General features: G+C 41.3%; 2 protein-coding genes across 2 annotated transcripts; one reads left to right on the top strand and one right to left on the bottom strand.

Annotated features, from left to right (window-relative positions):
• The first annotated feature begins 42,160 nt into the window (after positions 1-42,160).
• Positions 42,161-91,505, top strand: UGT8 (UDP glycosyltransferase 8). Its single transcript, XM_075150288.1, has 6 exons — positions 42,161-42,681; positions 63,679-64,502; positions 83,002-83,144; positions 85,739-85,815; positions 87,317-87,536; positions 89,199-91,505. Exons 2-6 carry the CDS (start codon positions 63,681-63,683, stop codon positions 89,560-89,562), a joined length of 1,626 nt encoding a protein of 541 aa, XP_075006389.1. The 5' UTR covers positions 42,161-42,681; positions 63,679-63,680; the 3' UTR covers positions 89,563-91,505.
• Positions 91,506-141,830: 50,325 nt separating this feature from the next.
• LOC142082265 (bifunctional heparan sulfate N-deacetylase/N-sulfotransferase 4) lies at positions 141,831-246,771 on the bottom strand. The gene is made up of 15 exons (XM_075150287.1): positions 246,343-246,771; positions 229,941-231,185; positions 200,406-200,493; positions 195,183-195,337; positions 185,939-186,124; positions 184,089-184,217; positions 161,504-161,686; positions 159,688-159,784; positions 158,573-158,696; positions 156,920-157,094; positions 155,655-155,825; positions 153,316-153,425; positions 147,985-148,087; positions 147,173-147,701; positions 141,831-142,320 (listed from the first exon to the last, which is right to left on the bottom strand). The coding sequence occupies exons 2-14, from the start codon at positions 230,919-230,921 to the stop codon at positions 147,582-147,584; spliced, it is 2,622 nt and encodes an 873-aa protein (XP_075006388.1). The 5' UTR covers positions 230,922-231,185; positions 246,343-246,771; the 3' UTR covers positions 141,831-142,320; positions 147,173-147,581.
• Between the last annotated feature and the right edge of the window lie 41,587 nt (positions 246,772-288,358).

Raw genomic sequence — 288,358 nt, 5'->3', positions numbered from 1 at the left:
CGTTTTGCCTTTGAAAGAAAACTGGAAGGGAACAAACTTCCTGACATCCCGCTGCTTTTTTGTTTAGATGACCCAGATTGTGTTTTTAAAAACGTTTGCTCAGCTGAGCTATGAAGTGGCTTCTTTGGGGAAAAAGAATTATGCAGAGCATTAAGACTGATTAGAAGATGCCTCCTTTCATTTCTGAATTCAGAGAAGTCCTGCAACGTTAAGAAAAACTGGTCAGAAAGATCAAAGGAGAAGGGAAAGCAATTAGTGGATTGGCACTTATCCCTCTTCAAAAGAAACAGTTTTGCAGCTTTTGTTGATAAGAACAAACTACTACCGTATTTTAAAGGGCTCTTAGCAAACTATCGTAAATCACAGGGGCATCAGTTTAAGGCTTGTGAAAGATGTCTGCTTATTTTAAAATCTGAATTGGTGAGAAATATTTGCCCATTATGGTGAGAGAAGAAACTCAATATTCTAATTAACAGTTGGAGATAAAAAAAAACATAAAAGAAAGACAGTGCAGACTGTATAGAGTAAAAGTTTGGAAAGTTGACACTGAAAAAAAAGGACACCCTAGATATTAACTTCTACTTTTCAATGAAGCCCAAGAAAACAATGAACCCTACACCCACTACAATCCCCTTTGCAGTACAAAGAAGTTACATCTTGAAGGTCCCGCTTCTGACTGAAAATACAAACAGCTATGAGTCAGACAAGAAGAGCTTACCTGATTTTACAAATTCTATAAAGCAGCAAAAGCCCTCCAGTCATCATTTAAAAAAAGAAGAGGCTGCGAAGACATGCATTGAGTAAACATAGGTATTACAGAATGATAAACCACGAACAGATGCACAACCAGAAACATTCATTCATCTCGTTTGGGATGTCAAGCACCAAATTGTGGACAACGCTTACTGGGTTGTAAAGCAAACCAAGACACTATCAAGTACCCTTCGAAAGAAGTTTTATGTGGATGCATGAAATAGCATGTAATCAGGAACAGGACATTAGAATTATTGCTTGTGTTCTTGTTGAGATTTCTCCTCAGCACTGTTATACGAATAACAAAACCCCAGCCAGGAAGTAGTCTTGGGCGAGTTTTAGTTTATCCTCAAAGGATTCAAGAATGTTTTCAGCCAACCTAAAATACAGCTGATTCAGTAAGCCAAAACAAGCAAACTGAAGCAGAAACGCAACAACCCCTTACTAGCTAATTGTCTTATCTCAAAGTATATGCAAGGAAATTAAGTCCCTAATTATCCTATTGAGGTTTGTCTCCAAAAGGGGACTTGTGCGTATGCTGGATCAAAGAACAGTAAGGAAATGGGTGGAATTGCTGCAGTTCCATTATGCAAGACTAGAAAAGGCAACATGGAAGACAGATGAGGCTCGCATTTGCAGTCTCAGGCACTGAAAAACATCACATATTATAGAAGACTCTTCTGGCTTTCAGTTAAACATAGAACTACACTTTGAAATTGAAAAATAGCTAATATTGAGTTTATGATACTAGGTGGGATAGAGAAAACAGTAATTATTTGGTATGTTATAGTACTGAAAGCGTTATCAACACACAGCTATAGTTAACAGATGTCAGCTGGTAACTTCCAGAGTACTGAATACCTCTATACCTAAACCTCAGAAAAAGCAGACCAAAACAGATACGAGAGATGCACTGCACGTGTTTCATCCAGGGCTTCTCAAAAAACCAAACAAACCAAAAAACAAACCACACACACAAAAAAAAAAAAAAACCACAAAAAAACCCACCACACAACACCACCACAAAACCCAAACCCAACCACAACACAAAAACCCACAACAAAAAAACCACACCCAAAACCCCCAAACAAACAAAAAGAAAATCCACATGGTTTAAATCAGATTGCTATTTCATTCATCAAGTTGTGATTCAGGCAATGGTATGTCCTTATTTATTTGTATAGACTTCTAATGTACCATGAGGAAAGGCAGCTTTTCAGTCGGGTCTCCACGTTGGAGGGAACAGCAGCGTGTGCTGTGACTTGACAAAAAGCACTGCTGCACCCAGAAGGATCACAGATTTAACATTCTGTCCTCCGATATCTGTGTAACTCCAAGAACAATGTCAACACCAAACCATTTTGGCTCATACGTGACAGACTACTGCGGGACAGGCGAGAGGCCAGTGCAAAATTTTTGGACAATGATTAAGGGATCATTTGTGAGAACGGAGATGAGAAAGAAAAAAAAAAAAAAAGAGGGGGGACATGTAATTCGATGTCTTCGCCTTAAGAATGGCCACCACCCTTTGCAGCAAGAGAATCACGTCCAAGGGTGGGAAGTGGCCCACTCATCTATGTCTGAGACTGACTCAGACTACTGAAGTTTACTCCACCCTAACATAGTGGCTTTAAAGATCATAGCCTGATCCATCCCTTTGAGTGGGTGTTCTCTTTGCTCCCATTCTTCTCCTAAGCCATCACAGTTCTGTCCAAGAAGTCTGATGCACAGGTGGCCAAATACTTATTTTTTTTATTTAATTAAAAAAACCTAAACAGGCTTATTTTAGGGGAACAATGTATCTTGTCACCAAACAACATCATGTAGCATGTTTCCAGCAGTGCTTCTCTCCTCTGGCATAATCAAGGAAAGCATACACAGACATAAATCAAGGACTGCTCCAACTTGGCACTACAAACTCCCAACACAAACACATTATCTCATAGCACTGGAAGCAAACAGGTGACATTCTGAGGAGTTCAATCATTAAATACAGTATCTGTATCATGTTGAATACAAGTAACTCCTTCACCAAATAATAACAACCTTAACCACAACAGTACTGGCAACCTTCAGGAACAACAGTAGCATTGTGTTATCTTGAGGTATTAACAATAGCAGAGCTGTAATGGCACCTAGAATTTCCAGTTTAGGGAAAAGATCTGCAAGATCCCCAACTCCTCAGTTAAGTGGGTTTCCCAATGATTGTCGCTATTACTCAGGCAGTTTTGCTATGGATGCTTTTAAGGGGATGGTTAATTTGAAGTTGGTTTTGGCTGTTTTAAAAAGGGACAGGAAGGAAATGTTTTCTCCAGCTCCACACACACTGCAGGGACAGCCACATAATCCTTGTCGAGAAGCCCCCTCCAGATCTGCTTCACTCTACCTTAAAGTCCCTATCCGATAGAAGTCTCCAGGTGCCTACTCTGCTTCCCTACCCCAATCCACATCATTACAAGCACCAGTAACTAAGAGATGGCATTATGGCTGATTTGCAAGTTTCCTTGAAGATTTTTAGCTATTTCACTCGGCAGCAACTGAACTACCCCCCATAGAGACAAGGCAAGCAGGGCTGATTTGGGGGCTGGAGGACATCCCAAATGACTGGTCAGCCTGAGGAAGTCTCATTCTTTGTTATTTGACACTGAAGAACTACAGTCACAGAACCTCCAAAGAAAATACTTTCAGCTTTTGGGCTTGTAATCACTGCCACTCGTGAAGAGCAGTATTCAGATGGAATCTATTTCTTCTGTTTCTTTCCACCATTTCAAGATGCTAAGCCTTCACCTGGAACGCAAAACACAACATCAGAAAACTGGTAGGCAGTACCTGAATGGAGATGTACCAGCAACAAGCTCTAAACTCACCACAGCATTCAAAACTGTCAGGCTGAGAGTTTTAAAGAACGATAGGCAGGTGGTTCAAGAGAGACATGGACAAGTCAGGGTAGCATGGAGACCGTTCTCATGGTAAGTACCAAGGAAGTCAAGTTTTTGTACTGGGCTATCCTAGAGGAAACGTATTTGACATCGGAAATCCAACAATAAATATACTTCTGGACAAATGGTCAATAAGCAGCCGTTTCAATTCAAGCGTTATCTTCTAGTGACGAGTGAATTTACAACAACATCGGGTTTGGAGGCCCACGCTAGGAAAACTGCCTAGATATGAAAGCTCAAATAGGCAATAAAAAATTTAGTATCCCACTTATATTGTAGGGCCTGCACACCTACAGGATCCATATAATTTGCATCTGTTGCTGATAGTGGTCTTTTCAGTTCAGGTATCCAGTTTAAGGATCAGTAGACAATTAACAATTGATAACCAGCTCAAATAGCTCACTTGATATCTCTGTCTCTGAGGCATACTCCCACACTGTCAGTGTCTCAGTTCACTCTCTCAGCTACACTGAACAATAACTCTAAATCAAAACAGAGGCAGCTGCACTAACAATGTCAATAAGAAAAAGGCTGCAGTGCTGCCTTAAAAAAATAAGTTAAAATAAATCAGCATGTATTGGCTACATTTCCTTTAACACTGAAGTCTTATAACGTGCTCTCAGAAACAAGTTATTAGAAGTAGCTAATAGCGTTCCATAATGTTTGTGAATTTCTGCTTAAGTATATAAATAATTGAGAATGGAAAATTTTATCATTGTGCCTAGAACCTTGCCAGGGTGAAACGTTGGGGAGCTGAAATTTCCTTTAGTTTGGCATTTTATTCTCATTTCAGTAGGATTAGAGGGAGTTCTGGCCCTTTGGTTTCTTCTAATTAAATGATTTAAACCATCTAATAGGCTGTTTAATTTTTCAAGGGCAATATACAAGGTAAGAAGCAACTTGGTGAAAAAAAAAAGGACGGGCCGGTTGCTAGATAAGTTACCTTGGGCACAAATCAAAAGGCAGTACGTGCGTCCGTCACAGAGTCACAGTCCAGGAAACAGTAGACTGCACTGTGTGCCAAGTGGCTTGGAGGTCACAGCATCTACTACATATACCTCTTCCTTCCTACGTGATGGAATCTGTGTTCCTCGGTCATTAAAACGATGCAGATAACGTCTGTGATAAACTTTTTCTCTGGAAACGTGACCCTGAGGTTAAGAATCAGCTCTCCCAATTGAAAATGGTCAAGCACATCAATTGTCCCCTGCTGTATAATTTTTCTCTCTTCACCCATCATCATTTTAGCTTTTGTTAATACATGTGTTTCCAGTCTTTCTGGTTTTTACATCTTTCTGGGGTTTTGCCAGTTCCAATACCAGAATTCTTCCCTGGAAGACTCAAATTACAGGTTTTTGTCACCAGACCCAGCCCTACCAGCTGCCAAAAAAAAAAAAAAGGCTTACATCTGAACTATTCAGTAGAACCAGAGGCCAGTTACAACACAGATGAGAAAATTAAAATGCAAGTGATATTGGTGTCAGTGATGATAAAGAACAAAAAGATGCAATTGAAAAATACAACCTGGTCTGATTTAAAATTCCTCTAAACACATACCCACTTCGCATCTCCCATTCATTTTCCCTTCTGCAAGCTACACAGATTTTCCTATGAATCTTGCTATTTCACGAGGCAAGAATCATCCCTTTTAGGAAAGAAATTAAAAAAAAGAAATGCTTGGATTAGCCAGGCCTTACTGACCTTCCTTCATGAATAAACAATGAGTTTTTCCAGAACTGTGAGAGAAATTCATTATATACAATGAATGCATTTCTTTGTTGTCAGACAAAAAATCCAGTGCCGTATCAAAGCACTTTGTTCTATGCTACTTTCACTTAGCACACTTTTTAGATCTTGAACTTCTGGAGGGAGGAATTAACCCTCCCAGACAAAGGACTCTGAACACTCGTCACATACATGTCTCAAAAATTACACTGAAATAGACTACATGTAGCACATTTGCCTTGCTGAAGCTCTTGACGCTGGGGTGGATTTAATCAAAATGGGAATGCACTCATTTTTTCCCCCTCCTCTTAGCTTTGGAGCTTTAAAAGAAAACTCAGATCCTTCCTGCTTTTTTTTTCCTAGCTGAACAAAAGTAGGGAGGCATTAAAACTACGGTAATTCCAGTCAGTCAAATAATTTAAAGATAGGAAATCACATTTTTTTTCTAGAGACTAATATCTTTCATTAAAGTGTTTCTTCTCTGCTTTCAAAATACTTTTTAGGCAATAATAGATTTCCCCTTCACTATCTCTTTGAATGTCTATAGGACAGTAAAATGTAGTACAACAAACATTTAAAGTGATATATGCTATTTCCAAAAAATCTTCAGAAAACCATTTATATTTATGGTTTAAGACAACGGATAAGAAAAAAGCAAAATACAGTAGAAAGAAAACATAATGGTGTTGCCACGGCTTCTGTCATTAATGAGTTTTATGACATTTCCTAATATAAGTCAAGTTGATAATTACTTCCCCCTCCCCAGAATCTTCAGAAAGACTTGTTCGTTGAAACCATTGCAAACAAAACTTTTGCTGCAAGTATTTCTCAGTTTCAAAATAGAACTGTGTTAGAGAGAGATACCAGCTTCTCTAAACTAACAAATAGGTTAGTAGGAGGTGCTTTTCACAAAGCAGCGAAAAAGAAAGGAGTGCTCAGCTCCTCATCAGGTTACATGGCAATATGCCAGCTGTTATTTATGGAGAAATACATACTTTCAATGAGCTTTTACTGACAAAGGAAACAACAAGGTCCACCCTATTGACAGCCAACAGGATACATAAGAACGCATTCCAAGGCAATCTCCTACCAGTACCTATTTCTATAGCCTCACCCTCTACCTCCATGCTTGATATTTCTTATGAGGGGGGGAGAGAGAGAGATGTCTTTCCCCTGCTTTTTTGGAAGGAGTAGCTGGGGGGTGGCAGAGGGAAGGAATGAAGAAATATACCATCCTGTTCCACCAGAACCTCATGTCGCTGTTTTTCCTCCCTACAACATCTAAGGAGCAGAAACCACAATCCTAGTCTATACTTAGTGCTCGAATTACAAGCGCCAGTCAAATGATTAGACAGTAATCCAACTGCCTTGGCGATTACCAGGATGGACCAGCTTCTCATAGAATTCATCTCTTATTTCATTCATATTATTCAGTGCTTGACACATTTTTACTACTAATAATTTAGTACTACTGACTTGCCATGCTTCATAAAACTCATTTCATAATCACATGGTTGTGACAAAAACAACAGGAAGAAAATAACCCAACTGATTTAGTATTGGTAAAGTAATTTGAAATCTATTTATAACTAATGCTGTGTTAACAAGTGATTCTCCAAGTTACAGGGACAAAATACAATATTCTACATACAACAGTTGTTCAGCTAATGAGCTATTTTTGGACTGTGCAGGTCAAAGTTACAGTACAGAGAAGGAGGGACAGGAGACAATCTACTGAAATATGATTGATTAGAAATCAATCAAATCAGATTAGAATTACAGACAGCATGTATTCTACCAGAAAAGCCACACATCAGAAAACCTGCCTCTCTCTTATTCCTAAATAATATCCATTTTTATGGGGAAAACCACGTAGCTTTCCTTTACCACTTTTATCTGCAGGCTTCCTCTTTTCCAGGGCCATTCGCTATCCACGCCTCTTCTTGGGATCCCCTTTTCTCCTTATAAAAAGGTCTGAAGTTTGTGTGTATTGACTCCTTTCAGGTCAGTTTCTTGCGTTACTTAGTATACCTCCATAATGAAGGCAAGGGTTTTTTTTTTTTTTTAAACATGGAATCGAGCCCTTTTATAAGAACTACATGCAAAAACATTAAAAATGTATGTGGTTGTCCTAGTGATTGTGTGATTGTCCTGGCTTTAAAGCTCCTTGGAAGAAAGTTATTCAAGCTCTTCAGATGACACTTGTGCTAGTAACACAAATCAATTCCAAATGCACTTCTTTAAGATGTAATGATACAACCAAGAAACATACTCAGCAAATGTACCTTTCAGGCACATTAAAAGTTAAAGCTGCTGACTTTTAATGAAAGAACACAACCATGAACTAAAGAAAGAGTGAACTGATTGCTACTCCTTTCTGTGCATCAGTTTGCATGGTCAGCTTTTGTATTCAGCATAGCTATTCTTCTGAGCTACAAAAGCCTCACTGCTGGTTCTACTGACCACGGCGCATGAAGAGCAAATCTTGGGTTTTGGCCGCTGGCTGCTTTTACTGAGTCAACAGTTATAAACAGCATTCGCAACTCATCTTTAACTATGGATACAGCTGAGAACTATTCAACTCCCCATTACATAGTGGGAGCTATATCAGCAATAGGCTGAGTATTAGTAGAGATTATGGCTAGGAATTCTGGGCTGATGTGATTCTGAGATTCAATTAATATTTATGGTCTAACAGCATTGTTGCTAGAAAACACTTCTACATTTTTAATTGTTGATATGGCCTCTACGTGATCAGTAAGAGAATATGAATTAGCTTGGATTGAATATGAATCAGAAGAATACAAGTGAGCTTGCATTGCAGCTCTAGTAATTTAAGAATTCAAGATAATAATAGCCAACCCTGTCTTAAACTGATGCAACAAGAAAATTCAACACAGGTTCAGACCCAACCCAGGCCTCTGCACAAGTTGCTATCACTGTATCGCATAGGTCACCCAGTCCCTGACCAAATATTAGAGCAAACAAAAAGTCAAGTCCTAATTATGAAAACAAAACACCACAACCAAACAAAACCTATACATCTATTTAGGGTGGCAGATGGAATACTGAGAGACTATATTTTTGTTTACTAAACTATGCCTTAAAAGAAAAAAATATTGCGTACTTGTATCTACGGTTGCTTGTTTTTAGATGTGTGATGCCAAGAGGATTATCCTTTTACTTACAGAAATATAAACTATCCACCTTAACTATCTCCTTAGGTTTTTTTAGAACCTACGTGCCATTTTCTATACTCTGTATTGTTATTTATAACAATATATATTTACATATTTTAATATTTACATATATATCCACACATATTTATACGTGTATATAGACAGCTACGTACTTGTGTATAGAATATTACTTATATAGCCTCTTCTTAAGGATAGTTGTTTTCCTATCCAAGGAGCAAAAGTAGTAAAAATGACAAGGTTTTATTTTTAACTACATAGCTAACTTCTATTCCCAGCAACCTCAATTCCAGTTGAGTCAGGCTGGAACAGATTGGACTTAATAAACGTAGCTACTGCCTAATAACACTAATGCATGTTTTCCGTGGAATGTTGACAGCACAACTAGTGCTTTGGGTCTTCTTTATTATTTGCTTCTTCCACTGCCTGAAAAGATAACGTGTGCTTAACACGAGAACATCGTTGGTTATCTGCATGTTAGGGCATTACTTGTTTAATAGCAAGAAAACCCAAGAGGATGCCACTTTTTTCCACTTTCACAGGCTATATAACTTCCAGCTGGACACTCTCTATAAGGATCAAGAGGTATGGAAACAGAATATTTCCACAGGAGGATATAGCAGTGTTAGTTCTGCAATGAAAGCATTTTTTTAAGAGACAGGAAGAGCTGCATCTGCTATTACTACAATGAGAGCATTATAAGATGCAAGCCTCTGAAACATGCTAAAGAAAAAAATTAATACCCAAAAAGGTACCAGAAATAATTAAGAAATTTTAGGAAAGTTTATATTGATATTCTGTATACTTACAACTTGATCATACTGCCTCAATCCTCTAAGTCTTGTGAACATAAACTAAGCCAGCTTATTCCTCAAATAACATTTTTTGTTTAAAACTGAAATCAAGACATAAAACACACCTTTGCTTTTTTAAGACTAAGTAATTATGCATAATTTGCTGTCATTTGCATTTTCAGACACCTTCCAGAACCAAAATAATAATGCTTTGTTAAGATACATAATCACAGTGGTGAAGAAATGCTTCTGACTATTTTAGGGTTCAAATTTTAATTATTAAAAAGTGATACTGCCCATTTAATTACAGGGAAAACAATTTCCATTTAATTGTTACCTGGTGACTTCACATGTCCTTAATACTACATAATTGTGATTAATGCATAAATTATCTGTATCAGCAGTAATCACTGACGTAGTTGCATTTAATTATTTCTGCAATTTTGACCTACCCCAAGTACCTGACACTGGACTATGGCAAAACTTATAATTAGAACAGAGAAAGTCCTATTTCAGAAAGGCAGCCCATAGGCTGGATGGAGTAGCCTAGGAGATGCTTGGAATCACAGAATCATAGAATAGTTTGGGTTGGAAGGGACCATTAAAGATCATCCACTCCAAGCCCCCTGCCGTGGGCAGGGGCACCTTCTACGAAACCAGGTTGTTCAAAGCCCCGTCCAACCTGGCCGTGAACACTTCCAATGATGGGACACCCACAGCTTCTCTGGACAACCTGTCTCACCACCTTCATCGTAAAAAAGTTTCTTCCTTGCGTCCAATCTAAATCTACTCTCTTTCAGTTGAAAACCGTTGCCCCTTGTCCTGTCACTACATGCCCTGGTAAAAAGTCTTTCTCCGTCTTTTTTATAAGTCTCCTTTACATATTGAAAAGCAGCGATAAGGTCCTTACTTCACTGATATTTTGTCTTAGACCCCATCTATTATTAATCGCAGTATTACTTAGACTTCCCCCATTCCCACAGCCAGCCTCTGTATGCTCTGGAAGTGCTGCTGTACGCTCCCCAGGGAGGGAGGAAGAAGGAAGGATCCCATTTGCAAGCAAACATGACTTTGTGCATTGTAAAACTTTACTGTACAATAACAAATCTAACTACCGCTGTCAAAAACTAATGCAAACTCTTCTTTTTTTGTGTCTCATTCATCCATCATTATCTATTTTGGGTCTAGCAGCACTATTTTCAGCATTTCTCATGTACAAATATTACATGTTACACTGTCCAGCGAGTACCACTGAGTGCAGAAAGGGGACTATAGTTTTGATCTAGGCAGAAATAGAATTGTTGGATAGAAGTGCTGTATGGTCAGAAGTTATTTGGCTGAAAGAAGAGGTGAATACTTTAAATAAATTCTCTCATTCTTTCATTATTTTCAAAATATCACCACATTCCCGTTACTGAGCTTTGGAAGATTCCGTTTCATTATTTTTGAAAGGACTTTAAGACAACAGGCATAGTAAATTTTTTTTTTTTTTTTAAGTTTTCTGAATACTATTAATATAGACAATATAGAAAAGCTACCCTACACATCATAATTCCCGAGAGAAAAAAAAACAAACTAAACAAAGTGCTGCTGTGAGACCTTGAGAGGACTGACCTGCAGTCTGCTGCAATGCTGCGAGCAATCATGCTACTCAAGCTGTGCAAATTAGGCTCTTCCTGCTGTGACAGCAGTTCCAGGGTGCATGCATGACTGAACTCGCAGAATGAATGTTTTTGTTTTTTTCATGTGGATCATTTGGAAACAACTAGGACTTAAGAATTCAGTATGCATCATTTTTTCACTATCACTCACATGACCGGTTGTGCTTGGAACAAGACTGCAGCTATATCTGTAATTTCCTCTTAACTTGGCTAACAGTGTTTTTACAATAACTATGCAATAATTAAGGAAACTTTCTGGACCTTTAATTCAAGTGAATAGCTCAGAAGCTGACCAGTTCACAGCGGAGGAAAAATAAAGCATCTTTTAAGGGTCCCATCTGGGATCAGACAGCAATTTCTCACCTGTGAATTTTAACATATTCCACCTAAGCCCATTCTTGCTTTATTTCCCCCAGCTAATCAGTAATAAAACACCTCAGATAGGGCCCAAACTTATCCAAAAGGAAGCAAATTGTGAAATGGTGACACTTATACAGGTTGGTTTTGTAGGACCGTAATGTAACATATTGTAGATGCATCCCAGAGCTGGAACAAAACTCTGAAAGAACAAAATTCTGACCAGAATAGGACACACCAAAACCCGAAGCATAATTTGCCCGAACATTTGGATATCCAGCTCCCTGAAACCAGTGGATAGTACAGCTATGATTCAATTAGGCATCCTAAAGCTATTTTGGGAGTTCCTGATCAACTTCCAGATTTCACGGTAGAAAAGTACGCACCTCTTCTAGGTCTTGTGCCATCTGCCAGCCCTACGTGAATGACTTTAATATCCTAGGCAATCTCAAATTGAAGCACTCTGTCACATTATTGATTTCTCTCAGTATTCTTAATTTCTTTGTGAATCTGGCTCTTATTGTTTGCCTCTTTACTACTTCCTCAGCCGTCACAGTAATTTTTAGTCTGTGTAGCAGCATGATCAAGTTGTGAGGATGGCCTGTGCTTCTTTTACCTCTGCAATAGCCCTCCCTTCAGGCAATCCTCCCCAAATTTCTTACAAATCTCATTCAACTGCTGATTCTTTTTTGGAGCAGTCAAAATTCCAAAGGGCATCCTTAACCACCCTGGACCTACTAACTAAACATAACATAACTAAAACACGATCTATAAATTTGTTAAACATCCTCACATCAAACCTTTCCTCCTGAAACGAAAGTTCTGGCATTCAAACCTGAAATCTGCTGTTTGATTTGGCACAAGAATGACATGACTAGTACAGTATTACGTGAGTTAGTTCCGTGCTAAAGTCCTTAGAGTAAACACAGGCAGAAAAGCAGAACAGTCATGCTCCTGCTGGTACAATCAACTAGATCTGCGATTTTCACCAGGCTACTCGTCCAAACGACGGCTAACATCTGCCTACCCTTTTAGCAGCACTTGTAGTTTTTGTAACTGAAACTGAGTTAACCCTGAATTCTGGTTGGAGACTGTCAGGTTCACTGAAACTGAATGTGCTACACAGCTGTGATTGTAGAAATAAAGCAAATTACACTTTTGCACGTTCAGTTTTCAAATGAGAAACACCCATATTTTGGACGAATACATAGAAATGTGTGTATTGATCAATAAAAAAATTACAAGTCTAGTATCAGATCAGAGACACATCACTGGCGTATACAAAATCATGAGTTGTACTTTGGATTTTGACTGATAGATTAATCTCTGCTAATGATTTTTAAGTGTACAATAAGTTACTCATTAAAACGTGATCTTTTATCTCAGTTCAAATATCATCTCTACTCATGATATTTCTATGCATTAACATAAGTGGAAATGCAAACATCCTAAACTTACCCAGTACAGAAAAAAAAAGTATCCAACAGAAAACTAGCGAAGTTGAAACAGTTCTGGTTTTGCCATGATTAATCATCTTTAGAATTATTTCAGCCCGCCCACCCACCCTCCCCCATTGTACCTCTGGAATCAGCCTCGCCTTGGTACATCTCTGATAAACAATACAGGCAAGAATAACAAACACCCCTCAGATAGTGACAGATGACCACCTTTTTAAAAAACAGACTCTGAGCCTATTCACAGGCAGTAAAAAACCCAAATCAGATGGCTTTTGCACAGACAAGGAAAGCTAGACATTCACTCTCATTCCTGCTTAATTTCTTACATAGTTCTGCCTCTTCCTTTTCAATGTTTTTTTTCCACCAGACACAATACCTAGAAAGGGTATTTTGCAACAGCTTGGGACTCCCAGGAGCCCATTAGCACCTTCCTGGCCACTGTGGGCCTTCAGTAGAGCGTACATCCGTTGACAGACTTTGTTCATATCTTCTAACAGGAGTAGGAGAGTAAGAAATTGCTTATACAACATAAACTATTTTCTGTTTGCATGGGAACAAGACTGAAAGTGAAAGGCATGTTATTCAGAAAAATCAAACATTTAAGTACAGCTTATTCTATTAGATTTGACTGTCCTGCTCATCAGACTAATACAATTCTTTTTTAAATCTTTTTAGGACTACACTGAAGAATAATTAAAAAAAAAATCCTTGGCAATTACAAGAGTAACAGCAAAACAGTGCAAGCCAGGAGTACATTAAACTTTTCAACCAAACTATACTGAAATGAAAGGTGATCTGTATTTCATTAACTTACTTCTTAGCAAGTCAAAGGGATTTATTTCCAATTCCACCATCTGTATACACTATCTTACTCGTATAGATGATAGCTTAGTCCCTATAGCATGTCATTTCAGTTCTAACCAACGCCCCAGAGAGTTTACACTGCCCCACTGCACAAGGTCGAGTCTCACTGAGAAATACCTTTCTACAGGAATAATCCCTCTAAGACAAACTTTTGGCTTTGTTTATATATGTAAATCTATCAGACTGGATTCTCAGCTTCTGTGAAATCTTTGTGTCTGCACAATCTCACAGCTCTTCAGGGCTTGTCCCTGCCGTGACACACCTGGTTACCAGACAAAGGACCATAGACAAGCCAGGCAACTCCTGGCCAAACCCAGAATCCTTAATCCCATGAGAAAGTCTTCATGCATATATATGAGGAAGTTAACATGACACACAACGGGATTTCCGAGGTAACCGGGTCAGGCTATCAATTACTTTGTAGAGAGGAATGCAAAAGAAGCAGAAGCACGGCAAAGCTCCCAGTCACTAACTTTAGGGGAAAACCAAAATTTTTAACAATGTGAATGGAAGTAACATCAACATTTTATTACTGATATCTACTTTTTAATCTTTAAAGCAGATTTCCAAATAGTGGTATCTCAAAAACTCCCAGAACTAGACCTGAAAAGGGAAAGCCACGCAACACAGAGCTGAAATACAGTTCGTTAAGAATGAATTGTGAGAGATAAGAGAACTTCCCCTAGGGACTTAATCAGCTGTATAGCGGCAACACCCATGAAAGTACAGTTTATGCATAGTCAAATTCAGTCTACACCTTTGAAACTACACTTTTACTTGCTTACTCCCAACAGCTGAAAACCCTGGGTAGGGCAGGGTAACTGCAGGGTAACTGAGCTATTCCGAGGTTTCTATTAAAACACAAGTGTCTCCTGAAAACGCTCTAACATTTATAGACAGAGCATTAGCAGCCTTGCCGAGTTAAACAGAGATCGCCTTTCTCTACCACTTCTTTCCTCCTCTGCTTGCTTACCTACCTATCTTTAGTGTAAGGGTTCATCTTAGTTATAGCTTAAACCACAGACACCACTCGACTTCAGACTTCTCATCAGCCGCCCTTAAGGAACACAACAGGCAGAAGACATAGATGTCCTCTCTCTGCTTGGTCCACTAGCCAGCCTGGCAATAGAGGAAATAACAGGCTCTGACACTGGATATGCAGAGGCTTTGGAAGGAGCCGGGATTATTCCGGCGGCAATTCCGAACGCGCAGAGAATGTGTTCAGCCTTGCAAAGGCAGGGTCCAACACACTGGATGTTGCACAGCAGTCGCAAAGTAATTATTTTTTGTGAAAAGGAGCTTTATTAGTATTCAAGGTCACCATCAGGTGTCAGAAGAAAATGGTAAACTAAGTGTCCTTAGACCGTCAAACCGTCCAAGCTGATTAGAAAAGTTAGAATATCTCTTGTTATTCTAAGGCACATTTTAGTGATTTTTAAATAAGATTTTTTAAACAATTTGGAGGACTCCTCATCAAATCTAGATCTATTCCCAGACGGGTATTTTTACTTCAAACTTACTATCCCAAACCTGTTGTTCTTTTAAGAGCTATACAGGCAAGTTATCAAACTTTGCCCTAAATGTATACACCACCTTAATTACAAAGGGACCTGGTCATAAAGACCTCACATGAGACTCTAATTTGTCAGGGAGAAATAGGAGATTGATGTTTGGTTGTTTGTTTTAAACTCATCTGACATGAAAATTGTTTTACAGTTTTAGCAGTCACTCAGTTTCACAAATAATCCTTAATGTGCATATATTCCTTTAGTACACCCAGAGCATTTGAAACCGCAGTACTAGAATCTGTTTTTAGAAAAGTTTGTGATGGTACTAACAGTTAAAATGAGTAACTAACTGTTAAAGTGAGCGATGGGAGGGAGGTTCAATAGGGGGCTAGAGATGGAATACATTGTTCTCTGGAGCTGCATTGCCACGGACTTCTGGAAAGTTTCTCAGCAGAATATGAGGAACTAACTTCGCTCAGTGCCCTTGCGAAGGGAAAGAGGAATGGGGCAGCGGGAGCCCCTCGAGTTCTTTTTGTTGCTTTGGAGCACAGAGGATCATTTGGACTTGCTCACCCATGAACCTCTGAGTCTAGATATTCCAAGAGACAGACTTTTGTCTCTCTCTATATAGACAGATATATAAGATATAATACTAATGCGTCAACATTCTTAGCTGCTTCTCCCTACTACAGAGTTAACTAAAAAACAGTTAATGCAAGGCCAGAGACACAGAGCTGCAAAATCGCACAGCATAGGCCTAAAGAAATCAAAATTTTAAAGACTATTTAACACCTCTCCCTCTCATCCTTGGCTGCTAAAATCAACTCTTCATTTGTGTCTAGACCAAATGTACTCGCGTTCTTGTGTGGGCTGAACACCACGAGAGTAAAACCAGCTACTAAATATCCTGCAAGAAGAGGAATTTGTTTTTTTTTTTTTAAAAAAAAAAGGACTAAAAGCATCAGGACCCAAGTTTTGCTGTCATAAAATATCTTCATAAACAAAATTCCCCAGAGCATAGCTAACAAGCCGCCACTATCAAAGCAGCCAGTGGTTTAAGTTGCTCCACTCCCACCCCTGTCATTTATTTTAGCTTACAGTGGAGTCTCCCTGGTGAGCTCTGAGAAAAAAGAAGAATTTGTTGTAATTTAAAGTATTTAATCTCACCATTCTGATTGTTCATCCTTTCACTTTCTAAGTGTATCTTTCCAACTGAACAAATTTTGAGGAAGCTGCTAAATATCTTGTCTGTATTCACCTTCATTTGGAAGTCTTCTTCAGGTCTGCTAGTTCACAGCTGTTCCACAGAACAATTTTATTAGACCAGCTGAATGAGATCTCTTTAATATTTTTCTAAGGTTAAAAAAAAACCCCACAAACACAACCCCTACCACTTTTCTCCCATGATATTGCAATGAGATACTGCTATACACCCTCTCTTCTTTCCAAGGAGACAGAAGCACCATCAGTTTGGGGTCTGAGAGTGTGAAGTGCTTCCTTTAATGAATGCGCAAAATCAGTTCTTTGAACTGACCAAATTTGTTGTATGTACCAGGGAAGTCTACTACATAAGAAGCAATGTGAGCATGAAATCATGAAACCAGGCACCCAAGGCAGCAGTATCACAGTACCCTCTATACAAAGATCTGCACTAATGACAACTAAACAATAGTCTTTATTATCTACAAACAGCCTGGGTAAATAGTGCTTTCTGGAGTTTTCCTAATCATAACAATAATACCTATTATTTCCTATGGATATGAATGAAATTTCATCTTTCCTTTACTGATTAATATATTTAACAGAATATTTTCATATTTAGTACTATTGCAATCACTATAAAACAGATATGGAAGAATCAATACAAAAAATATTTTATAAAAAAATTGGTAAAAGCAACCCAGAAAACCCACTGCAATTCTTGGCATGACCCTTTTAATGAAATGATAACAACTATATAGCCAAAGATGCAGGAGATGCATTTGAAAAATAAGAAATCTGACTAAACCCTTACTTTAGAAGAAAGGTTGAAAGCATTCTCTTGAAAGGTAAAAAATCTGCACAGATTCTGACTTTAAAGGAAAGGTTGAGGGCATCCTAGTCACATCATCCATGTTTGTGACTTGTATTAAAACCCAGTGTGTTACCTATGATGTTGTTATGTATGCTATTTGGATGCTGTCACAAATCAGAGCAGCAAGTATGTAACTAATACAAGGCCAAGGGATTAAAGACTTATACAATGGAATTTTGTAATTTCATAGCATTATTACTTACCAATCTTATAGCCACATCTTTAACACGTCAATGATAGGAAAAAAACCAACCTTTAAAGGTCCCTTCCAACCCAAGCTATTCTATGATTCTACAAAACATCACAAAGTATATTTATGAACATAAATATACTTAGAGTTGTATTCTTTACTTAATAACCTTGCATTGAACATGCATAAACACCACATACTTATTCTATACAGCCATAGCTAGGGTGAAGTCAAGGGTTCTCAAAGTCCTGCCTGGAAAGAGCGGTACTGTGTAAATGGGAAGTGGGCTTTTAATAGCTCATATGACTGGTTAATGAATGACATTACAATAAGTCTGCTGTTTGTAAAACCTTGGAAAGTGTAACTTCCTGGTATCTAATACAGAGTGCACAGCGTTCAATGACATAGTGAAGTCAGAGACAATGAAGAGATACAACAAAAGGCTTTTAAGCTAATCTAAAAGAAATCCCATTCAAATAGAAAAATATAAAATAGTCTAGAATGGGCAGGGTTTGAGATTTCAATTGCATATTGGATTATTAGATTCTAATGATTATTCTTTAGAGGCCTAGACAGTGCATACAATTTATATTAACAGGAAGAACAGCTAGAATTCTCACTGTAAGTTAATGGAAGAGAAAGCTTACAGAGCTCCACAGACCAAAGCAACTAAGGAGTTACTGGCATTGCCCTGATATCAGCCCTCTTCATCAAAAGAGCAATTTCATTTGTCCGTGTGATAAGCATCACAAAAAAAGTGTTTCTCTGTAAATATACAAAGTAACTTTGAAAAGAAGACTTTGCAATGATTAAAATACAAAACATAAAAAAGGTGAAACAAAGCTGTATCTTGATTTTGAACTAGATTAGAACCAGATTTTCCAAACAGCACTTTAAAGCTCTTACGTAGTCAACAAAATGTACAGCCAGGTTTTCCATACATGCCATATGTGTTGGGATGCATCTAAACTGTGGAGCAGGTTGCTCTGGACAAACTTTGCAGTCCTACTCTCCTCATTGTTCAGTTGTACCCTCTAGAACTGCCTCCCTGCTCCTGCGCCTCAATCTTCCAGAGCACAGGGTGTTACGCAGGGCTGGCGTGCCCTCTGGACCTGTCCCGAGGTACACACGGAGGTGGCCAGAGCATGCCCCTACGGCCAGGCTGCTTGAATACGGTCCCAGCTTTCTCCGCTGTCACAGCATCTGCTCAGAAACTGAGGATTCTGCCCTTCAAAGATTAAGAGGCCAAACTATACAGCTGGACAAACTATTGGCTTACACACAAATTCAGAAAGGTGAGATAATTTAACTGGAAGTTCCTAGTCCTAGTACTATTTTAACTATGCATAATAGCCAAGTCACACTTCCCTACGCTAATGCATCAATTTAGTATAGCTATGTCAGAGAGTCGGATCTTAAAGCATTAAAGCATAACTAATTTGGTCCTGCAATGTCACAGTTCATGAATCATTAACGGAATCACAGAACAGCTGAGGTTGGAAGGGACCTCTGGAAGTTACGCTCCGATGCCTTTTGAGGGTACTTTGGTGCTGTCCCAGGCTCTCTCACAGATCTGACACAGTAGACTTCACAGCCTCTCTGGCCAGCCTGTGCCAGGGCTCTGTCACCCTCACAGTAAAAAAGTGTTTCCTGCTGTTCAGAAGGAGCCTCCTGTGTTTCCGTTTGTGCCCGCTGCCCCCGGTCCTGGCACTGGGCACCACAGAAAAGAGCCTGGTTCTGTCTTCTGCGCACCCTCCCTGCAGGTGTTGGTTCACATCGATAAGATCCCCCCGAGCCTTCTCTTCTCCAGGCTGAACAGCCACAGCTCTCAGCCTTTCCTTGCAAGAGAGATGATGTGGTTCCTTAATCGCCTTTGCAGCCCCTCGCTCTGCTCTCTGGTGCCAAGGAGCCCACAGCTGGACTCGGTACCCCAGGTATGGCCTTAATGCACTGGAAAAAGCTGCTACAAGGTCAGCAGCGGCTCTGTACAGGAAATGGGTAAAACAAAGTCAACTTTTCTTAAAGCATTCCAGCACAGAGAGGGTTTTCTAACACCACAGAAGATTACCATTATCTGACTTAGCTTAAAAGAAGATCTTTAACCACGTTCCCGACCCAGGTTTTAAATATGATTAAAACAAATTTTTCCTTAACTATATAGTTCAACCGAGAAAGGCTAAGATATAACATTATAACATAAATTTTTTTTCCAATAAAAGGACTTCTAAACCCTGGATTTTTAGTTTTTGTTACCTTACGTTTTAAACAAATAATGCCATTTAGTAGTCAGAATATGAAGTAGTTGCATATCTAGAACCATCTTCTAATGTTGAAAGCAGGTATTGAAAAGGTCAACTGAATTAAGTTTACATAGACTTTGATTGTCTAGAGATCTCTTCTTGATGTCACACAGTGACAAGAATCATTATGCGATACGCAGATGACGATACAATCTACTGTCGAACTGAACCCTTTGCATTTTTCTCCTCAAAAGCTTTTCTGAATGACACTGCAAAGTTGATGGCGCTCCTTCCCAACCCTGCTAAGGAGAACATTTAAAATTAGTAGTTATCTTTTATGCCTCAAAGATGGGTGGATAAAGTTTAGGGCAGAAATAAGTGGTTTTATGTTAATTTCAAAGGCACTAAGTTGAGACAGCAAAAGATCAAGTAATCTGAATGAGGTCACACAAATTTGGCAAAGGAAGAAACTGGAACTATCTCTTGAGTTCTGACCTGGAGCCTTTTGATCTTAACCTATGAATTTGTTGATTTTACTGACCATTTACATACACAAAGGCAATGTACACAGAAGTACATGGAGTTAGCAATACAGATTATGCATGATAATGTAGCTTCTATCGGAAATACATAAAGACTTTCCTAAGTTATAATTGCATTGCAGCAACACTTTTTTTCCGGGGGGGGGGGGGGGGGGGGGGGGGGAAGGGGGATTGGAGAGAAGTAGGTACATACAACTCTCTGTGAAATACTTTCAAAAATCTATTGCTGGAGCAGTTTCTAAAATTATTTCATGGACTACAGTTTTGCAGAGAAGTTAAGCCAAAAAGCCAATATAAAACCAGTAAGGCTAATTCAGCATTGTGAACAAGGTACTTATGACACAGGATTTCAGTTTCACTTGAAAAATCCCGATACGGATCATATACTTCTCTTACAAAAGATTGCAATGACTAAGCAAATGGCAGCATGCTGAGAAGACAGTCTCTGCTACAGCTAGCCTGATTTATCATCACGTTACTCTAATTACCTCGAGTTACTCATTGTTAGGATCACTTTTATGTCGTGGAAACTTCGGGCAGCCTCAAGCTTGGCAGACTTTAAGTATGCGAGTACTAACTCAATACATAATTAAACTTCCGAGTCCAATGCTTTTTAAAAACATCTGTAGCAAAACACATCAATGGATATACACTGGGAATATGTAGGGATTCTTACTCATATTATACTCATATTAATTTCTTACAAATCAAACCACTTTGCCTTACATAAGTCCTATAGGATTCTTGCAAATCACCATTTTCAGATTTCTCCTAAATCACTAAGAGTAAAAAAAAATTACAGACGGAATTCTACAACAATCCCAGTAACTAAAATCTTTGTTCGTTGACTTCCTTGTAGCCCAATAATTGGAAGGTTGTGCTCACCTACTGTTTTACTTCTATTTACGGAACCATATTCACTCAGCTCTTTTATGTTCTTGTGATGAGGCAAAGCAGCCTTTTACCTGACTTCTCTACCTGATTAAGGTGGATCTGTAACAACTTTGGTTCACAAGAATGAGAAAAGACAGGTAGAGCGAATGGGTTGATTTGTCCTGATGTTATCACGTTTATCACCTGTTATACTTCTGAAGCTCCATTTGATGTAAAAAGCTGTTAAGGATACCACATTTCCCAATATGATTTAAAGTGCCCCCTTCCGCAATATTTTGTTCTGTAATGGTTTTATTATCTTTTTTTAAAATATATATATATATATATATATTTTCAACAGCCAGCATTTTTTGAGGTACATTAACAGGTAACATATGACTTAATGATGATACTCAAACTCATCCCATGGTAAGCCTTAACATGCATCGGAGCTTCATTTAGCATTTTCAGGCATTCATTAAGCCAAGAGATCCCTAGCTTATCTGCCAGTGGAATAGCACAGATTTAACAGTGTTTGACCTAGTACACGCATTGAAATAAGCATGTCAAGCAAGAAGATTAAGAAGAGAATTGTCGTTACCAAGCATTTGTTATTATACCATGAATAAAGAGAATTGAAATATTTGTTCAGATCTTGGGATTCAAAGTGAGTTTCTCTATACAGATGACTTGCAGACTAGATGACTTGGAGGGTTATTTAAAACCCAGAGCAAGGATGTGGTACCCAGTGCCTGATGTCCTTGAATATTGTACGGGAAACCTGAATGCTCAGCATGGCTCACATCACATGAGCTTGTTACTGTTAGATTCCTTACCCAGTATCACATATCAACAACCCTTTCCTTCCCCTGCCAAGTCTAAGAGGTAATGTTTAAAACTACGGATTATAAGCAGGAAATTTTCCCCTGTGCAGAAAGCCAGAGTTAAGCCCGTATTTAAGCCTCAGTGAAGTCCTTTTGGTATCTCACAAAGAAAAAGTCACTATCAATTTCATGGTTCTATGCTTAAATTCTCATCCCAACTTCACCAGAATGTTTCAGAATGAAGGGGAGAGAAAGATGGAACATTTCGGTCCAGATCCATCTCAGTTAAGACTATGTTCTTAAATATATATATATGTATGTACATTAAAACTTACATATGATATATTTATAATTTGCAACTGACAGAGGAATCATAAATAAAAGAAGTTAAAATGGAATCAAGTAAAAGCAAGATGGGTAGAACTGCAAGACGAGTAAAGAAAAAACAGACCAAGTAAAAAGCAAGTGGCACAAAGATATCTTGAGTATAACCAAAAGAGAAATTGCATAGGAATAGAAAAAAGAAAACCCCATGGACAACGCTTAACATTTAAGAGATCTACTTAATAGGTTTCTGTAACCACATTTCACAGTGTTTCCTTCATAGCTGATCTGCCTTGAAGGAGAAGAACAGGTAAAGATATATTCCTCATTTATACCAAGACATTATCAACAACTCTGACTAAAGCGATTCTGAAAAAGAACATTAAAAATCATAAAAAACTTGCATATACATATTTAAACGCATGCAAGCATCTCATGCCAAAGACATAATGACCATGGACCTACATCTTGTCTAGAGAATTACATGCTGAAAACACTGTGTAATGTATAATCTTACATCAACGAATCCATTTCAGTGTTCTGTTCCTTCCTACTGCAAGGAGGGATGTGCATTCCCCAAAAACTTATCCTGCTCATCCTGCCCAAAATCCTAAGGTTGAACCCAGTAAAATTTCTAAAATAACATTTGAGTTCTCCCTAAAAATTGCCATGCGATTCTGAGGCAGCGGCTCATATGGCTAATAGGCTCTTTGGAGCAAGATATGCAGGTACTTGCCCGAAGAGCTACGCCAATCAAAGATTTTCACAATAAATTAAGATAGCAATTCTGTTGCAGTGATGGGCTAGAGATATAAGAGAGGTAAGGCTCGTAGGGAGAGGTCAAGTCTTCTGTTAGGCAAACCTTTGGGCATGCAATCACAGAAAACTCAGTAAAAGGTCACCTGTGTGAATTCACAGACTGGGAAATACCAGAATAAGATGATTGAGCATGCAAAAATCTCTTTCCTAACGTGAAGCTTTATAATGGGGCCACATGCGAGCTCTGCCCTGTAAAGAGGAATATTAATCTACTTAGCGTATGTCCCATCTTCATTAGAATGAATCTGCAGACTACTGTATGTAAATGCTTTGCAATTTAGAAAATTAAACAATTTGCATACAATGATACACGTGCAAAATCTCTTGTATCTGATGAGGTATTCAGGTACAGAAGCAGAAGCTGAAACTACTGCAGGACCTTACAACTGAGAAGATATTTTTGTTCCCAGCACAAACCCTGCTTTCTTGCTTAGCACATAAGTGTTTTCAGTGCATTATGTGGCAGCTAATGCTGAGGTATTTCTGGAGGTTCATCCATTTTTGAATGGACATGTATACATATATTGCATAACAACTCTCTCTTTTTCTCTGAAATATCAATAAATGCTTTTTTTTATACCAGTCTGAACAAAACCATCGCTAAAATCACATTTCGGAATATCTTTGCCAGTAAGCCTGCTCTTCTAAAAGCTATCAGCTTAGGTAGCCAGATCAGTGGACAGCCATAATTTCTTTTAGTTTAGCTGCATTATTGTGGAATCGGAGTCACGGGCACATGTCACATCCTTCCCTTCTAATGGAAGATAAGCAGCATTATGGAAAATAAAGAAAATAACTTATCTGACTGCCATTACACAGAACAATCCAAAAAAGGACAAACAAAAAGAAAGCATCAATACAACTATGATTGGGAAATTAGGTTATTAATCAACCATCACACTATAGCACAAACATCAGCGGGGTATTGCAAACACTACCTCAGAGATGAAAATCAACTCAGCCAAAATAAGAAATTGCATAAAATTAATTGACTGACTTGCAAACACACAGAACTGAAGAGAGCAACAGTCATTACTCCACCTCTACCTTGTTGACACAGAAAGCCTTAAATAAATTTCATCTTTAACCTGATCAGAATGTGCAAGTATATGAAACGTTAGCTAGAACTAATGATTCTGCTTTACAGAGCAGGTTTTTCTCTTTTTTTTTTGGTCAGTTTTTGTGGTGTTTGTGGTTTTTTGTTTATTTGGGTTTTTTTTGTTTTGTTTTGGGTTTTTGTGTGCATGTGGTGTACGAAGAACAGAATACCAGTATGTTCCTTGATGTTCAGGGCTAATCTGCATTGCTGCAGGCTCCAAATGAGCTCAAACTTGACCAGGTAAATATAACCTCTAAAACCCAAGGGATTAGTCTGCAACAGGGACGTCAGAGCACCCCACCTCATATAGGTGATATATCAACCAATCATTTTTCTAGCACATTATTTGACATCGCAACACTACGTAGGCCTTTAGATGCAAATTTTTAAAATAGTATCGTATTATATCTTCCAACTTTTAGCATTCATTTTTTCTAATGGTGTGACTATTTACTAAAGGCTTCATCTACTGGGATGTTGCAATTTTGGAATAGGAATTAGTATTATTTTTTGGCAAGGTTCACGTACTTAAATTTTACTTGCATTGTTCCTGCCTCAGCAATGTTCTAGGTATAATGCATTTCCACAACGCGTTTTGCTTACTGTGCTTTTGTCTTGCCTGTTTCAGTCTGTAGATTTTCATTCCGTATTTCCTTTCATGGCATATACTGTCATGATATCAGATGCAATGGGACATAATTTATGTTGCTAATGCCATCAGTCAAATGGTGGTGGTGGTGCTATGCATTGCATACACAGAAAAAAAAAAAAGGAAAAAAGAGAAATGGCCGTTTCATCTTTATTATCAATCCTATCCTCTCTCTATAGTCAAAACAATTGACTTATTACTTGTTTAAGCATGTCTTTGAAAGTAAGTTGTCTGTTTAAAAACATCTTGGCTCTGCTGAGCGGAATGTTTTCCTGAAGAGTAAATCACATCACCTACAGCACCAAGAAACAGAGTTTGTTGTTTTCTGAGCCAAAGTAAATTTCCTGGATAGCTGTACTTTCTGGCAACTGCATGTTAATGATCAAGAACCACCCTCTGAGGACTACGCTTGGCAGACCATTACTGAAAGGACATGAGAACTAACATAAATGTAGCCCGGATGAATTTTGTTGCCTAAGTCCACTGGAAGAGAATAGGTGACCTGTTGTACAGTTCCTCTCTAGAATATGCACAGTAAGTACACAATATAAATTTGCCGAAATTTCAACAGACCTTTATGGTCTTTTTTTTTTTTCCCCATCAGAGCTACACCAGAAGTGAAGAGCTTTAATGCCCTTCTTGTGAAACAATTGTGATGCTATTGTCAGTCCACAGCCGGAAATGCTAAATTCTCTGTACTAGACAGAGCCCACATTTCCAGATTCATAATGAAACCTTCTCTTTTCCATTACATGGCTATCCAAAGTCCTGTGAGATTGGATAGGTGCCATACTGCAATGAACATACATATATATACATTCTTGTCCGTTAACACTGTTGTAAAGTTTGCTCAGAACTGTAGCGAAACTACATGGTAGAGTTTTGAAGCCAATATCAGAATACAACATAAATGTCTATATATGAGAAGAGTTGCTGGGGATATTTAAAGATGTTCAGAAATTTTAATGTAAAATAGATTTTCACTGGAAAAATGTTAATTTATTTTAACCAAAGTATTTTACGACAATGTACTAATATTTTAAAATTTCTTTTGAAACCTAGAAAGAATGGAAATTTATCTGACTGTCAGAGGGCAAACTGAGCACAGATTTTCATTCACACTTATACCTGCAGCCTGGGACCAGAGGGTTTACAGGTTTTTGCCTCTGCGGTAAGGAGCCTTAAAGATCCTAGTCCAAGAGTCCTCGTCCGTTTTCATATGCAGTCCTTTTTAAAATCTCCCATTAGACAAACAATGTTAATGATCAATAATGCAAGAGCTAGTTAAATTTCTATTTCCTGCACTTAGAAAGTTTAGTGACCTAGCAAAACTTGCTATATAATTTTAAAGTGGAGTCAACGACTATTATGCAGAGATTTGTTTGGAGCACCCCTAACACTGTCTGTGTTTAATTGCGCTAGGCACCACAGCCACTCACACGAGATATAGGAGTACTACTGCCTGCAAATGTTTCCAGCTAAGTAGAAGCAGGACACTTGCTGCGCAAGAATCTCATCGCTAACACTCAAGGAACAGATAGCAATGCTTTCTTAGCGTTTGCACTCCTTGCTCAACTCCACGTACGTGGTTTGATTAACATAAGCTATAACCATACATTATACATCAGAAATTACAGGTAACAAGTTTAATTTCATGTGCGTTTACTATGCAACTTAAAAGCATTTCAGCAACTCCTGTCTACAATTCGCAGTTGCAGTTCGCTACACAATCACCACATTAATCATCACACTTGCACACTGTTTCACAGATGCCTTAAGGTTTATGTGATAATTCACACCTAATTATAATCTGGAGTCAAGTTTTTGAGGGTTATTTCTAATCAACACTTACAGTGCATCATGGGTTGCAAAAGAATTTCTGAGTCACTATCAGTATCATGCCCTTACTCGTCACATATTGTAAAGACACTGTTTCATTATCTGCTTTGCTGACTTGACCCGACTTATTCAAGCACCTTTTGCCTCTGTCCCATCTGTTCTGGTGAGAAAGGAGTGATCCTTTCTGATGGCTAAGCCAAGAATTAAGATCTGGTGATAGCTCAAAGTTTCAGGCTGTGTAGATACACCCTCTTTCATGACTTAAGAAAACGTTTATGAGATTTTTAACCCACGGCAGATAGAAACTGGCCTGTTAGTAATGTTTCTCTTGCTACATACTTTAAAGATAAGTGACTGCACGACTGTACCTTACTCAAACAGAATGAAGTACCTACAGCTGTCTTTCACCCTTTTTCACATCTGTGCCTAGAAGATATATGGCAATACAATTTTACAGTATTATGGCAGAATTCAGTGAAGTCTTTATGCTAACAATAAATCCTATGTCTAAGTTAAGATATATATTTCTCTGTGTTACACCTTTGTCGTAACAAGTAGCTGTGATAGGTAAGCATAAAACTGAGGGGTGTTTTGGCTCCCTACATTTTAGATGTATTGTGTGCAGCACAATAATAAGAACACAGCAACTTCTTTCTTTCATTGTTGATTCTCAATTATACTAGAAACGTGTTATCAGTTGGTTCAAAACCGAATCAGATTAGGCTGAAAACATTTCTCGAATCAACAACGTCAAAGCTCTTATTTTAATCTTAGTAATTATGTGCCATTTTCTTGGGTCAAGAAAAGACAGAATTTCAAACCTCTTCTATTTAAAGAGGCTCAAGCTCATATTTTCCTCTCCTAACGCTCAAAAAAGCAGGTCATACCATACCGTAGGACAAGCGTTTCACGATTTATCTGTTACGATGTTGCACTTAGGTATTTGCATACTTACTGATCTTAAAAAAACACTTCCTTCATATTTTTAATGAAATTTAAAGACGCCTCTGGTACTTTATAATATGGTGACAATGAGAAGGGAAGGTAGTGTTATTCTGGGAGGGAGAGGTAGATTTTCAACAACGCATTAGTCAGAGGAACTATTTGGTCCAGGCAAGACAGCAAGGTGTGACACCATCTGTTCATCACTGTGGTTGTCAATGATAATGAAATTTAACTGTTCATAAATGTTTCTTCTGCTTTGTTAGAAAAACCCTATTTTTTTTTGTATTTAAGTAGTCAAAATATTTCTCATTTCATTGGGCTGCATGTATTTATGTTTTGTTCAGTGACCAGAAAAAATCAATTATTTGTGCAGACATAATGATGTTCTTAATGTTGAAACCAGGCTGTCATATGGATACAATAAAGCAACCATTGCCAACCTTGCCGTGAACGTGTGCAAGTCATTTCACAAATTCTTTGATGGCTTGTCCTGACTTCTCAATGAACTCTCCATGCATAAGCACTGTTGTATTCAGCTGCTTTTAATTCACTGACTTCACATTCATGTTCTCCATGATTTATCATTCACATAGTGCCTTACTTTCTGGTTCTTGGTCATTTCTACCACTCCATCCCATGGCACTTGTTGCTTTTACAATAGGTGGCAGAAACTGTCTCTCCCCTGACTGCCACCTTTGTCCTTATTTCACATGCTGCTTCTCAACTGTGCACGCATTGTTCCTTGGAAGCCATCCTTCTGGTATAAGCCTTTTTGCTGGGGAGATCGCAATATCCTTGCATCTTTCTACTTTGTTGTATCAAAATTACATATAAATCACTTGACTCAAAAAATCCAAACAGTTGACTGAACAGCAGCTCTCCTCCATCTAGCCCGGCTGCACACTAATCTGCCTCCAGAGCAGACACATGGTTCCACTGGTACAGTACCACCTGCTTATCTGACTATAATAGAGCAATCATCTTCTATACTTATCATAGAATCATAGATCAATTCTTGGTTATCGCTCCTTTTGACTTAAGCTTCTGGCAAAAATAGGCTACACGGAGGTGGGATGCAGCCAATTAGTTCCCAAATGTGAACTAGGCTGGAGAATAATCTGGGGAAATGCTCTTGAGCCTTATTTTTAGTAAAGGAGCAACAAGAGCGAGAGATTTACCACAATACGAAAGCACTGAAGCAGAAACAGAACCCTATTCCGAAGTCTCCTTGTGAGTTTTTACCACTAGATGGTGCTTTCAAAAAGAACCAAACAACAAACGTCAGAATACCAGCCAAGGTCGACATGCCAGTACAGAGAGAAAACAGTACAACAAATAAAACCAGAAGCATACCCCGTACGCCATGAGACTACCAATCCTAAAGTTCTGCTATGACTAGGCCACATTGTGGTTCTCTGACAGAGAAGGGAAGCCTTAACACACACGCTGTCATCACAGCAGGGACATGACCACCAACAACGTATTAATAAATATTCCTAGCTCTTAATTGCTTCCAACAAATAATACTGGGGCATGGAGAGAAGAAAATAAACTAGTGCAGCCTCTGGGCAAGCAGATGTCATTTTGAGACCATAGATGTATTACACTGAAAGTCACCTAAAGCCATCTCAGTTACCACCTGTCATATTCCCTCCAAGTATAACACTGGATCACTGGGCTCAGTGGTCTGGGAAAAGAGGGAAGAGTTGGTGTTTGCCCTTGTGAACAGACACAGATTAAGAGAGCTTTGCTGGTTATTTCCATCATTTAGAACCTCATCAAACAAACAGTATGAAAAGCTCGGCAATTGCCTTTTGAATGATGTTGCCTTTTGTTTTAAAAAACATCTAACATTGCTGTACAGACATAAAACTCATCTGCTCAGAAGCTTCAGGTCGTATTGTTTTGCCTTGTGCTTTAATCAGGTAATGAATAGAACATGGCACAGAAAAAAATATATGCTTTTTAATTTCAGCCTTTGCACTGTCTTATTGTTTGTTTAAGCCTTTCCAACTGAGACTCCTTGCACTATACGCCCCTGGTTGCATTCCATTTGAAACAAAGGCATATTTCAGGGAAGTACCTCTCACAAAGAGGTATTGATGAACCAGAAATCAGAGTCTGGACAAATGACCATTTTTCTATACACACAGCTCTATTGTTTCAGCTTTTCTTCTCCCAGCGAATAAATATTCCATTATTCAAAGCAGTGGCTGAAAAGCAAACGACTCCTCCCCCTTCTACCAATAATCTTCCCCCACTGCTCTAGAGAAATGCAACTCAATATTGTTTCCATGACTCCTCTCTTGCAATATTTGTGTTAATTTTTTTTTACTCTGATCTTGTCCATAAATAAATTACTATAGAGTTATAAAAAAAACGTAGTTTCCTGCTCCTCTATGACTTAGATCCATATTAAAAGCCCGAGCCTGTTAATATGTATGCAGTGATTTCCATGACCATTTGCCCACCACACGGTAGTTCCAGTTTGCTCTTTGCATTTGCATCATCTATACTTAACTTTTGGTCATGCCCTGCTACTACCAATGCCTTCATTTTCACTAATCCTTCTTTTTTGGTTTTTATTCCATCCCTCAAACTGCCTCCTCTGCAATGAGTTCCTTCAGGAGTGCTTTCTCAGCTATTTCACAGATATGAAATAAATCAAAGGGAGGAACCACTTCTGTCTTCCCTCCAGCCTTTGCAGATTTCAAGATCTGATCCGAGTCGAGAACAAAGGATTGAAATTCCGTCTCCAAACACTGTCCTTGTGGGAATCAACATTTCTGTTCCACATAAATTCCTCTGCACCTAGATTTACAAAATCGGCCCAAGAATTGAGTGGGTGTGGAGGGGTATTTGCACACTATCACCCAAAATCCGCACTCGGGCAAAGATGGAAAGAATGCAGATGAATAGCTTCTCTAATGTCCTGTATCTCAAAAGAAGGCTGAGGGGAGATCTTATTGCTGTCTTCAGCTATCTAATGGAACGGTATAAAGGAGCCAGGCTCCTTCTGGAAGTGCACACTAATAGTATGAAAGCAATGGACACAAAGACCAACAGAGGAAAATCTGATTAGATACCTGGAAAAAACCTGTTACCATGAGGGTGGTCAAACATTGGAAAAGGTTGCCCAGATAGGCTGTGGAATCTCCATTCTTGGAAACTTTCAAAATTCAAGGGGTCGGGCCCTAAGCACCCAAAACTATGCTCTGGGCAGGGACTGGACTAGGTGACCTCCAGACATACCTTCCAACCCAAATTATTTTACGATTCCCGTGCTCAAGGATCTCTCTATTACTGGCTATAGCCACTCTGGATACACAGAATGTCCAGAACTTTATTCCAAAGCTTCTAAAGGGGCAACATTAAGCAGCAGACCCCTCTTCTGCAGAGGGAAGATTCATTAAGGCTTCCAAAAGTTCAAGTCTAGATGTGAAACACTTCTGTAATGGATTTTGGTACACTTCTGCATTCACAGCACACAAAACCAAACATCTCAATCGATAATCATGCATGGGGGAAAAAATCCAATCCTCTCGCCACCGAGGAAGGACAAATTACATTAACTGCAAACTGATCAAGCTTCGCTATGCCTTACCAACAAAAGAACTAACCTTCCAAAACTGCTGGTAGAACCGCAGTATAGAAGGAGAGATTATTCATTAAACAACAGATTTTCTTCCCTAAACATACACTCCTGATGGGCCGGTGTTCAGTCATTCCTACTAGATTAATAGGATAATGGGACAAATTAAAGTGTAACAGGTCACTGCTCCAAACATCTTGATCCTCTTGTATATATTTAACACAGTCTTGGAATGATTCAATTTTCCTTAGCAAAACTTTCAATATATTATTCAAGGTTCCCAAGAGGGCTTTAATATAAATATACATGATGAGAGACACTTAATAGCTTCAATTAAATCACTGAAGGTTCAGTAAAGGACAAAGCCCTGCAGAAGAAGAGCATTCATATGAAGAGGAAAACACAGGAAATGTATCATTCTATGACAGCACCAACACAGGACTGCAGAGGAGCTAGAAGATTTCTGTACCGAGAAATGGTGCGTCTCCTCTCCCCTCCATCGCAAGTTAGGGCCAACAGGTCTGTCAGCGATTATCTATCCATGCTATTATTCCTGTCCGGTTTTGGTTTCTCTGGTAGTTCATGAGCACAGATGGGGTTAAATAATAATTGACTCTTTCTAAGCAGAGATGTCAGTGTTGGGTACAAAATAAATTCTTCCCTTGTTCGTCATTTCATTTCAAGCATAACAAAATAGAGCTCAGATTTCCTAATTCTAGATCTTAAATGTAACCCTTCACTGCATTCAAATTAATACATCCAGTTCACCTTATTCTCTAAGTAAGGAACAGAAAATGTACGCTTGTGACTTCTTTAGAAGAAAAATGAAGATATTAACTGCATTGCTCTAGCAGGTTTACCAAAAAGAAAACTAAGGTAACTTATACACAGCATCTGGCTAGGATTCTTGATTATGTGATTACAACAACGTTTAACCTAAAATTACAGGAAAGCAACTACAGTTTCAAGAAAACCTTAAGTATTAATCAGTGTAGGAGATGTAAAGTCATGCTTATTAAAAGCGATTAATGAAATTCTCCATAGGTCATAGATACGAGCTAAATAGTTACATACTCAGACAACTACATTTGAGAATGTATTAACGGAAAGACAACGCAAAGAAAATAAACTGAGAAGATTAATACAAGACAAATTTCCTTTCCAAGGCGAGAAAGGAAGAAAAGATACCCGAAAAATAAAAGCTGACAAAATGCTTATTTGAAAACGAGGGATAACACATTTCAATAATGCAAAATATTATTTTCTGCAGTTGTTTAAAACCAATTTTCTAGAGTTAGTTTGTAGAGAGTATCAGCATCAGTGATACATACGTTCTACTTGTTTAAAAATAATTTCTTGTTCTATTTAATACTCTTATTTTAATACAGCCTTTTGACATTATGCTGTTCAGAAGTACATCAAAACTATGAAGCATATGAAATAAGTTCAAAGGTTAGTGCATGGGATATTCATAAAGAAACCCACAGACAAATATACATATGATTACTCATTTGAGACCTTTGGCCTGAAAGAAAAATGTTAAATATGCTATCAGTTGGGAAAAAAACCAACGAACAGATTTCCAGTATCTATAGATATGTTAGGTATATAATTTAAAATTTCAATTCTCTTTGTAGCTTGTCAGAATTCTCATTTAAGACCATTCTTTTCTCTAGTTTTGAGAAATGGAAATGGATTCTTGATCATCTTCAAAGTTTCTTTCCCATCCTTCTCCTGGTATTTAGTTCGCCTCCTAAATATAAGGGAAGAAGGCTACACTGAAAACTAAATTAATGAGAGCAGTTTGGAGAGAAAAGGACTTCCAATTTGCTCTCTGTTCCAAAGCAGATCCGCTGCCCTAAATAAATCATTCTATACTTTCAGGCCTACAAGCTTTCTGGTTGCTTTAAGCTCAGGGACAGCATAAAATAGGTGGAAAAGGAACAGGGACAAACCTAACATTTTGGGAAACGGTACCAGATACACTCTTAAAAACAGATAAAGCAGTACAGAATTAATATTTGAATAATTACATGCTGTATTTGTAAGAAATTGTAAAGCCACTTGTACAGAAGGGGCAATGTAAAATTACACAGCAGGAATTCCAAAGGAGGTGGTTACAAAAACAAGAGACAGCCTTAGTTGCCAATGGCTGTGGTCTCTATAATAGATTTTGATGGTGGAATTGCAGAGCATGGATACATTTCTCAGATGTGAGTGGAAGAAGCGACACCCGCTATGATGCCTGGAGCATGTAGATGCGATGAAGAAAGAAAGAGGGACTGATATTTGGTGCAAGATGAAAAAAGGCTGCTGCAGCATTCAGAAGAGAGCTTGACAGAATGCTTTTATTACCAGGGTTGCTTAAAATCAAGGAAAATGGCAAATAGTTCATAAGAGGTACAGGAATGCACAAAATTGAAATAGGGACAAGAAAATTCTGTGAGGATGCCTATTACTGTAGAAACTGAAGAACAAAAAGGAGTGACTTTCTGGAACGACTACCTCTCTAGGTAAAACGAGAACATCTGATTTTTAAAATGGTGGGTGATTTCAATATGACATTCTAAGAGTATATCATAACATTTGCAGAATGAAGCACACAGATACACAAGTAAGGAATTTGTTTGGAATATCTGGCATGAGGATGTTGTGGTGGCTACCCAAACATTGGGAAACAACTTCTTGGTATGTGGTAGGTACATAGAGTGATTTTGGCATGCTTCCCATCACACCCAATGCAAGAGTTATAACAAGATTAACAGGCACTGCTAGTGAGGGCACACAGCAAGGAATTTAATACTAGAAGTTACTGACTTACCAGAGTACTGCAGAGTTGTTGAGATATGCTCATGGCACTTGAAACACCATATATTCTCTCCATGCTCTGTGGACTTGCATCATTGGCCATACTTTATAACTTCAGCAGTTTTGATTAATCATGCTGTTGGGTTATTCAGTTTCATATCAGTTGCTGAAAATCACTGTCCCCTACCTCACCTAGCTTTGCATACAAGGAAGACAGTGCATTTATATTAAATAGTCACCCGGCACTGGCGCTTGAACTCAGGATCTTCGCCCTGTACCCCCTGCAAATGTCCTAAAAAGAAGGCTGGAGAGTCCTGTTGTAGGGTGTTTTTTTTTTGTCCTCTCTCAGGTCTTATAAATCTCTAATCAGCAATTGAGGATTGAAAGGGACCTCCTGGGTTGAGACTATTATCCTACTACTGCAAGAACTCAGTACTACAACATCTTCCATAGACTTATCAAGCTCATCCTAAAAACAGAGAACTTTTATAGCAAATGGAAAAGGTACAAAAGGTTACACTCATTATTAGATTACCAAGTAGAGCCTATAAGCATACATCTAGAGCACCGTTCCAGGAGACGGAAGACACTGGTTCAGACATCTAAGGAAGGAAGGACATGAATTCTTTTCTGCAGACTCTAACGCTGCTTAGCAAGCTTTTTCAGACTACTGCTTAGGGTCGTCTTTGACTACAAAGACATTACAACACTGAGCCCAATGTGGCCTATCCGTCTTATCTGACCTGCAACAACTGGGGGAGACCTGGAGAAAGAAAAAAGAAGGGAAAAAAAGAAAACTACCTACCTGCGTGAGACAGAGAGGTAATGCGGAACTCCATTTAAAGGACATAAAAAATCATTTGTTTTGTCAAGCTTTTGCCACTCTACAATTAAGGCTATGAATACTGTCTTAACAACCATTTATAGAACAGAAAACTGAACAAGCACATACACACACCATACCACACCCCTGTCAATTATCCCAGTATCAAATGACCAGCTAGATCTCAGTTCAATTAGCTACTTCCTTGAGTCCCTATTGAGGTTCTACATGTTAGCCCTATTCATTACTCTTGGCTTTCAAATGAGGTAAGGAGAACAAACAAGATGCACAGAGCTTTTTGGGTTTGGTGGTTTTTTTTAGTAGGTGTGGTAAGACTGTGCTCTTATTAATAAGAAATGTTGCAAGAGCCAAATATAATAAAATACTGCTGGAGAAATACATTTGTTTGCGTTGTTGCCCTTTTTTTTCTTTCAAACAGCAACATGTTTTAGTAGAGGATCCAAGCACTATTAATTATCTTATTTATGGTCATACACTACAAGCCTTTTCTGTTTATACAGGAAAACTACATAAACCACAGCTTACCATCATGTATGATTTAAGTTATAACTGTATCTGCAAGCCTAATCAGTACTTCCTGAAGTCACTTATCAAGGAAATATAAAAACAAAGTACATTCAGGCATCTTGTTGGATTTATTTACTCCCTCTGCAGTCAGATTATGAACTCAGTACTCGCTACAATGTGTAGATAACATGGACCAGAAGAATGTCAGTTGGTTCTGAAAAACTAGCATTGGTTAAGTATAAAGTTAGTACTTTGCAAAGTATTTAAAAGACCTTTCTTTTTTCCTTCTAAAAAGGGACTTCATTGTAGTAGCATTTTGTAATTGCTTCTTCATGTCTAACAAAATAATCAGATTAAGCAAGCCCCATCAGATCATAGACTTTGAATACCTTTTGATACTTTAAAGTGACAAAAGACTATCGCCGATATCTGTTATATGTTGTTTTCCTCAAGCTTGAAGAGATAAAATTGTAGCCCTTATCTTCTTTCAAAAGCAATAAGAATGGCTATAAATGGCATTATTTTCACACAATTTAGAAACCTGCAAAATAACAGATTACGTTTGTAAATAATAAAAATTTTTTAGTTACAACTAAAATGACAATGTTTTAATTGGGTTAAATCCACACAGATCATTTGTGAGTTTATATAAATCGGCTCAGTCAGAGATGTAACAATCATCCAGCATTTGAACCTGCATCTGAATGGTACCAATGGCTTTTCAATTTTCGGCTCTAATTTCAATTCCCAAAGAATTAAAGAAAATATCATGACTGAAACGAGAAGTTTATGGATAGAAACAATAATAATAAAACCTTGTGCATGATTTTTCATGTGCAGATTTTTTTATATACTTAATGACTTTTCTTCTAAAATCGAATTTAAAACAAACAATTTTGTCAAAATGTGAACACAAACATCCATCTTGCTACTTCTACATTTCTTTTTAAAAACATGATGAGGAAGTAGTTACTAGACAATTCAAGAAGCGACTGAGCGTGCAATGTTGGAAGAGTAGTATTAGAACATGAGAGTGATGCAGAGAGTTGCACAGGTTTTGAACTGACTTCAGTGAATCATAGCTAAGTGTAGAACAAAAGAACAAAAAGTCACCAGAACAGGTAACGCAAACAAAACCCTACTCAATCAACAAACATCTATACCACACCTAGCACTTCTTGCCTGCTTAGAAGCTACATTTCAACTTAAGATCTACACTACCTCAAGACTTTAAAGAGCTCAGACATAAACAAAGATTAATTTTCCAGAGCCAAATTTTGTACAAACACACGCGCCTCTATTTACTAACAGGAAGAAAACCAAAAAAAGTCTTTAGATTTTTCAACTACAACCTCGTATACAGAACTCTGTTTATATCAGTAAAAAACTAACAAAAAAGAACTCAATTCATGAGTTTGTAAGCTCTCTCGTTGAGAGTTCTCAACACAAAAAATACCACATGGGTGACCAAAGTTCCTCCAGGCCACTATTCAGTTTCTGACAGTGGGAAAAGAAAACACCCTTCGGAGAGAGCAGAGCCGCTTCCTATCATCGATTCCCCTGTTACTCACCCAGGATGGTCAGTTATTGTATTTGGAAAGTTGCAGGGTAAAACCCTGTCTTTCATGATTTTTTATAGACTTGTTGCCCACGAAGCTGCTTACTTCCTTTCTGAGCCTGCTGAAACTCCTGCCTCTGTAACTTCCTGCGGTAATAAAAAAAATCAAGGTCAGCTGCTTTTCCAGAAGAGCTGCCTTTCATCTCTTTAATCTGTTTTCATACTTGCTGCAGTTAGTGTCACCTGGTTCTTGGATTACAGGATCTAGTGAATAACAGCTGTGTATCTCTCGTCTCTACTCTCTTCAGGGTTTTGCAAATCTCGACCATATCCTCCCTCAGCTTTTTCCTTTCAACACTAACGAGTTCCAGCTTCTTTAGTCTCTACTCATAAGGCAGCTGCTCAATCCCCTTAAACACTTTAAGCGCTCTTCCCTGTACCTTCTCTAACCGCAGTATGCCCTTTGTAACAAGGCACAGTGAAGCGGCATTAATGGTTTTAACGCTTTTCTACATGAAAGTGTTCTGAGCCTGTGGTCAACAAAAACCTCCTGAGAAAGTGACAGTGCTGTCATACAAGGAATAATAAGAGATGAGATCTCACCTAAGTTTGTGTATAAATGATTCCTTCTTCCTTTGTTAAAATTTCTGCTCAAGGAAATAGAACATTATGTTTTGTAAACACACTGAGAGAACAACTGCAGGTGCATCACAGGTTTCTCCTCTAAGGGAAAAACTGATGATGCCCCATGTTTTGCTGCTACCCAGATATGCATCAGTTAACTAGGAATTAGCATTTCACACTTACAAGATCCACAAAACATAGGTGAGCACGCAGTAGTTATTTTCTGTTGGGAACCACTATTAATAGCAGTAATATACAGTTACGGAAGTCACCTATATAGGTGGTAGAATAAATGCCACTTTTGTGTTAGTGTCAATTATGTGAGATAATAAGGCCAACAGTTGCCTACAGCAAAGGCAGACTCTTCTGTACACCTTTATTGTGTTTATGGGGATCTATGAACAAGGTCACAAGGCACGGCAAGCAGATCTGAAAGAGATGGGTGTCTGGTAATACTGCAGTTAAATTAGGTACTATACATTTCAGATGATGAGTTCCATCTGGCAATTACCAATTTGCAATAGAACTAAAAACCTTATTTAAATAAATTAGTTTGGCTGCTTATGGTCTCCTACCAATTAACAAGCAAAATTAGCTAACGCTATCTTAGATGAGTTACAAGGAAGGTTATACTTCTACTTTGCTGTGTAGAAACTCCTGAAGTATGTGCGTGCATAGTCAAAACAATAAAGGTGCTAGGAAAAAACCACTTAAAGAACTGTATGTGAATCATCACGATCCAGAGATCTACTGGAGAAATTACTCTCTCTTTTACCAGCACACCAGTGCAAATTCGGAGGAAAGCACAAGGGACATAATCTTCAATTTAACTTACATACATTGTCCGCTCCAATCAACCAGATTTGGAGGAATACAAATCTGGAATTAACGGTGTAATATTTCTGTGTTCTTATGAGTATGATAAAAACTTCAGTGGGAAGAAAACGCAACAAGAAACAGTGCTCTCCAGCTGCTGCACTGTTGCCTTCATCCAACGGAATCGAGTTCTAAATCCCTCAGAAAAATGTTTCACGTCAAGATGCATTTCTTGTTCCTCAGTTAGAAAAAATAACTTTGATGATATCAGTGTCCAACTTAAAAGCAAATGAAATAAATTTCTCTCTTGAAAAATAATATGAAGATGTCCCTTTGGACGACAATAGAAGGTTATTCAAAAACACTTCTGAAATGTTCATTAGCCCTGTAAAACTTTAATGAAAATTAAAAATGCTTCATATTTATAGCATTTTGTGATTTTTCATTATTTTATTTCAATCTGATTTCTTTATCACAATTTGGAGTTCCAAGATTCCAAAATTTGTGCAACACAGAATTTATGTGTTGCGTTCTGGAATTTACTGGAGAACAAAAATTCCATGTTTCGGTATTGGGGTGTATATCTTATACACCTTCGATTTATAATGATAGCTTAATTAATCATTAATACCTTATATTTACTGTCTCCAAAGCTGGGTTGCTATAAGTATGTAGCAAGTAACAAATACAACAATCAGTTAAACACAGAAAAAAACCCTACTACTATGCACACTTTTTATTCTGAAAACAATCTATAGTTCACTTACATGTCTTTAATGATAAAAGAAGTATATAAACATCACTATATCGTTTATCAAAATAACAAGTCAGACAACAAAAGATTGGAGCTGTCATGTACAAGACATCGATATTCCAGAGTAAAATACTACTTTATCTGCCAAGACCCCATAATTTGAGCCTCTGGGAATGCCCCGTATTTCCAAGAGATATTAAATGGTGACAAGATGAAACTTGGTATTACATATTAATAATTGTGTCACACAAGTTAATAATTCTCATTTCGATTACTTTGGAAAATTATTGTGATACGGAACTTCCGAAGGTTTCACCCCAAACTGCACTGTATCTCCGTACTTAAAACCCACACTGAAGGCAAGACAATCAACATTTAGTACATCTGGAGTCTTCTATACCAGGAAGCCATTGAATAGATACCCAACTACAGTCACTATTTGAAGTTGCTTTTCCTGGACTAGTCAAAGGAAAAAAAAATCATTACAGAATTAGCTGCCTAGAAAACAGTAAACTGAGATTATACTAAGTGTTCAAGTTTGAAGATGCTCTTCCAATCCAAAAGTTAGTCTCTGAGAGTGGGTGCTATTGTAACATTAGGTACCATATATTTCAGTATTTCCCTCAAATGAAAAAAGATCATCTTTGAAAGGAAAACAAAGTTGTTAAGTACAAAATTATACGCATATTTGGAGTTTGAAATAAAAACAATTTTGCAATAGCATGTAACCATAACAGGCAAAGACGGGACAATACCATGTACTTTGAGTTGAAATATTTGCACCAAAGAAAGATCACTACATCATGTTACAATAAATGTACAAAGTTATGAGGAAATCATTAACTCTGAACACATTAATTTTCAACAAAATGTTTTATCTTACCTATGCCGGTCTGCTGAAGATAGGAAACTGGGAAGGCAGAACATTGATAAAATCAAGCAACTCTGACTTGTTGAGAGGAAAGGTAGAAGGTGTGGGGATGAAAAAGCTCCTAGAAGTAACATTCTCTCCTGAGTTAGTATTAAATAGTATACAGTAATTAAATTCAAAGTACTACCATCACTGTGAGACATTTTCAGTACAACATTCCATGAAAAGACTCTTAATTTTTACCGAGCTCTCATAAGTAATTTTAATGAAATTCCCCAGATAATTGCACCAATTGCTACTTTACAGCGTTGCTACTTCCACAGCAAGAACAGCTTTATTAAAGCCGCTACGTAAGAAACAAAAAGAATACTCATAAACATGCAGGAGATAGCTCAGGGAAGTCTGAACAAAATTTCCACGTGGTTCAAGTAAGTCCACTGTTAACCTAAGAATGGTTCTGCTCTATTTGGATTTTACTAAATCACTTACCACCGGAATAAGAAGGTAGTTTAGATATGCAGACAAGCTGAATTTATTCAACTACTACCTACTGTCTTCAATTGGCATTACAGTTTAAAAGTTTGAAATTTATTTTGCCTGGAAGTAACTAAAACTTTCAGCACAGAAGTGTTCTGTATGCTTGATTCTGGGACATTTAACTTCAGAACCGCATTTTTAGAAACTCAATACTTACCTCAAAGCCAAAGGCCATTATTAGCTTATAGGATTTGAGTATCACCTGCTAACACCTAACACGTAATTTAATGTTAACTAGATGTCAAATGGGGCACAAGATTTGAGAAACTTCAATGATTTGTTTTATATGTGAGAAACAGAAGAGCTTTTTAAAGGCTTTATAATGAATATCATGAGAAGTTCTATGTCCCAAATAAACTGGATTAATTTGAATGAAAGTAAGGTTTCATTTTCTTTTGCAAGCCATCTTTACTAGAGTGGAGATCAATTTAAAGCTTATGTTCAGTTTTCTTATGATGCATTTCATTAACTTATCATTCAAATTTCATTAACTTTCTTGGTTTGTCTGATGAAACTTAAACCTTCACTTTTATTAAAGGAGTAACTTGATCTGTCAAATCAGAAAGACTATTTGAAATTTCTTTTCCTTTAAAGTTCATTACAAAAACTTCAATGAAAGGAGCATTTACCGTGGTGGGTCCACAAACCACTTTTAAGCTTAAAATTTAAAGCAAGCAGGGGAAAAGTTTGGATTTTAAAAAGTGTATGGCAGGTGGGGGGCAAATCTTGTTCTTTCAAAGAACTTTGTTGTCTGTCAGCTGTGAAATTACACTTCTATTTTATAAGTGATTAACAAAAAAAAAAAAACACACCACCAAACCACCAATCCCCCCCCCCCACCCACCCACACTCAAAACTAATTGGAGAATTACCGTTAGTATTTAAACTTTGTCAGGTGATGGCTTGGAAGTCTACGGGTAGGTCTTTTCCGGGGTGCTGGAGGATGGGAGCGTTAGACCTCTTTTAGTTCAGCCTTCCCCAAGCAGAAACCAAAGCAGCAGGGAGCTGAGCGCCCTTTCCTGAAGGAGAAAATAGAGGACCGTGTATCACTCGAGTGATCAATTAGGCAATCGCACTTAGCTCTAATGAAAGGGGGTGGGGAGAAAAAAGGTTTCGGAGTTTTTGAGCGCTTGGGTGTTTTGTTTTTAACTAAAACTAGCTGGCAACGAAGAAGGACAGGTGTTGGGGCACGGCTCCGTCGCGATACCCCTCTCGACAGGCGGAGATTAAGGTTCCCACAGGGGTGCCGGCTTGTGCCTCGTAAATCCTCCACCCTTCGCAGCGCGCAGCTGAACGGCAGCGTGCTGGGCTGCCGGCGAGCATGAGAGGAGCCCGCGAAGCTCCGAGGAGCCAGGACGGTGGCCGGGAGCTGCGGTAGGGAGCACCTCGGCCGCGCCCGCGGGGACGGGGCCGCCCCCCCTGCCGCCGCCGCCACGGGCGGGCCCGGCGGTGCCTCCCGCGGCCTTGCCGCCACGCCCGGGCTGATTGGCGGAGGGCGGCCCCGGTCCCACCCGCCAGAGGCGGGCACAGGGGACCTGCCCCGCCGGGAGCTGCCCGCTGTCCTGGGAGCCGGGGCAGTGCATGGGGCGGGAGGGCGCCCGGGGGACCCGGACGGCAGCTCTCCGCGCCGGCGAGGGGGAAGGGGTGAGGGGAGCCTTTCCTCGTCTAACCGAGGGACCCGGTGGCGGCATCTCCGCGGGGGTCGACGGCAGCGCCGGTGTATGCGGGCGGTGGGGTGCCGGGGCGGCAGCGCGGCGGAGCGGAGCGGGGGCAGAGGAAAGTGATGAGAAGTTGAGGGAGGACGGAGCGAGGGTGCCCTCTCCTCTCCTCGGCCCGCGCCGCAGGGGCAGCCCAGCCCCGCAGCAGGTGCAGCAGAGCCTGGGCGGTGGGGACAGGCGGGCCCGGCGCCGCAGCGGAGGGGCTCCGGCGGGAGCAGGGCCTCAGGCCGGGCTGGACGGAGCCGCGCAGCCCCCGCGCCCGCTCGACTGAAGGAAAAGAGCGGCAAGCGGAGCTTCGAGCAGCGGTTCGCGGCTCGCTCCGGTCTTCGGCTCGTTACCAGAGGCAGCGACGCGGAGAAACGGCCCTGAAGGGAGAGCGGTGAGGGAGCTGGGGAATACACCCCGGGGGCTGCGGGAGGGGGGTCGGGGAGGAGGGCGAGGTCCCGGCTCCGGTGCCCCCCTCAGAGGCGGTGGCGCGGGCCGGGGGGCGGAGGGTCCCTGCCCGGGCGCCGCCGGCGGGGAGGTGGGCGAGGAGGAGGGAGGCTCTCGTTTCACCTTGCTGCTTTTTTCAGTTCCCCCTCTCCTCCTGCTTGCTTTCCTTCCTCCTTCCCTCCGTCCCTCCCTCCCGTAACGCAAGAGGAAGCCCTGGGCGCCTTGCATCACCCCGCGGCGGAGGGTCTGTGGAGGAGAGGGTGCGGTGGGGCGGGAGGAGGGAGAGCGATGGCGGGGCGGGGAGAGGAGAGCCGTGGACTGACTAGAAAGAAGCCGCAGGGGAACGGCAGACCGGGGCGATGCGGTGTCCCTGAGCAAGGGGAGCGGCGCGGAGGGGACGGCGTGACCTGGGAGCGGGGCGGGGGGGGGGGGGAAGCGCCGTGTCCTTGCGGGGGTGCTGAGGGGCGTCATTTCTGGGCGAAAAAAGGGACACCCCCGTCCCCGCCCTTACCCTGAGGGGAGCTTGGGCTGCTGCTGCGGGGAGAGGAGGGGTTTTGGGGCGGCGGGGAGTGCGACCGTCCCTAAGAGAGGGTTCCTGCGCGCCGGGCACGGCACCTGTGTGGCACGGCCTCTCGGGGCGGGCGGGAGTCAGGCGGTCTCCCTGGGCGGCCAGCCCTCCGCCTCAGGCGCCGCAGCGGTGAGCCGCGCCGGGTCGCCCCACGGCAGCGCTGGAGGCCCGCGCGCGGCCGCGGCCGGCAGGTGCCCGCGCTGCGCCTTGAGGAAGTTGAGCGCCGTGAGTCCTGTGAGGAGGAGGAGGAGGAGGACGAGGACGGGGCCGCAGCGCTGCCGAGGCTGAGGCGAGCGCTTACTCGCGCTGTTCCTCAGCAGAGGGCAGGCACTTCGGAGAAGTTCGGGGGATGAAGCCAGCGGTGTCAGTAGGTGCCGGGAGCGCGTCACCTGGTCGATCGGCAGCCGGGGGGTGCTCGGGGAGGGCGGGGGGGGGGCCGCTGTCCTTCGGCCGCCGACTTTGGCTTAGTTCAGCCTTGCATTTCGCTTTGCCCCTTCTGCGTTAACTGATCGGAGCGGTTACTCGGCCCTTGGTATCGCCATGAGGGGCTGTCGCCGACAGCCATCCCGAAGTTATGTAAGTCGGGCAGCCACGCTTGCTTGTGGGTGCCTAATAAATATTATTATGACCCGGCTGCAAACTTGAAGACGTAACGTGAGGGACCTCTGTGTGAGCATTTGGCCTGGGACGGCAGCGTGCTGTGCTTTCCGTGAATGTTAACTGAGCTTCGACCAAAGCTGCCTCGCCTTTGAAGGGAGAACATTGCACAATTGCTGCTGTGCCTCCCCTGTGGGTTTAAAAAGAAGAAAAACGGTTAAGCGTAGACTTTTAAGGGAATATGTCAATAAAGTCGCAGTATTAAAACAGATATTAAATGTTATCTTGTGTTTTATGACTTGTTTACTTACTCGTTTTAGTACTGACTATGGAACAATAGGAAATCGTTTAAAAAATACGCAGCATGTTTTGCATGCTCATCAGAGTTGCCTGGGGGTGAACAGTAGTGGGTAACTATAACAGTAGAGATCCTTGAAGGGGACCCCCCCCAAGCAAACACCTTGAAAGTAGTATTTTTGTTTTTCATGTTATGACTAGGTGACTTCGTTTTGGGAATAATTCACATAATATCACTTGTTTCTAGACATTTATTCTAAAAATTGCCTTGGTTACATTTCCTATCTGAAGCTGCCTGCCTGGTTTTCCAACCAATTATCACACAAGGTCACTTATATATTTTAGCTGAGCTAGTTTTATAGCACCAGCACAACGTAGTATGCAATTAACCTTTACTTCACATTTCCTTGTTTTTCTTCTTTTGTTTTGGTCATTGATCCAGGTGGAATACTGGATACTGCAGTGGCTGTTCTTTCAAAACTACTAACCAGTTCGTGCTAGAGTCTTACGCTCTTTTAGACAGCTTTCATGCTACTGTGGAAATATTTGTGGAAGTACAAGGAAATGAGTACTTGGCCTGAAATGCTTGTCTTTTATTTTTTTACTTTTGGACAACATTTGCCATCGACAGAAGCTCTTTGCAGGAAGCAAGAAAAGAAAATGATTTACTTTTTGCTATATGTGTTTATTAAGTATATACACTCTAAGGTGAGAATTATGTTAGAGGACTTTGTAAGCACCACTTATATTTTATATTCTTGGAGTGCTCTAAGCAGTTGGACTGTTCTGAAGCAGGATTTGGATGTAGGAACTTAAGGGACTAACTGGGGCTTGAGGAGAGGGCATCTGAGACAATCCCCGTGTCCTCATTCTGCGCAGCGTGGTGTCACCTGAGCTCTGTAAGAGTCCTCCTTGCCTGTGTGAGTGGAGTGGAGGGCAGCTGATTCACCAAGGAAGTGGTAACGAAGCAGTGGATTGGTTTTATATGCTGGTGGCAACTACAACCTAGTGAATGGCTACTAGCTGTTGTAGTTCATTGGCAGTCAAAGCAGCTACAGCTTGGGCTTGGCCTGTGATCAAGGCAGGACTCTGCTATAACTCTGGATTGGTACCCTATGATGAACTTAGCTGTTTTAGTTATTGTTTAGAGACATTGAAGGTGGTCAGAACTACCATATTAATGAAACTCTAATGCCATATTTATCATATCTAAAATACTTTAGAGGTTGTTATCCAAATCAACCCTGTGGAGTGATAACTGTGTTAGTTGGTTCACTTGGAGAAGCTGTATTGGGTTAGTAAATGAATGCTGGGGTGCCGTGGACGATGGTAACATGGTCTAATTAGTTTGTAAAGAAAAAGTAAGAGAACCTGCCATAATTCTCTGCTGTATATAATTTGTTACAGATTGATGTGGTTGATGTCATAGAATGCTTTGGGTTGGAAGGGACCTTAAAGATCATTTCATTTCAAACCCCCTGCTATGGGCAGGGACACCTTCCACAGGACCAGGTTGTTCAAAGCCCCATCCAACTTGGCCTTGAACACTTCCAGGGATGGGGCATCCACACCTTCTCTGAGCAGCCTGTTCCAGTGCCTCACCACCCTCAGAGTGAAGAATTTCTTCCTTATATCTAATCTCAATCTGCCCTCTTTCAGCTTAAAGCCATTACCCCTTGTCCTATCACCACATGCCCTTGTAAAAAGTCCCTCTCCAGCTTTCTTCTAGGCCCCCTTCAGGTACTGGAAGGCTGCTGTAAGGTCTCCCTGGAGCCTTCTCTTCTCCAGGCTGAACAGCCCCAACTTTCTCAGCCTGTCTTCATAGGAGAGGTGTTCCATCCCTCTGATTATCTTTGTGGCCTTCCTCTGGACCCACTCCAACAGGTCCATGTCCTTCTTATGCTGGGGCTTCCAGAGCAGTACTTCAGGTGGGGTCTCACGAGAGCAGAGGAGGAGAATCGCCTCTGTCCACCTGCTGGTCACGCTTCTTTTGATGCAACCCAGGATACGGTTGGCTTTCTGGGCTGCAAATGCACATTGCAGGTTTGTGTTGAGCTGCTTGTCAACCAGCACCCCGAAGTCCTTCTCCTCAGGGCTGCTCTCAATCCATTCTGCACCCAGCCTGTATTTGTGCTTGGGATTGCCCCGACCCATGTGCAGGACCTTGCACTTGGCCTTATTGAGCTTCGTGAGGTTCGCATGGGCCCACCTCTCAAGCCTGTCAAGGTCCCTTTGAATGGCATCCCTTCCCTCCAGTGACCGCATCACACAGGTTGGTGCCGTCGGCGAACTTGCTGAGGGTGCGCTCAATCCCACTGTCCGTGTTGCTGACAAAGATGTTAAACAGTGCCGGTCCCAATACCGACCCCTGAGGAATGCCACTTGTCACTGGTCTCCACTTGGACATTGAGCTGTTGAGTGTGACCATCCAGCCGATTCCTTATCTGCTGAGTGGTCCATCTGCCAAATCCGTGTCTCTCCAGTTTAGAGACAAGGATATCGTGCGGAACAGTGTCAAATGCTTTGCATAAGTCCAGGGAGATGGCATATTTCTAACAATATGTTTTATTTCCAGGAATGGAAGAAAAAATATCAAATTTATCGGAGTCTTCTCCGTGTGGTAGGTGTGTTACTGCCTGTGCAGACATTAGGTGAGAAGGTACTGTGGTAAGCCTCATCATCCATAAAACAATGCCACTGTGCATAGCTTTGTGTGGCCTTTTCTGTACCTGTTGGGACTTGTACAGAGGATGTGTTTTGCTGCAACACTCCTACCACTTCAAAAATGTTTTGCAATTAATTATACTAATAACTGTAACAACAATGCGTATTCTGACGCGATTAGTTTCTAATTAACCTTCCTGAGTGTGAACTACATCATTTCTGACTTTAACTGCTGAGTATTTTATTGCCCACACCTACTTTCCTTTGTGTTTTCCACTTTGGGTTCTTTGAAGTGCTTTTTTCCACATCACTGTTTTAGTCAGGTCGCTTCCTTTAAATAGTACCAAGAGTTCATCTCGGTTTACTCCATCTTGATTGAGGCCCTTGTCAGTTAGTTACTAGAAAAGTCACATTACAGTATCGAAAGCTATTGAGACATTTGTTGTAAGGTCATATTCAAGAGATGCTTACTAAATGAAGTACCTTTTCTCTCCAGATCCTAACTCGAAACAGAAATGCTTTTATTTCTGCTTCAGTATTATAGAGTGATATTTAAAATAAGAATAGGATTGTGTTTGAGAAATGCTGATATATTAGAAGCAGTTAAAATCATTCAGCTTTTTTGTTGGGATTTTTATTCTTTGAAATATTTTCAGCATGGATTCATCTTTTTTTTTTTTTGGTTTGTTTTAGAAAGTATCTTTGGGCTGAAAACTGACATTCTGATACAGCTCAAAGTGTTAGTGAATAGGCATTGTAGAGGGCTCTTCCTGTTTTCCAGGAAGTAAAATACACTGGAACCATTTAATATAATTCTCTGTCCTGAAGTGTGTGGTGTTTTTCCATTTTTTCCCCAGGACAACTATGCTTGGAGTGTATTTCCAAGACTTGTGACATAAAGTTTCTTGAACCCTTTGACAAAATATTTCTAGTGTTTTATGACACTTGGGATGTATATGTCTTAAATGCTCAGTTGTGTGAGGTCCTGTTAATTAATACTCCTTGTAAGGAAGAAGTCTTTAAATTGTCTGTAGCTTTGTAAAGAAAACCTCTTAGGAATTGATCACCACTGTTTTTCGTTGCAAGTCCATTAAAATATTTTTCTTGGTAATGTTTTCAGCTTTCCTTTTTGCTGTTACATAATCACATCATGCTATTTTTGAATTATCTCTTGTTTTGCTAATTACATGAAAGATTTTGTGCTACAGTTCTTGAGTTGGAGCCAGTGTGTTGGAATAGTAGTGAGTCCTTTCTTTTGGAAGCTTTTGAAATTTTTAGTTTTTAACATAGTTTTGTGTGTGTTCTTAATTCCTAAATATGGGAAGAGTCGATGACACTACCTGTGGTTTTATGGAATAACTTAATTGTGTAGCTGTTAGAAACAGTACATCTAATCGACTGTACCTGGGACTAAGGGACACCTACTATATCCTTGCTAAGTCTTGAACCCTTTGATCAGTAGATCATTTTTTAGAAAAAGAATAGCTACTAGCCAGTTCAAAAAGATGTTTTTATATGGGAAGAAGTGATGGTAAATGGAAAAAATACCACCAAACTTTGCTTTTTCACAAACTGTAAATGTAACAGTTACGATTTAAGGGGTTTGAAAGACAATGTAGATAATTGTTTTCTGAATTACACAGTTCAGAGTTGCAAAAAGTAGTTATAACCTGATTTGTTATTGCTCTTAAGCAGCACAGTTGTCATGCACATAATTTTATTTGTGTAGGGGAACAAGTACAGCTTGCTTCTTCGCTCTATGCTGTTGTTTCCTCCTATGAATGGATGGTTCAGCTTAATGAGAAATAAGTGACTTAAGACTATTTTTCCTTCCTACTCAATAACTGAAGGGAGAGTTAATGGGAATTCCTGGGTCAGCTTCAGATTCTGAACTGAGTTGGAAATGAACCTTGATGCCCTGGTGAAACATTGTGCTTTTAAAAAATCAAACCAAAAAATTATGAAGGTTGTCTTTCAATATATTTAAGGGGAGGCAGCAGTGTGAACATGAAAGGTGGAGGACCTTCTGAGTTCCTTGAGTTAAGACACTATATTCCATTAGAGAAATTGTTTTCACCCATACATCAACACCAGTCTTAAGAAGTTATTTCGTAGATGTGTTACACGTGAGATTGAGTGCAGAGCTGTAGCACAACCTTCAAACATAAAATTCTGAAATTCAAGGCTTCAGTTGTGAAAATTTTGATCAAAATGCGGTTATATATGCCGAATTTGATGATTCCCCCCCCTTGCAAGTTGGAAGTTATTTGACTTAAGTCAAATGAATAAGGCTTTGTAATTTAATGCCAAGAACACCAATTCATAAATTAAAGGTATCTAAAAAAGAATTGTAAAAAGTTGCAACAGAAGTAAAGTACTGGTGTTTAAAAAACCCCATGACCAGTATTCATGTGTTGTTACTTACTTGCCCTTAACTTTCTTTTCAGGACATCGTTGTCCTCCCAATTTAATGTTTAAAAGGTGAAATTCTCAAATTCAGAGAAAAGTCAGGTATTTCTTAGCTTACTCTATGAAAGGGATCGAAGCAGCATATCTCTCTGAATGAAATCTGGGTTAGGTAACAGGAATTTTGGCCAGAATACTGCTTTAGACATTAGAATAATTTAAATGGCATGTAGATGCACAGCTCGCTTTTGAGGAAGTGTGGCTGAGGAGCCCACCGCAGCTGTCAAACCCAGCAGCGTAGTGGGATGTGCATTCTGCAATGTGCAGTGCCCGGAGAGGGAATCTGCTCTTCTGAATGCAGTTCGATCTCTCTTCTCTTGGCTACAACTGTCCTTGAACTGATTGAGAAGACAGGTTTAGTTACTAATTTGAATCTGTTTTGTTTCATGGAAAATAATGTTGTTCTTCCCCCACCACAGTTTGATTAAATATTTTTGTCTAAGGTGAAACATGGGAAATAGACATAGGAATAAGAATGGAAACATAGGAGGTGTTGTGCCAAATACATAAACATTTCATACTGCTGGAAATTCTATAATGAAATATTCTTTCAAGTGGGCACTTAATTTGGGTTCTTCCTTGGCGGTTTAAAAGCTGTTACTGAGCTGTGGAAATAGTTTACATTGTATCTGTTTCAATTTAATAAAATTTAATGCTTTTTTTTAAACAGGATAGTTGTTAGAGAATGTAGATGCTGTGTGCAAGTAGTTAAATGTTTATTTTGTAAGTTTGCTTGGGAAGCCAGTTCTGCCAATTTATCATAATGCAAACAGGTGCTGAAAAGCACTTTTTTTTTAAATAGCATGGGTGTGCTGAGATGTTAAGCTTGGACCTTGGTAGCAGTATCTTTCTTGAGCTTTCTGACAGGAAGGTTGTTGCCAGTGAAGAGCTCGCGGATGAGGTTTGGCATTGGCAGTACTCAGGACAGAGCACGTGCTGCAGGCAGCACTGCCTCTGCAGGAGTTACCTGTGGGGGAATGGAAGGGTTAACCAGCTCTGGTCCCTGCAGAGTCAGTAGGTCAGAGATCTTGGCTAGAAGGGTCTCTGGAAAGTCTTGTACAGATTTCCACTCAATACAGAATTGTTGGCAACATAAGAACAGGTCAGCTGTGGCTCTTTTTTGTCTGGGTCCTGAATACCTGCAAGGACGGAGGTTCCCCGTCCGGCCTGGTAACCTTGTCCAGTGCCACACCACTCAGCCAAAGGAAGAGGTTTTTTCTAGTGCCAGTCTGAACTTTTAAAGCTATAATTATTGTTCCCTCCAGTAATGGCAAACTGATGGCTGTGAAGCTGAATGGGAAGATCTGACGAGGCAGACTGACTAAGCTGGAAACAGACACGTACTCTGATCGCTCCTGTTTTTTTGAAAACCCTTGTTTCTATCAGGTTGCTGCCTGGTTACCAAGTCAGACTTGTATCTGTTCCTGATGGTCCCAAGGGCACTGGCTGAAATTGTTTTTACAGCTTGCAGGCCGTAGGTAGTGCTGCCTGCAGATGTTGTGGTCTAAGAGGTGGGTCAGGTTTTCATACAGGAAGCCTGCAGTGCTGATAGACCGTGAAGTGAGCTACAGGCCATGGGAATCTTGCTGCTGCTCCATACCTTGCTGGCAAAAAAGATCTCAATCTCTTCTGCTTTCTTCGAGGGTGCTCTTCCACTAAGCCTCTTATGCCTGAGTGAACTTGGAGGAGACTGTCACGGTAGTCTAAATAAAACTTGCATACCAGTGTACTGTAAATACCGAGAAAGATGTGTTGGGGAATTAGACCTTTGATTAAGCTTGCTGGTCCTTGGAAGGATGTTATTTCCTGTCCCTGGGTTCAATGAAACTGAACTTTGAGAGGGGTGTGTTGATACGTATGGTGTTTGGTCCCTGGGCGCATAAGTCTGTCATAAGAGATCGAGAACAAAATGCTCGTGGGAAGTTTTGTTTTACACACATTTTTCTTCCCAGCACTCTAAATTGGAAAATTTCAGATGGTTTTTAGTAACATGACTAGATAGGCCAGTCTAGTGTTCGGGGCATCCATTGCATAGAAACTCGCCCAAGGACAACTGATGACTATCTGAATTTTTCTTTCAAAGCTGAGAATCTTGTAAGATAGATCAGAGTCTGGTGTATAGTGTGTCAAATGCAAGAGTGTAACCTAAAACTGCCATATTTCTTTAACCATTCATAGTGATGAATCTTTAATTACTCTGCTTTGTGATACTTTGGTAATTGTTTTGCTTATTTATCAATTAGCTTTATTTTCATGAAAGTACACTCAAGAAGACCAGAGTATTCCAAATAAATTAATTTAATCTCGGACTATACTTTTTATTAAACAGTCAATCTTGCATTAAACCATTTACTAGTGAAATAACTTGACAGCCTATAGCAGGGCTGTAGTTAAGAGAACATGTTTCTGCTATAAACCCCATCAGGTATTTGTTATTATGTAGTGATAGTGTTCAAAAAGTTCTGGTTGCTTTTCAGAAGTGGAGGAAGATCATCTCATCTCCCAGAAAGTGTAACTTCAGTGGCTAGGAACAGACACATGTGCACATGCAGAAGCAGTTGATGCGCATCTGGATGGTTTATTGTTGATGTGTTTCGGTTTTACACCCGGATCATCCTCTGTGAATCATCTTTATCTTGACCCTCTGCCACCTTTGATTCTGTGTCTTTTTCCTTAATATTTATAAATTAGCAGATTGGACTTAAGTCTCAGATAGTCTTGGAAAATCCACAAACCGTATCTTTAGACCCTTTCCTTTCTGAAGTTAGAATCCAGTCTTAGTCAACTACTGATACTAGAAATGGGCAGGAAGTTTCTGTGTATTTAAAAATCTTTACACAGCTACTGCAAAACCACGCTGAGGCTTTTCTTATCCCTTACTGGCGTGTAGTCTGCACCTTTTAGAAGGTTTCTGAGTTGATTTCTGTCCCCTCTCACTCTGATAAGTGATGCGGTCTTGCTCTTAAAATCAGAGTCTGAGGATTAAACTACATAGAGAGAAAAGCCATTACATATAGTACTTTTATCCTTATTCTAACAGCCAAAATTCTATTAGGAGGTAGTTCAAAGCAGACACTACAAAACACAAATCTGAAAGCAAAAGACAATAATTTGCTTTAAAAAAACCTACCTGTAAATTTCAAAACAGAACCTAATGATGAACAGACTGAACAAGCTGAAGGTTGTTGGAGGGTGTTTTTGGTGCATACAGTCTTGAGCAATTCAATTATTTTAATTGAGCTGAATAAGAGCAAAACATTATTAAATCAAGTATTTTAACTTTATTCCAATTTGTATTTCCCATTGCAGAAAGAAACCTACTATAGTTTCCCTTGTGATTCTGTTTGTGTGGCGTGTTAAAATGTAGTTATTTGCTATAGGATGAAGTCAGAAACGGAACAAAGAAATTCGTTCAGTGCTTCTAGGAGTCATGTGATGGCGTGACCAGGGAGAGCTTGTACCAAGCTGAAGCTAGCTGTAGTGAAAAATGAAGCATCCCCCCAAACAATTACTAAAGTTAAAATAAAATCCCGGTAAAACGTGTTTAAGTTTAAAACTAATGTTGTTTGAGATCCTGAGGCTCGTTCATGAGGCAAAATTCATGCTTGCGTGATGGTAGCATGTAACTATAGCCTGTGTTGTTGCACTACAAAGTTGTGCTCTGCAATTTCTTCCAGCCTCTTCTTTGGAGAGTCATTTTATCAAAGGAGAATCTGTCACAGATGAAAGTGTTCAAAACCAGGCAGAGTCAGGTTTTTTCTTTTTTCCTTTTTTCTTTTTGATACTCCATTCAGCCAGTATTTCAACCTGTCTTTTGATGCCAGTGTGGAAGAGAAGGATTCCTGGGCAGCTTCGACCCCTCAGTGGAGGCATCTTTGTCTCCATCAGCTGCTGTGGCGCTCGTGCCCCCTGCTCTCTGCAGGTAGAAGGCTTTCTTTTTCTTTCTGCACTTACTCCTGTAGCTTTTGACTGCGGAGCATGAAACGTGTTGCGATACGTTATTCTGTTATTGGGCTCTTCTGGGCAGTGCTGTGTCACACAGCAGGAGCAGGGATAACAGTTCGTGAGCCAGTAAATAACATCCTGAGCAGCACTGGTGTCTGTAGGAAATGTGGAGTAACTTGTTGACTTCCCTGTTAATACCCCTGCCCCCCGATGTCACAACGTTATTTCTGGTCGCTTGCTTTCTGGTGCAAAATGGCTGGAGCAGGTTGAGAAACATTGCTTTCGGATCTCAGTACTTGGAGGAAAGGTCTCCAGAAGTTGAGGGGACTCTCTCAAGGGACTTGTACGTTGGTGCCAAAATACTGCGTCTTCTCTGAATTCACAGTACCTGTGAGGAAGATGTATAATTTGTCAGAAAATGTTCTCACATTGTTTTAGATGAACTAGACAAATCTCTCCGCAAGGAATATACGTGTCTCACTTTCAAACAGATGGCTTGTTCACTACATGTGGTCAGCACTTCTCTTCCCAAGGTGCTGGGGGTGGAGTAACCATGGGCAGCAAAGGAAAGATCCACATAACAGACCTGCGCCAGTGTGGAGAAATCCGAGTCGCTTGCACACGGGGTCAGGTTGCGTTCGGTTGAAGGTGTGTAGGTTTTGGAGCAGGCTTTTCGTTTCTCAGGTTTCTGCGCTGTGCTTCCTTTCCTTCCTGAGCTCCAGGACGGCACATCGGCTCCGTTGCAACACCACGTGCGTACGTGGTCAGCTTTGCTCTGGCGCATGGCCCGAAGTAATAAGGACAGCCCGACCTGAGCTGTCTGACTGATGTGTCTCTGCGCCATCTTCCCCCCAGTTCTGGGGTTGCAGTGCAGCTGCCGAGGTGCTGGGACCAGTAGCCTGTTCTGGTCTTGCTATACTGCTTTGGACCTGGGCCAGCAACAGAAAGGATGGGGGTTTCTCTTCATGTAGTGCTTCTAGGTCTGGCTAAGCCTTATAGAAGAATTTGCAATAGCATTCAGTTTTACCAAAACATTGACTATTGACAGGTAGACTAGTATTTGCAAATGTTAGTCCCCACTATATAAGGTGAAAGACTTATAGATTATAAGGATCTTAAAATACCCTCTTTGAATTGCCCAGCAGGGCAAAAGAGAACTCGCTCTTCTTGCCCCCTTTACTTCCGTTTGGGTTATTACAATATATACTTGAGGTGTTTTGAATTGTTTTAGCTAGCTTATCTGGTAGGTCTGCAAACATTAGTGTTTCATAGGGTGTAAAATCTTTATGAAACTCACATTCATGTGGTTAGTTGGACTGAATCTTGAAAATGGATACTGGTACAATAGTGACATTCAATAAAGTATATATTTTTAACTGAATACTGTTTGCTCAATTCTAGTGCATAGTGTGTTAAGAAATGTAAGTCACGTGAAGGGGAATGTGCCTTTGCCCTGTTGTAACATACTTCCCGTTATGAAAATATTAATTAGACTTTAATCCTTTACCGTCAGCAAAATCTTCTTGACTGATGCTGTCAATACTGCAGTGTTATCATCCAAAAGTATGTGGGCCTTGCTATGGTTTATAAGTGACTTCGTTGAAAAGATTGAATGTATTACTGTTAAGAACTTTAGAAATATTGTATAAATTTAGAATCTATTAAAAGAATAATAAAGACAATCTTGTAAATATTTAATCTTTTTAGATATAATCAATCTTTTCAGAAGTTTAGGATTGTTTTCCATAACCATGAAGACTCATTTAAAGCTGTTCTTTCAGAAAGCCGGTGGCAAAGTGCTAGCAAGAATGTTATGCCTTGGTCACTTCCTATAAATTCATCTTAATAGTTCTATTCCCATGTAACTTATTAAAAAAGGTCTATCTGCTAGCATGTCTATTGAAAATATTTTGTGTACTAACTGTAAAACCTACATTTTGGAAGAGAAGTACCTCTTCTCTCCCACCTTGCTACTTTTTTGAGCGAGGATTTTTAAAATAGCTTGTCCATTACTTGCGAGTACAAAAGCTTAGGTAAAATCTTTCAGTGTTTGATAAAACTTGTTACACAAGTAAGAAGTTGTTACTAAAAGGGCTTTCGTAAATTGCATGTCTTTTTGCCTTGCTCTTAACTCCTTTGCTATTTACATAACTGACACAGTAACTCTCTGACGGATGATTATAGCGACATCGCAATGCCTGTAAATCTTTCTCTCTTCGGTCTGTGGCTGTGACATTCTTGTACTCATTGAAATGCTTCAGTCGTTGGATAGAAGGATGTGGTTATTGTTCAAGAAACTGTACAAAGTAAATGCAAAAGTCTGCCCTTGTTTATGTGTGCACGATTTCTTACTAAAAGTAATTTCCACTAATTTTGTAATTTATTCATTTGGTTGAAATAGGAGCCTGTAGTTACAAGCTAAATCTTACCACTTATCGAAAACATTGCAACACAAAATAGCAATCATAGCATGCACTACCTCAGCAATTAGTAACAAGATGTGTGATAGGAAAAACTTAAGAATGTAAATCCAAAGGTTGTGCAATACCTGTTACCAGAGTCTCTTCCTACATAATATAATGGTTTGCTGCTCCAAGGCTCTGTGCGTTCACACCGATGCTTTCGTCTGTTTTATAGCACGTGGGTTGCGTAGTAGCAACCGCTCTATAATCTTAAACAGCAGTTTGCTGCCTGAAGTCAGCTTACGGGTCTGATTTACTTTAATGCGCCTGAAGGATTATGGAGTAGTGTTTCCTATTACCTACAGAATATGTACAGTAAACCAAGCAGTATTATAGGTTAAGAACATATATTACAATTGCCAGCTTAAAGGGTTTAGGAGTCAAGTTGTACTTTTAGCTTGAAGAACATGGTCTGTCTTAACTATCAACTGTTATGCCACTAACTAAAATTTTCCCGTGTCTGTGATAATTTGATCATCTTCTGAGACTTGCTGTTATACATAATTTGGTCAGTGCATTTCCTTGCATAGGTAGCACTTCCTTGCACTGGTGCTTGGCAAAAAGATACTCATGTGGACTGGTATTAAATCTTAAAGAAAATGTTTTGAGAGGGACTTAAAAAAATATTTGTGTTGTTTCAAGAGATGTCTGAGAGGATTTCACAAATGGAAAGAAAGACCCCTTCTTTTCTCTGTTCACTGTTCCCCAATTTTGAATCAATGCACTGCATTCATGCTTGCGTGTATGTATGTATTTTTGTCTTTAATATCAGCTGCTTGTGTGTGGCAGATACAGCTAAGATTTGGTTTAGGTTGATGTATTTTTACCACTGAATCATCCTGTAAGCGGTGTTAGAGAACCTTTTATTTGTCTCGGAATATTTTCTTTCTCTTTTGGCTTTATACTTAACTGGAAGTGCTTTTTGTTAGCCATTTCTTGCTATCTTAGGCTTGATAAAATGCTTTGCTTACAGGGCCTTTGGTCATGCAACTAGCACTGTAGGGCTTGGTTCTGTATTTGTTCAATTGAAATGTTTACAAGCCTGTGAAGGCTGGATACCATGCTTGATCTGTAAAACTGTGTTTAATAACAGCTAAGGCAAACAGATTTGCACATAAAAGAAGTTAACGTCAATGGCATTTTGAGTAGGCGGGGCAGAACTGGAGCTTCAATAAATCAGGTAACACAGGTAACGCATCAGGTAACAATCTGAGATCCGTGCTCATTTCTTTCTTCTCTTTAATGCTTCCTTTTTATTGAGAGCGGTAGTAAACCATAGTAGCTGCGTATGTGCTTTTCGGAGGGAGTTTGTAGTGCTCTCAGTAATCGGTTGTCCTTCAGTCACAACTTAGCTCAGCATTTTTCTTACCATGCTTTTGACCATGTCTCTTCTTACAGCTACAATACATACAATCTTAAAAGAAATAAACGCAGTCTATATGTTTAGCTGTGGTAAATGCTGCTGCTGGGCACGGTAAGGTGGGATTGGCTGCTGAGGTGACACTGCACTGCTTATGGTTCTGGTTTTTGACCTTGGACGGAGGTACAAGCAGGTGGGATAACTGATGATGGGTTTGACTTGGTGAGAGAAAAGCAACTGGCTCTGCAGCAGCCTGGCCTGGAGCCCGCCGTGGGCAGTTGGGGTGTGTAACTGATAACTGGTCAAGATCCACTCTCCCTATGTGGAAACTGCAGCAGATTTGCAACTTGTAATAAGAGTTTAGTTGCTGATAAAATATACATTTTTTTGTCCAAAAAAAGTTTTCTGTTTCTGCCTTTTGTTCTAGTTGGCTTAGGTCACTAATGTGAAATTTTGAAGAGTTTAGAGCTCTAAAAGCAGGGTTTGTATTCTCCCTTCTAAAATACTGAGTTTTGAGTAATGAACTGATAGTGAAGAGAGAGGCCAATATGGTGAGCAAGATTAAGCAATAAATCGACACATTACCAGAACTCTGGTGGTGGTTTGCAGTACGTGTGGTTTGCTGAAATGCGTACGAATCTCAAATTTCCCCCCTTTTTGATAATTGTAGTCCTGTGATGCACATCATCAGCTTTCCATTTGGGCATGGTCATTTCAGTGCCAATTAGCATCTGCACTTGGGTTTGCAGAGGTGGAAGTCTAGTTGGTAAGCCTTTTAATGTGTACTGCTATCTGTTAAATTGTAATGAGTAATTTGAGCTCTTTGGGTAAGGTGAGAGTGATCAGCAGCTGGAAGATTGCTCCTTTGCTGTCAGTACGGCGCTGCTGTTCAGTATGAAGGACACCTTTCTAGGCAAAGGTCCTGCTGTTCTGACCAAACTGCCCAGGTAAACTCAACAAACCAGCAAATCTAAAGAAGGGCCGAAAGGAGGGGAAAAACTTGAAAAAGCTGATAGCATCACTGAACTCAATCTCTGTAAAACTTCATTTGCTGCTTTAGAAGTCAGGAGCATTATGTGTTACTACTCAATAAAAAGGACTCCTTTTTTTTAAAATCGTTACGGTACGTTTAACTGCACAAGAACTTGATTTTTTGAGTAGTGATAAATATTCGTGCAGTTTGAATTCAAGCTGTGCTGCACACGGAGGTGCTTGAGAGGGTCTTTCGCTTCTAGATCTCGCTACAGTGGAAGAAAAGAGTGGCAATGGTATTGCTGGCTTGAAAATGGTTATTTCTGTGAGATTCAGAAATAGTAGGTAGGCAGCCAGTGGCCTAAAGCAGAAAAAAACCCAAACATGTCTGTAAGGTTTAATTACAGAGTGATTAGCAGATTATTAAGGATTGGCAGTGAATTTCATCTTCGGTATGTATTACTGTAGTATAATTGACTGTTACATAAATTGTTGATTGGAATTATTTTAAAACCATTTTTAAGATTGAAATATAACTGTACTATTCAGTTATATAATATTAATTTAAACATTAAGACTTTTTGATATAATTTAGGTAAACATAAATGTCATTCAGTTTCTTTACATGTTGCCCAATTTTCAAGTATCAGGCCTTTGTGAACAACGCGGGGGAAGGATCCTCCCACTTATTTTTTCCTCTGAAAGTCACTAATTTCTGTAGAGTCGTACTGCTAGATCCTGCCTGGTCTTTCTGGTTGAATGGAAAAGTACTTCTTAAAAAAAAAAAAAAATCAGGATTTAGAACTGTTTTGGTCAGCTGAAAACACTCCTCCAGCAGTCTTCTGTGGATGTGCTTGGTTTTCTGTAACACACTTGAAAACTCGTACTTTCTCTTTCATTTGAAAAAAACACATGTAGGTCATTAACTTTACGAGAAGCTGTTGGAATAGGTTTAATGTTTAACCTCTTGGTATTGCTTTAATACTTAACTTTTTCTTGCTGCACTCCAATAGGTGAACTCCTTACAGTCGACAGTTGGTTTCACTCATGTAAAGTCACTCTGCATCTCTTCCCCCCTCCGCCCTCCCCCCCATTGCTTTTAGGGCTTTTTGGCTGAAAGTAGTTATGGCTTCAATTCAGTGATAATTTTGTGGGGTGTTGTTTGGTTTTTTTTAGTTTTGGAAAATGTGAATTTTTCTTTTCACCCTCTATTAAAAAAGGATGTTATACACCAGCTCAGATACCAAAATGATCTTATTTAATGGAGGCAAATCCTAAGCAAAAGGACTTAAGATCGAGGTAGAAAATGGTTTTATTTTGTTATCCATCTTACAGAAAAGTGTCATCCTCTGGCTTTGGGTTTTGTTTCCTCTTTTCTGTCAGGACACTTGACAATTCTTTTTCATGCTCCTGGTATTCAGAAACAGAAAGCAGTTGCATTGGATGTTGATCGTTTTTATTTACTTTGGGAAGTGATTTATTCTGGGAGTTCACGGCTGGAGTATGACTGGAAGTTAATGGGAAGAGTCCTTGTGCTCTGGTTTTGATTAGCTGGCTTCCAACTGAGCACTACCTCTTAGTTTTGCTGACTGCTGTAAAGACCCCTCCGCGTAGGCGCTGCTCACTGTTTTTGGAGATGAGCCGAATCAGAAATTCCCATTGAAATAGGGAAGCCTCCGCAGCTCTCCCTGTCTTGCTGGAAGTACCTGATGTGCTGGAGGAGCTCATTGCTGAGGACGGTCGGAGCGAAGGGGCGTCTGGGGCTGAGCTTGCGTAGTTGCATGCTGTTGCCCTGCTGATGGCACCGAGCACCTACGTCTTCCCTGTTCCCAGTTTGCCAAATGGGAATTATGCTCGTGATTAATTGGCTTACAAAGTGCTAATACCTATTGCCCTTGTTCCTGCTAAATAGAAACCTTCCAAGCTCCCTGCTTCTGTCTGGCCAGGGGATGAAATGATGAGGCTTCATCCTGCAGGTTTCTGCCAAAAGTTCAATATAAGTTCAAAGCTTTTTTTCCCAGTGAAAATGTCACTTAATCGGCATTTCCCTAATAGCATCATGCGTTTAATATCTCTATGGCTTGGCAGGTCCTGTACATATATTTTGCTGTCCCTGTGGAGGATGCTTGCATTGAAAAGGGGAGTTGCATAATACATTTTTGAAAAGTGATTATTTTTTTATCAATTCTGAAGATACGGCAAGCTACAGACTCCTGGGGAAGCGTCTTGTGTCATGTCTTGATGCTGATACACATCAAGAGGAGAAAAGCTAATGTTTGGTAAATTGACAGATTTTCATGTTAGTTAGGTAGTGCTTTATAGTACCTTCATAAAGATTAAGATATCCAATGCGATTCCCATTTAAAACGTGGCTGCTCGGTGAGGGTGGGGATAGGAAGCGGTGGGGCGGTGCTGTCACCATCCCGGGGAAGTACAGTTGTAGTTCCCATGGCTTTTGATGGCATGTGCGTAACCCCGGTTGTGGAAAACACGCCTTAGGGCTAAGGATCCTGCCCTGTGCTCCGGGCCTGTATTGGGTCAGGAGATGAAAGTACAGCCGGCATGCCTGTGTCTGGCAACCTGTTGGATCATGACTAGCCCTTAGGCTCCTGGTACCTTTGATTTATACCGCTGATAGAAATGTTAACTGTTTCTGAGTTTCCCAATCCTGCACCTCTATTCATGGTTTTGTAATACCGCTATTGTTGACAGAAGCGATAGCTTAATACCGTGGGAATGCTTAGAGCATGGGGAGATGTAATCAATAATGGGTTTTTTCCAAGTTTGATTAATAATTTTTCTTGGATATTTCATTGACGGACCTTTATTTACTTATTTTTTTAAAACCACACTACCTAACGAGTGTTATCCTCCTGTGGGGCCCTGTTGAAGATAGCTGAGCATGGCTTTTTGGTACCAGTATTGAACGCGACACCAAGCCTGTGTACTTGTGCACTCACACAACCCTCTGCTGTGGCTTGAAACCCACAGGTTTTAAGGACAGCAGCAAAGTGGGTGAGCGGGGCTCGGTGCTGGCATGTCCTTGGAACGGGAGCTCCTGGGACGGCAGCTGAGCTCTGGGGTGCTGTGGTTTTTGAGAGAGCAAAAGCAAAGGCCTAAACTAAAAAGGCAATTTAATACCTTAAACTCTCCGGTAGGTCGGGCCTTCGTGCTGGGAGGTAAGCTGTTTCTCGTGTTGTAAGAATGCTTTTTCCAACTTCATTGGAGAGTGAATGGGATTGCTGTTTAGTTTGATGTAACTACTACTGTTCACAGAGGAGGAGATGTTCTAGGGTAATCTCCAGCACTGTAATTGAGGCAGCTTAAAAAACAAATTGATCTCTCCTGATGTCGGGCAATGGTGCAGTATAGTAAAGATTTCATATGCTACTGGTAATATTTGCAGCAAGTAATTTCCTCCCTCTTTCCCTGAAGTGTTATCTCGGTAAAACTGAGCTTTGTAAAACAGAGCTTTGTGCCTAGAAACAGTGAAGTCTCCAAGTACTTCCCAGAACGCTTTGTCAGCCTGTGAACGTGGTGGTGGTGTGGAGATACCAATAAATTCGCCGTATTTTAGTTCTGCACTACTTGCTCATGGGTACCATGAGGTTTTGCTGCATGTCTTCGCGCTGTGGGCTTTGTCTTGGGAAAGAAGAAGCCAAAACCCACAAAAAACTTGTCTCTCGGCCTGAATGGATTTTTTTTGTGCACACACTACTGCTGGTGATAATGAATTTAAAATTGGTAGAGTTCTCTAAGTGATGGTTGGTAATCTCCTAGGCAGCGCCTAACACTTACTGAAGACAAGTGTGGAGGAGTCTTCAAATCCAGTAAGAAAACGTTTCATGTGAGAAACTTGATTTAAACAGTCAATGTACCTTGTGGTAATTTTCCAACTTTACTTGGGCTTGGTGTGTGCTTACAAATGTTTCAAAGTCCAGCCACTTGCAGAAGCTGGAGTAGGAGAAATCATTCAGATAGCTCAATATTATATAGCAATACAAATACGAGATGCTCTGTTGGTGAGCTGGTAACCCACATAACATAAAAAAAAAACAACCTAAAAAAAGTCCTGAGCAATATGTTGTAGGAGGGTTATAAGACTACACTGTAAGGAGATAACAAGGACTGAGTAGCAGGGTTATCTGTTTCTGTTGTGCTTATTTGTAAAGCACACTGCAACAGATTCGGGTTTCCATGTGGATTGGTTTGGCATGAGAAAAGAGCAGATTGATTGGTTTGGCTTGCGCTTGTTTCTCTGTCTTAGGAGGGTTGAAGTGACTGAGGACCTTCCTGCATTCCCTCTCAGTGCTTCTAATGCACTTTGATTTCATCTGATGCATACAGTGTTTTATAGGTTTTAATCGCCAAAACACAGGGGGAAAAAGTATTTTCCCTTTCTCCGGCAGCCAGCTGCTGTCAGGAATTGTGTGTTCAGGACAGCCGTGGGGTTTCCAGCATAGGTTTGAGTTTGTGATTGAGTGCGTGTTCAAGTGCTGATTTAAGTAGGTTCAGAATCAAGTACTTATAAAAATGCTTGGGTGGAAGTTGCGATGTTCACGTATGTAGTACTAACTCCTGTTATTTCACTTGTTCTCATGCAGAAAGTGTAACTTTTGAAAGCTCAATGTAGTTAAGTTGGTTCTTATTCAATGGTGGTATCTTCCTGCCACCATTTTGACTTTCCACCCCCATGTGTCTGATCAGTTGATACTAAAGGAAAACATTGCATGAATTTGCAAGTCCTTTTAGGAGAGAGAAAAAAAATATCTTCTCTATTCCCCTTGGCTTATATGAAAACAAAACAGCAGAAAATGTTATCCTTAAATCGGAATAGAGAGTTGCAACTTGAAGGAGGACAGCTTGAAAGCTGTGGGTGACTATCAGACAAGACCTTGTGGTAGAAATGCTGTTAACCATGTTAAAAGTCGTCTGAAGTGTAGTGCTCTCAAACTACAAAAATAAAATGGACATACTAGAAGTTCCAGTTGAGGGGGCAAGACTGAACTGTATTTTATAGAAGAGTCATCTTACATCTTATGTACTGAAAATCACCAGTGCATCCTTTGGGTCTCATGTATGAATAAATACAGGATTTTAGCCTTTGGGTCTTTGAACTTAGCATCTTTCTTATTCACTTAATGTATTACAATAATGCAGTTGTGCTTTTAAATATAATCCTAAATGTGGCAGGATCTAGCTTTCAGAGCTGATTCAAGATCTTAAAGGTGTTGGATGGTGTATATAATTTGGAAGCAGTGCATGTGGTATCTCTGTGGAGGGTACCAACCTCATTGTCTCAGTTGGGTTTCCTGCCACTTAATGCAGGTGCCATAATTGGTATCTGTGTGGGAAGAAGTCTCTTGTCTACCCCTAATGCCAGATGGAAAGGGAGGGGAAAAGGCAGATCTGGCTGGAAACCGAGCACTGCCAAATGAACTCTGAAGCTGAGTGGCTCTCTTGTTCCCCGTCACCACTGCAAGGACATCTTCAAAATAGGGAGATGTGATTAGCTTTCATGGGACAACCACATAATAACTCTTTTTTTTAAATTCCCAGGTAGTGTACAAACCTGTTTTTTTGTTGATGTAATGCTTTTATTTCTCATTTCAGCTATGAAGCCGTACGCTCCAGCTTTCATTCTCCTGTGGAGTGCTGTCGGGATAGCGAGGGCTGCCAAAATCATTGTTGTGCCGCCAATTATGTTTGAAAGCCATCTTTATATTTTCAAGACTCTGGCCTCAGCCTTGCATGACCAAGGTCACCAGACAGTGTTTCTCCTCTCTGAGGGCAGAGAGATTCCTCCATCTAATCACTATAGACTTCAGCGCTACCCAGGGATCTTTAACAGCAGCACCTCGGATGATTTTCTCCAGTCCAAGATGAGGAGTATCTTCTCTGGGAGACTGACAGCCCTCGAACTGTTCGATATCCTGGACCACTATTCCAAGAACTGCGACATGATCGTTGGCAACCGAAACCTCATGCATGCCCTGAAACAGGAAAAATTTGACCTGCTCCTGGTAGATCCCAATGAGATGTGTGGATTTGTTATAGCTCATCTCTTAGGGGTTAAATACGCCGTCTTTTCCACTGGCCTCTGGTATCCAGCAGAAGTGGGTGCTCCAGCTCCTCTGTCTTACGTTCCAGAATTTAACTCGCTGCTCACAGATCACATGAACCTATTTGAGAGGATTAAAAATACCGTTGTTTATCTTATTTCACGATTTGGAGTCAGTTTTTTGGTTCTGCCAAAATATGAAAGGATAATGCAGAAATACAAGGTTCTGCCGGAACGGTCCATGTATGACTTGGTTCACGGATCCAGCCTGTGGATGCTTTGTACTGATGTAGCACTGGAGTTTCCGAGACCTACGCTACCCAATGTTGTTTATGTGGGAGGAATCCTAACCAAACCGGCCAGCCCTCTGCCAGAAGTAAGGTTTGCTGAGCTTTACGGTAATTTCTGTGGTATCTGGTTGACCTCACATGATGAGTGGAGGTTTTTCCGCAGTGAACTTGAAATGGGATCTAGTGGTTTTTGTTATTGCTTGGTGAAATATACCCTTGAAATCACGGGAAGTAGCTTGGGGTGGTGGTGAGGGGAACTATCAGACGTGAAGTCATCAAAATGAATCTTTTCTGGTTGCAGGAAGTATTTTGCTTTTGAGTAAGGTGCTTAATGGTACAGTAGAGGAGAAAACTGCTATCTTGGAGATTACATCTGTAGCTTCTAATCAAGTGTGGGTTAAAATGGGAAGAAGGGAGAACAGATGAATACTGCTTATGCTTAAAGAAGCCCGCTGATAGGTTATACTATCTAATTTCACGGTATTAGTGTTTTTATGGAGAGTTTGCTTCCCTTTGTTTGACGGGTAAAAATGTGTTTAAAACTAGGTGTATATAAGCATGAAGAAATGGTGTATAGGCTGAGAAATGGAGATGATTTGAGTGGACGTAAATCGCACCACTGCTGTACTCGGATACGATTTTTACTGGCCACCAGGTACTGAACTTCAGACTGACATAGTGATAGTGACTGGATTGATTCCAGAAATCCTGGCTGCACACATTAATGATTAAGTTTGATTACTTCAGTGTACTATGTGATCTTTGATACCTGATACCCAAGAATGCCTCTGTTCAGCAACACAATGGTGAGTGACAGGCAGAACAGAATTTTGCAGAAAACCATGTCATTTACACTTCTATTTATGTGTACATAAACAAATAGAACCTGAATTGGAGATGATGATTAATGGATGCTTCTGGCTTGGTGATAAATAGGTAGGTTGACCTGCGGTGCTCAACAATTTACTTGTAGAAATTCCTCATTCTGCCTTTTCTTTTTGCATGAAAATATCCAGCCCCACTTTTCATGTGTTTTAACTTGAAAATTGGTCTTGGAAGGCTGGGGTTTTGTTGTTGTTGGTTTTTTTTAATTCTTGGCGCTGTTGGTAGTGTCTTGACTTAGCAGTACCTTTATTCACCAACTTAAAAAGCATCAGACAAATCTGTGGTTTGGGCTGCACGGTGTGGAGCACTGAGCCAATTCCCTCATCTGTTTTTTCCTCCCCTGTTCAATTTAAATGTGGCTGAGCTGAATGAGAGCAGCCCTAGCATTGCACTCTGAACACGCTGGTGGTTATATCCCAACATATGCTCCTGTCTGTTCTCCAAGGTGTCATCAGAGATGACCGTAACAGTGCTGCTTCTGACTGGTTCTTCCTGTGTGTACGTTAATGTGTTTGTTTGGAAAGTGTCAGGCTGCACAGATATACTGAGAAAGCGGACTAAAGGTAGCCCTGTGCTGTCTAAACAAAGTTCAGCCCTGTTCTCTCCAGGAAAACCTTGCTGGCTGGCTGGAGTTTGAGCATTTCATTTTCCAAACTGCTATTTTCTTCTTCTGTAAGAAGAAAAATGTCTTTGTATGACCAATTTGGGCACTACATCAACACTGTCTATTTTTTGTCTCTGTAGATTGGTCTTTAGGGTAAAAAATTAACTGTCCTCAAAAGCAGATACTTTCTTTGTTGTAAAATGGAGTGGAAGAGAATGAAAGGAGCAGTTCTCTTTCAATGTTTTGCTATAGGGATGTGTGTGTATAGATACAGAGATACATATTTGTACACACATATATAAATATATATTTGGAGCCTTTTGAGAATATATTTCTGTGTACCTTCTAAATTTACTCTGGAACCACAGATGTTAACCTGTTAAAATATCTTATGATGCAAGAAGGTGGAACAGAAAGTAAAATGTTTACTATAACCAGACCGACAGTGGCCTTGAAATAGACCTATAGGTAGAATACATGCTGGCAAATACTACAGTGGAGCGGGGGAAATAAACCCTGTAATTATTTGTTAACTGAGACATTATTTATCTTCAGTTTTAGTGGGCAATTCATTCTTAGAGTGTTCGAAGCGCAGGATTTGATTGAATGCGAGAGAGACAAAAGTGAGTGTGTTCATCTTTTATGATATAATTTGTCCATGCCTAAACTGTTACGCATAATCCATTGTGGTATGTATTGTAGGTAAATTATTGGGCAATCAGTTTGTTTTTACTGAATGGTTAGAAAAAATTCATAACTGTCGCTTTATTCTGGCAGATTAAAATTGGATAGCTAGTGCTGCGACTGTTTTCAGCTATTGCTGTATCTCTAAGGCAGGAGCCTTTGCTAACTTATTTTCTGCAGCTTTTAGCCTGGTGCATTAAGGTAAGCCAGAAGTGGAGCTGGTTCACGTTGCTGTGCTAGGCTGGAAATGGAGCCGTCTCATAAACGAAAGCGATGTTCCTGCCCAGAGATGGCCCTCAGAAGAGGGGCATGTGGCTGGAGATAATAGCTTTGGCAGGCAAATTTAAGCTACTATTACAAGCCATTCAGGTCTCTTTCATTGTCCAAAACTTCTGAGAAGTAGCCTAGTCCACTTTTTCTGGTAGAGAAGTATTAGGAAAAAAATCTGTGTTGTTTTTTCAAGTCCAAAATACCTGCTCAACACAAAATACCCAGGCACCTCAGCAGTGGCACTGCTGCCTTGTTAGCAGAGAATGTTTGTTAATTTGGGGGGGCGGGGGGGGAGAAAAAGGAAAGAAGTAGTTTGTTTAACCAAATCAGAATTTGTACACATAGCTGAAAAGCTCTAGTTTTCTGCTAATAAGTAACATCTTTAAAAGAAAAGGCGGAGAGTAATAATTAAACAATCAAAGAGGAGACGAAGGTCAAGGCTCTTTAAACTGTTATGGGATGGCAGTTTAATTCTAGAGGATATGGTTGCTCTGTTTTGTGGGTACTCAGTCTGCACCTGTGTTTTCCTTAAACTTTCTTCTTTAAAGGAAAGTTAGAAAAACACAGCTTTAAAGGTAGCATGTAGCAGGGGGTGCTGAATATCCAGGTCATGTAACAGCATGTGTGTGAGGGGAAACAAACCTGACTCTGGCTTTGCTCTGTCCCATCTACATTAATATTTTGGTTCAGGGCAATGGAAGGGTTTTCTAAATCCCCCAGTCATCCCCTCTTAGTGCATGCAGCTTCCCTTTGTAGAATATTTTTGGTGCAGGTAGATTTATTTTGGAGGATGTTAAGCTGGAAGCTTTATTTGACCTGCGAACTGAATCCTTGCTGGTGTCTGATAGGCGACAGAAGGGTCTGTAGCGGTATTTGGCATTTTGGAGGGCTTTAAGTGACGTGCTTTGCAGGGGGACGCTCAGATCGGGGACCACAACAGAGGTAGCCAAAGCTGGGCTGCTGGAGCGTGCACAGTGTATACGCCGAGCCCCTGCCATGCTGGCACGGTGCTCAGGTGGGGCCAGGCTGCAGTCCCCGCAGGGACTGTGCGTTAGCTGTGCATCTCGCTTGTCACCTGTGAAGGGAACTGGCCTTACCGGGGTGTATCCTTACAGCCTGGCACAGATCAGAAACCAACAGCAGCCGATCATGCAGTTAGCTCGTGTGGCGGGTGTGATTTTTAGCTGCTCTGACCCCTATAGCAATTAGGGCTGCAACGCGCAGCACCCGGCTGTGGTACGCAAACTGCAAATGGGTCTTCGGGTTGTAGCCTGCCCAGATGCCTCGGGAAGCCTTGGCCAGGCTCCGATCCTCCTTTTTGCTCTCCCTAAGGCAGTGCCCCGATGTCGGTCTGCGTTTGGCGCAGTGTCCCTCGGTGCGGTTGCAGCAATCAGCGTGCTGAGGAGCGGGAGCCAAGAGCCGGCGAGGAGAGCAGCGGGTCCTTTGGAGGTCACGGCTCTGCCTGGCTCCCTGCGGTGCCTTGCGGCATGGCACGGGCAGCTGGCAGCTTTCTCCTCGGCGTAGCAGGGTTAGTCTTGCCCTTCACAGAGAGGCAGTATGTCAGTCAGTGACTGAAATTCCCGATGATGGCACGTTTTCTCCTGTGCCCTTCTGATCCCTGTTGCAGGCGGATGAAGCTGAGCATAATTTGTCACCGCGTTTCATTGCGGTGGGAGGGCTGATCGTCGCTTTGCAAAGCTCAGCGTAGGCAGTAGACACCGCACAGTTAGGAGTTGTCTTCGGCGGTAGCTAGTGTGCTGTCTTCGCTGTGCATGGATTTAGAAGGTTCTTCTTGCATAGTGTGCTCTGTAAAAGACAAGGAGATGGTTCATGTGGCTGCACCCATAACCCATAAAGAAATAAAATATTGCATGTGGGAAAGGCTCCAGGGTTTGTATCGTTAAATCCAAAAAGAGTGTTTTTTGAATTGCATAGAGTACAGTGCGAGCAGAATTAGCCTTAAAAGATCAATAGCTAGAGACAGATCGAATATCAAGTCTTTAAGGTCATCACTGACTTAAACTAAGTGTATGGTGTTGGCTGGCAGTATTTGCCAGATAACTGACAGTGGCCATTAGGAGAGCAAAAGGCTCCTCTGCCCCTTTCTTATTACACTTCTCTGGAGGAATCTTGTGAAGCTCAATGAAGCTGGCTTTTTGAAGTAACACACGTTTTAAGAAACAATGGGGAAACCTCTGCCATGGTATTTATATCTTGTAACTAGTTTGATATGTAGTTAGGCATTAATCAGCCTGATAAGATACGTCCTTGAATCGGGGTAGAAACCTGATGGCGCTACATGCAGCGGCCTCAGGAAATACCCGGTCCCTGGTGAGGAGTGGTCAGAGGGCACTGGAAATGAGCAGTTGCCTTCGCTGCAAGAAAAGCAGTGTTTGAGGAGGACTCCTTTCCATGAACAGTTGATGATGTAGGTGTCTTTGGACGTGGGTTGGATCCTGCAGTTTGGATACAGTTGTGCTTGAGATGATCTGTCAGTGTTTACAAAAAAAAAGACAAACTGCAATGATGCGTACCCTGTAGTTTGTAAGTTGAGCTGCTGCTTTTTCACATCTTCACAGTTTTAAAAGTTTCGTAACTACCTCTGTGTAACACAATGCTTTTTTTCAATGCTGATCTTGAGGTACTTGTTTGGATTGAATGCCATTTGTTGTTGATAGGAAAAGAGAAACAAATGACAGTTTTTTTTAATTCTTCTGTACCTTAGTAAACTAAATTTATCCTAAATTTAAGGAGGGTGTTCATGTTTCAGAATTATAAGTTGTTCTTTCAGCCATAGCTGTCAACAGATAGTAATTATAGTAACTTACTTGGTCCTCCCTGTAGATCTCTTATCTAATCTTGTTATTATATAGATCTAGATCTATGTAACAAATTGGTGGCTTTGAAATCTTCACTAAAAAGTTTTTTTTTTTTCCCAGAGTTGTGCTGACAGTTTTATGTTTACTGGGCATGTGTTAGCTGATACTGGTATTTATCTTTAAAATTAGGTGGAAGAATAAAGAGACGTTTTACTCCTTAGATCAGATTTTTTCTCCTTCATTCAAATTCAAGGACACCATCGATATGCTCTTGCAGACTGTGGCAGTAGATCTTTGTGCATGGCATAGAACCATCATTTTTTTTTTTTAAAGTCTGGGGAATAGTTCTTACAGAGCTACTTTTGACAGTAAATTTCTAGTGATATGAAGCAATTCTAGAGCTGTTTTAAAATGCATGTGATTGTCAACTGGGGAGGCAAAAAGTCTTTTAAGGATGATAGAGATTATGGGGCACTGTATAAATTCTCTGCTAAACCATATGATCATGTATTTTGGCTCTGAAACCTATTTCCACATAGAGCTTCTTCCCCCCACAACAGTTGATCTTTTGCTACACAAGTAAGCGTTGCCTGAGCTCTGCAGGCACCCACACTCATAAAACTGCTGTGGGCTCCTGTCTCAGATGCTCCAGCGTGGCTAGGCCGATGAACCATGTCTATTCCTGCTCTACTGCTGCATTTTAAATTCGGGAAGATACGTGACTCAGCATCTACCTGTGTGGTGTAAGACTCAGGGAAAAGGATGCAGGGCTGATTTCAGAAGTCAGTTAAGTATCTCTAGTAAAACTTGGTCAGGAAGGAATGTACCCTCATTCAAGTACACGTGCCAGATGAAAGCTGGCATCCAGTGATCTGATGAACGAATACCAAAGCTCTTCAGCAAACCTGCGCTATCCATCAAAAAGCAAGTTCATTTGGTTCATGGATAGTAGTATGGGGTGATTATTTCTTCAGCTCAAATGATTGTATTGGAATGGAAAATGCGAGGTTCAGACCTTGGATGTTGCATAGGTCAAATTATGAAAGTTAAAAGCAACAGAATTTATCTTATTATATTTCTTTATTTTCAAAAAATCACACAGGTTAACATAAGCTACTATTATAAACAGGTTTTCTGGATTTAAATATTCTAATACATCATTTCTATATTGGAATGCACAAATCAACAAGATTTATTCACTTAGGTAACATATAGTGCTTTAACTGTGAGTGTCACTTGCAAGGTTTCAAGACTGACCTGTATGTAGGATAAATAATGAACTAGTGTTTTTTCCGTGGTCCACTTCTCTAGCGTATTACAGGGTACTTTCTAACATTATGTAGAGAAACAGAAGATAGGAACTTATTTCCAAAGGCATACTTTTTTTGTGTAGTATTTGGAACATGCTTGAGTTTGAACACTGTGTTTTGTGTAATTTGGGAAATGGGGATGTGTTCAAAGCTGGCATTTAAGAGCAGCAAGCCTAATTATTAGTATTACTGACTTTAAAAAAAAAATAATCTTTGTAATCAAGCCAACTCTTCTTTTCAGATGTCCTAGTTGCTTAAAGGTTATTTAAGTGGAGCAGATAACTCATGTTTGGCTAATAATCTGCTTCGGCATTTCTATATCCTGTGGCTGGATTAGTGTTAGACCGCACCCGTTTATTGGGGTGGTGCGACAGGGGAGGATGGAGGCTTCTGAGGAAGACCAGAACGTGACGGATGGGGAGGAGAAGGGACGGTCCCATGCCTGGCTCCCTGTCCTGGTGTTAGTGGCTGAGAGCTGGTGGTACGTCACCTCTTCGGTGGTGGGGCTTCAAGCACCTCTTACTTGAGCCTTCGAAGAGTGCTGGGGAAATCAGTAATGTATCTTCAGCTTCTCTGCGTAAAAAAGCATCTGCCTTCCAAATAACGCCATTCTTATTAAAAGCTTGGCTTGAAGGGAATCATAGTTTCAGGGAGTCAGTTCATGTTTGGCTGAAACCTGGGGCACAGTAATTTTTTCAGTTCCCAGGTTCAGTGGATCTGCTTGATAGGTGACTTGAAGTAAACTCGTTTTTCATACTGCTTGTAGGTCACAACAGCACCTTGAACAGAAGTTTTGTTATTAACTATGTTGTTTTAATGTTTTCCTTTATTCTTTCTTTGTTTTTTAAAACTTCTGAATAGAATTAATTTTTAATGCGGCAACACACCTCTGTAATTGAGTATTAACCTTTACCTGCTGTTTTGCTGCTGGTTGTAGCTCCGTTGCAGCTCCCGGATTTTCCCCAGGCTGTGCACAGATAACCCTGGTCTGGGGAGGTGGAGGCAGGATACCTGGCAGCTGCTGCGGGGATTCATCCTGCGTAGCGCTGTGCTGCCGGCGCTGGCACCTCTGCCTGCCTCCAGACCTGGAGGGAGCAGGTAAGCGGTGGAAATGGGGAATTCCTCAGCGAGTGCCGCTGCAGTGCTTGGTTTTCCTTCGTGCTTTTTGTACAAAGGTGAGGGGGGACACACGCATGTAGATGGGGCTCTCCTAAGAGTTTCTGAGTGCAATTCTGGTCACCCCAACCAGGTGGAGGAGCAGAAAAGGAGATTAGGGAGGTCTTATTGAAGGATGTGAGATTTTACCACTCAAACACAGGCTCAGAAGCCAGCTGATTTTAAGCTTGTTAAAGAAGGGGTGATGACTGATGGCCTGTTTAAAATATATAAAAATATGAATATTAAGTGTGTGTATATCTGTGTATATATACACACACATACATACGTGTGTATATGTATAGCTATAAATATTAAAAAAAATAGAGAAGGGAGGAGGTAAGCTCCAGGGAGAAAGAAAAGCTATTTAATCTGAAGAGGAAATGAAGAACTTGCCATTATTAAATCAAAGCTGCAGGTTAAAATTCTCCTACTGTCCACAGAGCACAGATGTCGTAATGGAACAATGAAAGACAAAATTTCCCACCTAAATTAGTTTATCATGTGGATTTATGGATGGGGCTATATGTCAGTGTCTGTAATGTAGAGGTCTGGATTTAAAATTCAGCTTCTTTTCAATTTTCTTCATATTGCAGTTTTCTTTGCTGCAATTCAATTTGACTGGGTGTTCTATAGACAGAGTAAGTAAAAACAGTCTCCATGCTTAAAAATGTCTTTTCTTAACTGTGACTTGTACAGCTTTTCTACTGCATATGCAGCTACTGAAACTGTAGGAGGATTGGCAAAACCTTGGTTTGCTTTTTACATTTAATAATCCTAAACTTTTCTGTGTATGCTTGCAAGTTATACAATGGGGCTTCATGCTTAGGAAAATGAATTTTTTGGGGGTATTTTTTAACAGAATATTGCCTCTGGGGTAATGTCAACAAGGTTTTTTAATCTGAATCCTGGATTTGAGGATACCTCTGCCTGTACCTGCTGCTCTATGCAGTGATTTTAATAACCTCTCTTGAAGGGCAAGCTTCTTATTTTGGACTACCTTCCATTCATTTGAAAAGCAAGGTTGCTTTCCCAGGGTGCTTGCCAAAGGTCCAGTGAGTAATGGATTTTTGACGGAGAGTGTTGCATCGGGGAAGTACTTGCGCGGCAGTTTTCTGGTTGACCTCTAGTTTTAGGTAGACTGTGTTCTCGCAGGCTGCATTGGATACGCCTGTAACTCTAGAGAGGGCTGAGATACAGGAGAAAAGACAAAGGCTTGTGGTACTGTATTTCTTGCCTGCGTTTCTGAGTCTGAATTTCAGTCCTCTTTAAAGTTAAATGCACTTAAACTTCCTGTTGGTATTGGATGTTAAATGGGAAAAGGCAGTAGAGGTCAGGGACAAGAAAATGCCACATTGTAGACATTGAAAAGCTTCATAAGGCTTTAAAGACATTTTTTCCTCCCACAATGTATTTTGATAAGCCAAATATGCAGTATATATATACCAAATGATTAGTGAGAAACATAAAAGGAAAAAGTCTGTATTTCAACAGGGCTGAATCTGTGTCTAGTATTATTGAAGCAGCACTTTATCAAGAGCATTGTTAGATTAATATGTGATGACAGCACACTTAGCAGTGCGTGGGGTCCTAATAGAAAACAGTTCAGATCTTACAGTTTGTTTCCCAACTGAGAGTGTTAGCATGGCTTTAGCAGCAAGAAAATAGAGAAATTTGGTCTAATGCTGTAATCTGAGTATGCTTTTTTAATGTCTACAAAATACTGTTTTTGGAATTATCTTAGTCTATGTTTTATAAACTACAAAATATGAAAAAATAGTGTGAATATTAACTGCATGGACTTTGTCTATGGTAGATCTCATTAATAGAATGAGATTTATCAGCATCTTAATAGTATATGGCGCATGACAGCCAACATCAGTATATCTAGAGAAGACAAGATACAAACTTACTGAGATTTTACAAATACCCCACCTTTTCTATTTCATTTTTAGAAGTTTCAGCTTGACTTCAGACAACAGAATAAATGGAGAGGAGAGGGGGAGAGACCAGAAAAAGTAGGTGTAGTTACAAGTTCGCAACAGAGGAGGTAACAGCAACTTGTTCAATTGGAAAGAAAACAATTAGCTTGCCATTAATCCAGAAGGACATGGTGAGGTGGGGAAGGATCTTGTCCCGGTTGGGAGCAGTGTGGCTGCTGTTAATTGAACTGACTGAGTCTGATGATATGAAAAGGAACAAACCCTGATAAAATGGAATGAGCACTTTTGCCTCGTGGCCATCGCTTTCAAAAGGCAGGAATTTAGTTAGTGGAAGAATAACCTTCAGAGTGTGACATACGCGCTAGCCGATGGGGAGGTGTTCGGCTGAGCCAGCAGAAGGCAGCTGGATGTGTTGACTCGGGGAGGTGCGAGCCATCCTCTGCTTGGTGCAGTCGGGTGTTCGCTGTGGTGTCCTGTGTCCTTTGCTCGTTACAGCAAATAAAAAACCTCCGATTTTTGGTTGTAAATTGATGTACGAATTCAGGGCAAGTAAATACAAATAGCATACTTTGCCTAAAGTGATGGTGTTTCTCTGGGTTTGCTGTAGACTGACATGTTATTTTATAACTTTCAGATTATATGATGGGACCCTGTTTGTTCAGTGATAGTAAAGGTCGTATAGTGGCATCTATATGACCTTTAACTGCCTGTGCTGACATGTTGTTGTTTAGTAAAATTTGAAATGAGGTTAAAAGTGTATTAACGTAGCATTTAAATATTTCACATAAGAGAAGTACTATTTAGAAGACACCAGAAAAGTTAGGATGCCGATAAAACTGGTCTGTGTACCTTTCTGTTTATTTACCAGTGAGTATCTCCTTTCTAAAAATCACTTTATGTGGCTTCTTATTTATTTATTTTGAAATAGATCTGTTTTTGTCTACTCTAAGCAGCATTTTGTAGTAGAAGTTGCATAGTATGCCTGTGCTCTCCATTGGGGAATGGTGGTTTACAATCATATTCAAAGAACAGACATTTGTGCTATTACACATTTGAATTGAGCAGCTGAACAGGGAAAGCTTCGGATATTAAACCCGGTTATGTTTGTATTTGTGTACTTTGTTTATCTGAAACAAATCTCAGTATTAGGCACCACTGGTTACTGCCAGCTGGGTCCTCACTCTATAGTCACAGCTGTGCATTTAGCATCTAAGCCTGCTAAGAATAGCTAATTAGAAAATCAAACAGAACAAAGCTCACATAGTAGGGTTGGCACAATAGCATTCCTGTCTAAGAATGGTAAAAAGATTTATTTTATTTTCTTATTCTTCCCCCTACCCCCCTCATGCCTATAGTACAGCATAGATCAATAAGTGCTTATTCTCCCTATGCAAGCACAGGCAGAACCTCGGTAAAAGACCAATACATACTCAAAAACCTTCACTCTTCAGTAGCATGTCACACAGAAATTGGTACTAACAGACTCAGAAAAGAGAGCAAGGCAAGGTTGTAGTGTCTGCTCTTGTGCAAAGCTCGGACTGCAACAAATATTACCGATGTTGAAAAAGGAGAAGCCTGCTTAGGCAGCCTTTAAACAGTGTATATGACAAACGGAAGGCAGTGTTTTAAAAGCAAGCATGCAACTTCTGAGAGGGGCGAAATGGCCACAAGGCCAGTCCGCTACCATGTGAAATCTCCCTGCTCAGGGAAGGAAGGGATTAGTAGCTGTATGACCACCTTCGCTTGATCTGTGCAAGTGCCATACCTCTCCGTGAGATCTGCAAGCGTGTTTGATTATCGTTTATTGAAAAGGTTTAGAAAGCCCATCTGATGTGGAATATGGACAAAGATGAATCGGTACCTCCTCTAGGACTCGGTGTGCTAGGATCAGTCAGTCAATATAAGAGAAGCAGAGATTTGAAAGAACAGCTAGGGAGCTTCATAAGAAAGTTTATCATTTCAGTCTCTTACTTCTCTACTCTTTTGCCCAAAGAACATGTGTTTGCACAGAAGTAAACATGAAAACAGGCAGAGGCCTGAACAGGGTTTGGCACAGTGTTGTAACTGGGCCTCCCTTAAGCATTTCACAGCTTAGCATGCATTGATTTTTTTTTTTTAAAATCACTTAACTCAAGTGAAAATGGTAATTAATGAATGTATGTATTAGATGATATTTTGTTGGGCATGTATATAAAGCTACAATTGGATGAAAACCAAAATTCAGTTTGAAAATGTAGTTCACAGTTCAGCTCAGAAACTGCACATGTGCCATAGTAGGCAGGTTTTCTGTCTTTCACACGGGCTAACCTCATCCTGTCGTACTGTGCCTGGTGAGGAGATGGGAGTGGGCGAGAAGAGGTCTAGCTGTAGGTGCTCAGATTTATCCTGTGGATGAACTGATTGTTGAGATAACCTGGGGAAAACTGCCTCCCTCACTCAAGTCACTTTTGCAAATGCCTCTTCAATCACAGACTTTTCAGCTATATTTAAGTGTCTTAATATTTCTGGAAAACCCTGGTATGCACCTGTGTATCTGGCTTAATACTTAATTAATTTCAGCTTGTTTTCAGAGTGACACTACAAAGAAGACTAACTACATTTTTAATGCTTCTTCAGCTACAGGTTACACGAGTGCCTGATCTAAGTTTTTTTCAGAAATTCTACCGAAAATTTTGCTTTCAAATTCATCAAGGTTTGGGGGTTATAATTGGTTGAGGTTTGATTCCTAGTTTGGAAGGGGAAAGCCAGGTTTCTGTTTCTAAGCTTCTGGTCAGTTTGTCAGGTTTGCAGGGTAGCCTCAGCAAAGCAAATGTTGTCTGCTGGCTATGCTAGGACTTCAAGTAGTTGAGGCGAAAGTTTTTCTTTCTACACAACAAAACCCAAAACCACTTATATTTGGAAAAAAAAAGTGATCAGGTGCTCTGTTACAGTCACTGAATCAGCTAACCATTTAAAGAAGTGCTTGTTATTACAATATATATGCAAAGTTTGAATTAACTGCAAAAATCAAAGGTGTTTCCTTCTCACTTCCGTGTTCAGTTGAAGTTTGAAGAGGAGTTTGAGGAAGGCTCAATACTGCAGCTCGTCATGTAATAACCCTCCTCCCCAGACCTCTACTGTAGGTTTAGACCTCAAAAGTTGTAATTTCAAATATTAAGTATCCTTTCCTTATGTTAAAAAAATTGCACTAATTTACAGTGAACCTGAACATGATTTAAACTGGGCAAAAGAAGGTCGCTTTCCTGCTGCAAGCGAGGAGCTGTAAAATGCTGCCCGAACAGGGAACGCTGCTTTTAATGAAAGCAGCTCTAATGACTCATCCTGACTCAGTGCATATTCATACGGTGCGTAATTAGATCGGGAAGACAGAATGTGCTGGAGGTCAAAAGTGTAAGTGGATTTGAGAAAAAAAGGGGTGAATTCTTAGGGGGATGAGCCTAGCTGTCCGTAAAAGTTTTTAGCGTACAGTGTCGGAGAGGTGTTTTCATTGAGACTGGTACTTGGGGTGTTAGGGCTAATACGGCCTTAATGAATGGAAAGGTAGGAAGGTGACTAAAGGCTATAGTAGTTAGATATGCTGAAATGGTAGGCAAATAAAATCAGTGTTCTCTTCCACTATATAGGTTTTGTGAGGATCGCTCAAAGCTTGTATTTTGCACTGCTTGTCCTGCATCACAGTCACTGTGGTGCCCTTCCTAAAGTAAACATCAGGAATGTATATGTGTGAATTAAGTGATGTACATAGCCATAGTAATAATGCTGATGAAGTATTTAGTCTGTTTCATGTGCCAAGAACATAGACTGCTTTTTATCTGCTGTGGGTATCACTTCTATACCGTGTATGCCACATAAAGAACAGGGAAAGTCCAAGCAAATACTGAGCCTTTGTGCCATGGCCCAGACAACTGTACCAGGACGTTGAGATCTATCTGGCAACCAAACACCTATGAATGCCACTCACTTGGATTCAGTTTCACTAGATATTTACTTTAGAAGGTCTGTCCTAAAAAGCTGTCAGGAGAAATAATTTTAAGAAGTTTAAGAAATCTGAGAATAATGGACTTGTCCAGGTCATGAACTCGGGGAGCTCTACAAGGAGGCAGTGCGAGTCCACTGTTCATTTCCTGATTTTTACTGAACTCCTGCATTTTTAGCAATGCTTAGTGATCCCATTTAATTAAGGCTGTGTTATGCCAGGAATGACACAGATGTATGCAAGGAGAACCCTTGTCCTGACAAGCCTGTAGTTCATTTTCTACAGCCCATGCATGGCACCGATCCCCAGCACCCCTCTGGGGAAGCAGATTGGAAAGGGGCTGCAGATCAGAAGGCAGGCAAGCGATTCCTCTTAGTACCAGCATGACATAAAGCTTAAGTAAAATTAGGACAAATTTGAGTGGGGGGAAAAAAGAACTTTTCAGTTGATGTCAAAACGCGACAAGCTGAGTTGAAATTCTTCTGGATCTTTTCGAGGTGGGCACAGGACAGTTTTGACCCTGACTGTGTGAGGAATCAAAATCTCGTTCTTCCTAATTTACCATCCTAAAAGAAACCCTGAGGACAAGTTCAAGTTCCTTTGCTTCTGATTTGGGTTGGCCAGGCATCATCCAGCTCTGGTCTGGAAGCCCATGTTAGCTGTGTAGGCTGTTGTTCTGTCTGAGCTAAGTCCCTGCCTGTTGCACTTCTGTTAATTGTTATGTACCTGTTGGGTCAGAGTTGATTTGCACCTGACCAAGTCAGAGCGTGGCAAACCTCATTTCACTTGTCTCTTCCTTGTGTGGACCTGTCTGTAGGGGAAGCATGCCTGATTTCTGAAGTTAATTAGAATCTTTCCATGCAAACTTCTGTTTCTTGGAGCCCGTTTGAGAGCTTGTGAGTGTGCATTTGTGTGTTGCCACACATAGGAAGTGGGTCAGGAGAGGGAGCACTCGGATAGTAAGCTTTTGGTTTATGCAAAATAAAACTGTATTCCATGGATTTTTATTGGGTTTATATCATCCCATTTAATATAGCAAACAAATTCCATCTTTTGAGCCTGGTGGCAGGATCTTGTCTTGCCTGTCAAGATTTTAAGGTTCCCCTTTGTACGTGTTACGTTCCACTGAAGCAGTGGCATTACCTTCAAAGGGAAGGGTTACAAAGGTTTGGCTATGAAATCAACCATAATAACATGAAGCAAGTTGCTTTGCTATTGCACAACAATAAAACGCAAAAGTCTGTTTGTAGGGTGACTCTAATTCAATGGTACATAGTAAAGTTCCTTTCTTTTTTTTTCCTCTACATAAAATTTTAAGTACTTAAGAGCTATTTGTTATTTTACATGGGGATTTTTGAATGCTATTTTGAAATTTCATTATAAGGAAATATTTTATACCTCCTCTATGTTTACATAATGATGTATAATTCTTATGTGAATACATCACAGAGCTGTGAAGCCTACAGAATTTCTAGTTAAGCACAGAGGAGCAGTAGCCTTGGGAGCCGTTCCTCAGCTAGAACAGACTGATGTCTAGCAGCAGAAACCACGTGCCTGACCAAGCATAAGTAGTCACGGGTGGGACTTCCCGATGCTGAATGAGAAATATTTGAGCAGTAGTGCCAGCTATCCTGTCTTCGTCCTTATTAAGAAGCAAACAGGTGCCAGCTGGACTTTGCGCCACTGATCACAACTGTTTGGGCCCCGCAGTTCAGCCAGTTTCCAGCCCACCTCTCTGTCCATTTGTGTAGCCCGTACCTCATCAGTCTGTGAGGCTGTGGTGGAGGCAGTGCTGAAAGCCTTACTCAGGTCAAGGTAAATAACATCCACTGCTCTCACCTCTGTCACTGAGCCAGTTTGCTCACTGTAGAAGGCTATCAGGTTGATCAAGCTGATTTTCCCTCCATAAATCCATGCTGACTGCTCCATTCATGTTGTCCTTAATAGGTTTGGAAATGACTTCCAGGATTATTTGCTCCATCACCTTCCAGGGATCAAGGTGAGGCTGAGCAGCCCATTCCCTGGGCTGCTCCCTTCCCCCCTTTATGAAAATGCAAGTGACACTTGCTTCCCCCCCATCCCAGTCCACAGGAATCTCCTCCAATTGCCCTGACCTTTCAAAGATAATCAAGAGTGGCCTTGCAGTGATATTGGCCACCTCCCGGTTGCCTACTGGCACTTCTGGGTGCATGCTGTCAGGTGCTGTATGCTTGTGTATGTCTAGTTAATTTAAAAGTAGCCTGATCTTCTCCTGAGGGTAGGTCTTCCTTGCTCCAGACATACCCTCTGGTCTGAGGGACCTGGGATTGCTGAAGGCCAGCCTTACCAGTAAAGGCTGAGATGAAGGAAGCATGAAGTACCTTGACCTTTACCTTTTTTTTTTTTTGTCACCAGGTCCCTTGTTCCATTCAGCAGTGGGCCCATGCTTCCCCTGGTCTTCCTTTTGCTGCTCATGTACCTTGCTGCCCTTCATGTCCCTTACCAGATTTAGCTGCAATGGGCTTTGGCTTTCCAAACCCCATCCTTGCAAGCTCAGGCAGTGCCTGTATATCCCCCCCCAGGCCACCTGTCCCTGTTACTGCCTCATATATGCTTCCTTTTAACAGCTGAGTCTTGCCAGGAGTCCTTTGTTCATCCTCCTGCTGCTTTGCTTAACTTCCTGCTCATCAGGATGGACCATGCTTGAGCTTGGAGGAGGTGATGCTTGAAGGTCAACCAGCTCTCCTGAACCCCTCTTCTCTCCAGGGCTGTATCCAAGCAGGTCTCTGAAGAGGCCAGAGTCGATTCTCTTGAAGTCCAGGAAATGTTGCTGTTGTCTTCCTTGCCCTCTCAGTATCCCGAACTCCTTCATCTTATGGTCACTGCGGCCAAGGCTGCCCCTGACCCTTTGCATCCCAGATGAGGTCTTCCGTGTTTGTATGTATGAGGTCCGGCACGGTGTCTCTTGTTGGTTTCTTGAGCACTGTGTCATGGAGTTGTCATCAAGAAGGCACTCCAGAAACCTCTAGGTTTCTGCCCCTCCAGCACGTATCGGGGTGGGTGAGTGCCCTAAGAAGACCAGAGCCTGTGAATGTTGGGCTTTTTCCAGTTGTCAGAAGAAAACCACCTTGTAACAGGTGACTTCAGCTCTCAGAATTTAACTTGATCGAATGTCACAAATACGCAGAGAGCTGTCTTTTACAGCATGGTACTTGATTGCTTTTCAGAATGGTTTGTCCTAGAGCCCACAAAAGGTTATTTTCTATTTAGCTTTAAACAACAGATAGGAAATAGTTCAAGATGTAACTAGTTGAACCACTAAGTAAAAGTGACTATAATATAATTACATTTGCAGCATGCCTTAAGTCCTTAAGTAAAATTCAAGGACAAATTTTAAATAAATCTCAAAACCACTTGGAAACTTTCATGTCAGAAGTTCAGCCCATAATAAATGGTTCAGCTTCGAGGCAGGTCATGGACACTTCCCGTCCTTTCTCCCTCTCTCCACAGATGTAGGGAAAAAAAAGGAAAAGGAAGTGCACTGGAAAAGGATAAAGAAAATAAGAAAGTCTGGATTCTACAGAAAATGGAAATCCCTCTTCTACTGCATAGCAGAGACTAGTGTACAACCCCCAGTGTGAAGTGCAGGTCTTCGTTACGCCTGCTGGTTTTCGTGGTAGCTTTTGTGGTTTTGTGCTCAGATACGATAGCGCAGCATAACTCTGTTACTGTCTGGCCTGCTATTTATTACCAGGACAAGAGGCGCATTGTGAACAGGGCTCTTAATTTTCCTTTTACTCATTTCCTATTGCTGTACTGGTGTTGAGCAGGCTTACGCTTAAACTTAGTGAGACCAGAATTAAACCATATCCTGGGAAATACAAGTTATTCTTTGGCAGACTGACATATCTGTGTGTCAGTGATACAGTTTTTAGTTTCCACTGCCAACAGTTGCATCGGGAAAATAGAATTTAAATCTACGTTTCCAAAAGCAAAGGGTACACCGAGGCTTTTACCTGCCCTGCCGTAAAAGCTGCTGCCTCTGAACTGGAATCTCTTGGCGTGGCCATGGGGTTGCCCCCAGGAGATAGATTTTGGTTCTGCTTTCGGAGTACTTCCGAGCAGTGCAGTACTGCAGACCTCTGCTTTGGGCATTGTTGCCTTCCTTGCCTGAGTTGAGGCAGCCCTTGGATCAAGAGGGTCAGCAAAAATTGCGTTGCAAGAGACTCTGTTTTAGAGAAATTACAGGAGGAGGATGAACTTAAGAATGTAACAGGCTTTGGCCTTTGTTACACTTGTGTATATTTCTGTAATACTGGTAACTTGCCGTGGAAGAAAAATGAAGTATATAGATCCAAGAAAGAGGGACATCTGCCCTGTACTTGCCATACAGATGCAAATATTGTTCTTTGCTCCTTGAAATATTGGAGCAGTGGAAACTGAAAGTGTTTTCTGAAGCTCTGGCTTCTTTCAAGTTGTGTTTATTATTTTTGTATAAATGAAATAAAACCAACCCTTTTGAAGTACTCTCACTTCCTTTAAGGCTAGAAATCACACAGTTGAGTCCCAGATTTCATTCACGTATTTCTTGTGCTGTACTTTTAGGCTGATACTGTGAGACACATCTATTTATATTTTGCTGAGTTAAAATGTAATGTGTTAACATGTGAATGTGTGTCAATTGATCAGTTAAGGAAGGACAAATTGTTTTATGAAACTGCCTGTTAATAAGGAAGGTAAAACAAACCCGGAAGAATTTTGTTGTTCATAGCCTGTACCGTGCATTCTGAATCATCGAGTCATTGTACTTGATAACTTCTAAAATGTTTGACTTCTGAAACTTGGCTTGTGAAGTAACATCAGGGCCACCAATTCTTCTTCCTAAGCAATGTTTGTTTATTCTGTTTCTGTGGTTTATCTATGCTTCTACAGTGCTCAGTATAAATTTTCCCTTTAACAGGATCTCCAAACGTGGGTGAATGGTGCTAACGAAAATGGCTTTGTCCTTGTCTCATTTGGAGCTGGAGTGAAATACCTGTCAGAAGATATAGCAAATAAGTTAGCACATGCTCTGGCGAGACTGCCTCAGAGAGTTATTTGGAGGTAAGTGCAATGATAGATGTACTTGGGGTGATTTGAAGGACGCTCATTTCCTATTGTCCATTTTGATCTAGGATTGCAGCAGCTGAAATTGAGACAGTCTGGGTGGTGCAGAGGACCTGACTCTTTTGAAAGGCTCTCTTTGTGGAAATGTTGCAGTCCCCTGGTAATAAGGAGAAGCAATGATTTTGTGGCAGAATAAGGCATAGGTTATAATCCTGTGCTGAGTTTATATCCTAGAAGGATTGCGGTCAGTGAAAAGAGAGTCTGAGGTTATAACACTTGTGACATACTGTCATCATTTCTGATAAAGAAGCCACCGTAGGGAGCAAGAATGACGTCCTGCTGAATTAATCCTAGGTTTTCTTTCTTCATCTTGCTTTTTTCCTCTCTTTTTTTGGGTTCCTTCTCCTCTTTTATCTGTAAATATAGACTTTCATAATTGCTGTTCTCACTTGTCTTTATCTGTGAGAAATTGAAGGAAGAAAATTCCGCAAGAGTAAAATTCAGTAATAAGCTTTCTTGGCTCTAAAAACATCTTGAGTGGCTCTCTAAACTTACTGTAGAAATCCAAGAACTGTTTAGTCAGCTCCGCTTCACGTGGAGCATTGCTCTGCAATATATTTCAGAGGAGTTTATGTGAACCATTGGTTTCCAAATAATTTGACTGCTATCCTTGCTGCGCTTTCGAAGTTGTATTAGCAGTCTACTTAGTGTCCCCTTCCCCGCCATCTCTTAGGGACTGTTTTCGTTGCTGTGTATAATTGAAATAGTGAACCCCACTAATGAGCAGGAAAATTCTTCAGGCCATAGCACAGAACCTTTGGTAGTTGTAGTGAAGATCTCAGGTTTTGTTTGGGGTAGAGCTGCTGTATGTTTGTTGCTTATGAAGGCTGCAACACTGATTGGCTTGTAATTAATTATTAGTCACACTTGATCTTACTGCTTTTCTTTTGTTTTATCCTTTTATCATGTTTTCCCTGGAATGTTTTTCAGTAGGAAGTATCCACTTTCTGTAGTAAATAAATAAGTTTTAATGGATTTTTCTTGGGGTAACTTTTTTAATGCAAAAGCACCAATTTCAGTTCAAGGTTTTTAAAATTTTTAATTTTCCTCACTAGTATTTCCTTACCAATGCTTTTTTGTTATGTTTTTTTGCTTTGTTCTGTTTTTGTTATCTGCAATCTATTATCTGCTGTGAATTGCTCTTTGGATAAGGGAACCCGCCTGGCCTGCTGTTTCTTTCCGTCATGATTTGTGGAATGGGAAGATGTCCCTGGGACTAGGTGTAAGGCACGGTCTCTGGGAGAGTTGAGCAAGTGACTTTCAGTCACCCCAGTGGGAATTTGAGATCCATAATTACCTAAATATGAAATTACAAGTCCAACTTTACTTTGATATCTCTGTTCTTCAAATCATTGACCATGGTCTGTGTTGGACGCAGGTGGTTTTTATGCTAGATACTTCTGAAAATGAGAAAGGTGGTACTGCTTGGCAGTCTTATATGACAATGCTAAATCAAGAAAATCTTTGTAGTTCTTTATACGCTTCTGATTATGGAGTACTAGTTAGAGCCAAAACCAGTAACATAGCTTATTTGCTTTTATATAAGTTAGCATAAATAAGGTAGGCTTTTTTCCCAATGTATAGAATGTACAAGCCAGTTGTAAAGATGTATGGCTTGCTTAATTGGGAATATGTAGGTGATTCTTTATGAAGTTATCGTTCTAATGTTCTCTAATAACCAGAATATTTTTAAGTTGTTCGATGGAGCTGTCACAGAACAGTTCTATCCTCTAGTAGTCACTGATAATTTTTTCTGTCTGTCTTTTCTCTTTAAAATATATTTAACTTTCTGTATTATCTGCATATAAAATTAATAAGTAAATCAGTTTGTACTTTGAGCCTGCATTTTATGGGCGAAACTTTTCCAGCAACCTCAGGTGAGCAAAACGTTGCCATTGGGTTTCAGGCAGTTGAGCAACTGAGTAAAATACACTTGTCTCACAGTCTGATCCCAAACTTTTCATCGATAGCTTCTTGCCTCATAAGCTGAGCTGTCAGCCTTTCCCTTCCTGGTATTAGTAACTCCTTTTAAAATAAGATGGTGTCAATTATCAAGAGCTACAGGAAACTGGCCAACTGAAAGGGAACGCCTCGTGTTGACGGTAGGGATTATTATTTGTGTGCCGATGGGGTGTTCTCGGAGTTATTTGTCTAGTACCAGCCAGAGTTTTCAGTAAAGCAATGGACTCGGAGCTATAGAGAGGTTATAAAACCTCCTGCCAGTCACAGTGGTAAGAGTTATATATGCTTTGAGAAGAACTATGTTGCCATTATGTTAATAGAAAACATAGCATTTCAAGCCAGATTGCAAGGAAACTGAATGATGAAAACATGAAGTTGGAGGTTACTTAGCTATTTACAGCATTTTGGTTGAACCTATTTTGTTTTCTTATAATAGTGAGTAAAGAGTATCCCCATGCAACTAGAGATCTACTTAGGGCTCATGGATCATTTGGTTTGATTCTCTGGTTTGAGTTTATCGATTTTGGAGGTCTTGATAACTCAGCTTCAATTTGATTTTATTGTTTTAGGTTTTCAGGAAACAAACCAAGGAATTTAGGCAACAATACGAAGCTTATAGAATGGTTACCGCAGAATGACCTCCTTGGTGAGTATCTGTTTTGATCATCTATCGCTTATTGTCACTCGAGTTCAGGCTGCTCTTCCAACAATCTTCTACTGAATTAGCAGTCATTATAAATCTAGGATAATTTCTGTAATGGAAGTCATAGAACAAGAATATAGAATTTGTCAGCATTTCAAGATGATGAAATCTAACAGCTTTTTGATGTTAATTATCTTTCCCTGGTACTAACTCCATTTTTTCCTTAAGTTACTTGTGTGGAGAGGACATAGTTATTCCAGAGACTATTTGACCTAATAAATGGAAATTTTTTTGTCAAGTGTGTTCTATACCACGGGAGCTATACAGTTCAAGAAAAAGTAATTATTAAAGATAAGTAAGTAGGGATTTTCTTGAATGTGCTATTTTAGGGAACTGATGACTGTAACTGTTTAATTTCTCTATTATGAAAGGGCATGGTATGGTGTTCACTGGTCTCTTCATGGAAGAGTCATAAAACTGAGGATACAAAATTTGTTCATGTTGCATCGAAACAAGTCTTAGGGGTCTGTACATACTGCTGTATATATACACATTTATTTTTCTCCAAAGAAAGCTCTAACAGAACTTGGGCATGGGTTGCAAGCTGATAATAACCTTTCTGTTTAACTAACCTGAGGTACTCCGAGTTCTCAGGTGCAGAGATGAAACTCGATGTTCTTCCATCTTTTGGTAAAGGGTATGTTAGAGTCTACATATTTTATTTTTTCCTTTCCTTCCCTGTCAAAGGGTAGCTGAATACATGGCAGATCCGAGAGGCCACAGAATATTTATAGTTGTCTCTGGGATACCTGGATGTTTGTGTGTTCGCAAAACAGCTCCAGTGCTCTGATGGGCGCTGATGAATGCGTTGAGCATGCGTGCGCAGCAGTGTGTGTGCATGTCAGCTGGCGTATTTATCATAATGTAGTGATTAGGCAAATGACTTTTAAACCAGGTAGATTTGTTTTGGTTGCTAAATAGCTCTGAGGCAGTCTCATTTTTCCATTACATAAGGTTATTATTGTTATTGTCAGATCTTGCTAGCCTGAAGTAAGGCATGTGAAGTGTTAGAGAGAATGTAACATCAGTTGTCCTGTCATTAAATAGCTTGTATTTCATATGAATAATGAGGAAAAACGCTCTCTCCCTGGCTCACTTTGTACTGCTAAACTGGTGGTAGTCACCTCCTGCAGCTACTCAGGAGTAAACAATGTATATTAATTATTCCATTAATAATTTTATGCAACTCGTATACATGAGAAATTTCTTTGTGTTGGCCGTTCCCTCTCTCCTAGTGTATAAGGGAATCATCTAATGCATGCAAAATTTCAGCAGAGTGGGTTTAAGGAGGAGAACTTCAGAACAAGTTGCATTTATTTTTGCCTTCCTGAATTGCAGCCGTAGAAACATGGTGACAAATGTGTTGTACCCAGTTGCTTCAATAGCTTTACATTAAGGAGATGTAAATGTGTTTTTTTAATATTCATGCCTCTTCTGTTTTCAGGTCACTCTAACATTAAGGCTTTTCTTAGTCATGGAGGTTTGAACAGCATTTTTGAAACCATGTACCATGGGGTCCCGGTGGTGGGGATTCCCCTTTTTGGAGACCATTACGATACTATGACTCGTGTGCAGGCCAAAGGCATGGGAATATTGTTGAACTGGAAGACTGTCACTGAGAGTGAATTGTATGAAGCCCTAGTAAAAGTTATTAATGATCCCAGGTATGGAATGAGCGATTGTTTCTTGCTTTTATTTTACATTATTGTTATGAGATTAATACGCATATACAGAACCTTTGTGCAAGGGAAAAAAAGGCACGTTGGAATTTATTTGTGTGTACAGTTGGGGCAAGTCTTTGGATGATTGTCCCATTTCACAAGATTACTCCAGTGATCAGGTTTCTGTGCAGGTGCTAAGCTCGTTGCTTAGCGTACCAAAACTCAATTGTCTCATTTGCTTTTTGTGACAGTTGCCACGCGAAGGGCAGAAGGGTTATAGAAACAAACTTGTCCTGACTTATTCCTTGTTGCAGACCAATGTCTCTTCTTGTGCGTCTCGATTACTCCATATTTAGCAGTCTGCCGGTTGTGCTGCCTAAAGGGCCTGGAGCAAAATACACCTATACGATTGTAGGGTGGCATGTTTGGATTGTAGGTAAAAATATGGAGGTATCCAAAAAGAGTGATTCTTTCCTAAAGTCCCATGATTTGATTTAAAAAAAAAAAAAAATTACTTTTCTGTTCTAGCCAGTAATACCTCTCTTAAGATCAGGAAGGTCATTTGTGTTTGTTGGAATGATGATATTCTAACAAATTATTATGAATATGAGGACTCCAGTCTGTTTTTGTAAATCTTTTTTGTTACTCAGGTGGAATAAGTAGAAGCCCATGAACTAGGTTTCATATCTCGTTCTAATTCCAGCAAACAGATTTGCTCAGGGATATTAAAGTGCGAGGAGAGTTACTTTACAAGTGTGTTCCGAACTGTTCAGTTTTAAACATCTGTGATGTTCAGACCATCTCCAGATTAAAAAAACCCGATGTGTTAGCTGGTGGCTTATTGTATCGGGCTGACAGCAGTTTCGGAGTACGGTGCTGACAATGCTTCTTGCATTTGTGGGAGCAAAGTCTAAGCGGCGCTTGCCTTGGGAAAGGAGAAGCCTGTGAGGAGCGAGCAGCAGAACCGCAGCGAAGGGGAATGTCACTAAAGAGATCCTGATAACAGCTGTTGCATCACCTTTCCCTTGTGCAATAATCCTTAGTAGAAAGGCAAGTCCTGCATAAATAACCTGTTGACCCCGCAGCTGCGGTGAGGGGGGAGAGAAGGCATTTGACATGATCGGCTGCTGGGGATGGCCTCTTGAGAAAAATAAAAAGTTTTAGGCTGAACTCTGGACCCAAGCAGAAATAGCCTATGGCGCAATCAGAAACGAGCTTCTCGCTTTGTTCTGTGTTCTCTAGTAATGCAGTTGCACAAAACCATAAACGAGTGCTGTGTTAGACAGGGTATGTTGCCACTTCACAGTGGGAAGGGCAAATGTGTCTGACTTGGTAGGATTCATTTTGGGTTAGAGAAGATTCTTCTCTGGCAGCAGGTCAGCTTGGCTCTTCATAGCTTTGCTGGCGGGTGGATTTCTGCCTTTAGTCACACGGGGTTCTGTTTTTCTAGTCATTCTTCATCAGTGAGCTGTAAGGGCTGATTTAAAGACCGATTATCTGCCGTGTCTAGCCCTCTGGATGCTGGCGGTTGCGAGAGTCCTGCGGTAATACGCTGTTTGATCTGAAGAGGCTTCGGTATATTGATGTGTTTGCAGGCTTGCATTGCTCAGAGCGCTGATGACAATTTTTCCTTTCTTCCCTTTTCTTTCTTTTTCTTCCCCGCAGCTACCGGCAGCGGGCCCAGAGGCTGTCTGAGATTCACAAAGACCAACCTGGTCATCCTGTTAACCGGACTGTATACTGGATTAATTACATCCTCCGTCACAACGGAGCCCAACATCTACGTGCCGCTGTTTACAGCATCTCTTTATATCAGTATTTCTTACTGGATATTGCCTTTGTTGTACTAGTGGGTGCTGCCTTACTTTATTATATCTTGGCCAGGATAACAAAATTTATCCGCAAACAAAGCAAACACCTTTGGTCAAATGACGAACATAGCGCTGTTAATGGACATTACCAGAATGGGATACCAAATGGCAAGTATAGAAGAAATGGCCACATTAAGCATGAAAAAAAGGTGAAATGAGCCAACCGCCCCCTGTAAAGTAGTAATGAATCAGATCAGTAATCGAATTTTATCGCTGTAACTTAGTCTAACAACTACTTAAAACCTCAATAAGCAGTTCTAACACTCCCCTTCAGTATGTAATATTATGTGACAAAATTCTATGGAACTAAGAGAAGTCTTTAAAAAAAAAAAAGGCAAGCACAACCTAAAAAGGAAAATTAAGAATAAAATATTCTTAATACTGATGCAGAGAGGTTATTTTGGCACTGAAGTTTTTAGAAGCCTTAATCCTCTAAAGTTATACAATGACCGTATTTATGAACTTTCAGTTTTTAAAAGCTAAATGTGTATGTCCCAAATGAGGAGAGGTTTCTTTTTATTTGCAGAGGCTTTTTCCTTTTATTTTTTTATTATTTTAATATATCCATCTTTTAGCTGAGAGAACTTGAGTGCTAGCTCTGTGTTTCCTTTGTTGAAGGTTCAACATGTTGTGCAAGAATGCTGTTTAAAAAAATAATTTTTCCCAGTCTCTGTGCAAGAAATAGCAAGTTGCGGACTGAGAACACAGACATTTAAAAAAAAAAATCTTAAAATGAGCACTGAAGAAAAATGGCAAAAATATGTACTCTTTTTACTGATAAGCTGCATGACTCTTCGGCTCACTACCAGTACTTTGGAGAAAAGGGTCTTGAGCAAGTCTACAATATGTGTTCATTTTTAATTTATACAAAATTTTATTTGTTGCCTTTCTCTGCATATATAATTTATGCCATGAAAATATTAGGGAGTTCTGTTTCAGTTTAAAATGTGGCTGTATGGGAAGTAGATTTGCATAATTAGGAAAAATAAACAAAACAAACAGCAACCAAAAAAAGAAAATCTAGCCCTGTGCTGAATGCAGAAGGTTTGTAATGGCCCAGGTGCAGAATCAAACCACTATTTAAAAAACAAACAACAAACACCCTCCCCCCCCAAGTTGAATGTCTTTCGTATTAATTCTCATTATTATTAAGTTCTTTCTAAATCGCGGTGTTGTAGATGTTCTCTTTCAATGGTTGTATCTGGAAAAATATTACCTTCTATTAGTCTGGGCCACGCAATCCATGTTTCACATAGTTGCCAATACAAATTCTCCGATGCGGGACGGGAGGCTGCTCTCCGGGTAGGGGACCAGCCTTCCTGCCGAGGTCCGACGGGACGCGTCGGGTGAAGCCTGGCCACCCGAGCGCAAGGATTGCAGAGGTGGTGGTCGTCTCCCCCTTCCCCTGCTACGGCCCCTCCCTGCAACAATCTCTTTCAATCATTGTCGCCGACATGGGACGCTGGCGGTGGTGCACACCGAGGGCGGGGATGCAGGGCGCTGGGCATAAAATCATAACTGCCCTGCCGAACCGGAGTTGGCAACTATGAGTTTATTTCCACGTCATTCTGTTTACTTGGAATTTGCACTACACATGTTGTGAGTGTATGCTTTATTTATTTGTAGTTTGAAATCCCATGCCTGAAAGAGAAAGGAAAGAAACCCATTTACCTAGTGTTGTTCACTAACATGGGAAGAGTTGTGATGATGACAGGATGCTGAGATCATCTTCATACACAGTGATGCAATATTTCACTATCATTCCATCAGGAGCCTCTATCCTATAGCAATAAATAACAGTACAGATATGTTTCTAATATACAGTACAGCTACTTGTACTGCTTTCTGAATACTTGAAGAAAATGGTATTATAAATAAGCCTATTAGCTATACCTTTTTACAATCCTGCATTTTGTGGCAACTAAAGGAGCACACAGAGGCGATGAATGGTGGGATGGTAATAAGACTTAGAGTGTATGAATGACTTGGTTTAAACGTTTTTTTTTGGCATTGAAGAAGGTACAAAAGCACTGACCGGATGATTAAGCATAATTTAATCTCCACTGTGATAAAACTTAAGCAATAAACATGGATTTAATAGAGAAATTCTGTTGTTGGAAGTATGTTTTTATTCAAATGAATGCTGTTTGTTTTAAAGTACTTAGTGTGTGTGATGCTTATTAGGATACACAAATTCTTTCTTCGCAGTATATACCATGATGCATGGTATGTATTTGAAATCAAAAATTATTATATTTTGAGAATGTAGATCTGTTTCCTGTAGGAGCGTTGAATGTATTGAAAGATGGAATGTTTAACCAGATTGCTTTTTTAAGGCAGCTAAATTTTTTTCTAGTTTGCAGTAACGTTCCCGGTAAAGTGTGGCTTTTTTGTACGTGTTAAGTTATATCTGTTTCTTAGAAAGCAAAACATTTTGCACAGCGATATTAGATGAGATGATTGATTTCTGAATAGTCTCTTTAGATATAAACATGCTTCAGTTCAGTTGCAAAAAGAGGAGGTTTCTGCATTATTAATTGTATTACCAAACTTCTAGATGGGTCTGATCCACTTAAAGTATAGAAATACTTGTTTTGTTCAAAATTACTTTCTTAGAAGTTCAAATATGAGCCGATATTGCAGTTACTTTTCATTTCGGCTCCCTGCAGTGTCACAGGAACCTGTATTAGACAAAGTGGGTGGATAACGGTGTGTGGGGAACATTTCCACAAAACATGTCTGACAGTAGGAGAGTAAAACTGGTGCAGAACGAGTCACTTCTCAGCTGTTCCCGGGGCAGGTGTGCAGAAGTCCCTAGGCAGCACAGCTGCCTAACCTGCAGCCCTCGTGTGGCTTTCTAAATGGGCTTCACTGCTCTCCCAAGTACCTGTGTATAAAAAGCAAGGTAATTGGAGCAACGGAGATAAAATATTCTGTAGACAAAACCAGCAGACAGGAAATAGCCACAATAAGAAATATAGAAGACGTGCTACTTGCATAAAGATTTTCAAAGAAGCTTGAGACACCTGGGCACTCGCCATAGGATTGGGTGTTCTGCTTTCTGATTTCCTTTGAATAGCTCAACGATTCAAGAAGAAAGCAGCCATAAAAACAAGGCAGTTTAATTATCACCTACAGAAGTAGGTTCTGGAGATGGTTATCAAGTATTCAGAGTCTAAGGAAATTAATGAACGTGCTAGCAGTTTTTTCTTACTCCCCAGATCACTTGCAAAATCAGGTTTTTAATACTATTCTGTTGTTAATCTCCATTTTTTTTTTTTGAAAGGTACTACTTTTCACGATGTTGATTATGTTCTGATTTTATTCTATGGCATGGTAAGTATGCAATATTTGCTGTAGTTACTCTGATCTATACACCTGTAGCGAAGAGACACAATTAAAATACTACTGTATGCGTGCATACATTTAAGCAAAATTAGCCTTGTTATTTCCAGGGTGCTATATTTTCCCCCTTAATTTGTGTGGGTACCTATAAATGGGTTTATTTGTATATGAAATCTAGTACATGTGTGCATCTGTATTAGTAAGAAACAGAAGGCAGCCATTTGATTCTTTCTGAAGCTGAGCTGTGCGTCATTTGCTTTGGTGATTTTCTTCAGAAGACATCAGCACTCATAATAAACTTTTGGGGTTTTTTGGTGTATTGACAAATTACTCCGATTTTCCTTGCTGTACAACACTAGAGGTGGCTAGTGGCCCACAAATGAGAGGTGTGATTCTTCTTTCAAATGACATAATTTTCGACATAAAGGTACTGTAATTTTTCCTGCAATGAGATCACATAACTCTTTTTCTTTGAGATGTGTTTCAGTTTTGGGAGGTGGGGGGAATGTGTGTTGAAAGATGGATATAACAAATCCAATGTTATACAAGAAATTGCCTGTGTTGTTTTAGCTTGTGTATTGGGATAGACGCTGCACATGCTTGCAAAAAGAAGTGGGCTGTAGCACTATCAAATACTTGAGTTTGTGGTTCCCTGGAATGGTAATACTCTCTGATTTCCGAGGAAGAAGGGAACATCTCTGATGAGAAGGTTCAAGTGCGTAAATAGGAGAGAAGAGTCTCTGAAGTCGTGTTGCTGCTCTTTATATATCAAAGGTCTAGGTGTGCTACAGAACAAAGGTGAAAGCTACCCTATTGCACTTGGGTTTTGAAGAACAGTGTTCAGGTTTTTTTAGCAGTTCACAAGTAGGATGAAGGATTAGGATTAATATCTTTTGAGGGGGAGGGGAGGGGAAATTTCCTCAAAATTCGTTTGCCTTCTGTGAATTGTTTTATTAGAGCTGTAAAGAAAACCAAATAATACCCTTTTTTTTTTATTCCAGTCCAGCAGCACTGGTAGGAGAGAGGTAGCTATATTCAGGAAGACCATAACTCCTTCCTTTCAATTGGAAAATTATAACATTATACTCAGGAGATGCAGGAAAAAACCCCAAACAAAACCAACAACCTCCCAACACACACACCCACACCCTCTCCCCCGGGTATATTTTGGCACATATTCCAAATCTGCACTGTGGATAACAACTGCAAAACTTCTCTCTTTGCCGTATCAAGCAAAACACAAAAGCCTGTGTTTCAAGGCGAAGATTCTAGCAGTGGTTGGTGTTGGTGCTCAGGCAGCATTGAAATCAGCCAGATGGTTGAAGTAATGTTAAAAAGGCATGTCTGAAAATACAGGTGTAACTCCAGACTGCATACTAAATCATGATACCGAATCTGAGGTTTTACTCACCTGTTTGATCAATACTGTTTATTATGCATTGAACAGAGAAGACAGTCTTAAAAGAAACTGAATTCATCTTCTGAGACAGCCTTCTGCCATTGTTGGGTAAATACTGCAGACCAGTTGAGGCTATCCTAATGAAAATTATACCTTTCAGTGATATAAAACTGATTTATCTAGGGCTGTGGGTGTGTTTTGCTCTTTTAAACAAAAACCAAGCAATGCTAGATTTTATTTCTTTGCAAAATAACAAAAATCAGAGCATGTCATGCATCTGTCTTGGTCTTGTCAGTTACTCTGTAATGAAACAAAAATGGGTTAGAAAAGATTGTATTTCACATACGTTGAGGGGACAGAAGCTTGACCAATAGTTAGGGAAATCTCAAAGTATTTGCTGGAAGTTACTCTTGTCGTCACGTGTTCCTTGTGCCTAAGAGGATACGTTAGGTTTGTATTATTTAGGTATTACATAGGAGTTAGAAAAATGGAGAGATGAAGAATACCTGAACTTTCTCGGGATGTCGTTGTGAGCCAGTTGAGGAATTGGTCCTTAGAAGAACAGCGCTGTACACTTCAGCATGAATTGGGGAAATCTGAATTGAAGGATCTCGTGATTAAAGTGTGTCAAATTGGAGTTTGAACCACAAGCAGCAGCCTTCCATGAGATTAGAAGTGCTGTCATGAAAGTACTGGTCTATGAAAAAACAGACAAAAGCATCAACTTAGAAACAGAGAGTAGTTGCACTGCGTGGAACATTAATTGGCTTTTCAATGTTAGTGTGATTATATGTTAATGAAATAATTGTATGTCTAGGTGTAAGAACTGAGGCTGGTGAGGAGTGATTACTAAAGCAAGAAACAACATAGACTATAACTTTTTGCACGAGCGTGAGGGTTTTTGGCAGTCAAATAGCTTAATGCACACTCGGTGGTATTTTTAAACCAGATCTTTTTCAGATGTCTACCCAGGTGCTCAGGGCCTTATTCTCTATAATACTCGGTTTATGATTCCGTAGTCAACTCATCGTAAAATGAGTGTTTATGTAGTGTCTTCATCTCACTGTTAAGATTTGTCTGCTTCTTTAATTGAAGATGTCCTGATGTCTATTGAGTCTGCTGCCTGACTGCCACGTTAATTTTTATGATTCGCCTCAAACTCTGCATTGGGTACCGCTCGTTTTTACAGGATATGGTCAACGTTCAGCAGTCCAGAGCGCTGACTAACCCTTCTGTCCTTGTTCCCGGTACTACCCCATCTCACCCCACTGCAGAAACAACTAAAAAAAAACCTCTCAGCTAAGTTCTGCCTTCTTCAGGGCATTTCTCTAGAGCAGATATAGTGCTTGATAGAGAAGAAATAATTTTGAATGCTGGTTTATAAGAAGGTTTTTTTGCATGAGGGCACTCGCACCAATTAACATATGCAGGTGCTTGATTATCTGCTTTGCCAAGCTTAGATTCTCTTGCAGATACACAGTTTAAACTGGCTTTATTATGTTGCTTCTTCTAGTTTTCTGTAAATGTTACTAAAACAGTTTTAAATGCCAAGATATATCTAATACAGGCAAACTCTCAAGAGCAAATGTCCCAGCTATGCTGCAGTTATAGTCGCAGGTGTGGGACTCCTGTTGCCTTCTTCCTTTTTCTTTTCTGGACGGGGAGAAAGAACTTTGTCAAAACTCATTATAAATTAAGATAATCTCAAAATAAATCTGCGTATAGACATTTTTATTCCAGACTAAGAGACTGGAATACATCTCAGAATTGGTACATCTCTGTACCAGGAGTGATGATGCAGGAGATGGAGAGGAAGTTACTCTGGTGTGCGTCCATCGGTCTTGTTTTGCTTGTGATTGATTACTGCATGACAAAACCAAATTTTACTGGAGTTTTATATAATTCATTATCTGAGTTCTATGGAAACAAGCATTTGACTACGTTCCTGCATATTTAAGAATCACCTAGGACAAACTAAAGGTCAAAATTTTAACTTACTATCAATGTTTCTAGTCTCTTTAACAAAAAAAACCACACAACTGGCCAGATCTGATAAAATGGGGAGGTTACTTACAAAGGACTGTGAGGTAATGTAGCTAAATACATAGGTATCGATAGTTTCTTCCTTTATAGAAAAATCTTTCACTGTGGAAAACAAATCAGTGAAGCTGAGAATAGGAGACCATGCAGGGGTGGGGGTGAAAATGAAATGTTTCCTTCAAAATTGGGAAGAATTTGTTGTCCCGCTTTGCCTGACACAGCGTTGCACTGACTGGGCTGCGCAGTATACTAATTAACTTGAGAGAGGTATAAGCAGCATTTGATGCGTTTATCTGTGCTGGTGTTCTAAGAAAATGCAGAATTACATCCGTTCAAAACCAGAAGGGGCAAAGGTGACGTAGGAACTGCTGACCCTGTTCACTAATTTGGGCACAAAGGTGGAGTAGGAGAGGGGAAACTTTGAGTGGTTCGTTTGAGATAAGCTGCAAGCAGTCGGTATAAAAATGTTCTGCATCCTCTTGGATGTCTTAATGCACATATCAGGCCAGTGCTCAGCCCGTAAACCAATGCAGGTAAACTGATAAGAAGTTTGTCTGATTCCTTGGGTTTTAGTCACTCTCAACAGATAGTTCTAGAAATGGACAAGGAGAGGAATGGAAATTGTTCGGTCTGAGGAATAACAAGATGTGTATTGTACCAGCATCAGCCTGGAGTAACCACTGCCTCAACAGAACTGTAACACGATAAACGTGATGTAATGCAAGGATCTAAAATAATAGTACATAAAAGCAAAATTGAACTCAGCCATGTGCCTTTCCCAATGAGAAGGAATTCACAAGAAAATTAAAGAGCAGCACATTTAAAACTGATTCATGAAAATAAAATACTGTATTGCATAATATGCAATTAATCTGAGCTGTTGCCATGAGTCCAGCCCTGGAGGCCTCAGCAGAGGAAAGACGTGGACCTGTTGGAGCGGGTCCAGGGGAGGCCACAAAAATGATCAGAGGGCTGGAAAGCCTCTGCTATGAGGAAAGGCTGGGAGAGTTGGGGTTGTTCAGCCTGGAGAAGAGAAGGCTCCAGGGAGACCTTATTGCGGCTTTTCAGTACTTAAAGGGGGCTTGTAAGAAAGATGGGGACAGACTTTTTGGCTGGGCCTGTTGCAATAGGACAAGGGCGAATGGCTTTAAACTAAAAGAGGGTAGATTTGGACTAGATACAAGGAAGAAATTTTTCATGATGAGAGTGGTGAAACACTGGCACAGGTTGCCCAGAGAGGTGGTAGATGCCCCATCCTTGGAAACATTCAAGGTCAGGTTAGACGAGGCTCTGAGCAACCTGATCTAGTTGAAGATGTCCCTGCTTATTGCAGGGGGGGTGGACTAGATGCCTTTTAATGGTTCCTTCCAACCCAAACTGTTCTATGATTTAGTACAAGGCTTCAGCAATAATCAAGAATCATAGAATAGTTTGGGTTGGAAGGGACCTTCAAAGGTCATCTAGTCCAACCCTCTGGCCGTGGGCAGGGACATCTTTAACTAGATCAGGTTGCTCAGAGCCCCGTACAACTTGACCTTGAACACTTGGTTTGGGTTGGAAGGGACAACCCTTTGCTGATACATGATGAATATGCAGGATTATATTCTGGCTGAAGTTAAAAGGTTGCAGACCTTCCTGTCTGCTCAAGACCTGACAGAAGAAATAGCTAAACAGAACTGGGAAGCAAGTTTCCCCTTTGTTACTGCAAAGTTTTGTGCTTTTCCCTGGTATCTCAGGTATTGCTTGCTTGAAGACAAATCGCTAGGCTAGGTTTTTAAGTTTTAGGTATGGGCTGAATCTGCAGTGGTCATGAATCAGATTTTGCATGGCAAGTTTGGACTAAATATTAAACCCCCATAAAGTGAAGAAAGAGGTGCCAAATCTCCACTTTGGATGCTTCTATATTTTTTTTTTGTCGTTTGTGCTTCTCATAGGGTGGCTAAAGCTTACACAGTCATTTTCGAAGTTCATTGTGGAAAGATGCACTGAATTTCTCTGGCAGCTTCATAGGAAGAAAATGTTCGTATTCTAAACACAAACAACTTGTTTACTTCTTGAAACTAAGCAGCAGATACGTGATAATCTCAGATACAGGCTTTGAATAAATTCCCTTCTTTGACTCCTGTGAGATTTAGAGCAAGGAAAAGATTTCTCAGCTCCAGGAGGCAACCACTGAGAGAACTTTTTACAAAGACAGCAAAAAAAAAAAAAAAAAAGAATAGAGCTCTATAAGGAATTAAAGTATTTCCCTATATTTATAAGAGGTTCTTCTCTGTTGTGCCCTGCTTTTCTAGTCTTAACCTTTATGCCTTTTCTCCTATATGTTTATGTATCTTCCCTTTTTAGTGCAGCAACCTTTCTTGCTAGAGTCCTAGCGTGTATAGTTTTTGTGCATATCAAATGTTGATTTGCCACTTTGCCTTTACCAGTCCTCCTGGTACTGCTTAACACTCCTGGTGGTACCATAACTATGCTAAAGCTGTCCCAATAGCTCCATCCCAATTCTGCCTGTACGGAAAGCTGAGGTGCTTCCTATGTACCCCTTATGTCGTGGCTGGGCTCTGTTGGCTTTCTGGTAAGGGGGGCCCAGAGAATGCTTCTGAGCTCAGATCTAAGACCATAAGTTTGGTTGTCTGGTTTCATTGCAGATAACACCTTTCAACATTCTGAGCCTCACCTGTAAGCTTCCTGCTGAAAGAAATGTTTATTTTGCTTTTCCTTTCTGCTTTTGGCTCTGCAGCTTCTGTCTGGTGGTCCAGAAGAAGGTGCGATGTTGGGCCTTTTGGTGATGCTGAAAAAAGCATGACAACAGGGAGAAGATGCATGAATTAAAAATCTGCATTACTTTATTGGAAAAAGAAAGACAAATGTTATAGGTTTTTCTTTTAGCTAAAATCATACAGAATTTGTAGTGTGATTGATCGCAGGGTACAGCAAAGGCAACATTTTTTTTTTCCTGGATCCCATCACTCGTTACTTAGGTGCAAGAGCTTTTTATGTTCTTTTTTAAGGACTCCTTGCCGCTGGCCACTCGTTCTGCCACCTCATTTGTGCAGGCACATCTTTTTTGTGGAGCTGCACCGCAAACAAAACCAGTGGAAGATCCAGGTTAAATATAACCCTGCGGAAATAAAACCTAGGTCATTCCCTGTTTGTTTGTGTCTTTTTCAGAGCAGCCTTACAAAGCAGATGGAGCAGTGAAGAAAGCAATGGGTAAGGAATGACGTGTAATGAGGGGCAGGGACTGTATGACTCCATGCTTTTGCCATGGCAAATGAATCCGCACCCGTGTGTGGCACTTAGGATTCCTGAAAGACTCATCAGCTTCCTTTAATTTTTTTTTCTTTGATTTTTGTCAATATGTATTTAGTGGACATAAAGGGAAGAAGCCAACAACAGGAAACATTCCAGCCTATCCATGGCACCACGGATGGGATTGCTGTAGAAAGTTTTTAAGTGTGTGGCGAAAAAAAGCTTTTAGTTAAGAAGGTTAAAGTAACACTATGGGTAAGAGAACTTTCTTCAAGTCATAAACAAATTGCTATCACTGATCAGATCGTATAAAAGCAACTTCCTTTAGGACAGGTTATTCCTAGACCTGTGACCAACTTCCTTGCCACTAGCTTCTTTCATCATTGCCTAATTCCGCAGGAAATATCCCATTCTTGGCTTACAGGGTCCTGAGAAAATTTGGAGAGTCTCTGTGCAGATGAGAGACCAAGACTCTTCTTCCTCCACCACACGCGGGGGTGCTTCGGATGGGGAAGGGCCACAGGCAGCTCCTGCCGGCAGCCCTTGGGATCCCCTGGCCTCCCTTGAGTGTCGTCTTGGGTCACACCAAAGGAATCGGGGCGATGACTTCTGCTTTTGTTGGGTATATTTTGGCAGAGCTGACAGCCCACTGGTGACCTCTGCGTGACTCCGGGGCAAGAAGAAGCTATTTAGCCGTGGCTAGTGGTGCTTTCCTGTTTGCCTTTCATCATAATGCCCAGTCAGGCCAGGATGGCCGTACGTCAACGTTTTGCGAGTGAGTAGGTCAAGTGAGCACTTGTTTTTCTCACCTGTTGACCAGCCTTCTCCCGGGCTTCTTCCATCTGTTGTTTTATGGGGGAAAGGGTAAGAATGGACAACTAAGGGCCATTTCTGTGTTGGTAACATCAGTGACAGCTTCTGGAAAGTAGTTCCAGGGAGATGGTCTAGTCCCACCACACTGGGCTTGGCCAGCAGCCCTTCCTCAGAAATACTGCTCTTTCATCAGCCTGGAGACCAAAGGGCCCTCATGTGGGAAATGGACCCAAGGGTTGTAATCCAGGGGGGAGAATGATCCACCTGGATCCTGATCATAGTTCATCCTCTCCACCTTTGCCCATCAGGAAACTTCTTTGGGTGCATGTAGCCTGTATAACTTGCTGTTCTGGAAGCTATTTTGAAGGGGCTTTGGAGATGGGGAAGCTGGGACAGGGTAGTGGTGGTGGCAGGAGGCAGCTGAGGCTCCCTAGCAAGCATGTCCTCTCAGGAGTAAGAGGAAAGACAGAGACTTACTGCTGGATCTTCTTCTGGAGGGAACCCTGTCTGTCTCCTTTGGGTATTGACCCATACAATTTCACCAGATCTGTTCTTGTGGACAGCTTCTGGGCAGTCCTGCTTTCCTGGGTGTAGGAGGAAGGGACTACGCTATTGGTGAAGTTTGACGCTTCTAGTTGTGTAATGTAAGCCAACACATGTCCAGCTGGGTGGCTTCCCATGTTGAGGGCACACCTTGATATATGTGCAATGCTGCTGTTGCTGTAAGACAGAAGACCAGAGATAATTCTTGAGGGGTGAGGGAGGAAGAGCAAGCATGTGGCCTTTTCCTTCTCCTTTCTCTGTTTTTTCCGTCATATGGTGTGAGGAGCATGTTTGTGAAAGCTCAGGGGACTTTAAGTCTAGGGCTGTCCCACCGTGGCACTGGGTGTCTTTCTACTCTGTTTGCTTCATGCTCCCACTATGTCCTTGAACCCTTTTTCAGATCTTTGTCCTCCCAAAAAAGTGCACCGTGTGGCCCTCCTCCGGCCAAGCTATTTCAGGACACGATCTTCAACAGTGTGCAGGATTTTTCCCGTTTTCCATTTCCCCAGGACAGAAAGGGACTATTTCCACCACACACTGGTTGATCTTGGGTGATGTTATGTTCTGTGTAGGGGGTCCTCGTAGATCCCCCTTGTGTCCTCCCCTCTGTCACCCCCTCACTCCCATTGTGCTCTTGGCTGTGATCAAATACTGCCACAGATGTTCCTGACTGCAACGTTTGAGCTATTTAGTGAGTTTTAGACCTGTTCCATTCTGTGCAACGTCTTCTTTGTATGTATGTACCTGCAACTTACCCGCTTGCTGTCCCACCTGTATTAAAATATAATCTTTCTGTGCAATGCCTTGCTATAGATGCATCGTTTCTGGGAATTACCAGCTTATTCATTTCCTTATGTTACAAAGAAATACGCTAACGAGCCCACCACATCACTCTGTCTTTCCCCCAGGTCTCTTGTTGAGGGTGATGCAGGAGAAGACAGGTGCCCTGTACCATGCGGAAGCCCTCGGGGATGGGGTGCCGGGATGGCCGTGCTGCAGATTCCTGCTGGGAGGAGACACCCCTTTTCTTGTACCGATGGTTGAGAACATTGGCTAAATCCCAGTACGGGAGTGGGGACTAAAGGAGCTGTGAGTGTGGGTGGTGCGTGAGCACTGCTGGAGGCTGCCCAGCTGTTCAGGTCAAGTTAAAAGGAAAATACCATCGTTCAGGCTGAAGGGCTTCAGGAGAGTCCTTGCTTATTTAAGCAACATCTCATTTCTGCCACTGTCTCTTAAGATTCATTCCCCAAGCCTTTAGCCCTCTGACTGTGAACTATCAGTTTCGACTATACGCTAGGGCAAGTTACTTGAATCACCATGATCTTTGTAAAATAAAGGCAAAGTTTAGGTGCACCTTCAGCGTCCATTGGAGATCAGGGTGTCAAGAGGTACGTCTTTAAGCCCCCCATATCTGCGTGGTTCCGAAATTTCTCAGTACGGAGCAATTAGTTCTCAGGCTGGGAGATCTGCAAGAACACCGTGTCCAGTCCCTGCCAAATGCAGGACCACGAACAGGTATGTCGCGTGTTGCGTTAGAGAGATTATTATCCGTTTCAAGATACCAGTCATGCAAAGCGAACCAGTATACTTCTTATTTACATTTCTTTTGTGTGTGTCAGCCCTATTCAATTCAGTTGAGCTGAATACCAGTATTCCTACAAATACTGAAGCATTGCCGCCCTCTCCTCGCTGCCTTTATTTGTGTTTTCCTCCTCATGCTTGGCCTCGCTCCATAAGAAATGACACAACGACCTCCCAGAAATGTCCCCACTCGACGGGAGTTCACCTCCACCTCCCCAGAACCAAGGCTGTGAAATGCCGACGTGGGAAAAAAAGCACACAGAGAGGTTACACGGGTGGGAAAGGGGGAAAAGCGTGCTGCCTTCACCTGTTTGGTTGTGAAATGAGGTGTCGAACACCGAGTATGCCTCTTGTGCCGCTTGGGTTTTCCGGTTAGATTGCTACGGCGTACGCTTGGCTCTTTGCTTAACAAACTTAAGCCCAGATCAGGAGCCGAGGAAGTGCTTGGCGAATATCCAGCTCCCAAAGAAGGGCTATTAAAAGAGATGCACAAGATAAAATCTTTAGATTTGCTCGAATTACAGGAGGAAGGAGCTGTCAGGAAATGAGCCCTGAAATCCTCAGTGGACAAAGGTGGAGGGGACCGCGTGGTCCAGGGGCAATGGCTGGGCAGTTACGGTATGTAAGGTATTTATGGGAGTTGAGGTTGCCGAGGTCTCAAGAAAGCTCTTCTGCAGAGCGCAGACGGGCTGGAAGATAGTCACCTTTAAAGCTGAAGATGTCATGCCTGACTGGCCATTTAGGGGTCAAGGTTGCCTTGTTTTGCACCACTGCTGCGCATCGCCTGCGTGGCCTTTGAATGCTGCTCTTTGCTCTAGGCATTGCCAAAACCCTTGATATCTGGGGGGTGCTGATGACCACGGGGCTGTCCTGTCCTTCTGCACAGCTCGGGCAGGGCTGGGACAAGCCACAGGAGAAGTTGGGCTGTCCCTGGCTGCAGGAGAACCCGAGGCAGGAGCTGGCTGGGAACTTCCAACCGAGCATTTTGTGAAAAAGCGAGTTTGTTGACATTGAAGGTATCAATTCCAGGAAAGGAGGGGCCAAGGCCCGGTTTGTTCAGTCTAGCCAAAAGACAAAGGCTAGGAGGAGCTAAAGTTATACACCAGCGTTAGAGAAAAAAGGACTTGGGAAGGTGTTTTAGCCAAAGAATGATGTTGAGATAAAACCAGATGGGTAGAAGTTGGCCAGGAGAATATTTACATTGGTAGTTTTCTGATTTTATCGTGCGGGGCCGGAACAGGCTTTTAAATGGAGTTACGGGAGGAAAATGCTGCTTGGTTTCACCCTGAAGCTTGATAAACTTACAGCCTGCACCTCCTGCCACACGCAGGGATTGAAAAATCCTTTCCACTTCTTGATTTTCTAGGCATTTCTGGGGGTGGAAATAAGTTGGCAAAAAGTTTTCAGTGCTGAAACAGTCTGCTCCTGTATTTCCTACCATAACCTTTTCTTCTCTCTGCTATCTGTTTCAAAGGATAGCTTTCCTCAGAAATCCATGCTATTTTGTATTAAAAAAAAGACATTTTAAAAGGCCTAAAGCTAAACAATCAGCCCAAGCCGATATTTTTCTTTGAACTCCCAGTTTATGGCATTTTTTGAAATTTATGTTCCTCATTAGAAATAAACTGGGTTTTTTTGGGTGGGGAAGAGCAACAAACGTACGCATCCGTGTCCATGTGTCTGTGTCTGCGCATCCCCGCCCTCTGTGCCAGCACGGCGGCTAGAGCTGCTCTTTTCAAGGGCTGGAAACACCAGCAATCCCATGGGGAGCTTTTCCCTCGGCAGGGCTGCTTTCCCCCCAGGCAGCCAGTTAGAAACCCGCTGCTTTTTTCCCTCCGTCTTTCTTTCCCCCCCCCCCCCCCCTTTTTTCCTATCCCCCCTCCCTCTCCCGCCGCCGCTGCCCTTGGCCGGGGCTGCGCTGCCACCTGGCGTCGCGGCCGCGGGAGGGAGCCGGGAAGGGACGACCCGGGCGCTCCCCGGGAAAAGTGATGTTCCTCTGCCTCTGGGGGCGATATTACCTTCAAAAAAACCCCCATCAACAAACAAATAACCCCCCCAAAAAACAAAACAAAAAAATTGAAGCAGAACGACGTTGTTAGCATCTCCCAGAGAGCTGGACCTGCCTCCTTTGGAGGAGGTTTTTATTAGATGTTATTATGTATTCTTTACCATATATTATTATTGGATAGTTCAGTTGGCATTTGAGCCCTTCTGCAGTATGCTAGCCCTTTTCCCTATCCCTTTTCTCCCCTATCCATCCCTTTTCTCCCCTATCCCCACAGTTTACCTAACATCCCAGACTCTTTGCAAACATCCCGGCTGCCTCCCTGCATCCCCCGGCTGGTGCCACCCCCGCTGCAGACCAAGGCACTGCAGGTTTCAGGGGGGATCCAAACTTGGGGTGTCTGTGGCGTCTGTTTCAGTTCTGCCGCCGGCAGAAGAAATGCCCCTGCGGTCAGTGTAAGGGCAGTGCTTTGTCCTCCTACTTTGGGCCAGTAACGTTTTCTAGAGAGTTGAAACGCTTGTGAAATGTACATAAAATTAAATACGGACAATGTGAATGATACCTGTAATTTATAAAGTGAGCCCTCCATGTCCGCGTGTTACCTTTCTACCAAAGGATCACTGTGGTACAGGAGATTTGCGTTCTCACGGATTTCACATATTTACATCAACTGGGTTGTGCAAGTCTCTGAGGGCAGAATTAGGCCTTTGCTGTCAGAGGCAAAAATCATAGCTGTTAATATGCCTGACTTCGGAGTTGAAGGCTGGTGAAAGATAAGGATAGTATTTATTTTTCCTTAGCAGACTATCAAATGACTCTCTTTTACAAGAAACCTGCCTGGCAAATGCTAGCTGCTGTTTTTGGGTCTTGCTGGTTTCTGGGATGGTGCCACATCTCTAAAGGGTGAATGAGCCTTTTCCCTCTTAAGCAATCCCGGCAGAGCCTTGCTCCTGAGTAATCACTGCTCAGGGTGAACTTCCAGGACATCCAGGGATGAATCACAACTGTCCTTCCGAAGCATAAACTAGCAGGATCGCTCCTGTTTCCAGTCTGCTTCATCCTAAATAATCAGCCTGCATCAGCCCGCAGCACCTTGTGACAGCCACCGTTGTTGAGCTGCGATGCACCCGAGTGTGGTTTTGAAGGAGTGCTACCGCTGCTGAAGTGGAAGTTTGGGGACTAAATAACACTGACTCCGGCAAAAATGAAAAGAAAGCATTTCTCCCTCCTCCAGCCCTGTCCAGGCTTTTCTTCCCAGTGCACTGGGGATATGTTCAGAGATGCCGTTTTGCAAAAAGCCGGATAATACTGAGTGCTGTCTGTAACCGAATACAAGGCGGCAATTCAGGGAGATGTTTCTGTTGATGCCATAAAACACAAAAGCACAATTCAAATGGAGCAGCCGAATCTTGGGGATGAAATTGCAGCCCGTGTATTGTGCTGAGGATGGGGCCTTGTTTTGCTAATCTTCTGCAGCGTTTTCAATTTTAAATCTGAAGAAAAGAAAATCTGGATGTAAACGCAGCTGTGAAAGGGGTTACTGACGGCAAAGAAATGTGATCTAGAAATATAGCCAGGATGTGCAGGCAGAGGTTTATTTTGGATGGGGCAATCACATCCGTGCATGCAAGCACGAACCCAAGCTACCAGTTTCTTTAATCTGCCAGGGAAGTCGGCCTTAAGAAATAATGGCAAGGTACGGTGCTGTCTCCTTTGGCAGGGCTGATTTTAAGGAATGCAAGGTCGTGCCTTACCCTTTAATTATGCTGCATCCTCGCTCTCAGAGAAGGTGTGCATGTTTTTAAACTGTATTGCCACCCTCTTCTTTTTTTTATTGAGGAATCCCTCAATTTCCTGGGTGAGAAACTAGCACATTTTCTCAATGTATTCTCCCTTGCTGTCAGATGCAAAAATAGCGTAGATTGTATTGAGGAGACTGTACAATCAGGTACTTAATACTGAAGGACAGTTGCCATTTCAAGACTTTAGTGTATTCCTTTCCTCTGTCTTTACTCAAGAAAGATGCAAATGAGTGACAGAGTGGAAGTCACCGAATATTGCAAATAGTATTTTGTTCCTGATAAATTAACACACTAATCTCCACAAGGCGACTTTGAAGGTTGTTCAAAGCGTCGGTGGCATTGTTGAACTGCTTTTCTATGACATTCATCTTCAACCCAAACGGATTCTGCAATAGTTTAAAAAAGAAAAAAAAAAAAGTGAGTTAATACTTTAAAGGCTCAAGAGGAAATCTGCTTGGCTGGACCTTCCTCATTACAAAGAACCTGGGAATGTTTTGTTTCTTAGAGATGCCCTCTTAAAGAACTATTATTTTACACCAAGATAAAACAGCTGCAGCAGTTTAGTCAATCTAGTGTAAAACCAAATTAAGCTGGTAATATAGAGTCAGATTTTGCTTTTAAGCGGCACCTCAGGTCTTTTATCAGCAGAGATGAATCAGACCATCACAGAAGGGAAGGGTTTTAATTCCAACTTCGTACTTCCATTTAACCCATATACAAACCATCGTGCCACATCAGTGCAGTTTATTGTGAGATGATTCATGTGGCAGATATGACTCCCCCCAGGACATGTTTCCTCCTGATTTCGTTTGTAAATATGTGGTTTTGTTGTAGCAATGCTTTTTGCTTCAAGCTTCATTAATACAGTGGGATATTTACCCGTACCAGACTGTGCTATTTGACTGCTACGTATAGGAAAAATTATTGCAAAGAAGATGAAAACACATCCTAGGTATAGCCTGAAGCTCCAGGGGCTGGCTTCTACTCAAAAAAAACCCCCAACGTTTAGCCTATTAGAAAAGCTGCAGTGCAAAGACAAAAGCTGCAAACATGCAGGTCCACCGCTGCGTTTGGGAGGGGATGGAAAGGTTTGAAAAAACACAGGGCCTAATTCTCCTGCCACCGCGTGGTTGACCTCGGTGGAGGTATCCCTGAATGACACAAGTGAAACCCTCGCCCTTCTGAAGCGAATTCAAACTTCCAAAGTTTTTAGGTGCAGGTACTATCTGTGTGTGTTAAACCATGGTTACTAAATGTTTGTTACCTGCAGTGAAACTGCATGGGGCCGGGTAACGGGTGGTACAGGTTTTTAAAAAACTTTTAATAAATTTTGCATTGTCAGTTGGCATTTTAATAGGCTCCGGGCTGAAAGTTTAATCTGTCAAAATGTGTGTCAAGTGGTTGATGAGTATAAATTGCTGAACAATATAGGCCTGTGAGGCTGGAGGATGCAGGAGAGAGACGTTTCTGTCTTCCATATTGAGGAACTGGACTGTGAAATTAAGCACATGGGTTTGCAACCTTGTTATTTTGCCTTTCATTTTTTGGAGTTCCATTGCTGCGGACACATTCAATTTATGGAGACGCCCAAAGAGATAAGAAATCCCCTGTGACAAAGACAAAAAGCAAACAAACACACGGAAAAGCTATAGGAAGGAGGTTAAAGAGTGCAGGAGTCTGGTATGGCTTTAGAAAAGCCCTTGAGAAATCCAGATGTTATCCAAATGACATATAGGATACTGCACCTTTTTCATCTTCAGGAAGGATAAATATATGAAATATCCTGCTCTTCAATAACAGATCACTGTTTGGAGAAGTCAGTCACATATATTAAAATAATGTAATTCTGGAGTTTTTTGTGCTCTTGGTATACGCAGAAAGCTAAACCTGGGCCTGGCCAAATTTCTGATTAACAGTAGTAGTCTGTAGCCGAAGCTTTGGGAAATAGAATAGGAAACAAAGCTATTACAGGCAATCCTGCTCGTGCCATGTCCATCGATCCGTGCGTTAACATCTTCCTAGGCATCAAGCCGCATGTGCCCCACTGCGTTTACCCGCAGCTGATGGTCCCTCGACAGTTCTGTAGTTCCTCCTGGCATCTATTGATTTTTTTTTCTGCAGTAATACAACTTCCACTGATCCCACTGGATGGCACATGAAGAAATGCTCCCTGTGATTTCTAACCTGCAAATGGCTCTTTCAACAAGTTCCCCCCAGTCCCTGTGTCATCAGCAGGTATTGGCTCCCTTCCCACCTTCTCCAGACTGTGGAAGTCTTGTTTGGCCACTGAAAGGTTACCTCGGGGCTTTTTTCTAAGCCGAAGAGTCCTGTTTTGCTTTTGTTTCTCTTCGAATGGAAACCAATGCCGCTTCTCTCCCTTGTTATCCTTTTGTCTCCATTTTCTTCTTCTCTGTGCCCTTTTTTTGAGACTTTCTGCCAGAGCTCCCCGCCTGTTTGGGTGGTGCTCAGAAGGAGACACAAGCGTGGCTGGGGGGGCACCTGAGCAGATGTGGGGGGACAGAAACGGTCCCGGGCACGGTCGATTCCTGCCAGAGTCATATTGTACCTTCTCAGGTGCTTCCGATGAGCAAAATTTGCTTTCCCTGTGTAGGAAAATGTGACTTTCACAGGCTTTGAACTTTGGTTTAGTATTAGCATTATATCAAAGTAAATGAGGTGTATAATAAACAGTGATGCGTAGAGGCTTTTCTGGTCATTACTCTGAGCTAGGAAAATAGCCTTTCTTACACTGCTTGACTGAAATCTTGACGGCTTAAATAATTTTACTGGCCAAAGGCTTTGAGAAAAATATTTTGTCAAATTCCTGATTATAACAAAGAAGTAGAATAGACTGCACTCCTCAATTACAGAAGTCATTTCAATCACTCTTCACCTACAAAAGGAGTGCTTAGGAAGACAGTTGACATATGACTAAATCCAAATGTAAACCGGAGATTTCACGTTGCTCGTGAAATGGGAGCCTGTGGCGTTCGCAGCTGAGGCACGCGAGGGAATACAAAAGTTTCGACATGGAAGATGTTTTCGGTAACATACCCATTTACAAAGTGTTCTGCCACATTTTGGAGATGGACCAAACAGATTATAAAGAAAAGGTTCATTTACTCTGGATGGATGGCACTTTCTAAAATAAAATGTCATCAGATAGATTTTTATCTGACACAGAAGCTGCCTTGTAGACAAGGTCTTCACGATGGATGAATCTGGAGCTCCGAGCCTGAGCAATTTGGCAGCTCTCCCAAGATGACCAGAATTTCACATATTTTCTCGGTGCTTTAGCACATCCCACAGCCGCTGCGTGAGTATCTGTGCGACACGAGTGTGCTCCAGCGGTCTGGTGGCCTCACAGTCTGCTTGGGGCAGTTTGCCTCGTATTTTTAGTGAGGGTAGATAAAAACACGGGGAGGTGCATATTCCTCCTTCATACTCCTGGCACTACCAGTTAAGGATGACAGAGCTCAAGACCAGTTAGAAAAGAGTCTAGAAAAGGTCTTCCCAACTCTACGGCAGGCTTCTGTGCGTTTAAAACCTTAGCAGAAGTCGTTCAGCCTCCCCAAGCAGGGAGTATTGATCCGTTGCGTGCTTGCCCTCCAGCACACTAGCAGTCCCACAGCCGTTATGGGGAATATTTGCATGCCTGAGCTCACATTTGCATTTCTTCTTCCTAGAATAGGGTCTAAATGCTCGTTCTTGTAGGATCAAGCCCTGATTTAAGGAAGCTCTGCCACTGCAGCTAGCCTAGCGTACTTAAACTGCTCAGCAATAAGAAAATGGCCAGCATGTTTTCCTTTGTGAGGGTCACCAGAGTTGTGTTGGTGTTATTCCAGTTCTTGGTGATCGACTCTGGAAAGGGATCCGTTGGATGGCATTGACTGCATGTTTTTGCTTTCAGTCACTCATAAAATTAATAGAAACTCTTTTTTTTTTTGGTACTCTTCCAGTGGAACTTCCTTAATAATCCCATCTTCAGTTATGTTTTGGAGGAAAATGTGAGGAAAGCACAAAGGTGTGTGTGCCACTGACCCTGTCAGGCACGGGGGGATCAAATGGTGAGAGAAGATAGGATGGAAATAGGTAGGGAGTTGAATGTAGTGGTGAAGAGTAAACTTAAGCACAGCGGGGAGGGGGAAGGCTTCCTTAAGACTAAGATTTGTGCGAGTTCTTAATTTCTTCTTCTCAAAGGCCTGTAGCATTGTTCACTGCTGGGATTTATACTGTGGAGTAGCTGATTGACAGTAGGGATGGACATCTGGTGAGTGAGTTCAGTCAGTGGCTTTATTCGCAGAGAAATTAAGTGTACAAAAACATGAGTCAAAATTTATATATAAACGAGGACAAACATGCTAAGTGCATTGACCCGCGCTTCACGGTTCATTCCCCAGCCTGCCACCGTCTTCTGGAGTGTCATTGCATACGTCCTTCTCCCCTGAATCATTGCCTGCAAAATGGAGACACTTCTGATACGGATAATAAACCCATATGGAAGATCTGGGGATTTGCTGTCAGACAGAAGGAGGGCAATGCCAATACTGGCTAGTGAAAGCTGTACTTTTTGTCTGATTCTTGATTCCCCAGAGGCAGCTGACAGAATAGTGATAGAAGGATGACAGTCTTCGTTATTGCAAAGGGCTACCACTACGCAGCATGCCAGGAAAATGAAAAATGCAAAATGAAGAAGAGATACAGCCTGCAGGACGCTTCCTAATGCTTTCACTTTATAGTACGTTTACTTGTCAAGAGCCCCACAGGTGGTATAATGAAACCCTGTCAAATTATTCTTCTGCAATAAACTGGGGACATGGAAGCGAGACAGCCCTAATTGCAAAAATCACTTCACAGGGCAAAAGCCCGCCTAATACCTGCAGAAGTGCTCAGAGCAGCTCGGTGAGCACCAAGCACCCACAGGGCTACCACATCTCCCGGAGTGAATCCTTGACGATAGCTTAGAGTAAACAAATACTCCTTTCCTTACAAATGCTTTACGCTCATTAACCAGGGGTCTTCCATCTGAACTAGCTAAGGAGACTCGCCACCAGCTCACGGGCTAAATTCTTGACGTCTTTCTTGGAGCTACCAGAAGAGAACAAACGACTCCGAAAAGCAAATGTTAGGCTTTTCACTTCATCCATGTTTCTGAGAGAAGTAGGAACAGTGTGGTGAACCTATGAATTTACCAACCGGAGGGTGCTGTCTCATTTGAACTGAGCATATGGGACATGGCCTGACCAGACCCAGGGCTGAGACTTCTGACAAAAAAGGGGAAGCAGCTGCCTCCGTTATTCCAGCTGTGAAGAGAGATACCATCATCTTTTTTAAGGACAAATTGAGAAAAGTAACATTTTTTTTTCCCTAATGGATAGCCAAATCACTGTCTCTACAAAGAAATATTTAGAGAAATTATTAGTTTACAAATAATTACAAAACGCGTAGTAATTGCAAAATAAAAAGTATAAATATTTGCAAAATTAATTGCTGTTGGTTGCCAGTGTAGCAGATGCAAAAATTTCTGTTAAAGTGTTCCTTCATTGCTCACTAAATATATAAAGAACATGTCCAAATCTAGTAATAATAAGAGCTTAACATAGGTTACTCTTTCTTCCCTTTACTCTGCCTGTGTGCCATGAAGATTAATTCAGAATCAACCTTTACATTTGAATGCAACCCCAAAGCAGCGTAATGCTGTGTAGGCCTAGGTTTGCGCTACAGAAAATATGCTTGAAACCACGCGTTTTGACCAAATTGTCTAACTTTGCTGGTGGAAAGAATGAATAACCTCGCTTATTCACGGTCCGAAGCACATTCTCATGTCAGAGGCCTTTATAATAAATCACAGCGGTAGCTATACAGTATTTAAATTCTCCCTGTAAATATGAAGTTACATTAGTTTGTCTTGTCAATCTTGGAATCACCGTCTAGAAAATGAGAGAGGCCTGAATTTGGGTTATGGAGAGTTCGGCCTCGCCTCGTAATCGACAGAAAACCTGTGGTTTTACGGAGGGAAATCTGCCGAGCCACGGTGAAGGACGATCCCCGTGGTCCCTGCTGCTCCTGCCCTGGTGGAAGGGGCGAATCGAGTGGCCATCTGCATTAAAAACCCTTGATGTTTTTAATTCTCTGGGGGTTGCAGGACCTCTACGGTCTCTGTGTACCTTTAGGTATCTCACCCAGAGTTGTTTTGGCTGCCGTGGCCCAAAGGAGCCACCACTTTTGAAACGATCTGCTTGTTTTCTACTGTTGCTGGACCCTTGCTCTGAAGATGTCCCATGGTGGATGAACCACAGCCCGTCAGATACGGCAGAAGCTTTGGGACCCCTTGGCAGGGTTAACCGATATTGTTGTGGGCTGTTGAAATCGCAGTGGGTTTATTTCATTGGAGTTTATTTCATCATTCTGTGGAAAGTGCGATGGTATAATTTCTTCAGGCTTTTGGGGAATGATCATCTGTATAGATTTAGTACCCTACCAGTTAGAAGAAGAGTGAAAAGCAAGCAAGCACAAGCATTGCCTAAACCTAGAAAGATTCCCTATGGTCCTTTACAAGCAGGTCACCTGCTGTAGCATTAACTCATTTCAAACATGAATCCCCTTCAAAACAACAACTGCTATTTCTCCTGGGTGCCTGCGAAAGGTAATATGTAGGAATAAAGCCTTGTTACGTAGCCCAGAGCCCCCTCCCAGAGCATCAGTCCCCTGGGAGAACCCTCCGTGAGGACCTACAAACCCCGACGGGGCAGAGCCGTGGCCCCGCTGACTTCTCCGAAAGCCCTGGGTAAAAGAGGATCGTGGGCAGCAGTAAATCCTGTCTCCTCTTGCAGGAGACAACCCAGGTCCTCCCCGTGGCTGTTACTCGGGCGCTGCTCCGTGGCCCCGGGGGAGCAGGTAGGTCCCAGGCTAGTCATCAGTTTGCAAGGATCTACTTTCAAGAAAAGAATAGGCGTTTGGTCGGTATTTCTTGACCTTGACAGGCCTTTAAGAAAAAACCTGTCTGGTGAGTCTCGAAATTACTGTCCTGCCTGTCGTCACCCCACCGCTGGAGCTCCTTCCCCTGTCTAACCCCTCAGCCCCCAGACCCGCCATACAATCCTCAGGGTGTTGGGACCTGGCAAGGCCACGGGTTTTGTACCTGCAGGGATTTTCTCTATAAACGTAGCGAAGGAGCAAAGCGTGTTAAATCTGTAACTCTGAGTGCCTGGTGCTGCTCCCCTTGGGTTTTCACGGCTCGGTAAGGCCTTCAGGTATCCTGCAGATAGCCTCAGTTCAGTTCCAGTTCACCCCTTGCTATGAATCATCCTAGCGAAGATGGAAAACAAAAGCTACGGGAGCAAAGGAGGCAAAGGACAGCGCGCTTCTCCTCAAAAAGAAGTTCAAGACGTATCTTGAATTAATGGAGGAGTTCAAACAAGGATTGGGCTTCTCATCTGATCACCCAGCCTGCACAGATACCAATTACGTGCCTCAGTGTAAGACCACTTTCTATTGGGAGAATAATTTTATCAGTGCAGTCACTAAAACCCCTGACATAAAATAATAACTGCTTTCATATTTCTCACGCACTTATATCTGTTGCAGAAGCCTTCGTTCTACAGAAAAAATTGTAGCCTACAAATCATATCTTCATCTTTACCTGGTGACCGAAGTTTTCCTGTTTGGCTCCCTCACTTGCTATTTATTTCCACGTCCTCCTGGAGGGGCTGTTTTATCTGTAAAGGGAAAAATATTCAACATGTTTCAAATAACCTCCATCAAATTAGAAGCTGAGTGGGAAATGTTCCCACAAATGTTCCGCGGAATTCATAAAAGCTGGACATCAAAAATTACGAAATTATTTAAGGTTTTATTTTCTGCAGCTAGAACAACACAAGATAAATCAGAGAAACGACATAATGTCTTCCAAATGTCTGGATCCAAAGCTTTTGCAATTTTGTGTGCATCTGTATACCAGAGCCTGTATCTATTTCCCTTTCATTCACATGCAGATTTCTCTTGCAATACGCTGGGAAACTAACACATCTGATACTTAGCGGGTAAACATTGACAGACCAAAGTATTACAGTTCCCAAAATAATTTAAAAATTGGCCTAGCTGCAAATTACGTTGAGCGATGATCATCTGTGGGCCCAATAGGAGGCAATTAGCGGACGCCCGAGTCGGGGGAGCGGCAGGCGAGGGTGCGAGGAGGCTGGGGAGGACGCCTGGCCCCGCAGAAGGACCAAGAGGAGATTTGGCATCAGCTTCCCTCTGAGACCCCCCCTTCGTCTCTCCCAGCGGCTGTCGGGCTTGGGGGGACCTCCCCAGAGCCGATCACCGAGGATTACCAAGCACCCCACTCCGATGACGTGGGGTAGTGGGTAGATTTGCCACTCAGGAAAGGGTTGTTTGGCAAGCTGGACATGACAAAATAGGTGGAAGTGGCAATAATAGGTCTGTTGACCACAAGCCAAGGTAACTAGTTTTATTCAGGGAACAATCTACCCACCTCTTATAATATTTACGCATCCAGCAGCTATGGACGTGAGGGTCTTCTTTACTATTACCTTTAAATAGCAATGGCCGGCTGTCGTCCGTCACAAGAAACCTTTGCTCCTCCTCAAGAGTTTAGGTTTTTGTTTTAGTCATTGATTTGCTGGAACATAGTTTAGTTATGTCCAGACCTTCGTAACTTTTCCCCTGCTGAAGTGTTACTATGAAATGCCTACGGTACTTTCCCTGTGGTGGAGACTTTGGGAAAAAAGAAGCTCTGAATAATTTAAATCAGGGTTATGAAATCCCCCAAACTAAGGAAACCCAGAAATTCAGAAAGCTCTTTTTTAAGGAAGTGTTTTATGAGGTGGCAGAATATTGACAAATATAGCTGAGGCTAAGCCATTCTGCCGAGCAGTGGCAAAGGCAGATGGTGTTTGGATCAGGATCGAAAAAGGGAGCCCCAGGGCTGTGTGGACGGTTCTGTCTCAGCTATAAATCTCTCGGTGCTTGTCTTCATGCTATCGCTCTTATAATTCACATGTACTGCTAAACTGTCAGCACATTTCTTCCTGTTAATAAGAAGTCTAAAATGGGGTTTATTTTTCATTTCTAAGAGCGGAAGATTTCAGATGACGCTAAAAAACAGGTCATGAAGAGGAGGACGCCAGACATTGTAATTTTGTATTACAAAGATAGATAAAGGGGGAGAGAGAATTAATTACAAGGAAAATAAATGAGTAAAACCTAATTCTTTTTCAGAAAATCATCTTTATTTTCCATAAGAGATCATGATTCAGGTAGACATTTAACCATCTGCCCAAAATTTAAGGTCAGGAATATTCCACTGTCACATATTCTCTTGCTTTAAGCTAAGCATGTCCTTAAAAACCTAAGAGCCTTGCTTTGGAAAATGGAGATAAAACTTACACAGCTGACTGCATAGAAAAAAAGGTCAGTGTGAAAATGTATGACCGAAGTCAAACTGCTCAGGTTGAAGACCCAGCGACCCTCAAAGGAAAATGTGCTCCTTAAAAACTTTTCTCCCCACGAAGCGTTGAGGAGAGGAAGCTGCGATGGAGCCTCGTGGACAGAAGACAATCAGCTCGCAGCAGCAGGGGATGAGGGAGACGTGGCATCTCCCCAGCACCCTTGCGTTTGCTCTGTAGCCACCGTTGCCGCAGACGAGAATTAATACGGGGAGTTGCGAGGGATGAGACTAATAATTCGGCTGCAGAGGAAAGGGGAAAAAAAAAGGAACAATAAGAGTTCTTTGCTCACGGCAATTTTGTTGAGCACTTATTAAATTACATCCATTGTATGATTTGAAAGAACTCCTCCTTTTATCTCGACAGCCATCGGGACTGAAACAGTAATAGAACTCTGTTGACAAGTGCCACAAAGGTGACTTTGTTTTCAGAGCCCCTCCTAAATTTCTACTTGATCAGAGAGCAAATAAACCCAATGAAGTTCTCACTGGGCAATTTTAGGAAGAGGAGGAGTGTTGTAAATGCTCATTTTAGTTTTGGCTAACTCTACTGGAAGACAAAAGAGGTGCTTTAATAGCAGATTATGTGTATATGCTAAGCCTGCAAAAGCCAGAAGTTGAGGCGGAGAGGGTGATGTACGGATGACTCAGAGACTCGGTCTGTTTAACCAGCGCTGCGGAAAGCCCCTGTTATTTATGCTTCTTTGGACAAACAACAGCAACTTCTTACCAGGGCAAGATGCAGGGTCGGGGGTCTGCCCTGCTGACTCCTCTGCTCCGGGTGCGTAAGGGCTGTCCGAGGCTCGCAGCGGGAGATGCAGGAGCAACCAAGTCGCAATAAAGAGAAATGGCACCGTCTGATCTCTCTGATGACAAAAGGCCTTGCAATATCACTACAGAAATGCAATCTTCGGGGATATTTTTGGGTAAGTGTTAGCAGGATTTTAGGGGGCCGTGTAGGGGGGTCCTCTTTTCCTCCCACCTCGCTCCACTGATCTCAGTCCACCTGCTCTCCCTGGGGAGGGAAGGGGCAACGCAGCCTGCGGCGCAGGAAAACCACGGGTAGGAGCCGGCAGGGATTTCTCCCCAACCTGCCGGCCTGGCATCGATGCCACATGGGCAATAGCTCAGCTCTGCTCAGGAAAAGGCGGCTGGTGTGCCCTTGTCCTTCCCCACCACTGGAGCAGGGAAGCCTGCAGGAGCAGGAATACAGCAAATCAAAGCAGGCTGCGTGTCGCCCGTATTGCAGGTATCGGAAATGGCATCTGGTAATTTAGGGATTGCTGAGGATGGCGTACGTTTAAAATCACAATAGCGTCACACTGATGAAGTGCTAATCGCTGCCTGTCGCAGAGGTGAGTAAAGAGAGCAGAATGAGGATCACCACAGCCTGACACTGCCTGTATAAACACTCTCTATACACCTGTATGGAGTCCCTGGATAGTTTATCACATTTTTTGACTCAGTACAAGACATTTTATAATGAGGCTAGCAGGTGGCCCTACAAGAGCAAAGCCTCCTACCTGGCAGCATGTAATTAATACATAAAAAATAAAGTCAGGTTCTCTCTTTGGCAGCTTATAAGTATGCCAGGCATTGCAATGTCATATATTTTATGACAGCTTTGAGCTTAAGGAATTAAAAAAAAAAAAAAAAAAATCTATATTCAAGAATTTAATTCAAAGCATTTAGAGATGATAAACTCCGGGGGTGAGATTTTCTGCTGCCTTGCACCTTGTGCGGTGGAAAGCAGGTCTCAATCTCTGCCCGTCCGGCGCAATAAGTGTTTGCTACCTGCGGAGGGAAACGCCAACCCCCAAAACATTCTGATTTCAAATGAATCGGTGTAAATGCCAAGTAGCTTCTACAAAATTGAGAGAGATGGGTCAGGGAAGACCAGAAGGACCCACTTCTGCGGCTTTATGCGACGCGATGGGATGCTGCCGGCAGGGAGAGCCTGCCATCAGGCTCCGGGAGCGGCTCATCAGTATTCTGCTCCTGGCAATGATCTAAACACCAGCAGATTTCCTAGTTCAGTGACTTCCCGAACCGCTGCTGGAAAGCTCCCAGGAGAAGCCGCAGCGTGACCTTGTGCAATCTCTTTTTGCCAGGGAAAACGGTCTGTCAGTCGCCTGTTCTTACAGCGCATCGGTGACAGGCCAGGGATCAAGGCTCCTGCACGCGGGTGTCTGTTGTGAGTCAGCAGATAAGAACGGCTTAAATTTAACTTTTATTTATGCCTTAAACATTGAACGACCGTTTTTTTTCTCCTTGTGCTCTCGGAGCAGCAATTTGGCGGAGGGTTTGGAGTGGGTGTGGAGGGTGCCGTCTCTTCCCTGCCCTTGGCTATGTACTCGGCAGCCGGCCTCTCGCTCCTGCGAACCGTAGCTTTTGGTGACGTGTTTTTGCGCTGATCGCTTGGGACACGTGCACCTAAAAGTCTCTTGCACGTGCAGAGGGGGGGGAGAGGGGCCGTGGGCGGCTGCGCCCCTTGCTACAGATCCTCCCGACATCTTGGTGGCTTCGGCATGCCCCCCAGGCCAGCATTTTCAGGCTCGGTAGGCAGAGATATAAATTGTTTACAGCTAAGCACAGAAGAGGATTTGCAGGTTTTGGAAACTTTGTCAGGCGCCGTGGCTCCTCGATGCCTCTGAGAAATGGGGCTCCTTGAACACAGAGCGTATCGCCCAACGCTACCAAGTGCCCACCTTCACGAAGACTGGTAGCGATTGCGGTGCCGTAGCCGGATCATCAGATAAATTAATCCAGCTGGCAGAGGGCAGAGGGGCAAAGTCCTGCAGTTCTGACACGGGCACGGACTTCTTTTTTCTTCTAGCTTTATTCTTAATACTGCTTTTATATATCAACCGATCACACCTGAACCACGTGCCCGGATATATGAGTGCTCCTTTCCCTCGCGAAGGCCAGCCCTGTCCAGGGCGTCTGCCAGCGCCTCTTTAACCCCTCTCTCCCGCATAAAATACAGCACCCGGGCAGGCTTTGAGCAAATGTAAATCCTGTATTTCCATCCACGTGCCTTGCACATCAGCCAGCCCGCGTGCAGCTAGAGGTACTGGTGAAGAGTGGCTATTTTCCCAGTTTTTCCGAAATGGTCACTATCCTTGGCACTGTCAGGTGTGTGGGGAGAGGAGAGACCATGCTGCATATTATCCAAGATTATTCTTTGCTTTGCAGCTCATATCCACAATAATTCTCTGAATTTGGAGGTTGGACTAGATGACCTTTAAAGGTCCTTTCCAACCCAAGGTCCCTTCCAACCCAAACTATTCTGCCATTCTATGATTCTATGAATTTCTTCCAGAATTTTTTTTCCAAGCACTTTGAAGCCACGTATCCATCGTATAGACAAGAAAGCTGCAGCCCAGGAAGCATCGCTCAGCGGTGGAGGGAAGAAAGAAGACCCCAGGGTCTGCTGCCCATTTCCTCTGTATTTGCACGGGAAAGGGCAACACCTAAACAAATGAGCCCGATGCAAAGAGTGTGTTAATGGCTGGGGTTTGTTACGGCTGGATGTGATCCTCCAAATTAAACCAAGCCCAAGCTTGTGGTAAGTCAGTATTAAACGCAGAGGAGGTGCTCTATTATACTAATTGGGATTGCTTGAAATGATCAGGAATTTTCAGACGCAACGCTTTAGGAAATGAGCACGCTGAACTCATGATATGTGATTCCCTGTGCAAATATTTTGAGATAAAAGCTAGCTCTTACCCTCGTAAGCGCTCTGAGTTATATACTTATCTATTAACCACAAACCACCAGTGAAACAAGGCAAGATTTTGCTGCTTTATTTGTGGGTAGATAATGAGTACATAGATACATTTGTAGTCCTCAGGATGTATATTAAGATTCATTCACTGTCTTGAAGTTCACCAATTTAATGCCATATCATCCAGGAATAGCCTTTCGTTAAATAAGATTCAAGATTTTACGGCCTTCCTACTTGTGGAATTTTTTTAAAGGGCATAAAAAAGATAGCTATCTTCTCTAGCATCGCCCCGGAGAATTGACCTTCCTACTAAGAGAGCAATCTTTCAGTAGGAAATGTTTGGGCTCATTTTTCCTGCCCTTCAAGTTGATTTTGCTGAGCACATCCACACAGTCTCAAAGCAAGAACAGATTGTTGCTATTAACCTTACGATGAAACTTGATATTTACATATGTATAAGTAGTATATAAATGATTAACAGATGTTATAAATCCGTAGCGGCTATGCAGCCTGGAGTATATGCGTATTCTAGGTGGGTGGGTGCTTTTGAATGGTAGGGATCATAAAGTGCCAGCAACCCTTCAGTCACCTTTTTGACCTTGTTTGACTCTCCAGGCTATTAGTCATTTAACACCTGTTGATTATATGCTGAATCTTTCTATACTGGATAGTATAGATTGCATAGTGGGAGGAAGGCTTGTCTGTTTGTACTGGTTTTGATGGAGAAGAATGTAAAGGGAGTGGGAGCCACAAAGGTGGGGATGCAGCGTCCCCTCCTGCACCTCTCAAGGGCTCGTTCCTGAGCCGTTCCTCCCTCCGCGCCCGGGATGCCTCTCCCAGCACCGGGGAGCCGTTTTGGCTCTTCAGCCTGCTATCACAGACCAAAATGCCGGTTTTGTTATCAGCACCCATTCCTGCTACCGGGAACTTTGCACGCTGCTGAGAGCACTTACCAGCAGGGAGAGCGGAAGGAGAGGCGGGGGAAGGCGTAAGGCAAAAAGACCATTTTGCTGCACAAAATAATGACCCCTGCTGAGAGTCCAGCAAGTCTGGAGCCCTGCTTCAAGGGGGAAGGTTTAAAGCAGTGTGGTGATATTAAGGAATCTTTAGTTGAGATGAAAACACCCGTTCCTTGGTGCTCTGTATAGGTGGAAATTGCAAGTCTGGCTGGAGTTAGAGGAATAAATACGTCAAAGTTAGCTTCTTTGCTGCTTTCATCTTTCTGCGGACTCTTTCCCAGCACTAGTTTCTCATTGTTTTGGACTTGTGTTTGTACCATGGTAATTTCTGGGAAATGAATTTTCTCTGCTGGAAGTGAAGTTCCTTGTTCCTGTACTGTTTCCCCTCGGAGGCAGCAATACCTCTTGCCGTGGAAGGCGCTTGAGGAGCACAAACTGTGTGTTCAGGTATCGAGGCCGTTGGCGTACTGAATTAAGACCACAAGACACTGATTTTCTTGACCTCTGGTGTGACTTTTCCCCTCGTGCTGTCCCATTTCCCCATCCACGGAATGGAAATACGGTACCTTTGGACTCTGCCTGTACTCAGTGGCGACGGCTGTCCTCCAAGGTCTTGGGCTTGGGTCTCCTGGCCTGGGGATGCAGCTGGATGGTGATGGGTGCTGCCAGGTTTAAAGAGATGGCTATTATTACCTGATGTTCTTTCCTCTGTGTGTAGGATGGAATTGCTGCCCTGGATAGTCACGGGGACCCTGGTCCTGACATGTATTTTGAAACTATCCTCAGTGTTTTTTTGTGAATTTTATAACTCAGCATATGTTGCCTGGCCCCGAGGAACTGGATTTATCAAGGCCTTTGCTTCATCAACCCAATACACGCTAGTTTGTTGGTTTGCACCTGCTTGCAATTTATCAAAATCTCTTTTAAATGAAGGGGAAGGTGTGAAAGGCAGAAGCTGTTTAGCACCTTTGGGATAATCGGAGGTGTGTCAGACACCTAACAATAATGTATGCTTCCCATTGCTCAGTGCGATTTGCAATGCAAACTAACAGCGTGAGGCCAATTTTCTAGAATGAATTGAAAATGTATGAATTCGCTCAGTGCTTTTTTCAGTCAGAGCAGCAAGTGCCATGGCTGGACACGAATCGGGTACGAGGACTAAGAGCATCGCTGCCCCACGTGCTTGTATTTCCCCAAATCCAGGTGGGTAATGTTTATGCTTGCCCATCCCTAGGTCTGTGCTTCCACTGCGGAGCTTCCTCCTGGACGTGGACGGGCCAGCGTGGTGGCTGGGGGCACGGCCTGAAGGTCACGGCCGGGCTACAGAATGCTGTGCCATTTTTAGTCAGAGGAAAGGATGGAGATCCAGCAGTCTGCCGTAATCAGAAATCCTGTAAAACCAGAAATGCACTTCTGAAGTTACAGAAATTCTAGTTATTAGCATGCTAAACGTTTAATTTATAGGTTTGTTTATTCTGCATATATGTGCTGTACGTTAAAAAATATCAGAAGCTACCAAGTCCAACATGAGAAGTGAAGAAATTCAGCATTAAGATTGATTGAGCAATTATAGTTTGGTTTCCTTACTTGTATATATTAGGTTGCAATTATGTACTTTAAGATTTCATTGCGTGCATTGTGTCCTGGCTTACTCCGTGCTCAGAAGGAAGAGGAGCCCGTGAGCGAGCGTGGATTTCCTACGAAGGGAACGATTTCCCCAGGGACTTCCCTGTGGTGCAAGTACTCAAAGACATGACGCTACACCGCAGCGACTGAAGCATCACAACACCGTGTGAACTCCCTCGCAAGCGACACTCGCTGCGTACGCTGACTACTTTTGTTTGACAATGGCTATTATTATTCACGATGAATTGGTGAATCAAGAGTCGAAACGAGTTGATTCGAGTATCAAATAGGGATTTCATTTTTCAGGTGGTGTGAGCAGGGCCATCTTCTTTTACCTGAAGGAAGAATTACAAAAGCAATGCAGGGCTTTGGTACTGGGATGACTACAGTGGTTTAGTTCAAACATCCCTCTTCTCCACCGCAAAAGTGTTTTGGACAAACATCTGTTGTGGAAAGTTTCTGTTCCTAATGTGAAAACCTGGCAAGATTGCAAGTAATTTTCTAAAGAGAAGTGCTGGGTAACCTCCACCATGTGTCACGCCACTGGCCCCAGCTGTAACAAAGAACATAGCTGATGCTGTTGCCGGTCTGACAGGGTAAGGAAGGCTGTCCTCACATTAATAGTGACTAAGCTAATGGGCATCTCTGTTTTGATTATATGCACCCTGTAAAGCTGGTATTCACATTGTTGTCGGTGACATTTTGCAAAAATGTTGTATATATTAAGGATTTTAAGAATTCAGTCTTCTCATTAATAGAGGTATCGACCTTGGACGATGGGGTCAGTGACCCTGTTTTTTCGGCCCTGTAAAATTCATATTGGAGACAGCTTCTGTCCCCAGAAATGCTAGGCAGACGTGCAAAGAGGGGAAAAAGGAGCAAAATATGAAGTGACTTGGAAATCAGTGCTGGGGCTGGTTTTCTCGTCTTCTTCGCAGCACCTATTCACTAGAACAAACTACTTCTACAAGGTATCGTGCTCTGCTTAACCTAATGGCCAGCGATAAATCCTTTCCAGCTTTAATTCAATGTCTTGGCTGCCTGTCGGCACTAAATTACATTAAGAACAGCCACGAACCACATTGCTGCCAAGGGATGTGGCAGCGGCATCTGTAAAAAAAGAAGTCGCCTGGTCCAGTGGTCACACGTGTGTGCAGCCTAAAGCATGAAGATCACCCTCTTGAAAAGTGAAGCCTGAGTCTGGTATTCATCGGTTGTCCCATCGGTTTGTCCTCAATGTGGGGTGGCTGGGAAATCAAGTTTAGAAATTACGGTGAAGGAAAGATTGAAGAAAATCAGTTGATTTTTATCAGGGAAGGAGCAAGGTGCAGGGAGCGAGAGGAAAGCTGGAAGGGGTAACATGTAAAAGGCTGTAATAAAATGGACAAAAATCAGCTCTTTTCCACGGACGGCTGGAGAACGGTGAGGAGTCATTTATCGAGAAATTGGAGAAGGTGGATGGAGGACTAGCAGCCATGCAATCCCCCCTCGGAGGTCTTCAGGACACGGGTGGGCAAAGAGGCAGCTGCTGGTGCTGGTCCTGCCGGGGCAGCTCCGCTGCAGCCCACCCTCCCGTCATCCCAGTTTCCCGGTGGGATCTTAGGGAGAACTTGCTGGGGGGGATAATAAGACAGGGAGCAGGCTGCCTGGGGATGCCGCTAAATGTCCTTTGCAGAGGGCTTATAAAAGCAGGCTGGGGCTAACATCTGCTAGAGGAAAACCACCGTGTAGCTGGTCCTGCTGCTGTAGCCGACTGGTGCCTGGCGAGCTGCCGAGGCCCCTTTTGGTGCTGGCTTTCTGATGCTTTGATTGCACGTGAGGAGGCTCGGTGACATTTTAATAGTTTTTTTGTTCTGCACTGGATATTGCTTCCGCATTAAGCTATTTATAATATCGGTATTATTGTTTTCCTTTGTGCCGCTCTAAATGTGAGTGGTATTGTCTTTCACATCTCTGTAGTGCCGAAAACCCATGCTAGACAATTCTGGATATGTTAATATGTAAGGGCTGGAATGAAATTGTTATTAGGAGTCCCATATAAAACCGGGAAATTCAATGAATACAATAAATGCTGCACTCAATAAATCCAGTAAGCTCCACTGTGCTATTTCTACCCGTAAATGCCGTATACTGAATACGTACGCGGAGCTCTGCTGAATTATACATCACTGGTTAGCCACGCTGCTCGGAGCTCTTCTCCGGTGCGTCCCCTTGCAGGCACGGCTTTGTGCTTCTGCACAGGCTGGACCTAAATCCTCTCTCCCTCTTGCACGACACATCGGAAAATCTGATTTTTTCTGTATTCTTTATGAGAACGAATAACACAGCCTGACCTGTAATTATGCCTTGTGTTACTTTGCTGGGTTTTAATGTTAAACTAGTTTATGCTTTCAGCTTGCCAGATCTGCATACCTATAGCGGCACGGCTGTGGCTTTCAGGGAGGATGGTAAAGGAGGTTTCAGAGGCTGGAGGGAGGTGAACTCTGTAGTGAAAGTCCATAAACCACCACATTTCACACCTAGAGAATACATGGAGCCTGCCCATAACAAGATTTTAGGTCATAAACTGTACACACGGCTGCTCTCCCCTACTCCCTTGTTTTATATATATATATATATAAAATGTGTATAAATGCCATACTCAGTAGCTCTCTGAGAGTCCCCTAGGTACTTTTTGTCCCCCTCCTCTCACAGGTCAACACAGCTGAAACAACTTATGTGTTTATATCAGGAGCAAGCAAGCTGATAGCAGCACCTGAAAGCTTTTATAATCCTGGGAATGCTACCTGGGTAATTAATTCCCTGGGCTGAAAGGGAAAGGTTGGTTATCTGCACCAGGGCTGGTTGGTGGAAAGGTAAGTGATTTTTTTTTTTTTTTTTTTTTTGGGGGGGGGTGGGGGGTGGTTTTTTGTTTTTGTTTTGTTTTTTTTTAATTTATTTATATGTATAGTATGGGGAGTGGAGTGTGTCTGTGTGGTATATACGGCTCTTATTTGAAAGAGATGGCTGTTTCTGAAGGATATCGGGGCTAGTTTAGGAAGGGCAAATCTCTTTTAGAAGTCAGGAGCCTGGATCTGCATATCCAGGGTGCTTATGGGGAAACTGAGGCAGGTCACCCAGCAAAAGGCGTAGCAGGGGTTTAACAAGAATAATATTAAGAGGCTCGTAAATAAGAGGGTAGGTTCGTGTAAGGCTAGGTGCTTTACTGCTAGGAGTGAGGCTGGTGTGAAACCCTGCGTGTGTGAACGTGGCTCCCGGTGTGCTTGGGTGGCCTTCAGAGCTACTACTGATGGCTTTCCCATGGTAGAACCTGCTGCTGGAGGAAGAAGGAATCATTAGCATCCCTAAGCAGGAGTGAGAGCAGTAAAATACACACGTGAATCTGGACCGTATGGATTAATTTATATCTGAATACTGATTTTAGGTTAAGCTATCACTGCCAACAAGGTTCCCCTCCTTTTGGCGTAGAGCTAGGGATGCCCAGAAGTTATAACAGTGCTAAGCTCTAGTCCCAGAGACGTGCCTGCTGTCTGGGGGGAGGAAGGCTTCGGTGCCTTGGGTGCGACACCAGGATGCGTGGTGAGACTAAAGGAAAATGGTCCAATTCTCCGGTGCCTCTTGCAGCTGCTCTTGCTGCTGCAAAATAAATGGGCAAGGTGGCACTGTGGAGCTTCTTACCCTGGATGCCTGGCAGTGTTAGTGAGAGTGGAAGGTATATGTGGCTTTTTTAGCTCTGCTTTACTTACTGCTACCTCTCTTGTCTTACGTGAGATATATCTAAAATACTTGATTCATCCAAAAAAAAAAAAAAAAAGGGAAAGAAATGCATTTGAACCTGCTACCGAGAGTATTTAAGCTCTTAAAGATGGAGACAGAAGAGTTAAGGCCCTTCTGTATAAGAAGAGGGCTACCTCGTTAGCAAGCTAAGCTATAAGCTAGCTTTATAAAGATGTGAGTCCAGGCGAGGGGAGTGGAGGAAAAGTCCTCTTTTGAGGGCATTTTTGCCCTCTGTTTTTCCTAATAGTCATGAGTAAATTCCTGCTGGTTTTTCATTTCTAGTAGAAAAGGGCTCTGGCCAACCCTGTGGGAGGAGCAGCTTTAAATACCTGAAGTCACGGAGCGGTCCCTTCCTTTCTGCCCACGTCTGCGTGTCCGTGGGGCCACAGGGCTGTCTCCCCATTTATTGTAATGGGTCTGCGGTGGGAGAGACTTCCACCCCCCTGTTACCCCCGCGGCTCTTCTGATGTGTTGTGAAAAAGCCGTAGCTTCTATGGTTTGCTGCAGGCATCCTCTCAAGTGATGAGGGTTTAGCTAACTGAATTGTCACCCTGTAGTTTCGAAAAGGAGCAAAGCTTTTTGATCAGCGTTGCGTTCGGAGTTGAATCGCTTGTGCCACGTGGGTAGATATTTATCATGAGGATAAAGATATTGCTCAGTGGAAGCAATACTTGGTGATGCATGTAACCACGTGGATTTTCTCGGACGCGTGCGTGCTGCGCTGGTGTTGTCGTTGCGTCTTATGGGGCACGGGAAGGGAGTGTAGCCATTTCCAAGTGTTCTGGTGTGGGCATAGTCTTATATATTTTAAAGGGGGGGAAAAAAAAAAATCCAGCGCACATCTATAGTCACAGATGAGCCCAGTACTTCAGCGTAAACCTGTCAGTATTATTTTGTGAGGAGAGGAGATTTTGCACAATCGGAGAGAGACTATATCTCACGCTCCAAACAAAAGAAAAATCTGTTCGATATTCAGTCAGCTAAAATGAGCCATAGTATTTATTCCCAGAGCTGTGTCTTCCCTAAATACCAGATCTCTGTAAGTATCAAAAGTGCTTCCAACTAAAGTACCGTGCCTTCGACATCAATAAAAGACAGGCACCTACGGATAACTCTTCCAAAATGGTTTTATAGCTAGTTAATCAATGTATCACAACAGACACACTGCCTTTTACTTTCTGTTTATACACCACCCAGGATCCTTGTATATAGCGTAGACGCCAGCACAAGGATACAAGAGCTTAGAGATCAATATGAAACACTTCTTCAGGTATATTGATTACCAGCTGCTAAGAAAGGGATGACAATAAATTTTTGTCTATTACCGTTCTGTCTGTGAGCCTGTTGAAAGGAAAGAAATGCCCTGGTTTTCTTTTCTATTTCGCTCCCCTGAGAAGATGGAAAAAAAAGTGGCAAGAGCCAGGGGATGTTGGGTCGTCTTTTATTTTTTTTAGAGAGTGGGAGAATCTAATATATTTCTTATTTGACTTTTTGTCTTCTTTTCTGTCTTGGGAGGAGAGAAAACCAGGGTGACAGCTAAAAGGGAAAGAATGCCAAAGGGAGGGGGGGGGGACCAACAAAAAACAAGCCCAAACCTGAAAAGACGACTCCTGAAATTCTTCTATTAATCTAATCAATATTTGTTTTAGTATTGAATTATTGAAAAAATGAATTGAATTACTTTTCATTGCTATGGAAAGTGGGAGCTGTGTACCGCAGGCTTCTGTAGCGCCAGGACCTAACCTTATTTCTGCAAACACTCGAGACCTTCATTTGGCACAATTTTTCCCACTCAAAATGCAGAGGCTCTCGGAGCGCGGGCTCGCCGGGTGTGCTCAGCATATTGCAGAATTAGGCGAGCAGGAAGGCCACCCGCTCAAGGACACTCGTCTCCGGTTTGTCTCCTGAATTACGCTGCAGAAACTTGAATTGTTTCCATCAGCAAGCGCCTCTTGGGTTTTGGAGAAGCTCTGTGATAAGTGAAGGACACAAATGAAAGAAGTGGAATATTCCGAGCTTGGTATCTTTAATAAAACTTAGTTATTATAGTTAATTTTGGGGGGTGTGTGGGGATGGGGTTGCCACTGAAGCGTTGCATTGCTCTACACAAACACAGCATCCTGAAGTCTCGGTGCTGCTCCCACCCGAGTCGGGCACCAGCCGCTTCTCCTTGCTCTTGGGCGAGATGTTCGTAGAGGAGAGCAGCCATCGGAGCAGCGGGCGAGTGCGGCATCAGGTCCTTAATGCCTGCTCTTTTTCAGGGAAGGGAAAGAAAACACGTGAGCTTACTCAAGGACAGTTATAAAACAAAGCTGCTTCTTCAGATATGCCCCTTGCTTGTCAGTAAAGAATTACCGTGCGATCTTCCAAATTTCAGAGCGTGCCATAGCATCTTTTCATAAAACCAGCTACAGTTAATGTTACCTCCTTTTTCTGCCGTTCCAGTGCATATGTTGGAAACTGAAAATGATCCGATGATGCATATATGGAGGTCATATGGATGTATATGGAGGTCATAGTCTGATTATTTTGTTAATGTTTTCTTAGCTGTTTTGTTAAATTGAGCTTTTTTGTTTGTTTTTGTTTTAAATAACTGCTTTGGGAGAAGAAAGAAAACCTTGACTCTGTCTTATCCTTTGAATTACCTGTTCTGCCCGGGGCGCAGGAGCAGGCTGGTCCATGCATCCCCAAATTAACAAGCCAAGCTTCAGAAAGCAGGCACTCTTTGGAAAAGAGGCCATCTCTTTGGATGCGAGTTTGGTCTTTGCTTATCAAAAAGGATTTAATGTCTGGGGAACGTAGCTCAGCGGCAATACAAATAGCAAATCGGGTTAGAGGGGAGATGAAGCCCAGAGAAGCGAGCGACTTGCCTAGCGAAACCTTAGGAAGGAAAAAGTCGAAGCTTTGTGCCCTGGTCCCTAGTTCCTCGTGAAGTATTGCCTGTCACTGAAGAGTTCCCAACGGAAACACGTATGGCTGGGCGGCCGTTCACCGACTTACATCTGCTAAAGTTTTTGCCCCTGTGGAGAAAACTATGCTCAGAAAAAAACAACGGTGTCTATGACAAGTTAGTGAGCTTCCCGGCAGCATCCCCTGGCCGGGGGAGGTCTCTGAGCCAGCCTGTATTTCTGGCCGGGGTGAGCCACACCAATCGCCCAAGGAAGCGGCAGTACGTACAATACCTTTCAAGGGTGTTGAGGCAATGTCCTTCAATTTCGCTTTGCAGTCCTGCGTTCCTGGCCGGACCTGCCGCCGGCCCTCGGCCAGAGCATCCCTGCATCCCTGCCCTCCTACCTCAGCCCTTGCACCCCTCTGTCCCCCAAGAAATCGTCTGTGCCTCCAGCTCTGGCTGTGGTCGTCCGGCATAATGGTGGCCCTGTGGTCAGGTAACGGGCCAGCGATGGCTGTGAGGTGGCACGAGAAGTGGCCGCATCCCGGCTGTGGGCAGCGCCGGCCCCCACCCGGCGTGGCTGTACTGGGGGACAGGGGGGCTTCGGTGCTGCCTGTGAGTGGAAAGGCATCGGTAAAAAAAAAAAAAATCATGTCTGCTGGGGTCAAAAAAGAGGTTTCTACACTTCCAGAGGTTGCGAGTGGAGGCTGCCAGTGGTGTTTTCTGTGAGTCTCTGTTAACAGACCTGTCTATCAAGCGTGTGGTCTTCTAATACCTGGTGAAATCACCTCATTTTGGTGTTTACATGCGTACGTTGGAGGGATTCGGAAATCTGGGTGAACGAGGGGCTGCTGATGGAGCCGAATGAATCACTTTGTGTGACTGAGTTGAACTCTGGGATTAAAAGAAAAGGGTGGAACCAGCCGGGGTGAGGAAGTGTGCTCCGTCTGTCAAAAGCATCACCCCTGCAGAGGATAATCTGTGATCAACCAAAAACCTAAAGAGCCTTCCCCAAATCAGCTTTATCCTTCAAAACAGAGGTACTGGTGAATCCCTTGTCAGCATGTGTATGTCTGTGGGTTACCACCTGGGTAAAAACCCTTTCAGCATCTGGAGATGCTGATCTCCAGATTTTCTGGAGATCCTGTGTTTTATCTTGTATTCACTTTTAAAATATGCGTTCTTCTCTCCTCTCATAAATATCACGTGCCGTAATCTCACTTTGAGGACGCCTGCGAGCAGCTTTGCGTGGCGAGAGAGGCAGAGGGGATGAGGTGTCGGGGTTTGGCCGGCTCGGGGACCTCCCCTCTTCCGCAGATCCTGGAGAGGTCCGGTTGTGGGAAGAGGTTCATGTTGGCGACAGGGCTCGGGAAAAATCACGGTGCTCTTTTTGGATCCTGTGGAAATTTTCTGAGAGGTTTCATGCCCCCGAGATACACCCATCCTCTGCTGGGGTTGCAAATAAGCTCTGAATAATGCTCTGTGTTCATTTTAATCCCCCCCTCTTGCTTTTTTTCACACTTTAAATACAAAATAAAAAGGGTGCCTGCTTTTTCACGCTGTAGGTGAGGTAGGGTGAATCAGCACAGACCCCCAGCCCGTTTAACCGGGGACGGTGAGCTCTGTGCCGCGTCCCAGGCGCTTGGCAATCGGCCCCATCGTCATACCCTGACTCCGCGGGCAGGCATCCAATTCATCATAGTCTAATCACACCAGGACAAGGGTCTCGCTGCTCAAATAACAGCGAGGCAATGCTGTGCCGGTGGTGTAAATTATACAGTCCAATCTCGGGAAGGCTGCGGGAAAGGCAGTCTATCAAAATGCCATTACCTGGCGCGCACAACTTGCTGCTGCTGGTGGCTGGGCAGGCAGGTAGCTGCAGACTCTGTTTAATGACAAATTTAATGATAGACTCCTGAAGAATTACTGTTGATTACTCTTCTCATATTCGTTTCAACCTTTCTCCCCGCGGACACAGAGACGGGCATGCAGCGACCCTGTTTTAAATCACCCTCTAGCCCTGTACGAAACAACTCTGAGCGCCAGCTGGAAATGGTCAGGTGTGGCTTTAAAGAAATGAAAAACGAAGAGAAAAAGTATGTATATTAAAGAGCTGGATCTCCTCTCAGGAGAAGGGGATGCATGTGGGAGCTGGAGGGGGCTAGGGATGCCTGAAGGGTGCAGGGGCGACCATCCCTTTGGGGTTTTGGGGCGGGGGGGGAAGGAGAGCTGGGGCTCGGCCCCTGCCTAGGGGCATCGCCGGGAGACTCCTGCTCTCCCAGGATGACAGCCTCAGCATGGGAAAAAGGCATCACGAAGGAGCCGAATAAGTGACTTAAGTTCATCCTGCCAAAAAAACCCAAAAAACAAACAAACAAAAAAAAAACCACAATAAAAGCTGGACCTTGGGCACAAAATTCAGGAGTGTAGAGTTTACTATTACTGTATGACCCAAATTCTCCGCTTCCCAGGCAGTCCCTCGAATCGTCTTTGCAGATATAAAACTCCTGGTTGCACCATCCCTGCCTAGGACTTCATCCAGGGCAGGGGAAATGAAGGAGGATGGGATCACTGGCTCGGGGGACTCTGGGCTGCTTCGTGCGGTTTTGATGTCCGTAGCATGATGTCCGGGAAGGAAAGGGGAATTTGAGCCGTTAGGTTTTAAGTGACAAGACGGCTATTAAAAATTAAAGCTTTGTTTAATCCTGTGGTATGACAAACGTTTTTTCCCCCGTGGGCGAATCCTCCTCGCAGATCTGAACGAAGTAACTCTCGTTTGCTTTGCGCTTTTGGTGGGACCTGAGCAGCAATCCAGCCTAAGCCTCAATCTCCCCTACTCCCCTCCAAGAAAGGATAAGAAATGTATAGAATTTCTTTAAGTTGGTTTGAGCCCAACAGGACTCTGGTCTACAGAGCAGCCCACTTGAAAGTACATCATCTCCCAACATAGAGTCCTCTGGAAACTTTATCAGCGCTGTTCCCGGTGCGAGGTGTTGCTCTTCCACCGCCGCTTTGTATTCCCCAATCTGACCGCTTCAGCTCCTAAAAATAAATTGTCTGTGTTATCAGGGCATAAAAGCAGCTGAAGTATCCTGGGAGCTCTTTCTACCCAGAAAATCATAAAGTTAGAAACTACCTTTTTCAAGACATTCATATTTTTGTAACGATCCGTTTTGGACCACATATTCAGTCATTTCAACACCGACCGCAAATCCCAAAAGCACGTGTAGGGGGCAGGGTGGGATGGGAGGCTCGAGGGATGCGAGTGTTTTCACGGGGGTGTCCGACCCTGGGCCAGAAGTGGTGTTGGGATGGGTCTGTCCCCTCTCCGTAAGATCCTGCTGACTGGAAGCAAACTTCGGATGAGGTCCGGGAGCCTGTATTTCACTGAGTCCACCAGACCAGTAGCTCAGGCTGACTGGTAACTAGAGATGGATGCATTCAGGCAAAGTTATACTACTTTTCTGCTAGTATCTAATGCTGATACATTGAGGTTATTATGAAGACACAATTAGGAACACGGATTTCAAAATAATGTCATCATCAGTGCTGCCAGGGCTTTTTTTGGTTGTTTGTTGTTTTTGTTTTGTTTTGTTTTTTTTTTTTGAGGAATAAGCTTTTGCTGTAATGTTGTTTTATGGATTTTTTGCTCATTTTGCCTTTTTTCTAAATGATTTACGAACGTCTCTGTCATCGTTTCGTTCCTTCTGAAAAAGCTTTGTTTTTCAAAGAAGCTGCAGCATGTCAGATTAAAGTGCAAATACCCACTTCAAGGCTCTAACAAGTTCTGTGCCACTAAGAGCCTTTGATTTCTGCATTTAATTATGTCTCATTGGATTATAATAGTCCTATTCCTCCTTGTTTCTCGAACTCAGTTTTCCATACTTGTCTTGCAGTTAATTAAAAGTGCCTCCTTCGCTGCTAGGCTGGTAGTGAAATTAAGGCTGACACACTGGGGAACTTTGCATCTGGAGGGATCTTATTTTTAACCTCTAAAACTCAGCACCTACGGGGCTCCTGGTGGGTGAACTTTTATTCTAATATTGTGAAATCTGACAATAAAACAGTCCCACCTGCATCGCTGAAAAGTTGGATAAGGTTCCCCGGAGACCTGTCCCGGATGGTGCCCCCCTTCCAAAGTGATCAAAATCCACCGTGCCGTACATCATTCGACTGGGTTTTGCTCTTTAGACTTGTAATTGCAGATGCGTCCCAGGGCTCAGAAAATAAGGGGGAGCTGACACCGACCGGTGAGACCCAAAGGCTGGCAGGGTGCTGGGGTAGCGGAGCCTGGACCACTCGGTTATTCCTGCCAGGGAAGCTGGTGGTGATACGGCTGCTGGTCACGGTCCCCATTGGAAGGTGGGTGGCTGACCCCTGGCCAGACCGTGGGACCACAGCCGCCTCCGCAGGGCTCTGCGATGGCTGAGGACTCAAGTTTTCCTCTGGCAGATCCTTTTAACGTATAACATATTGCCGTTGTACTAATCTTAGTCAAGTCTTGCTTCCTCATTTTCTTGCTGTAAGTGTAAGACCCATCTATTTTATACTGCTTAGTATAATGATACCAGCCAGTAATGGTATACAATAATACGGACGCAATCAAAGCATCTTGGAAGTTGTCTCCTCGCAACATGTCACGAGGCATAGATGATCTTCAGTTTTCTTTTTTTTTTATTTTTTTCCAGCCCTTGGTCTGCTTCAGACATGCCCCTCAAATGGCAATGGTTGAAATTCTCAGATTTGACGAGTAGGTTTTTAGGTACCTCAAGGGAAATCAGCTTTTCAGCAGCTTGGCACGCCTGCAGCTGCTCACACACACACACAAAGGGCCGTCTTGGGCTTTGGCTCCCCATTTTTGTTTTCTGGGAGCAAAAATACATATATTTATCCCAGTTTCCGTTCTTCCCTTGCGTAAAGAAATACTCATCACAAGTCTAAAAAAGTGAAAGGTTATTCTGGAAATCTGCTGTTAAACATTTGCAAGATATTTAGAGGTGCAAAGATAGAAAAAGTTGCATACCGTGCTAATTTCTAGCTAAATTCTAGCTAATGTCTTGGCAAAGCTTTCCTCACCTCCCCTTTTTCTTTTAATAGTAGCATTTTATAATTAGTGATGAGTTTGTTTTTGACTTTTTTTTTCCCACTGTGAAAGCAACTTCGTTAGCAGAGGTGGAAGAAGCAGCAGCACTGAAGCCTTTTCTGAGAGCCGGGTGCCCGGGAGAGGAGGGCAGATCTGCTGGACTTCGCGTAAAGTGTAAAAATTGGTGTGGGGATAAGAAAAAAAAAAATCTTTGGACAAGTGAAAGAATTGCCGTGTCCAAACCAGCAGTGTATTATGGAGAGGTCTCTGTGGGAGAAACAGAAAGAGTGTGGTATTTCTGCTGAATGTGGGATGCCTCAGTGGGCAAGAAAATCAGAGTTTCAGAAACACTGGGCCAAATTCGTGTATTGTGCAGCTCCATTACAGTCAAATAGAGTTACAGCAAAGAATAATTTTGCCTGGTGCCTAAATTCAGTGATTTATGGAAAATATTGATGACAACCCGCGCCACGTAATGCCTGCACGATGCTACAAAATCCATGGCATTAAATACAGACGAAGTTGGTGAAGTTACCTGATTTGTGTCTCTCGTAAATGCACCGTTTGCAGTGGTTTTGTCCAGCCAATGTTCACTGTACGTGAATGCATGGGAAAGAGCCCGCAGATTTAAAAGAGAGGTTTTATTTAGTTATTTCACAAACTCATACTAAAATCAGAATGCTGTCTTCAGAAAAATAACAGCTAATGCGGCATAATAAGTAGTTCAAGTCAAGAACTTTCAAACAACTTTTGTCAGAGCTATACGCTATATAGTGTTCTAGTATGTTAAGTTCATTATATGATTAAAATGTGGTTCTTGCGTTACCCACCAACATGAAATGCTGCGAGGAGAAAAAGCAAAGAAAATGTACCTTTGGCATTATATATATCGTCACATTTTGAGCTGGCAGCTGCTTTGAGGCACAATATCTGACTTTGAGGTCTGTGTTATTCGTGTCTAACTTATCTGTAACTTTCAGCTGACGCAGTTGAGAAAACGCTTTAAAATTTTCCAAGTACACGCGGTTATTTTCAGTTCTAATCGCCTTATTTCAGTTTTATTCCATTCAGCTCTATTCAGCGGAGTGGATTTTCCTACGTGGTCTATGACTCAAGACCCTTGAGTCATCCTGGCTCCTTGGGATCAGCCAAAGGATTTTAGGGCGTCACGCTTCTTATTCCTGAAGCGGTGATTTGGGATTTTCGAGACGAATGCGGCTTTTTCCTTTGATCCCTATTTTCTCCTTCCCCTGGTGCTAGAAGTGCAGATCTGGACGTGGTCCTCCTCTGCCCCGGCTGTACCCACAGCCACACGGTTGGGTTTTCAGGAGGCTCCTCCAAGTCTTCATGCTCTTCCAAAGCATTTCCAGCCCGGTCCGACTGCTGCAGGGATCCGATCATTGCGCTGGCTGTCATCTTTGCTCTGGCCGCTAAGGGAAAGCTTTTAAACTCTACCACCATAATAGGATTACGCTTTTATACCCCGCATGGTTCCAGCTTCAGAGAAGCATTTTGGAAATCGGATTTGGATTCCCACGGGTTTTGATTATTTTTGGGAAGCTGGTGAGTGATGGCGCGATTCATCGAGCTAATTACAGCGAGGTGTACATAGCGTGGGTTCACGCTGGAAGGAGTAGAGCTTGCTGGAGAAAACCAGCTTTGGCTTTCCCGGGAAGTCTACCACCAAAAAAAAAAAAAACAACCAACCCTCTTGCAAGCTGTCAGATGGGTCAGGACCTCCAGGGTTGTCCCTTGTCCCGTCTCTGCGGGCGATGCACGTGGTGGACCCCAGGAGCTCCAACAGCAATGGAAATCCCCGGTGAAACTCTGCCCAGCAGCGTCTGAAACCAGCTCCCTCCAACACTGCTAAAGCATTTAATAATATGGAGTATTTAAACATGGCAATTGCTCCTCTGATCTAGTCCCTGTGAAAGTACCTCTTAAGGTAGGCCATCTAATTTTTCTGCCACTAAATTCCCGTTGTTGAGGACTAGTACTTCATGCTGCCACCAATTTTCTCCTACTCTCACTTGCTAAAATAATACATTGCACTCGCCTCTTAAATTAGACACAAGCTTAACCCTCTAACAAAGCTCACGAAGCCTGTTTGCTGTGAGGATAGATTCGAATATGCTTTTTTGTTTTGGAAATGCCACACGTATCAGGTCTGTCGGCTGGCATTAACATGGCAATTGTGGGGCTTGGTTTTCCTGGGATGGTTTGCTGGCACTCAAGACTTTTTCTGTACCATAGACAAAATCCTCTCTCCAAGAAGCACTTTCTGTTTCAGGATGTGTTGGTCATTTCCTATGGTTTTCAAAAAACTGCTTGTTGGCATTATGGTCTCCTCTTCATTAACGCATCTCTAACGATGGTGATGATTGTTAGCAATGCAGCAAAGGAAGTGCCTAGTCCAAACTGGATCTCCTAGCTTTCCTACTCAGGTGTGAGAAGATATTCTCCTGCCGTGCTCAGCCTCTGCAGGTAGGACAGCGTCATGGGAAAAATTTCTGTAATGCAGAGACATGAAACTCCACCGTTTTCCTTTGCCGCTTTATTATATAGAAGAAGGATGGATATATGCCCCAGAATTCAACTTGCCTTTTATTGGAAAAACAACAAAGCTATGAAGGAATAAATTATTAAGGTGATTAATCAACAGGTGGCAAATGAAAAAGGCAGCCAAAATGAAATGGAATTATCTGTGGACAAACGAGTCATTTTAAATAGGCTCTAGGCTTTGTAATTGAATGTGCAAGAGTGCAAAACTTATCATTGGAAGAAAACCAGAAAATGGATGTACTTAAGGTTGGGCATTTATGAAAGTAGTTTTATTGCACATTACCAAATTTTATAATGTCTTCATTGTGTCACTGTTAAGTGTCCGGAATTCTTGTTTAATGAGTAAAGTAAAAATGTGTTTAGTGTGCCAGTATTAAATAGGTCCATGGGAAAGACAAGTCTGCAAAGGATATTTCTGCTTTAGTACTCAGTATTTTGTCAAATGATGTCTTATGGAAGACATGGAAATAGAGAGCAAAGAGGGGGCTGTTGGTAAATGCTTCACTTCATTCTCCTCAGAGCTTAATTCTCTGGGGTGGCCTTTCTGAAGGAGGACAAAAATTAATTTCTCATTTACAAAGGAACAGTGTAATGACTGCCATGAAAATAGCACGGACAGGTCCATGGGCAGGTGTATCAGCAATTGACTGCCGAGAGAAGGGTGATTAAATTTCACAGCCTGTAGTTTTCTGACAATTCCTAATAGCTCTAGTTTTCAGACAAGTCAGAGCTGTAACGCCGGTGAGGTCTTTGTGTAAATTTTATAAACACGGCTGAAATTGCCAAGAGCACACATAATTATCTTCTTTAAGGATTTCCCTTTAAAATAAGCTATTTTTTTTTTCTGCTTTACAAAATCACCTTCAGAGCATTTTTCTGATGTCTGCTTCTGTTCTAAGCTCATTTATAGACTCAACCTGTGAAAATCACCAGTGATGCTGGAGCAGAGGACCAGCCACAGCAGCTCTGGGGGTCCTCTGTGCCAGCCCGGGGTGCGAACTCCTTCGTTTTGGGGTTCAAAGAGTGTCCGTAGCTTTCTCTCACGGGTTGCAGCGGGAGGGTGGGGTTCAGCCCCGATCCTCTTTTTCCTGTGGGATGACTGCTTGGCTGCCGTGCACACCTCTCCCGCTGGAGTGGATGTGGTTATCAGCGTGTGATTAACGTGTGGTTATTAGCGTGTGATTAAGGTGTGGTGATTAACGTGTGGTTATTAGTGTGCGATTCTGTGATTTTTGGATGCTTTCTCTTTGCAATTCACCTCGTTGCCTGATTAGTGGTTGGCTCCGTAAGGTGAACGTGCTCAGACTTAAGTAAAAGTACTTGGGGTTTATGAAAATATAGAGCTATTCTGAAAAAAATACCTGCAGCACTACAGAAATGGTGATTTAGGATCTGCACTAAAACCTTCAGCTGCTGAGCAGGCTGCTGTGGTTGTAAAAATCCTCCGTTATACAGATGTTTTCCACGCCAGAGCAAAAACAGTTGCAAGATGTCACCAATATAAAACACCTCTGTCAAAATTTTGTATCTCAGCTTGTCCCATGTGGGGGGAAAAAAATTTGCTTCTCGTGAAATGGGCTTTAGAAAGACGATGACAACATGGTCTGTATTATAGCACTTACACGATAGCTTCCTACAGTGACCCAGGCAAGCCTTGAAATACTTCTTCTTCAGCCAGGTCTTCTAACGCGGAGGGAAAGAAGAGAGGTGGCTTCCTGGCTGTGCATGCGACCTTTGGAAAAATGAGTTTTAGTGTTGTGCTAAGGTGCTTGTCCATTCTGATTGTCCCGGCTGCTTTGGATTGCCTCCCTCTATCTTCCTAAGCTGGCAATGTTTTTATCTTGAGGTATTGGATCATATCTTTTAAGAAGATTGAAGGGAATTAAGTCTCCAGGCTCAACTCTCTCCTCTTCCAAGCAGCTGACAAATTTTAGTATGTTCTGCGTGGCAGTTACTGGAAATAGCTAAAGTCCGCAGAGGATGAACCGGGATCCATAAAAATGTTCTTCCTACTTAAGATGACAATTTATAATTTAACCGCAGCTCCTAACTTAATGATGGCAGATTTACACATGGTGCCATCCAACTCTGCCTTGCTTTATAACTGAGCAGCTTCCCTGAATTGGTACTGGGTATCTGAACAATGGAAAAAGTGTGGAAAAAATGCAGAAAAGCTAGCAACAGCAAAGAAAACCTCAGCACGCTCCTAGTACACGTTGTCTTAATTAACTAGCATATTTAAAAGTAATTAAAGCGAGTATGGTTTAGGAAATGAAAGATGATGCTTACTTGGGAGATTTGAATTTTTTCCTCTGTGAAAGCTAGGAGCAGAAGAAATTAGTGCAGAAGGAAATTCAGTTGGTCTTGACATTTACAGGTAAAATAGTAGATCTTGATGATGGGAAGTAGCGCCAAGGAGGGTGGGTAGGTAGGAAGAAATGGAGGGGAAGCAGGCTACAGTATAGCAAGCAAGTCCTCCTTTTGGGAGGAGGGAAAATAACGAACATCTAAGACCGAAAACTTTCTCCTTAAATAAAAAATTCATGAGCCCTCTATATCTATATAATAAACAAATATAAGTGAAGACTATTTCAAGACGTATTTTTATTTTCCTGTATAAAAAGCCCTCGCTTTGGTTCCTATTGGTTTTTATTGCCAGGTGCAGTATAGAAATCTCATGCAGCAGTAGATGTGATAACTCTCAGAGACTTGGTAGGCTTTTAATCTTCTTCCCAACCCTGTGGAGCAGATCAGAGGTCCCCTCACAGAAGGGGTCCACCTTCAGTCCATGGATTTAGACACGAGCGTTAAGCAACCGCTCCGGTGACTTTTACATCTGGGTACTGTATGGGGGGTAATCACTCGATAACAAAGACCTAGACTGCCGAATATAGCCAGGGCACTAAATGTAGGACCTCTTAAACCATGAGTCTGTGCCTCGGGCTGCTGGAAGGCGCGGGTTCTCCTAGCAATGAACCTGAGCGATAGCGAGTTTGGCTTTGGATCTGGATCTGAACGTCTCCCCAGCTACGTAGTGCATGGGGAATTTCATACCAATAAAATCACTGGGTTACTTCAGTCCCTAGTCATGATGGGGTACCCAAAAGGTGATTTTTGCTTTCTTTTTTTTTTAATGTCAGATTGCTTATGAAATTTTAAATGCTTCACGTTGCAGAACAATTTTTCTTTGCTTACTTGGTGTGATTACAGAAAGCTCTGCAGGAAGATGTGCTGTAGCTACAATGTCATTAAATAACATTTTCCGTTGGTGGGTTTATTCTCTCCTTCATGAGAATATTTAATTGTCATTGATGCTAATGGGAATTGTGTGTCTTTGGAGGGCATGCAGATTAATACTGAGATGATTCCCTGGCCAAGGCAAACACAAGTGAAACAAAAAAAATATTCAAGGAAAATTCTGTAAATAAATATCTGCCTCACAGCAAGTTCTGTAAAAACTGATCCCCTCATATATCCAGCTCTTTCTTGTAGTTCAGATCATACTATGAAGGGAAGTTAAATTACTCAACAGGGAATGTGTCTTACAGATAAGTTCTGCAAGAGAGCAGAGCGTACACCAGAGTTAGAAAAGTAGCAAGTACAAAGTCAATTGAATGGCATGCAATTATCTCCCAAATTATAAAGCGCGTTTTTCAACCCCCCCTAGCATTTTATGGAATTGCAAGTTAGATTAAGGAATCCCACTCCACCCAATGCTGACCTTCCTCTGGCTGAAAACAACCTCTGAAAAAAAACAGGATGATTCTAACTACCAGCTCATAAAGCTAGTTGACCTTCTGTGATGAAAACAGATTTGTGTATTAACGTGCCACATTCCTATTCCCAAAGAAATAGGAGTACTATAAAACTAGCCCGTGTTTGGTCAGAGTTAGCTGTATCATGACAAACGACTTTGTAAACCCGAAGTGGCAGATACGGGTTTATTTAGATATTTTAAATGTTTTTCTCCCCACCCAACAGCTGCAGCTGACAAAAATGCAAATATCAATCTGGTTTCCCTAGGAAGTCTTTAATTCTTCATGAATGGAAATATGAGTATAAATTACATGTAGAATTCTTTTCTGTAATTCTATAAATCAATTTCTAACTGGAATTTGGATATTTACACGTATGAAAAAGTGGTCTTCCTCTCCTCTCACAAACTGTGTATAGAAAAAGCCCTTTTTCACCAACGGATGTGCTCAGAAGTTTATTTAGTGCTTCCAGGTTTCCGGTGGTCTGGGGGGGAATAGTTTGATTCTAGAAGGGAAAATGCAAACCTTAATGAATTTAATAGAAGTGGTAAAGTTTTGGAAGAACTCTGCCATCCTTTTACTAAATAAGACTCAGGCAGGCAACTCGACTGAGCCTGGAAAGATTTCTGTTTTAGGCAAAACCCATTCAGGTTCATCGGCGGGTTTCAGCCGCGGTTTCCACGTGGCCTCCTTTCCCACCCAGGGAATCCAAAGGAAATAAGAGAGGTGGCCAAGAAAGGACAGGGATCTGAGTGTGACAGGAAAAAACTGGCTATATTCTTTTTTTTTTTTTTTTTTAAGTAAGCTCTTCATTTAGATGTATAAAGGCATTTGGGATCCAAAGCAGCAGACAGGCGAATGTCTGCGAGGGCTTTTAAAAGTGCCTAACTGTCTGACAAATAATTATGGTAGAAAGCCGATTGCTTTTTAGTTTCCAAGGGCCTACAAGTAATTTTTTTTTTTTTTTTAAAAACAGACTTAAAGTCCTAAAATATTTTGAAAATTTTACCTACTATGTCTCCCTTGTCTGAAAGTGTCAAGCAGATCCGGGAAGAAGCCAAAACTGGTATTGAGATGTCTGTAATGTCATTTCTAATTTGCTTAACGATACAAGCTCTAGCGAGGCGTAATTTGCTATTCTGTAAGGTTTGTACTAAGAATACTTGACTCTGATATGATTTAACATAATTCTGACATAGATCTGTAAAACAAATGAATATTTTATAATAAAAAGTGGAAGCATTATGATATTTTAGGGGAAAAAATATCAGTATCTCGTAATTCTGAGCGCATGGTTTGAGCCTCCTTCAAGGCAATTTGCACCAGCTGAAATCAGGTCCTGTTAAGATCCCTCAAACTGAGCAGAGAAAAAGCCTGGTGTGATAATTGGAGAAAGAGCTTACACAGGGCTGTCGGAATATCCACACCTCTCATTGCAGGCGGGTAATAATTTTGAAAGGCAGGCCCATAAATGCGCGTTATGCAGCGTAACAAACATGTAAGTGTCAGACTTGCCTGAATTAATGTTCCCTGCCCGGGAAGAGGAGGAGGAGGAGGAGGAGGAGGAGGAGGGAGGCAGAGGACGAGGTCGATGGCACTCCCAGCGCTGGTGCAGCCGGCTGTAAATCCCATGGCGTCGGGGCCGCTGTGTCGGGAACGGGTGAAAGCCTCGAGGAGTTGCTGAGGCAGGAGGAGGTGAGTCAGTGCACGACTTCAAATATATGGCAGAGGTTATTGAAGAGCAGATTTTGGCTCAGAAAATGGGAAAGAGGATTTAAGGGAAGAAGAAAAGCACTCTCTATAATACACCATCAGAAGTGTTTATTCTGCGGCAGTGAGAAGAACCAATAATAAGGTGTGTGCACATCAATTATTTAAAACAATTCCAGCAAATACAGACTTTGACCTCCCTCACCACCCCCCCAACAAAAATACTTTGAGTGATCAAAATTTCTTTTGATTCCTTTTTCTTCAACACCAAGTATTTGTTCAACTGGATTTGCTGTCGTCACGTAGGAGGGGAAAGAAAAAGAAAAAAAAAAAAAGAGTTTGGGCAAGACAGTGAAGTTTTTCCTCAGCTCTATCAAGAGGATGTCTTTTGTTTTGAAATACTACAGAAATGATAATAAGTCTTATAAAAGTTATCCAGTCACTGGAGCACCGAACACTTCAGAATCTGTGTCACTTGCAAATCCTTATTTATTTTTGGTAGGTTTTCTAGATAGGATAATGATGCAGGAATCGAATCCATAGACAGGTCCACACCTTTGCAGTCACGCTAAAAGGATGAACTGGAAGGAAAAAAGAGAAAATAAAGGCAGTGTAAGAAATGTTGTCTGACAGGGAAATTCCTATCCCAAGAACATACACAAAAATTAAAAAAAAAAAAAGTCTCCAAAGCAAAAATTCCTGGCAGATTTATGCAGAGGTGTATGAACTAATACAGTGATGGACAGACTAACTGTTAACGCTAAGTTTCGTAATCTGATATCGATGAGGATAAAGATAGTGAGGTGATCATAGGAGATTTCAGCTCTTTGAGAAAGAGAGTATCCACTGGCAAGAGAGAGATGGCACTGCAATCCGAGAGCTGAAATGGCAAAGCTAAATTGCATGTGCAAAGAGAACTTCTCCTGACACCAGCGGCGAACTTAATCTTACTTAACTACAATAAAATTAGACACTTAGTCTCTGCTGATTTATATATCTGTGTTGTACCTGTTTTACACAGCTGTCACAAGCTCACACACCTATTATAAACATCAATTTTAAACCCATTATAAACATAATTTGCTACTGATGGAAACTAAATGACGAGTTTGGACTTGATGTCTAACTTTAAGATGGCCCAGCTTAGGTGAAATGAGCACCCTGCACCCAATTTATTCTCGGCTGATCATTCTGGAGATGAATAATGTTCCCCCGTCTCACGGGCTCTGCCTGTCGCGTGCTTTTCAGATGCACTACGCTGGCTCAGAATTGAACAGGAATGGGAAGGAAAAGGAGGAGGGGGAAGGAAGAGGAGAAAATATTCAGCTTCTGCTTTTGTATTCAGGGCACGTCCCCGCTGCCTTATTATCACATCAGAGAGTCTGGACCCATCAGCGCTTTCATTACGCAACATTTTCCTCCCTCAAGAATTTATAATTCCGCCATCTTAATTTGTTTTGGGGACACTCGGCAGTCTGATTCCCTATCAGAGAGAAAATTTGTTTTATTAGAAAACATCTATGAGCAGTTAATCCAGCAACTTTATTTTAGACCTTGAGAGGTCAATGCATAATTTAGAAGGTTTTGGATTCTGCTCTGATTGCTTCTCGCTCAAAGACAACCTCGATTATACAAGCTCGGTTTTCTGAGGGCCGAAGTCCTGCTTTAATCCTCAAATATGCTGCCATAGACCCTGACGCCCGTGTCTGGCCCGTAGGGTTTTCTATTTCTCGTCGCCAACGAGACGGGAGGATGGAGCGGAGAGGGACCCGGGTGGTGCGGCGAGACCAGAAGCGGTGCAGCCCCATGGGGTGCCAGAGGTGGGGGACGGCTTGCAGCTCCAACCATGGCAGAGCACCGACCGAGAGAGGTTGGGGGAAGAAACCGCCGCTCGGTGATAGAAATCAAACCAGCAATGGGTTTCCAGCAGCGGTAGGGCTACGTGATGCTTGAACCACAGAGATTGTGCCTTATGGAACCGGCTCTTGGGGGCCAACCAGGGTCTGCTGGAATTAATAGGAAGACTCCCACTGGTCTCCACGGGCAGCAGGTCAGGTCCTCGGTGCGGCAAGGCTCCTTCAAACCTCCGCAGGAATCCGTATTTCCAGGGGAATGGGAGCAAACTGCAGCTGCAGCCCTCCAGTATGTAAAACTCCTATTGATTTACAGCCTGCACCACATGGAGGAATTGTGGAGATGAATCCTGCAGCTTATGAATAAGAAAGAAGGGCCAGCATTATCTTTCCCAGCTACAGTCCCCTTGCCATGAATAAATGTTTCATTTTTATTGCAGTTGTTTTGCTGGTCTTTAAGAATCCCAACAATTACGTGGCCAGCGATATGAAAGGCATAAAAGAAATCGAGATCATTTACAGCTAGTTCACAAAGGCTCCTCTATAATACGGTGGTCCAGAGAAATTCTGTGTTGATGGGTCCTATTACAAGTGGAAGGAATGAAACTTTGAAATACTGTTATTTCATCTTTATATGAGACATAATGAAGTCAATTCAAATGTCAGTTTTCAATGGAACACGAGGTCTCTCGGAAATGTGATGCCCATTCAAACTTAAAAAATAACAATGAGGTATAAAAATATCCAGCGTGTTTTAAGGACATGAGGCTATTACAGAGCTGAGAGTGGGAAAGACTTAATTCTTTTTTTTCTAAATGAAAAGCTAAGAACAAGAAATAATTTTCCAGATTTTATGGTATTTGTCTCATTTCCTTGAAAAACTCCTGAAACCAATTCCTGTTTATTTAGCTTTTATTCAAGAAGTTATGAAGTCATCTTTGAATTAGTGATGAGCCAATTCTAATGCATTTTAACAGCTAAAATGTTATCAAATGGTTGATTGAGATATTCTTCTCTGACCAAGCCTCACTTAGCCAGAACTCTCATCAGACTAGTCATTTTTGGCATTATCAGTGCTAAAAGTTAAAAGTGTGAATTTGCAACAAAGTATGTAACTGATTTCCCCCCCCCCCAAAAAAAAAAAAAAACAAAACAAAAAACCCCACATAAGGTTCCTTATATTTGGCATTTAATTTGCCCTAGCTCATTTTGAAGAGTCCTCCTGGCTGAAATAGAAGAACTAGAAAAATTACTTTAGGAAAACAAAACAAAATCAAAGACCCCCCCAACTCCCTCTTGTCTTCAACAACTATAGCTGTGAGATAAAAGACCATCTCCTTTTCAGCTCACCTCGTTTAGACCTATACAGCTGAGCTCTTCCTCTGAACGAGTTGTCCATTGTCTTTTTACAATCAATAGAGAGGAAGAGGCAAGATGAATCTCACTCATTTGAGAAGTCGGCTTTGTGGCGAGATGAATGGTGTCCTAGAAGCGCTATTTCCCTTCATAAAATGAAGTAGATGTCTCACTTATGCGAGATGAATCCCATTTCAATATTTAAAAGCAAACGTGAGACGGGGCAACGCTTGTCTTTTGGGCTTTCCTGTACGGTTGTGTACATCCTTGTGTGAGTAGGCTAGAGCAGCTCTGGTGGGGTTGGGCATGCCGTGCTCCCCGCCGGGCAGGGGGTACCTCTCCTTGTCCTGTTCCCACCCCTGCTGTGGGTCCTCCTGCAGAAGGAGCGAGGACTGAGGTGGAGAGCAGGAGCACAAAGGGCCCTGCGGGGACTTGGTGGTGGTTGCACCTCAGCCTCTCCTCCGTGCCACCCCGTGGGCTGTCTGTGCGGCACCAGGGAGGGCCGAGCCGGCTCCTCGCGTGGATGAGGGACCTGGACCAGGGCAGTGCTGGGTCTGGGAAAAGGGCTGGAACGGTGCGGAGGGAAGAAGCAGCCAGGCGTGTTCAGATGGGCAGTGGTGGGGGAAAGTGGTGGCAGGGAGGTGGTGCCAGAGGACACTCACCGGCATGTGCCGCCGCTGCCGAGCTGGGAGCGGGATGGGTGGCACCAGGATAGCTCTGGGAAGCACTGGCTTTGTCAGTCCAAAATAAGCTAGTGTCGTGATCTTGGTGGACAGTCTCGTGATTTAGGTGTTTGGAAATGCGAAGATAGATATCTACGTGTATCAACTGGTTTGAAGCCTAAATTAATTCGTTTAAGTGCTCTTGAATACCACAGTCCATGTTGTGCCCTGATTTGTGCTCCCCGAGGCTAGCTCTCCCTAGTCTGAAGTCACGGCGCAACCCCAACGTCCAGTTCTGTCCCCTGAGCTAGGAGGTAAGGATCAAATTCCCGGGGAGGGGAAAGCACAAAGCCTCTGCAGCACCTGGAATGCCTTGTGCCTAGGAACTAAGACGGGGAAGTTTGAAAACGAAATCCATTTTGTGCTGCATAAAGAACAAAGGTTTGCCAGCTTTTATTTTCTTCGGAAGAAGTGTTACAAGGCTAAAACGCCTAAATGGTATTTGTTCCTTCAGCTCAAATTTCCCAGCGACTTTCTGCCCAGTCTTGTCGACCTTACCCACCCAGATCTGAGAAGAAAGAACAGTTCGTAATAGCATATTTTTGGTAAACCACCCTTCCATTTACCTATGGGCACAAAAAGCAGATATTTAAAACTAAGTGTATGTCCAATCTAGATATACAGGAGGTAGATATGCAGGCATAAGAATATATGCATCGTATATGTGTATGTGATATATAGTGGATACACTTGTCCTTTCAACTCCATTAAAGTCTATAGAAAGAGTTTATTATTCCACAGACTGTAGTTTTTTTCAAAACCTTAACCAATACCTTTGGTCATTAAAGTTTTTTTCTGTGATAGCGTGCAGACTGAGACCCTAAATGACTAACCCAACCTCTTTCTTTGAAGGCTTCAGAGCAAAAACATTGCTTTCCAGATAGCAACAGAATTGTCAATATTAGGTTATTTTCAGTACACTGCTTGCGTGGCCTGCTTAGATTTAAAAAGGTTTTGATAGTGGTTTAAGGAGTCCTATGGCGTTATGACAAAATATTTGATAGGATTTCACATCTCAGAGCTCTGTCGCAGCTGCTGAAGGAACCCAAGCGATGCGATGTAAAACCTTACCAGGGTGGCAAAGTAGCCACGTCCAAAAAAAAAGGCAATGGATTTCACTGAGATCTGGGAGGAGGGCCACCTCGCTGCCTGGCACCTCAACAACCCACACGACTCCAGTAAATCAGGATATATCTTGTTGTGAAGGGGGAAAAAAAAAACAAACAAACCAAAAAAAACCCCAAAAAACCAACGGAAGGAAGAGCACAGACTGTCATCAGTTATTACAGGAATCCCAGGGAAGCAGGTTAGGCGAGAATTTAGCCCACCTCTTTCTGTGGAGAGAGCGATGATGGTGCATTAATACTACATATATCATAACCATTAGGGATCCCGACTGCAAAGTGCTGAATATCCCCCTACAAAGCGATAGGAAAACTCGCAGGGTTGGGGGAAAAAACCAGCGAAAACAAACGTGGAAAAAACCCCAGCGGATGACCAACCTCACAGTCCAGCGAGAGATGTTCCCATCCGTTGCTCGTGTCCTGACAGACTGCAATTTGTCATGTACACTGAAGTCAATCCGTCCTACGCACAGTTTCTGGTACTTCCTGGTGAACAGAGGATTTAGGCTATGCACGAATCCCGGTCTGGATAAAGAGTAATGCCACGTAGCTCCGTGTTATTTCCTGGAAGCTGACAAAAGGGGTCGATGCTAATAACTGTCAGCGCGTGCATATAAAGAGTCGTCGGGTTTGGTTTTTTTTTTTTTTATTCTTTTGTGGTTTTCTTTTTTTAATAGAAAGAGCGTTATTCATGAGGTCCTCTACTGACGATCACAAGTGAGTCGGAGAAGCAAGGGGTTTGACGGTGAAGGAAATCCTCCTTATGTGGGTCCCCCGCCCTTGCGTGCTACCTGACCTTCTGCAGCTCCTGTCTCAGCCAGGAGGGCAGGGGCTGCCCCAGCCTGTGCAGCAGCTTGGACAACTCCACGTTGTGGTCTCTGTAGTAGCTCGACAGAAACGCTCGAGACTGAGAAGGGTGGGAAAAAAAAAAAAACACAACAGTCAAAGAAGGAAACCCACTCGATTTCGGGCAGGTGCTCTCGCCCGGGAGCTATGCACTGCTCCTGCAGAGGGGCTATTAAAAGGGGAATTAATTTCCTGTCATTCAAAGTTCATTAAAAGTTTCTGATTTTTAAAAATATCAAGCCAGTGAAAATAATAAAAAAAAAGAAATCAGTGTGTTTATTTTAGGAGTCAAACACAGGGTCAATATTAAAAACTGTTAACTTAAATTTCTGGAAAGCCCTTACCTCTTGGTCCATTGGTGGGTATTTTCGACCTTTGCTTTTTCCCAGGCACTTTGTTTTCCCTCCTTCCAATAACTGGCACCAAAAGCCTTTCTGAGGGTCAAACCTATAGAGGATGATATTGTTTGAAAGACCTCGCTAGAGAAGAATCTCCCAGCTACTAAGACATCGGCGTTAGCCAACAATTATTGCTGCACACATCTCTCTAGATGACTGAAATACTGAGGACAGAGTGGGACACAGCTTTCCTCTCTTGTGAAAGCTCTGAGAATTTATTTTTTCCACAAATTTGCCTTGGGAGTGGCTCAAGGCAAGAAGTTTTTCACACACTAGCTAATTTTTGTTCTACTTGTCCAGCATATCGGATACCTGTTTTAAGCGTTGATCTATAGGATGCCAGTCAAGGTCCTGAGCCTCAGTCTCAAGGATCTTACACGGCCCCACTCCAGAGCGTGACTCATATTTTATTGTCTGGTTTTGGTCAGAGATTTTATTCATGTCAAACTTCTCCGTGTATCCCTGTGAGATGCTAATGTTTTGATCAATTGACACTTGAACAAAGAACGTTTTGTTGAAAAAAATGACTGATCAGCTCTTTTCCTGGAATTAGATGCGCTGTATTCCCAAGGACATTATCGGCTGTGCTCGAGGAAAGCTCTCCGTGTGGCCGGTTGGAGCCGATGCTGTTGTGGGTCAGCACTGTCAAGGTGAGAGGGGTTAAAAAGGGCAGGCGGATCTCTTTGCTGACTTCAACAGGCATAGACTCGATCCCTAAGTCTATACAGCAAAGTGCGTGATTGTTGCATGACTACGAAACGATGAGAAATACCATATTGAAATGTTTTGTGTTGATTTTTGAGTGAAATAAGCAGCGTTCAGGTCTACTGAAAGAACCGCTGGTTGGTTGTTGGTAATTTAACTGCACCTGAGAAGTTAGTTGTTCCGTATCATTAGATCTAAATATCATTTTCATTCCAGAGATGGCATTATAGCATAAACACTGTCTTAGCAGTCTTATCTGAAATACACAATTTGATTTTGATGTCTAAAATTCAAAGATATAGGAATTTTAGATTAAGGCTTTAAAACACGTACTCACTAAGGAACAAACAACACGCAGCGTTAAGTTTTGAATTTATTGCTATGGGACTTGCTGCACGCATAAAACATTGAAAAGGGTTGCATTTCTGCTATTCAGCAGATGTTTGAAAAGGATGAAGTATAATTGGCTGGAACACAGAGTTAATTAGTTACAGACTACCTTTTTGCCCTGGGTCTATCCGTACGACATGGGTGCACTTGCAATTTGCTGCTGTGCATAAGTGAACTAATTTCTGGAGAAGGGTGAACCTTCTTCACGTTTTCTTTCTTGCCCGGCCTATTATTGCAGGCCTGAACCTTGTTTCCTAAATTGTCTCAGTAGCTGTATCAATTAAAAATAAATAAATCATTGATGAAATGGATATATCGATGATAGATTCACTTCTGCTTTGGCCTTTTCCATCTGCTCGTTGCATGGTGAAGTACTTTAGCTGGCTTACACTAATTTCCCAAGAGAAGCAGCAATATAGTGTGCTGGGTAAAAGGAAAACAGCAAAACTATGCCCCAAACAATACTTCTGCCTCAGAAGGAGCATATTGAACATTATTAAGAGAATGTGCAAATTTGGGTAGGGGAAAAGAGGGTAAGACAGCTCGGGCTGAATTCAACCCATTGCGTTCAGGTATTACGAAACTCTCAGGACTCCTGAAAACGTAATTGGGCACAATGGAAGTATTTATTTAAAACTAGTGATAGCCTTAAGGCTAAAGTTACAAGTGAGCTTTTTAAAGCAGTCAGCAGAAACCTTTCCTCCAGGCCCGGGTATCTTTTCTTCCCTTGCAGAGTAAGCCGGTGGGAGACGCAGGGTTGAACCCGGACACCCCTACGCCCACCCCACCTTTGGGAAGTCAATGCCCGATGCTAGAGGCGGGGAGGGTGCCTGCGAGGGCAGGGCTAAGAGATGCCACCATGAGGATCTTTCTTTTATTCTCTGACAAAATGTAGCGGCACTCCAAAAGAAAACATTTACTTAAGCGCACTCCCCTAATCCTATCTTTTCCTTTCCCTCCTGTTGTTCACACCAGGGAAAACGAGGGGAATCTCCCCTGTGAGGCTGGATGTGGAGCTGCCTCTGTGGTTAGAGCATGACGTGATGAGCCGGGCTAGAAGAAGCGGCATTTTGGCTGCCCTTTGCCAAAGCCAAGCTCTGTCCTGCCTCCCTCCTTTGCTGCCTGCTGAGAAAAACAAAGAAGGGAACCGCTGGCTCACGCTACCCTGGACCGTGAGTCATCTGAGGATGTCGGGAAATAGATCTTCCTCGCAGTCAGTGGAGCTTTGGTAGGGCCATCCTGTGATTAAAAGGAAAGGTCTTTTGTAACTTTAGTCCCATGTGTCCTAGGTTTCTGTTCAGTAAGTTCAGATACTTAAAAAAATTAAGCCCTCGGTCACTCCCTGTGAAAGCGAGTGGGTGGGGGAGAGGTGGGAAACATCTCTTCAGTGCCGTAGCGGGAACTTTGTGAAGACCACTGACTAGTTTCTCTCTCCTAGCACTTTGTGCGGGGATCCCAATGTCTTTCTATTGATGGCATTATGTGTAAAAGCCCTGCAACATTAGTTGATATTCCCCCTTTGTTTTCGCTACTCTAATAAAAAGTGCAGGTCATAGAATCATAGAACGATTTGGGTTGGAAGGGACCGTTAAAGGTCATCTTGTCCAACTGTGGGCAAGGAACATCTTCAACCAGATCAGGTTGCTCAGAGCCCCGTCCAACCTGACCTTGAATGTTTCCAGGGACGGGGCATCTACCACCTCTCCGGGCAACCTGTGCCAGGGTTTCATCACGGGCATCGTAAAAAATGTCTTCCTTATACCTAGGCTAAATCTAGGTCCTCTTTAGCAGTGCGTGTAGGAAACGATGACCTAGTTGCCCATCTCAGCTGTGGCTCTTACAAACCCGGCGTGATGTGCGCTTCCCTGCAGGTGCCCGAGCCCTGCCTCTGTCTCCCCTCTGCTCTCTTTCCATGGCTCTGATCAGTACCTTCCTTCTGCCTGGGTTGATTTTGCTCTCCTATAAGACGTTCACCTAATTACTCAGGGTGATGAACTTGTTGCTCACTAGTGTTTGCAGGACTGGGTCCTTAGGCTGCTTTGTGACAACTTTAAAAATGTGTGGTATACAGTTATTAGGCAGTAATGACTAGGAACGATCCTATGCAATCTTTTTTACTTTGACAGTCCTACCATAAAGCAACTACATTGTTTAATGCATTTTTCTCTTCCGTCTTAAATCTGTACAGAAGTGTGTGCTTCCACAGCACATTTGCATTCTTGATGCCTCTGAACAGTGATTGCATAATTTTATAGATCTGTTTACAATCCATTTTTCCTGTCCAAACAAATACGAGAGGCCAAATTTTTTCCTGGTGTGTGACTCCGCTGACTTTAATTTAGTTACAGAAAGGAAGAAATATGTATGTGGGTGTGTATTTTTAAAAACCTAACAGAAGGCACTGCAGCTGTGCGGCAGCAGTTGTTCAAACATCAGTAGTTCAGCTGTGTATTCAAACTCCTCCTCTGTTTCATCCGCTTCAGAAACCAATGACTTAAAAAATTACATTCTGAAATCCAAAATTTTTCCTCTAGAAAAAGATTTTGGCAGAGCAACATTCTTAAGACCCAAAGGACAACAAGCCCTCAACTCTCGCTTTATACCTATTATATAAACAACCATAACCCTCCCAGCGGAGGAAATATTAAATGATAATCACAAGCAGAGAGGAGGCAGCGTGGGGTAGGTGGAAAGTCCGTGGTCTCATTTTCCCCACAGTTTTCCTGGTACCAGCCTGCAGGGAAGGTGAGGTCCAGGCTTTTCTGCTTCCCACCCCACGTGCAGGCTCGTGCTTTCTGCTTGCACACTGACTTGGAAAAACCTCCGCCGCAGCGCCGGGCTTCTCAGCCCACGGCTGTCCCAGGGCTCTCCCAGCCCAGCGCTGCTGGCTGTCATGAGATGATGCTCCTCGTACGGAGAGGCTCAGTGCAAAAGCTTCTTACAATTTTCTGCCGGACTAAGAAGGGAGAGAGAAATTCAGCCCGCTCCCGCCCCTGCAGAGACTCTGCCTTCCTGCGGGGGATTGAGAAATGTCAACGAGAGAGTGTCACACAGGCCATTAATCCCCTTGCACGGGGAAAGCCTCACCCGCCGGGTAGCCAGGATGAGAAATGTTGATCCGGGCTCATCACAGCCGCCTTTGCTAGATCCGAACCAAAGGCTGCGGGAAGTCAATCAAAGGGCTTTCCCTAAGTTCAGGGGACCTCGATTTGGGCTCCCGCAGAGCACCTGCAGTTTTGGCACCGACACCCCGGGCCATGAAGGGTCAGGCTGCTCAGTCTGAGGGTTCTGTGCTTCACAGGCAAATACGAGCTTCTCCCCGCGCTCCAGGTGCTGCGCGTGAGCCCGGCGCTTCCAGGTTAGGGATCTACTATTAGTAGCTTATGATTTCACCAAACTTTAAGTGTACAGACTAAATTCTTCTGTGCCATGTGTCTGGCTACCACCAAGTAAAAGGTCGGCAGAATTGGCTCCATATGAAAAATGGGAAATGGGAAACCATATATAAAAATGGCATTAGGGAATGATATATTTGGTCCACGTTAAAAGCAAACAATGAAAGAAACCAGGCGACCAGATGAATCTTATCATACTGAGTGCTTCTAACCCAATCTCTGTCATTAGACTCTTATATGAATGTCATAAAAATGTTTAAGCCAAACTTTTCACAGCTGACACTGAGTGCTCTTCAGCTGTCGTAAGGTTCAACAGTCTGACGGGCAAATGTGCGCGCAGCTCTTAGGTGCACAATTCACATCAACTGACCGTACGTTTTAAACAGTGCAGGGATGAAAGCGGAACTAGGTACCCTGAGAAAACAAGTCCTGGGCAGCTCCGATCGAACACTCAAACTTAGCAGACCTTTTTTACATGAATCTGGGCCTTTGTTCTGCGTCTAATACAAAATACTGAGCAGTCAATTGTTCTGTATGTTGTGCAAAAGAGAGTTTGCCTGTGGAAATGTATGCAATCATGCAATTAAATTCTGTAATGTATTGTATGTATGCAAATTAAGGGAAAACCGGATGGGCATTAAACAGTACTTTAAGAAATTGCAAAATTATCATTGTTGTAATGTGGTTTTTGTTTGTTTGTTTGTTTGTAATTAATGATCAAGTGATCTTGGTAGGAGGGGATGTACACCGTGATCCCGTAGGACAGATAATAAAGGAACAGACTCACGTTAGAGCTTCGGAGTAATTATAATGAGGAGAGACTCCAAGAAACTTCTGCACTTCATCCATCACAGTAGCTGGGTCACTTCTTAGCTGCTGTCCGTCAATAATAAGCAACTGTAGGGGTAAATATGCTAGCTATTTAGAAACAGGACTAAGGTTAACGAAAGAATAACATTATTGCCCTTCTGTGACAACATGGTTCAAATTAGCATGTGACGTTGCACAGTGCTAGTAACGATCATATGGATGAACTTCTTTTTCGATTTACTTTTTACTTTATGAGGTTGAATTTGTATAGGTGGGCACCTTGTAACTCTGTGTGTGCACATTGTTCAAATGCAAGAGTTAAATCTCACAAGCCAAGTCTCAGAGAATTCTGAGAAAAAGAGATTAGGAAGGAATGTGAGAATATTGTTGAGGTTTACAACGCGTCCATAGAAAATCTGGCATGGAATAAGAAAAATAACAAAAAGCTCATCTGTATCTTAGAATTAATGTTCAGAAACTATACAATTACATGTTCAAAGGTGATATTGTGGCAATTTATCTGAAACCTACCACCAGCCTATCAACCGTATAGGCTTGCAAAATTGTTAGCAAAGGGTTTTTTTCGGTTTGTTTTTTAATTAAAGATTGATGTGATGTAAAGGTACATTGACCTCCACAAGCAAATGTTAAGACAATGTATCAAAAGTCTACCGGAGTACCAAGCAGTATTGCTAATAACTATTCTGGGCAGACGTGTTTTATATTTATTGTGAAGGCTTATTATGAATTATTAAGTTTTTGAGTGCACAGGCCGAGTGAATGCACATTACCGAGTGCCCATTAGTAAGCACCGTGGGTGCACTCTCTGTGTGCACCTTATTAAGAATGAGTGCATTTTGTTGTGTATCTTGTAAAATTAATCACTATAGCTACGAAACATGAGTGGTTACTGGTTTTACAAGAAATATGTCAATGTGCCCCTGAATGTTTAATAAGAGGGCTGCACTCGCTCTTCCCTACGGCAGGAGAAGGAGAGAAATCTTCACGAGAGGGGGGCAGCAGCCCTGGGTGAGGGCAGAGAAGGAGCACAGGTAACAGGGCACGGGATGCTCGGCACTCTCTGCATGCTCCGACTTTGCCAGGACAGCTCCTTCTCCTTCGGAGGAATAAGTTGGGACGCGGTGGCCGATGAGGAGACGTGCCCTGTTTGCTCCTAGGGCGATACTGCCTGGGGACGGCCCTTGCCGCAAGCTCAGCTGCTTTAGGCAGTATTCCTTCCCCGTTTGTGAAAGAGTAGAAAGGCCAGAGATGAAAGAAGAAAGTAAATGACTAACTGAGACTTTCTCCTTTCTCCTGGAAATGAGATTGACCTGCTTCTCCTCTTTGTAGTACAGCTGAGACTGTATAAAAAGAAAAGCGAGGATTGCAAAAAGACAGAGCTTCTATTTCTTTTTGTTTTTCCAGGTCCCTGACTAAATAGGCAACACTCAGTTCTACCTCCTTTCAGCAAAATTCTGTCCCACATAGAGCAATCTCTGGAGATACTTGTTCATTACGCTTGCTCGTTAAATACTCTTTTACAACTTTTTCTTACAGTAGGTAGACATATGAACGGGGCTATGGGCCGCGTCCACGGGTAAAGAGTGCCCGTGCATATATTTTGTAGTACTAAAATGTTTGCTTTAGGTTTATATCTGTAATGCAGATATGTTTATGTGTTTATCTGTAATGCAGATAAGTTTATATCTGTAATGCAGATATGGGTTACTGTAATGCAGTAATGGAAATGTTCTTTCTGTCTATGTGTTTATGTAATATTTTCATGGGAAGGATTATAAAAGACAATTCAATAAAACATCTGAAGGAAGATGGGGCAAAAGAAGGAATTTCTGCTCTAACGCTGAGACAGGCTAATTCTGTATCAGGATCCAACAAATGTGAAATTTTCTATGAAAGGGAGTGAGTGGGAAGCGGAATGAAATTTCTTTTTAGAAAAAGCCCTGGCATTTTCTAAATGAATTTGTCAAACCTTCCCACAATGTCTCATGCTGCAGCTGCTTGTTTCTTGGGACCCAGAAGCCTTGACAACCTTGGCTGATCTGGAAGGAAGCCCCAAAGTCCCCCATCAAGCCCACATGGCCACAGCCCACAGCATTTTCCTGTTGCGTCTTTTCCATCAGAAGACAGAAAAATCAACACATTTCTGCCAAAGATCCTGATCTTGTCAAATCTGCATTTCCTAACAGCCAAGGGTTCCAGTGGGAAATAGCCCATCACCTCTAATGATGAGGCCATGCTCATTTTGGGACTTTCCGAGAGTCGATGAGCTTGGTGAAACAACATGTTGGAAATTACCTGTGAAGCAGGGTAATGAGTTAACCATCTCTCGATATGGACAGCATACCACCCGGGTGTCAGGCATCTCTTCTGCAGAGTCCTTATCTCCGAGGGCGCCCAATGGCTGGACGTAATGACTTCGTAAAAATTGAATTTCAGAGCGGCGGGGTCCTCATGGGATCGCTGATGCTAACGGGAGATATTTAGACACATATCACAAGGATGCTGAAGATTAAGCCGTAAGCCTTCCGAGAGCTGTCGGGAGGGCTGTGCTGGCATGGCCAGCCCGGCTGCAGCCCACAGCAGCCCCTCGGCTCCCCACCGGTGCCAGCGGGGCAAGGAAGCAGGATGGGGCCACCATTCAGTCAAGGGCCCTCCTGGGACAGGGGGAAGGGGAGCTGAGGAGCCAAATTCTGCCAAAGTAGGCACAATTTTTTTTAGTGCTTTGCATCTCGCATCGGCCGTCGTAAAGGTGCAACTGGGATATTAAAAAGGGTGCAAACTGCAGCCCTAGGCCATGTTTAATTCCTTGCAGAACTCATAGTAACAGTATCAGGATTGGTGCATTTTATGCTTATTGCAACATTATTAATTTGTGTCTGTTTTAACACTGCTTTTAGTATTTCCTTTATCTGTATGACTACAGCATATTTTACAGGCATGCTTAAACGTCTCTCTAAAAGTAGTTTTTTTACATCCTGCAGACTTTGTTATGGAAAGGTGTGGGCTCAGGAAAAGACAAGAAAGAGCATCCTAGAGTTTCCTTGGAAAAACAACAGGCTTTCTTTCGTTTCCAAGGAGAGAAAAAAAACCCCAACTCTCCAGACACAGCTCTTTTTAACTCCTTGGAAACTTTCGAAGACACTGCATACATTTGTACACCACCGCATATTGCTCAGCTTACACGCTGGAGGGTGGGATGAGGTACCGGATTCTCAGCATCAAAAGCTCTGATTTTCTAGCTAGCCCGTGCTCATTTTCCCCCGTGTATCTCCCTGGGCGAGGAACACTGCTTTTCCTCTATGCAGTGTCAGCTGTAATTGAGATTAAACTGTTTGTTTACAGCTGGTGGCAGCTCTGTGCTGAGAAGTTTCATCATTTATGACACTGGTGTCACAGGTGCCAACTGCAAAAGCTGGCATTCAGCATCCTTCCGCTTCTACACAGCGCAAACGCTTTGCAATAAATCCCATTCTTGCTCAAGGACACCAATTCCCGCTGATGTTGGCCATCGTCCCCTGCCATTGATTTCACTGTGCGTTTCTCGAAGGCAAGGTCCGTACCTGGTACCAGGAATACGCCCGATCAGATGGGTCGATGAGGATGGTGATGATCTTGGCCTTGGGGATGAGGGAAGCAGCTCGCTTAGGGGCTTTCTCAGAATGGAAATAGTTGGCACTTTTCTCAAAGAGGAGGTCAGTGGTGACGTTGGAAGGAGTGGGGAAGAAATCCATGTACCTGGGAGGTGAAGAAACGTGTTAGAATTAGCAGTATCACAAAGGGGTCGTATCCCTGTGCTTCCCATTTCATGGTAGGTGAAAAGGTGAATTTTCAGACATAATTCTCAAGAAGCAAAATTGAATTTCTCAGCTCACTCCAGAACTGGAATAGGGGGAACACATCTTGGCTCTTGCATGGTGCTGGTAATAGCTAAAGCCTCCATGAAGTCAGGTAATTAGGTTTTTCCTTTGATGGATGGGATTTTTGCTAATAAGTTCAATGTCAAAGGGATATCTTTCACCAGTTTGGAGTGAGTTCAGTTTTAGCTGCAGAAAAAAATGGGAAAAGCTTCAAAGTGTCAACCATTTAATTTTAACATTGTTGAAATATTTCATTTTGGAACCGACAAATCTTTTCTTTTAGACGTTTTCAGAATGCAAGATGCGAATTTTGGCTTTGAATGGTCTTTTCCACTTAAAATTGATTGGAAGTAAAAGTAAGTAAAACAGAAGGTTCAACTGAAAGGGTGGAGAATTCAAACGAAGCAAAAGGTGAAATTGTTTTGGAGGCATATTTCGGTCCCTACTGACTTTTTGAACCTGCAGGCCACTTTTGGTGGAGCGCGGCAGAAGAGGTCTCCGAGAGGCCAGCCTCTTCCCCTAGATGTTGTGCAAAGGGCTGCAGAGGAGAGACCCCCCCCGTCACCGCTCCTTCTTCTCCGAGTGTATTACACCGGGTACTCCACGAGAGCCACGGGTGATCTCTTTCTTTATGCAGTATGGAAGAACAAGCGCCAAGCATTTCTTTCCCTTTATTTTTTGTGACACCTTGAACCGAGAAGCTGGTCTCGCAGTTGTGGGGACAGCCCGCTTTTATCGGTCGGCCTCGTTCGCTCCGCACGCTTTCCGTGCCGTACGCGGGCGAGGAAAACCGCTCGAGATTAATCTGTTTCTGTGTAGCGTGGTGTTTGTCTTATATTTCAGTTTTCACACAAGCATGAGAACTGCTGTTCTCTGTGGAAACGAAAGCCTTACAAAAATGCTTCTCTTAAGCAAAAATAGTAAAAGCAATATTAAAATTGCGATAGGAATACCAGCTGAAATGCTTTACAGTGTGGTTTTTTTTTCTCATGAAGAGACGAATCGAATCTTACTTCATGAAAAGCTGCTTTTGAAGAAAAAGGATATAATTCAGTATAGATACAGTTATGAAAAGACGGAGATGCTATTCAGCATGAAGACAGACTTCATAACTGAGCTGGCTATTGTATTCATTTGTGAAAAAAATAAGAAAATTGTTACTGTAATATCTAAACAAAAGTAAGGACTAGATTAAATGTCCCGTCATTACAAATTAGTTTCTCTTTCTGTCTGATAATGCCAAGCATAACAAATTCATCCAGTAATTATGTCGATGTCATACATGCTGCTGTAATTGTTCCATTGTGATTTAGCATGTATTAATAATGAACCCTTCTTTTTTGTTACTCTTCTTACCAGTCAATTCCCTTGTGATAGTTGTTTCCGTTGAAGAACTGAACTTCTTCAAAAGTTTTTGGACTAGGGAGATTACTGATAATGGAAGGATGCATCAGAAGAAATAAATAAAGTGCTGTTGTTCCTACGACAACAAAAAGAGATGCCATTAGGAAATAGAAAAAAGCCTCCTTTGACTTCATTCATTCAAGAAAGTACTTTAAATCAATGCACGCCGAGATATACAGGAAAATTAGACTACCTTTTATAAGAAAGTTGCCTATTGATGAAAGGCTTATGTAAGCACAAGGGGCTTTCAGAGGGAGAGGGGAATACGTGCAGACTTCTCTGCTCGTCGAACTTTTCCCATTTCCAAACTCTGAATTCTGCTCTCCGAGGCAAGCACGATATGGCTGTGGATGACATTGCTTGCTTGACTGTGTATTGAACCAGTAAGGGAATTTGGCCTGAACGCGTTTGTTTTCAAACTCTCTCTGTTGCACAAAACTTTTCAAAAGCACTAATTGTGGGATTATGCTTTTGTTGCCCCCAGCAGCTTCACTCTTGTCCTCTGTGTATTTTTCCTGGGGGTCTGCTACCGAGGAATAAATTGTCTATTTCAATGATGACAAACCTGTATATCTAAGTATGTTTGAAATCCCAGTAAAAGAACTTTTTCGTTATTTGTTTGAGAAAAACAACTGGAAATGATATATGGTGGTAAATGACATTTTGGAGAATGTGTCTTTAAATTTGCTCTTCAACGATTTCATGCTCTGCAAGCTATCATTGGACTATGAATCAAGACCTGCTGTCTCTTTGTCACTGTCACAGAATTTCTACGTGATCTTGGATTAGTCATTTATTTCCCTGCCTCAACATCCACTTTCTGTAGTATGTCCACAACAGTCATAGCTATCTCGGGCGTGGGAATGTGTAGCTTAATTCAAATAATGCCCTGAGACAATTTTACTGTACAAACAGTTGTCCCATTCTGTTGGCAGTGAAGGAGTTACTGTCTGCATCCCGTAGGGATCGGGAGCGCACCATCGGGAGCTGGCTTCAGTTTACAGGACACAAATACACAGGTACAAACCCGGAGGGCCAACTTCGCTTACAAATTCATTACTTCTTACCTGTTTTCTGGGGTCCTATCACAAGAAATTTGGGTAGGTGGTCACAAGTTTTGTCTCTGGACCAAATATCCCTGTGTCGTTTATCATCACACGGATTCTGAAGAAGAAAAGGCAGGTGTGTGCATCAGGCTGGGGGTATCCTCAATGTTTGCATGCACGCGAGTCTTTGCAGGATCTAAATGTTATGCACTAATGCCAGAGCCTTACACTAAGTAGTAAAATCCCACATTTCCTCATAAGAATTTATTCTTGACAGATATTGAGCACTCTGGTATGGATCCATGGAAGCATTCAGGTACACAGGGACCAAACTCCTAGGTATCCTTCGGGACCAATCCTTCCAGAGGTCCCAGTGAAGTCAGTAACACCACACAGTTGTGCAAATCCTGGAAGGATTGGTGTCAAAATCACACCCTGTGAGTCTACTGCATTTCCTTCTCTCCATTAGTCAGGCTCTTTTCATAAACTCAGAGTCCACAGGCACGTAGGTAGGCACGTATGTGGTCCCTTTGACTAAAATTCAATGTGTGTATAATGGTTTTGCATGACTGAGGATTTAGTTCAGTCATTAGAAAAAACAGAAAAGAAAAAGAAGAAAAAAAAAAGAATAAAACATTAATTTAATCAAGTTTTCATTTGAGGTTAAAATGGAAACCTCTGTTTGAATAGCTTCAAGGCATTACTTTCTTAGGTGACAAAATGGTTCCAGATGCATAGGACTTAGTGCCAATTTTAATTTACATAAGAACCCAAAAGGAAGGACAAAATAGAAATGTGGGATATTATTCATCTCCTTATCTTCCTACTACCTGTGAATGCAAAATAAAAACGAGTGAACAAAAGGTTAGTATTGACTGCTCTTTAAAGCAGTTATCATATAGATACTGCTTTTGCATAGTATTGGCTGGTAATAGAAGATACAGTTTGTTAGCGAATAAGTTAACAAAATATAATGGAGAAAATCATTAACTGATGTGAATCGCTGCAGCGCCACTAAACTCAATAGAAATATTATAGATTTATACTTCTTTTGCATGGGCCAAAAATAATAGGGAAATTTCCAGCTCCTTTTTGCCAGCGTAAGCCCAAAATAACTGCACAGATCTCCACGGTGTCACTCTGGATTTATGCCTGCATAGCTAAAAGCACGGCGTGGCACATCACATTCTGAGTAAGAGAAGAGCCAGATACGCGTAACAATGATTAGGAAATTACAGTGTCGAGATTACAAGCAGCACTATTGTGTGAAACAGAGGTAGAAAACAGTCAGTCTGTGCAGAAACCCTTTTCCATGCTTAAAATAGCTGCCCATTCTGTGTTTGCTGCGCTGACCCCTCCTGCCCTCCCTTTTCCTCGCTGTTTCGTTGAAGGGGGTTCAGACGGTGGGAAGTCCTCCTTGTAGCTGCAGTGATCCAACATCAGAGATTCCCTGTTAAGGGTGCAATGAATCTGCGTTCGTTTGCCTTGAGACAGCTCTCGCTACCGGCTGGCTGCGGGCATCTTACCGATAGTGCAACACCAGGAGTTGACACAACGCGACGCATCAGCAAGACTACGGACAGGAGAGACGGGAGGGGCAGCTTTCTCCCACATAAATGGCAATTAGGTGCTTTTAGCGTGCCTGATTTGGGGTGAGTGGAAGCTAATCCATTTCTAGCCAAAAGCAGGGGATTCTCAAAAAAATTTAAATAATCTAAGGCGGCATGCGGGAAGAAATAACATACCTGAATGTGGTGGGGTTTTTTGTTTTTTTTTTTTTTTTTTTTTTACAGGAAAAGTGGATTGCAGTTGGAGGAGGAAGAGGACATGACATTACCTGCCAAAGAGGGTCGGTCTGCTCCGGGAAGAGCTCAAAGTACTTCTGAGCCAGCTGAACCGGCGGCAGCGTCTGCAGTTTCAGGTTAGTTGAGCTCTTAACAAAGCTGGCTAGGTTCGCAAAGGTGTATAAGCCCAGGCGGTCGTTCCCGTAATTAGACAAATGGGTCATGAAGACGCTGATCTGGGAGGCAAGAGAAACCTTTCAGTCACAGGACATCAGGAGATGGCAGCGTCTGGCTGGAAGGGCGGGCACGGGGGATCCCGGGAGCTTTGCCGAATCCTCTCTCCCCCCGCCCAAAACCGAAAGAAGACGATGAAAATGTTAAACCAGTTGCACTTCCCAGCCCCTCTGTGAGGGTCAAACCTCCAAACTTGTCACGTATGCGCCATTTCTTTAAAATCCCCCTTCTTATCCGAAGGGATGTATCACTCACGGGCTCCCCAAGGACTGACATTCAGGAGATGCTTTCACAGATTTTTTTTTTTATTTCTCGGTTTTGACTTCTTTTTACAAGCAACATCAAAATTGTTTCTTGCGTGCCTGCTGTTTACCTCACTGCTCCTCATCCCCGGGCTGGCGTACGCGACCCCTCGGTTCGGAGTGCCCAGCACCCCGGCTCCTCCGAGGGAGCCAGCTCTCCGCTCCTCGGATGCGTAGGCAAAACTGAATTTCAGGGCTGTGATTTATGGAATTAACTTGAAAATCTGACTAATACGCTGTCTCCTCCGAATGCCAGGTTGGCTAGTTTGTTTAAAATGGCAGAGCTGTAAATAGGTGAATAAGGTCTGAAACGTGAAGATTTCAAGCCTTTGTGAGTGATAATATCTCAGCTAAATATCACTGTCATTGTTTTCTCCTTAAAGCCAGTATAACTTCTTATAAACTTATAAACTTCTATAACTTTTTATCAGCCTTACTATGGTTCTCCTTTACGTGGCCACTGCTTTTTAGATCTCATAATTTCTTTCAGAGGGATAAAGAGAATTTGTAAGAATAATGTGAAGAATATATTTCCCAGTATTTTCTTTAGATGAGGTGATTAAACTCCATTTCGCGGCTGCAAAGGCCCAGTTTATCTGTAGATTGTCATTATTTATTTTTATGAAGATTTTATCAAACTGAGCGTCGGTACTTGACTGTTTCACTCAGTACATCGGCCTAAGATAGGACACGCAATGACCGTGGAATTTAATTACGCTGTTATCAAGAAATAACATACTAACGGTAACTGAACAGTGTATATTTTTCTTCTTTTTCAGCACCTTCTCCGAAGTTGACAATCAATAATATGCGGCAGATCGCAAAAAGTACAAATTAACTAACGTGACCACGGCAATTAAACAGAAGGGCACGCCAGGCAGTGCACTGCTCAATAACGATATCATGCTTCAAGGAGGCCTTGACGCAAAGTCAAAAATTAGAGGTGTAATGTTGGTTACAGCGAACTCCAGGATATGGTGGGGGGAAGTTTAGCAGTTTGCTGTCCTGCCATAATGCAGGAAATTTCTGGAAAAGGAAAATAAAGCATCGGCTTTGTGAACTCAGTGGTTGTTCTTGGTAAGAAAAATACATCCGTAGTCCAGAGGAGTTTTCCTTTTCCCAAAGTCTTGCGCATCTACCGCAGCTATGAATTTCACAGGAGTGATGAAGAATCCACTCAAAGGCAGTATCTTCTGTGTCCTTACACATGAAGTCCTCCTTCACGTGAAGTTTAAAATATCTCCATATAGGAAGGATGTAAGAATGACCTTTATGGAAGCGCCCCTTCATGCCACGCTGAACACCTGAGCCTGAGAGCGAAGCGTGGCCTTGGTGACGAGAGGCAACCATGCTGAGCCGCAAGCGTGAGCACGTGGAAGATCAGCTTCCCAACGTGTGGACAGTGTTTTACCTTCTCGTTTTACGCACCCCCTGCGACCGTGGGCAGGGATCCGTTCCCCTTGAGGTGGGACTGCCTTCAGAAGAGGGACGTAGGCTCAGCCCTCTATCTCCTAGCCTTTTTGTGCCTCATTTCGGTTAGGTAGCTGGTTTGTAAAGCCTCGGGAGGGCTTAGCGCTTGAAGACTGGCATGAGCCATAGCCAGTCTGCTCAACCACGTGTGTTACCTGCATTACCCAGCGAGGACGCAGGTCTGCAGGCAGGGGTGGGGGTGGGAGCCATGCATATTCTGGGGTCTGAAGCACCTGACCCTGAAGAGGTTACTCATCCGCAGTGAGGACACCTGATTCACAGGTAAATTGCTTGCTTTGCAGAGAGGTATCTCTGTCCAGGTGAGTCTCTTTTTGGATGATTAGGAATGGGAACCGACAGCACAGCTGGGGGCTGGGTGTGAGCTTATAAAGTGATGTGCAGGCAGCTGGGAGGGGGTTGTGTCTTACTCCTTTGAGAGCTGCTGTGGGAGATCTGGGTCTCCAGCACCCCAGGTGCACGCTCAGGTCAGTGAGCTTTTTGGGTTTTTTTTTGTTTTTTTTTTTTTTTACACCCCCTGTTTCTTGAGGGAAGCTGGATGTAGTTTGAGTGATGCCTTGCACAACCCAGGCACGGGGGACAACGTTTAGGCTGCTGTCCTTTGGAGCCTGAAGTCTATGTTAGATATCTTGGAGATCTCAAGGTATATGCTGTCCTTGCTGGGGGTAGGCTATGGCTGGGAAACCAGGTGGGCTGTCCTGGCACCCTGGTCCCTGAGTTAGAGCCCTGGGAGCATGTGTCTCAACTGGGTGGCAACCAGGGTCTCAACTGATGGGAGGTGCTGAGTCTCAAAACTTGGGACCTTCACACCTAAAATGGCTGCAAAATGCCCGGGTGTTTCTCAGGAAGGTTGTTATCACTGATCCGCGTGGCTCAGTCCTGCTGACTGTGAAGAGCTTTCCAAAACAAACCGCTGAAGATGAAGTTGACCCTTCATTATGTTGCTGCTTTGCGGTCCCAGGCTGAGCTCTAGCAGAAGAAAATGCTGCTGATAAAAATACTGTGTCCGTAGCACACCATGCTCTCCTGACTTTCAAAATAACCACAGAAGAAAAAGCCCCAAGCTTTCCACTTCCACCATCTTGCGCTGCCAACATGGCACTTCTTTAAGCATCAGCCCACAACGTTTAAAAACATGTCCATTAGCTTGTTAAATTATTAATGAGGCTTTTAGTACTTCTATAAGGTGAAGATGGATGAGGCTTAGGAGAACGTGTCCCTTATGGTCCATCTGCGGTGTGTTTGCACTGTGCCCACTTTATTCCACAAAAGATAATTTATTCTTCGCTTTCATTCTGTTCTGAGCCTCTGTTGAGCCAAGATTGGCAACTGTACAAGATCTTTTTTCTGTCGGCTTGACTTTGTGGATTCCAGTGCCTATGCATTTTATGATTGAAAGTGTTTGACATAAATGCGGTGAACAATAAAATTGCCCTGAACTTTGTGCATGCCCATATATAGTACTCCAGAAACTTATAAGCAAGGTAATGAATCTTCTTCTTTCAGTTTCCCGTCTACTGACCCCACCAAAAAAACCCCCAACGCAAACATATCCTTTCTAGTTTAGAGTTCAACTCCTCAAAAAGTGACAAGTGCTTCCTGCAGACTATTTTAAAATGATGAAAAGGAAAACACTTATAGGAAATGTTGATAGATAATATCATCTTGTCTCTGAAGTGTTTTTTGGTAAGTGCTAAAGGGACTGTCAATGACGTTTAATATTGTTGCAGCAATTTTATATTATTGCAGCAAATAAAGTATGCAAGTAAATCTACTTGCTTTTTTTCCTTTTTCTTTTTTTTTACACTTGAATTTGAACAAGATTTTTTAAATGTAAAAAGGTACTTATAGGAGATAGTCATTAGCTTATTTTAAGGGTTTCATTAGGCTGCTGTCCAATCCAAAAGATCCAATTGATCACTCTTTATGGAGTCAAAAGATCTTGGATAACTCTCTTGACTTCTTTTGCTCCATTGATCTCTTTTGCAGTGAAAAAAACCCAAATATGATGCGTTATACATGGGATAAACCCATATCTAATTCTTTGCCGTCTGTCTCCAAATCAGTTGAGACAAAAGGAGATGGCGATTAACCGTTCATGTTTACAGCTCGGATGGACACAAAAGTTTGTTTTCGTGCCGATGCATCAATCCGTAGAAAACGCAATAGTCTAGAAACGTGCTGAGCTAGGGTAGTGCTGCCGCGTGCCTGAGGCTGGCGCTGGGCTACTCCTCGCTGTCGCGCTGCTTTGCTCTGCTCTTGGGTGGGCGCAAAAAGGCTTCAGAACCAGCCTTGAGGGCAAGAGTGAGGAAACCAGTGAAAACCAAGGACCGTCCCCTCCCGCAGCGCGCTCAGCGCAACTGACGACTGAAGGAGAAAGAGCCTTGTTTGCATACTTTCTAGGACAAAAAAGTAAGCTACAGCACGCAGGCAGCGCTGCATCTGTAATGCTTTTAGGGGGGAGGCAGGATGCTGCTCTGCGCAACGGTGCGGTACAAAGGCAATAAATTGTTTCAAATTCCTGAGGCTGGGGAAAGGGCTCTGGCTGCATTGCATTACTCTTAAGGTTAAACTAGCGTAAGCAACGTGCGTTACACAAATGTGCAGAGAGGCACTGAGTAAAATCCCTTGCTGTCGCTATACGATCTATAGCCAACACGCTATGGGAAATGAGGTCGGTTGTGTGTTGTTTTGAGGCGGGTCGTGTTCCCCCACTGGTGCCAGAACACCGACACTTCGCAGGACGGCAGTGTTCAAATGATGCTGTAGTTTGTACTGATGCAGTATCTTATTAGCTTTGGCAATTTATCTCTCCCTCTGTCCCCGTCGCTGTGATCACTCATATTTTGAGAGGCGCGAAGGGGAAAGAATGCTGAAGGTGTAGGTAGGAAAACTTTCCTTCTGCTTTCTTCTCTCTTTCTGCCATCCACCCTCTGATCCTGGTCTCAGTCGCTGCCTCCCTCTCATACCCTGTAATCACTTTCCCTTTTCTGAAGCCAGGGTCCTTTTGTTACAGAAATGCTATTTTTCATTATTTTTTTAATCCCTCATTTTATTGTAAGAAACATCTACTGCTTTTTAGCTATGGCTTTCAAAGACTGGCGTAAAATTTGCAAGAAGGGAGGAATGAATGCATGCAAAATAAACCAGGGGTATAGCTTAACCGCGTGCAAAACAAAGACATGTGGGGAAATATATGGTGCAGGCATCCCGTTCTTGTAGAAACGTGGTAGCATATTTACTGCTCTTCTCTGCTCCTCTCTTGCATGAATGTTTCCCAGAACAACGAATTTTGCTGTTCCGTCTTTTTCCATTGTGCTCAGAAAATGCTGTACAGTTGCTCCAAGAGCAAACTCTCATAATTGGATCTAGATGGCGGCGTGTTGTATTTCTGCGTGTGTAAATGGGATGTCACGGCTGAGAAATGCAAAACTGTCAAGTGTCCATTTGCTAATACCAAGTAGCTCTATGCTAGGCTGACCACAGAAATACCTCTTTCCGTTGCACGTGTTTAATATCTTTCACATCCTGACAGCCTCCTATTATGGATTATGGACTTTTCTTGTACCTTATGAGCCAGAGCCCCGTTCACTGGTAATGAATCCCAGAACACTCGGGCCCTTAATGCAGCTGTTTGTGCAGCAGCACAAAAAGGAAGCTGGGAGTGAGATTTTTGTGTTGACAAAGCACTAATTTTAATAATGACAAATTGTTTCTCTAGAATTCAGCACTATTCATATTCATGACCCTTCTGCTACTGAAGCAAAATCATTTATATGCCTGAAAATCGCTTTTTTTTACTTTTACGCTATTTCCACTCTGCACATCTTTCTATATTTTAGCATTCTTGACAGGATAATCAAATATTTTCCAAACATGATATCTCTAAAGAAAGCAACAAAGGCAGTGTTTGGAAAGAAACATTTTTGGTTTTGATTGAAGGGGAAACAAAAACGTTGAATAGTGTTTTATTTCCCATGCCCGTATTGATTACAGTGTCTGTATTCCACCCAAAGTGCTCCCAGCAATGGGATGGGAAGCTGCGTGGTGGTACCTGGCCTTGGGACAGCTATACAAATGCTGTAGTGTATCTATGTTTTAACATAGTGTTGTTTTAACATTCCCTATTCAAAGAGCAAAATTGTTTCTCGTTCACCCAGGAACGCTTTTTACTTTTCCATTATTTAGTTGGTAGGATTAAATGAATTCTTTATTATTGACAGAAAAATCCTATGCGTTGTTCCTTTCCCTATGAGAATAAAGTTGCTATGTTTGTTTTTCATTTTTATTTTCTGATATCTACCCAAGTCTCACTTCTAAAATAAAGGCTAAATCATGACCACATTCCAACACAGCAACTGTTTCCCGTATTATATACATCTTTGATACCCCTGACGCTTGGGGTCCTAGATGATGAAAACTCGTTAGGAGGTTCCATTCCATTAGATTATATATATATATTTATATATAGCCTGCAATTAAAAGAAGTGGGTGTTTTTGGTTTTTTTTTTTACTATTAGGGCATGCTTTCAGAGCCTGTGAAAAAATAACTGCTGCTGTTGATGACTTTATGCAATCAGTGCATAGCTGCGTTAGGGTGGAAAAACTAAATGGATTTTTTTATGTCTGTTCATTTGTCACACTGGTATAAGTGATCAGCAGCACATCTAACTGTGGCCAAAGTTTAATGAATTCTGCGCAAATGCGGTGCTACCAGTTACATCTGTGGGCCCCATGAAGTCTTTGCAGAAGTCTAGAGCAATTCAATCCTCCTGTTATAAGCAAGTATTTTCAAGTGAAATTCATGATATAGGAATTTGTTTTGTTGCCATCTGTGTTTTCTCGTTGAAAAGACTTCCTTAGACTGTAAACTTCCTCTAAAAAAAAATAAATCTGTTCAGTTCAGACTCAAGAATAAACCCAACTTCAAATTACGCTAACGAACAGATGTAAACAGATTTGCATACTATTGTCTTAAGTCAGATTTGTACACCAACTGTTTCCGACAGAAGAATAAAAGTATCATCAAAGATACAGCTCTGAGAAGTCTCAGATGGTTTTGGTCTTCAGTTTCCAAAGATGATCAAAGGAGTTTGTTTAAGGAGATAGCTATCAATAACCCTTTTCCTTGATGCTATATGTTGCATGCTCCTTGTTAACTTCTATCAAGCAACTACAAAATACTGGTCGAGGCTGTCAACCTCTTTAGTCATAATCCTCGGCAGATAAAAATCAGTTCAGCTTCAATTATTTTGTGCCAATGAATAATGTGAGTAGTCCTTGGCATCGGTTTATGATACCAAATTACATCCCACTCTGGCTGCATCTGCAGAAAATCGTGAAGCTTTCTCTATTACTGCATGGAAATAATGATAGTTCTCCCTTACTGTTCTCAATGTTGCAAATATTGTCCTGACAGTACCGCCACTGCAGAAGAAGGGCTGGTCTGAGCTGACGGGTGAATGACTACCATGGGCCAGCGTTAGTCCAAGGTCTTCTGCAGTGTCTTTGAGTGGTGCACTGTAGGCAGTGCCGTCTTACAAGCCTTGTATTTATCACAGAGTGGAAAAATGCGAAAATAATTCTAAATAATACACTGTGCCTCCCCTGTATACGTGGGTAAAGTAAAATTTTTGCTTTTGGATCTGTGGGAGTGAAATAATGACAGCACTGATCATTTGGGCCCCTCACCACAAGAAGGACATTGAGGTGCTGGAGCGTGTCCAAAGAAGGGCAAGGAAGCTGGTGAAGGGCCTGGAGCACAAGTCTGATGGGGAGCGGCTGAGGGAACTGGGGGTGTTTAGTCTGGAGAAGAGGAGGCTGAGGGGAGACCTCATCGCGCTCTACAACTACCTGAAAGGAGGTTGGAGCGAGGTGGGGTCGGTCTCTTCTGCCAAATAACAAGCGATAGGACAAGAGGAAATGGTCTCGAGTTGCGCAGGGGAGGTTTAGATTGGACATTAGGAAAAATTTCTTCACTGAAATGATTGTCAAGAACTGGAACAGGCTGCCCAGGGAAGTAGTGGAGTCACCATCCCTGTGGGTATTTAAAAGATGTGTAGACGTGGTGCTTAGGGACATGGTTTAGTGGTGGACTTGGCAGTGCTAGGTTAATGGTTGGACTCAATGCTCTTAAGGGTCTTTTCCACCCTAAATGATTCTATAATTGTATGGAAATATGTTACTCTAAAATAGAGGTTCTAAGATCCAAGAAGGAACAGAGACACCAACTGGAAGGGGGGGATACTGGGCACTTAAAGAGGAGACAGCCATAAGGTTTCTTTTAGGACCAGTATGCAGACTGCCTGATCCTTGGCACTGCATCATTTTGCTGAATCTCAGGTCCAGGTGAACGCTGGATCTAAACCTCTCTGCGGGGATCACAGGGGAATGGTGCTAATGAGTGCTGCCCAGCAGCCGCGAGGAGAGGGGGAAAGAGCCGCCGGTCAGCCCTGTTCGTCGAGCAGGAGAGTGGGCTGGCATGGGCTGGGGACGGAGGAAAGCCCCACATTTGAGGGTTGAATGTTGCAGCTTAAGAAAGCAACTGCCATCAGCTTATGTACCTTGATTTGTCTTCAGCAGCCCCGACAGAGCTGTTTGGGCAGGAGGTGGGGACAGCCCACCTAACCCTGTGGAGATAGGGAGGTCCCTCACCCCGTGCTATTGCCCACCTCTCTTCATGAAGCCGGCTCTGCGGTGGGGGGTAGCTGGCTGCATCCGCGGAGCTCCTGCTTTGATTTCTTAGCTGGCGTTGCCCAGGTGAGAGGGACTGTGCCCAGCCAGGCATGTCATAAACTCTGCTCTGCAACACGGAGCAGGGCTGTAGAGGACAAGGGACATGCAGGCGAGGGTTGTGACTGCCATTAAAACCCACCGGTTAAATAAAGTGCTGGCTTGGATGTGGATGACCATGTTTTGCTCAGCATTGCACACGCATGTGTATGGGGAGACCACAGATGATTTCTGGGTGCTCAGGCTGGAGCCATCCCCATCAACCAGCCTGCAGGCTTTGCTGCTCCTACTCTCGCCAAGTTTTCCCACTGCTTGGCCTTATTTCTAGGGAAGCGTCAGCTTTGCTCTCTTATTTGTGCATGCTTGTTCATAAATGCCTGACCTCTGATTAAATAACGACATGTTTTAGTAGCATGTAGATATTACAGATAATCCAGGAGGGATCACTTTTTAGGGTAGATTAAATATCTTTGCAGCAAAACTAATTACTTTTCCAGAATTTCCAAAATCTCTTATGGGGCTTCTTCTGTGAGTGGAAAATAGCCAGAAAATTTCTTCCTGTTTGACTTTTATTTTAACGGAAATAAACAGCACTCTCATTACTTTGAAGAAATCTAAATACGATGCTTATGTTTTAAGCAACATTAAACGTTAGTTGTGTAGACCGCAGAGGATATGATGAGACATAATTAAGAGAGAGTTTGCTCTACACGTGTAGTACCTGCATGGCTGCGATTCCTGGATAAGAGGAGGAGACTCTGCCACTCGGGAATCTGTGTAAACAACTAGACAGCGTTCAACCGGAGGAGCCGGCAGGGGCCAGGCTGCCAAATAGCTAATAACAGTGGTAATAAATATTTATGAACGCTGCATTTGAGCCAAGCTGTGTGCTTGACTCGAGTCTCTCTGCGTACACACTGCGGGTCAGCTGGGAATGCTCCGTCAAATTTGTCTCGCCTGCAATGACCTGGAGTTAAATTTTGTCATCTCATAGCTTGGAGGTGTCCCCTGGCTGCTCTGGCAGGGGCTTGGGAAGACGATATTTCTAGATAGGATGAAACTAGTCCTGAAGTAAAGATGGACGTGAAGGTTGGTGGACTGACCACCTTAAGAAACGAGGGTTTTGCTTTAGCACTGCAGGTGCATAAGGTATTTTTTAAACTGGATCTTCAGTCATTTTTCTCTCTATTTACCCTTCCAATCAATGAGTTAAAACATAATCCTCTGATCCGGCTGAACTTTGGGAGAAACGCGCTCGCGTATCTGCTAACGGCAAATAATGGTCAAAATGGTTATTAGTTTGGATAAGCATCCATAAATGACTCCTTCTCTGACATTTCCCTTTATAGGTGTGCTTAAATAAGATGTGGATCTAACTGTGTTTTGAATGATGGAATGAATTATGTCTGTTATCATTAATGTGGCGCTTCATAGTCTCCAGGCAGAGGAAGGTAAAGTCTTTCAGAGCAACACTGACATTCCCTATGCAAATTACTGCCCAGGACCCTGCACAGCGCACAGGGTTGTAGGACAACTGTAAATCACCCCGTTTAAACTGAGCCCTCTTATAAACACTGAATAATAATTTTCACCAGGATACTTTCTTTCAAACTGCAAAGAAAGAAATGTCAGGCAAGTTGATATAGATTGGAGATGCAGGAAATTTATCATTTGTTTTTATAACTGTTCTACTGTCATGTTGCTATTCTAGCAGTTTTATGAAGAGCTGACTGCTCTATGTTATAGAGTATTCATAAATGATGATTAATTAATCCATTTTGGTGGCCTACTCTGAGCAAACAAACCTCAGAGTTAATTTAATTCTCCACTCTTGGTTTCAGAGGAAAAAAAATACAGCATTTTCAGTTCACTAGAGGATATAATATTCTCAAATCAGCCACTTTCCAATTAATTTTGAATGGCGAACACAGCAAGGAAATTTTGTTCTTGTCCATTTACTTCTATTAAGGATTCATTTTCAATAATCAGAGAATTCTGAGTCAGCTCATTTTTACCTTAAAGGCTTACTCCTGACACTTTAATAAATTATCGTATGGTGTGTGCTTGAAGGTAACAGATTCTTTTTCTCTTTACCCAATAACCCTCTTGTTGACACACAGTCATTTATTACTATTTCTGCCATCACCTAACTTGCTGGGAAGTAATTCTGATAAAGTACCGAAATGCATGGTGTGGAGTATCGGCTTTCATAAAGAAGGAAAATGTCACGAAAGAAAGAAAGGAGATGTGTTATCCTTGAAATATTTTCTTCCTGCTCTGAGTTTCAAGCTAATTAGTTTCTAAATATGCTGCTGAAGGCTTGAGTTTGCATGGGATAATATTTTCCTATACCAGCTCTTTGCAGCTGGGGTAGCCATGTGGGATGGAGGAAAAAAGAACGATTTACAAAGGGGGGAAAAAAGATTCAAAAGCCTGAGCAAGGTTGGAGTGGATTTAATCACACACCTGGAGTTGGAAGATAAAAGTGGTTTCAACTTTTATGTTTGTATCGTAATATTGCTATCATGTTATCAGTGCTTACAGGACTTCTAGCTGCAAAAGGAAATATCTTTAGGGGAAGGGGCAATTGTGCTGTAGATACAGGAGCTTTTGTAGTGTGCTATCTTTCAAAACAAATGTATGTTTGTTGTATTGAACCTCAATACGTCCTGTGTCAAGAAGAAAACAGAAGCGTTTACGATGCCGACCATGCATGGGATGCAAGTATTTTTCTGAATAAAGACGAGAGACTACCCTCTTCCTCAGGCAAAAGCTGATGACTACTGATCTGCAGTTACACCGCCTGCCCAGGCAGCCCGGGCTGGGATGGCCCTGGGATGGCAACCCCATGGTCCTCTGCCGCTCTCTTGGGCTTCACTGTAACATTCACTTAATGCAGCAAAACGGTTCTTTACATTGTCCTGGCAGGTTAGTGGGCCCCTGTACAGAGAAGAAGGCGGCCCAGCTCTCTCTCTTTTTTAATTTGATTTGGTATGTTTGTGACCATTAAGGTGAGTTCTGACGTAGCTGGTTAATAACAGAACTCCCTTTTAATTTGGTAGAACGAACATATCCCTCTTGTCGTGTTGGAGAGGGACACGCCTGTCCCTATAGGCAGTAGCCTGCTAATTATGGCTCAACAAGTCTTGACCTTTTCGCAACAGGGAGGTTGCTTGCTTTCTTTTTCCTGTTCCTGAAATACGCTGAGGTGCTCTATTCAGAAGGCCCTTAGCAGAACTGCGTTATGAATTACTTTTGGATTGCAGCGTATTTCCTACAATGCCCAAGGTTATCTTTTATTCTTTCTACAGCTATGCTCAGAGAAACAAAGCAAATAAAAAGAAAAATATTATTAACACTCAAGATGTTTCATAATAACACTCCCAAATCTCTTGTGGAAGGTATAAATTAACCCCTCTCTGCATTTACTTTTAATATTCTGAAGCAATAATGTGTGATTCTCATCTGTTTTTGTGACGAGTGAGAGCAGGAAACAGAACAAAATGTTCGAAGTATGGCACATGTGGGACATGCAGAATCTAGATCTAACAGACTGGAAATGAACAATAACCCTTTAGTTACGGTGAGAGTTTAAAAATGTAAATGCATTTAAGTGGCTTTCAAAATTAAACGCGTCCCATGGCACTTACAAAGAATTTGCCTATGTCTGCAAGGTGTGATCACACCTTGTTCAAAGTTAGAATAATAATGTACCTTATCACGGACTGTCTGTAGCTTCTCCTGAGTTGAGTTCAAAGTTACCTTTCAATCACAAGTCTGATTTCACTCTCGACAACCAAATTCCCACAAAAGAAGTTAATCTTCCTGAAATTCATATGCCACGTTTCATCTCAGGTTAAAGCTTCTCAGGGATGTTTGATTGAAATAGGAAGAGGAGTTTAAAAAAGTGTTTAACTTTTCCCTTTTTCTGCTACTTTTCTTTTTTTAACTTCAAAAATGGCTTGATCTGTCGGTTGCAAATATGTCTTATTCTGTTGGCTTTGCGGACAAAAAATGTTTTTGCAGGGTATGCATGTGTGTCTAGAGACTATGTGGTGATGCAGGTATAAATCTAGAGTAAAGAGATTTGTATACATACATAAATAAAATGCAGGAATGGCCTATTGATGTTCATTGTGGTGGAACTATGAAAAGAAGACAGTGGGAGACTGAATTAAAACACCCCGTGAGAAGAAGGGGAAAGGAAGAATTGGTCCAGCCAAGTTCATGTGTGTAACAAGGAGGAAAAGGAAGGAAGAATAGGAAAAGAGAAGCATCTAGTGAATTAAGACACTGGGTGTAGGTAACAATCTGATCCTTGGTAGAGATCTTCAATTTAACCACCTCTCTAGGGATATGTGACCTTCTCAGTTCAGGCTACGGAAAATATTAATTCACTGTGTTCAGCCGTGAGCGGGACAGAGATGGGAACATCTTGAGATGGTGGGGGTCTCCTATTAGGTTTCATTTCCTGGAAGCTTTTCCTCTGTTTCAATGCGGCCACGCAAGAAACTTTGCCCTTGCATATGCAGCAAGGTCTACAACTGCTTTGGTTTCAGTGTCTCTCAGAAGGGGTTGGTGGCTGCTGCAATGGGGCTAGAGCGGAGCAGAAAATGGGAAGGGCTCTGCAGGAAAGGGGGTGGCAGTATTAAGGGTTGTCCATTAGCTTTTCAAGGTGAACAGATAATGAGAAAAACATTCACCAGACTGGCAAGTAAATCTAATTAACTGACTACTCAACTGAGCAAGTGGGTCTTGCTGGTTCTTCTCAAAGCCTGATGCACGTATTTTTGCTGTAGTGTTTGACTGAGGTGCCTTTTATGCTGTTACTTGCTGGCTTAATAAAAAGCTCTATGGTTTAAAGAGAATTTTTTTTTTTAGGAGAAATTACTCTCTCGCTCTTGTTTGTAGGGGCGATAATATTTAGGGCTGTATTTATTAGCTTATCTTGGCTGTTAAATGTTTATGACTGTTCTTTATCGTCTGTGAAGCAGGGGAGTAAAGGAGACGAACTAGAAAACAGATACTGGAAGACCTTGCGGATGCTGAAGATGTGATATATAGAACAATTTGTAAAAGCATGCTTTAAATATGTCAGAGCATTTCTCAGGAGACTGCATGAAGGGCAATGGTCAGACAACATGGACTGAACCCACTTAGTTTTGAGCCTGACATTTGGATGTGGAAAATCCTCCTTAAATTTAAATTCCAACAGAGTTCCCTAACTTTTCTTATGCGAAACCTGCTTTTTGCTGCTGCAAGTATTTCAGTTTGGGAACTCTGTTATGAACGTTTGTTTCTAATTACAAATTTTCATGGTTTACATTTGGAAGCAAAGCAAGGGATTTGCTCCGTTCATCCCATTTGCTCGCTCCACCTCACGCTCCATGTTTGTTGATGATGGCAGATGACATGACCGTGACTGTGCTTTAGAAAATACGTTGCTGTGATTGGCACATCACAGCTTTCATACCAAAACTCTCTTTCAAAAGAAAGAAGGTACCTTGATGCAGGTTGATTTTAATGTCAGTTAACTTGTCTTTCTCTACCGCGTATGTCAAAGACAGAAGTGCATGTAAGGTTGCGTAACGTTTGATAGGAAAGTATTAAAAAAAATTTAAAAAAAGGGGCAAAGAAAAGAAATATGGCGCAGCACTGGTGAAGAGAACAAAGAGGAAGGGGGATTTTACAAATATATTCTGGGAATGGATAAAGTTATTCTAAAGGGCAATTAAGCTAAGTAAATAATGAGAAGTAGAATAAAAAAAAAAGCTGAAAATGACTGAAATGTTGACCTCCTTAAAATGCCATAAATGTTTTATAGTTATGTAACCCAATGAAGCAAACATATAAAAAAAAAAAAAAAATCTTTGAAAGCACCTCAAAGCACTGCAAAAAGGCTGTAAAGAATTGGCAAGGTTTAGGAAGAGAGAAAAGGAAATGATGCTGTTCGAAATAGTTTAAAAAGTAAATAAATTTTAAAAAGTCTTCAGTTGACTTTTTTTTTTCTGTTGAAGCAGTGGAATGTTGTACACCTGTGGAAAACCTAAGTATTTTTTCACAAGGGTTCGGGTTGCTACAATGCTGGTCAGAGCCAGAGAATTTTCTGTCACATTTACGTAGCTGGGTGGTGTTATCTTCAGATTAAGGACATGGTATTCTTCTTGTCTGGTGCTCTTTCATATTAAATCTCTGGCTTTGAAGATATGTCTTGAGTAGCTCTTTTGAGCAGGAATGTATTTCCTTGTTTTAAGATCTAACTACAATTAATACAGATATACGTGGTGTCGCAGCACAGTGGTAAGAATCTTATTTTTAGTCTTGCGAAAAGTTTTATTTTACTTTTAAAATTAGATTAGGCACAAATCAGTCTTGTAAAACTTTTTTTACATTTTTTGATTGATTGAAGTTTTAGATGTATTTTTCTTTTCTCTTCACTTGTTTATTTCTACTGATTGCAGTGGTTTTGCTGCTTTATTTTCACCACTGACATGGAAGTGCTGATGGTACGACTTTTAGGAGCTCTGTCCTAATTAGGATTTAGTGAGTAACTGATTTTTGATGTTGTTTGTCAAACCACAAAGTAAATAACATCATACATAACACTGATTGAACATCTAGCTTTGGTCTGGTAAGGGAGAAAAAAATATTTCCGTTGAATGTTTCATTGCTTTTCTTGTATCAAATAGTAAAGGAAAACTCCACGAGCACAGTAATGTCTCATTTTCTGTCCCAAACTGTATGTGTGTTTCTTATCTGTAAATACATCTGAAGCTCCTTGTTATTGTTCTAAACCTCCAAATGAACGAAACCCTTCAGAGAGGAGCTAGATTGACACCTTTTGAAAGAGTTACGCTGTTTAGGTTTATTTCAAACCCAGTCTGTTCGCTGAGACTTTTCCCACTAACTTTAACGAGCTTTGCTTTGAAGTGTCCATACAAAGAAGTGTTTATATAAAGAATAAAGTACCCCAAACTCTAGGCTTGAGCAGCCTTCTGCGTGAGCTGGATCCTGGAAAAGTCTGGCTGGGATTCTTGTAACCCTCATTAAAACTCAAAGGAAAATTGGTTTGATTTCTGTCTGTCTTGGTGGAATTTATCCCTTCTCTGCATATGACTAAATCATCTCTGCCAGACATGACTCATCTTTAGGATTCATAAATTAGAAAGTGAAAATATCTCTCTGAGCCACAGAGTATTCAATAGAAGCCATTAAAAAAAAAAAAGAATCCATCGGAAGATCCCCTTGACAATCTCTCTGCAAACTCTTTATCCTAATGCAGTGTCACTTGGGCATTTTCTAATTTAACCATCAATGTGCTATTGCTTCATGGAAGTGCACACATTTTTGGTATATGAGCTTAACATTTATTTGTAATACATTTGCTGTAATTGCGAACACCAGCCTGAGTAATGGATAGGGTTTGTGTAAACCACTTGCTCGTCAAGGCTCAGGAGGGGAAAAAAGAGAATTTGCCAGTAGCCCTCACTGGTGGCGTGTTTTAAAGTTCGGAAAGACTAGCAGATATTCCGTTCTTGCCTTTTTCAAGATTTAGTCCCAGGTTCCTTCCCTCATGCAAAAACTTCATTATCTCCCACCTGCTCCCTGCCGAGGCCACTTTGTGAACTGCTCACATGTGAGGTACGTGGAATATACGCTCACAGAGGAAAGAGTGTTGCAGTCAATGTACTGCAATGTCAATGTTACTGCTCGCCATTATCATTAAGAGAGCGGCAGTCTGACCCGAAATTAGTTGTAAATAAATTCTTCCTATCTGATACATTACTCCTATTTAGTAAATTTTCTTCCCCACATTTAAATATTCTTGAAATGTGCTTCAGTAATCAAACTAATTGGAAAAAATGTTTAATCAAAACTTGATTTAAGATGTGTTCCTACTTGCACTTGTTTGGGGGGGATGGGATAAAAGATTATAAATGGATGTCATAACAGCCTAAGGAAACATGAACTTCTCTGTGCTATTTTTTACAACCCATCTTCACTGCTGAAATCCTGTTAAAAACACAACTACAAATCAAGTCACTGCTTGGTGCCTGGAACCCTGGTCTACATCATCCAGGCGAGGCATTTTCCTGAACAAAGCAGGATCGTAGTGCAGATGCCATGCCCATGCAATGAAAAGAACCATGATGTATTACTTGTTTTTTAACTCTGCTGGGGGCTGTTTCAGTTAGATGGGATTGACCTGTCCAATGTATCGATGCCAATGCAGAGAGAGCATGAGGTCGGTGGTTACAGGGTTGAAAAGCAGGCAGGAGTCCTCCTGGCAGCTGGTGTCGATGTTGACTTTGGTTCTGTTGTGCTTGGGCTGCTCTTCATCCTCAGGTTTATTCATCCGCTTATGGTGCATTTGCATCTCTTCAGAGCAGCTTGTGTCACCGCTTATTCACAGACTTTCAGGTTTCTTTGCCCCTGACATCTTAAGCTAGAAGGCCAGAAATAGCTGACTTTCAGTTTGTTTTTAGATGGTTAAATAGCTGTAATCCATAGCAAAAGGTGGCGTTGTGCTGATTTTAATCAAGGCACTGTGATTATTTCTAAAATTTGAAACACTCTGAAAAAGATTGTTTTGAAGTGTGTGTGTGGGGAAACCTGTAATAATTCTATTTACTGGAGAGTAAAGTATGGCTTTTCACTTCTGGAAGCCTTGCCTCAAAATAAGTGTGGACGTGAAGTGAAGTGTTCTCAGCTGTACTCTTGTCCTCCCTAACTAGTGAGTACATACGGTACTGGTTGGTGTAAAGGGGCAACTGTTGGACTAGTAAGATGAAGCAAGGAAGCTGGTGAATCGAGCAAGGAAGCTGGTGCTGGATGGTGAAGGGAAAGAGGGGCCAAACTGTGCAGCAGCTCTTTGCACTTTTTTAGCTAGCGGTGTTAATCTTCTAAATAAGCAATAGATTCACCTACAAGTCTTTTCAACAAGGCAAACTGAAAGTGAGAGGTGTTTTTTGGTTTTAGTGCTCCAACAGCTTCGGTCATTTCCATGCAGTGGTAGGAGATGCCTTACAGCCGCGATGCTTTGTGTATAGGTGGGGCATGAGATGTGGGCTGTGCTGCTCCTCTGTACCCACTCATGGAGTAAGCTCATGCTTGCATTGCTCCCACCACACAGCATTTCTGCACATATGGCTCAAAAACACAACAATTATTTTGTACGTCTGTTTTTTCAGTGTCTGAAATAGTGTGAGAACTATGTTGTTGCTTTAGCGGGATGTTTTTATGCATGACACTGGTAATCTGTGTTGCATGCTCAAGGACATGGAACAAAAGAGTGGGAAGATGTGAGGATTGAAAGCCTGCTGGGAATGGTGTTGGAGGTCTGCAGAGAGCTAAAGCCAATGCATCCTTGTCCGGACTGACTTTTGGGAATAGTCCCTAAGTAAACCGCCCTCAAAACCCAGGACCAGGGTTTTGATTTGGAGGAAACTAGATAGTTGCTTCCAAAAGAGGAGCCAGGAGCAAGCAGACACTTGCGCAATGCGTGGGAGACCAGCCCTTACCATAGCTGCCTTGGGAAGATGTCATTGAACTGCACAGCTCACTTTATTTTTGGTTAAAAAGTATATTAGCAATTATTTATGGGTTGGTCTGTTTTTATAGGGAAAGCACCTAGATTTTCAAGCATCTGAAGCCAAAATGTTGTTCTATATCACATCTAACTCGGAGTTGTTGCTCAACTATTGTTAGGGTCATCTACAGAAACATACCGACGTAAAAACTGGCAAGGGGAACAAAAAAACCCCCCAGAAATGAGACAGACAGGCAACGACCACAAACCAACTTGCTCAGAAACCCTCTTCTAACTTCTAGCCTACTTGATGGTCAAGAAGGCACCTCACAAAATGATAACAAAATGATCGTCTGCTGTAGTTGTAGAAAGGGCTCTGCGAAACCAAATATTCCTTTTTTTGTTCCTTTTTTTTGTTGTTGTCCCCGTGCTTTTCGAACCAGGCGGGGGTAGTGAATGATGCCGCCTGCCACAGGGCAGATAACGAGCTGCATAAGGAGATTTCTAACCCAGTCTTGGACTCTGCAATATGATCTTTTATGGTAATTACACACATAATTTGTATATAACTTCAGTTGTCATGGTAGCCTGATAGCGCTGTGAGAGTGCACATGCATACGTTCTCTTTCCGCAAGCAGAAATAGTTTTATACCGTCTTCGCCCTCCAGAGGAGCGCACCGCCCGTGCAGAGAGGTTCTCTTTTCCCCTTGCTGTACGCACCGAACTCGCACTAGTGCCGGTGCCAATTGCGCACACCCGCTTGAGACCGGAGCGTGGTGAGCAGGGGACTTGTGCGACCACGTGGCAGTAGAATTAATAGGAGCTACTCTAGTTCTACAAATCTCCTCTGCACCAGGAAAGAGTCTGACCGGTGTTTTTAAAGAGTAAACGAAAAATATCTTTAAACAATGTCAAGAATGCAAAAATAAAGGTACAGGCAATCCCTCTCCTGCGAAACTTGAAGTGGAATAACTGCAGCGAAGTGCAAAGCAGTCTATGTGTTAGGGGCGATGGTGCATTCTGGTTAGGATTTTATTTTATGGATATGGTTTCTATCCAGGGACTACGTTAGGCATCTCATTCAATATGACTCAACAACAACAACAAAATTTTAAATTATGGTTTTGAAAAAGCCTTTACATTCCAGACAGTTGTTCTTTACCATAATCCATTTGGAGAGCGTGCGCTGGTTTGCACTGCTCATGGTAAACCCCTGAACCGTGCTCTTGGTAAAGCCCTGAACTGCACAGGTTAATATCCAAATACTAAGGAAGCTTATTAATGAGCGGACGTGTGTGAAAAGCTTCTAGGATATAAGATGGGAAGTCTTTTGTTGCTATTGCTGCCAGATTGGAGAACACATCACATGGAAAGCATATTTTTTTTATTCAACTGAATTTGCGATCGGCCAGTGGAATAGGCACTCTCTTGATCCTTTTCAGAAGATATCATAGCTTTTAGATACTAATCTGTGAACTTTTTCAAATTAACCACCAAAGCACTACACCTTCTCTTACACTGAATAAAAGAAAGGTCTTCCCATTTGTTCATTGGTATGCTGTCCAAATGGTATTTAAAAAAGAAAAAGGGTGTATGAATATAGATGATTTTGTTTCTTATGCACACCAGTTTCCTTCTGCGATAAGGCTAGATTTTGCTTTTACTGTTGTCAGTCAGTGCATATTTCATAGGGTAGTGTATCAGCCGGACTTGAATGATGGTGGGGTTTTGTGGTATATCTTACTTCAGCTCACACATGATTAAATTATATTTCTTCCTGTCTGAATAAGCACTTATATTGGAACAGATCCATACTTAACTCAGAGTTAGGGAAGCGCATGTCAGTATTTCACTTGTGTCGCTTAGCTCAGTAAAATATCAGTTTTGATGAGGTAAAGATAGAAAATCGTAAAAATGGGAGGGGGGAATCAAACATTAACAGTATAGAAAAGCTGCTCTTTTCAAATACTGCCCAATAATATACATTGCACTCTCAAGTTATTGGAACATAGCTTGGTCAAAACAATGACTTCGTGTACTGAAGATAATCAAAGAAAATCTTCCCCCTGCCCCCCTTTTCTTTGGAAGATGATTTTCTAGCTCTGTCATGAACATCACAGACGCATGATTAAATCCGGCATGCTTTGCCTTCCTAGGAAAGGTCCTGTCTCTGCTGCATTGCTCCTGAAACCTAAAAGGTAGGACTGCTTCTCTCAAGTTTTCTTTGTGTCACGCTCAGCGGGGCACCGAGGGCCCCCGTCTGTGCTGCAGGACCCATCTAGGGAGGGATTTGGCCCTTTCCTGGGGGAAGCAGTTGGACCCGGCTGGGGGAAACCTCCCTTGGGGCTGGCGCAAGCGCTGGGGGTGTTAGAGCTCCTGGGAGGAAGGTGCTCCAGCAGCTCCGAGGTTGTCCTGCTTGGGAGCTGCCTGGAGAGCCCAGGCTAATCAATTATGGAGAGTGTAATAAATGGTGGCATGGGCCCACCTGATTTCATTCAGAGTTCAATAATACCCTTTAAAATAATTTTTAGACTAATTGAAGAGCTACCCATAGCCTCAGCCTGTCTTTGGTAAAAACATTTGGACGCGTTCGTTTAAAAGATCCAAAGGCTGAAATTTCTAATAAGCAACTGCGAGCTTGTGCCTTCTTGCTTATCTGCTGTCAGTAAGAAAGAAAAACCTGAAGTTAGGGAAAAGGCGAGTTGTAGGGGAGGAAGTCAGGGTGGCCTGAGCACGCTCACGGGCTTGGACACGATGATTGACTGAGGAATGGGGGCTATTCGAAGCATCTCTCGTGGAGTAAGAACACACTCTGCGACAGACTGCTGCACTGCCTACATCTGAGGAAATCTTCGGGTAAGTGAAAGATGCACAGGTATTGATCAAAGTATGATAAAGCTAAGGATAAATTCCAGCACCACCCCAAGACAGTGATGAGCCACGTTACACGTAAGGAAACTGAGGGAAGAAAAACCAGCCTGAGAGAACTGCAGGTAATGGAGAGACAGGATAAAGAGACAGGATAAAGAACAGGGATATTTCTTATTCTCAACTTAGGTGTCACGCGTATGGTGCAGAAAAATTCCTAATAGAAATGTTCCATTTCTTTAAGCCCACTGAATCTTTGACTTAGATGCCAACTTAGCTCCCCAGCCAAAAGTTTCACCTAATTATATAATACCGAAATCTATATTTAGGTCTCTAAATAAAAGTGACCTGGATTTGAGAGTTAGCTCCACCTGAAGTTTCTTTAACTCTGCAGAGAAGTCAATGAGTACTGCAATTTAAACCCACTGAAAATTAGGCCGCCTGGCAAGACACAAGACATTTATCTTGTGACTAGTATTGCTTGTTTGTGTGGAACGGGAAGAGGGGAGGACAATGGTAAAAAAAAAAATAATTGATAAATGATTTTTTTTTTTTTGTTCTTGTCCTTCCTCCTTCCACCTCTAGGCTGCTGTCTTAAACGGCACCAGACTGTTGTTCACAGGCAAGAGAACTGTGGCTTCAAAATAGAGCATTTGCAGTCAGGTAGCTTTGCTCCTTGATCCTTGGTAAGCCCAATCACACCTATGCGCCCGCGTACCTCGTGTTGGTATATGTATATGTGCCTGTGTATATTAGCGCAGCGCAGTTCAGACCGCTTTATTAGTTGAGAGGCAAAATTGCCTGATAGCTCTGCAAATCATCCTTAAAGCCTGTGGCACTTTGGATTAAACCATATATATGTGTGTGTTTGTACATACGTAGGTTGTTTATGTATGTGCAGACATACATACATATATATAGTTTATGGTTCATGTAATGTTGACAGGGAAAAAGAAATGCAGCACTGAGCAAAGCACAAATGTTCATTAGAAGGCTGTGTACCACTTGGGGTATTTTTTAGCTGCACAAAACCTATCTTTAAGAGCCAGTGGTGGGGGAATGATATTGGGCCTGAGCTCTGGGGTTTCCATCGAGCTATTTCAGGAGTGCCTGAGGAGCCAAGCTTATGGGGAAAAAAAAAGAAAAGCAGAATAAGATCACACAGTTTTCTCTGCCCTCAGTGGTTTCTTTCAGTCTCAGTTAGACAAGCCAGCGCACTCTTCTCTCGCGGGGACCTGGCTTCAGGTTGGGAAATGTTATGGAGTCAAAATTACTGCATTTTCCAGTAACTTGTTGCATACAGTTGTAGTTAGAAATTAGCAGAAGACACTTTGCTCCTTTCCTCTTAAATTGCTTGTTACCTCTGAGCAAGTGGTCTTGATTTTTATTTCCCAAACAAAGAAAACTGATCTCCTTCCCTTCCTCCCTCCCTCCTCCCCGTTAGTCAGCATGTCCAAAAAAAAATAGCAAAAAAAGGGTACCTACGGGATTCAGGAGAATGGTGAGGAAGAGTTCACCTCCTCGGATACTTTTGTCCAGTTCCTGAGGACCCCCAGGATATTCCTTGTAAAAAATAGTATGAGTGAAAAGGCCACAGGTCTGTCGAGGGAGCACCTGAGAACAAAATAACAGCGCCGTTGTGACATTAACTTCTTTCTGCAAACTTACCCTGGCACAGCCCCCCAAATCCCTCCAGCAACTCAAAGAAACCAAACTGCAACCCTTTCTGCCTCTGTGCTCTGGCGTGTTTGTTTATGGGCTCCTTTGTGCCTTCTGTACTCTCGTGGTAAGCGAGCGCGGTCCTGCAGATGTGGAGATTTCCAGACGCCAGCTCTGAAAAGCTGCGACACACATGCGCCGAGCTTTCCTGCAGACCCTTTTATTCAGCTCATACGCTTATAATAAGTGGTTGTTTCCTGGCATTTGGAAGAGGAAGAAAACAAAAAGCCAAACCTCTCTTCCCTTAGCAAGGTTCAGTTTATTAGCAGGTAAATAGTGCTTCCTGGCCGTCTTCGCTAGCTCAGGCAATTAATCTTACTGTTCTTGAGACATCGACCTGAATTTGTATTCAAGGCTGTGGACCACAAAAGTCCTGTTGCTTCCTGCTTTCCTCAGTCCCGCAAACCACACCGAGCCCCTCGTTCCTGGTGGTGAATTGTGCGCGGGACTGGTGGGAGGCTGGCATGAGACCAGCGCGAGGTCGGCTCCCCGTCCCGTCATGAACCAGGAGGCTGCGTGTCAGAAACGAGCCAGCTAGCAGGCGTGGGAAAACAACTCCTCTTGGAGCACGAGGGGTTGGGTTCCGTTATTAGCTAGGTGCTATCGAAGGGCTCTGGTAAAGTAAAGACAACTCTCAGGGGTTATGGGTATTGCCTAATCCATGCAGAGACATAATTCACCTGGGGAAGGGCTTTTGTTTCCCTCCAGTCAGTGCTTTCGCTGTTCTACACAGCTAAAACAACAAATAAAAGCTACATTCAGCAGAGCATTTTAATACATGTGTAAATGCACCGCTGAATTTGAGTCTATTCCAATCGTAATTGGACTCCGTGCAGTAACTTGGTTTTGATGAAGACATTCCTTTTGTCTTGTTTAGGAGATCACAATTTTGACTTTCTGTACATAGGCAATATTCAAGTCAGCTGGGACTTTAAAGCGTCCCGGGACCTGCCCTTGAAATATCTCTAACTTCACTTATGCATATTCAATTTTTGTGTTTCACCTATCTATAGACTTGCAGCTGGCTGTAAGAGAGGCCACATAATTTTATACATTTTCCTGCCCTTCATGCAGTTGCAGCGCGTATGTGAGGAACCTTCTCTCTCCTCGCACAAATGCGTGGTCTGGAGGAGTCGGGCACGTGTCCGGTCCCTGGCTCTGGCAGTTGCAGAAGCAAAGCTTGGAATGAAACCTCGGCCTCGGAGAAGTGTCATACTTGCTGGAGGAGATTACTTACACCTGCTCACCTTCCCAGGTGGTGGATTTCTAACCCTTTCATGCATAAAGATGAACCAGAGCTTGAAACATAGATCTTAGGCAGTTTAATGAATTTCAAAGTACGCATTTATGACTGGGTTGATAGTTGACGGGACTACAAGTACATTTAGTTTCTGAGGATTACATTTGCAGTTGCCTGAGTTTGTGTGACACTCTTTTTTTTTTTTTTTTTTTTTTAAAACTGGCTGCATAACAAATGCACTATTTTGGCATCCTTACAAATCCTCGATCACAGAGAATTTTAATGATTGCTGTAAAACTTGAAGCATTTGGTAAAAATAGCATACTTTTGAGTCACTTAAAGGACTATTGCTATGAAGCATGGAAATGCAGTGTACCATGATGCCATTGTGGATGAAGCCCCGTCTGTACCGTGCAGGCTTCAGGTGTGGGTATTCTTCTGTGCTGGTCACTCGGATGTGCCAGACCTTCTTCCAGGCCTCGTACAGCTGGATGTGAACGGGGTAGACCCCGGAGTGGTGCGGAGCCACTGCGTAGCCCATGCCGGTTGGTATGCCGTGCTCCTGCGACACAGCAGAGGGAGGAATATATTTAGGAACAGAAAAAGAACATGTAATTATTCAAAGCTTATTTTTCCTGCAGACAGCAGCAGCGGAGAAGCTGTTGTCCTTGGACAGACTTGTAGCTATTTGTATGTAGCACAAGCTAAAAATGGGGGGGAGATGAGGGGAACTGGAATTACAGTTTGATAACCGCAGAGGGATGAATAATCTCTTGGATTACGTTGCGTTACGGTTATATGGAATAGATTTGCCTGCTTGTTCATTACATGTTGCGTGTATTTTAATATGCATCCTACCTGTTTGGTTCCTTTCAAAGGTGATCCGGTAAGCTGATGCTGCTTATTTACTAAGCTATCAAACAGCATCAGAGCAGTAAACAGATGGAAAAAATTGTTGCAGTGACATATGTGGGATTTTTTTGTTTCCTATTTCTGGAATAAGAGCAAGATTCCTTCCTGATTTCAAAAATAAATAAATATCCTCTATAGCTTCTGAATCTGCTTATATTTTTCCATGGTATTAAGGTGGTAGCAAAAAAAGCTGGGCTTTGACAGACAACTTTTTCATTTCATAAACATTTATTTAGCTCCATTTCTATGAGGACGTATGTGCATTTTCATGCATATAATCTATAGGTTATCTTGAAAATATCTTCCGATGGCACAATGAGGTAGTTAATGTACAGGCAAAAGGAATTAAGGAAGAAGCTTAATTGTGAGCGTGCTGGGCATGTTCCCTTCACTCCTGATGCTCTCCTGCCTTTGTTCTGCTCCTCATCCCTCCCGCTCCCGACTTAGCGTGGGCTGTCTGAAAACCCCATCTGACGACGAGGCCTGATAAGCACATCTATAAACCGGGATATATTTAAAAGACAGCAAATTATTTGAAGTGTAAGCTAGACGTGTGAAAATGAGGTAATTACTTTCATTGGTCTAAGTGACTATTCCGAAAGGCATCCAGCGTTTATCATCAGCTACTGGCAAAAAGAAAGGCTGCGCTCTGCCTCTTCTCCTGCTGAGGCTCATTTCCAGCAGGTCCAGTAAAAACCCTTTTCAACTCTTCCACGGCATCTCCAGCTTGCGGGGTGTCCTGCCGCTGCGGCTCTCGCCGGATCCCTTCCCGCGCTCCGGGTGTTTACTGAATTAGTTTTACTTCCCAGTACTACACGATACATCAGCTGTTTTCTCTTCATATAAAATTGATGTGCAGAGGGAAATGGCTAAAATGTGAGACGATGAGGTTTATTTTTTTTTGGCCTCCCTCTTGCCTGCATGATCCAAGAACTGTTGATTACTCTAATTCCAGGAACAATAGGTTCTGCTGGGCATCTTCAAGTACTTTGCAAAGAAAGGCTTTTGGTTCATTGATAAAAATTAAGTTAAATCTGTGGGGAACGCTTGTTCATACATCACATCATGCAACCACTTAAAATTGTCCATTCCTTATTAGTAAAGATCTTGGGTTACTGACTGGTCTTGAAAAAAAGAAACCCAAACTCACTATTTTATAATTTACTGAGAGGAAAATGTAATTTCTGCTTATTAATGTTGTTACGTACCTGAAAGGCATGAGTCAGTTTAAGGGTGAAATGAGGAATAGCTCTATGATAAGAAGTGTTAAATCACTCTTTTCTCTATTTTTTTGCCATTAACATGTATAAGGAAAAAAGCTCTATCTAAAGGTTTCTGAAAAATCTGGCCATTTATTACTCTGCCTGAGTAGTCTGATTCTCACGCTGTCAAATATACTGTGTTCACTTAAATACACTGTATTAACTTGAATCTACAACCCTTCACCAAACCCACGTTAGGGACTATACAGACACGGAAATGTAAGGCAAATGTGTCCCAGGCTAGATAATGAACACTGCTCTGAATGATATGTCCAAAAGTAGGTATCTGGATGAGTACATGCAAAATCCTGTTTATCTACTTACTATTTGCTGCTGGTATTGCCATAGCAACAGAATGGTGAAATGGTAATCTGTCACTCACAAATAAAATAAGGCAGATTTTCATAAGTTCTCAATATGAAAAGCTAATTAGCCTCTGAATAAAACCTGCACACTGCATAGTTCATCATACAAATACATGTCAGTCACTCAGATACCAGATATGACTTTAAGAAGGAACAACTAACAAATAATCGTATTTTCTTTGACCGCTTTCATGTTCAGTTTACTTGGATAAATTAAATATTGTATGTCCTCTTTTAGCGATTTCTGTTGCTCTGTTTCCTTTTTTCCTCTCATTTTGTTTAAATTTAGTTTGGGATTGGGAACTAATGTGTTAAAGGAAGAGTATACATTTGAATCTAAGCTATTGGGCAAAGTGGGAGAAGCCTGTAGTTGAGTACATGTTCTTATATACTCTAAGGAACAATATCCTACAAGATTTTATTGGGTTATTTTTACATTCAAGACTTCCAATGATTTTTCTTTTTTCATTTAAAAATTTGTTCAAAAACTTTATGCGTGTGTTTGTCTAGTTTGGAAACCTTCTGGCCCTTTTTGGCGCCGAGAACAGCAGCATTATGTTCCTTTGCACACTTAAGCTGGGACCCCAGAGCCATCAATTTTGGACAGGTTATATTTGTATTCCTGTTTTACTTCTGCATTAAGAGACCTTCAATTCTAATTTAAATGACAGTGTAAGCTGAAGCTGCAGCAGTGGATGAGTTCAATATTAAAGGAAAATCACTGTTATAACCTGTGAGATAGGGGGAAGACAACTAAAATAGTTGTTGCATTTTTGGCAGGAAATTCCCTGAGTTGTCGCTACTTCCCACGTATTGGTTTGCATCGTGGAGCGGCCTGGGAGCACGCGACCTGCCTTGTTTTAAGGGCTAGACCAGGTGAGAGGATGCTCTCCAGGAGCACACCTCGTGTCCTCCAGGCACCAGTGAGCACATGGTAAGCGGCTCAGACTACTACCAGCTCAAAATAACCCTCCCTCTGATGCCCGCGTGTGGCCAGCACATCTGGCCAGCTGCAGCCGCTTCACGTGGCAGAGCCCAGGGAGTCGCTGTCTCACGCTCGTGCTGACGGAGCCAAGCCAGAGCAATGGGAATTGGAAACTCGTAGTCCTGCCGATGCAGCCCGGCTCGTCTGCGCACCCTCAAAGTTGCCTTGCCCAGAGCCCATGCCTAGGACAGGTACTTTTACGGGTGATCTGAAAGGCTGAAGCAATCTGCCAAGGCTGCTTATCTCTCTCAATTATCAGCTTCATTCAAGCAAGTGAAGATTTGCTTGAAACTCCTAACCTCTTTTGACCTTCCTATTTGTACAGAAATGAGCCGTGTTTGCCATGACTTAGCACGTGCTCTGTGTACGTATTCTGCATTTGCAAAAAAAACCTCTGCTAAAGGAAGGGCAGGTAATGCAGAATAAGCACTGCTCTCCAGAAGGAGGTGTATTCTCAACAAGTAAGTTTGCATTCCTGTAACAGATTTTCTGTGAGCAGATGTTGGAAATTTGAATACAAAACAGCATCTGGAAGATTGACTATTTATATTAGCAGGATCTTGTCTGATAGAAACCCCCTAGTTTTTGGTTGCACCAAATATTACATGTCCTTGTTAAAATGCAGTAAGAAATTAAATGAAACAAAACCTAAAACTGGCATAACACAACTGGCATTCTGGTTCTTAAAGATCACTGGTGATTTGTTTTACAGACACATCTAGAATTGACCATTGTCAGAGAAAGAATAAAAAAGCAACCTTTTAATTTATTAAATCTTATGTCTACTGCAGATCATCTTTTCATACAGTCAGTGGAACTGCAGCATTCCTTTTGGTGTAAAGACTTTTATGAGATGAAGAAGTTAAAAATACAACCTCAGATAAGTTTGCTAAACCTTTTGACTTTGTCCAACAGTAGGTGATAGAGTAAATGTAGTATTTTTTAAGATGTTATCTTCCAAAGTTAAAAGATTTACCTAAGCTTTGCATATTCTTAGTCCTGAGATATATTTCGAATATTGCTGCACAGGGATGAAATTTCCTATAAGAGATTACATATTACTACATCAGTTGAAAATATTTAGCAAAGTTTCTCTTATTTGGTAAATGAATTTGCTACTTTCTTGCATGTCAGCGCTCACAAAAATGTTGTGTTGCATTTTATCCTTTATGGACAAGAGTTACCTTTCTGGATAGTTTTTATTGAATAAATATTTCAGCCTTCAATTACTTTTAGTTCAATTCTAAACTTAAAAAATCCGTTTAAAATCTCTCTAGCTAGACAAGATGGCTCAGCAAAACGAGAGGTGATTGTTACTGAGATATAGCGGCTCCGTGTGTTGGTATTTGCTTTCGCCGTTGTTTTTTCATCTCCTGGTGTGCTTCCTTGCCAGGTGGCTACGCAATGAGCCAAGAGGACAGTACGAGGGGTCTTAACGAAGCGGGTTTTCTGGTGTCGGCGTCAGATCCAGGATTGACAGGGACACGGGAAAAGCCAGCTTTTCACCAGTCTTGCATAGCAGCCTCCCAGATATCGCCATGACTCCTGTTCTAGGCATGCCTCTCACTGTAGCAGACTACCAAGAGGCAGAGGTGATGTTGGGATTTAAGATCTTAGGTTTCTGAGGATGTGAAATGAAGAAAGGCGGCCCAGGACTGAGGAAGCCCTACATGACTAGGAAATGTATAGACTCTGCATGAGTGTGGTACCAAATAAAGCTGAGAAAGTCGAGGCAGTCTTAGAGATGTGCTGTCAAAGCACGCTCCTGATATGGACAAAAGCACTAATGAAGATGGACTATTTCGGAAAGACCTTAAGGTTAGGCAGAATAAATCTCCTCCTGTCTGCACAGGATGATGTTATCTTATCTATGCAGACCATTTACAGAACATTTTTAGAGGCAATCTCTGGTGGGCATCTCTCCTTCCCAACATTAACTACAGATACTAATAATGGGACAAATTAGACTCTCTTTTCATCACATGTAGCTACTTTGCCTTTGGTATGTGGTCACTGGTCTTCATATTCTTGGTATTTAATTGGTATATTAAAAGCTCATGGTTTCTTTGTGGTTTGAGCAGCTCAAAAGTTTTAGGCAGGGGAAGGGCTAATGTGCATCTGTAGTTGGTTTATAAACAGGAGATTGAATCCAAGGCGTGTTACTAGACAGGCTCTGAATTGATTTGTTTTATATATGTGTATCTCTGGATCGATTCGTTTGTCTTCTGTATGTCTCTCACTTCTTCATATCAGATCACAGCTACCTTTTGACAGTCGATGATAGTTTTTGCCCTATCTCTACCGTGTTTTGGGCACATGTGCTCACAAATGAGCACTGAAAATAATCACTGAGCAAACAAATCAAGGGACAAAATAAAGAGCTACAGGCTTTGGATTAAGTATATTCTACTTGTTTTTGTCAGATAAGGATGTACAGAAGGGGGGAGGAAGGATATCTTGTCATTAAAGGATGGCAGTGAAAACCTGGTTCCTTTTGGTTTTGGAATATATACCATCAGAGACTTCTGTTTGTGCAACTTGTTTACTTCTTTGTGTATCAATTGCATTGCCTATAAACAAGGAGAATAATACTTGAGATATTATCAGTTTGCAAAATTTAATCCAAGGCTTAATGCATTAGTGTCTTTAAAGGATTTTGGGATCCTCTAATAGAAAAAAAGACCCCACACAATATGATCAAGTCAAACCCAACTCATAATCAAAATAAATGTAATTTCAGTCCTTAGCCAGGCTCTGAAACATACCATCCATATTTACGTAAATAAGATGACATTGGGATAACAAAGTTCTGGGTAGTCTGCAACCTACTTTACCAGAGTTAAAATCTCTGGCTCTTATTCCTCTGAGTCTGAGGATATCGTGAGCGCTTGAGAAGAGATTTGGCAGGGAGGGCTGTGGGAATGGGGCGATGGATGGAGGCAGCCATGGGGTCCGTCCCTCAGGCACGCGTGGAGAAGGATTTTGCCAGGCAAAACTTCCCGCGCTGCCTGCCGGATCCAGAGCACTGGGGCTGCTCATCTCCCATTTATGAAAGATGTGAGAAAGTTTCTTCCTTTCACCAACTAGGCATGAAACAGTAGAAATGATAAATATCTCAGTGACACTTAATAATTTGGAGGGCTCTTGTTAAAGGCAGTCTCCTGATTCACAAGCAATTCACATGTAAGGGAATCTTTTAAAGACTGTTGATTTTACTAAGCCCCAGATACACAGAGGTATAAATATCTGCATTTAGATACCTAATTAGCAATTAGTTGTATATATACAAAACTCTTTAGATATCTGATTTCTACATGTATTTTGTGATACAGCTGTTTGAGGCAGGCTGCAATTGTAAGCCCCCATTTTATAGGGTGTCGTTATGAGGTATGGATATAGTCGTGTAAAACAGAATGAGGTCTTTTATCTAGTTGCCAGCTGTAGCACCTGTATTTCTTGCCTGTGTTCAGCACACTGTATGTATACTTGAGCTCCTGCAAACCAAAGATTATGCATACAGTGTAAATACAAAAGCCAATAAAAATTATGCTTATGTACATTTAAAGCTCCATGCAATAATATCCATGAAATACTGTTTCAGGTGCACCGGCTTGTGTTTATTAAGCTTGACTTTAATCTACAACACTCAAGAGAATGCCATTCCTTTCATGAAACCTTTTCTCCCAGTGAACAACATCAATCCCAAGCCTGATACTCTCCTACGTGGAGAAACTGCTGACTGTGATGGGACTTGGGTGCAGGTTTCTGGACAGTGTGATCTGTTTTAGCTTTCTTCTAAAATGACAAAGCCAGGAGGAGCCAACAGGTCTTAATAAACAGAATTTTTGATGTGGTATTTGGGATCTTAAAGCAACCTTGACGGTTCTTCTCAGCCATAATGATGTGCTCTCCCATCCTGAGGACCCTGTTACCTTCTTACCCATGTTTAAAAAATGAACGAAGAAATACAACATTAGGTGAAGAATGGATGTGATCCTACTTCCAAATAATTATCGCGGCTTTCCTTGCAGAAACTGACACAAAGTGTTGTCTCTACCTGCAGCTAAGACAGGAGGTGGGGAGATATGGTCAATAAATGGGAAATGCAAGAGAAAACAGCATCAGCATCAAGCTGTGCTCCCCTGAGTATAATACTAAATAAAGACTTTAGAGCACAAATAAAACATGTATAACATCAAGCTGATTTTCTATGTCTTGTTCTAGATCTCGAATTTAAATTTGGATCCACACTGTGAAGTCAAAGAATAATGAAGAGGGGTTTGCTTTAACTTCGGAGGACTTACAGAAGTGCAGCTGTAGAACAGGGAGTCCCTTTCCCAAGTAAGATATGATGCTGAGGATGAGAAAGCAGGGGAGGATACAAAACTACTCTGAAGTCATGGCTGGGACCCCTCTGATAGCTATCGGGAAGGTTGTCATATCAGAAAGATAAATTTCTCCCACAGAGAGGATTTCACAGGAAGCCTTTTGAAAAGAAATGTTCTCATAAGTAAATTGTACAGCTCATATAGATTCAAGGTGAAGAGGTTGGTACAACCCCTGTCCAAATGTTAGCAGGAAATAAAACTGTAATAACAGCAGCCTTTCACTGACATCGGCTCCTTATTTATAGGCACCCTAAGGAGTCTCTACCCTTCAGTGATGATAGGGGCATGGGCTTTATCTCTCTGTAGTTGAAGTTGCAAACATTCTATTACAAGCCCTATTTTCAGGCTATGCTATAGATTTTACTCTTAGAGATGGTTTGACCTAGAGGACCTTGTTTCCTGAAAATACTAGGAGAATTTCCCGGTAGGTTTAAAGATGAACAGACTGTGTATTTTTGAGATAGAGATTATTTAAAAAATTACTCTTACATTTAAAATCTCAACTATATTCGAGTCTCTGGGCCAGGCTACACAAAAGGCGTGAACAGGCCATGCCAGGAATGAAGGCTGACAGTAAAGCAGAACTGTAGAGAGGAAAAGAAGTCATCCAAAATGCCTCTGTACTAACACCCTGCCAAGCGGGAGATGGGAAGGGGGGAAGTCTGGCAAGAAGAGTCAACAGTTAAGCCATTTTTAATGAATTTTTTTTAAAGGTTGTTAGGAAAATGTTTTCGTAAACAAGGGAATAATTTGCTTCCAACTGCTTGTTCAGGCATCTGCCTCTGCCTGTTTCCTGATGTGCCTTGGCTCGTGTGAGGGATGGGAGGAAGGGGCAGCTGCTGGCTGGCCTTTCTGAGCTGCGAAGGGCTGAGACTTGTGTTCCCTGAGCGGCAGAGAAAGCCCCGCTGTGTCACTCTGCTCTTTTGAGTGGCTCTGGTTGCTTGGCATTTCTATGCCTTGTCAAAGGCACAGTGTCTTTTCCAAAGTGAGCGTTTATAGATTTCAGGTTTTCTTTGTCATGCTCAATAAGCAAGTCGACTTACCCTGAAAGGACTCTAAATGGTTTCCACCTGACCTCGGAGTACAAGTTCTCTGAGCTCTGGACAATGCTAGGAGGATAGCTCTTGTAAGTTAACAACACAAATGAGCAGAAATGAAACATCATTATCTATGAATATTAGCAACAGGTGAGCTATGTAAAAAGCATATTTTCGAGGAGGTAATCTAAAAAAAGCACAGTGAAACCCAGCAGCTTCACTTAATTGCTTCATTTGCTTCAAGATTTCTCACAAACCATGCACAATATTTAGGGGTCACTGCAACTTTCTCCCTCCCCTATTGGGGATGTTTGCACTAGACTTCAGAAAGCTGATAACCGGTGTATAAACCCCTTCCTAAAGCTTAAAAGGCCAGCTGATGTCTGCTGAGATTTCACTGCTTCTGATCCCTGTGGTCTCACCCTTGGGTGAAAGGCTGCTACCTCTCCAGAAAGCCCGTGTCAGTGAAAAAGGCCAAGACAAAATTCAGCCCAAGTTTGAGTCACAGAAAGGCTTTTTTTGGGCTGTTTCCAATCTTTCTGCCTTATTTGCATATCTATGTAAAAATACATATATATATATATGTATAATACAAACATAAAAACAGCTTGGAAAGCATAGCTATGATATGCAAAGGTATCCTAGTGAATCTTTTGGCAACTTTTACTCACTATTGCAAATTCTCTGTTGAGGATCATCTGCTCCACCAGTGACGACTCATTGTGGAAGAGGTGAGGCTGCATGTGACTCCACATATGGGGAAACCACCAAAACTCATCCACAGACCTCAACAGCAGGTCATCGCCTTTATCTTCCTCTTCAGTCCCTGCAAAAGACAGAAAGAAAGAAAAAAAAAAAAAAGGTAATAGAAAAGCAACAGCAGAAAACGCCCATAATTGTTTTTTAAACACAGAAGAGGCTGCCATAAAACCTAATGTCCTTTGCCTGGTTGTCTCACTGAGCTGCAGACAGGTTCTACCGTACCACAGCAGGAATGAGGTGAGTTACCATGGATGCTAGCCATCCCTTTCTATTCCTGGCACAGTCTTAACTGATGGTAATTCTAACAAGAATTAGTTTTCAAGGGCTGATTGTTGTGCTATGTAGTGCACTAGGAGTATTTAGCAGTTCAAGGTCCCCAAGAAGGTGGAGATTGGATGGACTTGTACCCACCTGCTTTGGTTCTGCCAGACACTGTACGGTTGTAGCTGGCCCAGGTGGCTCACAGAGAGCTGTGTGCCAGAATCTCATCAACCCCCCACACTCATAGCTAGCTCATTATTAACCTCGGTAAATTGAAATCTGATAATTTCTGGTACAGTTTGAAACAAGTTTGCAATAGTTTCCAAATATAAGCAGGTGGAAAACATGAAGCTGTAACGGCAAAGGGGTTCCGAATCTTGTTTCCTATGGTTCAGTATTCAATTTTTGCCAGGTTTAATCTTGAAGTAAAAACACTGCTGCGTGAAGAGCATCTGCTTCAGGCAGAAGCAAGCATGTGTGGTTATAAAAAAGAAAACCTTCCATTTGAGAAATAGTACAATGCTGCTCCCACCATCTGCAGACATATGTCTGCAGTGCTTTTTCAGATTGGAAAGGCAAAATTACATTTCAATAACTTCACCCTCAAATTCCTCAACAATATTCAGTTTATTAGCAGCCTTCCTTCTTGTTCCTTTACCGTTTAAATGCTTTTATTTAGCTTCAGTCAAAGAAATAATAGTCAAAATCAGTTTACTGATGCAAACATAGGTATCTTTTCTTCTTACAAGCCTTTGAACGCCTTGCAAAGCTCATTGGAAGAAAACGCTCCCTGGATGTCACTGTTGACTTTTGTGGCATGAGGCAGGAACATAGAGAAATGGCTGTTCGGTACAGGCGCTTCAGCTCTTTATTTTTATTTTTCACTTCTGCAGTGTTTTTTGAAGAATGCTACTACACAAGCAGAGCATTACTTTGAAACTTTCTCCTGGTGTCACTGAATCACTTTACCCCCCTCTTCGCAGCACTCTGCAAGTTCTAAGAAAGTTGCTCCCGCTGATGGGAGTGCTGCTGGAAAAAAGAAAACCACCTTGTTTTCTAGGTAATTCCTTATCGAAAAGAAAGGACCGATGGCTGCTCCTTCTGTGAACCTCTGCTCCTTTGTGCAAAACTTCTGTATACTGCATCTGCTGAATGACCGCGCTCTTGGTTTTTTGGGGTGTGTGGTTCACTTGCTGTCACCCAGGCACATGCAAGGGAAATGTGATTGGGGGAAGAAACTTAACGTAGGCTTTCAAAATAGGACAGAAGAGAAAGGGGTAGGAGTTTGTGAAGATCTCTTCGTTGAAGATCTCTTCGGTAACCCAAAGGTAGAAAACAGAAGGTAGGGTTGAAGAGGGGGAAAAAAGTGGATATTTGAAATCTATAAAGAACTACAGTCATTCGACATAAGATTTAGGTCAAAGTATAATTTAGTGCCTTATTAACACTTGAAGTAGAGTGTGGTTCTTGAAATAATTTCATTATTAAAGACTATATTTTAAAAATCCTATTTTTTTGCTACTGATTTCTTTGTAATTTTTATTTGTAAGATACAAATTTTTTAACTTCAGATACAAATAATCAAACTTTGCACTTTTTTTACTGTAACAAAAATCAAACAATATAAAGCATAACTCTTTCCAGTTTAAACAAAACCAACCCCACGCTGTAATGGCAGAGCTGAAACAGAAAGGTTGGAAGTTTAACATTTGGTGGCGGTGTCGCTTTTAAGGATAATATTCTTCATAAGCCTTTAAAAAGAACGTTGCTTGATTTTATAAACTCTTAAGTAGCATTATTTCCAAAAAATCTCATGGGAAGGTTCAATGGAGCATTTGATGAGTGCTTATATTGTTTAAATATTTTTGCCCAATCCCTTATTCAGAGTATTGGAGGCAAAACAAGGGATTTTGAGGTTTTAATTTCTTGTACAATCGGCATTCTTTATGTAAATTTCTGTCTTCATTTTAATGTGAAATCTGAAAAATGCAGTAGACTTACAACGAGGAGGTGAACATATATCTGCTTTGAGATGCAGTATGCACTTTACACAGGTAGGTAATAATTCAGTTTGTTTGTGCATAATAAATAATCCCATATTTTAAAACTACAACCGTAACTTAGAGGTCTCTTGAGCTCAAAACTGAAACTAAGTTTGAAGTTGCTATCAATAATCTTACAAATCTTAAATGCAAATCCTGACAACATCTTAATTTCTATTGCCACAGCATGAACAAGTAGAAAGTGTTTGCTGAAACTGCATAACTAATAGGGTTTACTCAGTTTTTTGCTAATAGCGTTATGTCTACAGTACATAGTTTACCAGTGCCGCAGAAGAGAGTGGTGGTGGTGGTGGTGAGATGATGAGCGGTGAGGCTGATGTGTCAGCTATTGTACTTGTGCGCAGGCATACCAACTAGAATTGGTATTTGCAGTACAGATGTCGGCAACATCTTTTGATGAAAATGTATAACTGTTTAATCTGCCAACACATTCCCATGCTCATCTCCCTCCTGTAGTTTTAAAATGATCCAAGTTTTGGAAAGGAGAGCAAAATCACACATTAAGGAAGTCAATAAGGCACAGCAGTTGCAATGCGCTAATAAAACATGTTGAGTATCTGATACTAAAAGCCTCCCTGGGTAAACAAGCCACATTTACAGTAATTAAAGAATACCTTTCCATGTTTTATTTATATTAAGTCAATAAAGTGTATATTGTGTGGAGAATACTTTGAAACCTTTCCACTAAGCTGATATGACAAAACGCCACCACCAACCTGTAAATGAAGTGTTCACTGAAAAACTCAGATGCGTCGCTGAGCACAGGCAGCAGCAGGTCCCTTAATGGAGGCAATGACATGCTTCAACTCATTAAGTAGTTCTGTGCTATTTTTGTAAGCCTTGAGAGCCTGAGGAGGACAGGCACACATGCACGTTCTCCTATTTTCTTTCTCTACAGCAGTAGCAAATCTGAAATTGGTCAGCATTATATCAGCCGGGCAAGAAAACCTGTGACAACAATATGGAGGCCGTTGGGATGAATGAAGAAAAAATGTATTGGCAGGTCAGGGGTTTGATTTTGTAGAAAGGCTGCATGTTTTGTGCCAGCCACGGTTCAGTACGTCATAGTATTTATAATAAATTATCTCTTTCTCCACCACCTCCCCTCCCTGAATTACCTTTCCCTGCAGCGGACACTGTAATGACTGATACCAGCTTTACTCTGTAGACGGCCACAACCGAGCAGCATCCTACTTTAGGGCGGCTCAGGGCTTTGGGCTATTTTTGTTTATTTTGCTGTATTGCGTGTGTGTCCAATTAATCTCCAGAAGGAATAACTACAGAGGCAGGTCAAGATGAAGTGAGGAGAGTGAAGGAAGAGGATGAAGTTCTGTCTCCGAAGTTGCTCTCTAATCACAGGTCTGCCACTGGCTTGTTATATGACTCCAGGCAAGTAATTCCATCTCTTTCTACCTCTCATTTTTCTCGGGCTCTCCAGCCTATACCTCTAGTCTGTAAGGTTTCCTGGGCAGCAGTTGCTTAGCATTATGTGCTTGCACAAGGGGAAAACAGCCTGGACTTTGAAAGCGACAGTGATACAAATACATCATTTTTGGTTTCCTTCTCTCTACTCATCCCTCAAATCCTTCCTTATGTCCTCTTCTCCCAGGGACCCCTGTACTCTCCTCACGGGTGGTGAAACAGAGCCGTAAGAGCTGGGTAAGCTCATCTGGTGTTCAAATACTGGCAATGAAAAGGGGGGTACTGCTACGCCTACACTGAGAGGGGTGACCTGCCTTACTCCACAGCTACCTCATGGCCCGTGACAGCTGGGACTGCATCATTCCTAGCTTTTAAACTTACCCTCCCATCCTCTTGCTGCTGTAATGCCTCCTCCTCTGCTCCAGATAAGCCTCTCGGCTTCCCTGGCATCACTCAGTCAGTGTCACTAAATGTGGCTGAAGGGGTTGACAGCCGAGGATTTTGGAACTGGTCTTCAAAGGTGGGAAGGGCATGGGGTTTGGAAAGGAGAAGGACAGGAGGTGTCTCCTTTGAAGCGAGTCACTGAAAATGTCTTTTTTTGCCTTAGCAATACTAGGGAGCAGCATGGCTCAGTGGCAGCAGAGGGAAGCCTGGGTGGAGGTGCAGCAAAGTGATAAGGAGAAGGCAAAGGAGGAGAGGGAAAAATTAAAATTGAAAAAAGGATCATTGTGCTGTGGAGAAATGGAGCAAAAGAGAGAAAGGAGTCAGGAGGAGGAGGAGATATAAAAGCGCCTAATCTTCCACAGAAACACAGTGCAAGTGTGCAACTTGTTACTGTATTGAGTATGAAAGGAGCAGGGTTTCAATACAGATTTCTTTTCACCTTGTTTTCCTTTTATCATCCCCCCTGATTTGCGGAACACCGAGATAGATCACCTTTGCAGTCATAACAAAACCTTGTGCATCCCATTCAAACACTTCTGCCTCTTCAGAGGTTATGAGACATGATTTTTCCCATCTTTTGTATTTTGTCATACCTATCATACTGGAAAAAACCTTAGTATGTCTTCTGTGCTGTCCTGTCTTTTGTGGAATTATAAAGATCTTAGCAGCTAGTTTGCCTCCTTTATAACCCTAAGATTTACTCCCGCGCATCTTTCAGAAAAGCACCGAGGGCATCTACGTGTTCCTGAGAAGCTCAGCCGTAGCGTACCTTTGTCCCTTTGGAAACTGAATTAGACACTGGATGCTAAAATGATGGAGTGTGTATTTCCCACTGCTCTACTGAGTCAATGTGTTATTTAAAAAGGGCATGTTTAAAGCTAGGTTTAAAATCCTGTCACCTATTTAACTGCAGCTACCTGAGAGCATGAAGTTCCTTCTTACCTGTGTGGTAAAATTTTCCTGAAAATCCAAGGTTGAAGGTAAAATTTGCAACCTGAGTGCGCAGTAAATTTTGAGTCTCTAGTAAAGCCTGAAATAAATAAGAAATTAACATGCATTTAGAAAAATGAATATTAATTTTTGGAATGCCTCATTTTAAAAGTTGTGTCCAACTGAGGAGATACAAAAAAGACGACCCTGTTAAGTGTTTCACATTTTATTTTGGGCTCATTCTTTTTTATAAGACGATTACAGTGAGCTTAATTTGTTCCATCAGAGTTTGATGGTCTAGTAATGCTAGTAACAGTACATAAGTACCAAAGTAGGTGATGGTTCTGTAACTTGGACCAAGATACTATACATTGTTTACAGTGATCTATGGCAGGACTTGAATCCAGCCATTCGGAGGCAGCAATATACTAAATCACTAAGTCACCCACGCTTTGGCTTATTAATGAAGCTTGATAAAATGTGCTTAAAACCCAAAGTAAAATTAGGAATACTACTTGTCATCCAGATGTGGAGGTGTTGGGATTTACTTACCTGCAGAAACATTTTTGATTGTGCCTGAATACCAAATTAGAGGCTTAAGTGTGAATGAGCAAAACTCCAGTGTTGACTTACGGTTTAAGGAGTGTCCATGTCAGAAATTAAATCCCTGTTTATTTTTATTCTTTCCTCGAAGCAAAAGATAAGACCAATCTAAATGAAATGGAGGAAAAGGATATTGCCTATAGAAAAAATAGGTGTAGTCTTGGTCACCTATCTGTTTTTTCTTGGACATATTTCCAACCACTGGTTCAGCCTGCATGAGCTATCTACATTTACTGTTAGTTGTCAACTCTGCACTGCTTCTAAAGATAGTCCTTGCTGCACAGATAACTGCCCGCTTTCAATCACCAGCCCACATAATTTGGACGTGCTACATATGTGAGATGGATAGTGCATTTATCTCCCTACTGGTCTTGCCAATGTTGAATGGGTTATAAGCTCTATTTTCATCAATTTTCCATGTCTCCATTATGTGGCTCTTGAGAACTTTTCCCATTATCTATTAATAACATTTCTATTGATCGAGTGCTCATGTTCTTGCACAGTTCAAAGACAAAATGAATGCAGTGGTTTACACACAGTCCGAGTGCAGCTGATGTTTCCTTTCATTTAAAAAAATTACATTTTGTATGGTCATTAGTAATTTCTCTTAACGTTACAGGAGAATAGTTTTACCTTTTTGCTCGACCCACTGGTCTAATTTAAAAAACGACAACAACAAACTCTACTTGTGACCATAAACCAAAAGTATCACCAGTCCGGTGTAAATGATGAAACCAGGGTTTAGGCAGCCGAGATGCAGACTGACGGCCTGTGCAGTCCTAGCCCAGAGCCGAGCCCAACCAAACAGGTCAGGTTTCTGCGGTCTCATGATTTATTGTATTTCCTTTGCACTGCAGCGGGTTGGGAGGCGTTTGCTGTAGGACATTAACTTCTTAAAATTCCTGACTCCCTCCTAGTTGTGCAGATATTTGGGCACCGTGCATGTTGGAGCACAAGCCGCTTCTGAAGCATCGTTTCCGAACAGCCGCCTCCTAAAGCAGCATCATTCGGGTGCCAGGTAGCTCGGGAGTGTAATACAAAAGATCGTCAGACAGTGTGCATCTGCCTTGATTTTTTAAATAGAAACGTTTATTTGGGTGTTAAGGAAGATGTAAAACAAAGATAGTTATCGGCTACAACAGTCACCAAGCAAATTCCTTTCCTTGCTAAAGGAAATAATCTAATGGCAGTAAATCTTGTGCTTTAGCATTAAATATTAAGATAGCAGTATGGTTTCCAGCCTATCTTGCCAGACATTTAATAAGTTGATTATTTCAATCCTGTGACAATTCCACATGTGGGACTATATTTACATAATATATAACAACTAAATGTTCACTAAAATGTAAAACCTTAGAGATCAACACCACTGTTAGCTAAGACATTGAGGAAAATCCCCAGTTGGTAAAAACTGGCACTAAATTGACACCATTAAAGTCACAAGCATAGAATCTGAGTCATTATATTTTAGAACATAATTTTCCAAGCTATCTAAAGCATTTTATATATGTTGAGAAAGATGGATGGGCTGAGCAAAATCAATTCAATTTTCCTTTGAGGAAAGAACATTTTGAGAAATTATCATCACTTAACATATAGTATAAGAAGGTACACGAAAAAAACATTATATCACTTTGGTTTTTCTCTCTGATTTCCCTCACGTCTCAATAAGATGACAGAACTGCAGGATAGGCAGAAGCTTTCCAGCCCAGTGAGGTCTCATTAAAAGCACAGAGCGAGGATTAAGATGTAAATCCTGTAACCTGCAGCGTGTCAAGAATTTTTCTCTGTCTAAAGGGCAAATCTGTCACTCAAACTGGATTTGGCTTGGTCCTAAAGACTTTTTTAATTGCAATTTCCATATATGCATATTAATTTATATAATATGCAGCTAAACTTCATTTTCATGACCTCACCTGATTTTAATACTAAGAAGATATTGTCAGCTAAGTCAGTCCAAACTTATCTTGTCACTACTTGCCTGTCTGTAGAGGGGCGGGTTGACATCTTCCACACACTTAATACAAAAAACCCAATCTCTGTTTAGGTGATTAGGGTCTGTCTTCCCTATTTTTAATAAATATCTATTCAAACAAAATTCCCAATGACTCATACTGCCTTCGCTGGTAATTTTGCACAGTAAATAATGAGAACTTTTGTCTCCTGTAGGTACAGACCTTAGCAGCAGACAGCATAGCAAAGTGCCGCGGCAGGAGAAGAGCAGACAACTTTCCTCCATCACCCTTCTCGCGCTCTCCCGGCTGGGTGAACCCCTACTTTGCCTGTGTGTGAGGATAGCTGCAAACATTGCTTGGACAGTCCTCCGGCTCCTGGATGGAGCTGCGCATCCCTGGCACCCAGTGCCAGAAACCTTTCCGGGACTTGCGCAGTCTTCACGTGAGACGGAAGGTATTTATTTTATTCTGAAGGGTTTTGCAGGCTGGAGAAGGGCTATTGAACTTTAACAGCTGGAAATTTTACCCAACGCCAGGTGCAAACACAGCTATTCATGCTCTGCCGTGCTGTCCCCGGCTCCCCTGGGCAGCCCTCCTTCCCGGGGGGGGTCACCTCTCCCCATCCCGTCCCCGTCCCCATTGCACGCTGGCCTCGGGACTTTGCTGCCTACACTGAGGTAGAAATGGTAGGCGCTGCCCACAACTTCAGCAGAAGGGAAATTCACGTAGAGGAATGTGGATTAAAAAAAAAAAAAAAAGGCACGACAAATCTTATTTTGTAGAGAAGATTTTTCTCCTGGGTATTTCATCTGACCACAGTATTTAAGTTCTATCTGCCAGTGTGTGTCTTTTCCTCAGAGTCAGTGGGATTACTTTTTTTTTCTCTGAGTACTGGGGCTTAAAAAAGCTGTAAATGGAAGAAAGCTACTTGCATGTGAAAATACAATTAGCATTCCTCATTGAACTCATAGGGATGTGTTAAAGCAACAGCTGGAACTCACTGTTGTTTTATTTTTGGACAGTTAAATAGATCATGCTAAATAATTATCGTTCCCCAAGGAAAGAAGCATGGGGCACACCTGCACATGGACAAACAGGCATGGCTCAGTGCAAGGCTAAGCAAAGTGTGGGGTTTTTTTAAGGTAATCCAAGTGTTCTTTCAAAGATAAAACCTTTATTGCCTGGAATGTCTCAAAACTCGCGGGTTTCATTTTATTAATTGATTTTTTGCTTTGTCAGTGAGGCTTCTCTCTGTGACATCCACAAGATACGGTTTCTTTTTTATATTGCATTTACATTCAGCAGTCTTTTACATTAATCCACATAATTACCTTTTGTAGACTTGAAGTTGCTGTGTCTTTATTCTTCATAATTGGTGCATCTATTAAGCAGAAGTGATATTTTCCTGCTATGTCCTTGTTAATTATAACTCTATCCTTCATTTACATAATAAACTTTTTGGGGCAATTTCTGCAGTAACATTTCATGCCTAATAGGAAGCAATTTGCTTTCCTTTATTAAGTGCATTAAAACTTCATGCCCCAGACATCATTGACTGTAAACATTTGATTCTGCTCAAATTTAATGCACCAAGGCATTTTGCTCTGCCATATTAGGTTTATTTATGTGCTATGTTCTGGATTGTTAGCTGCTAATGAGGCTTCGGCTCTTATTGCTCTAAGGCCTGAACGCTAACCTCATTTTAATGAGTTCATTATTTGCTGCCTTCTGAACGGAAGACAACAAATTTTCCTTTTAATTAAAGGTCAAAACACCTCTGGCTAAAGAAAGTGAAGAGGTTATCAAATCCTTAGAGAAGGTAAAAGAATGACTTTTTCTGATTTTGATGCCAAGCATGGGCAGGCCAGGCTGAGGCAGAAGGTGTTTGGGGACCAAAACTCCAAATCTAAGCTTAGCGATAACAACGCTAAAACGTGGTACTAGTCTTCCCAAGACATTGTTTAAAAAAAACCCAAAACACAAAAAAACAAAAAACCCCAAAACACAAAAAAACCAAACCAAAACAACCCCGAAAGTCAGCCAAAGTAATTAAAGAGGCTTTACTCCTAACCCAAAGGTCTGCGTGGATCAATACTACTGCTAAAGCATGAGCCCTTCTTTGCATGTGCAATGATTTATAGGGTGCAGAGGACAAATGCCAGATTAATTGAGCTAACAAAAACTAATCTCATGTTTCTTATCGGGGAAAGTGAGGCAAATGTGATCAATATTGGGGGCTGTTTGTAGACAGAGGTATATGCAACCATGTGTTTGTCTGTGTGCAAACGCACGTAAAGGGGGTCGGTGATCCCTTTCTTTGAAAATACCGAGTAGAAACTTTAGTGAAACCAAAAAAGGATCCATTAAAGGAATTAACACACAGATCCTTGTCCTCTGTCTAGTATTTTATACCTGGTCACCATCTTGAAGGCAGGCTAACAAACATGGGTTCATGTACTTCTCATTCGAGAAGCTGCTCACGTCACAGGTAATAGTGTTAGAGACAGGAAGAGTATTTGGAAAAGAGGGGAGCAGTGTCTGTGAGAACAGCTGGTGAAAACTTGAAAATCTGGTTTTGGAGGAAAATCCTAACAGTCTGTGAAACATAGATATTGTTTAGCATGAAAATGAAACTGTCAAAATGTCCTTATAACAGCTCTAAACATTATGTCTGTAAAACTGAAACAAAATTCCTGACTCTTGCAGATATTTCAGGGACCTTCCCAGAAGTTGCTGAATGTGTCCGAGAGCATCAGGAGAAGCCTAGGAGGGACCCAAGATGTGCAGGACTCAACATTACCCCAGTGTGGAGCAGGAAGCCCAACTTTTCATTCGGGCTCCTGGCCATACATGTGGCCTTCCAGAGGAAAAATGTGAATTTTGGGAACCAGCAAAACCTTGAGATCTTGGAGGTTCCTGTCTCTGTGGTCATGGTGCCCAGGGTCCCCAGCCCATGGGGCACTCGACTAGGTAGACCTGCCCAAGGAAACGTGATCCCAAGTTACTACATAGCCTGTCCGTGAGGACTGCGCAATTTGGAGGATGGATGAGAAAAGATCTAGTTCTTCATGCAGTTTGGAAGGACATCAAGGGAAGGAGGGGAAGGTAGGTATTTCTGCTTTTTAGTGCATCTATCACTTGTTGTCATCATGAATTATTTTATTTCCACAGACTCATTCTAGGAAGTGCTTCTGGCACGGGAGGATGTGCCAGTGTCTGGCATCCCAGGGCTACACGGCCAAGGTTACGTTGCCCCATCACCATCTGAGGGATATGACTAAGAATCTTGTCAAAAATGGGCTAACTTGCCATTACTCAAAGTCATCATTCATTTGGGAATGAATTCTAGTCCTGGGTAGTGATTCCACTGCTGCAGTTCTTTGTCTTTCTTTCACGTGTGTGTGCTTAAAATATATATATGCGCATTACTATTTATTTATATGTACTGTAGATATAAAATATATGTAAATATTAAATATAGATATTCTTTACAGTAAATCTTCCTATATGTGATGTTTATATACACTGCTTAGTAAATAGGATTTTTGCCTGGGACCAGTTGCCCAGAGAGGCTGGGGAATCTCTGTCCTTTGAGATATGATCTGATCCAACTTTGAAGTTATCTCTGCTTTGAGCAGGGGCTTAGACTCGATCACCTCCAGAAACCCTTCCACCTAAAATTACTTTAAGATTTGATGAAGATTTTCCCTGTATTTTTCACTTCGAGACAGTTTTCTCAGGCTTCTATGGTACATACTTGTTATTAATACTAAGAAGTCTTTTAATGCATTTATTCATTTTTGTTCCCAGCATCTGTCCTTAATGCTTTTGCAGTTACATAGCCCTGAGGTTCATTCCCAAGCTGTTCTGTGCAGCAATTTGCTGGTGGTCTGTGGAAAGTTGGAGGACTACAAAGTGGTAGCTTTGCTCTTGATTTCCAGCTGAAGATTTGTAGAGAAAAAAAGCAAAGTATACTTTCAGCAGTATTTCTTTCCGCTGCAAGCAGCTGCTGTCAGGATGTGATTTTTGATTGCCTCTTCCCGCTCTTGCTCCCTCCCTGAAATCTATGCTAGGAAAAATATCTGACAATGCCTGATGTGGTCTTGGCAATCTTCAAAGCCAATGCAATCTTCATAGGACTACCATGAAATAGTAATAATCACAGTAACCAACATAAGGATGGTGTGAAATAACTAGTCACTGTTTTTCTGACGGGAAAACTGAATTAAAAAAAAAAAACAAACAACAAAGTGATGTCTATCCTGACATCGCTGACAGGGTCACTGCAAGACCAGAACTTCAGGTTTCTTAGTTTCAGCTTTTGGTTTGGAGCACAAATCTCTGCCATAAGGGGGATGATCAAATCGGCTGTATCCGCGCTTCTTAAAACACAACTCGGTGAGGAATTTATAAACCCAGTGAAGCTGAATCATTGATTTCTTTGTGGTGAGGATTTCAGCCCACTTCACATGCTTATAAAAGAATTTTAATAGAAAATTCTTTAATAGTATAGTGTAGGAAATATAAAGAATTCACATTATTGACTTACTGGCTAGATTTTGAAAGGAGTTTAGGGGTTAAAGTTAGTCACATCCTTAATGGGATTTTGAAATCACTTGTACTATTTACCCGATGCCCAAACTGATTTGAATAGCTGTTAACTGGATCAATGGGCGACTGTCAACCCTCCAGATTTAAATTCCCTCTTAGACACTTTTCACGGAGTGCGCTGTACAAATGGTGTAATTCCAAGCGCTGGCTGCCGAGCACTCGCCACACCCAGCGAAGCGAGCAGGGCTTCAGTCGTCGCCCTGCCTTCCTGAGATACGGGGCTTCACTTCTTTCTGTATTTATTTCTGTGAAGTACTATGCTAATCTGTAGTGCCATATAAATAATTAATAGGAAGGTCTCTGATGGTGCTGAACACAGGCAGCTCTGTCTGCAGATCTATTTTTTATTATAGAGCTATTACTTGAGTCTGTTCAGCATTTCCCTTGAGCTGTCTTAGTGTGAGGTCTGAGAGGATATGTGGGTTTATTTGAAGCAAGAAAAAAAGTCATGTTTTGCGCTCATATGTACTATGTTTATTGCAAACAGAAGAATTTATTTTTCCTTTATGAGTGGAATACACAATTTATCAGATCTACTTCTGCTGCTATTTCGTAACTCCATGCTAAAGTCGGAAAACTGTCTAATTGCATTTAATCGGCATAGAGGAATGCATCTGTTCCGGTAAAGGTTCAGCTAGTTTCAGCTGAATGAGATGAATGGGGTGATACTGCACCAAATTTACTAGCTACTCATGACTAACTAGCTAATAACATCACTTGAGAACTCAGAAGGACGCTTTTGTTTGAGTATTATAGGAGAGATGATGCTACAACAGTGACACAGATACCCGGGCAGTGAGAGCACCTTGACCAACCGCACACGTGTGGGTGCACGTATATAAATAGCCACGACAATTATTCAGTCCCTCTTCTTGGAAAAAGGAATTCATAGCCAACCATCTTGTACTTGTTAGAAGACCTAGCAACAAAAAGCTCAAATGAAGAGCAAGGGGACAGTTTAACAGGGCAAAAAGTATAAATTAAAAATAAAGAGCATTAATAAAAAGCAGGGTTTATTTTAACCAGGACCATATAGATGAGTCAATTGCTTCCAATTCTCCAGCAGTATCTGGCTGGGGAAGATCAAAGGCATTAGGCATGGTGGTGAGCAGCCATGGGACCTGCTGCTGGTGCCGTCGGAACAGGGTACGGCTGCAGTGGTTACCTGCTAGCAGTGATTGCTGTTCCGTGTCGGCGTTATCCGCTGAAAAGATTTACAGCCTATTTGGGAAATCACTGAGGGTCTTTAATATAAATCACTACTGATTCTGAAGGATTTTTTAGGAATACTAACCAAATCTGCTGACAAGTCCCGGAAAGGGAAAAACCAGCATGTGCCCAAGCTGAGAATGCGTGGGGCATTCTCTCCCATCTTCTCCCAGGCCAGCTGCCCACTCAACGGAAAACTGTGGTAAGTATTTTGCTCTCTGAATGAGGTTACAAGCCAGGCACAGTGACCTTGCAAGGGCATGGCCCCTTCTTCCTTGCTTGTAATGTGACAGCAATATCAAGATTAGCAACGTCGCAACTAACTGTTTATCATTTGAGCCAGAATTTAATGGCTGTAGTAATAGCTCAGCTTTCTGGGAAGGAACTGAAGAATCTACATGATGTCCATCAACCTTTCCACCTCCTCTTGTTGCAGACCATGCTGGAAAATATGCTGAAATGTGAGATTTCTCCACTATCTCTCTCTTTTAATCTGTTCAGCTGCAATGGTTTTGTTGCCTCCAAGCAAAGTCAGTAAAGGCAGCCCTTCATTAAGAGATGCTTGTCTGAAAAACGGGTCGAGTCTGCAACTTTCTCTGCTGGTTCCTTCTCCCCTTGGACATAAGGGTCTATTTGTCTTGTGCCTGGATCTCCCTCTGAACTGGGGTCCCGTATTCTCCCACCTCAGACTTTGGGTTCATGGCAGATCTCAGCCGCAGGATGCTGCCCCGTTGCTAAGCTGGTTTCTCCTGCCCGTAGCCTGCACCCGACGCAGGCTTGTAATGACATTTTGGAGAAGGAACTGGTCCATGCTTCCCCCAGCATGCAGGCAGCCAGCCCAGCTGCGTGGTGTGCTGTGAGCACCTTTCCCTTGCCAAGACGAATGTCCCAACCCTTCACGGAAAAGACTGTTTCTCTTTGCAGTCTGATAATTTTGCTGGCTGCTGCCTGGGGAGCATCGAGTACAGCCTTCTGCTGTTTTCTGCTCCTTTCGGAGGCTGTGTGGTCTCTAAAGAACAAAAAGCCTCAGCTCCCATGCTCCCTATGGCTGCAGTTGTTCTTGGCCAGTGCAACAGCCGCACAGAGGAAAGAAGAGATGCTTCTTGCATCTCGCCCCATATCCACACCTGCAGGAGGCAGGTGGGGTTTGTCCATCTGTAATTCTGTTGGAGTGCTAGCATGAGAGAGACCAGAAAGGCAGAGGCAGAAGCATCATCTACCTCTGATCAATCAGCAAAAAACTCCGTAAAATAAGTATTGAACAGGAAAACCATCTTGAGGCTTTAAAGGGACAACATGAAGATTTAAAATAGTATGTTAATAAAAAATTCATGTTCAACAATCGTGATCTCGTTGCAGTAAACTGTACTGGTGTCAGTCATTGTACTGCATGTCACTAATAGTAAAACACAGAGACGGGTATTTACAATTTCTCTCAAGTAATGTTTAGGCCGTGCCAACAAAAGACTGAAGTTTCCCCTTCTTTGGCACTATACAAATACAGAGTAAAGGACAAGTAATATCAACAACTGAATTTTCTTTCAGTTGTATAAGCTAACTTTCTTTCTCTTGTTTCTTGGTTGTTCAGAATTGCTTCTTTAAGCAAAAAAAACCCCAACCTGTTATAGGTGGCCACTCAGTTGTTATAAATTATTTAAGGGCTGGACTAATGGAGGCTACCTTATTTATCATCTTTGATTTGGATGTACTAAGGTTTAATCAGAGTGGTTTTCTGTTCCTTTGCTGCCCTTGGAAATAATTTACTTCGGTAACTTGTCATAAAAATAAAAATTCCTTAAAATTCTCATCATGGACATTTATCTCAAAATTGTAAACTCCTACCAGCAACCTCAAATTTCTAGTTTAAATTTACTGCTTAAAAACTGATGTATATGCTTTGTGGTGGTATTAAGCTTTTTTTTCAACACACATTCAATTATAAAGGAGAGATTGGAACAGAGGTGATATATTCAAAATTCAGGTCTGTCCTTCAGTGTTCAGAATGGGCGTGTTTGCGTGATGATGGATATAACTAGTGGCTTTAAGAGGGTACCTCCATATGTTTAAGTGAAGAGCTTCTAGATCTTTCGGACTGGGAGGGGGAACAAGGAAACCACAGCAGTTACTAATGTCTCTGTTCCTGTTGTCAGTGGTAAAAAATGGGAATATCCAAAATATCCAAATGCGGAAGGACAGAGCAGAAACATGGCTCTCCTCAGCATTTTTTTTGTCTGTGAACAGATATTTTTAAAGCCATATGCTCAGTGTGCAGACTTTTCCCATTTTGTTGTCTTTCTTATTGTTAATTGCTATTTTTCCTTATAACCCCTTCTAAAGTATATAATGGGAATCTCAAATCATTCACTCAAATCGTTTCTATATACCTTTCACATCACTTCTAGCACCTATACACCAGCTGTGTCTGTGGTCTGATATTTTTTTCCCCTTTGCAAGTCTGTCCATTGCCCACCCTCTCCATAAAAATCAGAAACAAGGGAGTCTAAGTTAATGGGATGCCCCAGAGCACCATAGAATCATAGAAGTATTTAGGTTGGAAGAGACCCTTAAGATCATCGAGTCCAACCATTAACTCAACACTGCCAAGTCCACCACTAAACCATGTCCCTAAGCGCCACATCTACACATCTTTTAAATTCCTCCAGGGATGGTGACTCCACCGGTTTCCGGGACAGCACAGAGTGGCTGCTGAGCAGGCACAGCACTTCTGTCAGCAGCTACAAAAACCCAAGTCCCTGAGGACTCCATAAACCCGATGGTTGTGTTGAGGTGCTCCCAGAAGCTTTGGAGATAGGTGGGAGCAAGAAGACAGGCAGCAGTCGTTGTCCTTTCCCAGTCCAGCCTTGCCCATCTATTTCACCGTGCTCTATAGGAGGGGGGGGAAGGTAGATCCTGAACGGGTAGAAAAAGTTACACTTAGTTGCACAAGTGAGAGCATACCTTGCAGCAAAGCGATAAAACCATCTTCTGCTATTCTTTTTTGCCAAAGTAAAAAATGCCTTAAGATTGGGAAAGGGCTGTCTTTTAAATTATTGTGGGATATTTCTCGACCGAGTTGCAAGTAACATACCGGGATCACAGAGTCTCCTTTTTATTTACTTCCAATGATCTAGGAATGCTTCTGTTTTAAAGCCCAAATTATATTTAATCAATCTCTTACTTTTATAGGTCCCCTTTTATCCTCAGTGGGTTGCAATTAGACATCTGGCTGCAGTCTGTAAAAAGTGTAACTGTGCTAGAACTGGAGTCCCTAAAATTGAGTAGGCTCACAGAAATCTGTGCCAGTGCAACGTTTTTCTTTTGTTCTCGAAAAAAAGGATGGCTTGCTAGGAAACTCCTATCACCCAGCTTTCCCTGGTGGTGCTGTGGAGAATTCCAAGTTTTCGTCAGTTATTCTGAAAACTGGAGTTTGCAAAATCTTGACGGGTAAGGATGTGCTTTAAAAATCACTAGGATTAAGTGTTGCTTTTTAATGTTCTTGAGATGTTTGATACTTTTCTAGCAGAGCTTAACTTTTTTGACCCTTCGTCCTTCTTCGTGATGCCGTCTTGCATTATCTAGGGAGCTCACTTCAGTGTTTTGATCGTGTTTGTTAACTGGAATTGGAAGTTTCTGTAAAATGAAAAGGGAATTGCAAGGCAAATGTTCTTGCTTTACACCACGCTCATCTTTTTTACCAGAGGTCACACTGTTTCTGCCACACCCACGTCCTTCAAGTTTAGAGTAGAGGGACATAAAGCCTGTTTTGTCCTTGAGGATGGGTCCAAAATCCCTCCATCCCAGAAAATCCTCCTGCTTACCACTGCTTTATTATACTTCCCAGCTTGAAGACAGCATAGTAAGTTGTCCAGAGAAGGAAGCTGGAAGATCCAAAGCAAAATGGCAACGCCCATGGTAGGTTTCTACTCAATTCTCTTGCATAGAAACGTCAAAGGCCAGTATGTTCTCTCATAAAATCAAGCCAGATCACCAAATGAGGCTGACAAACTTGAAATCAACCATTTCAGAGGTTCCAGTAGATTACTTTTTCATGAAACTAAGTAATTTTAGGTAAAATTGAGAACAAATCTCTCTGAGAGCCAGAGGAAATGCTTCAGGTCATAGATGTATGGTTAAAAAGTATCACCACACCTTTCCAAAAAGTGGGAAAATTATACTCAGAGCAAAACTGAAGTACTGCCCTTCTTCAGATCACTCTGGATTAGAGACTTGAAGAAAACTCAGACCTGTACCCTTGAGAAATTCAAGCGGTAAGATGTAATTGTTGTAAAGTATGAAGTCATCTTTCAGCCCTTCCAGTGACTTCCTAGGAAGGGAACTCTGATAACAGGGAGCCCTTCTCCCTGGCACCACAAACCAAGGCAGATCCAGGGACAGCAGATAAGTCCAGGCTTCTGCTAGTTCTGACAGATGAAGCTGGCTGCCTAGATCACTGGATGAGTTTCTATGCCCTGTGTTATTCAGGATGTCACACCAAATTATCCCAATTGTCCCCTCTGGCCTTCCCAGCTTAACCTTGTGTAGGTGCTCGCAGCAAGCCAGCCTGTCCCAAGCCCCCTGAGTGGGGAAGAGGACCGGCTGGCTTGCCAGGCTCTGGAGAAGACCCTGAGCAAGGACAGTAGCTGCTCCCTCGCCCCATCAGTGGGAGGTCTGGCAGGGAATTTCAGCCACCAGGGAGAAAAAGAGGTTTTGGGTGAATTTCCTACCATCTGATGGAGCTCATCCCTTTCTAGATACTGCTAAATCATTCTTGACAGGGATGATTTATCCCCAGGGCTTCTAAAACTGCTTCTGCAAACAACCTTTTTTGGTATTAGAATGCATTGATTTTCCCCAAGTATAGTGCATCTGCAAAGTATTTTCTGTTAGAAAGGTACGCTCGAGCTCTCTTCAAGCTCCCTATCCATGATTTTCTAAATTACGCAGGACGAATGCTATGCTATGCCGTAAGTACACAAAGTGAATTATTTGGAAGGGAGAGTAAACATTTCTAGCAAGCACTTTTTAATCAGAGAGTGTTTACTGATGTCTTTTACGACATGTTTTCTTGGCTGCTTGGAAGAGAATGGGAACATAATTTGGAAATTTCTTATTCTTTTCCCCAACTTATCATTCGTATGAGAACACATTCCTGTGGTATATAAAGCCTTCCATAGTTTTTGGTGAGAGATTCAGCCCACACCCTAGAAGAAAGGTATGTCTTCCAAGCATAATAATGTCTGATGACAATAATAATACAGTGAAAATCGGTGTTTCTAATGTTTGTGATCCTTTCGTAAGTCTCACAATAGTTGAAATTTTGGGTTTTTCTCTGTTCTCACGTATATGAGAACACCAGCTGTCAATCTTTATGGTGAATAATTTTCTAGCACTCAGGAACAGTGAAGAAAGCTAAGCTCACTAGCACATTAAATGCTTGCATAGCATTATCTCAGAAAACAAAAGAAGTACAGAAAGGTTGGGGGGGATGTTTGTTTTGGTTTTTGTTTAAAAAATATTCCTATTTCAAAGCCATTCACATGCATTTTGGTGGCAGGCAGAAAGTGGCATTACTGAGCCAGTTCACTTTTAAATCTAGTTGCTTTTGATCTTGGTCATTATAGGTAGTACTTTTCTCTCTAAATATTCCCATTGAAAACTGTGTAGCTACTTGCAGTATAAAGCATGAATCCATATAACTTAGGATCATTAAACTGAGAAAAATATGTTCAGCAAAGTATCAACCTTTTAATTATAGGTGTTACACTAAATTTCCACTCATTTCTGAAGTGAGAGGTTCTATTACTCTCCTAGCTGTGAGGGAGTGCCATAATTTTATTTTATATGGGAATAGCTGTTTAAAAATCATAAATACTGGATTGTTCTGATAGGTTTTACTTGGCCGATGCTCTGCTACCCAAATGGGATTGTTTGACAAGGTGTACATTCAAATCCTGGAAAAAATTTGCAACTGTAAGATGAGAAATAGCTAAAAGACAGGTGGTATTTTTCCATTGTGGAAAATCTTCCTTATTTCTCAAGCTCTTCTATGGGCTCTGCGTTCCCCTTTCTTTGCCCCCTCTCTCCTCTGCTGGGATTTAGCACACCTCAAAGCTTTGCTGTCTGAGGCTATAGCACCAGCAACCAGCCACTGAAATTATTAAACCGGGAATATTTCTATATGATGAATATCAGCTGGCTTTGATCAGCTTAATGGCAAAAGAATATTAGAAGACTGGTTTTAACCATCCTACAGTGAGCTCTTTCCAGCCTTTTGCATACATGTAGATCTACAGGCACATACCTGTGTCTGTATATATTGCGATGAACTGTAGCTTTTCACAGTTACAAGCTTGTCCTCTTACACTGGCATAGCACAGAATATTGTCCAATATAACAACAGAGGAAAGCGAGGGCAAGTACTTATGAAAGTACATGATTCAGCCAAAAATTTTCCCCCAACACATTTTGTCAGTTAAACGGTTTCAAGTCATTTTACTCTAGCCTGGCGAGCACTCAAAGGGTGTTCAACCAGCACCGTGCTGCCCTGTCGTACCCTCATGTCGATGGATGCACTTTGTAGTGCCTTCAGAGAATGCCCCGTGCAATGTATAGGGGCTTGTTGACCGTGCCCCGCAACGTAAACCATAACAATAAGGGTAAAAGAATAATAACTTCCCTTTTCTAAAGGCAGTTTCTTTCTCCTATGGCTTAGTCCACTGTAGTTATCAGCTCTCAACACACGAGGAAAGAGAAAGGACTTTCCTCTTACCCTTCACGAAATCTTGGAAGGAGAGACAAAGAGTAAGTTGAGCGTAGATAATTTTACATCCAAGTCTCAGCTGAGATCCTGACCTTTGGAAATTTCTAAACCTCCCTTCGGCATCATCCTAAACTCCTGAAATCAATGTGTGTATCGTCAACTCAAAATGTTTCCTTATATTAAGCAAACAAATGACAAGGTGTCACCAGACCGAGCCTTCGTCTCTGGTTGCTGAGCTTTGAAACGTACCTGCTGCCTGAAGGCCGAGGGCAAATCCCTTCGGGTCTTTACCGCAGAGCTGCTCTGTAACACCCACCTTGCGATATTTACAGTGATGGGTAGCTTTTTTTTCCTGATAATATACTGGCAGCATGTTCCCAGTTACAAGAGAAATAATAGTGAAAGCATATGGGAAACCTTATTCCCTTTCCTAATAACAAATACAGTGGAATTACACTTTATAATACCACAGACATATTTGTTTATGATGCACATAAATCTTGGGATGTGTTACTAGGAAGACACATGCAGAGCTTTTTTATTAAAGAATTCACATTCTGCAGCTGAACCTATCTTTTTAAAAAGAAATGCATTATTATTATTAACCATGCAGAATGTAGCCTCAGCAGTTCACACTTATGTCTGGAGCTCCATTGAAGGTTTCCTAAATTAATAAGATTATAGAGTATTTAGTCTCTGTTAATTATAGAGACATATAGATTAATGTTTATTTATCCATGTATATTCAATTAATTTCCAAACATTTGTGCTAATTTGTTGAAAAACCTACAGTAAATATTATTACACAAGAGGTATTCGGTCTTTATAGCCCTTAGGGATTAAATATTACTGGAAAACGGAGAGAGCATAGCCCTGATCCAGGATCCGCTTTGATCCTCATCCCTTGAGCCTCTCCCCCATGTTCTTCTGTTCTTCACCACGCTGCTTTTCCCCTGGTACAACCTGCTGCCCGTGGCATCTTACAGCCCCTTTCCCATCTAGGATTCCTGCCTTTCTTTTCTCCTTGCACGCTCGCAGCAATAAACCAGGCAGAGGTAGCGGGTCTAGCCTGTCTTCTTTGCTTGGAGCTATTTTATCTGTGCCTATGGCTGTAGGAGAGAAGGTGGGGGAGCACCCAGGCACCCCAGGGATGGCCAGCTGTGGCCTCCCCCCCTCCAAAGCCCTGAGAACATGGTCGGAGCCGCTCTTGCAGAGAATATTTTTGAGGCCAAACCCCCTCGATATTGAAATCAATGTCAAAACTTCTATTAACTAAAAGGATCCTGATCTTGGCTTTGTATCTACCCTATTAATGAGCAGGCTAATGTACAGACCTACAGAATTCTGAGGAGTTTAAAAACCCAGGGAATGGAAAATTATACTGAGATTTACCCTGTTAAAACAATTGGATCTCAACCAAAAAAGCACTTGTGCTTTCAAGAATCACTGACAGTTTTAAGAGCCAATATTTCATGAGTTTTGGGGAAGGCAAGCAAATGCGGTATGCTGTCAAAAATGTGAATTCAAACATTCTTTATACAGCCTTTACTTGAAGGTCTGATGTTTTGGGGTGAAAAACATAGGTCTTGAAGCCCATGACTTTGATTCAATCTGATTCAATCGAGGCAGTTCAAGTATAATACCGAGACAACTTTCAGAAATTGCTTAAATGTTGATATTTTGGATTTAATATGTAATGTAAAAGTTACATTAATAATTCTGGCTTTTACATAAAATGAAGAGGCAGTAAAAACCTGAAATATCTGTTTCCTGGGATATTCTCTTATTAAAAAAGTCTCTCAGCAGAGTGTGAATTATTTGCATTTTTTAATTTCTGGAAGATCAGCAATTCCAAAGCTACATTTAATTATAATCTTTTGGAATTTTTTTTTAATATTCTTCAAACTGCCCACTTTTCCTTCAATCTGCCAGACCAGATGAGCTGGCAGAATATAATTTTGTTTAAATCACATTCCAGTAGATTTAATAAATCAACATTTTGCCAAGGAAACTGTTTCACTGGAGCAGTCCAAGTTGATCAAGTAACAAGAATATAAACTTCATTTTCCCCTGTCTTGCTATTTTGGAAGGATTTTTCACCGATTTAGTCCAAGGATAAATGGCTAAAGGAGTTAGAAGGAAGGAAAACTAAAATCCTAATTTCTAATTCTCTGAATTTCACCATACCTTGGTCAGAAAGTATTGGGAAGTAGGTAATAGTTTTAATATATTTAATTTGTGATTTATTTAAAAATAAATGCAAAAATGCCAATTAAATGACTACATCAATTAAAAAAAATCAAACTCTCTCAGATAACTAATTCAGCCTTCTCCAATCAGAAGTGTTAAAAATAGCGTGGATGTCTGGTGCTAGAGAAACTGAGTGTATATCACACCATAGATCCCACTTCTGTTTGGGTGCTGTCTGGATGAAAACATGAACAGCAGATTAAAAGAGTGATGGTAATACGAAGAAAGATCAAAAACATAGAAAAGAATAAGGTTTACAGATATTTAGAGAAACTGCCATGGCTTGGTACATGGTATTTATAATTTGGGCTCCTGAAGGGGGAAAAAAAAAAGTAAATCTGTGGCTTTATTTCCTCAAGAAAACATCTTATCAGAGATTAACACCGAGGTGATGTTTTGCTAATAGAGTATGTTTGGGGATGGGGAGGCATTAGTTTCTTTCAGGTGAAAGTTAAAACAGCCAGTCACTGGTTCTGTTTTTCTAAAATGAGCCGGAGGTGGGATAATGGCTTTACCACTCAAATTTAGTGGCCTCAGAAAAGAACAGGCTATTCTAACCTTCGTTAGCTTGTGGTAAATCTTACTGCTAATTAAACAAAAAAGGAGATTTTTTTTTTTTTTTAAAGGAATCCAGGATTTAGGAGACCCTGTCTCTCAAAAACCAGATTAAGAAAAAAATAAGAGTTTCACTCCACTTCAAGAATTTCAACTTGTTGAAACTACTTTTCTTCCGAAACTGTATCCATGTATACTTTAACCTGTCACAGAACAACGCTTGTGAGCTCTCTGGGCTTGGACGACAGACCTGGGTACGGACAAACTCTGGGCTCTAAACAGGCAAGGTTGCTTTTAAAGAAAGTCTCAGGTTTGAAGGACGCCACATTGCCTTAGTAGTCTTTCTGTGCCAACCTTAACTGGAAATACAAGAGCTTTTTATCGTACACTGTACTAATCAATGATAAGTGCTGGAGTTTTAAATCAGAAAATTAATACATGCAATGTGTTGCAATAAATCAAATCCTAATGAACAAAAACACTGTTCAGAAAGCTACAGAGTGTTTTTACTAATACACCGGTTTGCAGGAAATTATGAATAACTTATCCTTTCATTTTCTTGTTAATTTTGAAAATGAAATTCTATTAAGGTTAAAAAAGAAGTTTGTTTTGTTTTCATCCTGGCATTTCTTAAGAGAAATTCTTGGCTTTTCTAAAATATTCTGTATAAAATATTGTAACTATTGAAATTATAATTTATCATATTTAATATTTCAATTACAAATTTAGAAATTTTGTCAACACAAAATGACATGTTTAAATCACTAAATAGTCTTATATTATAATATTATATTTGCCCATGAAACAAAAAAATTCTTTTGTACTTTTTTTTGAGAAATGCATTAATAGCAATCAAAAATCATTTTTACGTAAGTATTGTAGAACCAGCGAGGTTTTTTTTACAATGTCATTTGCAATAGTAAAAACAAGAATGTGAAAGAAATAGGATTTTAATAAATGAAAAGACACTTATACTGTAAGGTCCTATGCAGATGAGTCTCATAAACAGTTGGAAACCTTGATTTTAGGACCACTGCATATTCTGGCACAGATAGAAGATTAATTGTAAGGAGAAGTATTACTCTATTAGGACAATGTTTCCAGAATAAAAGGTTGCCATCAAAATAAAAATGTAATGTGTGGCTTCCTCTCTGTGGGTCATGATGCTCTATGGGCAGTAGTCCTCAAATTACTTTTGCTTCTTATCTCTAAGAAAATCTCTGTAGAAACATTGCCTTGTGCATTTGGCCCATAAGGAACAAAGTTTTATTTCTCTCACCTCCTGTATTTATGTAGTGATTGTGTTCGCTGCCTGCAGAAAATGATTACGGTTGGATACAAAGCTATGCTACATCCGTGTACATCACTTGGAAATGGTACCACTGTGCATTCAGAACAGGCGCCGTAAAAGGGACGTGTAGGTAGCAGTGCTAATAAATGTACGGATAAGACATTAAAGGCCACGAAATGAAAATATGAAGGGTAAGCTAAAACTGATGTTGGCATCCCGCTACCGAACTGAGAATAGGCTGGTAATGAAGAAGCAGGGGGATTTACTGGAGAACCTTGTTGCTGCTAGCGTGTGTGCGGCAGCAAATAAACGGGAGCTTTCCCCACCTGGCAAATGAGCAATCAGTACTGGCAGCAAAAACGCACGAAAGAAGTGAGAGTCTCTGTCTGAGGGGGTTCAAAGGAGCGGGGCAGCAAACAGTCATCTCTGCAAACAGAGTCAGGGTGCCCTGTCTAGCAAAGTGGGGGTTGCATTTGAGACGCGTTAACATCTAACCCCCAGCAGGTGCTTCCCGGCATGCACGCAGCACACAGCAAAAAAATAAAGTGATCTCATAAAATTCCTAAGCAAGGGGGCTCTGGGAGTCTATGGAAGGGGAAGATTTTTCAGGAACTTCTCAGCCCTAAGCTGTCCACATTTTCACTGTTTTGTAAGTTCATGCGAGCATGGATGAAGTTTCACGGGCGCTGCAAACTGCTAGCCCCACATAACATCAGCTCTGTAGTGTGTTTTGGTACAAACATTCCCGATCAACCCAAACAACTGAGGCAATTGAACAAGAGCTTTATACTTATAGCTGCGAGCACTGCCCCGCTCTCTGAGCACAGACAACAGATTCCCTCTTCTCCTGGGACACCGGCAGTGGCATGGGCCATGGTAATGGAGAACAAGGCAACCTTCCACGTATTTCTGGTTCAACCTGCTGTATACCTTGGCAATGACAAAGAAACCCCGAGAATCAGCTGAAACGTGTACTGGAACCTGACAGTACAGATGGATGGATCAGCATTCAGTACTGCTGGTGCAGTGCTAACCTGGTGTGCACAGATGTCAGCCTTATTCAGGAGACTGGCATCTGGAGAGTCAACCATCTGCAGTTTCTTACCACCACCCTTTGAAAGCCCTAGCGATACTGCATTGCCACAGGGTCTGGTATAAAGTGAGAGACTGATAGACACCATTCGGTGCCCAACAATCCCCGATGTGTACCTGTTCACAGGAGCTGGCATTACGGTTATGATAGGTGTACCTACCAGACCTTCCCCAGAGGTCCATAAAACACGAGCAAATAACAAAGGGTTTACCCACCACTTGCCATTGGTGCTCTTGGTTTTAAGCTGGAGAGCCTTGATTTGTGTCTCCACAAAGGTTGGAGAGTTGCCATGCCAGTGGTCATAGGTCAAAAACTGACCATCAGGTCTAACTAGTCAGCATCTGATGGAAAACCACAATGCATCATACAGTGCTTTATTACAGCTCGTGCTTTCACAGCAAACCCTGAATGCTTTGCACAATTTTATCTTCTTTTGCTTGGCCAGTCACCAGAATATTATCTTGTGACATAAACATAAAAGGCAGGATAATGCTCTCATCAAATTTGATTCTTTGTGTGTGTGCTTATGATCATTGCAAAAAAACCCAAGAAACTCTCTGATGTACAGACATCCCCTTCAGCGGTAAAACAACTATATCAAACTGTCACAATTTCAAATGTTCAATGAAATCATTCAATTCTTTATTTATTAAAGTAGCTACACACAGACCATATGAAATTTCCTAAATAAAATAGTTTCCTGAGAAGTGAATTTCTCCAGATCAACCAATGTTTTTGTATGCAAAGCACTATTCTCCGACAAACTCTGCTGAAAGCAATATATGACTCATTCTAACTATTCCAAGCTATGCATGACTCATGTTGAACGATGGAGTCAGAAGGTCATTTGTTCTTATGTCTCTGTAAAAGTATTTGGACTCTGTATATATCCAGAGGAAAAGGAAACCCTTATGAAAACTGTCCAGCCCTTTGGGGAAAGCCTAAATCTTCCCTTAGATGAATGCCCAGTCACTAGAAGCAATGGTCACATCCTAGATTTTGACCAAAGGCATTTTTTTTTTAATTTAAGCAGGAGGTTCAGCTTGAAGGTTATCCTGTTATTTGGTATCTTAACCTCCTTACGATTTACCAGTTTTGAAGTTCCACACGCTGGCGTGTGATATTTACCTTCAGGAATGATAATTAATAGACAGTGTCCATCTATTAGAAAGTAATTTTGCACTTTAGAGGGACACCAAGCCCAGTGTTTGAGGTGCAGCTCTTGCTAGGCTCTTATTCTGCCCTCTGCGTAAGCTGGAATTCGGTAACTTTTACCTAAAAGCCCTTACATTATTCTGCCTGTATGGAAAGAAGACAGGTGGAGATGTACAACATTAGTAGTAGAAGTATTAATTGAAGGCGTCTACGGCCATATTCATAGAAGAGACAAAGAAGATCATAAGATCTAATTTGCGTGAGTGTATGTGTATGTAGGTCTATGTATAGATAGATAGATAGATAGATCTGTCTAAGAATTCGAAACCAGGCATAGAGGAAGATTTGTTTTCATACTGCATTATGATACAGGGGTGGGCAGAAAATGCCTAGTTAATTATTGGTAAATATTTTAAGTTTCAAAGTTTTCCTTTTCTCTTCGAGATTTTCTCTATTATCATCTCGGTTTGTCCATCCTTCCGACTATTCACCCTTTTTCTGAGCATTGCCATTTTCAAATAACTTGAATAATGCTAATGATACTAAATTGAGCTTTTGCTCTAAGTGTTGTGTCTTCTGCTCACATTTGGATGACAAAGGCATATTTAAAGTTACTTAAGTAACACTGCTACTAAAGTAACTGCATTATATATGGCATTCATGGTAATGTGTTTATTGCTGCATCAAGTGCTTTTAAGGCAGTAATTATGACTGCTTTTTAAGTCTGCAGTGGCTAGCCTTTCTAGAAAGGTATTTGATCATTTCATGGAGTGTTATTTTGCTATATGGGAAGCAATTGTTATTGCTCCTTTTTAACTAACTTGTATTGTTTTAAAACTCAGGTTAATGTAGGCCTCTTGAGTGGCTGATATAAAGCAGCCATGTTTTTTGGCTCCTACAGATTCCCTAAATGTTATGAAAATGATTTAAATTAAATTAAATGAAGCTAAATTAAATAAAGTACCACATATATCCTGGAAAGATACTCCAGTATGATACAACTTATGACTTCAGAATTATTTTGGAGAAGAGATTCGAGAAATCAGTACAAATCCAGGAAATCAGCAGAAGTGTAGACAAAGGAATGTGTCACAAGACAATGATGCTGAGCACAGGCTGTGAGCACTAGATATTTCTGAGCTAGACCAATAACTAAAAAACCTTGCCCTTCTATATTTTAAAAGGTATTTTGCTGTTTTTTAAAATTGCAGAATTGTTTATCTTTTTCAAAATTAAGCTCTATTAAGTTCTTAGAGCTAGTTAAAAAGCTAGAAGAATGAAGGATGATTTTTCTCTGTGTTTTTTTTTTTTAATTCATTTGCTTGCTTTGTGAAAGATTAAATTTTTTTCTTGGGAAAAAAAAACATTCAGATTTGTGATAATTCTGTGGTGCTTGTACAAACAATATCAAATTGCACTGTTTGGAGTCTTGTAACCCTGCAGACAAAAAACCAGTGTGCCCTCTGGGACAGGAGAACACCGAGTGAGTTTTCAAAGATTCAGGAAAAATCTTGCTTAGACCACGTGATAGAGGTACTCTTTTAACGTGTGAGACACGCGGAAGGAACATTATTGTCTAAACTAATGAAATGAAAGAGCTAGAAAATTAGAGCTACCAGGTTTTGTTTTCTGGCAAGACTGTATAAACGCTGTCAAGACCTACCATATCTTCAGTGGGAAACCTGGCAGATGAGAGAACCCCAAATCTGTTATAATTCAGGCAGGGTACTCAGATAGACAGTCAATCCGCCAGGCCCCCAAGGAGAAAAATAAATGTTTTGCTGATGGCAAAGGAATTGTGTTTTTTAACTACATCAGTATCGAAATTCTGAATGAAAGAACAGGCTTTATTGAAACAAAAAAAGTATGAAACGTTTTGTGTGATGTATCTTGACAAGGCACTTGAGCATTATTCAGCACTCAAATTATTGCAGAAAGAGTTGGGTGATTCAAGAGACCTGAACAAGGAAAATATTGAATGAACTGTCATCTCTGCTGAAGCAGAATGGAGTAGACACTCCCATTTTTAAAAAAGATTGTCTGATTATTAAATTTTTTCTTATAATGCCTTCTCAGCTGCTTTTTAAATTCATTTTTAAAGTCTTTAAGACCATCCAAAAGTGGGAACTCCAGAATCTCACTTCATTGCGTCTTCACTGCCACTCTCAAGTGCTTTAAAAGGTGACATAAGGGCAACACAGCCTGCAGTGACTAATGCTTGGCTGTCTCGTCTAGCTTCCTATGCTCATACATCTTCTGATTTTAGCTTCTCCCTGTATTGTCCGTTGGTGTGGTTACTTTACTGGCAGGAGTTTATTACTATAAAAAGGCTATTTTATCGCACATTATCAGCAAGGAAGCGATTGCTGTTTGCAGCTTCTGCTGAAGAAAAAAGCCGCAGATGAACGAACAATAAAAAAAAGATTTGTTTCTAGTTGCTATTTGTAGCATCAGGAGTTTCAAATTTTGCTCAAGCACTGGGGATTCGGGGGATTGATATTGAGTACATTTAGAACTAACTGGATGCACATTGAGGTATTTGGCTGCTGTAACTTCCATCATAATCTTCCATACAGTTTTGTATGGGTACAGGAAGGGTACAAGAGAGTAAAGTATGCAGAGAAACTCTTCAGAAACCTGAGTTAGAAATCCAGGTATCCGTTATAATCCTCTCTGAGTCTTAATTCTGGTCTTGACCATTGCTGGCAAATTTCTACAAAAAGCTGGCGTATTCCGTGACACTAGATGCCAAATTCTGCAAAGGGGTGAAGAAACGTGCTATTGTCTGTTGTTTATAAATAGAGTTTCCTCAACCACCCGCCTGGCTTGGGTCTGTACCACCAACTCCAAACAGCACGAGAGGTAAGGCATCCCAGCAGAACTGAAGTAGGAACGAGCGTTGGTCTACAACAGTTTATTAAATTCCTTCTTTCAAAGGGCATTTGGACTTTGCACGGACAGGGAGGAGGGTTTGCACACAGCAGCACGGAGAGCTTTACCCACCCTGTGCCCACCCGCAACTTTGTACTGACTCTCATTCTCCCATGCCCGGTGATGTGGCCCAGACATTTCTAATTATTCCACCTGAAAGCAATTGTCCTTGCAGAAAGATCACAAAAAGCATATGCTGGAGAGATTCAGTTATGGAGCTCAGCCTCCTGCTGAGCAGTACTCTTTAATTTGGAATTATCAGAAAAGATGCAACTCCAACATGAATTCTTGCCTTTAAAATACTAAAATGAGCAAGAAATCACAGCCTTCAAGTGTTCAAGGCATTTTAATGATGGTGAAGATAAAGTGCAGACTTGTGGACGTGAGGAGGTGTCAGAGACTAACGTAATTCTCCTTTCCACTGAAGTAAGTGGACTGAAGCTTAGAGTGGAAGACGGGGGCAGAATGCAGACCGGCTATTTGGTGCTGCAAGGAGAAGGAGGGACTGCATTAAACAGCAACACAAAGGACGTTCCCAAGCATTGCTCCATCATTTTATAGTATCTCAGAAAGCACAAGGATGCTCCTGCCCTTATGGCAGCAATTAGAGGGAATACAGAAATGGGAAGTGTAGCTTTTAGAGAAAGGGGCTTTGTGATATGATGATGCTGGGATGAGCAATTTCTCTTTGACTATCAGCTGCAGCTGGGAGAGTGGGGGAAGAGAGGGAAGCAGGTGGCTCTTGAGAGAGTCCACCTGGAAGAAGGCTATAGAAGGGAATCAGTGCTGCAATGCAAGTTCTAGAGTTAAGAGGAGGGTGGAAAGTGAAAGGCTAGTGAGTTTTGCTTTATTATTTTGTTTATTAAAGAATAAGAGCTTTAGCTTGTATCGTGATCTTGGAGGGTTTTTTTGAGTTAAAGTGTGTTTGTGAAAGGTGTTGAAAAAGCCCTGGTCGCTACATTGAGTTCTTCTTGGGTGAGTAAATCGAGTACTAGCTCATACTATAGCAACAAAAAAAAGAAAGAGTTTAGCAAGTTCTTACTACCTGTTTGGGTAATGCAGCTCTGTTTGTGCTCCAGTGATCCTGGAGTTGTTGTGTGGCTGGGGACCAATATAATTTGCAAGTTCATGAATTCAGTAGTTCTACAAATTAACTGATGAATTCTTGAGTCTTTTGCCCTCTAAAATCAAGCAGTGAGATAATATATTGGCAGGAGGGAAAGGGAGAAATTCATTTGCAGAGGCTCACTAGGCTCAAGATAGATCTCCGCAAAGCTTGGGAAAATAGCTTTCTGTGGCTCTGCTGAGTTCCTGTTTAATTACTTAGCCAGATACGACCTTGCACAACTTCTATAATACGAGGGACTAGGAGATCCTTTGTGGTAAACAAAGCCCATAATAACTCTGTTCTCTAATCTCTGTTTCTCTAGCTGATGCCACCCTTTATAAAACTATGCATATCCCTGAAGCACCTAATTGAGAAATGGCTTTGTGAAGGGATAAAAACATTCGAGTTGCAGGAAGTTATTACACAGGAACAGTGTTACTTGTCTTTTCATTGTTACATACTAATACTGTTATCGGAAGACTCATTTCTAGTCTTGTGTCTTTTGGGTTAGCAGTTATTATATGTTTGGTCACTGGAAGGGAAGTGCCTAAGAGGTTGAACAGAGTGATGTTATTTAATTGCATTTTTAATGCAGTTTAGGTGTGTAACTGTTCATTTGCAGTTTTCTTGCACGTGCCTGGGAATCTGCTGCGTATGAAAGTATTCCCAAGGGACACAAGTGTGCGTGGCACCTTAGGAGAACCTAACAGAGAGTCTGTATAACTTTGCAAAGTGAACCTACGCTGTTTGCGGTAACAAATGCCAAGGACTGAAGGAATTGGAGAAGTAGTGATGTGGCATGATGGATTGTACTGTGTTGAGAAATTGTTTCATTACACGCACTGCTTTATATGGTTCTCTTGTTCTGTTTTGTTTTTGAAAGCACTCTATAAATAACAAATATTTTCTTTTATATTGGTGATGCTGATGTTTTAAACTTGCATTGCAGGCAACAGGATGAAATGAGTTTTGAGGTGCATGACGTTATAAATCTGGACTGTAGGGGGGTTTTGTTTGGGGTTGGTTTTTTTTTTTTTTGGGGGGGGGGGGGGGTGGGTTGGGTGCTAAATATACCTGTAATATGCAGTTCAGGAAAGAAAGTTGCCACGTTCTCGTTGAACAACATACAGAGTCTGTGCTAATCCCTCTAGCTATCAGAGCCACTCGTGCTTCCACCATTCTCATACACTTACAGGACAAGCACAGCCTTCCCCTAAATCTCACGGTGCCTCTGTATGTCAGAAACAGCCCCTCATCTGCTGTGAAACAGCAACCCTCTGTGAGCAGCTGGCCACAGCTGCTGCTTCAAAATGCATAGCAATACTTTGACATCACTCAAATATCAGCCTCTTAAATATTGTCTCCCTTTGCTGTTTTGCCTTTTGAGCAAAGAAGCTGCTCTGCCTTAAGGGGTGAAGGCTGGCCCATGGGTTCTTAATTGCCTCATTCCCCAAGTGACTTGGGAGATTGTTCTCTAACTGGCTGTAATTATCCTTTACTGTAAACTAACCAAAGTACACTCTGATGTCGGTGTTATGTTCATTAGCAGGCATCCTGTTTTGAATGTTAATGTATTCTGGGAATGTCCAGTCTATAAAAATGAACTGATTTGTGTAGCAAGTGTTTGGGAAATACCCTGAGGAAGAAATTTGTACCACGTAACTGATTTGAAATGAAATGTTAAGGACACACAATGTGAAGGGCAGAATATGAATGGATGGTCAAGCTGCAGAGTGGCTTTACGTGTGAACATCGTCTAAAAGAGAGACAAACTTTTTATTGTCTCCAAAAAAGCACCTAATGGGAAGGTTGGTTCTGAGCCTATGCCTGCAAAAGGTTTCTCCGTGTGGTCGGTGTTTGTGGCATGATTTCTTGTTTGAGGTGAAGAAGGGATTTATCCCGTGAGTGGCACTACTGGTGGTTTAGCAATGGAAGTGGGCTGCTAATTTAGCATGGGAGAAACGTGGGAAGAATGAAAGCTTCCCTTCATACCTTGACTCAAACATAAGCCATAAAACGAAGACTCACCACACATCCCTTTAAAAAAAAAAACAAAATTAAAATAAGTCTGAATCCGGGCAGATGCATTCTCTTGTAATTTTCAAGGTATTCAGCAGTGTGGACTGTTGGTTTTCAGATGGCTAAATGTGTGCAGCATAGAAAAGTGATGCTGAATGCTCTTAACAGCTACGGTTCTGCCATCCAGCTCCTACTCAAGCCCCTGGATCTGGAGTTTTCTGCTGTGTCTCCTATAATGAGCAATGAAGCATGGCTGCTCTGCCAAGCACAGGTGGAACAGTTTGCCTAGTAATGTTGTCAATCACTGGATAATAAAGGAGGTGACTTGTGTTTTTTTTTTTTTTCTGCTGAGTAAGATTATTCCAGTCAAAAATATGATTTGAATTTCTAAGTGACTCTGTGTGGATGCTCTTATTATAGAAATAGAGGCTCTTTAACCAATACAGAATGATAGATTTCCTTAGCGGAGCAAACCACATCAGAAAAAGACGGTCTCAAAAACATGCAGGTGGAAAGCTATTGCTGAAAAACTTGTTCCACAATTGCCTTTTCAGTTAATTTCCTCTTGTATACAAGCCCTTTCTCAGAGCATTTTACTATATATTTCCGGAGAGAGAGAGCACTTGATCACTGAGCTTGTGCACAGTGCTCAGATCTCAAGACACCAGGCGCTTGGAGTGCCTGGTGCTAGAAATCAGCCCTGATGAGCATTCATATGCCTGGTTTGGCTAATAGAATTACCCGAACTGTTCTGATGTGCAAAATTGTTTTAATTCTATATGAGACTGCTGCTTTTGCTGGGTATTTCGATACCTCTCTTAACGATCTGGATGAGGAGGCAGATGAATGTGGAAGTTGTAGAAATGGAAATAAGAATAAAATAGAAATCTGCTTTTAAAAACAAAAGGCTTGCTTATTGCTCATGAAAACATTGGGGTATTTACAGGACAAAAACCTCCAGAATAAAGGCTTGTGAATGTGATGTTGCATGCTTAGGAACTTCAATTAATCTCTGAATATGACAATTCCCACATGTGGAAAAATACAAGGAAATAATTGTCGTGCTATTGAGTTCTATCTATTCTTTCCAAGTTGCACACATCTTTGACAATTACTCTGAACAAATCTAATGGCGTCCCTGAATACTACAGACTATGAAAATAAGTTTGAAAGAGCCCCCGAAGAATAGTCTGTGGGCTTTTCACCATATCGGATGGGTATGTCATTTGCTAAAGTGCAGGCTATGCTTCCATCCTGTCACTGGTAACTTTAAATGCTTATCTGCTAATGAAAATTATCCTGCTAATTCTTGTAAGTCAAAATGTGACTGTAACTTTTTCAGGCTTTTTTTCCTTTTGCTCTTTTTGTTCTTTTTAAATATAGTGATAGTTACATGAGATTTAAGAAGGCAATCATCTTCTATTGTTCTGTCTACTTTTCAGAAATAGTGAAAGAAAGAATACAGAAAATGCCTATAAATGGTATTATATATATGCCACACACATACGTACATGTGTATGTCTGTATGAGCATAGGGAAAAACAAATTAATGCAGTGTAAAACCTATGGTGTTATCTAAAAATTCAGATATCTCAGCAGCAAACTTGCTGCAAAAACAGAGATCCTCTCATTTAGTTTAAAGAAAGGTCTGAGATATGTGAGGTATAAAAAGTCACCTTTGTTACCCAGGTGCTCTGGGTGAAGCCCTTGAGCAGAACCTATATGAGCAAGAGGCAGCCAGTATATTCACCATATGCATTACTGTATGAGACCATCTCTATGTATCAATGTATATACATGTACATGAATGCATCTCCGTATGTATGTGGGTAAACAGACTTTTAAAGTTATCTCAGGTTACGGTTTCTGTATCTGCTAGCTACACTTGTGCGCTTTCAGCCTTTACTAGGAAATGGAGCTTGCCAGCTTTTTCAAACTTTGTCTCTCTTTAAATACCCATTCGCACATATATGTATCTGGGATGGTATCCCCCAATTTTTGCCTTACCTTCACATCATTGATGTTCATCCTCGTTCCCTCCTTCCCAACAAAGATGTCATCTATGTCAACCAGAATGTACCTATCCAAGGACAGAGTGAGCTTCTTCCCCGACAGAAAAGAGATGGCGTCAAGAAAGATCAGTTTGTGCAACCAGAAGGTCAGGTTGTTTCCAAAAAGGACTCTCTGAATCCCGTCATGAAGCCCCAAGTCTTGGATGATGGTTGCATACAGAGCAGCCTTTGGCAATGCCACAGGGGGTGGTCTGGAGGTCTGCAGTTCGGTTAAAAGCACAGGTTGATAGGTGGAATGGTTAAACTGGAAAACTGTCCAGTCTTCGCCAGGCAGTGGACCTTTCTCAACCCTTGGTGCTTTGGTAATGCGCAGCAGGGGAGACTGAGGGTTTACCACACAATCTTTGAGGGCTACATTATTGTAAAGATGTAACGGCAATCCTTTCAGTTTTGTACTTGGGGAGCTGTTCTCGTTGGCTTTATGAAAACCGATTATGCTAACACTGTATTCCACACAGTATTTTTCCAGGAGCTCTCTATTCCATGAGTCCATGGATACATACTTCAAAATATTCTCATATATTACAATTGTGTATTTTCCTTTTCCATTATCTGTGAGAGGGGGAATATCGCCCTTAGCTGGTGCGATGACCATGTGGTACTGAAATCTGCTGGACTCGAGGATGGCTATGATATCTTGCCCCAGCTGGGAGTACTGGCTTTCCACAAACAGGAGGACTGTGGGATCAGTTTTAGACGGATCAATTGGCTTAGCCGTTTTCAGCTCCACGGACCTGTATGGTAGAAGCTTGAGGTCTTCGCACTCTGCTTCTCCGGTGGTTTCCACGAGGGCCATTTCCTGCTTGTAGCCGGTGTAGAGGTAATAGGCAGAAATGACGATACTTGCCAAGCAGAACGTTGCCAGGAGAATAACCAGCGTTCTGAAACTTCTGCGGAGCTTCACGATTAGATTCATTTTTCGCAGGACTTCCAACTTCTGTTGGACTGGCCGCTTTTTTGGTTCTCTCTTCCTAAAGTGCCATAGGAACGAGGAGATACAGGGGTGCTGATTCTCCTCCCAAGACGTTCATGTGACCATTGCAGTGCATTTATGAAGCTGTCGGGGAGGTTATAAAGCTGTTGGAGCGGGAAGTCAAAGGATCCGGAAAGCTAAATTGAAAGCGGTTTTCTCAGAATGCAGCAACTGCCAATAATCAATGAAAAGGACTCTTAACATTATCTGCAACAAGAAGTAAAAGAAGAGTAAATAAAATAAAATCCATAAAGCAATTAAAAACACACATTAATAAAGACAGTGATTGATACTGGTAATCTGAGTTAAGAGGAAAGTTTATGAACAGTTCAAGGAGCACTTGGTGTCACTTGCTTTCGTGATGTATTAAGATAAGCTGTATTAAACACTCTCCCATATTCTTAGGGTATATAAATAAAGTCTAAACGTAACTTTTTGAGGACGTGTATCTCTTCATTTATGGGCATTTCTTATCTAAAATGGTTCATTCTTATTGCAAAAGGGAATGACTGAAGATTGTAGGTCAAAATTCGGACAAAGTAAATGGTTGTTAAATATTGGGCCATGTTTCATGTGAAACTCAAACTACATAAATATTTTGAAAAAGGGAATAAATTCTGTGTTGGACTGTGAAACCAATGAAACCAAAGTGAAAGACACGAGAGGGCTTTGAGGAAAGGTTTGTAGGACTTTTCTTTCCAGTTTCCATTCTGTACCTGGAGTGATCAGTACTTTACAGTCCATTTAAGGACTGTCTGGAATGATAAATGTGCGTGGGCTTTCCAAGTGCTGGCTGGGCACGTAGATGTGGGCCCTGGGGCATGACACCTCCAGCTAAAGGACTGGGGCTTCGCTCTGTCGCTGCTGTGCTGTATAGCTGAAGTACGAGGGGCTTAAACCTGACTGCCCGGCCAGCTCTGAAACCCTTGTGCAATTCCTGGTGGTTCTACCTGAATTCATGAAAAATTACCGTTGGTGACAATAAACCATATGACTCAGAGGCAATTAAAACTAACTAACTAAATAGCCCATGCTGCTCTATGGATTTAAATAGGAATTAACATCTTTCTGAATTATTTATGTTGTTTACCTATTGGAACAATGTGAGACTGTAAACAAGGGATGATTTTTGAACTGCAAGGAAGACAGACTCTTTCCAGGCAGATACTTGTCAGTTGACGTGTCCTCCTCCATTAACTCAGATTACGCTTTTGAGCTGCATTCTGAAAACTATTCATTCATCTTAAGCTTTTCACCTAAAACTGGAAAATGCTTGTAAGAAAGGTGTTGAAGAAATTTCTCTCGTGGTATATTTTATGACTCTGATATACAGTTCTAAGGAACCTCTTGATTCTGCCAGTTCAGGATCTTAAAAAAGCAAGTGAAAAGTTTTAGTTTTGCTTTAAATGCCTCGTATACCACTCTCCTAGTATTAGAGTACTCTACTGCTTTGGGGAGCTTATCAAACAATGAACAGAATGCTGAAGTAATTGTGAATTAATTGGTCTACTTGCTCATGAGAGGCTTGTTGCTGCTTTTGCAATTTAGAGAGAGTGAGTTGTTGCTGAGGCCATTTGTGACTTTGCCAGGTTCAGGTTTTTATCTGCTTCACCTTTCTCAGTTGGAAGCTTGCTGGGAGATTCGTACCCCTGTATTGTGGGCGACTCCATCAGTGACCCTGCTGTGTGTCACACAGCAATTGGCCAAAAGGTGAGCGAGGTGGGTAGCTCATCCATGGACAGAAGGAACAGACGTGAGAAGAGTGTTCTGTGTTTAGAAATGTCTTATGTATGAGAGAAGAAATAAAAAAGAAATCACAGCAATCACTAGGAAGTTAAAATCTTTATAATTGTAAGGGTGTTTGCCCCCCCTTTTGTGCTTCCCTTGTTCTGCAATTCTGTCTGCTTGCCGGGATCTCGCTTCTGATTAAACCTCCAATTAAGATTTTCTCAAAAGATAAAACAGGATCAAGTGAAGCATCCTCTGTGAGGCCGTGTTCCAGTTTTGGTGACGTTGATGAGTCACTCATCAGACTCTGAGGGTTTATCGGATCAGGAGAATTGCTCTCCGTGGGAAGGGCAGCCTCGCTGGGTGGGTAATCTGCCCACAAAACAGCTAATTGCAACAAGCCCTAGTTTTGTTAGCATGAGATAAGCAGGTATCTTGGAAACAATAATTAAAAACCCCTCTTGGACTCTGCATCCTCTGCTTGCTTTCAGCACTAGAGGGCAATATTTTCTTGCTTTTTAGCAAGCAGCACCTGCTCTCACCTCGACTCAGAGCAGACAGCCCTGCCTGCAGGCAGGCTATTTCCAGAAGGGTCTCGGAAATCCTCAGGGCCAGGTAAAACACCTTAATTAAGACTCTTCTGATTTAAAAATAAATAAAAAATAGGACTTCTGCTCCAAGAAATCTGCCACTAAATCACACTGAATGCTTACCAAATGTTTCAGCCTACACCTGTAACACAAGGGAATAGCATGCAAGGAGACCTAAAATTGCACATTCTTTTCCTCACTTTTCTGTCCTGCTGGATCTCCCAGGTACTGGTACTGCAAGCTGTCAAAATAATACACTTCATGAGCCAGCTCTTTGCTGCTACTACTGTTTGTGTTACTAAAATATGAGAAACCCCTGACTTTATACCAGCCAAAACAAAAATATGGTTTTCACCCCCAATTATTTGATCCAAATAACATTGGTAAAATCTCTTCCAGTTAAAATATTAGTAATCAGATTTAATGTAAACTAGTGCATCTGTAGTATGCGGATGTTACAACAAGTGCAAGTATTCACACTTACCTAGATGTCTGAATATTAGAATTGATAAGGAATTTAAACTTGCATATGGAACCTGGCATTGGAGCAGATCTTTTTAGTTTGTGCATGCTGTTTGAACTGCTCTGTTGAACTGATTATACTGTTCAGTAAAAAAAAGTGCAAAGTAATTAAAGTTTATGAAAATAAATCAGTTATATTAGCCATTAGTGGGACATTTTCCAAGGCATAATTGGAAGTTAAGTGCCATTTGTGCCTTTGAAACTCTCCTCCTTAAAGTTCAACAGCTTTATATTTGCTCAGAAATTCAAATATCTTTGGAGTATTTCTGTGCTATATTAATTTGAAAAACATGAAAATAGGCCATATTTCATAATTAGCATTACTAATGTAGTTTCATTTTAGAAACCGGTGTTTGAGGTCCTGTGTTCCTATGGTCAGTGGTCAGCATTCATTGATGCTTCAGGAGTAAAGCCTAAAGCTGGGTACATTCAATCAAGGAATCAAGGTTACATTTGTCCAGAGTTGGTCCTTCAGTAGATCTTCAATCTTGTGTTTAGCTGACTTCCTAGACATGGGGCCTTTCCCCAGAAAGAGCAGAACTCTGCAATATAACTCTGTTGTGATGCCGTCTGCAGGAACTGTAATATTTCTTTAATTCAGGCAGCTGAAGAGAAACAGAAGTTTAAAAATTTCCATCTCCTTGTTAAATAGTACTTCCTGCTTCCCTGTAAAAATGCATTTGATTGATGATTAAAGCATACTGATTTTGAAGATGATTGATTGGGAGATTAGGACTCAACTATTTAAAACCGATAGCACAATAGAGAAGAGAAACAGCCTCTTATTAATACCATGTGTTAACATTGCATCAGGAATTAAAGCCGATTCTCTCATGGTCCGGTTCCTATACACATACCTTCTCACAGGGCTTAGTGATTTAACAAACATCTTGACCAAATTAGGTGCGACTAATCAGTGGGGGGAATACAGACATTGCAGAAGGCAGTTACATATTGCAGCAGAGGTAGCTGTTAATTGCTAATGAGGGATAGCTGAAATAATGAAGTTATTGCCTGGATAAATAGGAAAAACTCCATTAAAAGTGAGACTTGCTGCCTTCCATCATCCATCAGGAGAAATAGGTGATAAGTGAGCAGTTTGGCTCTGGCGGGAGATCAGTGGTGAGGACTTGGTGCCGTGGGCTGCCAGCCTGACCAAAGGGCAGGGCGAGCGCTCACAGGGCTGTTGTAAGCCCTTCTTTCCTTGTAGGTAGCCTAAGGATCTCTGATCTAGTTCAGCTCATGGAAAGCAGAGATACTGATGTTAAAGAAACAGTTGTGTTTATCCCCCCTATGGATCGAGCTAACAGACTTGACATCTGCAGCAGGTTAAGAGCGTGTCGCAGATTACAGCGCTGATAGAGGAGCAGGACACTTGTATCACCACAACACGGTCATTTCTAGTCTCCTGTCTGCACCAGAGTGCACGGCTGCATGGAGCACTCTGCGGGTAATTCATCTGGAGGCAGGCCAGAGGTTTCCTCTCATCTTATTCCAGCATAAATCAGAAGTCAGAATGTCTTTATTTTCTATATAGAAAAGTTCCCTTTAGGCTAAAAAATTAATGTAAACTCTTTCCTCTTTTCCTTCCTTTCTAAGCTTGTATGACTCCTGCCATTTATTAGCAGCCCTATGATCCATGATACCTACTTGCTACTCCTTACATATGACTGCTCATTCAATACAGAAACAAGCAAACTAAGTGAAAAATGACTCCTGTTGACCATTAGCAAAAGTTCAGGGTTTGTATTCACTGCAGAGGAACAAACAGCTTTTTTTCCTCAGAAAAGTTTCCAAGAGACTTCTTTTACTGAGCTCATGAAACTTGGATGCTTCTTGAAAGTAACTTTTTTCTTTTTCAAGCTTAACAAACCTGCAATGTGTTTTGTGTTTATAACTGTGGCTTTGCTCATGAGGGGTGTTGATGCCAGCTGCTCGGAGCTTACCACGAGGTTTTAGAAAACTCTTACCTAGGATAACAACAGCTTCTCAGCTGGTAAAAGCTGTTGCAGGTCTTCTAACTTTGTTCTAACTCTTTCTTATAATTTCTGAGTTGCAGAGGCTGCTCAACACTTTCACCTCTTTTGTTTGCTTTCAATGCATAGTCATCTGTAAGTTAAAACACTGATTTTTTTCAGTATTTTCAGCAATTTGATCAGTCTATAGTGGACATATAATCCTGTGTGGCTAAATGATGCCAGAGGTTGAAGTCTGTAATCAATGAATATAAAGCAAAGTGTTTGAAATACCTCAACTTGTGCACTCAATGAAAGCTGGCACAATCTTATGCATGAAACAATACTTGGAAGCTAGCTATTTGACCCTTTCGACTTCTATCTTTCTTTGGCTTTAAACTTTTCCAGATGATTTCAGAACCTGGAGCTTTGAAGAAAAAAGCGTGCCTGGTGGAAAGGCGGCTAAAGACACATTTGGAGATAGGTTTTACACATATAGGTATTCTCATGCGTGTGTACACGTATGCACACCCTCCCACCTCTTACTATGTATATAAGACAGCTGGGAAACATGGTGTAAAAGTACTTAGGAAGTCTATAAACTCTTCAGTCCTGATAAACTGAAACATTTGATTGCTGCAGACAGATTAATGCCAAGCTAACAGTTTGTCTCACTCCAAGACCACCAAAGTTGATCTGTTTTTATCATGGCTAGTATTGTCAAGTGTGATTTGAAGCATACTAATGCAGTGGTTTTCTTTATTTTCAGTGTTTTACTCATCTTTTGACTAAGTAGGGGAATTGTGATTAGAGAAAGCCTTGTATTAATTATTTTTAGTCCTTTAATACTTCCAAAGATGTGCAGCTAGCCACCACTGACTTGCAACAAATCCCACTTTGTTGAACACACATGTGTTCAGATGTACGGTCTTAACAGCATATAAGCAGACATATTTTGTTCTCATTAATTCATATGTGATCTGAAGTTGCTGACTCACCAAGTGGGGTTTTTTTTCTTATTGATGCTTTTAGACAGGTAACCATAACCTCTGCTAATGAGACCCCTCACAAAGATATTCTATATGAATTGGCGGGATGCTTTTACAAATGAGAACTAGTGAGACTAGAAGGAAGGTATTGTTCTTTCTGCAAATCCTCCCTCACAGAATTGTTGTCTCCTTTGATTCTCCAGCCCATACGTAACGCTTCACGTTGCTTAACTCCTAGCAGAAATTTATTCTAAGACTTAATCAGACCACGCTTCTGGTGAATGTTGCCTGATATTCAACCTCAACACTTCTTTCTTCTGACCCACTAACTTCTAACAGTCCTACGGTCATTTGGACCACACAGAAATGCACGTAAATATCCCATGAGATTTCAGTGACATTTCTTCCAATTGTCACAATTTATGAGTCTTTAACATGTCAGTGTTTTTGAACATAAGTAGTTGTAATATTTCCTCAGGAATCACTGACTACTGTTTTTTCTTGAGTGTCAGGTGTGGAAGCTCCTAGAAATCAGTAATAATTTAAGTATAGTTTTAGGAGGACCATGCATGAAGAGAGAACGTATATATGTGTGTGTGTCCTGTTTCTTGACAGAGTGGCTCTAGTCGCCATCACAACGGGGAAGTTTTAATGACCACATTCACCTTTTGTGCAGCTCCATATGTGGCAAAAATGTTAGGTAGTGATATCAAAATAGATCACTTCATCAAAATACACCAAAATATACATAATATTCTAATGTCGTCAGGCAAAACACCTTAGCTTTGTGGCCAGACTTTAAAAAAAAAAAAAAAAAATCATCTCAATGCCATTTCCAATAAATGTATCCATCTTGCCTGAGTGATGGTAATAAGATCTATCACTTTTTACCAGTAACTCACCAAAAATTCAAAAAAAGCTATATAGCATTATTCTTGGGTACAGGTCTGACTTTTCCAAGGTCATTTGGCAGACCCATGGCCGAGCTGGAAGCAATAGCCACTTATTCTTGCATAATGCCCTTCAAGATAGGTGTCCTTAAAACTCTTGTGACACCTGTAGAAAAGTAAGTGAACTACCAAGCATGAAAAGAAGGTTTTGAGACATGATCTCAATGTCAGAAGCTTACTGCTTAAGCCATGATGACAGAGCCAAAATGTCATGGCGGAAAGTTGTGGCTGAAAACACAGTAGAGATTCCCATGGTACAAAGTTGTGCGTGACCTACAGAATTGAGTCCTTGAGGATGATGCTTTGCTTCCCCAGTGGGATTACTGGAGAGTACAGGTGTAATGAACATCCTATGATTGCCCCAGTCCTTTTGAATTCACCTTTTGAATGGTGAATAAAAACAGGCTTCACAGGTTTTCCTGGCGCAGCCTGCAAAACATTCCTCCTGACCTGATGCAACAAATCTTCTGATCTTGCTTGGTTAATGGCTCTTCATCACTTTTCAATTCATAGTTTAATGCTTCAATGGAAGTCAATTTGAATTCATTTAACTTTTCAAATAAAACTTTTGTGAGATGCTGTATGAGATGGTTTATTACAGTCCATCTATTCTGTTACTGTTTTCTACTTTTATAAGGCTGTCAATTAACTATCCAGTTTCAATAGAGTGATTTGTGTTGTGAATTCAGTTGAGAGACAACATTTGTGTAATATAATGGCTGCCTAACTAGAACACCTTAAAGTCTATCAATGCAATAGTCATATATAAAAGCTAAGGCATAAAAAAAAAATTAAAAATCTCTTTGTAGGTCTATTAACATCTAAATAACTGCAGATTTTCTGTATCCATTTTGAAAATTTACCACGGATTACAGATTTGCTGGATAGCTATTGAAACTTTACTTTTTGAATGTTTCTTACACAAAAAAGTTTAAAAGCTCCCTTGTTAATGAAGAGGTCCTTTGCCTATAAGACATAGTCACAGGCTCTGGAATAGCTTATTGGAAGCTAAACTCTTTGGTCTTCATACATTTTTTTTTTAATAGTTAATGGTTTCCTGCACTTTCTGTTTTCCTATTGCTTTTATGGGACCTAAAAATGTTTGCCACCATACAAGATAATTAAAATGTTTCCACCCTTATATCAATGACAATATATTTCACTGAATAACATGTTTTGTGGTGTCTGTATCCTGTCACAGGATTAGTTGTGAGAAAGTCTGATGTGGTCACATCTGTGCTAGGAATTAAAAGGAGGCCACTAACTTATTTCAGAGAGACTACTGCTGTCACATAGTAATGATCTATTACTACTGCAAAGGAAGTCTATTTAAACCCAGATAACAAAGACTTTGTACCTAAATCCTTGGAGCAGCACGTTTACCACATGAAATTTAAACAGAGGTTTATTCTGAGTTTACTCAAGCCAGGTTCCAGCCAGCCAGAGACTGCTTTCAAGCTCTGGGTACATTAACTCTCATTATAACAGCTTCCCTGTATTTATTCTTTAAGTAAATTCTACTGGAGTCCCCTCTCCCCATCTTTGTCCTTGATGGCTGAAGGTTTTTTTTATCATTGAGAGGATTTGGTAGAAAAATGGGTAGAATACATAGTGAGTGAGTTAAGTCCCAGCAACCTCTGATCAGAGCAGGTGTGGGGGCTAGAGCATCATCTAAGCCATCAGTGCTGGTGACAACCTGGCAGGGTTTAGCCAGCAAATAGTGGTAATGGCAAGTAATGGCTTTCAAGAAAAGTAAGGCGAGCAGAGTGAATGAAGACAGGGTGACCCTCCCCATGCCTCTTTTCTTTGTGTGTGTGTGTGCTTCTTGGACTTCCAAATGGCATTGTTCTGAAGAGGAAAATTCAAACAGTTACTTCCACCTTGCTCATAAAATACTTGCATTTATCACTGCTTTATTACATGGTTGGGTTTTTTTGGGGGGGCAGGAAGTTAAGTTTATAATGTTTCTCCGGTCTCTTCCATATATATATTTAAGTTGCTTAACCTAAAGTCTTAGTCCTAGACCAGGTTCCAGGCAGTCCTTCAAAAAATTCTGGGTCTTACTACTGGTTCTTTAAAACTGGAAAGATTAGCTTTTTGTGGGAACCAGTTATGGCTGCACATATTACTGTTGTCCGTAAAACTAATCTAGACAGACAAACTTCATCATGTGCTAAAAATACTACAATACACAACAGACTATATCTCACTTTAATGTATTTAAGCATTTCAGACACTGCCAAGCAGACAAGATAGTCCAAGGAAGTTTTATCTTGAAATGATTGGATGGGTATTGTTGCCTATTGTTGGTAGGAAAAATGCCTAGTGATGAGAGGATAAAGCAGGGAGCTGAAAGTGAGTTCTGTCTCTCTCTGCCACCAACATCATGTATTGCCCTCTGGAGGCCACTGATTTTTTTTTTTTTTCCCAGTACTTCAGTTTTCCTGTCTGCGTTGTGGGAATAATACCCTTTTCTACCTTTACATGGGCATTAGCTGTAAGATGTTTTAAGACGATTCATGTTTGGTTCAAACATATATAGCATGGATATTGCAAACAGTACATTTAAGAAAACCAGGGCAAAATTCATACTTTCATGTCCAGTCAAATGTATTTGCAGTGCTTGCTTCCTTTTTCTTATTATTCATTATACCCTGGTTAAATTTATTCGTGTTTTTCTGCCACTGTTTTATGGGGTTTCTCTGAGAGAAACCACTTTGTCAGTCAAGTGAAAGATCTCTTTTGAGATTTCTGGTGTGTCATCTGTGACCTATAGATACTGTTTTGCTTTTGGCTCAAAATATAAACAAATATTTCCTTTCAAAAGATCTATTCTTTGTTTTGTCTAGATAAAGTTCAATTTAGAAATGCCACTAGTAGGATAAGGGTCCTACTTGGGAATTCAAGGGATTTTTTTTTTTTTTGTGGAGTCATGCTAAGCTCAGAGAATGGAACTAGAATGAATACCATTAGAGTATGTAGTTGAATAATGAGGCTTTGTTTAACGTGTTGTTTTCATGAAAAATCTCTACTTATTGAACTACTGAGACATTAACTTATTTTTGGAAGGGCAGGGGTATGGAATAAAAAAAAAAAAATCTAACCAGTTGTCAAAATCTTGTTGTACATACTGTGCCTGCACCAGGCTGGAATTTGTTGGATTGTGGACTGGGTGCCCAGCTATACTGTGTTTTCTTGGATGCATCTTGGAAGAGGGAATCCAGCCTGGCTTTCTGCTTTATGGCAGCGGTTTACAAGTCAACAAAATGATGTCTCGTTAGTTGGCACAATGTTAAGTTGTAATCCATAAAGATCTGTTTTAGGCAATATATACACAGATATTTAATTTTCTGCCTGAACGTAAACATTTTCCATGGTGGGTAAAGCCTTTTCGGAAGTACTTGAGTTAAAAATCTGAATGTGCAGAATGACTGCTGCTGATTCATGCCTGCACGTGGAGCTTGCTCCAAAGCTGATGAAGAGTTAGTCTTATGGGAGCCTGAGAGTGTCAAGTGTTTTGAGGCATGCACTGCTTGCTTTGCTTGTCATGCAGACCGTACGTGCCACGGAGGTTTCTTGATCTTTAATTGTGATTTTTCAGGTACAAATTACAGTAACATGCACTCCTGCAGGTAATTTAGAAATAGCAAGGTATGGGGAAACAAGACTCTGTTGATGATGTGTTAGAAGATGAAGTTCCAGAATGACTGCTTTTCAGTTACTAAGGAGATAGACCTTAAGAAGGAGGAATGGTCGCTCTATCAACTCAAAACAAACCTGGACCCTCAGTTGCTAACAGTATTTACTGGCTTGTACAGTGCCTTCTGCAGGAAGGGATTGCACACTACGTGTGCATGCATGGTTCCACCCTTAACAGTGCAAGCGTATGGGGGTAAAATAGTGAAACCATTTAAAATGGCACAACAAATACCGTTTACTGACTAGTGAATAAATGAACTCAATAAATAAAAATGCCCTGGTCCATTTCACCAGCTATTTAGGTAGAGTGCAGGTAGTCTGGCAAAAGTATCAAGGCAGATGGCTCTGCTTTTGTTTAAATTTAAAAAAAAAAAAAAAGAGCTGTGAGAGCTTTAAAATCAAAAGTGACCAGGAAGTGTAATTGCTATATCTTACCCAGAAGCCTAGACACTACTGCATTTTCCTCTCACTTCCAGAAATTTCACTGACCGCCTGCCCTCTCCTCTGGTGGGAGGTGATAGGGATTGATAAATATCCCGGTGAGAGAGAAAAAATTCAAAGAATACCCTGAGGCTCTGGAACTTGAGCTCTGGCCTTCTCCTTGGAAAATATGGTCCCATGCAAAAGGAAAGGGTGTTGGATAAAACATCCCCTGAAACTAGAACATAGAGGTGGGTGCATATTTCATGACAGACTGTTTTAACTTTCCAAACAGTCGCCTCTTTTATGGCCAGCAGCTACTATTAATTATTTATCAGAACACTTATTTATACACTAAAAGCTAAATGCAATCCTTTCAGTGGAAGCCTGGCAGAGTGCGGGTTGAAATAAGTAGCTGTGGATAGTCCTTCAGGAGGATATGTTTTGTGCACAGCTCTGCTCAGGGAAGAGCCCGTTCACATTATTCTGTCTGCTGTGTGTCTGTTAATGATATATACATATGGGAGATTAAAACCCAGCCATTAGTAAAACTCTATAGCTGTAGATGCATCAGCCCTGAGCATTAGCCGTACGTGCATTTCTCAGTGCTCTTGCGGGCCGTGGCAGGATGGCTGATGCTCCTCTCTGCATGAGGACTAACTCTGAAGTTACGAGATTGTCCTAGCAGAAATTCTGCGACAGCAGCCTCGGGTGCAAAAGCATGCACTCTGTAAGTTTAGCTATACCATGGTCTGGGACAAATGCATCGGCAGCTATATGTGTACAGATTTTAAATTGCTGTCTGTGTCATACTGTCTGTTTTGGGGCTGTGCTACGGAATACCTCATCTTAGCATGTTTTGGGGGAGGAAAGAAACTTGCATGGTAGCCTCCATGTGACATGAAGAAGCAGGGAAAACAAAGACTTCCCTAGGTCGTGAAAAGCAAACCAGAGATTCAGCAGGTTTTCCCTTGGCCGAGCTAAGTAAGCCAAGTACAGTTCTTATTTCATCAGCTTCCAAGGAAGAAGAGGGAACCCCTTTCTTTTTGTTTCCTTTCTCATGAAAGAAGTCCACCCTGGCCTGGCTTCTACTTCTGTATTTGCTCTGGCTCTGCAAAACCCATCCTTACAGCAGAGGAGGGAGGATTAATTTGCTCCACTTGCCTGCACTTGGGGAAAGCAGGTGTTGACCCTTCCTGTGGCCAGAGGGAAGGAAATAGGTTTAAATACTTCTCTGCCCCTTTCAGAATTGAGTTTAAATCATCTCATCAGAATACATTACTTCTGGTACCAATGCGTTTTCTTCATCAAATACTGACGTGGTTTCTACACTGTTGTGCTGTTGCCATGTGATTCTGGTGATATTACTGTTAAGGCAAAACATTATTAGTTTTCTATAGCAACTGTTAATTTCAGAAGAATCTGTGATTTCATTGTAATTATTATGATAGTAGTTGCAATAAAAGTTTTGGATTGACATGCATAGTTTTCATTTTCTTCCAGCACCTGATTTTAGTTTTTTTTTGTAGCTCAAACAATTTTTCTAATTTAAATGTTGACATAGATGGAAAACGAATTCTGTATTTGTATCTAGCACTCTTCTGGGTGGCTTACGCTTCATGAGGGCCATTGCTTTAACATCTCAATAGGAGAAGTAGACTTGTTGCTGTGATATAAGCATTCTTCAGCCTTTCTCAAAATGTGAGACAGGGCACTTTAACTTAATGCTCCAAGCAATTTCCAGCACAAAGACCCTCTTTCTCCCATAGTCCAACCCTTCAACCTGCTCTAATGGTCCTCAACTGCATCCTAGACCTGAGAATAAGGGATCTGCTAAACTGCCACCTTACACTGTACTCTTTAATCCTTGCAAATGGTTTCAAACCCAGGCTCCCCTCACCTTGGAAAGCGTGGAGAGCCCTTGGCTCATCTTAAGCTCAGCACCCTGTTCCTGAAATGACTGCACAGGCTGGGGAAATTGCAGCTTTCTGCACAATTCTGAGTTATCCTTTCCTTCAGCCACACAGGCCCTAGCTTGAAATGCTTTGCTGCTCTTAGCCCAGGGTTTGCTTTGTTCAGAAAAGCCCATTTTGCAGGTATGGAAAGCAGTTTCTTGGATGCACCTAAGCATTATGAAAGCTTTGTAAAGCAAACACTTGATGGAAGCAAACATCAGTGTATATGTGCAGCTGAAGCTCAGCCAGCCCTATGGTCATAGAGGCAGTCAAATCAAAATTGTTTGTGGGCTAAATCAGAAAGGTTTGGAACAGAAATGATCTCTTTTTTTTTTTTGGTAAGAGATCATTATATTCTTTCCCTTATTGCTTGTAGAAAAATAAAATGAGAAATAATCTTTTTCTGGTGGCACATGGTTAATTGCAATTTTTTGTTTATCTAACTGAAAACTCATAGTCACAACTACTAGTAACTCATCAGCATTTTCTTTGATCAGTATTGCCCAGGGTTTGCAATATGTGGCCATGTTTTCCTTAAAGTATCTCATTATACCTCTGGGATAATTCTTGTACTGTAAACCTTCAAAAAAAAAAAAAAAAAAAAAGGAAATCTTTACTATTAGCATATTTTTCTCCCACTCATACTGAATGATAGCTGAACTCTAGAGAAGCTCATGATTCCCTGCATGCTGCCACATCAGCTAAGTTTGATCAGTGCCATTACAAAGAGCAATATAGCAGATATCACAACCTCTAAACATCCATAAAGTTTTAATAGGACTTCCAGAATTTTATAGTGTGAGTTAACAGGGTATTCAGACTGAAATGGAAGTATATGTGGGGGCATATATATCTGTGTGTGTGCGTGCGCACAAGTGGTCAGTCACTCAAGCATCCAGCTCTGTGCTTAAATCTAACCCTTTGGATTTGATTTACTCCAATAAAATGAAAGTTAGAGGAGTATTTCTCCAGCCTCACAGAAAACAGTGGTGTCAACAAGACATTAAGATACCCCTGCTTTCATTTCTGAAGCTTTCAGGCATTAGGCATTTATTATGAATCAAAAAAATGGCCATGTTCTGAGGAAATGGCACAAAAACTAATACACAATCCTAAACTTCTTCGCAGAGCAATGCCATTAGGAACATCTAATCTAATTGAGCAGATCATTTTATTTGAATTGATAAGTTTCAGAAGAAAACTGGAAGCCAAGAATTTCCTTAGTTAAATGCAACTTGGCATTTTCCTCCCCCTCCCCTCCTTTAGAGCAGCATTTCAGAAAGCAAGTCAGACAGTGCAGCTTGGCTGATGGTAAAATGTGCAAGATGAAAGTGTACAGACATGATGGGGTGAGACAGGGAAGCACCTGGCAACATTGCCAACTATTTAAACTTTATGAACAAGGAGATTCTGCTAGTCTTCCACAAGCTGAACGTCTTACAGCAGGAGGATCATAATTAAAAAGTACTGAAGAAACAGGGTGAAAATGACTTATTTCTCTTTTTATCTTTTGCTCTGATAACATTCAGAGGTAGAAAAAGCAGAATAACCTGCTACATGGGGTAGGCCAGATTCTGCAGCATTTATTCACAGGGACAGAGGGTCCAGTCAATGTAATTAAGTGCTGCAGAAGTTAGTAAAAAATGATATGGTAAATTCCCTGGGGAAAAGAGAACTTAATGAGTGTGGGGTTTGTATGTATGTGTGATTCCATTAGTGTAGTGTTTGTAGGAAGAGACTTATTCACCTCTAAACATTTCTCCTTTGAGTGTTTATCCCCAGCAGCAATGACTTGGAGCTGGTGTGTCAGCTGTAAGATAAAAACGCTGAGCTGCTGCTGTGCTCTGACTCTGTAGTCATCTGAAGAGCAAACACTGATTTCTTCAGTTTACCTCTTACTACCTGAAACAATCCTTCCTTCCGTACTATGAATGATCGTGCTGTTTTTAAAAAAAAAAATGTTGGTGACTGATGTTTTTTGGATATTAAACCACTGGAAAAGAGCAGATCTGCAGGTTTTGGCTTCCTCACAGTATAATTACTCTTATTTTAAATAGTGCATATTTACTATATATCCATGGACAGCTTTCACATTGTCATTTTGATACGCTAGTTTTGCTTAACTTTGCTAGATGGTAGCAAATAAAAGCAAAGTATATGGGGTAGACTAAAGAATTGCAACCTTATCCTCTTTTTTCCCCTCACATAAATTGCTCTAACTTGTGTGGTCTTTCATATATTTAGTCAGACAACTGTTTCCCCTCAGAGGGTGCGCATCCCTTTACATCGAGGGCACTTGCATGCAAACATGGCAAAGACTATCTCAAACTTTCGAATAATCCTTTGAATGCCAGGCTCTAGGCAGCGTTCTGAAGTACTTACTATACATAATTAGGTTGTAGGCAAACCATTTCACACACCATGTGGATATTTATACCTGCTCAGGAACTCTTTTCTTGTCTCTGAGTACAGGCACTGTCTATATAGCCATATGAATATATACCCAGAAGTATAGGTTAACGTAGCAATATGTGCAGAAGCTGAACAATAGCTTACCTAGAGAAGAATTTCTCTTCCTAGCGTGCAGGGAAGAGACATCTGCTATTCAAATCTCTTCACATGGCTCCAGGTAAACTAGGGAGAGTTTTCAATTGATAGCAGCTGTCTGAGCGGCATCCCGGGAAGGTTCCTCTTGCTCCAGCCCCAGTAACTGAACTCTACCGGCACAGTCACATCTCATTTATATACAGACTGTCCTTTTCAAAACAAGCAGCCAGCTGGAATGATTCAAACCTCTGTTCAGCACACCGTTAAAAATGCAGCTTCCTTCTTGGACATGGGGATTACACTGGGGAGCAACCAGGCTACAGCAAAAAGGCTGCGAGAACTGTTTAATCACCCAAATACCAGCTGCTCCCGTTACTACTGCTGGTGCTGCCGCTGTGCCTCCCGTTTGCTGTAGTCAGCCTCCCTCTCCCTCATATCTACAAGAGTATCGAGGCGGCTTTGCAGGGTGGTGATTGGCAGAAGCGGCCAATTCCTCCAGCTAATCAACCCCCAGACTTTCAAGGACTCGGAGCTGCTCTGATGTCATTCCAACTGAGGGGGGAATGCTTTACGCGAGGACGCGGCGACGGAGGCAAATTCGGAGATGAGCTGCATTCCTCTCCCACCGCTGTGATTGATTAGATGCTCCGAGAGGATTTGCATAATCTGTCATTGTGCAGTTGGACCACCTCCCCTCCTGCCCGCCCGCCCAAAATGCGGGAGGAAAATGCCACTTCCAGCTTCTGATTTTTACACCTGGAGTCTGCAACTGAAAGCCTGGGGAAAAAGGAAAAGTTGAAAGAGTCATTTTCTGGCAGGGGAATGCTTGAGCCCCCAGCCCCCCACACCATCCCCAGATGCTAAAGGAGGCTCAAGAAAATCACAATACTAGAAGACTTTTGGTGCCTACTCTTGTTAGGTCACTGATAAGATCACCTGGTACGACAAAAGGTGGTTTTTAATGCATGACCAAAATCAAGCAGAGGTCGCCCAGCAAGTTGGTTACAGATGATCTCCCTGACACCTCCTCTGGGTGGATACCAGCAAACATGTGGCGCTCAGAGGTGCAAAGTATTTTCCCACTGTACGTGACACAAATTCCACCTATTTGTTGCATAATTTCTTATTAAAATCCTTTATTTCATCCAGCTAGAGATGAAACCTACCTCCAGAGCCAAGAAACACGATTGTTATGTGACTTTAAATTATATTACAGAGGAAAAACTAAACACTTTCTATCTATATTAAAAAAAATTAGATTTTATACCAATCTAATTTTCAATTTTTGCCAGCTTGACACCTTTCACTCCAAAACCGTTCTTGGTACGATACACCTTGGAATTGAAATTCAGCCAATTCTGTGCAGCAAATGTGAGGAGAAAATAGTTTTGTTCAAGGAGACTGGAACAAACCCATTCTGAGATGATGAATGACGCTGTAAACTCAGATTTGAATCATAGGAGGGTCAGCTCAACCTTTCGTGTTTCCAAAATAGTGTAAATAAATGGTGTTCCATGCAGTTTACCATTTACATCCTTCAGCTGGGACCTTCTACATGAAGAGCTATTTGCTCTCTGTGAATATCCAAGTTTCAAAGATGGTAGATATTCCTAACTGGGGACTAATTTATTCCTGCTGGCTAAATTAGAAACTGAAGGAAAATTAAAATTCAAAGTATGTCTGAGTCATTTCCTGCAATTTCTAATTACAAAGCACTCGCCTGGGGATCTTTTAAAAATGCCTTACACCTATGGCTGGTTCTGGATTTGGGATTTGTTTTCGAAAGACTGTTGTGGAGGTTGGCTGTGGGGTTCCCGCTGCAACTGAGCGGCGAGTGGGTGCCTCCTTGCGTCCTGTGTGATCATCAGAACTTAAGTCAGGCTGTAAACTGAAACCTCCAAACCAAGCGAGAGAGTCTCTTCCCAACATAAGGAAGACTTCTGGTGCAATTGGTCGAAAACCACAAAAAAATGCGAGAGCATCCTATTACTAATCTGATGGTGTGAAAAGAAGAAGTCCAGTTGTTTTGTACCTCTTTCTACTCGTATACTTGACTCGTAACTGTACTTCAAGCACTGGAGACGTCCCTGTGAGTGGAAGGGTTTGGCCGCGGGGTGCGAGTGTGCTGCAGGATGGCTCTCGGCTGCCGCCAGATGTGGTGGGAGCAGTGGTCTGCCCCTTTGAAGCCGCTGCTGCAGATGTTCCCCGGGTGGGCCAGCGGCCAAGTGGTTACGCATACCATCGAGAGTGTATCTTAATTCAGATGCTAAAGTCGCTCTTTGAACTTAAATCCTTAGCTTAAGAGTATGCCACGCTAGATGAATTCAACATGAAGAAGCATGGCTGTTGATTCACGCTGCCTCGATATCTGTTTGCTTTGTTAGCCATTCATTTGAAGTGGAGGATCGGGTGACTTACTACGCCAGGGTCTGCCCTTATTAGAAATGTGTGGAAATCAGTTGGCAGAATTGCTCCGACTCTCTTTATGTAATAAAAAGAGCACACCAACCTTTGGGAAAAACACAGTACAATTTGAATTTTCACTTCTCTCTCTTGGGTAGTAGCGAGAATTGAACTCTTCTTGATCGGGCACAAATGCACCTGAGTTACCTAGAATGTCCTTCCAATCATGATATTAATCTCATGGTCTGCTTTAGGGAAAAATGTACAAGAAAGAAAATAAGACAGCAAGAAACAGAAATGAGGTATGAACAGAGAGAAACAGTAAAAGAAGGGAAGCTCCAGTAATAAAACAGCATATTAATGAGGTACCACATTTATGCTGAATTCCTTGCCACAGGATGTGTGTTTTTCTGGATCTTACCTGCAGCACAGATTTTGCATTAGCTGGTGGAAATTCTGTATTAGTTAATACTTGAGTGATTTATTTTGTCTCCTGTATAGGTAGGCAATTGGAACTGCCCAGCCCTCCTATCCCAGTAGTTCAAAAGTTGTAGATGAAAACTGCCAGTACTTTGCCCAAAACTAGTATCACCTTTCCGAAACATGATTTTTGGTTTATAACTATGGGTTTCTTGGTTGGTTTTTTTTTTATTTCATTGGGTTTTTTTAGTGTGGCGCGGTTTTTTTTATTTTTACTTCAAACTCCCTAGTGAAAGACAGTGTTGCTTTGTTCTGTTCAAATTTTCTTGGATCTTACACACATTACAAGACGTACAAATGCTTTACTTGGCTAAACCTAGTGCTTTCACATAGACTCTCTGCTTAGCACTGTGTAAATTAACAACACTTTAAATCAGATTTTTTTTTTTAAAGGGGCATCTGCATTTACACTGAAGGCAACTGCTGAAAATTCAGCATCCTTCTCCTATTTAGATGCTTAAGCCCAGGCTCTAATGCTCATAGTTATCTATTCTAAGTACTATACAATCGCTACAATGTCTGTGCATGTGTTTTTAATATATTTATCTTCACAGCACGTTATGAGATAGAAAAACACAATTCCTGCAGTTCTGTGCTGAGAAACATGATACAGAGCAAGCAAATACTTTCAGAAATTAATACGTATAATATATGGTATCTCCTTGGTTCACTCTTCTAGACTATTTGAAAACTTTCACTGGCATGTTTGGATTGATGTTCTGTTATTGCTATGTCGAGCTTTGGTTTTCTCTGACTGCCCCCAGTTTTCTCATCTGTTATTACAGTGCTCTGATGACACTTTAATAGGTACTGCCTACTTCTCCTCTCAAAAACTACCTTGCAGCAAGAAGGCCACGCTTCAAAATTAAGTTGACTACAGTACATTTAATTGTCTCTTTCAGCTAAAGATACCTTTATGGTCATTATTGAAAGAAAGATGGCTTTTGTCACTTAAGTCCATGATGTTCTTTTAAAAAGAATAAAAAATTACTATTGCTGAAAGGACCAGCTTTTCCTTGAGCTGTGAAGACTTCTTATGAACTCCCCTGTAATTAAACAAGTGTCTTTTATTAAACACATCGAGCAGTTCCTCAGCTGGTGTAAATTGTCAAAACATCCATTGATTTCAGAGGAACTATGACAACTCATAAGAGTTACAGATTAGTCTCTAATTCTGTAGCAGCTCCTCAAGATATGCAGAACTTAATTACACTCACATCAAAAGTGCAAGAAACATGAAGGCATAGCAGAACGTGCTTTTTTAAGAGTATTTAAACATATATTTCATTAAGAAAAGTCTGTTTGGTTTCTGATGTCTCTATAACTTGTTAGGTTTTTTAATCTGAATATTTTGGCTCTGACTCAAAATGCGTTAGAGGTTTTATATCCTCAGAAATGTAGGGATGAAATATAGATACACTTGGAGCAGAGTTTCACACGTCACAACTCACTTAAGGCATTCATGTCTTCTACTGGAAGTGCCTGCCTTGTCACGGGTTATTCTTATTTTCCAGATGACAGTGGAGAATATGCTGCTAGTAGTCCACTTAAACACGAAGCACTGATTTGAAACAACATCAACAGCAAAAGTGATGCAAAGTCCTACAAGCAAAATAAAAAAAAAATGCAAAAAATATGAACTAGATTCCCTGACTGCTGACTTTCTCCAGCTATACAGTTTCTATTCAGCTTCTGTTATCCTCCCCTGTTTATGGTTGGACACATTTCTTCTGCAAATGATAAAGGCAACTCAGTGCATACCAGTTCTGTAACGACCTTCATCTTAAACTTTTATTCCTTTGTGAAATAACTTTGATGTCCTGGTGTGTTTTTGTTCCTGTAAGGCTTCGGATGTATTGGTTTCAGAGAGTGTGTTGATGTAAACTAATGTTGAAATATCTGTTAAACCAACATACATTCATTAACATCTAGCATTAGAGCTGCTCCACATCTCTCTAATTACTTTACTATTTTATGTCTTAAGTGCTTACTCAACTATAAAAATACCAACTCCAGTCTTTTAAGTAATGTTTTCAAGATAGTATCAAAGTAAAAAATGAGTTTGTTCTGCTTAAGCCACAGCCTGATCTGTGTCACCACTTCCTGAGTTATCAGCTCGCTGTGATAGAGACAAGGGTTCATGTTGTGTGAGGGAGAAACATGTCCCTCTGTATCCATAAAGCCTTTTGGGCTCTTTCCCACGATTTTCCTTATAGAATCCTTCCTGGGTTCAGCTTTGACCTGAAGTCAGCAGGAAGCTCCTGGGAAGTAAAAGGGGGTAGGACTGGAGCTTAGAAAGAGAAGAGTTTTTTCCCAGGCCACACTTTAATGCAGAGAGAGAGACTGAAGCACCAGAGAAGGTTTATGTTCTGCTCAGCCCCCTTGTGATTTGTGTTTGCACCTGTAACGCCTTAGCAATGTACGGGAGCTGTTTCTCATTTGGTCTGTTTTCATGAACACTGTTCTTGTGACCTCCCTGCTGATAAGCAAGTCAATCTATATTTGTAAATCCTCACAAAAACTAGACTGAAAGCAGGTCCAATTCATCCCACTGCCTCGCTCAGAAAAACTCGCTGCTACCTCCACTGCATTGCAAACTGTCGTGAATATGGGCTTCTGCTGATGTAGAAACTCTTGTAGTGCTCCCGTATGTCTTCATCAGAGATCATCATATAGTTTTTCTCATCCCCAGCACTGCAAACAGCAGAAGTGTTGTCATCCCCTTGTGCATCAGCTGTGCTGCTGTTCTCCAGTGCCCGCTCACAACTCGAGTTCACGCTGGGGAAGTGACTTATTTTAATGGGTAACACATTTTGTACGGCATTGCTTTACAGCAGCTTGAGGAACTCCTTACGAGAAGACTGTGTAGTACCCTTCTTTTCTCCAACATGAACTTTAGCAGACCTGTTTACCAGCTGCTGATGATCTCCGGACAACCCACCATGATTTGCACTGATTTATGATTTCCATAAAATAGAAAGAATCCCCCTTGACTTGCAGAGTATGTGCTGCAATAAGGAATAGGCAAAAAATGCCCAATTCCACTCTGCCTCCAGCGAGGGAAGAAGCCAACCCAAGAGACTGGGCAACACTGCTGGTGCGGAGGGACTGGTCCCTGCTGCATCGCTCTTCTGCTGAGGTCCTTTAAGCCTTTCTGCTTTCTCCCAGTCCAAACTTAGTGGGGCTATTTTGGGGAAAAAAGAGAACTCGGGGAGGAAACTGGAATGTGCTCGAAGGAAAGGTCTGTAACTTGGCCGTTGGGGAGTAATATATATCCTTCTCTCCTCTCCCCTTGCATTTTAAGGAACAATTATCTGACAAATTAAGGTATTATTTTGGGAAAGAAAGAGGTAATTCATTCTTGCTGCGCTATCACAACACTTGGGACCATGAGAACAATTATCTCTGTATAATATCAATATTCGGTCGTCATGTGCCAGCTGCATGTCTGAGCCTTGGTGGCTTTCTAAGTAAAGAGAGAGTAATGGGGTTGTATCACTGCAGTATGTTGTTTTCCTGATGGATAAATCAGCAAGTCAGTACTTCAAATAAACTCTTTGAGGATCCAATGGTTAACAGCGCACTCAAGAGAACAAACAGTATAAACAGTGAAGTTGCAGTAGGGCTGGTAAGATGCCTAGAGGAAGGTGGCTTCTAATAAAGAGGAATCCAAGTGTTGGCAAAGCCATTAGCACAAAAAACATCATCCATAAAACTAAGTGATAGCATGTAAATCTTAAAACTAAGCATTTCTTCCTCGATTATTAAAAATTAAGAAGCTTGAACTCTTGGTTTAATTTATTAAGAGACTTTAAAAAAAATTTTTTTTGAGTTATTCAAACTGTGGAATGATTCATAAAATAGCTTAATTAGACCATAGCTCCAATGGGAGTCCCCTTTAACAAGTCTACAGAGGCTCTTTAAATACTCTAATCCACTTCTGAATAAAAGGTGAAACCAGGAATGATATTTTCAAAGGAGAAACTACAAAGAGCATTTATCTTCCTCTTTTTACTTCTCTGTCCTTGCGATCCAGATATCGAGCTTCCATTACATTCTAAGGATGACTTTTTTCTAGGTTAGCTCTCACAAGCATGGCTTTTTATATACCCTAATTTAAAACTTAAAAAACCTCTCAAAGTGGAAAATCCATTACTAAACCACTTTCAAACTGGTATTCTAGCATTACTGTAATAAATGGATCCTGTGGTACAGTGTGTTTTGTTTCATATCTTAGCAAATTTCTTTTATTTTAGATAATCCCATTATCAGCTGTTTTCTGCTTCATCTAGTTCTGTAGGAGAAGGCCTCATGCTTATGAGCTACTTCTGCCAATGCTTCAGCTAGCGTGGGAAATCTTGATGTTGAATGAAGCTTTAGTAAATCAGTTTCTGTTCTCTTCTGTGCCCTTCTCCTTTGCAAATTGCCGCTGCTCTGAGGCAGGTCCATGCTACTTGGAGGGACTTGGTCGTCCCTCTTTTAAGAAAATATATTTTCTCCTAGTGATTATTGGACACACGAATGTTCTGCACTTGAAAGGTCTCCAGAATGTGTTGTACAGTCTTTTGTTCTAAGGAATTGTGTTTGTCTTTAGGTTTGTCTCCCTAAGATGAGTACCTCTGTTAGCGTCAGCGGTATTAACGGTGTAAGTAAAGTAAGTACTCTGGGTCCAATGTTTTTATGTTGCAATAACCGCTAGCTATTCATTATGGGAACGCTTTCAGTATCATAACTTCCAAAAGCAGGATTTTGGCATCTTCTCCAGTCTGGCAGAAGCTCTAGCTTACGCTGGTACACCAGGAGTGGTCTCTTCATTTCTCTCGTGGGCCACAACGTGCTATGCTGAACTGCACCACTTTACAAAAGCCACCCCAAACCATGAAACATGACACACCACACTAAAATGGGAAATGGAATTATTCCCACTGCGGTCTATTTTTAGAGTGATGTAACTATGCTGTGTCTCAACATTAAACACTCCCCCCCCCCCAAACTTGTATTCAACAAAAGCGAGGCTGACATACTTCAAGAAATTGTAGTCTGACAAAGGAAATCGAGATAATGATTTACATTTACATGGCACTGACTTTCTTTAGAAATGTGAAGTCTCTCTGCAATGTCTGTAAGAACAGAGTTAATAAGCTAAAGAAATGCTTTTAATGTCTAAATGCTATTGTTTCATTTTTCTTGAGGTAGGAAATACTTAAAGGCTTTCATCACTGCTCTCAAAAAAAATAGGAGGGCCGCAAAAGGAACATTTTTTTTGGAAGACATGGTACAGTTTTGTGTGAGCAATGCACAGTGATCATCGTTCTTCAAACGATCATCTTTGATTCAGATTCCTTTTAAAAATATATTTTTCTCATGGGAAGAAAATAAAGGTGACTTAATTAAAATGGTCAAAGAAAAACATGGAATAATCAAGAGTGAATGCACTCCAAGTGAATAAGCTTTTGATACTTAACCATTATACTTCTTTATCCTGCTCATTCCTTCTCTACTCATGCTCAACAGGTTACATTTGAAAGTATCTGTTTCTATATATAATGATGTGGAGTTGCCTCTTTGCTCTCTGAAGACTTCTGGGAACTTTAGAAATAATATTTAAAATGTTGCTTGCCTATTTATACCACTGATGTGACTATCGGATTGTGTGCATTTTGGTTTGTGTGTGTTAGGTTTTTTTTGTTTTTTTTTTTTTTTTTTAAACATGGCAGAAAGGCATATACTCTTCGAGCAGTGAGTCTGTGAGCTGAAATTATCATATAAAAGCTAAACACCAGTAATAGATATATTTGTTACAATGTGAAATATAGGCTCGAAAGAAATAGATTAAATGATGAGAGGGTGATAGGTTGATTTTCCTGATGGCATAAAGCTTTTATGTTAAAAAGAAAAGTGTTTTAAGAAAGCAGATATTACACTAAAAAAAAAATAAGGCAAAAGAACAGCAGCATGCTTATTTCAAATCTGTTACTTCTTGTGCTCCCATAGAGGGCAATATTGTATAAAAGATAGGTGTAAGCCATGTGTTAGGGATCTGCCAATTCATCTGTGTCAATATACTTTAAGGAAAATTGCTCTTACAATAAATTTGATGCTGTATTTCCCTTTAGTCAGGCTATGACTAATGCACACAATAATGCACACCAAACCACATAACAGAACCTCGTTAAAGGTGAAAGAAATTAATTTTGTAGATTACTTAATTGTAGGTTGTAATGGAAAAACCGTCACATTTTGGCTTACAATTTTCTGTTCAGTAACTGAGTCACAGGAAGTGCTCTCTTTTTATTGAAGTTGGTTGAACAAACCCGTAAGAAAAAGGGGACAGGTTTATGTTGTCAGTCCTGGGAATATGATTTGTGGAGAGATGTGTCTTGGGAATACAGAAATCATCTGCATTTCTGTATTGATCTGGCATTTTTTTTCCTGTGGAATGCATGGGTGAACTTATCATAATGTTTTAATTTACTTTTGTGCTTCTCTAATTTTGATGTGTTGTCAGCACAAGGCCCTGGACTTCAATCTTTCTCAGTCTCCTGGGTAGCTGAAGCACAGAAAGATCCATGCCCCTTTAAAATAATCTCATATATTAAATTTCTTTCCAATCCTTATTTACCTGCTTCACGAGCACTACTGTAGAGTTGTGTCACAATAAGTGGTTCACATTGTCTACACGGGACATAAGTGAGGGTATACATTTCATGTATAGTGATTGGAGAGAGGAGAGTTCCCCTTTCAGGGAAGTGGGAGCCTCATAGTTATATGTCTACAATTAAAAAGTATTAAGTGTCCCCAGTGTTTTAAGTAATATCGTTTCAGGCAATGACAGTAAAATTCGTATGAAGAAAAATCCTTTACAAATGTCCTTAAATGATTCAGTTGGATTGAAGATGGCTCTGATTAAGTCTCAAGAGGCGATCAGTTCCCAGATTTCGACTGAAATCAGATTGGTTGATGTATTGATGAAGGCCTCCTGAATTAAACAGTAATAATTACTGCTCTGAATATTATACTGTTTACCTTCAAACCTCCATTAAAAATTAAGTTTGTTTAACGAGAAATATTTGCTTAAGACTTAGGGGATCTATTCTTTCAATTCACTGCACTTGACTGACTTTAGGCAGAAAATGAGATGTCGTCTTTGAAATGTGTGTAGGTCACTTAGGGCCAGGATTCTGTATTTTTATTAATGTTAGCATGTAGCGCCTTCTAAGAGTAAAACCACTGGCTGAGTCTAGCACCTGAGGTGAGTATACCTCACCTGAAGGTGCTTTGATCAACCGGATAGACAACTTGTTGGAGTTTGCTGGGTTGCTTCCTCATCTCTGTTCATAAGTTGGCTTGCAGCTGAGCTCATAGCATGTGTGTATGTACGGGTGCGGGGGGAAGGTGGTCCCTTGGACTTCGACTTGGCATGATGCAGCTGAGCTGCAAGATGGGAAATGCACCCTGCAGTCCTAGTGCGGATGTGCCCACAAAGAGCCCTTCCAGGAAAAAGATGCTTCCCGGATGTAAACACAGGTATCAGAATTTGGGACTGCTGCAAATTGCTTTAGCTAAATGTGAAAAAATATGTGTATTCTCCCCCATATTATCTCACCTAAGTTGTATAAGTACAGTGATGGTTACATTCTTTTTTTTTTTAAATCTGTATTCCAATAGTGACACTAATGACAAGCCTCACTGTAAATGCTATACTCCACCCTGGAGTTCAGTCAGTGAGGCTTAAGTCCTCTGAAACTGCTTGTTTCACTAACTGTTTATCAACATAAGTGGTCCGGGGAGGCTTACAGTAGTTTCTCATTGCTGTCATGTCAGAAATCTTCATGGACTAGGAAAGAAAAGCAACCAACAGGAACAGATACAAAAGTCGTTCTTCTGCCCATTGAATGTTTCACTGCCCCTGTAGGGATATGAAGCCTCTTTCCATCTGCCAAAGAACTGCGGCAAAACAAAAAAAGAACAGAAAGTGTATTTTAAGGATCTATGGTATGATCTTACTGGATGCCATAGCTCATTGAAGGTGGACAGAAGGTGCAGACTGAATGCAGAATATTGTATGAGAATTGACTGTAAAGAGGTAGAGCTCGTCGGGGATCGTGTGGCCTTCAGGTAGGGCACTCCACATGATGTCGGGATACAGAGGCACTGTCAGGGGCAAGAGCAGTCTACTGACAAATACAGGGAGAGCAGCAAGTCCGATATAACTTGCACCAGAAAAGGGACAGAATCTAAATACTAATGGTATTCTGCGCCGTTAGTGCTAACACACTGAATAAAACAGATTCTAAGAAGTCTACTGTAGAAATCTACTAATGATACAAAAAGAGTATTTCTTCTCTTTTTTTTTTCCTTAGTCTTTTTTTTTTTTTTAATTCTTTCTTTATTTTCATATTATGGCTCTAAAGTCCAAGAAGACCTGTTGTTCTATAGTGAGAAATGCCAAGATTAATCCTGTTCCCAATAGCGGGCTTGGAGATACCCCAGATATACAATCAGGAGGTGGGGGGGGGGAGGGGGGGAAATCTTTGTCCACAAATTGAATCTAGGCTATCAAATATTTTGGCATATAAATGCATATATATATTTTTTTTTTTTTACTCTGAATTAAATTTTCCATCCAGATCTCGTATCTGAAGCCTGGTCTCCACCTGAGGGTCCAGATGCAGCTGTAGGGGCTCTCCCCTTGCTGCTGTGTAAGTCTGCGTTGGCAGCCAGCGCCTCCTCTCTGGAGCCATATGTCTCATTTTCTGCCCTCCACTACTTTGGGAATCTGGAAAGAGTGGGAAAGAGCAGGTTGTGGCTGTCTGTACTAGTCAGGCTCCAAAAATAGGTAGAATCAATGGAAGAGAAGAATTATAGGAAACTTGCAGTTAATGTGAGGGTCTATGCTCTGTAAATGACTATTTTCAGATCTCAACTAATTCAATATTCAGTAGATTTTGTTTTTCTGCACTTCTGTGGAGTTTTTGTCTCATTAATTTGCATGTTCAATGATTATTTAAAAGTGAGTTAATGACACTTCATGGCATTTGTATCCATAAATCTATATTATCCCTATTTAATATAGTAAGCAGTCGACTCCTTCTGTACAATCGCATCCTGGAGTTGAATATTTGTATGTTCTCAATAGACATATTGTTTAACACTGGTTAAATCATGTCAACATTTTCAACTTTTATAAACACAATAGGGAAAATAAGTATTTCCAAACACCCCTTTATGTTGGGAAATGCAAGAATACATACATTAGATGAAAAATAACAATTAAAAAATGAACTCCAATAAATTTATTTGAGGCTTTCTAGAATGACATGTTTTTATAGACTACTGAAAGGGAGGATGAGAAAAAAGGAAGCTTAATATTTGCTTTGCAAGTATAATTTCTGTTATGTTTAGGGCTAAATTGAGGCCTGACATTTCAAATGTAGTGTCACTAAAGGAATTGCATCCGACTGCACTGGATTCAAACATGGTGTTGACAGAAATACACATTACCACCGAGCAACAGGTAGCTGTAGCATTTATTCATGGGAGAGAAAAAGAACAAAGAGCTTCCTGATGTACAAAATCTCTCAATTTCCTTTTTTCTTCTTTCTTTACTCCTGATTTACTAAATGAGAGAAGAATCAAAAAGGATCTGCTGCTTTTTTTCTGGCTCAGATTCTGCTTTAATGGACTCTAGTCAACCTTTCCCTTCCTACTTTAGGCTGGGCTGTAGTCACTTTCTGATCCTTCTTTCCTTTCTCCTTCTTCCAAGAGTTGTCTGGAAAATGTAATGATCAATGAGAAAATCCCAAAGACTATATAAATATATGAAATTGTTCCTTTTTTTGACAGAATGCAGATTTTAGTAAATTCCACTCATCAAAGCATACATTTTTTCCAAGATTTAATTTGAAAAATAAATAAATCTTATAATAGGAAACTCCAGCTTTAACTATAGAACAACTACTGGCTCTATCTAATACACTTGTGAAAAAACATGAACTCTTCACATTTTTTAACAGCATATTATTCAATAATCAATAATTCTCCAACAGTGTTCTTCTTATTGTTGTTATTTTACTGCTCATAAGTCATCAGTAATGACATTCCAACGCAAAACTTATATGGAAAATGAAGATGTGTCAATAGCATGTATTGAAAAATTATGTAAGTCATAAATAAGAGCACTAATTATGGCAGTGGATCTATCTTCCATTAGATATGAATGAGGTGTGGAGTAAGGATATTAATATTTTCTTCAGAGCTCTGCTCTGCAGAACTATAGCCAATTTGCATAACCTCTGGGCTTTAGATAATCCTGCTGTAACATGGACATAAGAATTTTAGATGCATTGTAAAGCTCCATAATTTTAAAGGCTTTGCACAGCTTGGTGTGAAGTATTATAGCACTACTTCTACAACAACTGAAATGCTGCCAACAGAATTGTAGTTGGAAGAGGAAAAGAAAACTTCAAGAGAGATTGGGTTAGTAATGGAAAACTACATAGTAAAGTGCATCTTAGAAGCTTAGTCATGCAAAAGATTCTCTGAACTTATAAGAGGATTTTTTTTGTTTGGTTGATTTTTTTAAGTCATAGCAGATTTCCGCTTCGCAATGATGGGGTAAAAATCTCTTTAAAAACTTCTGATTTTGACTTGCTTTTCATGGAAAATCAGGGCTTGAAAAATTGGAGAGGAAGTGTAATATTTGTATTTATGGTATAAGAATAGGGAATTATTTTCATTCTGCACAAGTCTGGAGGCAAAAACTCATCTGGGGGCATTGCAGCAGCTCTCCGCCCTGCCAGAAGAAGACAACCACCTGCCCCTGCCCTTGTGTTGCAGGTCTGGCACAGGGGACATCGGGGCGTGATCGCCCCGAGGGGGTCCTGAGCACCCTTCGCCCCAGCTGGGACCCTGCAGGTGGTAGGGAAATTGCATGGGGTCAAGTACAGCAAGCTGTCAGCTCTTCAACCTCCCATCCAAAATGCTGGTGGTTGGAAGCCTTCCAGGTCATAGACAAGTGAAGCCATCACATTAACAACTAGGAGGTCTGTTCAGTCATTTTCTGCCTTTTTATCCTAATCTTTGCTTTTCACAAGCACTGCGATATGTCTGACAGAGATCCAGGTTCCATGAACACGTCTCTTCCACCTCGTGCATTCCCATGTTAACAAGGAGCATAGAAGCGGCCAAAAATCACGTAATTTGAACACAGATACATCGGAATACTTTAAATGTATTGGAAACAAGACAACACAACCGCAAAATCTGCAATGGCATATTTGGAACTATTTTTTTCTAGTATAATTTAGAGGCCTTCTAATGTATGTTTGGGAGGCTGACAGCTCGGACAGGAGCATGGGTGAAAATACAGATAAACCTGACTGAAAGATCACTTGTTACTAACTGCAGTGTGGGGATAGTGAGATTCTAGTTTGGAAGAAATCATTTCATTTCAGGACAAATCACAGTTTGAGGGTGTACCTGGTGTGGTATGCTTTCTATGATTCAAAGATCTTTTGTGTCTGCTGCAGTTAATGTATCAGCAGGAGAAATTACCCTAATTAAAAGTATCGTAGGTAATGCAAAAGGATTCAAGTAAACAAAGATTCAAAGCAGAAACAGTTTAAAAAAGTCTTCATTGATTATTCTCCACTGCTTTTCTTGTTATGTGGTTTCACAAGCGTGCAGAGGAGATGTTACTAGCAGGAGATGCTATTTAAGTCACCATTTCACATCCACTTTTCCAGACACCAAGAACTTGTGAAAAAAAGATGCAAATCTGAGATGAGTCACAGCCTTGAACTCAGTTCAGGTAAACAGGAAAAGTCAACGATGTGCCAAAACACTGAAGTCTCAGTCCCTCAGCTGTCCAGACAGAGTTCACATTATTGTGCAGACAGGGCACATAACCTTAAAAGGGATTTAAAAAATCACAGTGGTTATTGCTTGGATTTATTTGATGTGATCACTAAAATTTTCCTGAGTCAGCAGCCAAAAGTAGGTTTATTCTTGTGCCCATCGTGGGAACCAATTTTGTTTCATACCAAAAAACACTTCCATTTCAAAGAAATGCTAATTTAATTTAAAAACTAAATTAATTCCTCGCCATTCAAAATTCTGGTCACCATTTGTCGATGACCAGAGAATATTCACAGAAAACAGGCTGGCTTAATTGTAATTCAGGACTGCCACACAGCTTTCTGTACTGAAAGAATGAAGCAAACAAAGTCAGCTGAAATAGAAACAGGTGTTTCAAACCCAGCAAGAAGATATGAACATGAAAGCTCTCCTATTAGAAAGCAAAAAGCTCATTTTCTCAGTGTTTAAACTTACTTTTTTGTGGTTGCTATGCTACCGTTTCTGCACGTACTTCATGGCGCTTTGAACCATAGCAAAAAAAGCCTTTTTTTGAAAAAAACAGACCTGAACTAAACTGAAAACCAATGTGAGATCATCCTGTAAAGTTTTTATAATGGGTAAAACTTGATATCAATATTTAAGTTGGTCAGTCTGAGGAATCAACTAGCCATTTCCTCCCTACTGGACCATTTTTGTTTTTCCAACACTTTATACATATAATATCTTTTACTAAGCTTATACCACCAGTGTTAACATTATTTGTTTCAGGATATAAGTAAGTTGCAGCTACTGATAACAGCAATAGCTGTTATAATCTTTAATATACATGAAAACAGAACAAACTCTCAGTAAAAAAAATATTTGCATAATAGGAAAAAATAGCCTGCATTCAGATGATATATCACAAGAGCGCTAGGCAAGTACTCTGGTATTCAGAAAGCAGAAAATCAATACTAGGCAAAGGGTCTAAAGATATTGTCGTGGTTTAACCCCAGCCAGCACCTCAGCCCCACGCAGCCGCTTGCTCGCTCCCCCCGGCTGGATGGGGGAGAGAATCGGAAGAGTAAAAGTGAGAGAACTCGTGGGTTGAGGTAAAGACAGTTTAAGAGGTAAAGCAAGCAAAGCAAAACAAGGAATCCATTCACTCCTTCCCATCGGCAGGCAGGTGTTCAGCCATCTCCAGGAAAGCAGGGCTCCATCACGTGTAACGGTTACTTGGGAAGACAAACACCTTCACTCTGAACCTCCCCCCCTTCCTCCTTCTTCCCCCAGCTTTATATGCTGAGCATGATGTCATATGGTATGGAATGTCCCTTTGGTCAGTTGGGGTCAGCTGTCCCGGCTGTGTCCCCTCCCAAGTCCTTGTGCACTCCCAGCTGCCTTGCTGGTGGGGTGGGGTGAGAAGCAGAAAAGACCTTGACTGTGAATAAGCACTGCTCAGCAGTAACGAAAACATCCCTGTGTTATTAACACTGTTTCAAGCACAAATCCAAAACATAACCTCATACTAGCTACTATGAAGAAAATTAATTCTATCCCAGCCAAAATGAGCACGTTCTAACAACTAAAACATCAGTGTGTTATCAACATTATTCTCATCCTAAATCCAAAACATGCTACTCTACCAGCTGCTAGGAAGAAAATTAACTCTACCCTAGCCAAAACGAGCATAGATATTCAAAAGCTTTAATAAGCCTATTGGTGAGGTAAGAAATATGGGAAAGAAAGAACATCCTTTGTAAAACCAGGAAACGCATTCAGCTATGAGCATAAAATTGTCATGACCGATTATTTTCAAGGACACCTCTCCAATAACCCTTTTAGGGAAAAGAAAGGTAACATTAAAACAGAAGGAAGGAAAGTCACATGTGAAATGATGAATTCCACGTAAGGGGAAATGGTGGTAAAAGACTTGAGTGCTGGAGCTGAAGAAGACTTAGAGGGAAAGGGGACGAAGCTCATAATGAACACTTGCGCATCCCTGGTCCTGGTTCAGCCAGGTAAGGAAACATGGCATAGCTTCGGTCATGGTGGCAATCTGCCGGCTCATGTTGACCCGCTCGTCTAGAGCCCTAGGGCTTAACTATGGGCTCTAACGCAGACAAGCAAGGAAATCCTGTTGTTTAAGGCTTGTGCAGTAAAATGCGGAAAATGTGAAGCATTATTATGCAATGCCTAATGGCAAAGAGTTGGATAGGATCACCTCATGTGCCTTATTTCATCTCCAGATTAATTGTTTCTGTGAAGTGAAAATAAATTAAATTGCATACTGGTAGATCCATCTCACTGCTCTCAAAATACCTTAAAAGAATCATTCCTTACAGAGGAATATTAGTCATGCTGAAAATCCCTTCTCTTTTTCCTTCCTGTTTTACGCACCTGTGTGCATACACACGTGCTTGTACTTGGGATTGTTAATTCCTCTTTATGCCTTTGAAAGTCTTCTCCCGCATGATTCTTCAGTTTATCAAGTAGATTTTCTATTTATCATTTGGCTGTCACTTCCATGCCTCCATATTGAAGCAATAAGGAAGAGACGTACTTGTCTAAAAATATCTAACCATAGTGACAATAAAGATGATGAGGAATTACATTAAAAAATGTAATGGACCGAAACTAGAAAAAAGAAAATTCATTTTATGCATTAGGAGAAAAAGGCGTTCTTAAGGGAAGGTCCGTCTTACAATGGAATAACTTAAGTAGAGAAAGTTCACCATCACTGCAGAGGTGATGATGTGAATATTAGATACGGTACACAAGAAAATAAAAAGGTATAGAAAAATAAAGCTGTAGTAAATATTTTGTAGAAAATGTTAATGCACTGATGAGCAGCCGGAGGGGAGAGCCCAGTATTTCTTTTCCATACTTTTGCTATTTAAGATTCTGCTCTTGTGACACTAGCAGTTAATAGCAATGGGAAGGGAGGCAGAACAAGATGATCTAAGGAGGCCCCTTTCAGCTTTAACATCTACAGGATTCATTCGGCTCCCTCTTGGCACAGGAATGAACTCACCCTACTCTGATTTATATATCCAAAGTTTTTATTTTAATATTCTTGCATGGAGGGGAAAAAATATTACAGCCTGCCAGGAACTTTAAAAAGTTACTTGCCATGTGAAGAAGTGCATTCTTGCTGTTGTCACCAGGTATTTCTTATTTTCTGCCCACTGGCCACAAGTGCATTAAACACTCAGTAATGGTAACACCAGTAATAAATAATTATCGTAAGCTGCAATATATGCTGTGCAAAGACTTTTAGCCATCATAAAAATTACTTTCTGTACTGTCAGATTTCTGTGCTGTGGAATTACAAGGATTTATTTTACTGAAAAGAAAAAGCTGTCTGCTGATAATATCACATATCAAAAATATGCAAAAAGGTTCCCTTTATATTTGGCTAAGGCAGAGACTGCATTCATCTCCTGCATCCTAATTTGGAGACTCAAAAAGTATAACATTGCTAATGGAGAGAGCGCCTCTCTTTCCAACCTACTTTCCTCGCATTCAACCACACAGGACCATCAACTACCTCTTCTATTCATAAAGGGCAAGGAGAAAGGGAGTAATTTTTATATAGGACCAGAGCGCACTTCGAGCTGAGATCGGTGCGCAGTCTTGGGCATTTGCTCATCTCTGGAAAACTGGGAAAGTCAGGCAGGAGTAAAACCTGGCCTCTCTCTTTTACTTCTAATGTGCACAGTGACTCAAATGCAGAAGAGAATGGGAGGTGGAAAAAAAGCAGTGTGTCCCTCTGCCTTTTCTTGAACAGCTTTGTGGAGCGCATACACCTCCCCAAGGGTGAATCCCTTACCAAGATACTAACAGAAACTGTTTTCCTGGGGGATAAGACATATCTGTTCTAACTCAGATTTCAGCAGTATAAATGGAAGAAATGGAATGGACAATTTTCCTGCTCTTCTGTTTTTATGATTGCCATATCTGGGAAAAGTAGAAGCTTGGTTATTAGGGGAGGCGTATCATCAGGTGTTCTAAGTGATCATAGCTTCGATGACTATACTTTATGAAAAAGAAGGATATGCCCCAGGGATTTTGATCTCCCCGTGCTTTCCAGACTTTCCCCTAGGACGGTAAACAGCAATTATTTGCCCAGTGCAGATAGACGCATCCAAGATGTTCAATTTCCAGCAACTGCAAGGCGGCAGCAGGTGTGGATAAATGTTGTTATTTCCTGTTTGTTTCTTGATTTCAGTCTTTATTTTTCCCAGAAGAACTTTCTTTTGTGCTTTGTTTTCCTCAGTGATACACAACATTTTGTAAGCTTTATCTGCACAAAACAGACCAGACTCTGTTCCACTTTGTAACATCAATATTCTTCTCTCCCCTTTTAAAACTTAGATAGTCAAGAATGCATACAATACAGAATTTGTGAGGTCCTTGCATAGTGACCTTTATATCTTATCTCTTCCTCCACCCCTCTCTAGTCCTTAAACTCTTTACTGTCTTGTAACTTTATTACACATGCCTCTCAAATTTATGCAGATTTCTCAGATTTCTTCCCAAGCATCCTGTACAAAAGCCCAGACAAATACACCTCACTCTTAATGTCTTCTGTCACTGACTAAATATTCATACTTGGGACTCCTTTTTAATTTTTGCCTTTTCCCCTGTTTTTGATGCCAGGTTGTAGGGCTGCTGTATTTCAAGTGACCTGATTGCTTTTTGAACTCTCAGTCCTCATATTCCGACCTCCCGTCCCCTCTTCCAATGCCCTTAATATTGATGAATTCAGACATGTGATCTCATGACACCCTCTGTATATAATTATACCTTGAGGTTTCTCTGGAAACAAAACTACTGTTTGTTCGGTGCTCTTGATGAAAGCGCCTTCCTGCCCAGAGGAATGTATAGGTAATTAATTAGAAGCCATATGCTGACACAGGGAGGGATGCTGCTGTGCTTGCCTGAGCAGGCTATGTACAAGTAAGGTCCTTCTCACTGGAAGCCAGGCTCCTCTCATTTGGAGATGCTGGTGTTTAAGATTTAAGAAATTTAAGAACTGGTCAGGAGAAATCGTGAAATAATGGAATACAAATGAGGGACGAATAAAGCAGATGCCAGGTCTGCATTGCAATAGGATGTGTAAGCAGAGACATTGTCAAGCCTTTTCAGTGAGATACACATTTAAAGGCATGGCAGATTCAGTAAATTGCTTTTGTAATCTGTAATTTTACAAGGTTTTAAAAGTCTCATTTTCTGAACTAGTAAAATTTCAAATGGAATATCAACACTCCCATTTCACTGTTTTTCCTATGAATTTGTTTTGAGACCATAAGCTTTTCTCTCCCCATTGACTGTTGTTAGGTACTTCACTAGAGCTATCAACACAATATCTCTGTGACAAAACAACCACGCCACCGGCTAAAACATTGCTACCGTCAGCTGCATTATATGTGATGCTACCACACTACATTAAGTGGCAGCTGCCACTCCGAGCCCATTGCTGAGCAGAGCCCGAGGACTGTCGTGCTCCCTCCGTAGCGCAACAGCTGCAAGCGTAGCTGCACAGACAGCAAATTTCCCCCTCTGAACTACCGTCATGCTCAACAGCCGGTTGAGACTTTGGTATTTGTGTCAGAGAAGGGTCTGAACTTAGACACGGACTGGATCCAAGTTTTGCATCTATTTCCTCTCCTAAATCCTAGGTCAGAGAGAATAAAAAACCAAAGGGAGGTGGGAACGCAAAGATACGCTCTCACCGGTTGTTCCCACCGTCATCCTTTTCCCAGAAACGAGGAGCGGCCTGGGAAAACCGCATCGCGCTCTCTTTGCAAAGAGACTGAGTGCTGCAGAGACCCTGCTGCTCTTCCCCTCGTCCTCTGCTGCCGGGTTGCTCTTCCCTGGGCTGAAAAGCCTGGCTCAGATGCCAGCACGTACGACAGCTGAAGGCAGCCTACTCATTCAGACTATGTGCAGGTCAGAAAACTTGCCAAAATGTCCGCATCGACATTATGAGGGAGTTGAAGGGAGCATTTATGACAGCTTATACGTACGTGTTCCTTAACTATAGTCACTGTAAGTAGGTGTAAATTGCCTACATTTTAAGAACGCTTTCTTATTTTCATTGGCATGCCAGTGAATTTCTGGCAGTTTTCTTAAACATGATAATTTCACAAAAAAAAAAAAAAAAGGCCCTTGAAGGGAACTTGCACATCAAATGCAGAGAAATGTAGTGTTTAGAAATCCATTTGGCCTTTATCATTCTTTTTGTTCCGTGCCACAGTGTGTGTCCTGAGAGCAATGGCCAAATTAATTGAGCAACATTCCTAGTAAATGTAACTAATGCCTGATTTAATCACGTTATACATTGTCACCCCCTTTAATTTTATACCACGTTCCTTTAGGCTGAAGCCCAGCCATCTTGTTTGTGAGTCTGGATTTGGTTCTGAAATGAGCTTATGGTTCTTAAAGATTTTTCTTTCACTGCTCCTCAGAACTTTTCCTCTGTCAGCCTGCCTTCAACAGTAACACGTATGACAAGGTTTTGATTTTTTGTTCCTAGGCCCTGCTTTATTTAATTCCACGTTGCATGAAAAGATGCCAGGCCAGCCCCACAGAGTTATGAAAATCCTTCTGGATCTCATGGTTTTGTTCCTATTTTTCTTTGTAATATCTTTCAGTCAATTAGGCCAAAATTATGGAATGAAGTCAAAATCTTGTCTTCATTACAATAATCTCAGCAAGCAACAACAAACAAAGAATGAAAAATCTCCAGGACTGTGGGGGCATCCTGCACAACCTGAAGTCCAAGCATCTACCCTTTTATAAATACAGAGAGAATGCAAAGTGCTAATGATACATTGGACACAGAAAACAGACACCAGCAGGGGAATTTTTTACCTGCATTATTCCAACAGAGCTTTTGAAAATAATTATGCCTTTTTTATACTATTTCAATAGATCCTCATGCCTACTGTATTACAACTGTGCAATTCCAAGTATGAAATCACTAATTAAAATGTATTCACAGCAAGGTTATTTATTGAAATGAAATAGTTGGGGTGGACATAGAACACTCTTGAGACTAAATTAGCCTTTCATCTATCAATAAAGCACACTGGGGGGGGGGGGGGAAGAAAAGAAGAAGAAAGGATCCTGATTCCAAATTATTCTACTTTACTTGGATTTTTGAAGAGTTACAGGTGAGAGAGTTGTGGTTTATTGCTGTACAGGAAAACTATTTAATGATATTTCACCTTTCCACCAGCTACCCAGAGTCATGTTCATACTGTGAGTCTCAAAATGGAGGGAAAGGTAGATGGGAAAAAGGTAGAAACAGTGTTGAAAAACATTAAGCTGAGAAGCTGCTGCTGTTCCGGATGTGAGAAGGAGCGGTCGCATTGAAAGCCGCCAGAGGACACGTCGGTCGGGTATGTTCCTTGTCTGAGCAGAGCATGCGCTCGGAAGTGGGAAACAGGGTAAGCGGGGAAGTGGAGGGAGTACAGTTACAAGTGAATCTCCTCTCAGAGATGAATCTGTCCTTGGAGCTGTCGGATGTGATTTCGTGTGCCAGCCCTGGTGAATATGACCCTTGGACTTTCACTTTTATTATAGAAACCTGTCATCAAAATTGATGGAGGGTATTTTATGTCCCTCACCCTCCATCACTGAGTTCTTTCATATTTGAGCCAACTGTGTTAGTTCATCTTGTGGGATTATGAGCTAGGCAATGAGCATTAGTCAAACTAGACGGTTTAAAGCAACAATTGCACAAAAATTACAGCAATTAAACTTGGAATTGTGAATGCAAGCATCAGGACTCTGGTTTTCTAAGAACTGGCATACAGTCAGGGAGCAACCAAACCAATCAGGAGAGCGTCAAATGTTCGATCAAAATGTTCTTCATGTTGGATATTGGTTGCTCATGAATAATCCGAAGCCAAGGAATTAAACATTTTATCCACAAGACTGAATACCAAATATCTAACTTCAAATTGAGTTCCTAGGTATCTCCTGCAAAGAACCTGGAAATATTAGAGAGTCATGCTGTGTTTTCTCAGTTGTGTAACTCGCCACTCTACTTGGTACAGCTTACGTATGGAGTAAATCAAGGTTGTTTGTTCTGCTAATTTCTACGTGTCACATGCTCTCCAGAGCCAAGCATAGCATACAAAAAAAAGTTTACTGCCAATATAACTGTAAAAGAAATGTACTTGTTAGTAAAGACTGCAAAAACTTTATCTTTGGCATTCCCCATTAGAAACTAAATAAATTGTAGTTTTGGCTTGTGGTTTTGGCTCCTCAACTTAAAGCATTTTCCAAGTAGCTGGTTTTCAGGAAAGTCAGCACTTTTGAAAGGCCTCTACAATATCTCACAAATTGGGCATCAAAACTTCTGGGACTCAAAATCATCACTTGCTACAGACAGTCTCAGTTCTTGTAAAATGAACGTGAACGTATCAATGCGGCATGGAAAATGTCGAGTGTCAGTAAGGAGGGTTGTATTTTCATTACAGGGGTCTCTTCTGTTTGGTTTGGCATTCCTTGGGAAGCTTATTACTGGACTGTTTAGCTAGAATAATACGCAGTAAGGTCTATTAGTCTGCTCAACCTATAGATGTCATTGCCCTAAAGGGAATTTACTCATCAATTTTTTCTGGGAGAAAATGGGGCTAAAGTAAAACTGTTTCTGTGTAAGAGGACCTCTAGCTTTAATTCCAGCTAAGGACACAGCTCCAGCTCAACTGATTTTGTTATTCAAGCTGTACCAGTATTTTAAAGCAACCGTAGACACAGAGAACTAGGTGGAAGGGTTTCCTGATAGCTCACAGCTCTAGCATTTAGGCAAGCTGCTAATCCAAACCTTCAATGCTTTTTCAGGGCACATTTTAACAGCTTTTACAGCATGCTGTCCTTTGCATGTGTGTTTTCTGGTGGCAGTGCCTTCCATAATTACTCTCTTATACATAGGTCCCCAAAAATTGAGAAAAATTACCTTGGTCATATTCATAACCTCTCATACATAATCCACTAAGTATTGACCTTCCATTTCATCTTGTTATAGCTAATAAATTTGTGATGGTCACCATGAAATTGCTTTGGAGACTTCAAAAGCATTTCAAATAACAATAATGTTTTTACAGTGCCTGTTACTTGACTTTGTTGAGGATGAACAGGGAGCCACTGTTTCTACATTATATATGATTCTTTGCTTTTAGTTATTTTCCCAGGCACTTAAAGTTATACAAAATGCTGGTTTCCACCTCTAAATCTCATGTGAAACAAAGACTGAGCTGAAATCCCCTGGATTACATGGGTGTCTAAAATATGGTATGTCATATTTTTGAATAGGCTAAGAAAAGACTTGAAACCAAATAGGATCAAATGGGGTTGTTCTTTTTTTCCTGGGAAGTGGATAGCATGTCTCTTCATCACATTTTTATATTCCCATTAACCAAATATTAATAACCACATAATGCAGCAGTCTCATCCCATGTTAGCAAATCAACATACCTGAATACAAATATCTGTGTACATGAATAAAACTTCAGAGCAAGTGTTCTTCAAGTTAATTGAAAGACTACTTTTTTTTTCATCAGAATTACTTAAAAATAGTTGTGTTGTTTGCAATGATTAAGATGTATTGGCTAGTTACAACAATTTTTTTTTACACTAGACATTTTGGTTCTTGACCTTACAACAGGAAAATTGTAGTCAGTCTCCTGCATTTGTTCAGCCTCCTCAATGCAACCGGGCTTCTGCCCAGCCACACTGTGCTGTCATCAAACGTCACCTAAAATGACACCTGAAAAGCTGCTCCTGGAGGGTTTGTATCTACACTTAGGACTGCACGCATCCATTCAGCAGATAAACAGTCATTTTCAAGGATACTTTAATGCCCTATTATTCTGCAAAAACAGATACTACAGCACTTTTATGGGTGAAGCTCAGACGGGTTGCTTAATTTTTTTCCTAGATGCTTACATAAAATTTTCTAAACTCCAAGAAACATATATAATGTTCAATCACGTGACAGTAATAGTGGTGCAATGCTGTGTAGAAAAGACTATAGGTGTACATCTGAGAATGTAATTTTCAGTTTACCTTTATTTACTGGCACATAGCAAGCTATCTTTTTTTCCTTTCCCTTTCCTTTCTTCCCTCCTGTTTTTGTTTCTTTTTTATGGGTATTAATTTGCTCTCTGGTGCTTGAACACTTGCTCTGTGTCTACCCATCCACTATTCTTGCTGTGAATATGTTCTTAATTAACGTTCTAAAATGTGGGTTTATAATTATGACATAGTAGGCAGAAAGGACTGAGGAAAAACAGTACTAAAAGGGCATAATTACCTTCAAAGGAAACAAAAGAAAAAATGAAACCTCAAATGTTCTCGCTTTCCATTATGTTTTACCATTGATTTCTGTATTAGCTCATTCACACTGATTCTGAGTTTAAAGTTAAATTATGTTGTCCATTATAAGTAGGGAACTTTAGACCTCAGTTCAGCAAAACAAGTCTACTTTAATGTTTAAAATTAAGCACGTGCTTAATTTTGCATTTCAGCTGGAATTTCAATAGGGTTGTAGAGTTTCACGAGAACAGAATTTACACCTTAGTTTCAATCCTGTCATGGCTTTGCCTGACCTGAATCTAAGAGTTTTGACAGTGTCACATCTTACAAAAAACTAAAATAAAATCAGCAAACAAAACATATGCAGCAATATTTTTCTTTTGGAGTTGATTTGGGAGTCTTTATATAACTGTGGTTAATGATTGTGGCTATATCAGATAAATGAGAGAACTTTGCTCAAGTTGAAGAATAAATGGCATCCGAATGAAATAGAAATCTTGAATACAGCAGAATAAAAATCAGTAATGGCCTATTGTGAAATGCAAAATATAGACCTCAGACTGCTGTATTGGTGTATACGGTATATATTTGCTTCCTAAAGCCCAAAGAGTGGAGTCTGAGCATAACTAGTTACCTATAGAAAAAGATGAAACCTGATCCCACAGTGTTCTTTATTAAAGGACACAAAGCTAAAGCAAGAACTATGGATAAAATCTGAAGCTCGGAAAACTCAAATGCAAACTACTGAACATACTTTTAAGACTCCAAGTAATAATTTTTTATACTCACTTGCAGAATGATAAAGTAACTTCCCCATTGCTTAATGTCTCTGAATCTGATTTGTTTTGCAAAGGTGCACTTTACTGAAGCTATTGATCTCAGTGCCAAATTAACATGTTATACAGGAGTTAATAAAATTTTGTCATAATGGTTCCTGTTGCTTGTAGATCCATAATCATGATGGTACTCTAAAGGAAAATATACGGTATTTTTCAAAGTGATTAGATGACATTGTTTCAGTGTCACTCTGTTTCAGCAGAAACCATGACTATTTGCCAGAAGAAAAAGAAAAGTACCCTGCCCAAAATGCTGCTTGAATTAGTTTTGTGATGTTTATGTTCTAGTTGTAATAATGAAGGATAAGAAAAATAAACCCAGTCACATGTTCTGAGTAAAATTAGAAACAAGAATCATTCTGAAGCACATGAATAACTTAAAAATAAAAAATCTGCATTTCTGGAAGCGTGGTTACTGACTTCACTTTTATCTAGAAGGGAAAGAATGTGGCAGCCTGATAGATGGAGTCCCCTTTCAGTTTCCTCCCCACCAAGAACAAGGCAGTACTCAGAATTTATCGATGAGGAATTTTCTTGTAAGCTTGCTGTCTAGATTTCTGTAGAAATGAAGCCCACATATTTTCTGATGCAGCTCTAATTTTTTTGAACACTTTTCTGCACAGACCACAGGGCTACGTCTAAACTGTGTTTAGTTTCTGGTTTGTAGAACCGGCTGTATCCAGGAATGCTCACAGAGGTTTGAGAGGCAGAGATCAAACAGGAACCAGTGCCTCTTCCATGAGGTCCTCTGCCCATAAAGCCAGTTTATTTTTCCCTAGAATGAGGCAATAAACCAGAACAGAGACTGTATGGACATCAGGAAATTTAACCCTCAGCTGGAATTCTAGTCCCAAGCTCTCCAGTCAATACATAGGAAAATCCCAGAAGACTCTGCTGAAATTCATGTATCCATTTCTAAATTTCACCGGACATGGAAAACAGTGCAGAAGGCTGCAGTACCACTAAGGCATTCTAAACTTGTAAAATAAGGGATAATAAACTCAGCTTAAAGTAATACCAAAAAAGCACGGGATGTACCAAATTCTGATTTGGATTATGGGAATCTGCTCTAACACTACAAAAAAGCGGAAAGATAGAAGCAAAAGAGGAAAGTGTCTGTGGTTTACTGGCAGTTCTGCCTAAATATAATCTTCAGTTAATTTTTAATTTGATATTTGGAACAGAAATATTCTGAGCATTTCACTAAGTAAACCCTACAAAAATCCAGGTGGTAGCTGGATTTCAGTCTGGATGTGATGAAAGATATAAATTTAGATGTCCAGAGTAGGCTGGAATGTGATTTCTCCCATAAAGAAACATATTTAATGTGGGTGCTGACAGAAACACTAATACAATTGATGCTGCCAATTTACCACCCAACAAAACAGAAAAAAACACAAGGAACAAGCCTGCTGCTTTGACTCATTTGAGAGAATGAATCTTATTATTCCCATACTAAGGCTAAGAGGAAAAAAAAAAAAACAAATGTGTTTTATTTTGATTTTATCTGTCTGGGTCTAAGGCTGTTATTTAAACAATATAACCTTCCACACAGTATGTTTGAGAAAGGAACGTTTGGTTATTTAGTCTCTGGCACAGAAGCATGCACAATGTAGAAAGTTTCCCTATGCCTAGCTGCAAGTGTTGAGTTACGATCACTTTAGAAGCACAGATGAGCCCTGGCTTAAAAATCATAAACAGGGCATAGTAACAGAGTTATGCTGAGCTGGAAAGGGTTATCATCTAGCACTTTTCATGAAGATTAGCCTGTAGTATGTTCTCATCTAACAGGTTCGGTAATTTATAGATCTGCAGCATTTAAGGTTGTTGACTCAACCCTTCCCTTGTTTGTTGGTTCTAATGCTTTACGTGCCCTCAGAGTTAAAAGTTCTGCCAAGTTTACATAGAAATGACTTGCTAGAATGCTTAATTAGAAAACTTAATCTAATTTGCAAAAGTAACGCGGGGACTTTTTTATCAGGATGGAGAAATAATGTCAGGTAGGTTCTTTTAGAGGTTTAAAACTAGTCTAGTTTATCTGTGGAAATAGCTTGCTTTTCCTAGGTGAGCTCAAAAGCGGTTGAAATACCTTCTAAATTGTACCAAGTGATCTTTTTGATTCCTGTGCCGATCAGAACTGCAACCTTATTGCCTAGGCTACTGCCACACCAGCTTGACTTTCAGGAGCTGGATTTTGCTTACCCCAGGGCATATATTTTGGCTTGAAATTCAACACAACAGCATTTCAGCTTGAAAATCTTCATTTCTGGAGGATTTTTGCTTGGTTAGCTATTTATTTATTTATTTATTTATTTAAATCTGAATCATGCTTGATTTGTGTAATTAACATACGTTTAAATTTCAGGGAAATGTGTGTATACGCCAGTTAATTTTTCATACTCCTAAAAATTATGGGCAAGCTTTATAAAACCTCAGACTACACACTGTTTATTTGCTGCTTAGTTGACATCCTTTGGAATGGCATCTACACATCAGGATGCTTGTCCATTAGTTAAACTGATTGTCCAAAACTTAAAGTTTTTCCTAGGCATTAGTACATTTTTCTCCCAGCTGTTTCTGTGTCGAGGCCTGGAGCACATCTCCCCACACTGGGGGATTGGCTGCAGGTCCTGGGGACAGCTCAGTGCCCTGGGTGGCCAGTCCCACAGGTGGGCACGTGGGGAGAGGCGCTCCAACAGTGGCATGGGTGACAGGGTGAGAGATGGTGGCGTTCGTGGGCTGGTACCCTCTGTTGCCTGGATAACTAGGCACCCCCACATCATTGCCAAAAAGAAGTCCTTGACTGGCCAATATGGACTATTTAAGCTCAAAACCTTGGTTCTTTTAACTTTTGAACTTTTTAGAGCAGCATTATTTTTGTTCATGAAGAGATGGGGCAATACAATATAATTCTCTGGTGATTTTCTTTTCAGTCATAGAAATGAATCACAACCACAAAAATTAGATCAGGGTATTGACTTTAAAAGTTGAATGCAGCCACAAGTGAAACATTATATATCAATTTCTATAGTTCACAGATTCTTTATGAGAGCAAATTTAAAGACAAAAGAGAACTAGGGCAAAGGAAGATCTAGTGCAAATCTGTGGACTTTGACTTCTCAGAAGGATTCAGAACTCATCTTCCTATTCATGTACATGCTGACAGTGCTGTGTGGACGTAATGGAAGGTAGATCTGATTTAAAGTGACTAAAATTACATTGTTTAGAGAAGGTTATTTTGTTTCACCCCTCATAATTTTATATTTCCGTTGTTGACCAGGAAAACAGATCTTTTTGCAAAACCCCAAATGCTGGTAGGTTCTGAAGAGTACTAAACCAATTCCACCTTGCCCAAAATCTTTAATTAATTATAAATAACATGCAACAAATTTTAAACAAATCTGATCTTCCCTAGCATTTTAAGGCACATTTGAGGTTTAATTGCAGGAACACAAACAGAAATTAGAGTGTAGGTTTACATTGCATTACGTACTGCCTGTGTGAACACTATTGCTCAGTGGTAAATGTGAAGTTGTGTATATCATTTTGGAGAACCTTATTGCTTGTGAGATCAAAACAAAGGAGGGCCTGATCCAAGAATTCTTATATGAAAGCAAAATCATAAAATAAATACAAAACTTCTGTTAAAACCAGAACTTAAACCACCATATTCCCAAATGCTGTAATTTCTTAATAATGGGAATTCATGAGAAAAATATCAAGACTAGTTTCTGCTTATCCATGTATACTATGTAAAACTTGGACCCTTTTCGCCTTGGAGTGAAAGAAGGGGAAGATCTGACAGGATATTTAGAAGGATGGCTTTGCAGGAGACTGAAGTGACCTCTCTATGGCAGAGGAATCATACCCACATACTAACAAAAAGCTGCCACCACCTCCGATTAGCTTCACACTCTTGTCTGCAGAAATGTGTCCTTAATACTAAAAGGAAACACAAAGAGGGGAGAGCCAATCTAAAGGAACAGATAAAGGGCAGGAAAAAAAAAATAACACTCTTATGAAGAACACTCTGTTCAACTTTTTTGTTTCTCTTACCCAGATAGGTTGGCTCCAGATGTGGAAAACTGGTAACAAACATTCTGTTGTTGAGGAAAATGTAGAATTGATATTGTTATAATTGGCAAGAATTATAGGTTTTCTTACCTGGAACTGTTACCTCTTTGGGATCTGGCTTGAAGGAAAAAAACTTCGAGAGATGCTCCAGATGAAAGGTGTCTTTAGTGCTGTATAAAATAACAGAAAGAGAAGTAGTCTATGATTACTGGAAGCAACATTCTTCATACGGACAATTTGCTGCCTCAGTAAGACCCTCAGGAAGATCATAGAATCATAGAATATTTTGGGTTGGAAAGGACCATTAAAGGTCATCTAGTCCAACCTCCCTGCCATGGGCAGGGACATCTTCCACCAGATCAGGTTGCTCAGAGCCCCGTCCAACCTGACCTTGAATGTTTCCAGGGATGGGGTATCTACTACCTCTCTGGGCAACCTGTGCCAGTGTTTCACCACCGCCATTGTAAAAAACGTCTTCCTTATATCTAGTCTGAATCTCTTTCAGTTTAAAACCATTACCCCTTTTCCTATTGCAAGAGGTCCTACTAAAAAGTCTGTCCCCATCTTTCTTATAAGCCTCCTCTAAGTATAGAAAGGCTGCAAACAGATGGCTTTAAGCCAAAAGTAAAAAGGCCGGATGTAATTCAAGTCAGCTTTTGATTCAGAAAAGCATGTGCTTTACTTTGAGCATATGGAAAGTCTTGTGTCTTCAATAGTATCGTGAAGGAGTTAGACAATTCTGGACTATTCAAGAAAACTCTTGAAACAAGTCCAGAAACATCAGCTAGGTTGCATCCTTCCAGAGTAATGTAGAATAAAACAGTTCTTGCTGCTGAAGCCTACCGGTCAGGATGAAGTTAAGCAGGGTGCATGGGGTATATTAATTTGATGCACTGATGGGAATATAGCCTTGCAAAACTCAGGCACTACAGTTGCAAGAAAGCTGCTACGGTCCTCATATATACTACTAATTGTCTACAAACTGTTGGAGAAAAATAGTATTCTGACTACTTGGACAAAGCATGACATTTGGAAGCGTATCGGAAAAGATTTTCTCCTTTGATAGTCAAAAAAGTAGTTCTGTTTCTAGAGCTAGAATCCTTTAAAAGAATGCACACAGTTGGAATTGGGAATTAGAGTGCTCTTTTTGGTATCCCAGGCCTCCTCTGAATATTGGTATGCAGGGAAGTTTCAATTCCTCCTTCTTCCATTTTGGGCAATTTTCTTTCTGTGTAGACTCCCCAGGAAGGGCTGTGACAGAAGCTAACCTTTAAGGAAATTAATGAAGAAAAAAGATCAATGATTCTCCCTTCCTTGTCCTAGTAAGTGCCCCAGTCAGGCAACAAGTGACCTCAAGGAATTTGGAAAGAAATTGTGTCCTAGCAAGATGATCTTTATGCATGAAGGGTTCCCAGTCCAGTGTTGTGTTCTGTTCCTTTTGTAACGGGCAGAGGCATATGGAGTCATGACTTTATCCTTCTCCTGGCCATCGTTCTGCAGGTAGGCAAGTATTATCACATCCCTGGTCAGGAAGAATAACTGTTTCTCAAGGTCTTCCTCACTCATGGCACAAAAGCCATGAGCAATCCATTCCTAAGACTGGGAAGAAAAATGTGTAAATTTGGTGGCTTTTTTGCTGATGACTTCTGTGTAGAATATAGATCGACAGTCTAAGACTGATATGGATAATTATATTTTGGTAGGAAATAGCCATTATCTGATGCTCTGGAGAATAGAAATCTTTGTCCATATATTTTCACTACTGAGGATTATGTATGTCAGGTTTCCTGGGAAAAGATGTTAGAGATAAGGTTGCCCAGATTCCTCTAAATTTTGAAGTAGTCTTTGGTTGTTAAAAGTGTGTTAGGCAGCCTCTCAGTCAGATAGGGCAAGGGGAGAACAGATCTATTTGTTTTAATGATCAATAGATCCAAAATTGACCTACATACAATTTGTAGCTGTTGTGTTGTGAACTTTTGTCTGTGCTTTGGCTGATATATGGCTCTTTTATACATTCCTATTAGAAAAAACTCTGGGCTTGTTGATTTTCTGCAGAATGTTATTTATTTTCAGGAACACCTCACATGTAGTTAACGTCCCTGAATGATTAGCTGTGAGAAGTGTGTGGACATAGGACAAGTTTGGACAAAGTACAGTACTTGATATGTTTGGCATCAAAGTAGGGGGTTTATTTGTTGGATACGTTTGTGAGGTCATGCAATGCTCAAAATAAACTCTCTCTACAGGATTAAATATAACTTTTAATTGTTATGTAGCTGATACAATATCCTAATCAACATCTTATCTTGGGTTTATAGAAATGTTATTATAAACACGCAGCTTTAACCTTCATTGATTTCAAGGACTCTGTCATTATCCCATTTTCCAGGGTGAGATGATTTCTAATTACTGCGCATTCTGGTGCTTAATTTCATGTGATAAGCCTGAAACTAATAGATAAATGGTCTCACTTCATTCTGAGGACAAAATCATTTGTAGAAAATAGAAAAGGTGGAGAAAAGACATTTGAAAGAAAAATCTACAGACAGTACCTAGAAACATATATTTCACATAGCAAAATATCATTTAAACAAGGCTCGCCTACAATTTACTATTAGGCCACAAAGAAACTTCTTCTGTGCGATTTTTTTAGCACTATGCTAAACAAACTCCACCAAAGGAGGTCATCATTTCGTCTTTTTAGCCAAATATCTAAACACAAGGCACACTGCACTAATAGGAGGTTTGTTATTCATTGGGGTATTTTCTTTGTACCCCTGACTATTTCCTTTGAAGAAGGCATGTGGATTATGATTTCAGAATGCCATTTCTTTCTCTATAACAGTACTGTACCTGCTAATGCAAGCTACCCACATAGTCCCACAATGAATACTTGTTTTTTTGTAACTGATGTCAAACTTCTTTACTACCCTTTTTATTGCATTACTTTGCTAGGGTGTTTTAAGTACACAGTAAGTGGCTTACCTACCCTGAAAAGATTAGGCAGGGGTAAAGATACCTAAAGATACCTGTTACTGGGCTGTCAGTGACGACATGGCTGAGACCTTTGAAGTAAGCCTTTGTCTTATTGAAAACACATACAAACTTTTTTTTTCCTATAACTAACAAGATCTTTTGAAGGTTTATTTTTTGCAAGTTCAATTTTGCAGCACATGCATAGCCAAAAATGGACTCTATCAAAACAGGGTTTGTGTAATCCAAGTCTATATAATTCCCATCCACCATTGCCATTACAAAGGCAGCCAAGTGTCATGTACTTAGCTCATGCAGTACTTGTTACTCCCAAGTACAGATTTTCATCAGTGAAAAATAAATCCAGATGAACAACAATCAAGGCTTTTTGTGGCAGTTAAAAAACTTTCCCTTTTTCTTTCCCTCTGCCCATGAGCAGCTATGTTTGAAACAGCTGGTCAGCCTCAGCTTAAAGACACTTGGGGACTATTTATGTCATTGCTTTTCATTTTACCCATTCAGCAATAGGACTAAATTGCAAAGTTGGGGATGCCAAATTAAGAATAAATTCCTGTTCTAGACTTGGTATCTGTGCAGATGTCAGCCCTTACAAAGTTACACTCTTACCTGATCCACTCCTCAAGTGCCTTGTAATCAAGACAGTGTCATTGATCTCTGTCCCACCTCAACACCTACTGTGTGACATTGCAGAATGCGGCATCTATAGTGCCATGGCTCAATGGGGGTCAAAAGGACAGAGAAACACATAAGAAAAGATGAAACAAAAAATTTTGAGCTATTATACTCTCTGTTGTACATGAAGTTAACATAAAAATAATACAGTCTTACAGGAAAATGCTCTGATAATGCATCAGGCTGAATAATCTCTTTGCCTAGGAGAAATATCTCCTTCCAAGGGACTCTGGTTTTGTCTATGTATTCATCTGGTGTCTTTCTTAACTGTATCTTTACGCAGATGGTTTCATAGTATACTGCAATGGAATTCTGTAGGTACCTTGGAATTAGTGGAATATCAGCAAGGAGCCTCTCCTAGTATATATAAAAGAAACTCTAATTCCAGAAACATCAGTTTAGTGTTTAGGAACTCCTGGAAGATACAGCAACATTTTATCAGCTGATAAAAATATACCAGCTGGAAAAAGTCCATAGCCGTGGTATGTATACATATCCTTGAGCTGTCTAGATGAATTGAAAACACTTGGAATTCCTTTAGTAAGGACAATAACGCACCCTTTCTGAAAAGAAAAATCCTTTCATACAAATATTTTTATCCTTTCCCTCCTGTTGTTGCATCATAGGAAGAGAGAACAGAAACTGAAGGCACAGTTCTTAAATACCACAAAGAGCTCTGGTTTAGTTCCTTCCCAGCTATCAAATATTTCCTGGATTTTCTACTAGTGATGCAGGGCACGGACTTTGTGATCAAGATCAGATGTTTTGCTTCAGAGAGAGAGGGGCTTGTTATTTCCTGACAGCTAGCAGATTTACTGCTGTAGCTTGAGGGGCTGAAAGTGAGACAGATTCATTCCTGTGTCCGTCCCATGATATTTCAGGTATCTATATAGGGTCCTGTAGTTCATTACAAAAAAAACCTCACTGTGGAACTCAAAGTGTTGCGAATCCTAAATGCTCAAAAATAACTTGTCTAGCAAATTATGTAATGCTAATAGTGTGCTGATAATAGTCTCCTACTGATGTCTAACCTGTGCCAGCAAAGAACAGGAATGCTAGGAATTGATAGTTATGTGAGCTGTTCCTTTAGCTCAGATGTTGACGGCTGAATGGTTTTTGTTGCTGAAAGTCAGGTAGGTGATTCCTGCTGAGCCTGATACAGGTATAAATACAGCCAGCAGCTGCTCACTGTACTAGACTTAGACACGTTTTTACGTGCTGTACTCTTTGCATATAAGCAATTAATGTTACAAAAATGTAGACCCCTCCCAGCAGCAGGCAAGACCCTTTCCTACCTCGGGGCCGCGCGCAGTATGGGAGAGTGGGGGGTGTATGTGCATCAGCAGAATCTCAAGCATGACTTGGTTTTGCTATTAATCATTCATCTTTGCATTGAATCTTAAAAAGGACTTAGACTTCACAATGCCTCGTGTTTGGGTAGTGGGCCCTTGCATTAGCATTCAGAGCCTATGCAGGTTGTCTAGGCTTTCTAGACAGTGCAAGGTTACAGCGAAGATGTGCCCAGGCTATGTATCTCGGAGAGATGTGAGCATGAGCCAATTACTGCAGTAACATGGCATTTGGATGACGATCTAAAAGAATTCAACACAGCCAACATACTAAAGAAGAAGTCCCCTGAAATAAGATTGGCCAGTACACAGTTACTGAGAGCTATCCAAAGTACAGGAGATGCTGAGTTAAGTCATGTTAAAGCTACTCCTCAAGAAAGTGCCCCCTTCCATTGATGAACCTGGAGGTCATCACCAGAGGGCTGAGATGATTTCACTCATCTCTTTGTAAAGCATAGCTGCCAAAGGAAGAGGACACGTTAGAGAACTATCCCTCCCCTACTCAACTCCTTACAGTACCTCAATAAGTAAATCACTCAGGCACAGAAAAAATAGAATCATTTTCATTTTCTGCTTTAGGTTTTTAAAACCTTCATTGTTCCCCACACTTTAAACACAAGGGGCTAGAGTCAAGATTGAAAAAATGACCAAATAACACCCCCCCACCAAGTGTTACTTCAAAATTATTATCCAAATAAATGGGTCAAAGGGACACTACAGACAAAGTAGTGTTCAGTGATTCTGGCAGAATTATCGATGGATTGCACAGTAGTTGGATGAGAGCCCTTTTTATTGTCTCTGTGTGGTAATAAGGAGCCATAGATTCAGTAGCACATCTATCCTTTTAAACAAAAAAAATGCATTACTTCTGAAAATGTGTTATTCTCTGTCTTTGTATGTATAGGAAGCAAGTTTTATACCTGCATTTCAGGTATGATTGAAGTGATTCCTGTGTATAATACTTTTAACATGCACATATTAGCATGCACAAGCACGTGCATACAGAGAGTAAAGTGCTTTAGGATGTTTTGATATGAGAGGCATGTTACTAATGTATTGCTAGTAAAGACTTTGTCTCCTAATGTCATTTGTACAATGCTCATATTTAAGCCATGCCTTTAGTTTTCCATTGTGATTAAACGAGGTGGCTATTTAACTACAAAACGGCACAGTGCTAATGCTCAGCACTATTTATTAACAAAACATGCATATGCATGTTTAGCTGTAGGTGCTGAAGTACTGCATTTAATTCTTGTAATGTGCAACCCAGAGTTTGGTCAGAGCTAAAATCTTGAACGCGGACTCTGATTTTGATTAGTGGCACTTACACACTGAGGCAGAGACATTTCATATTACATGATCTACATTTTAACTCCATTTGGCATAAAAGGAGAATCTTTTTTCCTTGCATAAAAAACTGTAAATCAGATAAGAATTGATTATATTTGTTAGTTTAATGAAGTAAGATAGTGGATTTCTGACTAATGCATTGGAAAGTATTTATACAATAGAGAGTCCTGCCATCATAAATCACTTTGTGGTGAATGCAACAATTTTTTATTGGAGGTCGCCAGAGTTAGCAGCAAAATCAATTCAAATCAAATCACACAGCTGCTGTATACATCAGGAGACTGCAAAGGAATTAATACACTTACATATTTGCTCACCATGCATGCCTAAATTAAATATTAACAGTTTGCATGAAGATGAAGATGTCTTGCATTACAGCCAGTTAATATGCTTTTATGCCAGGCAGCCCAGGTACCCGTTCAATAGAGACTGGCTGGATTTTGCATTTAAAAAAGCAAACTGCGTCCTGTTGGCTAAAGAATACATTGATAGTCTTTTCCACTACAGAGACCAGGATTCAGTTTTGAAAATGTGATGAATTGTTCTCACAGTTAAATTAGTTCTTTTGGCAAGGAAAGTTCAGTTCTGAACTTCTAAAATTTTTTTCATGTTGTCTACATTAATACCCATGGAGCAAAATTGCTGCAGTGGGTGTTGTTGAAGCCATTTCTGCTTCCTCTATAGCTCAAGTTCAGAGTCTGTTATCTCATAATTATGTTTAATGAGCAAATTCTAAAATACAAGAATATTTTCCTTCTTTTGTTTTGACAGAACCTGGCACAAGGATACATTGCTCAGAGACGTAGAATGATGGGTCTTAAACTTCTTTTTTTCAATAAAACCAGTAGCAGTTCTCTGAAACTGAAAACTCCTATGTAGTTACGAGGCAAAACCTAAAAAAGCCTGTTTCTTCTGATATCCTTTTTTCCTTTGGGAAAAAGAAATGGACATTTACTATTCAATCCATCCACAGAAAAGGATCATCATGTATGATTGCCTTTTCTTCCATCCTTTATCTTGTTTTAGGCAGTAGTAATTGATGCAAATTCTCAAACAAGTAGGTTTCTTGGAAGATTTTAGTGCTTCTGGTTTGAAATTACTTGAAGTTCCTAGTGCCCAGCTGGACTCAAGACTCCAGAAGAGACGATCCCATTAGAAAAGTAGCAAGGTAGAAGAGCGGAAGACCTGTGGGACCGATTTATATCTTCCAGGATCTTACGGTTAGTTCATACACCAAAGTATCGATGAATGACGAAGGACATCGGACACAGAATGGGAAACCTCTGAGCAAAACATCAGTAAAAAAGTTAAAAGCACCATTTCTTCAGCAGCAGAAATACCATTTACTCTAATGGAGAAGACTTCCTCTAATATTTATGAGCGTCTGTTATGCAGAGGAGGCCCCTAGGTTCCTAGATGTGCAAGAGGGAGTCAATTTATGCTGTGCGTCCTGTTTACCACCATGACACAGTTTATCAGCATTAAGGGTGAAAACTCCATCTCAGTTGTGCTGAGTTCAACAACAAATGTGGCTGTGTTATCTGTATTGACAAACACTGGAAAGAAATTAAAACCCTGACCATTTCCATGCTGTTTTTCATAAACTTATTGAAAACAAAAGTAAAGGGGTATTGTTACTGAAAGCAACCTAATACGTGATGCATTATTTGACTGAGAGAAACCTGAGGAAAGAGGTAATCTTATCAAGCTGCTTCATTGTCTTCTGGAACGTGCAAGTGGTTTGCAGCTCTGCAGTGCCACAGACTTACAGCTTGGCATACTTCTGCTGCCACTGCTGAAGATAAGTCAATGGTTTCCAGTATGTATATTGTCAGAACTTAATTGCTGGTTCATATATCAATAGTATTGTAGACCTTCTAAACGATATACTTGGTTAACAAAAAGGTCTCTGAGCAGGTATCGTTCTGAAGTGCTCTGTTCAAAGTATAAGCTATAAACTAAATGACAGGAATAATTATAATGTCAAAGAGATTAACAGTCAGTCAGTTCCTGGCCATAGAAGTACAGGATATATTTAACAAGTCAGTGATCTAAATTTAAGGGCACAAACTCCAGTCAAATGGACTAAATTTAAGTCTTTTCCCGGGCTGTGCAATTATATAAATGTAATTAAACAATAGAGTAGTCATTTGGGGAATTAAATAAGGCAAGAACTCAGTCCACTTTTTCCTTACTCTTATTTATGAGTTAAGCTTCAAGTCATGTACAAGGGACATCGGGAAAAGAAATCCGCTCTTTATTTACACCTGTGTAGCTCCATTTGGCCCTAAGCCTGAAATGCCATGAACAAAACAGAACCACTTTTCACTGGGCTGTGGCCCCTTGGGCGCAGTAATACAATAAAATGGGAAGAAGCAATATAAATTTAGATGAAGAAAACCTTAAACCCATTCCTGAGACCTATAGACTTGTATGAATTAAACAAAACCACTTTCATGTGTGCTAGATACTTCCTTGCATTTCATATCACAGGAGATACATGCCACCATCTATTAATACCATAAATAATTAGAGTCAAAATACATGAGGCTAATTTTCAAATTTCTGAGGTACCTAATAACAATGTAAATGAACTCTTCCTTTCAGAAGCTAAACGTTATAAATTATAAATTTATATATTTCTCAACTTTTCTATATAAACAAAAATTATAAATTTATATATTATAAATTATATATTTTAAATTATGTATTATAAATTATATATTATAAATTATATAATGAGGTACCTAAACAAGGTTTCAGCACCAACATATGACAAATACGGATTTGTTTCACCTTGAACAATTACAATGGGTGTACCTTTTCCTCCAATTATTGTTAACCCCTAAATGGCTTTGCTTGCAAATTGTGATGTTCCGAAGGCTGAGAGAAAACTGTACTTGGAAATATGCTGTTAAAAACACTATCACACAGGAATAAGCAAGAGGCCTACTGGGAGCTGACTAATGGAGTGTTTCCTTGCATATACGAATACCCAATGCGGTGCAGGCTGAAATCTAACAATTGTACATCATACAGACAAGAAGCTGGTTCTTAATGCTAGAATTAACTTGACTTATGTGAAACATTCATAACTTGCAATCTTCTTTTTTGTGTTTTGCTGGAAAAGCCACGCCTGATGTCTTCTGCTGTAGCACATTAAATTTAATGTAACTGAACTTGATTCTGCAAAGTGGGTAGGCAGTATTTCCTGTGCTAAATTTACCTCTAACAGAGAGGTTACTCAGACTCAACCAATATAACTCATCATATGATGCATTATTCACAGCAGTGGATTTATTCTTAATCCCATCAGCTTTATCTCCAAAGAAATGGCATAGTCCTTTTGAGGAAAACTAATCTTAAAGATGTGCATAAAAACTATGCTAGTAATTGCAGTGAAAAGCATTGATTGGAAGTTTGCTAAATCTTTCCTTCAAAACTGGATCTAATTTTTTTCACCTTGACATAACACTGTTCTCTCGGGTTTATTTTGGCCTATTTAATCCTGTTTAGTCTTTCTATTACCGATTTTCAGGATGGAACTTATGGAAACAGGTAATAATTTTGCTTTTCCTCAATGTGCAAAGCACTGTAAAACACAGAGTACAAAACATGCCAAGTTTTGCAGGGTGCAAACCACTATTAAATCCCGCAATCTTTCTCTATTAAAGCTATGAGACTTTTTGCTGTGTGAATACTTTTCGTTTTTCTCAGAGTGGATTATCAATCCTTTTGCAATCAGTCACCACTTACCATGCTTTAATTAGAGACGATTGTTATTTCCAGGTTATATGGGTAAGTTACATGTGGTAAGATTAAAAATATTGTTATTGCTGATGACATTATGACATAATGATCTAGGAAATATGATTTTAAATATATACCTGGGATTTAATAAAGCTGAAACAGTTTGAAAGGTGATATTGCCTATATATATGATATAAATTCTATTTATATATGATATAAAATTAAGATCTCAAAGGCTCTACCAGTGTCATTGTGCCCACCACACCAGATAATTCACAAACACAGAATGCTTGAAAGAAAATTTGTATTCCACATAGGGCAAGTTCATAAATAGCCTAGATACAAGGGAAGTCACAGAAAAAAATGGCCATTGTCATCAGTAAAGGGAAACTGCGGGCTGGCATGGGGCACCTTTCTGGCAAACCTTTTCCCTCAGCTTGAGATGCCAGGCCCTGAGAGCCGCGTCATTTTGGGGTTTTGTCAAAATGGATCCTGCTCTCGAGTTCTGCTTCGTTCAGCATCTTTCCACAAGTCCATAATGATGCTTGTGGTGTTTGGGATGTAGGTGACTGAGCAAAGTCAGTTACCCAAGTAAGCACCATACTCTGACAAACTCAAGACTGAAGGTTGGTATGACCGACAAAGGCAATAGAGAAATGCCTGGTTTTCAGCAGCTGGGTATCGGCAAGAAACTATGACAAAGTTTTAGGAGTGACAGAAAACGTGCCTAGAAAAAATTCAGTGTGACCTGGAAAATGATGTTTCTAGAATAAAACATTTCAGAAGTAAGTATCAGTGGAAAAGTTAGGTAAAAAAATCTGTTTGTCCCATTGGAGGAGAAAGTGTACTTCTTATATATAATCTTCATAAAATGCACAATCTGAACATTTCATAAAGGAACTAGGGAATGATGAAAGTCACTTCAGTCTTCTGAGGACAACAATAAATGTAAATTCTGATGCTGCTTTTCAGAATAAGCAGCATATTAAGAGTTGGACGCAGATAGCCAAGACCGTGTAGAATAAAAACTGGCAAACAGGTACGGGTCATCAGGACGTTGATTCAGATATCAGAAAGCGAGAGATCAGACAAACAGTCCCCCCGAGTTAGTCAGCGTCCCTACCATTGCTATTGTTTCTGTTTTATAATTGTTCCCCTTTCCAAAATAACTCTCATTAATTTTTGACCTATCCCCATGTCGCTTCTTTTAGTATGTCACCGTCCTTTTTAGTTTTGTAACATTTCTTAAAAGTAACGTGCGTATTACTGCTGTGTATTTAGAAGTAAAGCTTTAACTTTTCATGCTCAAAAGGCTTTGCCTATCTTGATACCTGTAGCACGTTGCTGAGGGGAGCAGCTCCGGTGCTGGCACCATCGGGGTGTGGGGGTTCCTGAAGCGGGAAGCCTGAGGGGAGCAGAGAGGCCCGCCGGCAGCCCCCGCCACAGCGGCTGAGGAGACCTGGGCGGGGCCGGGAGCAATGGCGGCCAAGCCCCCCCCCCCTTATCAAAGAAGCCCCTGGGGAGCGCTGGCGACCAGGGTGGGCAAACAGGCCGTGGTGCAGGGGTTCACGTAGGAAGGGCTCTGTAACTCTGCCAGCTCGAGCAGGGATCAATGGTATCCACCTGGCAGAAAGCCACGTCCTCTCCAAACTGTGACTGACGCAGCTTCCCAGACAGAGCTTTGGCGGGAACACGCTGCGGCCCGGGTGCCAGGCTGCAGGCTGCGCCCTGCCCTCACACCAGTGCCAGACAGCAGCGGTGAGCGCTCCTGTGGGAGCTGCGCCCGGGTGGAGGGGCTCCTCTGCTGAGTGACAGGGCTCCGGGCGGAGGTGAGTGGGTTGAGGAATACCAAGGAGAGCGAGGGAGAGGTAGACTGCTGGAACTGCACCCTGCCTCCCCTGGGACAGCCTGTCAGGCGGACAGGACGCATGATACGGGGGATTCCCT

This window comes from Calonectris borealis, chromosome 4 (assembly GCF_964195595.1).
Source record: "Calonectris borealis chromosome 4, bCalBor7.hap1.2, whole genome shotgun sequence".
NCBI lineage: Eukaryota > Metazoa > Chordata > Aves > Procellariiformes > Procellariidae > Calonectris > Calonectris borealis.
Note: the sequence above shows the minus strand (reverse complement) of the source record. Positions and strands in the feature narration are given on the sequence as shown.

Coding starts and splice junctions, on each gene's coding strand:
- LOC142082265 (XM_075150287.1), bottom strand. CDS start 230,921: ATGAATCTAATCGTGAAGCTCCGCAGAAGTTTCAGAACGCTGGTTATT. Junction 161,687..184,088: donor TCACCATTCTCCTGAATCCC/GTAGGTACCCTT, acceptor CTTGCCTCCCAG/ATCAGCGTCTTCATGACCCA. Junction 148,088..153,315: donor AATTACTCCGAAGCTCTAAC/GTGAGTCTGTTC, acceptor CATCCTCTATAG/GTTTGACCCTCAGAAAGGCT.
- UGT8 (XM_075150288.1), top strand. CDS start 63,681: ATGAAGCCGTACGCTCCAGCTTTCATTCTCCTGTGGAGTGCTGTCGGG. Junction 64,503..83,001: donor CGGCCAGCCCTCTGCCAGAA/GTAAGGTTTGCT, acceptor TCCCTTTAACAG/GATCTCCAAACGTGGGTGAA. Junction 87,537..89,198: donor AAAGTTATTAATGATCCCAG/GTATGGAATGAG, acceptor TCTTCCCCGCAG/CTACCGGCAGCGGGCCCAGA.